Source organism: Echeneis naucrates, chromosome 11 (genome assembly GCF_900963305.1).
Source record: "Echeneis naucrates chromosome 11, fEcheNa1.1, whole genome shotgun sequence".
In the NCBI taxonomy this organism is placed as follows: domain Eukaryota; kingdom Metazoa; phylum Chordata; class Actinopteri; order Carangiformes; family Echeneidae; genus Echeneis; species Echeneis naucrates.
The window spans coordinates 12,880,711-13,169,068 of record NC_042521.1 but is presented as its reverse complement, the minus strand read 5'-3'; the positions used below and the strand labels follow the sequence as shown (position 1 = coordinate 13,169,068).

Sequence of the window (288,358 nt, the reverse complement as noted above, 5' to 3'; positions counted from 1 at the left end):
AAAGTTAAAGTCTAGAGACATATTACATCTAAGGCCAATATGCATGTTAGATAGTAGTGAGGTTAATAGATATAAGAGAGTAGGTGCATGTGGAAAAATCACAGTGGAGATTGCACAATGTTGCACATTTATATGTGGATGGCTAATGAACATCAGTGTGACAACCTCAGCGGGCTAGCATCGTATAAACACACACACCTGTCCTGCAGCACCACTCACGGATGGGTCTGCACACTGAGTCTCACGATCATGGCCATGAGGCAACAGTCAGATTGTGTGTGTGTGTGCGTGCGCATGCGCACGCGCACAAGTGCCACATTCCCTGCTTCCAAATGAAGATCATAAATCTCTTCAGCCTGATGTTTATGGCTTTGACTAATGACTCTGCAGCAGTTATTTATTGAAACAATCCAGCCACCCAGATTGAACAAGCTACTTTCCAGCCCCCCCTCACATGCAGCTGCTACACTAAACGTGTGTCCTCAATCTCCCACTTTAAGCAGCGACTCAGCATGTGCCCTGCAAGGAGAGCAGGATCAATCTGAATCATTTTTAACGTCACTTTCATTTCATGTTTACGTTGTGGGTGAACACTCGATAGATATGGCAAAGCAAGATAAAAAATAGTTTTCCGCTGTGTATATTTTACCTTGAGGAAGTGTAGAGTGCTGCAGAAAACCAGCACAACAGTTTAAGGGGGGTTTACAGAACAAATGTGACATTTTGGATCACATTTTATTCTGAGCAATTAAGATGTTATGCTTATGATTTTATGCTATTTATTATTATTGTAATTCAGATATGGCTATTCGTAAAAACCTCTCTCTGTCTGCAATGTGCTGCACTCCCTGCCAATACTATTTTACATGTAATGCCTGTGAAAACAAACATCCCTTCTCTGCTCTTTTTATTTTGGCAGCAGTTCAAAAACTGGCTCCATGCCCTGAAGGCCCAGCAGCAGTAGCCCCATACAAGCACTGCAGTCCTTAGTTCTCCTGTATTCCACAGCTGCCCAACTGCAAATCTGCCATGACCTTACTAATTTCATGCATTCTGTCTGGGCGTTTACCTTTGCAAAGATGTATTCATCGATATACACGTCAGATACACAGCCAACTTGCAGGGGGATGGGGGCAGATGTATAACAGGTGTTGGAGCTGGGCCGCTGTTCTCCCAGTCACACTTGGTACAGATGGATGGAATGATAACTACACACAAAGATAGAAAACACCCACTCCCTTTCACACTGCCCAGCAGCCTGTTCTTAACCCCTGCTGGCCCCAAGTTGACCTTGTGTTCCTCGAAAGAAGAATGGGAAACCCCTCCTAACATGCAATGCCTATTCACTGACAGACACACACGCACATTTACACAATATGCATTAGATTGTTGTTAAGTTCCCCGTTGTTCGCATTGGGCTGAGTCATTTAACATTCTCTTTTCCAGTTGTTATAACAGATTGACCTTTCTAATGTCTGTGCATTAGACAATTACAGCATTTGACTCTTTTAGGGCTTATGAAGTAGTTGTTTCCTTGGGTGCACAGGAAGTGACGTGTTTCATGTTTCCTATATCAGCAAAGTAATGGAACAGCTTGGCAGGCAACAAAAATAGTGCCGCCTTTAGTAACTAAAGCTTATTTACAGAAAATTCAAGAAAGCACAGCACAATGGTGGTCACAGTCCCAGACTAATGGATGATCTCTGGGACGTAAAGAGCACAAGTAACTACAGCCGCTACTGCTGCAAAACATCACCTTGTGATGAACATGAAGTAGAAACACCTACCAGCGAAATGCTCGCTGTAAGTTTGAGTGCGTAAAACGGGCTTGCCTGAATAATGTGTTGAAACATGAGTGCTCACCTGTTTTTATCACTGAGGCGTGAGATCTCTTGAGTCTGCAGGAGAATATGTTTCTCCAGCCGGTTAGTGAAGAGTGAGTACTCAAGCAGCTGGATCTCCAGGCGACTCGTCTGGTTTAAAACCTACAGATAACAATAACTCCGCTGCAGTATGTGCAAGCATAAGGATGGGTGGATGATGGATGGAAGTGATGGAAATAGTGGATGAAAAAACATTGATGGAATAAAAATGTGTTTAAAAAAAAAACTTGGAGATAAACAGTGTTGCACAGAACATCACAAGGCTCATTATGTCCATTCTTTGATCTTGCAATGAAAACTTTAATAAGAATTATGTCATATGCACCTGTGACATGTTTTTAAGTTGTGGATGAAACAAAAACTTGAGCAGAGCAGCGCAGATATTTGTACAGGTTGCTGTTTTCTATCAACTTTGATAAGAGAAAAAGAAAGCATGAGGACCAAAGCAAGTCCAGTCTGTAATAACAGCTTTGTGGCATGATTGAAGACACATCTGTGTTGTGCTACTGAGCTTAATGTTTTAATTGGCTTGTTGTCAGACACCAAGCTCAACTCAGTATGTCAATCAGAGCCTGTAGAACCAAATACCAGCTGTTCTAAAGCGGTTGCCGCCACCTTTGGGCATGGCCTCTCAACGGGTTACATCTGATTTACATTTCATTAGCCATTCGCCAAGTTTTTCACAAGTGACATAGCTTGTTTTCACATGGGCGTGATTCCTACATTTGATCATTTGAGTTGGCTACAAAGGCATTTTCTCAGGTTTGCCAAAACCCATCCTCATGTGCTCACCTGGGTCTCAACATCTGTCAGTTTTCGAGTCTGTTCAGCTGATTGGCTGAGGAGGTTTGTTCCCATCTCGAGCATGGCTGCTGTCTGGGTGTGTACTGCAGTTCTCTTTATTTCCTCCATCCCAGAGCGCACATTCTCATGGATGAAGTTCTCCAGCTGTAAAGGGAAGAAGTGAACACCAGGGTTATTATTCACAGTGTCAGGCTGTGGTCATTATCATGCTTAAGGAGGTAATGTCCCCATAGGTCCAATGACAACTTGATGTCTTGCAGCAACCTGAGAGTGATCTGTAATTGTCACCTCGATCTGTGATACAGTCATAAAATTCAGTATCCCCAGGACACTGCTAGTATGTTGTCACCCATCTGGCCATCTTCAGGTCTACCTCAGGCAAATACCGAACTCACATTGATAAAATAGTGTAACATCAAGACATTTCAAGGGGAAAAAGTTGAGCAGCGATAGGGTTTGACATTGTGATATTGGTGTGGCCAGCTTCAGGAATAAGGTCGCTCACACTCTGTAATCAATCACGAGCTCAAAGAGAGAAATCATTGGTAAAAACCCATCATATGTTTCAGCAGAGCTAAAAATAGAACGCCATCAATCTTGCACCAATAAATAGATTTTCTTATTATCGTGGTCGGCAGAAAGACAAATTTGTCTTTTCCCGCCGTGAACGATGGAATTTTGTTTGATGTTTAACGTGCAATGGTCTGTGCCTTTGCAATAAGGCAAAGTAGGATATTGAACCGCGGTGCATTAATATTTATGACTTTTCATGGGAGAAAAGACTAGGCTTTATTCGTCAAACCCCGACTGGAAAATGAAGTCTCTGAGGGGAAAGCATTCTGAATTAGCCAGCTAATGAGCGGCTAGCCGCAAAAAAATTGAAGAGAATTCAAATGAGACCAAGATTGTTTGTATTTTTCCACAACAAATGCTCATCTCAGAGAGGAATGGGATTTTAATAATGCACTGTCACAAGAGAGGCGTGTTTCTGTTTCTTATAAATGATAAAAAATAGTGATTCAAGTGGGCAAATAGAGATGAATCTGCAATTAATTATTTGCCTGAGAAGAGTCTCTCTATCCTTTTCTCTTCCTTCCTCTTGATCTCCCTCACTAACTCCCTCTTTCTTTCAATCTTTTCCTTCCTCTTGCTCTATAAATCCATCTCTCACATTTCCCTACTTCGGGACAAAGACTGCACCAAAAAACAAAACAAAAAATTACTCCGTAAGGAAGGTTATGAAGAGATTACCAAGCGGATTAAAGCCAACTCCACAAGAAGAGCCAGAGATCCCTCCAACATAATCAGCCTCATGTATTGAAAGCGCTATCTGCCTCGGCTCCAAATTGTTCCCATTACAGCCTCCTTTGATAGAGCTCAATACAGAGGTCTCGATACACCCCATCTCCCACTGCCAGTTGTATTGATTGCAGCTGTGCCATGCTTTGCACTGTGCAGCCAGATAAATCACATTTGGGATGTAGTGCGATTCTCCCTTCTTGTGTCTGAGCGAGACAGAGGAGGGATCAGCGCTCAGAAAGTCATACAAGTTGTATCATTCGACATCTTAATTGTTGAGCAAATAGAAACATTTGTTCTCAGCTGCAATTACACAGGACAGGGGAAACAAATCTGCTGAATGTTCTGGCACATCATAATGATGGATTGAGGCAAATCAGGACGGGTCTGATTGTGAGGAAAGTCAGTGAATGTATTCTGGTGGAAATTATGACTTGATTGATGCAGTCATAGTCCAAAACTATGGATGTCCGCTTTTCATTAGAGAAAGGCATTGGTTTAATTTTGGATTTCTTCTATAATTCTGGTCCAATGGCAGAGGATTGTGGTGCCCACAGCAGTGCGAGACAAGATGTACAACAATCAACAGCAATATGTCTCACAAGAGCCAATTGTTCTGGACAATCCACAGAACCCGCTGTGTACAGATTTTATTTCATTCACATTCAGACAGTTTCTGTCGAAGAATTAGTCAGCGTGTTCAGTGGGCTATCCAAAACTAGGACGAGAGAGCTGCCGCTGTTAGATGTACAGTATATCCGCACTAGAGGCAAGCACTCAGGGATGGCAGTGTTAGTCAGTCCAGTATTTTGGGTCCAGACTGAATATTTCAAAATCCTTTAGATGGATTGACATAATTTTTTTTACAGATGTGTATTGTTCTTTAAGGGAACCTCATATTTATGACCTCCTGGCTTTTGAAGAAGGGCTGACAGGCGGCCAATTATTTTATTTTATTTAATTTAATTTTATTTTTTTCCCCCACTTATCAATATCCAAACATTCATGCCCAGAGGACTTACCCTGAATTATCCTTCAGGAGTTGTATGAGTTTGACGTTTACAGTTTTAAGTGACATTTTTTGATTATTGATTATTGTTGATTTGATTATTGATGAATTTCATACACTTCAGTCATCCCCCAATTTTCATCCAGCAGCATCATTAACTAAAGCCAATATTATACTTCCTTTGCTAGCATGCTTCTATGAAACACTGAGATGAATAAAATGACAAACATTATACAGTACCTTCTAAACATTAACTTGCTAGTATTTATTTAGCATTTATTTAGTTCTGAGCCACTAGTATGTTAGCTCTTTCTGCTGTCTGAAAATATAAATCCATTCACAACTATACCAAATCCTCTGCCAGATAAAACCGAACATATCTGCATGCATGGATAGCTGAGCTAGGGTGTTTTCTTCTAAATGTTTTATCAAAATCAGTGGCCACAGTCTAATACTGTTTAAAATGGGGTAATAGGGGTTCGTTTTTAAGAAAATGGCAAACCATTGTATGATGTAAATAAGAGACATAGTTTAGTCCCGAGCAGGAAATCCACTCATAAAGGGTAGCATAGCCACCTAGATCTCGATGCAATATTTAGCATAATCTGAGCAGGCTCTTCAAAGTACTAACAAAAACAAGCACACATCTCTTTTGCCAAGCCCCCAAGGCTGCTGAAGGCAAAAGGAACTAGATGGGGAGTTACACTAGGAGTTAGTACAAAAGAAAACAAACACCAGTTTCTTCTTGGAAACAACACAGAAGGAAACTGGAATATTAAAACACTCCTGTTGCACTCGTCCACTTGGAGAGTCCTCTTGGAACATGGCAGATTAGTGTTTGTAGTCCAAGGTTTGATCCTGTTGGTCTGTGTTTTCTTTCAAGACGTTCTTGTGGAAGGCTCGCAGTAATGGTCATAGCATCCCTGTGGGAGCATTTACTGAGAGTGTACAAAGTTTCAACAACATGCACAAGCCTTGAGCGCCTCCACACGCATGTAACCCCCTTTGCCCCAAGCCTATGGAGATAAGTTTAACGAGCTCCACAAGATGCTGAAAAGGCTTTAGCATCTCAGGTCAAAGGTTAGTTGAAACTCACGCATTTCCAAAAGAGGCTCTCTTATGGTCACGCTATGTTTATCTGGAAATACAGCGTAGAGTGCAGCCTGGTGGGGGTTACATGTTGAGAGTCTGGATCTTTGTGTTCATTCCAGACGTTATTTGGGGGAGGTTTGGCATCATAGCAATGATATGTATCATCAGAGCTTTTTTTGTGTAGATATGGGGATTTAATCTGCATCTTGTCCTCATGGCCAATATAAAATATCTTGTGGAGAGTAAATCTACATGCTTCACATATGTGATGCGCTTGTATTCGGCAATTTAGCTTGTGCATTAAAGCGCATGAATAATATATTGTGTGCATGAGGAAAGTTTTGTGAATGCTCTCCCTATCTTTGTCTCTCCATCTCTGACAGACACATACAGCGTGGCCTCCCGGGAAGCTTTCCATGGAAGCTAGGGCTCCAGTTCATTGACTGAGCATCAGACAGAGTACGCACAGGGGAATTGTGTGTGCGTTTCATGTTCCCTACTGCGTGTCAGGAGAGCGTGAGCAAGACAGACAAAGTTTGTGATTTGATGGTCGATGACTAAAGGTGTGAGATGAGACACGTTCATATCTCCCGGAGCTGCAGAGCAGCCCAGATGTTGCTAGAAGTGAAGGAGGCGCATCAAGAGGAACAGAGTGTCAAAAAAAAAAAAGGAGAAGAGGGAAAAGGGAAGGAACAGAAATGCAGACAATGTTGTGGTGAGTGAGAGTGGGAAATGACAGCAGCACAGGAAGAGCTCTGGCATTTGTAATACCCCATTTTCAAGCTCTGCATGTTTGTCTTCACTTGGCCAATCTAAACACTCAACACAACGCTTATAATCGGCCAGAGGATTAGTGTCCACCATAAATATTCTGAGAGAGATGCAGACAAGAATAGAGAGACGGGTGGAGAGCAGTGGCATGTCAGTCAGTCTGTCCCAAACAATGGCCCAATACTGAATCTGCACCCTGATGACCTTAGCAATGAAAACACTATTGTAAAGCCACTTTAATCGCATCATTTCATTTTAGTCCGTCATAATCTGAGCTAAATAGAACCGTAAAGGCCAACAGCCCAGCGAGGAGAAACACTGAAATGTGTCTCCCGCAGATAACTACAACATTTTCCACAGAGGAAATGTTATATTTTTTATACACACTAAGTTCAGTGCAGAGTTTTCACTGGCTTTGTCATATACATCAAGTAAAAGAGAACAGTGAAGGGTGATGTTTTAGTCAACTAGTTGCCCTTTGGAGGAATACCCTCATTCAGAAGATTAAGCTGTGGGAGGTACAATATATATCTGGCACCGCCTCATTTTAATAAACTTTATTTCGTCGTCATCTTTCTGTGCTCACATGCAACTGGGAGTTCTGAAGTCCCAGTGGTCTTAAAAACAGTTAGACCGTCATCCACCAGACATTGTCATGGAGCCAGATATCCTAACAGCAAAAATCCAGGAAATCCCAGCTAAGCACTGAACTTATCAATAATGAGGCCTTGTCACCAAATATTATCGTGTAGTGCACCATAGACAGTCCTGAGCTTTCTCTGGCTAGTATTTAGTTTGAAGGTCTGCTGACTAAAATTAGACACTGAATAATTTGCTCTGTCAGTTACATGAAAAAAAAAAAAAAAAAAAGACAGCGTTTATAGTTACAATGGAGATTGTACCTTCTGTAGCCACTGGGTGTTATTCTCCATCGCACTCTCCAGGTTCTCCAGCTTCCTCTCATGCAAGGAAGGCCTCTCCTTTCGGGCCTTTGTCTGCTTGGATTCGTTCGAATCAGGCTCGGCCTCGGATGGAGAGTCCCTCTGCAGCGTGTTGGTGACCCGGAAGTCCCTTAAGGGATGGCAGTGCTCCACCTCAGGCAGGATGAAGGTGTAGCTGCAGGGGCCGTGCTGCACGTGGTGCTGTTGGCGCTCTGAGCCGATGGTGGCTGCCAGCAGGTAGGCCAGGTAGGCGAGGGTCAGGGCCAGCAGGCGGCCCATGTCAGGGGGAAAAAGAGGTAGAGGGGGAGGGAGGTAGGAGAGGGAAGGAGGTTGCTCTGCCTGGCAGAGCAGACAAGTAGGTCAGGTGAGTTTCCCCTTTCTTCCCCTGTATCACTATCTTTGTCTACGTCCTGATAAACTAACCCTCAAGAATCCAAGTCTTCCTCCTGTCTTCTCACTCCAGCTCCTGCCACTTCTGTCTCTGCTTTAAAACTTTCCCTTCTCCTCTTTTGGCTGGTATTCCTCTTTGCTGTTGCATCCAGAAGTATTCTTCAGCCCAATTTGTTCTCCTGCTGTTCGGACTTGACAGAAAACACACACAAAACCACGCGTACATGCACACAGGAAAAAAGGATTGCCTTCTATTGTGACTCCAACACTCAGCCAGTGCATGCGGCTCAGTCCAGGAAACCAACAACAGACTTCCCTCCTACCATTTATCTCTCTTCTGAAAAGTTGCTTTCCTCACTGCCTTCTTTTCAAGCTGCTGGAGTCCATGCGTAGGTCTGGAGGAGAGAGGGGAGGAGGGGAGGGGTGGAGTGGAGAGTGGCCCGCTTCAGGATGTTGGCTGAAGTGGCAACACTCTTAAAGTACAGAGAGAGAGAGAGCGAGAGAGAGAGAGAGAGAGTGGTGTTCCTCTTTTCACACACGCACAAACAAGCACATGCACACGCACACACCTCTTTTGCACATAATCCCTCAACCAACCTTCCCTCTTTAATTTCCTCCCTTCTTCTTATGGTACTCCTGTTTGCAGGGGATAGAAGAGGAAAGTACAAAAATACACAATGCTCACCAGATGAGCAAAAACTAGGAACTTTGACAACTTTTTGCCCCCTCCCATTCTCTCTCTCTCCCTCTCTCCCTCTCTGACTCTCAGCTGGTTTATTGATGTAACCACAATTAAGTGGGCTACAGTCTGGGCAAAGCATTATGTGCCTGTTTAAATAAACATTCAGAGCTCAAGGTACACTAATTAGCTACTTGCTATGTTTGAAGAGTAAAATTTGAGATTATGTAAGTACCAGAAAAAAAAATCATAGTAGGTCAACCTTGAGTTAAAAATGTTTCATAAGTGTTGAGGTCAAGACTAATCCTCCCTGCTCAGATAAAAAAAAAATTAGCATTTCCCCAATATGTGTTTGAATAATAAAAAACACAGTATAAACTAATATAAAAATTATACTCCAACCCCGCTGATACACAACATAATACAATAAAAGAAAGAAAGCCATTGCAACAAAAGAAAAACCTTACAATAGAAAATCAAATGGTGTAAAACTTTGAGGAGTTTAATATAATATAAAGGGTTAACATATAAATTAAAAAAGTGGTAGAATGTGCTCCACTTTTTTCCCTTCCTTGAGCTCTGACATGCTCCAGCATATTTTACCGCTTCTTATGGAAATAGAAGGTAACCCCCCGACCCCGTCCCTCTCCCCAAGTCAGATTTTCCTCGAATAAATGTTGAGTTTTATTTTAGTCCGAGTGTGTCGAATTTGTAGAATCTGAGATTTATTTTTGTTCTTCTTCTCTTCCCAGAACAGCAGAACTGTGGCTTTGTCTTCTTCCATCTGTTGTTGGTTGAACAGACAACGTCTGTTTTCTTTGGTCCACTAGTTTTGAAGGCCAGGTGGAGGTCAGTCACTCTCTACTTAGTTAATGCATCTAATTTAAGTGCAACTTCAGTTAAAAGGTGGAAAGATACATGGATCTGTATTACACTGCAGCTATTGTGAATCAGGGAAAGAACCTTTGGTCTTGTGTAAATGTCTAAAACTTGGAGTATCTGGGTGGTTGCTTATAAAGGCAGGCTCATGTGATATATGAGATAAAGGGTGCACCACTCATACCTAAAAAACACTTATGGCCCAGTGGCTAGAAACTATTAATAATTATTGGCAAGTCAACTTCATTTTTTTATGGAAGATTCTTTATGTTAATGTATATCAAGCTTATGGCCCAGTGCCTTTTAAATGTTGAATTGAAGTTTATTGCTCTTTTAGGCAACTAATTAAAAGTGCAAATGATCTTAATGACTCTTAGTTATGCTTCTGTTGCTTCCAAGGATGTTTTGTCTCACTAACTGATTACATTTTCAGGCTAACCTTCCTTTCCTGATCTACACAGTTATGTTTTCATTCATATAGCTGCGATGTTCTAATGTGTCATAAATGCTCTCTCAGCCTTTATCTCCGCTGCTGCAGTACAAGATTCAGTGTGAACTACGGCACAGCTCATCCAGTCAATTACAGTCTGAATGGATGTAGCCACAGCATGGAAACAAACCTGCTTTCAATACGTTTGGCTCGTTTTCAATAACCTCCTGTCACAGTGATCAAATACCACCGACTGAAAGGAGGAAAATAACCCTCTACAAGGAAAACAGGAGAGGAAGTTGCCCTATCATGCATCCGACATGGAGGCTGTTTGTTTACTTCCTGTGATCAATACTCCTAAAGATTTGGCTTTCAAATTCAACCATTTTCTCTCCTCTTCAGTTTTGCCTTTATTTTTTTTCTGTTTCGTTTCTGCCCATATTAATATCACATTAGGAAATGTGTGTGCACCATAAAAGCCCTAAGCTTCTGTATACTGTACTCTTCATGTGTTGTGGAGTTTCAGCCCTTATCTCCCAAGCATGATAAACATTCCACACTGTCACTGGTGTGTGAACACCTAATGACCCAGCAGCTTGAAAACTCAGTGTGTGTGGGCCCCATCGCTCAGAATACCAATGACTCGGCTCTATAGTGATATACATTGACTCATATCCATCCTGGTCATGCATGTGCTATGTATATACAACACCCACGTTTACCCGCAGCCCAAATGGCTTGATTTTCATTAGGAAGTGAACTCCATAGCGTGGAAGGTGGTGCTGATTTCACAGGCAGAGCTGTCACCACCACCTGTGTTGTTCTATGTAAAAGTAGAAAAACAAAGATTGTTTTTCTTAATCCCCTAAACTATTGTGTGGTTGTGTTTTAACCTGGGCAGCGTATCTCTGTAGACATTGGTCAGATATCAAATTGACAAGTGTGTTGACTAAAAGAAATGCCTCCCAACTACTGTTCATGTGAGGAAGAATTCCCTCTACTGTCTGTTTTTGTCGTGTCAACAATCAGACGTCACTTTGCGTTTAGGTCTGTAACAGAAATATGAAGATCTTGGGAACTCGTGTTTGAGCAAGGCAAAATAATTCAAAACATTTTCCCACTGAGATGATTTATGTGCGCACACACAATTGTTTTTATGTGTAAGACATATTCACATGTGAGTGTGTGCGTACAAGCTGAAAGAAAAAAATGGATACAAATGTATTGGGTAAAGGGACGCAGCAGAGTAATGATCTCATACAAACTTACGGACAGTATAACATCCAGAGGAAGAACTCTGAAAATTGTTTCCCCTGTGGCCTTTTTCTGCAGAGTAAAAAGAGCACATATACATTTTTATTGCATTCAATTTTTTATAGAAAGACTGAGAAGGAATATGGAATTGGATCTTTTTGGCAGAGGAAGGTAAAGAGCAGAAATTAGTCAACTAGCAGTGAGAGTGAGTCATGTTGGAGAGCGATGCATTGATACGATTATTGATGGAGATGGCTTGAATAATCAGACTACCTCAGGTTGCTTTTGTGTCCAGAAACAGACGCTGTGTCATTGGCCTTTTTCCACTCTTCAATCGGTGTATGACTGTAGAAATTATTAAAATAGTCTCCTTTTAGTTACACAACTTCATATGAACAAAAAGGAAAAGGGTTCATTACTTTGTGCTGAGAGTACTTTGACTGCTGTCCAGTGTTCTTTCACGAAACAAATCTCTGATGATAATAAAAAGATCACCATCCTTTTCTAAAACACTGTGTAAAAAACACTTAACACAAGAAACACATGCAAGACTTATTTTTTGTGACCATCAGATTAGAGATTTAAATACTATATCTTTCGAAAATTAATAGTGGAATAAAGACAATAGAGGTGAGTGTTATGAACTTAACCCCATGATCATCAAAACACAGCATAAATACCACCGGGCAGTCTGAAACGTGATGAATTATGTTTCAATAAAAACCTTTGTTGATATATTCTATATATCAGCCATCTGCAGTATTTTTAGACTAAAAAAGAGTCCAAAGGAAACGTCTCATACATAAGGTTAAGTGCTTTGTTTATTGAAATGTACGTTTCGAACATAAACACATTTTCTGCCATATAAAACAAAGTGTGATGTTAAAAGAAATTGCCTCGGGCTCATAACTCATGGCGTGCCGCAGTGAAACACTCTCCCAGGGGAATGCTGGTTGTTTAGTTTAGTGTCTCCTGTCAGACCTAGGTATTTCCCGCCGCTCCCCGAAGGCCCTGAATCAATCCGCCTGCTGAATTTGAAGGTGACATTCAGCTTCCCCTCCCTCTGGTTCGGGTGTGGTGACTGGGTTTCTTCCTCATCTACACGGCTTGTCGCCCAACCCTGTCCCATGAGACAAGTGCTCTTTAGGAGACAGAAACAAATAAAAAAAGAAAAAGTAATTTATTTGTTTTTGTTGAAAAGGCTCAAGAAAAAGTGGGGGGAATAAATATATATATGAGCTATTTTAATTGTATTTTAATTGTATTTAATACATTGAACTTGTTGACAGTTTTTACTACGATGATGCCATCTGAAGTGTTTTTTTGTTATTCTAGTGGAGCAGTGGGGAGTATCCAGCCTGTGGTAAAGCAGATGTGGAACCCATCACTCCTCACGGCAATCTAAACCTTCCTCCTGGTGGAAAGAGCAGCGAGAGAGAGCGCAAGACTGCCCCAGGTCCCCTTTAAAAGTTCCTCCTTCAAGAGCCCGTCCAAAACAGTTAACACCCTCATCCACTCTCATCCAGACAGGCTGTCACTCACAGATCACCATCTGTTGAAGGTTTGTTCAGCCTGGCAAGAGGAGACTGGTGAGAGAAATGCGAGAAGTGCCCAGCTTTAACAGTCTGCTGGTTAATAGTAATTATGATAACAATGATAATGGCAGCACAGCTTCACTGCCTCCCCTTGTGCAGTTTGTGGGAGAACAAAGCCTCCAGACAACAGAAGAGCGAGCCCATGGGAGCTGTTCTGAAGAGAAAACAAAGTTTAGCTCCGCTAATTTGAACTGGAAATAAGATGAACTGGAATGAACCGAATCTGACAAAACCCAAGAGTGAGAAAGTTCCTGCTGGAGTCGACATTCATTAAAGACACGCAGGGCGACTAAATCAACCTCCCGATGTGCTTGCTCGCTTGTGGGTAAAACCACTTGGGCTATAGTTGCCTTGAAAATGACATAATCACAAACTGACAGGTCCAGAACAAACAAAGCTTCGCATTCAGACCTCGAGACTGAATTGTAACTCAAATGCTATGGAGCATGATTCACACGCACAATGATACGCATTCATTTCCATGGAGACTCAACAAACAGAGTGGCTGGTGTCCCTTTTTCCCGATACGAGATAGTTTTACTTCTCCTGACTTGCCTATCAAAGCAGCCAAAACTGTTCCAAATAGGAAATTTTTTTGCACTGGCAAGAAAACAGTATTATTGACTGTAAAACCCAACCTTACAGCAATTAAAACAAAGAGAGTGAGAGAGAGAGATGTAGTTGTTGGTAACTGATTGGGGCTGATCCAGACAAAAAGTAATGGTGTTGACAAATGAGCACTTGAGAAATAACAGTTTTTCAATTCCAAAGCCAGGACTCAGTGTTGCAGGTAAAAGGTTGTGAGAATGTGGAGCTCAGTGTGCGTTCAGGCCTGCCAACCATGCTACATAGACAATTTAACAGCCCTCATAAAAACATGAACATTAAGCAAAGCAGGTCCAGATCCGCGTCTGTCTCTCATCGAACCTTCCTCATCCATTCCCCATTTGATACATTTGTCTCGAATGAAATCTGTACCTCTTCTGCCGAAGCTCTCACTTTTTAAGTTTCATCATCTTAATAGCTATCCCTATCAATCTGTGACACATACAGTCTGCAATGTGAGAACTGCTTGTTACACAGCCCAGATACCGTTATTCATAGCAAGCTGTGTCTTGTAAAACAACACTGCAATAACCTGTTTGAAGCCTGGCCTCAATTAATCAGAGAAATAGGCAGATGAGAACTGTAAAGTCCTGCGTTTTTATCACTGTAGCTTCCTGCCGATTGCTGACCTGTAGAATTTTAACAGAAGTGATCGCGGTGCTTGCTGTGTGTGTGTGTGTTGACGGCAAATGATGAGCTAATGCATGTACATGTATATTAAATGATCCTGTCACAACTGATCATTTAGCCATCAGAAAAATCATGTGCTCGGCGACATCACGGTTCATGTCACCTATGCTCCTCCAACATGCCCGTTTCCATTCTCCTTTTCTCGCCCCACTAAGAAAAGATTTCAGTGGCTCAATGTGTGATTCAACTATAAAGCCCTGTAATCTGCTTCATATGTGATTTTGTGTAGCAGAGGGTGAGTGAGTGAATGTGTGTGCATGATTAGGAGGCACCTCTCTTGTTTTGCAGTGAGATTAGGTAATGCAGACCACTTTATGGTTGAAACACATATTGGAAGCAGCTGTTTTATTTGTGTGTGTGTGTGTGTGTGTTTTTTTTTTCCCCCTAGCTGTCACATTGGTTTTGTTGAGCATCAGGAAGTCTGTCCAGGTAACCAATAAGCCGAACTGTAGCTACTTTCCAAGCTAATAACATAAACCTGTGGGTATGCATGGCTAGATCTGCTGAATGTTTTCCAAAGTGAGTTCTTTTTGGGATGGCTTCAGCGTTGAGATGGAGTGGGTGCTGCAGTGCAAACGACTGCCGTGCACGCACGTATGCCACTGCTTAGCAAAACATTTGGGCTGTGAATATCGGTGTGTGTTTTAGAAAGAGGCAGAGACGCATGTCAAACTGTGCATATGTCTGTACTTACATGAGATTTCACGTGGAACACATGCAACATGACCTCTGATCCCTCACACAGTCAGTTATCAGTTTCCTCTTCCTGACACCAGCACCTGGGTGCAGTTTTCCACTTTCCACTTTTTCACCCCGGGGGGTATCCGCTGTGTCTGCGTTTGTGTACATGTGTGTGAGCACATGGTAAAGGCCCCTAGCGTCTGGTTTTAGAGGTGGTAACATGGCCGCTGATTGGAGCTCATTAGTGTATAGACCTTCAGAGGACTTAAATTCACTGATGAGGTGTTTGTGTGTCAGTGTAATATATATATATATATATATATATATCGGAGTTCCTGGAGGAACCCCACCGAAACTGCAACCCTGTTGTTGTGGGGCAACAACGCTAACTACTACCATCGTGCTGCCCATATATATATTTACATTTTTTAATTTAAATCTTAAATCGTATTTGAAAAGCTTGGCACCATTTAAATATGTGGAAAAACAGTTGCCATAACTGTTACTGTGTGGTTCCCTTAAAGCAGGACTAATTTAGCTGGTTTCTACACAACGGTTTGACTGTACATAGCTAAAATTCAACAATTCAACATTGCCTTTGTCGGTCCATTAAACATTTTCTGAGTAATGTTGTGGACAGTCGAGCAGCTCCTCAGGGGCACTGTGATGTTATTCTTTGAAGAGCAACAGCTGTCCTGGCAGTAATGCACTATGATTTTGGGACACACAGAGAGAGATGTTAATAAGCTCCAGTGGTTCCTTTCATTCTGTGGTGGATATTCTGAACTCTCTGTTAACTTACTGAGTGTCTATGTTGTGCCTTTGAGGTCGCTTCTGTGGAGCGAAGCCACAAAGGTAAAGCATTTCATGTACACACGGTTCATCCGTTTGTTTCCTGATGAACATCCAAGCTGTTTGAGGTGACCGTGCAAACCTTTCAGCAGCAAATAACATTGTAGGTCTTCTGAAAGCTCCTCTTTGCAAGGCATGTTTTTCATCAGCAGATGCTTTTTGGTTGTTTTGGATGAGTCAAATTAGCCCACGTCTCCAGTGTCATTTCACTGACTGGTTTAGATTAGCTTTTTCTACACCATTAGTGGAGGAAATGACACATTTTTCTAGCCTTCACTGTGATTATACGAATGGCATTTTCAGTATTTTTGAAAACCTGTTGTGCTTTCCTTACATTTAGTTTTAGCTCAATATGATGTGTTGATACTAGGAATTAAGATACATGTATTTGTATTTTAAGTAATTTCATGTGTCTCCTTCTTAAAAAACAAGACATGACACATGAATAAAGCCTGATTGATTGATTGATTGTAGACCGAACAAAAAAACAACAAAACATGTGTAACTCTTCCTCATTTACTTACTACAGTAATGGAGCACAGTGAAAGTGGCAGATGGCAAATTCCTACGTTGTCGAGATGCAGCACCTGTTGCTCTTAATCAAACATTGAAACTAAAACAAAACAGTGATCCTCAAAATGTAATTTCTCAATTGGATGCAGAACCAGAACATCTAAGATTTTAATCAAAGCATCAATTGTACCTCCAGGCCTGTGCAAGTAAGCAATTTGTACAAACTGAAGGGTGTGCACATTCATAATCTTACACTCCGACACAAGGAGGACCATCTTGAGTGGATCTGGCTTTGCAAACAATATGTTCCCCTAAATGATAGTTTTAATGCTTCATCCGCTCCCGTTAGGCCATCCATCAAACAAAGGCTGACTTAGTCGTGGAGGGGTCTTATCAAGGGGGAGAAGGGTGAGGGAAGGTGAGGAGAGATCTGCATGAATGAGTGTGAGAAGCAGAGGAATAGGACTGAGAAGAGTTGAATGGGAAGGCAGAATGACGAAGAAAATGGGCAGAGAAAGGCATGCAGATGAACGGCTATAAAGAAAGGAATTAAATAGAGGACGAAAGCTCAGGGGAGCGATGTTGATATGACCTGGAGGAGGATAGATTGGACGAGCAACGACACAGTCATTCAGACAGATTGATGGTGATGAGGGAGGACCTGAGATCCCTCCAGTACTGATAACCACTCACAACTGCTCTGACTGAGAGAAAGGGCTGTCTGTGGTTCTGTGGCTGTTTAGTTTCTTTGGTGTTTTTTTTTTTTTTTTTTTTTTCTTTTTGCTACAAAAGTGGCTCTGGGAAAAAAAGGGACATCAGGTGGGATCCAAACAATATTAAAACACTTCATTGACCGGTTTTGACTTGCATGAACTTAAAACACCAATTTCAGCTCTATCTCTGATTTCAGGTCTTCGTTCCGGGTTGCTTCCTTCAAATTGCATTTTGTGAGAGGTAAAGAGAAGAGAGATGTTTTGTTAAAGTTACTCATCATGCGAACAAACACACATGAATGTGCCCTATAATGCAACTGCACTGTGGAATTTTCTCTCGATCAAACATTATTTGACTGCTAGCGTAGCTTACCTGGGTCCATCGAATATTCATTTGCATCAGCTTTTGTAACTGCATACCTCTTACATACAAATGTGTCTCATTTCCTGATTCTCGATTTGCAATTTTGAGGGAAAATCACATTCTTGCAATGAATTCAGATTGTACTTATGTAAATAACTATTATTTCCAAGCAGCTGAGATAGTAGAGGTTTTTTTTTTTTTTTTTTTTTTTTTTAAAGGAAAGCAAGTCTCACTGTTATTTTCGTCCACCTGGTACACAGCACAGAAATTGTCTTTTCATGTGAGCTACACCTGATAGCTCAATTTTACCTTTGTCACATCTGCTTGTCTTTTTTTTTTTTTTTTTTTTTTTTAATTTAGAATTTTTTTTTTTTTTATGTTGCAACTTTTACATGAAACAGCACAGGGATAGACAGAATGTGACAGAAACCCTACAGTCTTAGTGAATTTGAAACAATCACTATTTTACTATAGCATCTACTGCATGCTTGGCCACCCACGTCTTTACAGAGAAGATGCCAATACAGAGCTAAGTTCAAATTAAAATGATGTCAGCAATATGGATGACTGGTCACAGAAGGTTTCAATCAGCCATGTTGCATGAGAGGGAAAGACTGTCCAAAATGTCAGTGACAAATGTTCAGTGCACGAGCTCTGAAGGTTGTGTGTTACCGGGAGAGGAGGGAGGAATGAAAGAGTGGAAGATAAAGAGATGGATGAAGCTGGAAAGGAGACAGGAAAGGGGAATGGTCAGCGATAACACAAATGAAGACAAGTAGGAGAGCCGAAGAGTTCACAGAGTCCAGACGAGTGAAAAGGCTGGCTGGGTGTAAGAGGATACAGATCCACAGGTTGCTTTTAAAGGGTGAAACAGGTCGTATTGTACAAGATGTGCCTGAGGGATGGGTTGAAAATCTTTCACAGTGGAGTCAGGATGATGAAGGGAATGTTACAGCTGGTCTGTTTCATAGAAACCTTTGTGGACAGAGACGGAAAACAGGAGATGCAGCGAGCCATACTGTATGCTCATCGTGGCTTACTATCCTCCTCCCTCCCAGCTGAAAGCACCGTTCTTTAAGTTAATCAGCTGTTCTTGTGTTTATTTATGGCCAATGTGTTAAAGCAAGACAGAGGATGTAGTTATGTCTCACCTGTAGAAACCTACTGATCATTTTGTGAAGAGCATTTTCCAGTTTTCATCACCATACACCCCAGAAGTCAAATCCAGAACCTAAATACTGCTTGATATTAAGCTGACCACACAGCATCTGGTGTTACTCAAGAGTCTGCATCTGTGTGTGTGTGTGTGTGTGTTGTTCGGGAAATGTTGATTATTTGCCAATTGAAATGTCTTTTCAGAGAAACTCAATGTCAGCATGAGATCTGTGGCAACTCATTGAAAGAGAGGAGGTGAATTTATATGTTTAACCAAGTGCAGTGTGCAGTGTATGGATAGGTGCTTTTAATTTGATAGACAATACTTTATATTTGAGCTTCATGGCCTCCAACTGTGTTCTATTTGTCAGTAGTATTTTATATCATACATTACAAAGTAATCATTTCTAATTTATAAGTTGGACCTAGAGCAGCATTTATAGTAGGTCCAGATGACTAAGCCAGAACTTTCTGTCCTCATTCTGGCCAAATGGAGACTCTTGGCTTTTGGCAGGAATCACTTACATGTATAGAATAATGTACTTGGGATTTCGTTTTATTTGGTTTGAGAGTAAAATTTAAAAAAACAAAACAAAAAAAAATAACAGTTTCCACTAATGAAAATCGTAATCTTAAAAGTCATATGTAGTCAACACACATTCACATATAAAACAAATAGGATGACTCATTTTTATCAGCTGCCTGCTTCAGTGGATCATGGATCATTTTGCATTCGCCACATGAAAATTTTCACCTCAAGATTAAACCTTTATTGCATTTAATTGCAGCAGGTTTAAGTTATTTTTGGCCTGTGGAGAGTGGCACACCCAGATGTAAACACCATACTGATGTGTCAGCTCACAGTATGCAATCATGGTGCAGCAGTAGTATTCATTGGGAGATTCCCATTTTTGGGAAATACAGTATTTGTTTATTTATCTCCCTTTTTTTTTCCCCAAATACAAATATTTGCCTCTTTGGAAACTGAAACAGCAGAGTTGAGTGAGTCTGAGTTTGTTACACTGAACAACTTTTTTTTAGATTTTAGAGATTTTTTTATCTGGTGTTAATCTAAAATATGCATAAGTGAAGATTTAACATTCATCTGAAATATGGTTTTGTGATTGAACATGATTGGATTTTAGGTGTGTGCTTGCTGGTGGAGATGTTCGTGAGGGACTGAATAGGGCTGGCTGATAGAGCCCAAAAAAAAAAAAAAAAAACATGCCAGGGATTATATATTTACCATCAATGTGGGGCTTTTTCCTTTTTTCTGCGGAGGGGGGGCAATTTTCCTGCCTGTTTTCTAATTTACCCAAAGATATAGTCTTTCATATCTGCAACTGCAGCCTCCAGCAGCCACTTGGATGCATTTCTTTTATGTCAAATTCTTCAATACTAAAATTGAGCGATTACCTAGACTATCGCGGACTAATTTGTTCTTTAAAACCTGTGTGAAAAAGAGAGGATAAATGCAAGAATACGGATAAGAGCTTGTCTCCTCTGCTTGTAAAAATGAATCATGCTCAGCTTTATTCTCGGCCTAATCCAATTCAAAGCTGATGTTTGAATATCACAGCAGGCATTAGATTTAATTACAGTTCTCTTCAACAGTTAAAATGTGACATTGTTAGCAATCCATTTGTGCATGCCATCCAGATGTAATACAGTAATTATCGTACGTCTTTGCCATTTAATAAATTTTTATGATATAACTCTAATGCAGAAATTGACTTTTGCGTTTATAATCTGTTTTAGTTATGAATGGTCCTAAAGGCATTTTATATGAGACAGCTATTAAACATGTATAAAAATAGAGAGCCTAGTTTTATTTGATTTTCCACCTCAAATCAAATTTATTTCCTTTGTATGTGCTTGTGAGAAAGAGAAAAGTACTGTGGATAGAGCTGCAAACATTAATCTCCTTCAAATGTCCTATTTTCTTCTGATATTTATTTTTCACTCTCCTCTTTCTCTTACATATGCAAACAGGCTTTGTTGGCTCATTATTGCTCAGGCTGTCAAAAAAGCGTCTCTTTTTCTCAGTCCGTCCAGTATTGGCCACATTTATAGTTCTTTTTGTCACTGATAATGGAGCTTCTTAAAATGAAGATTAAGACTCTTATGATGATGTGAATAAGAAGTTAAACTGGCCCATGACAACGGAATTACTGGCAGTAATTCAATAACACAACGTCAAGCCCATTTTTTAAGGAATGGTTTTTTTGTTGGTTTTTTTGGTCAGTTAGCAAACAGTTGCCTGTTGATATTCCAGCATTAAAAAAGTATCATTAGTCAGATATTCACTTGCCTTTTAGTAGTTGAATACTTCATTTTATCAGTCGACTGTTTGGTGAAAAATATGTTCATTAGAGACTTTTACTGAAAACTGATAACAGGTGGAAATGAGATGGATGAGAGTGGTGATGCTCAAAATCCCAACAGCGCAAAAGGGAAATGAAATTAGAAAAGTAATTTAAACATTTACTTTTATTAGCCAATTATCTTTTTCTTTTTTTTTCTTCTTTTTGGTGTCGAGACATATCCTCTGTTTATTGATTTTTGTGGTAGCGTGTTGAGAAAGGGAGAGAAATGGAGGGAAAACTGTATCGTGTTCTTGTAAACACATCAACTTCCTCTATGCTATCCTTCTTAACGTGCAAGTCTAGAAAATATTCTTGATTACAACAAGCCTGCATGAAATTGTCCTGTCTCCTTTTATGTCATGGCAACACCTCACCATAATAACATAACATTTGTTGTTATATATGACATAGATGAATTCATTACAAAATTTACAGAGGTGAAAAAAAAATCTCTCTCACCACAGATAGTACATATAAAACTGTCAACTTTGAGATGACACGCAGGAAAGATGTTTAAAACTGATCAGACACAGCTGAATCCTAGCGGATCCCTCTAAGTCATTCTTTTGGATCATCCAGGGGGCACAGACCTGTGCTGTGTATGACCATTGTCTTGGTGTATTTATGGCTGAGGAAAATTTGGCACTCCGTTATGGATTTAGTTTTGATTTATGCTGCCCTCCATAAATGAGACAATGTCGGCACTGCACGGTTGTCAGCCTAGCACAACATTTTTCTCTCCATTTTAAAGAGGAGGAGGAGTTCCAAATACCCTCAGCGTGTAACCCAGACTACTTCTTGGCTGACCCGTAGGAAACAGTGCAGACAGCTAGCAGTGGGGTGTTACACTGTACGAAGAGGGGAGTTAACGTTGGTTTAATGCTACTGAGTTTGGATTTTCCAACATATTTGTAAGGCACAAAATGTGTCTGATGTTTTATTTCACATTTTAAATCACACTGTGGCTCTGGCAACTTGTTGAGCCCGTTTAGTGACTTTCTTATTTTCCAAAAAAGGAACTACTAACACAACCCATTACCTATATCTCCCTTTATCTGAGCCATCTGTACTGTAGCTCCTGGATTGACCCTGTTATGCGAGTGGGGGAAAGCAGCAACATGTTCACTCGACCAGTTTGCAGCCAGAGACAGTGAGCTGTAAACAGGCCCAAACACAGAAACCTTTTGCTTTGGTACGCTACTTCTGAGAAGTTCTTTGAAGTTTGAACTTAAATTTAAATCGGAAATTTAAGTTGAAAATGTAAGTGGTGGAATAAGATAGATGTCATGTGAATGTTGATGTGAAACATCATAGCCAATGATTGAATCAGCGATAGTTTCACTCAGTTGTTATGCAATAGCTATTTGTAACAACTTCACTTAAGATTCAATTGCATGCTTTGGAACAGCTGTTTTGTCTGAGAGCGTCTCATCTTTATCAGAACCCGACAGGGTTGAAGAGGGGGTGGAGCCAATCCCAGCTGAAACTGGGCAAGAGCGACTTGAGTACCCAGCCTATCTCAGGTCTCACACATGGAGACAAAAAAGCTTTCACGCTCACAGTCCCTGCTGGGACTCACACTGTCAACAAGTAGTGTCCAGAAAGAACCAGGTTCCTACGCAGACACAGGGAGAACATATTGTCTCCACATTGTCTGGCAGGCTGTGACAGAGCTAACCAGTTAAAAAGGCTATTATTATTATTATTTTTTTTTTTTATATATATTTTTTTTCCTTTTCCTTTAACTTTATTATTCCTAACAATGTCTCATGCATCACCTCCATTCACTCAGCAGAAGATAAAACAACAATTATATCACATATGGTTTTGTCTTCTATTGATTCAGGTGATTCATTTTCTCTGTCTTATCTGTCAGGAATGCAAGGCAAAGCAATCGCTCAGCATCAGACACTGCAATTTTGTTCCCTTTCATTTCAATGAAACAAAACAAACCAAAAAAAAAACAAAAACAAAAACCAACAAAACAAAAAAAAAGGTTTGTAGTATTTTACATCTGATCCACGTGACAGTTCCTCAAGGAACAGTTTGAAGCTTGTATGTAGTTTGTCCTCTGCTCAAATGTAATTGATCATTGCAGCAGCTATTTCTTATGTGTCATGTAAGCACACACCAGCCCACAAGCTGTAGGATAATCCCTGTAAGGCCTAACGTCATAATTTAAACAGAACCTGTTTGTTTCCAGTTTAGATTTTAAACACATGTATTTCTAAAACCTGGATTAAAAGTTTTTAAAAGTTTTTTATTTATTTTTTATGTTTGAAGCTCACACCAAGAGCTCAAATTGGATTTAAAAACCCCATAGCCCCATACCAAAATGCTTCCTCGGGCCAATATATTATTTCCTCAAAACGGCCTGCTAGGATACTTCAGGGCTGAGAGGCTGAGAAAAGTTGTGGAGGACACTCTAATATGTTGCTTCCATAATAATGTCAGAGCCTGAAATATTTGTATGCCTTAGCCAATACAAACAGATTGAAGGAGTATTAACAAACTCCTGTGTGGGACTATTTTTGATCCCCTTTATCCTTCATTGTTGGTGGTGGTGCAGCACAGTTCTAGTCTTTAGTCCTACATCCAATGTATGCCAGGCTTTGTTGCTTAGAAACCCCTCATGTGGCTCAGAGCAGGGTCAGCAGCTGCTAAAAGGTATGTGTGTTTTTTTTTTTTTTATATCTCTGCAGCAGTCATCAATTTGTCAGCCTGTGACTCTCGGCCAGTTCTCACTGTGCAGCTGGGTCTCGCCACTACATCAGGGTCAGCCCAGGTAGCAGGCGCGGTGAGAAGCGTGGACTACAAGCTCAGTCCTCTGAGAGCAGTTTGCATGAATGGGTGAAGATTTTTGTCCCAAGTCTTCTGGGATCTAAAGTCACTGATGAACGCAGAAAGTCTGATCATCTGTGAACGATTACATCTCACTCACACTCACACGCCCTCGAATGTACTGTTAGCTCCCTGATCGAACACCAAACAGCACCACTAAATGTCTTCATCCACTGAATTCCCCGATAATTTAACATGTCAAAGAGTGATTTTCACGGCGAGCACATAACCTTGGAACACCCTAATGAATAAGTTTTAAACCAGACAGCCTAATATCCTCTGCCTGTATATCATCAGCCTGTCAGCGTGTGCCTCTCCTCCCTCAGTTCTGACGCTACGCTGCGCCACTTCAGTGGGAGAAAGGCCTGACACGCCACAGGCTTTCAGGGCAGCTTCAAACCCTGCTGGGTTCTTAATGACCTCCTCCGTTATCACGTCACCGCTACTCCTCACACCTGCACTCAAGAATAATATTTACCCTGTCTGTCATCATCATCATGGTGGGTGCTTGTGTGCGTCTTTGAGTCTGATGTTAATGATGACTTCCAAGCGAAGGAAAAGGGGAAGGATATGGCCTGTCTGCGCAAAACTGAGATTTCTCAGGCTGAGCATGGAGCTGAATACCAGGGCAGAACACACACACAAAAAAAACCCTCCCTGGTCACTCATAATATTTCAGTTAAGCGATACTTCTATGCATGAGCGTGCATATTTGTGTGCTTTCTCTGCTGTTTTGTGCATTTATTTGCAGGCCAGAGAACTGGACAGGTAAGTGGGGTAGCGATGTGTGATGATCACTTTGGGTGGCATGGTACCTCCTTCTCTCAGTACGCAACAAAAAAAGTGCCATCTGCTTGTGAAACAGTATCCAATTGTTTGCCTTTAGAAAAATAACAGCTAAGTCATATTCCTCTGAGAAATTAAACATGAGCGGGGAAGGAGAGAGATTGAGGGGAACGGGTGAAATGGAAAGAGGCCAGTGTTTTCTTTTGACTGTTTTCAAAGTTTTGAGGAAGCCGGGGAATTGTTCGTCATGAGAAAGACAACAACTGGGGGATGATTCTTTTCAGTTTTCACTTGTGAGAAGATCAGCACAGCAGGATATTGGATATAGATGCTTTTTTGTGCCTTTTATCCATCAATTTCTCAGCAACAGAATGCACTTCATCTTTGCTTTTTGTCAGAAATCGTAATGTGGAAAACGCAAGATCAGAGAAAGTAGAATTGGCACACTTTGGCAGATTTACAGATAAACATCAGAATGGCAGTTGTTAGTCAAGCATAGTAGATCAAATCTGACTGCTGGTTTGATAGTTCATGTTCACTGAATGTGACCTAAAAAAATTTTTTGAAGCGATTGCTCAACATTTTGAGAAATGTGCCTACTTGTTGTTTTTTTTTTTTTTTTCTCCCCCCGACAGTTTGATGACAAGATCAATACCACCCTCCAATCTGTCTATTCAGTATGAATATGGAGCCAGACGGCCACAAATCAGCTTCCCTTAGCCTAAAGATTGGACACTGACGGGACACAGGGTCAAGCTTGCTTCCCCTACGTGGGGGATGGAGGAGATTAGTCTTATCAAAACATTTTTACCTCTGCTCCTGCCTCTATTTCCAGTCTTTGTGCTGCACTAAACTAAATGGCTACGCTTGTAGTTTCATGTTTTTTCATATTGGCATTAGAGCGGTATCAAGCTTCTTACCTCAGCCATTGGCAAGCTATTCTACTATCAGGTGTAATTGTAACTTTTTTTTTCTAGATGTTTTTGATTGTAACTGTCAGATGTTGAAGGGTTTTTTTTTTTTTTTCTTCTTTTTACAGGCAAGCCAGAGTTAAGATGAACTCACTGACACCAGAACAAGACTACAGCACTGCAAGGTATATTAACGAATCAGCAGTATATCTGCATGCCAAGACCATCCAAACGTAGTAAAAGGAAAGATTCCAGATTCCAAGTTTAAAATCTTAAAAGGATTCAAATCCATATGCCAGCCTCTATTGAATCACTGCATATTTCTTTGATGAAGTACTCATTGCATCAAAGGGTTAACGCAATCTAAGCTCTCCCCTTGATGTTGCAATTTTCAACTGCTTAAGGGAAGTGAGTCACAAGGATTACAAGAAACTATTTTGTCATTTGGATTTGCAAGACGTTTGCTGACATTGTCACATTGGAAGTACTTGTTGGAAGAAGTGGTACCGAGGCAAACGCTTCACAGTTCAGTAGGGCATAATGAATGAGAAGACCATGAACAATACCTGGTAGTGGATTTGGTGCACTCTGTCTGAATGCCACCACCTACTGCACCGCTCTCCCTGCAGGCGGTCACATTAGGTGTTAAGTAGGAACATACAGTTGTTGGACAAAAGAACAGAAACACTACAGTACATTGTAAAGATTAACGCCAGGAAATAGTTAATATATAATCCTTATGGCCAATGTATGACAAAGGCGCATAATGATACTGGAGTGTGATAAATGCTGTGAGGACAAACCTGCTAAACAAATACAGTATTGAAACCACCACTGAGCTATTTTCCTAATTTGTTATTTATAGGGGTCTATAGTTCCCTGTTGTGTGCAATAAATCTCAATTTATTAATAAATGCATCCCCTCTCGGCATCCACAGGACTGTCTTTACCATCCCTGAGGAGAACAAATGTGAAATCCCCCAGTTGTTGCAGCTGGGGCCTCCATGGCAACCACCCACCTCCGCAGACGGCCATCCGAATGTGTACATTTGCTGCCATCTAGTGGTTATTTATAGTTGGTTTATTTGGTGTAGTATACGTTCTGTCCAGCAGGGGTCACTGTACGTTTTTGTTTTTTTATTTCCATGACTTTTGTTTATTCAGCTTCATCCTGCCTTTTTCTGAAATTACTGTGGGAACTAACCTGCGTTGTGTAAAGTCACCACTAGATGTCAGTGAATGACTCCGTTTGCCTGGGCCTTCAGAGCATAGGTGAGGTGAGGCAGGTTCACAGTTTTTGTTGACCAGCTCTCCCTCTCTTTGAATTTTACACCCTTTCATTGCCAAGTAGGTCAGTGGAGGTGATGCAAATGATGACCTCAGCGTAACAAATATCATCACAACAGGAGGCAGGTGCTTTACACAGCTGGCTTGGCTTGAGTTTCATTCTCTGGTCCACTCCCAGAGCTTTGCGAGAAGCTTGTTTACTGGTTTTTATTCTTTCTGAAGCATCCAATCACAGCGGCGGAAGCTGCCCTGCTCTTACATATTCAAGTCTCCGATCTCAGGTGTGCGTTTATATGTTTGTGTGTGCACTTGTGCTTTCCACAGTGTTTGCTGGTCTGTGGAGAATGTTTCTTCTGCTTCCAGTGACCAGCAGTGGGACACCATTACACCTTTCTCTCTCTCTGTGTCTCTCTCCTCCCTCCCACCCTCCTCATCACTCCGTCCGTCCCCTCTCAGCGCTCTCCTTTCCCCTGAGTGGATTTTTCAGGTCTCTGCACATAGCCCCACCACCTCTTCCTTCCCTCCCCCCCTCCTTCCTCTCGGACAGCTTTGCTCCACCAGTTCCGCGCTGTGTCGGCCTAGAGAGGAGTAAGGGAGTGAAAGAGGAGCGAGAAGAGAGGATTTGGTGAACCGAGGAGAGACTGACAGGGGAGCGGGACCATGGCTGCTCTCTCTGCTTTGCTGAAGACCTGGGTTTTATTGCAGACCTTGTGCCTGGCTCTGGCCCAAGTGGTGAGTGGACAGTGGAAGTTGAGAGCAGCTCTGCTAAAGGCTTTGCTTCTTTATTCTGGGGTTCAGTGGGGATAAGGGCCCCCTGGAAAGGGCCAGTGAGCTCTGGATGTCTTGGAAGTGATTTCACGGTTTGTGTGCTGTCTTAGCGATGGTTAAAGTGGAATTGCTGGATTTACAGTAGAGCATGCTTTTTCCTATATAAAAATAAATAGCAGAAAAGATGAGATTGAAATGCATTTGCTGCTGTGAAGACAAGATGAAACTGGACTATCTTCTGTGGATTATTATCCTTATTGTGGCTGGAGTCTTCTTAACTGAAGAGTTCCTGTTCAAGGCCAGGATGTATCTTTACCTGGGTAACTTTTTTTTTTTTTTTTTTTTCCAAGAAAACTTTTATCCATTGAAAAATGGAGGGAAACAAAAAGATTTTTCAAAGCAAGCTGACCAACTGGGACAGAGATGGAAATCACTGTGCATATATGCACAAACTCTCTCACACACAGTTTGTCCATTGAGTGTGAAAACCCCAAGTCAAACAGACACCTACATGCTATTGGCTGGACTGCTGTTTCCATTCAAGGAATAATTTCACTTTTTTCTCTGAATTTGAACACTTAAAGAATTCAAAGTTGGATTATCACCTGATAGACAGGCACATCCATTGAGATCATATACTTTACAGGCTGAGGAGACGGTGGAGCAAGATGGAGAGAAGGGCATGTCGGCGGGGGGGCGGGGGGGGGGGGGGGTGGTTAAACAGTGCCAGTCTCATGACCCCTCCTCTCACATTCTTCTCCAGGCTTTTCATTCTATCTTTCTGAGACACCCTTTTTATTCAAATTTGCTTGATACGTCTATATGACTTCTTTCATTTTTTAGAGACAGTTGAGACATTTGCAGGTACCTGTCCAGATGGACATCTATGATGTACATCTACTCTGCTTTAAGATTAACAACATGGAGCAATAGATCTAATAATAAAGCATATTTTATTTCAATTTTGTCCAAAATCTATTTAAAATTAAAAGCTCTTATTAACTTATAAACTTTTAAATTCTGTGATCATATTGTGATAAAGTCACTGTACCTTTTGGTACGATCAGCTATGTGGCCATATAATGTTGATTCACAGTATTCATTTCAAAATATTGTGATGTTTGCATGTTAATATGTTTGATTTTTCTTTCTGTCTGTGTTTTAGAGGGGCCCACCTGGGCCTCAGGGGCAGCCCGGCCCACCAGGTCCCTCTGGCACTCCTGGATCAGATGGCATTGATGTGAGTATCCACACAAGTTTGCCCATCGGGTTGGTCACAAAGAGCATCATTGTGCTGGAGAAATAGCGAGCCCAGTGCTTCCCTGCAAAACCAGAGTCTTACCAGCCGAGGGCGCTGCAAAAGAAAACACACTGGCACAAAAGCTCTCTGTTCCCAGCAGAGAGAAGGGTCTTTGAGAAGGGACCCTCCGCTCAATCCTGAGTTTATGTCACAGTAATGTGATATATTTGGGATATTCTCAGGGTTAACCACATACCGGTTGCTAAAATATGTAGGAAATGGGGGCTACAGGAGACGTCAGTGTGTCTTATGTTCCTCCACTATGATTCAAAACCAGATGTAGCTAAACAATTTATATGCCTAGATCAGAAATAAATGTATTCATAAAGAAAAGTCTCTTATATTAAACTTTATTACACCACCTAACCCTCACAGGTATGCTCAGCATCAGAATGCAGCTGGGAGAATTGAGTGTATGAACATCTTTCAAAGACCAATGTTGTTTTGTCCAAACTGGAACTTTTCATCTGCCCACCAGTTTTTAATCTGCTTTTCCTGTTTGGTTTCCTGTTAAATGGAGGCAGCAGGGATGTCAACCTGGAAAGAATCTGGCCTTTCACTTCATAATCACTGGTTCCATCCATATCTGAACAAAATTATATAAACAAGTTGTTGCCTTGTCTTGTAGTGATGTACCCTAACCCTAACAAAACAAGCAAACAAAAGAATTTCCCTTAATTTGATCGGATAAATCACACTGAGAGGAAAATCCTTTTTTGTCAGTTCTTGAAAAAAACTATGCAAACATTTTTCAAATACAGGGTAAGAAAATACAAAAAAAAAAGAAACAAAACAAGTCGTTTTTTTCTGCACAAATGCTGACTCTATCATATGTACCAATACCATACAGTAATCCACCAATAAAAACCTTAATTGGCTTAAATGTCCTTCTCTCAACCCCCGCAGGGAGAAAAGGGACCACCTGGACCCCCTGGTGCACCAGTAAGTGAGCGCCATGCTAACCATTTGATGTTGTTTTGCAAAACCCTTCAGATTTGACTTACTCAACTTTGGATTTGTAAATGAAGGTGATGTGTTTGTTTTCATTTAGGGACCTAAAGGAGAGCCAGGAGAACCAGGTACCGATGGAGCACCAGGAGAGAATGGCATTGATGTAAGTAAACAGGGTTGTGTGTTTGTTTGTGTGTGTGAAACGCACAAAGTGAGAGAGCAAGTAAGAGAGTAAAATGATAAAAAAAAAAATGCTTCTCACAAGGGACATTCTTAGAGGCGTAATGAAAAAAGAGAGTGGGAGCTGAGGGAAAGGTGTAAATTTTAACTTTTGTTGCATTTTCAAAGCAAAAGTTTTCACAAAACAGACTTTTTTTTTTTTTCTTTTTTTTTTAAACAAATCCACTTTGAGGACAAACGGCCTACTAACTGGACACTTTTTCAATTGATATCAAAAGCTACCCAACCATATACAGAATCTATTCTTGGGTTGAAATGACATTTTCCTGAGTCATAAGTCATGTGTCATACTTTGTTTCACTACTTGTACAGCTACATACACAACGACACCATCACACATTTGTACTGACTGAGGAAGGAGGTTTAGAAAACATGTTTTGCTAATTTTATCAAGCAATCCCAACTCAGGGTTCACTTCCTGCATCTTGGATTTTCCTGAGCTTTCAACAGTGTCACCATCTGATCACCAGCATGAACATTTGCTAAGACATCACGGATATGGAATATGAATTTGCACGTTCTGTATTCATGAATGTGAAAGCATGAAGGTTCATTTTTTGATTTGGGAATAACACTTACATCCCACTTACTATAATTCCAATCATAAAACACATTAAAGTTTTGATATAAAGATAAATAAGAAAGAATAAAAGTGCAAAAGACTATTTATAATAACATCTTTAACTCATTTAGCAGAGTGGGCATAAAATATATTATTCAGCCTTCCTATCAAGGTCTTTAGACCTGTGGGAAATACTGTCACAGCACTGCAGTGCTGACCCCTGACCCCTGATCTCCTGAACGTTTGTTACTTGTGGTTATGGTGATTTAGTAATTAAAGCTGATTTCACTGTTAGGGTTACTCGTTGTAGTCATAGGAATGTGTTTTGGATGGACGGGGTTTTTTTAAGGATAAATAATTTGGTGTACAGGCAAGTCACTTCTTTGTTCAGTCAACTGGTTATACTTATTAAACCTGTAGTATTCACAGGTGGTGAGGAGATGGACATAATTAGATGTGTTTAAAGTAATTAAGTGTCTGTTTTATATAACAGTAACTATTATTATTATTATTATTACATTAATGATGTTGCAGTGTTCATTAAAGCAGTGAGTGTTGGGGGGGAATTGAGTGTCATTGCCTAATGATCACATGCTAAAAGAATACAACACACACAGACACACACACTCACTCCCACATTCCTGAAAGAATTAACCAGTAATCCGCCCTGGAATCTCAATCTCAGGCTTGTTCCCTAATTACTTACAAGAACAGTGTCAACTTCGATCAAATGTGTGATTAACCCTGCTGCTGGGTGAATTCAAGTCCCATGTAACCTGGGGACAGCACAGTGATAACTGATGGTTTCCTTTTTCATGTCCTCACTGTTTTTCTGGGGTGTTTTGTTTTTTTGTTGTTGTTTTTGTTTCATGTATATGTCTTCCTTCTTTTCTCTCTGCTTATCCCCAGGGTTTGATTGGAGCAAAGGGTGACCGAGGTCCTATTGGGAGCCCAGGCCCTAAGGCAAGGATTGTCAGACCTTTGCAACATACTGCTGCTCTGTGCCAAGCCTGCAACCCGAAACTTAACATGCATTATCTTTTTTTTTTTTTTTTTTTTTTTTAATGGAGCTAAGTTTTATAACAGTCTCAGAATCATCCACTTCATCTGTTCCCGGTGATGTTGAGCATGACACTACTTATAAATGATAATTGCTTTGGCTCTGAAGATTTTAGGTTACAAGCGCTTAAATAGTAAACGTTTTATGCCCTGAGGTTACTGTCATAACTTTTTGGTGTAAGGAACTAACATGTTAAACTGCTGTTTTCTGTCGTCTGCAGGGACAACCTGGACCGAGTGGGGAGCCTGGCCCTCCTGTAAGTAAATATTTATCAAACATGCTATACACACTGCTATTAAGGATGACAAATTACTTATCTTATAAATACTTGTGAGTTGACTTTTGACTGGCAGAATTAATTATTGTTTGAAGCCCACTCAGTTTCCTAACAAATTCCCAACATATTGTAACCCAGCTGGTCTCATAAGGCAACCTCCTAAGTTCCTTTTTCTTCATGCCTGAATGCCTGACCAGCTGTGCCCCTCTTTGGGTTCAGTCTACCCAGATGCAGCATATGCTGTCTACAATTGACATGATCCTCATTCCTATTCATAGTCCTTCATAAAAAAAAAAAAAAAAGAAGGAAACGTGCTATCAATGTTCCACATGTTAGGCTTGAATTATCATAAGATGCTGCTGCACTGCCTTTATTCATGATGCAAGCCAGTTAAGCAGTGCAAGGTGTAACAAGGTGCAACAAAATATCTGCAATGCATGCAAACACCAGTAGGCGGTGCTCTGTGTCCATGTATGAGCCATGATTCAGTATATTCAAACAGTAAATCCAGAGTCACCCAATGTCATGCCTGAATGCAGCACTATTAGTTAAATCCTTTGTTTAGCATTAAAATGCGCAATGTCTCTGGGTTGTGCTTGTACACGCAGCTACCTCACATCTCCTGTCTGCCTCACAGACAGGAGATCCTACCCTGTGGGCTGTTCTTCCTCTGAAAAGGCTTACTTCCTTAATTACTTTTTTATAATTAATTCCAAGCAAAAGACACAGCAAACATAAACTGATTGCATTTTGTGTCTTTGTTGTTCTTCAGCACTGTTTACCCTGCACTCTGACACCACAGACACGTGTTACTAAATTACTGTTGCCATTATTAATTGGCTTTTGCAGACCTCAATTGACGCTGTGTGATTGGTTCCACTTGTTATACAATTATTTAAACCCTTGTCCCTTCTTTCCGCACAGGGAGCTGGCCTTCCGGGCCTGGCTGTAAGTAGCTTGTGTTGTATAATGCAGTTCCATTTATATGAGTTAATGGCTTTGAGGTGTGGAATTCATTTTGTGGCCTTGTTACAATATACACATTGCTATTTGTGTCTTTCTATCCAGGGCACTCCAGGACCAATTGGTCTTCCGGGTCAAATTGGACCAAGTGGACCAAAGGTGACTGCAGTTTGAAATACTGGCTCTGTGGCTTACGAGTATCTTATGTTATGTTGTTTTCAGTGGCATAGTTTTAGTCTCTTCCCTCTGCCATCTGTAGGGCATCATGGGACCACCTGGACCTCCAGGACTTCCTGGACCTCCCGGAAAGCCAGTATGTATCCCAGCTACTGTAGGGCCAGTTGTTCAGCAACGTTTTAACCAGTAATTAACCATTTTCCCTGGTTAGCCCTTGAGTATGGACTAAGCAACAAAAACATTGTCTGTTAATACACTAATAACATATAATACATATAATAGCATTTTTTGGGGAAGGTTTAGGAGCTTAAGCAAAAATTGTCACTGTAGTGTAATGCTGGATTTTTGAGGCACAAACACAAATGCAGTAATTTTTATGGTTATGGGATTTCATAACGATATAGCAGTAGGAAGTCACTTTTACAACATAACATGAGCAGACGTTTATGGATGCATTAGGTATGTTTTGTTTTTATTATTATTACTTTTGAGCTGGTCGTTTAACACCGAGCAGCTCAGCTCAGTAAATCAGTCTAGCTGTAATAGCAACAATGGAAACAAAGCGAATAAAACTGCCATTTGAAGAAACTCCAATGTCAACCATAGAAAAACTGTCACAGTAAATCATCCCATGACTGATGAAAGTCTTTTTGTTGACACTGGTGAGATCCTCTGTGGAAATTGAGAGATAAATGAGTTACTGGCAGCTCATCCGGCATGATCAAGCATGTACTTGCATCAGTCTCATTACAGTTAACTCATATTGTAGTATGGGGCCACAGTGTAAGTAAGGAAAGTCAAACTCAACATCACAACTGTTGAAGTGTGTGTTTTTTTTTCTGCAGAAAAATAAGTGCTGCATGATAACAAAATACCTAGTACAGCCTGAGCTGTACTGAGCTCCCAGCAGACACTAAGTGGTGAGATATCACAAACAGTTTTGAGTGGTACACTTTCAAGTCTATTTTCCAATGGTGCATGTACTCTCCTGTGTGGCTCTGAGAAGGGGAGGAGGGTGTGTACATTGAGAGTGATGTTCCCAGCCCAGGGGAATGTATTTGTTCAGCTCTGGTGCTGTCCTAAGGTAAATAAACCCCCATTAGATCAGTGGAGCTGTCTCATCTGACTGTAGCAGGAATACATCAACCCCTGTAGAGATACTTTACTTTCTAACTCAATCTATAAAAAGAGAGAAGGAAAGATGGAGGAAGAAATGATAGAGGGAGAGGGAGTGCTGGCTCAGCTCGAGGCATAAGAGGAAACTGTCTGACATCTGTGATCAGGTGACTTTCTTCAACCATCCATCTGTACATCTGCCTAGGGACCTCCTGGGAAGTTCATCGGTGGGGAAGAGGGCAGTGCAGATTTCCAGGTAAAATCTAATAACACCAACTTTCTTGTAAATCTGTTTTGACCCACTTTTCATAATCAATATATTTCCCTCTCTCAACAACAGTGTCCACTTAACTGTCCAGCAGGATCAAAAGGCCCCCAGGGACTGCAGGGAGTGAAGGTGAGCAGTCTGTGTGTTAACATCTAGCTTTTCTGTAGGCAAAACCTTTTTTTTATTGAATCTGTGTGACATTACAAATTTATGGCACCATACTGATTTATTGTTGCCTTCTAGGGACACAAAGGACGTGCTGGTATTCTTGGAGACCCTGGCAGCATAGGAAGAATGGTGAGCTGCACAATCGCTGCTTAAGAGAATACACTAATGCGCTCAAACACCCATTCATGTACATGTTGTACCGTCTTGCACACGCCACCATTCAGGACCAGCAGAGGCGAGGATTAGCTCTAATGAAGCCCCCCGAGGCACATGACTGGCACTAATCTGGCTGCGATTAGTCAGGCCTGGCCCTGGCCGTGCAGTCAGCATGCAGTGAGCCAGATGAAAGGGGTGGGGAAGAGCCAGGTACATAAAGGGGAGGATGAGAGAGTCAGGGTTCACGCAACCCCCTCACCTGGCTGTATTAAGCAGAGCTAATGAGCACACAGTGGGCTCCAAGGGAGCAGCTAGTCAAGCCCCAGGAATTAGCCTCTGATCTTCCCACACAAGGAGTCTCCTGGCAGTGCTTAGAGACGCAAAACACTCATCGCAACAAGACACTACTTTTTATTCCAGTGTTTAAGAGGACCCACCCTGACTCAATGTTGCCTTTTTCTCTTGAAAACAGTGTCCCCGTTGGCTGGTCAGATATCAAGACCAAATGTTTTATTGCAGTAGTACTGCAACTAATGACTATGTGATGCCAAAGACTCATTAGATCAGTCTGCAAGACCAGTAGCTCATTGGCCTGCAGCAGGATGAGGAGCAAAGCTAGACCTTCTCAAACTGGTCAATGATCTGAACTTTGTTTTTGATGGATATCTCTGGAAGAGAATAAACAACATCAATGAAGATGGTAGACCAGTCAGATTAACTCACAATGTATTTTTGTAGCTCGGGCCAGGTGGCAATTAGACTATCTTAGTTTATCTTAGCTCAAGTTAATTTAGGGTAGTTTATCATATCTCAGTGTACCAGAAACAGAGACAGAAGGCAGTGGGAATGGGTCAGTAAGAACAAAATTCAAAATTATGCCTGGTAGTATGTTAAAAACTTGCTAGCATATTTTCTTACATTAATATGTAAGAAAACAGAAATATGCATACATATGTATTAAGAAAACAATAAAAAAAATGTTTTACAGGGAAAGAAGCATTAACATATTCACTGACATCTTGCAATATCATTATTTGGCTTTCCCACAGTGACAATCTCCAGGAAGTCACAATCCGTACTCATGAAATAATAAAAATCAACTTCCCATAAGGCACAGCTTCTCATTTTAAAGGTTAATTTTTGAGCTTTAGGTTGGAATATATTTTTTAACTTTGGTTGGTTTTTAACTCCAATTATTTATGAAACTAAAGGTCATCAGCCTCTTCAGTGTTCAACACCAGCAAGAACTGAATAGACATCAAAAGCAACCACCCACAGATTCCAGCAGTTTTTTTGTTTGTTTGTTTGCTATTTTGTTTTTGTTTTTTTAATCTAGCACAGAATATCTGCCGTAAAAGTACCTCCCACATATTGGTCTAAGTGTTGGATGTGCCCTTACTGGTAGCAATAACATTATTGGTAAGAATCATTAATCATCCTCCTCTTTTTATTTCTTTTTGCCAGGGTTCCAAGGGAGACGTGGGCATCTCTGGCGAGCAGGGCATCCCAGGACCCTCAGTATGCTGTTTCATTGTTTCACACAGGATCATCTTCAATTGAGGGAACGCAGTATTTTTACAATATGACTGGTCATGTCTTACCTTGTTGTTCTCTGTTTCTGTAAGGGTCCAATGGGTGTGAGAGGTTATCCCGGAATGATGGGTCCTAAAGGAGAGGCGGTGAGTACTTAATTTCCTTCTTTCACATTCACATGTAACTTTTTTGTCCTCTTTCTCTTTGGGTCCAAAGCTGTTCTCGTTCTAAGATGAGCATCAAGGAGGCACAGCCAGACCTGCCCCCACTATACAAACATCATCAATTACCAGCAATAGGGACATATGGAAATGATGCTAACACAAATCTCTCCCCTCCTCTAATGAGTTGGGGTTGTCTGGGTCCACGGTGCCTCCATCTGTAGTTAATGATCCGCTGTAGCCATCCGTCTTATTGTTAACATTAGCCGCGTTAGCCAAGTTAGCGCCCCGGCTTAGTGCCAAAGCAAGAGTGGCTGGCTCTCTGTGTAGTCCCCATTAGTGAAGTGAGTTAAGTGCTAATTACCCCTTTTTCACAATGAATAGTAGGCTACCGTGACTGAGCATCCTCCCCGATCTGAAGAGATTGATGGCACTTTTTTGTTTTCCCGTAGGGGCCCACAGGTTACAAGGGCATCAGTGGACCTGTAGGAATTCCTGGACCTCCTGTAAGAACACACACACATTCTCACAGCATCACACACAGACAGACTTCACTAATAGGAAAAAAAGATTCAAACAGTGTTTGAGCACTCAAATTCCCTTTTTGTTGTTTACAGGGTGAGGAGGGACCTCAGGGACCACCTGGAGAGGCAGGAGAAAAGGGAGACAAAGTAGGTGACTGTAGTATGGGACAAAAAAAAGTGGAACATTTTTCAGAAATTGAATGGGGACAGTGATTCTGGTGTGTTTTGTGAAAACACTAATGCTGATCTGTTCATCGTATGCAGGGCAGCAGAGGTATCCAAGGCCCACAGGGTGCGGTTGGCAAAAAGGGAGAGAATGTGAGTGATTGTACTTCAGTCTGCGAGCTACCCGCAGTCAAAGTGTTCAGCGAGTGTGCCAAATAAAGTCTACTGACTCATCTGCCTGCTTTTTCAGGGTCTGCCGGGTATTGATGGAAAAGATGGTACACCAGGTATTCCTGGAATCAAGGTAAGGATTGCCAGCCATGATAATAATGACTAACCTCAATCTCAGTAAAGGATGCTGTTTTATTCTTCTTTCATTCTTTCCTGCAGGGCAGCCCTGGCCAGGCTGGGATGCCTGGACCCCCCGGTCCTCAGGGAACAGCAGTGAGTAATACTTTTGTGTAATATTTGGGGGCTATGTTTAGCTGAGCTTTGTTTGGCACTAAAGCTTACAATATGGCGCATTTAGATAAGCTTGTCTGTAAATGCCGATTGTCACTCACACCATGTAGGAGGTCAATCTTTTCTCCTCCTCAGTTCAACTAAGCCTGAACACAGACATAGAAAACCAGCATGACGCAGCCCATAGATTTTGGAATATTTTGTTTTCTGGGCACTCATCCAGGTTAACAGTGACCCTGCGACTCATGCTGTTTTAGAATTTAAACCACCTTGAAATAGCATTCTCTCTCCCACTGCAAGTGATTTATCACAATCAGACCAGTGGGTATACGTGTGTGTGTTTCGGTGTGTGTGTCATTCTGACTAAGGGGTAATGGAGCATGAGATGCCCACTATGCTGTGTGGTCATTGCAGTGACACTCTCACTGCTACAAGCTCCCTCAACATAACTTGACCTGCAGGGATAAACCATCACATGTACAATCATTGCAAGGAAACCTGCGACAGGTATATAGTGATGGTCTTTTTTCATCATCACCATCATTATTATTATTACTGGACATAAGACATCAGCTGTATTAATACCTGCTACTGGCATCCCCATACTGATATCTACCGCCATTATCCAACAGCATTTTCAGATATACTCTGTATTCCAAATGTGTGAAATGATCTGTGCACCCTGCTGTCACAATACAAGATGTAACTATTGTTTCTTTTAGTGTTCTGTGTTATTTTCGGATTCATTAGTTATTATAGAAAAACACGCAGCAAAGGTCTCCGGCTCAAGTTTAGTTGATTCTCTCTGCAGGGATTGCCTGGTAGTCCTGGGGCTAAAGGTGGACCTGGAGCCAAGGTAATTTTTTTTCCCAGTTATTACATGATGGTTTATTGACCTTCACCATTCTTAAATTATTGTATGATGTTCATATTTTCTCACCGTCCTTTTCAGGGTGAGCCTGGACCTCGAGGTCATGTTGGCCTTCCTGGTGCCCCTGGTCCTCTGGTAAATACTTATGACTTTTGTGAAAATGTGACTTTCTCTGGTTTTGTTATTGGAGCTTTAGTTCAGTGATGATCGTTCTTTTGCATCGTCCCAGGGTGAACCTGGTCTCCCTGGTGAGGCTGGTATGGAGGGAGTCCCTGGACCTAAGGTATATGTTCAGAATCACTACATCAAAGCACTAACACTGGCTGCTTAAAACCAGATTTACACACCTCACCTGACTTCTGCAGGGTGACAGAGGACAGCGGGGACCAGTTGGGCCACAGGGAATAGTCGGCAAGCCTGTAAGTTTCTCTGTTTTTCAAACAATTTCAAGCTCATTTCAGGCTACACTTCTAATACTATCTCTATTATCACCTAACAGGGAGGCAAAGGAGAAAGGGGGCCCATTGGTATCCCAGGAGCCCAGGGCCTAAGTGGAACCAAGGGAGACAAGGTTGGTGTGAATATGACCAAGTGCTATATGAGACATGTGCAGACATGTGGTGGTCTTTATTCAATCACACTCTCCAATAACTAAGTAACCTGGACCTGTCCATTGGGGGCAGTGTTTAACCAGGAATAAAAGTCAGTAAATCACAGAATGAGGCAAGTAATATAAATGATAATCTACAGTAGCACAAGCATCCTCTTTGTTTTAAAAATTCTTAATTTGTGCGCTCTTCAATCAATATTCAGATATATTGTAATCTAGATATGACCTAATTTACATGCTCTCTAACCATCTTTTGTGTTCAGGGATTTCAAGGAAAAGTTGGTTCGAAGGGAGACATTGTGAGTGGCAATTTTGCTCTTTTATGCTTGGATAGTGCAACCTCATAAACCTCCATGCTGACAAATTCCTCTTCATATTTCTCCAGTCATCCTTCTGTATCGCCATCTTCATTTTTACCTCTCTGTCGCTTTTAGGGTGACCCTGGCGTTGAGGGATTGGCTGGTGAGAAAGGTGAAAAGGTAAAAATCACTGCAGCACAACCCTGTCTGCTATATATAAAAAAAAAACGGTCTCTGAATGCACAAACACTAAGACTTTCTGGCTTTGTAAACATCTGGTTCGAAAGGCAGCAGAGTGATATATATAACAAAAATAATATAACCGCACAGAAATTAAGACTTGTGCTTTTGAATTTGCATACAAATCCCCATTATAATCCAGATGGCAAATTAGCTATTTACACGACAGTGAAACAATGATGCCTGTTAGCTCTTTGATGCCACATTTTCAGACAATCATCTGCAATATTCATTATTGAATTATTGCGCAGTGAGTCTCTCAGAGGCAGAAATGATTGGTGATGTTCTTCTTTGCCATGACAGGGATTGTCTGGTGAACCTGGACCCAAAGGACAGGTGAGGACTGGACTATGTTGAAACTGATAGCTCTTCCATAACAATACTAAATAGAATTTTTCTATTTTACTGTCGCCAACATTTATTTTCATTGCACTTTTTCTTTACTCTCTGTAAAGACATGCTGCTTTGTTGCTGTGTTCTTTTTACAGCAAGGAATTAGGGGTGACACTGGCCACAATGGACCAACTGGAGACCCTGGTAAACCAGGAGACCAAGGACCACCAGGGCTTCCTGGCCCAAGAGGACTAAATGGGGAGCGCGGTGTGCCTGGAATGCCTGGCATTCAGGGGTCACCAGTAAGTCCAGTTAACTCTTGGCCAAAGCATTCATGAATCGTCTAATATATTTTGGTTGTCTCTTTGTGGTGCTCAGTTTCCTCTTGATCTTCCTATTTCAAGGGACGTGATGCAACTGACCAGCATATCATTGAAGTGGTATTGAAGATGTTGCAGGGTGAGCCTCTAGAAGTGAATATTCACCTTTGCTATCCACAGGGGAGATTAGATTAGCTCCTCAACCAGAACTACTTTCATCTCCTGAGCCATCAGTTTCCCATCATGAGAGGTAATTTTGTCAAAATGATGATGGGCTCTTCTGTGTAACAGAGAGACTAGCAGCAGTGGCAGTGAGCGCCAAGAGGGCCGTACTCGGTGGTGCAGGTGTAATGGGACCTCCTGGGCCTCCTGGACCCCCAGGAGCACCTGGACCCCAGGGGCCACACGGTTTACCTGGTAGCCGGGGCATTCCTGGCATGATTGGGGCACCGGGGCAGATTGGAAACACAGGACTTAAAGGTAAAGTCATTGACATTTTTTGCATGTGATGAATACACAGCTGTAAATAGAGAGTTTTAGGTACAAAGGGATAAGCTTTGACATCTTCGGCTTTCTCTAGGAAAGAGAGGAGCAAAGGGAGAGAGAGGAGATTTGGGTAAACCTCATCCAGGACCACCAGGGCCCCCAGGATTACAAGGTAAGAGCTGATACATCCTATAGCCAGGAATGAGTTCTGTAAGATCTGTGGACTAACTTTAAATAATAAAACTATCTAAATATGAAACGCTGGCCAAAGGGTAAAAAGATGAGGGGTACGATAAGTAACTGAAGGACTTGACATTAGAGTGCTTGCCTCAGGAGAGCCTGTTCAAAGGCATTTTAAAAGCATCATTAACTTCAGTCATTTAACAGATGCTCTTGAATGAGAATGTAATAGGATTGCAGAAGTACACACTAATTCAAACTCTGGAAGAGGCACTCACACTCCTTTGGGCAGACATACACACACCTTAAATGTATGAATACATACAGTGCAAATGTAGTTCAGTATGGGGCTTCAAGAGATTTAAATGAATGCCATCTTGACTCCTGGCAGTCCTTGCTTGATGTGGATTCCTCTCCATACACAGGTCCTCCTGGTGTGAATGGTGTGGCTCGGGATGGTCGGCCCGGTGAGATAGGACCTCAGGGATCAGCCGGAGAGGCTGGTCGCCCTGGTAAGGCAGGTGCGTCAGGTCTGCCAGGCTTCTGTGAGGCAGCAATGTGTCTTGCCGCATCAGCATACACCTCGCCGAGACTACAGGAAGCAGGTACGATCAAAGGACCCAATGTCTAGGAATCTTTCTCTCCCAGCACCAGCTCACAACACATGGGAGAGAGGAAGAGGGGGGGAAACAGGAAGAAAGGAAGGAGAGAGGCCGCTCTTCTCAGTTGGACAACATCAAGAATAAGGGGTGGGGGGGGGGGCAATATTGACTTGGCTGTACGGCGCCCCCTCCTGGGAAAACAAACAAAAAACCCAACCTAAAGTTTTGAGTGGTGGGACATACGCTGATCCCCCACATCACCATGACAACACCAATTCACAACCACCCACAACATTTTTGAATCCTCTAGTGTTTTTGGATGGTGTCATTGTCAGTTCCATCAAAATATCCCTGCTCTGTTCCAGCAGTGTGATAGGAACAGATTTACATTGTCTCCCACCACATTATCCCCAAGCTGAGATGAGCTGTGTGTGGTGTAGGGTGCTTCTCTTTTACACCAAGGGCACTTTAAATCTTTTTTTTTTTTTTTTTTTTTTTTTTTTAATATACATGCAATATTTTGTTGAAGAGTGTTTTAAAGTTTAAATGCCCTGTCTGTCTTTCAACATCACACCTGATGCCTTTAAAAGTGTACAAAATGGACCAATAAATGATTGCAGCCTAACGTCACACTCAGTGCTGTATTGTAAAATGTAGTGCTTTCATCAGTCAGCTTGAGTGAAATCCTTGATTTACCTCATGTGTACATTGCTCCTCTCCCCCTCCCAATCCCTGCTTTCTACCCAAGTCTCATTTTAGAAACTAACGACTAGCTTTATCTCTCCCTCTTGTTGCCTGGCAACAGCATATCCCGATGGGCACTCCCATCTCCCACAATGCAGTGCTGTAAATCTTTGTAAATGTGTGTTGATTATTATGTAGAGAAAAAAGAATGGGTTACGATATGCACCAACGAAAAATCCTGTGTTAATGAATTCAGTGAGTAATAAAAAGTTCCGACAGAAATAACGACTTTTCCTCAAAACGAATCAGTTATCAGTCCAAATGTGCTTCCTATGCCACTGTCAACTGTCCACAGAGTGTAACCAATTAATAACTGATTTATTTTCATCAACAAAAGCTATTTATTGTTCTTTATATAATCATCTGTAAAGAGGGTTTTTGTCTGGCTTTTCAGGTAAACCCAAACCAATAAAAAGGAACCTTTTGTAAAATCTAATGTTCTTCTGTATCATATGGGGAATGGATATGAGTCCCTTTAGTGTGATTCAACTCTTACAGCTCCTTTTCATTTCGCAAATTCCATATCATAATTCACATCACTCCATGCATGTAAATAAACTCCCATACCGCCAAAGCTGTAGATGCTCAGCTTTTGTCATAGCACCAAGAACAAAAGTTCCCATCATGAGAGGTAATTTTGTCAAAATTATACATTGCACATTTCTTGCAATGACAAAACAAACCATGTGAACACTTTTGCTTTCAAAACTTTTTTTTTTCTTTCCTCAAATATGCAGAAAATAATGCACAAGGGCCCATGGGTTTTGCAACAATGACAGTAAAGCGACACACGCACAGGTGGAATTGATGGATTGCTGAATGGGGCCAACTGGGGCACAAGAGGTGAGCAGGCCCTTGGGCCAGAGTGACGGTTAACATTTCTTGTCGAAGAGTCAATCAAACCATAAAGGGGCACAAAGAGCACACAAAGAGACATTAAAGTCCACAAAGTGATGCAGACTGACAACAAAGACCCTCAAAATGACTATAAAGAAGCAGAAAACCACAACAAAAATACATGAACCAACCAGAAAGACAGAAAACAACTACAGCGAAGAACACAACTTCAAATTGAAACTGGTTGTGCAACTGGATAGGAGAGATGAGGAATTGCATTATATGTCTGTGCCCAGGGGCCCCTTGTCTCATAAAGCGTCCATGGATGAATCAGCATTTGATAATGTTTGTTACAGCACATGCTATGGCACCCCCCTGATACAGACACATGATACAGCCTCTTAAAACAGTTTAATTCAGTTTTTCAAGCTTAATATTTCCCATGGGTTAGCTTGTGAGAAACAGAAGTCTGACCACAGCACAGCCAACCCAACCATGGAGATGGTAATGATTTAAAACTCCAGAGAGCTGCTGATTTAAAAAAAAAAAAGAGTGGCTAAACAGATGGAAAACTGAAACTATAATATTACAGAAGCCATCTGTGACGCTTTCACAAACCTTTTTTTCTCTTTACATGCTATTGTTGGTACTTAGTGGCCATGGGGTGTGGTATTACAGTATCTGTGGTGAAGAGGCTCAATAATTGCTCACATTTTCTTTAACAAGTACCTTGTGAAGCAGACAGATGGTTATTACAGCCACTTTAGAATATAAAATGAGATGAGAATCTTCAAAATGGTTGCATATTCCCCCCCAAAAAAGTTGAGTTAAAATGACACAAAGTGAAGTTTTGAAGCAAAATAATGACAAAAGCCAATATGCTTTCTTATGTAAGCACAATTTTCTTCTATAAATAATTTGTCTTGTACATAACACATTATTCCATTTTGAAAGCTTATAGACATTAGAAAAATATCCCTTTGGCTTCTTTCTTTTTTTCATTTTTTTGTTGCTGTATAACATTAGGAAAAAAAAAAAAAAAAAAAAAAAAAGGTGGCTAAACATGCGTATGCCTTTTTTCCAAAAAGTATCAAAAGCCACTATATATATATATATATTTAAATATAAATATATACAAAACTGTCAATCCATCAAAGAGGGGCTGAATGCAAGTTTTGGACTTCTGTTGCTTCAGAACTAAAATGGATTTCTGGGGATATTCTCTTACAAGTCAAATTCAAATATGTATCACACCTCAGGCACCGAGACAGAATATTAGAAATGCATGGGATGCACTTTGAATGGGATTCAGTGACAAAGGAACAAAGATATGGTAGGTGGAAGCAAAGTACTACAATAATTGTGTGTATTCTCTTTTTACAGATTTAGAAAATGAAATGAAGAAGAAAAAACGAGAAATAGAAGGAAAACAAAAACAGAGGAGGCTAGAATTAATCAAGGAGAGGAAAATACATATTGTGATTCCTGTCACCTCCCCTGGGTTGTCTGAAAATGTACAAAAGGAGTGAAACAGTGAGAAAATAAGAGGCAGTAATATAGCAGTGAATTTCATAGGGAAAGAATGCTGCAATAAAAACGTGCTACTGGTGTGTCTTTGCAGGCCTCAGTTCCAGCGGGGCCCTTAGAACAAAATTGTGGATTTTTGCTCCGAACTGCAGTAGAAACCTTGTAAATCCATACAACTCAACAACAGTGGCTGCTCCTGTGACATTAAATTCGATAACCTTGGATCATGGCCTTTGGCTTTTCCGTAGTGTCTTTGCTTTAGTCCCCCCCCTCCCTCCCTCCCTCCCTTTTTTTTCTCCATCCCCTCTTACCCTCTACCATGGGCCCTTCATAGGTGGGCCCTTGGGGCTGTATTCTACTTGATGGCTCATACAGTCTCCAGGATTACACCGTCCATCATTTCCCTTTGAACCCGGCGGTCCTTGAGGTCCTGGGATCCCTGGAACACCTTGCTGGCCAACAGGACCTGGGGGTCCCATCTTACCATATCCAGGAGGGCCTGGGACACCTAGAAGAAGAAAGGAAATAGAATGTAATGTAATGTAATGCCATGACACTACTGCTGTCTTAACACCTTAAGACTTACTTAAATTACTTAAAATGTATTTACATTGTAGCCCAAGGTTAAATGTTTTTGTCAATGTCAAAAAAAAACAAATTTTGAGGTTCTTTGGTATGGCTCAGTTTTGCTCTTGGCTCTAAGCCAATATCACTAAAATGTGTAACGTTTTCCTTAACCCAGCTGTAATACAGTTTTGGGGATTAAAATGTTGCCTTGTTAAAAAAAAGCAAACAACAAACAAAAACACAACAAAGGTTGTTGTTATTATCATGTCTGCTGTCAGAGGACCATAATGGAAACATTAGGTTTATTATCAATCCTATTTGGATCATTTCATCTGAGCATGGCTTTCAACCGAAACCACGAGTGAACCCAAATGTAAAAAGCTGGCCTAATTTGCTAATTTAACAAATGTTATATGAACTTTGTGGCGATTAAGGGATTTTAAATTTAGATTTTGGTAATTACTAGCCTGGTAATTTTAATTAAAGATAATTTTGGAATGATGGAGAATTGCTTCCATCACGATGGCAATTTACACAAACACAAACATTTAAAGTAATTTCCATAATTTATGGGATATGGTAGCCACAAATGCCAACCACAGGTTTAGCATCAGGTGCAGCCGGCACACATGCTTAAAACATTGGGAATAATGAGCAGAGGATTGTTGCAGATGTAGGCGCCCCAACAAAATAAAACAGGAGAGGATTTACTGGACCTGAAATTACTAAATCTACAACTCACATGAGTAAGGTTCAGACTAACGGCTGTCACGGTTCTGTTTAGTGTTGCAGTGATCCATACCTGGGGCTCCTGGAGGTCCAATATCGCCCATCTCTCCAACACCCTTGTCTCCCTTTTCTCCAATTGGTCCTCTTGGTCCTGCAGAAAGTAACATATTTTGACCAAATTAAGGAGTTTAGCCCACTGCTCCCAAAGGTGACTCAAAGAGGAAGCAGTGGGCTGTTAACTGTGGGTAAAGACTTTGGGTTTTGATAAAATATGGCGGTCAAGAATCCATTCAACCTCTATTTGCATTAGGCATGTTTTACCACAGTTTAAAGTAGCATACAGACTGCATCTTAGTAGAAGCCACTGTATCTTAAGCTTGAAATACTTAAATACGCCATGAAGGGCTCAGTAAAGACATTTCATCTTTCCTTTCCTAATAAGTGTTAAACATTTTTTGGTGGGAGGCTATGCCTACAGCATAATGGGCTCAGTGAATGATAGCTGATTTGTGTTAAGGGAAATGTCAATCTTTTCCATGGTGCTATGACAAGATTACCTGCGGTCCCTTGTGGTCCTGGTCGGCCTTGTCTGCCAATCTGTCCTGGGAGGCCAGGCGCACCAGGGAGCCCAGGATTACCAGGAGTACCATCTTTCCCTGGGGGCCCAGGCCGACCAGGGGATGCTACCATCTCTACTGGCATTTGCATGCGTGACATGTAGTAGGCCATTCTCTCTGGGGAAGGGGGGGCAAAAACAACCAAAATATTTTTGGTAAATAAAAAAAGACAACAAACATTGATTCCATGGTAATGTCCCAGACAAAAACTGAGAAAAAAATATTTTGATTGACTGATAAGCATCTGAACATAAAACTTTTCTCTAGTGCTGAAATTGTGGCATTATGCACAGTAAAAGCTCACACAACAGTCCATGGCCTCACCATCAAAGATCTTAATGACCTGCTGTCGAATGAAGTTTTTGATTTCATCATAATTGACTACAGCCTGCAAATGGAGGGAAAAAAAAGCATCAAACATTAATCAAGGAAGATAATTAAAAAATTCATTATTTACAAGACCAGATGGAGCCAGCAAATGCCTCTGGTCACTACACTGATTGAGCTGATAAAAAGTTCAAAATAAAATAAAATTTAGGCATAAGTGTAACAAAGCTGGAACTCACATCATTTCCTGGGGACCCTGCAGGTCCAGGTAGACCTGGGGGCCCTGATGAACCTGGGATTCCCCTCTCCCCTCGAGGTCCAACAGGGCCCATCATGGGCTGTGCATCCTTTGAGTGGTAAGCCCCGCCACCAGGAGGCCCTGGTCTGCCTCTCTCCCCTGGAGGACCTCTCTGTCCGGGGGCACCCGGCTCACCCTGAAAGATAAGCACACACCAGGTATCATGTTATTAAACTATGATATATATACATATATATATAATTTAATAATACATATTTTTTTTTCCTCAAGTGTTCGAATTCACATTCGTTTTTACTCACTACTTAAAACTCCATGATGTACTTGTTTGGAGGGTACAATATGTTATTCAAGTGATTTGACATTTGATCATTTTGAAAAATTTGCATATTTGCTTCCATGCCAAGGGTGAGATAAGAAGATTGACACCTTGCTTGTCCATTAAACACAAAGCTAAGGCCACGACATCATTAAATTAGCAGTGGCTAATTTTGAAGCGTATTATTGACCTAGTTCAGAGCAGAAGCCAGGCCTTCCAGGCAGCCTTAAACAACGTCTATATCACTTCATACAATAGACAGCACATCAAGCAAGTTTTGTAAATACACACACAAAAACACCAACAGCAACATTATATTAGTGACAGTGATTTATTGAGGACAAAGCAGCCATAATGGACGTCTAATGTTTACACGTCACTGACAGACAAGCGGCCCTTGAAACAGAGAAGAATAAAGGAGTCCGTTACGGTCTTTCTTCTCTGTTCTCTTCTGTGCAGTGAAAACCCTGACAATGCCGTCCTGTCACTGTGACAAATGGCCTCATCTAGCATCTCCCCTCATGCTTAATAGCATTATCCCAAAGGCAGGAGAACAACTTTATCAGTGTATCCACCTACACTACTGTAAGCCTGAGCCACAGAGGGAGTTTAGAGAGGTGTGAAGTGGGGTGCGGAGGAAAGAGCGTGTCAGTGAGAGGGTCAGGGGGTTAGTGAACTGATGACTGTGTTTAGTGCGAGTGCTGAGCAAGCAGAAATCGAGGAGCAAGTGTGTTCTGCACCACGGCAAGCTGACCTGAGCCTCCCCAAAGAAAAAAGGTGACAATCTCCCTCTATAAACATGGACTGTAGAGACAATGGGTGACTCACAGCTTGTCATTACACACAAGAAACAATGCAAAAATGTTCATGTGTGAGTCCGCTCTAACCTTTTGACCTGGCTGCCCATTGTCCCCTGGTTGACCTGCCACTCCCTGTCAAAATGTGAAAACAAAATGTCCATGTCAAAGAATGAAATACACACATCAACAACATCAACCTACATTATCCCTTAGTCCCCTGGGAACTATTGCAAAGCCCACACTTTACTCACATCTTTGCCAGCTGCACCGTCGCTTCCTGGCTCTCCCTAAGAGGAAAAAGTCAAAGCAGTAAGCTATATGGTGATTCACTAGGGTAACTTCATTTCTTTATTTTGTTAATTTTGTTAAAAGGTACTAACCATGGGACCGGGGTGTCCAGGAGGTCCTGGGGATCCTGACATTCCTGGGAGACCTCTCTCACCTACCTGGCCCTTATCTCCCTTTATACCCTGGACAGTGAGGGAGAAGAGATGTCGAGTATAGATTCCCTTCTATTGTTTGTTCTTCAGGCAGCAGAACAGAATTTCAATAGTGTCTTGTTTCACCCTTACACACACACAAACGTGCACACATACATGTACTGCACTTAATGGATAACTTTGAAAGATAGTTAAGGCACATTCATATTAACTCCTGAATCTGTAAATTATCTCCACATCCTTTTCATCTTTCATCTTCTTTTTTAAATGTATAATGTATAATTATTTACTGTAATGATAATTACTGTTTGTATTGGGGTTTTTTTTGGTCCCCTGCACGTTTGTTTATCTTTCTAAGATGTTTTTTGTTCCTGAAATAACACATTTCCTCTTGGGATCATTAAAGATTCAATTAATGTAATTTAATAATCTTGAGTCTTGTTGAACAGCATTTCTCTTACCACTCCTGACGGACCAGGAGGCCCTGGAGGTCCAGCAGGACCTGTTGAACCCTGATGAAAAAAGTAAATGCACGCCAAGATTAACACATTGGCATATTATCATATTCTCAGACATGCACAGTATGAGGTTAAAAGGGCAGTGATCTTACAAGGTGGCCAGGGGGTCCAGGGCGTCCCTGAGGTCCTGGGGTACCAGGGTCACCCTGCAAGCATCACAAATTACACCTTATTGATCTCCATATTTATGTGTTTGATTTATGGGTGTCATCAAAGGGCACTAATAACTGGAGCTAGAACTGGAACATGACAGACACAAAAAAAAAAAAAAAAACTCACTTCGTGTCCTGGTCTACCTGGTGATCCAGGTGGGCCTGAAGGTCCAGGTTCACCCTGAAAGGATTAGAAAGTAATTACTGGAATGAGTCAGTCCTCCAAACAAAACAACAAGGCAGCACAGACATCATCTTGATAAAGTAGCTGGGTTAGTGGAACGAGCAAAAAACAGTAATAGTGTGATGATTAAGCACGGAGTTTCTGGCTAACCTTCTGTCCAGGGAAGCCAGTATGGCCCGTTTTCCCTTTAAATCCCTGAGGAGAGACATTAAAGAACATGAAAGTGGTCCAATATCAAAATTCACAGAGATTTCTTTGAAATCTTGAAGATTTGCTTTTGGGTTCAGCACAACTGAGATACAAGGAGTCAGAGAGAAAAAATGTTTTTTTGTGTGAATATCATAGTTTCAGTTGCCAACATCCAGGACTTAATGGAACATGGGAAGCTTTGGTGTGTCAAATGGGGTCCTATCGCCACTGCATGCTCACCACAGGTGAGATGAGGGAAATATCATGAACAGAGTGATTTGAATAACATGGAATAACATTGGTAAAATGATACAAAAATAGATATAAAACGTTCTTGAGATTTCTTTACACTTCCATATCAAGATCAACGATTCACCTCTGTCACTCCATTTTTTTATGAAGAACTTTGGATAGGCTATGAGTGGCAAAGGTTTAGTCATGCATGCTGATTTGCATACTAGCTTGCTGTTTGTGATTCTGAAGGTAATGCAATTCTAATGCACTGTATAAAAAGCATGCCTAGCAGATCCATCTACCCAAACAAGCTACTGTATGTGAAAAATAATGAGGGCATTCCTGATGTGAATATTTGGATTAAAAAAAAAAAAAAAACCAAACCAAAACACAATTTACATTTATTTCTCAAAGAGTTTATGTTACCATTCTCCGGCCTTGCTGGAGGCCTGTCACGCCATTAACACATCTTTTTTTGTCAGCACTAAATGTATATATGATGGAAATGTTTCACAGTGTTTTGCCACAAACAAATTTTAGATTAAATTAAGCTGTGAATTGATGATGAAAATTTAAGGATTAGAAACGTGAATGTCAAGTTTGTGCAAGAATACAGGAAAATTGGACCTGCTGGTGTCACGAGAGAAAACACACTGAAGCCAACAAAATGACGAGGGTTCAATCAACCCAACATTAATTGAGACTTTTTCACGATACACAAAAAATGCAAGAAAATATTAGAGGATTTTCAAAGTAGGACACACATTGGGACCATGAATGTCAGCAACTGGGACCAAAGTGGGTTCAGACAATATTCCCTTATTATGTTGTTTTTGGCAACTGTGAGTGAAGAGAGATATCTCACAGAGATAGATTATATATTACACATTATTCATTCAAACATGAATTATTCCATGAACAGTGTTTAAGGTTATTTGGATAGCATTTATTCCTCATGCCTAATTCATATTGTTTTCTGCACTGTGGAGGTAAGAAATAACATTGCAGGGCTGATGGTGATACTCACTGGGATTCCTCTTGGTCCTGCAGGGCCTGGAGGGCCTATTTCTCCCTATGGCCAACAATGAGAACAGTAACAAAAAAATAAATAAATAAATCATCCACCGTATGTATTCATTTCACTATGATCATATATATATGATGCATGTGTGTGTGTGTTTGTGTGATGCATGTATGTGATTTACCCGCAGCCCTGGTTTCCCGTCTTTACCATCCAATCCTACAATTCCTGGAGGTCCCTTTTTGTCACATAAAAACAGATAGATGAGGATTCTGAAGAGTCAACAGTTAATGCAAACAATTAGAATTTGGATGATACAGTGATAAATGATGTGTACCATCAGTCCTGGGGAGCCTGGGGAGCCTGGGGGCCCAGTTGATCCCTGTGATCCTTGAGCACCATCATTGCCCTGTGAAAGAAGGAATTCTCACTTTGGATCAAATCATTTTGGGTCGACAAAAATTAAACACAGCTCTTCAGCGTTGTTTAAGTTTTGCTTCATACTCACTCTTTCACCTTTGAGCCCAGGGAGCCCTTCTCTTCCAGGTTTTCCTGAAGGCCCTGGTGGCCCCTGAAAATGCACAGGAATATTCATAAAGCTCCTGCACCCTTTCCAAAAAATTAAAAATAAATTAGCAAAAGGGGAGCTTAAATATTCACATACTGGGGGTCCAGGGAAGCCTGGTTGTCCTTGGAAACCCTTGAAATAAATAGAGTAACACATAACTACATGCCCCCTTTTTTTCCCCCCCAGATAATTTTCAGGACATTTTTTCACAATGTGAGCGTGTGTTTTACAAACCGCATCCCCTTTGGCACCAGCAGGCCCCATTGGTCCCATGTCTCCTTTTATTCCCTGCAGACACAGATTGGCTCAAATTATGAAACAGTTATTGAATTTTTTAATGCCTAATTAAGGAATGAGACTCCACATGTTGCCAAGCAGAATTTATGATGCACTGACCGGTGCACCAGCCAGTCCTTGGTACCCAGGGTTACCCGGAGGACCCTACAGAAGGGAAGGAAGCATAGCGAGCGCTTAACAACACAAACTGAAGATTCACTGTGCATTACTTAACAGTGATGGCATGGAGGCTTACTGATTCCCCTTTCTGTCCACTACTTCCCGGGCTCCCACGTTCACCCTTCAGTCCCTGATGAATAAAATAGGCAGTGAATCAATGTCAGCTCACATCAATGTAACCACCTACCCATCCATTAAAACTTTAAGTTTGTTGTCAATCCCATGGTTATAATGAGGCATCAAGACTGACTTACAGGCAGACCAGGCGGTCCCATGGTTCCTGGGTAGCCTGACGTCCCAGGAGGCCCCTGGGGTAATTGTTATACAATCAATCATACAGGGAAAGCAATTATATTTCTACATGTTATCATTTCAAAGAATTTGATTGGCAGATTGTTACCTGCTCGCCCTTCAATCCTGGGAGTCCAGGTTCCCCCCGTTCACCCTGCTGACCCTGAGAATGACGAGAGGCAGGCATGATTGGAGAATGAAGCAGAGGATGTGATATGTATGTCAGGCGGGGAGGCAGTGGTAAAAATGAAACCAAGGACAAGGCAAGTCAATATCAAAGAGAGGAAACAGCTAACTGGCTCGGATCGTCTCCCTCAGGAAAAGCCTCCTTTTGACTTTGTCCTTTTGCTCTTTAACTCAGGCTTCAGGATTATGATTTAGCTCTGGCTGAACATTGGACAGTGTAATATCTTCCTGATTTTCAAATGTTGCTCTCCTTCTTCCATTATTTCACTGCAGAGTCAGTTACAAATCTTAACAGATCTGAACACCTGATTAAGTTATCTCTTTTCAAGCCTGCTCTTCCATCAAATCCAAATAGCCCAAAAAAAAAACAAAAACTTGCTCAGTCCAGTCGTGTGCAGAGCAACCACAGAATGATTCCACAAAGTATTGAAAACATATATTCCACACTCATTAATTTGATGCAATTATTAATATGCATGTGAAAGTGTGATCTGTCACCTAGCAACTGTGACTACAAGCATAGGTTTTAATAAATAAGTTTTTAAATATGAGAAAATCAGAGAATGTCAGAGGAAATAGAAGACACTGATCATATTATTAATATGTTGAAACGGTGGGAGCCGCTGAAAATAAGTTGTTTCACTGTTATTATGTTGACATGTCCTTTCAGATCTAATAAATGAATTAGCAAAAAATATTAGTGAGATGGATGAGTTGGAACTGATTGCTTTCACCAGCGAGGAAGGGGTTTAAATAACTAACACAATTATGAGGAAAATTACTAATTGATCACACTGAGAAACAAATTAGTGGCTCCCTTTTCTTGAATGTGAGTATATAGTATTAGCACACCTCTCTACTTCTCTCCCACTAACACCACCACATGCAGAAGTTACCATCTGGTGTAAAATACTACCACTACTACCATACTGCAAATGAATTCCAGCAACTTTAACATGAGTCATCCATTTAGAATCTCTACTCTTCTAAAAATCGCTGTAACGGAGAACTTGGAGGGGGTGATGGGCTCTGTCTGCTCTCCATCACTTAGACAAGGGAGTAATTGAACAACTGGAGGGACAACCAAATCATATCCTTGTCTGAAATAACTTTCATCGAAGAGCCGCAAAGAGAGCAGGGAGGATGGAGAAATGGAAAGGAGGAAATAATCAATGGCTATTCAATTTAAAATTGAGATGATGTGTATTTGAAATGAAAAGCCAAAAAGAAAGAGAGGCATAGATGCAATAAAAGATTTAAAGCATTTAAAGCCGAGTTGGAAAGTATCCAAGTACATTTACTCAAGAACAGTGGTGAGGTACTAATTTACATTAGTGGACCCAAAAACATGAGCTGTTTCATTAACCACAGAGGACCCTTCTGACACAACCTGAAATATTAGATGTTTACAGAGAAGCAAAATGAAATAAAATAATAATTGAAGTTGCAGTAGATTTTTTTTTCTTCCAACAAAGGGATCATAACTACACATTTTTCATCCCTTACATGTTGGGAACCACTGACGTCAATGTGGCATAAGAGAGTAACAATATTAAAAATACTACTGATTTAACTAACACACTTTTTACACTTTCATGTAAGTTAGATTTTGAATTTTAAATGACTTGTAATTTTACACTGATGCACTTGTACTTAAAAATACTAGAGGATCCAAGTAAATCTTCCATTCTAGATTAAAAAAGAAGGGGAAAATAATGAAATTGAAACTGTGAATGAAACTTACAGGTAAACCTGGTCTGCCCTGTTCACCGGGGAAGCCAGGAGGTCCCTGTAGACAGAGGAGGGAAACTTTAAAACACAGGAGACAAGATGGAATTTAAAATTGATTTCTGATGGAAGCAGGTTTCAGCTGCCTCTTCTGGGTGAATACAATAAAAAAGAAAAAAAAAAAAAAAACTTGGCGATGTTGGTGCAACATCAGCACTGAAAAATAAGTGTGCCATTTTGTACATTTTCAGTGAGACCAGCAGGGGGCTCTCTGAGTTCATGTTAAGTGTTGAATACAAAGTGCTCATGTGCTCTGAAGTTTCTGGGAGACAAAACCCAATGGTGCTGTCCTAAAAATCGGAAAAAATAATCAAATCATTCTCCCCTCACAGAGGCACTAAAAAAATGGATGTAAAGAATGCATTTCACACTCATTTTTTGTTAATATGAGGGGGTTCAGGGTGGTAAGTTACACGGTGCAATCACAGTATTGGAAAACCTTTTGATTTGAAACAAAGAGAAAGAAAGAAAAGACGGCGGCGCATATTTGAAATCAGTCAGTTTTTTACAGCTCAAAGTAGAAAGTAGTTGTAGAAAAAGTTGACTACAAAGTGCTGTCATTAAAAGTGGAGTAAGGCATTAGAATGCAAAACACTTTAACTTTCTGTATAACTACTGGTGGCAGGTGATTGTAATGGGACGGCGGTGTTCGGTAAGCCAAGGAGGGGGAATGGCTGATGAGGAGGTTAGAAGGACCATAATTGAAACAGAATTATACTTGCATATCGATGTTGGATTTTGCTGCCTTAACTGTGACTTTGGGGCTTAAAACATTTCATTAATAGGAAAACCTGTCTCTTTGATGATGGCATATATACATATATGTTTATTGTTTACTTGACAATGGCAGTTCAAATTTGTGTGGGGGTGTAGACGAAACCTCACCATAATTCCTGGCATTCCAGCTTGGCCTCTCTCACCTGGTGAACCCTGGAGTGAAATAAAGAAATACAACTCTGAAGTTGTCTGGATGTAGCTTTTTTTTTTTTTTTGGCATAATACAAGCACACAAAAAAAAACAAAAAACAACAACAACAACAAACACTCACTTGCTCTCCTTTTATTCCTGGTGATCCAGGTATCCCTGGAACTCCAGGTGATCCGGTGCATGATTGGTCACCCTATGAGGCAAAGGAATGAAATATCAGGAAATGTGCACCGACCTTATTCATTTTATAGTTTTCACTTCCTGCGCTATATTCTTTTTTTTTTTGTATTTGCCTGTCAGGTTTTATTGATTTTCTAAACCTCTTTGTAGCTTTATTAGGAAAGATTTTAATAAAGTGCACTATTGTTCTTATCGTTACGTCTACAGAATATGACAATGATCTCAGCTGACCACTGCTTGTGTCGCCTGCTCCCTCTGCAGTCTCTCCAAACACTGCAAGCAGACAAGAGAATAAGTTATCAAAGTAATGCTTCACTGCTGGCACTGTAATGTCAGACTGACTATGAAAAACAAGCCATGCAAACTCCAATACACTGCAAAGTGAGGGATTGTTATTGTGCATTCAAGGACGCACAATAACACAGTAACTGTCCTACCAGTGACATTCCATATGATTCTGCATTTTGGAGAATCATACAGTGAAGCTCAAAATTTTTTGACTAGAAACTCCCAGTGCCTCCATCTCTCACCCTGTCACAGTTGTCCAAGGGAGTTACACCGGGCTTGCCCTGATCTCCCTTTTCACCCTTGGCACCAGCCAGACCTGGCACCCCTGGTAACCCTTGGGAGCAGCCCCCATTACAGTCTTCCTGTGTCACAGAACACACACATGTGCGCACTTATAAACACAGAGATGGACATACAAGCTGAACAGTTGTTCGCTTGAAACTAGCGAAGCAAAGCATGCAAAGCACTGTGTATAAACCTCATTACCCAAAATGCATCTTTTCACTGACAAACTTACATCATCTCCAGCAGTGGCGTCTTGAGGCAGCTGATGTGGTCCACTGGGATTCTAAAACAAGGGGGCAGGGGATCAAAAATGTACTTAATCAATTAAAGAATTATTATTTATTAAGTGGCGTTCAAGTGATTAACACCAGCTTTCGTAGAACGTGATATACTACAGTAAAGTGTGGTTTCTTCTATCAATACTCCATCAGTAATATACCCACAATTTCTTCTAGAATTTTAAATAAATTTCAAACTAAGGTCTATATCCCTAATGCACACTGCCCTTAACCTTGTTTACTACACTGCAGTCATAGAATAAAATTCAAGTTTCAGTGTCAACTTTTTTTAAAATAATATAGCCCAAAAAGCAATAGTATATATAAACTGAGGAATATTCTAGCAGTCTGCTGAGGACACTACATGCTAATTTTTGATTGGGGTGTGAAAAATTAAATTTTAGCACTAAATCCTGTAGAGAAATAAATACCTCAGCACTCATTTCAACTAATGCTGAGCAAGTTGTAATTAAATAGGGTTGAGGGGCTCAAGTTTGCACTTGAAAATGTTTGAAACTCACGGTGCTGCATTGACAGTTCTGCCCATGCACTCATGAGTACAAACATACAATGAAATTTATCGGTCGCCTTGCCCAGTTACATTTACTCTGAAAGGAAGTCAGGCTTGCTATCAAAGGTGGGGGACCCTTTCCACTGAGAATCTGTCAATATCACCTGGCCTGATTTCAAAGTCATTACAAACCCATTTGACATTGTTAAAACTGGAGCAATTAGCTAGGAAGACTATTTTATGCTGCCTGCTATTGACTGTTGGACAGACAAGAGCATGTGTCACCATGGGGCGTTGTTCTCCCACTCTCCAACGTGATCAGCAAATTGTGAAAATTTTGTGATTTTTCTAAGCAAAATATGTTATTTCTCAGAGATGCAGGATCTAAGCTCAAACTCTAATTGATACTGTGCCTTTAGAATAGGAAAAGGAAAAGAGGCAGTTTGTCTAGCAACACTGAGGTACAAATACCTTTTACAATATATGAGGTCAATCAACACATTAACAGACCTCAAATCTGGGCCACTTATCCAGTGCACCTTTACTCCCTTCCTTTCCTCCATTAATCTGCTACTTTAAGTCTTGTGTTGAAGGTGAGGCTCCCCTTGAGTGCTGGCTACAGATCAGCATTGATATTCCCTTAATGAAATTAAGCCATCATCAGACTTTAAAGAAACAAAACTGACACCATAATACTGTCCACAACTAAATTCAGCACACTCTGCTTCATTTCACCGCTTTCATGTTGACCTTAAAGTGACTTTCTCCAAACTAACACTGTCCACAAAAACACCAGAATGTGGATACAAGCAGATCTGAGGTCAGATCCATAACAGGCTTGAACTCTGAATATGTTATGTGGTGTTTATCCATGTGGCCCCCAGATCTCCAGTCACCTCTCCTCCTTTTCGCTCTAATTTTACTTACGATATATCCAGGCAAACCCGGTTTCCCCGGTATCCCGTCGTTTCCGGGGATACCCTGAAAGAAGGAACTGAGGTTGAACTTCTCTGTTGCTAATTGAGGGCTAGCCATCTCCCATCTCCACAAGTCAGAGTCAAAGGGTCAAATATAGGATTAAACCCATTCCTTCTCCCGATCCAGCTCAGTGGATCGTGAATATATAATTAAATATATATATATATATATATCCAATACACTTTCATTGAGTAAAATCTTTGCTTTCAGCGATCATTACAAATTGCCCATTGTGAAAGCGCGACCTCCTCCATTCAGTCACCATCACCACATCTAATGTCTTTCTTGCACCTCATGTAGCACAGCAACACTTTATTTGAAGGTCTTCCGGAATTGCAAACTTGTAAATTCAAAGTTGTACATTGGATCAGCACCACATTTATTTTTTTTGGCTATTGTAATTTAAAACCAGACCTCCAAATAACTGTTCATGTCTTTACAGACATTCCTGAAGCCTGCTTCCCACATAGGTTAAAGCTTGAAGCACCATATTAGTTAGTGCATTTCTTTTCATTTGATCCTAACTATCTCTGCCTATTTCAAACTAAGCAGCAAACTGCGTCTCCTACATGCATATCATGGACCCATAAATATGCAAAGCAGGTCAAAGCTTTATTTCTTTCCCAGGATGCACAAGCTGAAAATTCATATCCAAGTAGCTTGTTCAATTCAGACTGATGGAGCAGCTGCTGAATTGAACCCTCCTCCCCGCCCGCCCTCATATTATTGCCCCGTTATTACCTGTGGTCCTTGGATTCCAACAACACCCTGTGGTCCAGGTGGGCCAGGAGGCCCAGGAGGTCCTGGTGGGCCCTGAAACATATCAAAGCATCACAACAGATTATGTGTAAAAACTTTTTTTGTGTGCATAAAACTTTACAGGGTCAGTTTTTTTAAATCTTTCAAACAGCCTGTTATCAGACAAGACACCGTCTGACAGGTCAGACCTGAGGACCTGGCTGCCATACGTTCGCTGAAGTTCCTGGAGCTCCCTGGAGGGCAAGAATGGTCAGAATCAGAGAAGATTACAAAAACAAGATATAAAAAAAATCAACACTGCAAGAAAGGCAGGGATTAAATAAGTGAATGTAACGTCTTTTTCAGCTGGAGAGTCATTAGCATTATAAAAATCATGTGTATCAGACTCTCAGTGTGGGGAATCATTACTACTTTTAAATTAATCGCATGTCTGCTTGTGTTTTCCCTTTTTTATTATCACTATTATTATATTCAGTGTGTGCAAGCATGTACTCACAGGTCCGCCAACGCCTGTGTGCATCGACATTATGCAGTTGCACTCTCCGGGCTCACCCTGAAATATACATCAAAAGAAACATGTGAAAACAAAACAAATAAATAAAAAAAAACTAAATGAAAGTCTTTGCTCAATTTTAAGCAAAGACTGCAAAACTGAGCCCTAATTCAACTTTAAACCACTGCTAGGATTGTTAGAAAGCCAGAAGTCTAAGCTGTCAGGATTCTTTTGTTCATTTTTGCAAAATGTTTAAATCTCACCCATCAAAAACAGACCAAGGGGATGGAATGCTGTGAATGCCTTTTACAGCACAACAAAAAACTTTGCATTACACAAAATTGTCCCTAAAGCCTTGTTGTAGCACAAGAAAACAAAGAATATATGCTGCTCTGGTGCAAAAAAGGTATAATTGCTGTAAAATCTGCAACAACAGGAGCACCCACAACACCCCCAATTACACACTCACTCTTACATCTTTCATCTAACATCTCAGGATATAAGAGCATTACCAGGCTAGCTACAGATCTTGAGACTCTCTAAATGTTACCTCTTGTTTTCCCATTTATTTCCTCTCTTTTTTTTATATAATTTTTTCTTTATTCTTCCTTTTAACTTAGTCATCCCAAAGGCTTCGGTCCCATGTCTGAAACCCTTCACAACCCTTAAGCACTGTCTCCACCACTTCCCTCGTCTCTCCCACCCTCTCAGTGACAGTGACTGGTGGCTTTGATGAATGTGGTAATTAATAGTCTCACACACGCTCTCTCTAAAGGCCCCAAAACTCCTCTTGTCTGCCATCAACAGTACACTTGTCACCTCTCTTGCTCCTCTATCCGTGCCCTAAGGCTGCTGTGTGTGCATCTCTGCGCCAGCATATGAGTTTATGTGAGTGTGGGTGGGTGTGTGTGAGGCAAAAGCGGGGTAGGGGGGCGAGGGGTGTTGAACCATCTCTTGCGATTACCATCTGTTAGACCCCCTTATATTTAAACCCCTCCAGATCCCTTCATCCAAACAAAACGGTAGACTTACCTTGTCCCCCTTAGCTCCATCAAGGCCCTGCAAGGGAAGGAGACAGCGCGCACACAAATATACACACACACACACACACACACACACACACACACACACACACACACAGTTAGTCTTGCTTTGTTGTTCCAGAAGAAAGCTCACAGGGCAGTGAGCTGAGTGCAGATCAGGGGACAGAGGATGAGATGGGAGCAGACATTGCCTCTGCTAAGGATGGAGGCAGACATCCTTGGTTACAAATGATGCCTAAATCAAGGACATTTCCCAAAGAAGCTCAAAGAAAATTAAAACTTTGAACAGACGTCAGCATGTAGACAACAACTCAAGTGTGGCACTTAAAATTTCTTGAACATTTCTTCAAGCTGCTGATGTACATGTATGAAAACATGCAAATGAAATACATGGCTTTACACAATAAAGGAACAAGACAACTCACAGGTCTGCCATTAGCTCCTGGCAATCCCATCACACCGGGGACTCCATCTTTACCCTTTAGGTGTAAAAATAAGCATGAATCTGCGTTTGATGTTATTAAAGCCTGACTTCACAGACACATGCAAAAGGATTTATGCCTTACCGGGGGCCCTGCTACTCCAATTCCTGTTGGCCCCTGTGGTCCTGGAACCCCATCGTCTCCTCTGCTGCCCTGTGAAGAAAAAACATTCAATGTGTAAACTCAAAGTGATAGTTCACCAAATAGAACTGGGCTCATTCGATTTCTCACTGCAGCAATAAGTTACTTTTCACCATTCTTTTTTAGTTTACCTTTTCCCCTGAGGGACCAATAGGTCCAGGTAATCCTGCGACTCCAGGAGCTCCCTATACAAGACACAAATTTAGACCATATTAGAAACACCACATTAAGAATGGGACTTTAAATGGCAGAAATGGAGACATAGAGGAAACTTACTACAAGTCCTGGCAGCCCTCTTGGTCCGCCTTCACCCTGCAAATAAAAAAGATCAAAGAAAAAGAGATCTTAAGAATGGGATGAGACAAAGAGTATAGTTTGTGGAGGAATAGGAAGGAAGGGATGCACTTCCCAAAGTCAACAAGGCACCAGGCGAAGCTTCCACAACAAAACAACGGATTTGAGAGAGGATTAGTTAAGGTTGGCTATTCAAAGCCTTTAAAACTTTTTTGATCGATATGATTGCAGGAAAACTATAAATGCTGACCTAAAAGGATATTATAGTGTTCATTAGTGAGATCATACTTTTTTAAAAGACATGTCAGCCTTACTTGAGGTCCTGGAAGGCCCACTCCTGCAGCTCCTGCTTCTCCCTACAGGGACACACACAGATTTGAATCTCAGTGATGTGTGCATAGATACAATCTTGTGCATGTATTTAGAAATATGATAACACAATGAATAGGTATTCAGACCTTCTTTCCTTTAGGACCGGCAGGCCCCTGCAGACCTGGTAAACCTGGCTTTCCCTGGAGAGAAAACACATGTCTGGGTCATTAGTAATCCACAAAGCGCACAGAGCTACAAGTAAATAAACACACAATATCACAATATCCTCACATTTTTGCCAGGCTTCCCCTCTCCTAGGGGCCCAGGGTCTCCTCTCTCTCCTTTGGGGCCTGGCACAGCGACACCACCATCCACAGCAGTGCCCAGAGAAGGACAGCTGGTACAGGCATCACCCTGGCAAAATATAACTAATTTTAGAAGAAGTAAACACATATTTTGCCAGCATCCACTGGAATTCATCATTTGTTTATCCTTATCCAAAAGAATGGAAGATTTTTACCAGTAATAAACTTTTCTAGATTCAATAGTTTGTGGAAAGGGTGTAGAAAACATGGTGCAACAGCTTTTTATACAGTCAATTAATTAAAAATAGTCAGCAGGGACTTATAAGATAAAATGCATTTAAGTCAAACTGACTGAGTGCAGGCACTCAGGCACGCAGGTACCTTTTCTCCCTTGAAACCCATTAGTCCATCCCGACCAGGCTCTCCAGGATATCCTGGGGCTCCGGGAGGTCCATCTAATCCCATTTCTCCTTGGTCTCCTGTCTCACCCTGATGAAATTGAAATATAATGAAAAGATAGGAAACAATGTTTTTACAAGTAGATTCCCATTTTGTTTTTTCAGGTTAGACCTAGGCTTTGTTTCTTGCAACGTCACAACGACTGGAAATATATCAGTCTGGATGATATTTCTGGCTGATCATAATCTTTAAAAAAAAAAAAAAAAAAGTTCCTATTTTGTAATCAGGTGTATTTTACATTAAAATATTAAGCTTGAGTAATCTAGCGAGGTAATTTTTCAAAGTACTTCAAGGTAATTTAAGGACCACAGGCTTTCTTGACTGCAAATTCATTTCCTACTTTTTGGGGTTAAAGGGATATGAATGTTCTGAAAGACAGAGTTGGTGACCTGAAATGAGGTGGAGTGCCTCAGCTGCACTGAAATGTAGATATTTAGAAAATATGCTTGGTAATTTTTCCTGTGGACATCCTTGGTCCTGGTGAATGCCAGTTGGTTAAGTAGTACAGTCTTCCTTTGTCTAAGGCTTACCATTTATTCCAAAGAGCCTTACAATGGGTGACCTAAAGATTTACCTTTTCTCCTTTTGCACCAGCAAGACCTGGTGGCCCCTGTGAGAGAAAGTGGAGGGTGATATACAAAAAACAAACAACACTTCCATGCATTCCATGCAAACAACTACCACACTATAGCACTAGTCATCTACAAGTGCTGTACAAGCCTTTTTTCACTAAAATAACTATTGACTTAAAACCAACCACAGAGGCACCAAGCATGTAATTGGGAGGGGTGGCAGAACCCAACAGAGATTTATTACACTTAGTGACAATTCTGTGCGAAGAGGCGAGTCACAGCATATTCTTATTTGTACAATTATAAGATGAATTGCCCTCAGGTGCAATCTTTTAGCATGTAGAACTTTTCACTCATTGAGGTGCTGCTTTGTCTTTGTTCCCAAGGTTTTGTAATGTGCTTGCTATTAGTAATTGGGATGAATAAGGATAATTACTGTGGTTCTTAACTTATTATTGGGCTTGATGTAAACTACACTACTGTTCCTTGTCATGTAGCACTATTTCATCCAGGTTTCACAGAACAAATATAGACTAATGAGTGTAATAATTCACATTAGGTACATGTAATGTGTTAAGTTTCATCTAAATCACTTTATGTCAATATCAGTAACGATAGTGATGTTCTTCTGCTCCTACCTTTAAGGGGCACATACCACCCTCTAACAGGAGGTCCTTGAGAAGCCCTGACTTCTCCCTAACCTACTAGTTCATACAATGTTTCTCTGTGCAAGATGACCACTCTTATCTCCTTTCATTTCAAAAAGGCAACTTATGCTTTAGGATAAATGTGACTTTTCAACAGAGCAATCACACCTGTTTGCCATCAGCTCCAAGACCTGGAGGTCCGGGTGGCCCTGGAGGGCCTGGTTCTCCTCTTGTTCCCTCAGGCATTTTGATACTGGCAGGTCCACTTCCAACCTCAGCCGGCTGACACACACCACACTCACCCTATGAAAAGGCATGGAGCCAGGAAAGTGTCAGTTCAGGGCAGGAAAACGAAACGATACAAAAAGCAAAACATACGCCCGCACCTACCTTCTCACCCTTTACCCCGGGAAGTCCAAGACCAGGAAGCCCTTGCTCTCCCTGTCAAAAGATAACATTTTACTGCATGAAAGTAATGCATGAAATATCTTAATCATCACATGAAGCAATACTACATATTTAGGAAAAAGAACAACCTGGCAACAAGATGAGCCATGGATAGCTTTTATTACTTTGAAAAGAAGACCAGAATCAGACTGTCAAGTGTTCATCATTGCGCACTCTGTGTTATTCTCCTACCTTTGTGCCTTTCTGTCCATCCTTCCCAGCGGGTCCCCTTGGTCCAGGTTTCCCCTGTCAAATAGACACATTTCATTCCAACATCACTGACTCGGAAGATGTGAAGTGAGACTATGAATTTCAAAGAACTGAATCTTAACTTACCGGCTTACCATCTGCTCCTTTGGTGCCTGCACTGCCCTGCATGCGCAAGCAGAAAGAATGCTTTTCAGAATCTGAATTTCACGAACGTATGAAAGAGATGCATCTATCAAATTGATGATTCCAATTTTATGGTAGGTTGCAGCCCACAGTCAGGCCGTGTTCAATTACTTTATTTATTTATTTAGTTTTAAACTTTCACTGATAACTTCCCCAGTGAGTAAAACCCTTATGGCAGACCAGGCCACTGGGAGTTGGCAGTTTCGGCCACCACTGCTGTGATTATCTTCCTGATGAAGTCTATTAAGAAGCCTATTCACTAACTTACTGAGTTCACCTTGTGTAAGCTCAGTCTGCTATTGAGGTCACCTACTCTCATTGCTGTTTCTTTTTATGTTACTTACCGTCTCTCCTCTTAGGCCAGGTGATCCTTCTTTTCCTGGCTCCCCCTGTGGAGCAGAAAAAGCGGACGATATATCAGTATATATCAGTTTAACCAAGGTGCTTATCATTGCTTGCACATACAAGGTAACATACTGGCAAACCAAATCAGAAATGCACATATAGTCATAGTTATCAGGGTTTCTTCCTCTACATTTGTATCAGAGTGCTTTTAATGAGTCAAAAATCCTCAAAAGTTAAGCAGATGTATTGTGCTCACTTTGATTTGTTTTGTGATATTTCTGAATTATTAGCTTTTTTCCCCAGCACTAGCATCACATTAATTCTCACTAAAACATACTCACTTGGTCTCCCTTCTGTCCAATGCCAGGCTCTCCCTTTTCTCCCTTCTGTTGTGAGGTTTGAGTCACACCAGGCGTGAAGTTAGGGGGTAATTCTCCAAGAGTGGGGCACACAGAACATGGCTCTCCCTAAGTCACACAGACAGCAATATTAGCACGTAGTTCTATAGTGATGATCCTGGAGAGAGCTACTAACTGTTGGTGTAACATTTTTTTTCTTTTTTTTTTATTGATTTTCAAATCAGTACAAACAATCATACACTGGAAAGAAACTTAGTGTTTGTTTAACATCTAAAGCCTGATAAAAACCAACAAGCTAACCTTTTCTCCTTTGACGCCATCTGATCCTGGTTCTCCCTAACAAAAAAAATACAAAAACCAACACACACACACATTCAGGATAGCAAATTAATGTCAGTTCTGCATGAAGAGCGTGGTTGCTTTGAGATGAAAAGTGGTGCAAACATACTATTCAGTGCAACTCGGCAGTTGGAGGACATCAACAATCTGTAAGTGTGTGGATGTGGTTGGATATGTGGGAGGCTGGTATTCACACAATAATGAGTGCACACATAGAAAGATGACTCCGTAGAAATGATCAGTTTGTATATGTTAATTTTGCAGTTCAGGTAGTTTGGTTGCATCTGCTTTGATATAATCCCATCTGCACTGCTGATGTTAGCATATCTGAATGTATAGTAATGCAGATGAGAGTCTAGGTCATCAGCCATAACTCAACCATGCATTGCACATGAATCAGGGAGATTTCTATACCTTCTGTCCGGCCTTGCCATCTGCCCCTTGAGGCCCCTGGTAAATACAGAGTAAGGAAAAAGAAGAGATGAGCAAGAAGGAACCAGAAGTTAAAAGTGTTGGTAGTTCAACTTTATTGGAGGGAGGTCATATCTCACTTTCCCTCACAGTTGCTCTGCCCTCTTCTCCTTCTGCTCTAAGCAGGTATGACAGATGGACGGTAGCACTATTGGAAATCGTTGCACACAGAACCTCATAAGGCTTTAAGATTTATACCCCCCCCCCCCCAACCATAAATAATTCTCTGTTTCACCTGCTGGGGTAAGTGGGAAGATGCAGAATAAAAAAGAGACAGAAACGATGTATGTTGAGTCCTGATTCATGAGAGTGAGAGAGAAGGGCACATTAAGATTACAAATAAAAAAAAAAAAAAAAAGACCTTTGCCATGGAGAATAAAATTTGACAGCAGATCACACTTTGAGCAGTTGCAACATTGCGAAAATGACAAGGGCAAGTTCAACACTAGATGTAGAAAAGAAAACCATACCTTTGCTCAGAATGACAAGAAAAATAAAAAAGCATACACTTAGAAATACGTGTTTAAGCTTCTATTGCCAACTACGGAACGGACGGTGCATCGTAGCATGTAACAAGATTGTAAAAGTATGTAAGGCAGGTTTGTAATACAAACTCCTATACTTACAGCCGCTCCTGTGCCTGGTAATCCAGGCTCTCCTTTCAGGCCAGGCTTCCCTTTCAGAGCCACTGTGTTCCCCAAGTCTGCAGGCAGGACAGGGCACACTTCGCATGGATCACCCTAAATGTTGAGTCAAATACACACTGTTGACAAGAGAGTATGCAGATATGTAGATAAAGAGCTTAAAGTCAATGCGATACCTTCTCTCCTTTAGACCCTGCTGGTCCTCTTGGTCCCTTATGAAAACAGGAGGATAGCAGTTAAATAATGATGCGTCAGCTTGCAGTCAGAACACACACTGAAAGCTCAAACATACATTACTGAATACCAATCAGTATTTAAAAGATTCTCTTACTGGATCTCCTGGAGGTCCATCTTCTCCTGCAGGTCCCACATCTCCCTGTAAATACAAATTGCTGTGAGAGTTGCAGGAACAATTCTTGGTTTTGCAAAGCTAGAAATGCTAAGAAATTTTAAAAATCACAGGATATTGTGCTATCCTTCAACTGAAAGGAAAACAAACACTGAAAGGTAAGAAGTTAAGATGTCAATGTGCTCAGTTGGATCAACAGCCCTCTCAAAGGTTAGATGAGCTTCTTATGAATGTTCTATGACCAGGATATTAAATCACAAAATTATAGTTTAGATAGTTCATACAGTATCTTGCAATTGAGTTGTCATTACATAACTGGTCTATGTTTGTACTTTTGCTCATATTATCCTTTGGACTGACACAAGCTTTATAACTCAGTAACAGTTTTTTTTTTTTTATATTATTTACTCTATAGCTAATTTTGTTAACCACAGTAGCTGTTAGTCAGATATTTTGTTAATTTCATTATTTCAATTTTCTTTGATATGCTTTGTTATTAACTGAAATTATTTTTGTTCCTCAATTAGGTATCTTTTTAATCCACACCGAAGTGGTATTAGTGACAACAGCTTAAACGATTCTATTTTTCTTTTTTCCCCTTTTACATTTTGGTTTGTTTTTTTTAAGTTAGATCCATATACCCCCAGTAATTACAAAAGCGCCCCCTTGGGTACTAATACTCTTGGTCATCATTAGTCTTGCACACACTCACATTCCACAGAAATAGTTTAAGGGTAAACTCACCTTATCCCCTTTTGCACCACCTGGTTCACCAGGAGGGCCCTGACAGGAAGAAAAAGTGCATGAATCTTTTGAAATGCCTTTCTCTGGATCATTTTAGGCCTGTCAAAGGCAATGAGAGGTACCCCAAAAGAAGTAGTTTTGAGAGTACTCTCCAATAAAACTACTTTTTGGTTAAACTAAGGGGATCTCTAAATAGGATATTAAGATATCCATCGACATTATCCAACAAAGATCTCTCTTTTCGAAGATATTTAAACTGCAAGTGTACTTACGGGCAAGCCTGGCTTTCCAACTCCTGGCAAGCCTGGACGTCCAGGCTTACCTGGCTCCCCAGCCAAACCTTCAGGGCCCACCATACCTGGGGTACCCTGGAAAAGCAGTTCACTACAGCTCTATTAAACTGAACTGAATGTTTGTGATGGACAGGTTGGTGGTGGAAACTGTCAGAGTTAATGCATACAGACCTTCTGTCCCTTGGGGCCAACCACACACACAGACCCTACTCGACCCTGAGAAATGGTAACAAGCAGAGAGAGGAGTGACAGATTCAGTATGGGTCAGTGACATCATCACTGTCAGACCAGAATAATCAATCAAGCTGTGCCGAAATCCATCTCCAAAACATATTCATAAATTGTCAAAGAGACTTGTTGATTTCCCTCATTTGTTTGACATCTTGCAATTTGAAATAGAAAGAGGGTGAATTGCAAAGTGTCTAAGATGTATTATCTTCAACGATGCATATGCAATATTTTCTGCCTGCCTGATGCAAGTCACATCAATAAGCACATTTATATTCACAATGTCAGATGGGTGGGAGGTTTAAGAAAATCTATCCTCCACCAAATCCATCTGTCCACGACAAGCACTTGGCCTGGCGAACAGCTAAATGTGAGTGTGTCTGATGCTGAAAACCGGGGGAATATCTCAGAGCACACACACGTTGTAATTTGTTCCTCAAAACTTTTCATGCGTCTACAGGATCACTGCGCTGAACAGGGAAGATTAAAAGGTTTAAGTCTTCCTGAATAGGCGCCTGCCTGCGAGAGAGAGACGAACAGCACAGTCAATGAGGCAGCATTGATTGTGCAAGCTTTGTTGCTTTAGCCTAATCTAACAGGCATTAAGAGGCCGACTTAACGCCATGGGAGAGAAGAGAAGGAGAAGAGATATCAATGGGAGTCCGAGCTTAAAGAGTAATACCATATAAGTTTGCTGAATATCCACTCCCAGTCTGATAAAAGTGCCTGCATAAGTTAATATGAGTAAGCATGTGTATTGCCGTTTTTGTGATTGTGTTTTGTTGTATTGGCAATATTTAATCCAAGGTATCTGCCTGAAATGTACATCCAATCATTTTAATTACAGAAACCCTGTTGACCAAAGTAACAGACACCAAAAAAAATAGAAAATGTATTAAAAATTCAAAAAGTCAAAACACCTACATCCTTCCCTGGAGTGCCTGTGAGGCCCTGTGGACCAATCTCTCCCTTCTGACCTTTTTCTCCCTAGATAGTACCAGAGGGAAAAGGAGAGAAACGTACGCAGGAAGGAGTAAATGGGGGGAGAAAAACAATAAAGGCTCAGAAATTAATTAGATAACCATTAAAAGGTCGGGTCATCACTATTCAACGTTTCTTAAACATTTCACCTTGTATCCTGCTGCTTCGCGCCGGTTGGCAGGCGTCGCCTGTGGAGGGGAGGAATAAAGACAAGGTCCAGATCAATGACCTGATTCTGAGCAAACATCATGCACACACCACTGAAGCGCTGAAAACAGCACAGTGACCATTCAGCATCCTGTCTGGAATAGGAGCAGGACACATATAGTATGCCCCACTCACAGAAACAGACACAGAAAGACACACATGCACAGTCAGATGCATCATATAATCGGACAGCAACACAATGACTTTGACAATTAAATATACAAAGCATTCAGTCATTCCCACAGAAGAGTTCATATTTAAACTGGATGCTTGAAAATTGGGTTTTGAATAAAGATTGAGCTAAATATCTGAAGGATTAGCAGGATTGGGAGGCAATGGGATGTGTTGCTGTAACCAGTAGCAGAAGATTGGCACTCACCGGTTCGCCTTTGTCCCCCTTCTGCCCCTTGGGTCCCTCTGAGCACTGAGGTTAGAGACACTTAGTTGGCATGCGTTATCACTGAGTGCTTTTTGGCCAAAAATTTCAGGCTCACACTGTGATGCTTTTTTTTTTTTTTTTTTTTGCAAAACAAGGCATGGTGCGAGAGCGAGACGCAATGGAAAAGTTACTTACTGGACCTGACTGGGTGCCAGAACAGTCATCACCCTAAGAAGGGGAGAGGAAGAAGGGAAGAAGGATTGCTTGTGGGGGTGCACAGTGAACAGAATAAGTCAGAGTCCCTAAGAATGCATATCAGCTAGATGGTGGATTGGTCCCCCGCCAGCATCACTCTATTCGACTACAGCATTAAACTGCGTGAGTGTACGGGTGTAAATGTATCATACTAAGTATTAGCTTTCAATGGTAGGCATGTCTGGGCACATCATACATTCCGCTGATGTGAGCTTTTCCACACACACACACACACACACACAGATTTATGCTTCTGTACAAGTTCAGTAAATGTCCTTCATACTCACTCGGTCACCTTTTTCCCCCTTTAAGCCAGGAGCCCTGCCGAAATTTACCACCTACAACACACACAAAAGCACAGTTACACACACAGTACTGTACCTGAGTCATGTTCTAATGGAAAGAAGTGAAAGTAAAGATCAGCGATCCTTACATTTTCTTCCCTATTCAGGTGTAAACAACCACCACACTACAGACACAGAGAAAGAGAATTATTATTATATACTATATTAAATATTCACTGAAGAAATTGCATGTCTGAATAAGAGGAATCTCATGGATTGAGAAAATGACTTGTAGTTTCCGTGAGCACCAGGTGGAGGCACTATTAAACAAAATTAAAATATGCTGAATCGTTATGCTGCTACAGTATGCAGTTAAAAAGGATGAGACGTGGGCAAGTGGGCGTGCGTGTACACACACACACACACTTATTTCCCATGGGAGTGGGAGATCAATAGGAATGTCTGATTCCCACAACACAAGAGTGAGCAGACCAGCTGCTCCTCACAGGCAGACACGTACACACACATAACACGCGCATACACCTAAAAAGGATAACCATTAAAAATAACTGAAGCATTTTTAGCGGAAGCAAGTAATTAAAGATGAATCCTCCATCTAGTATTTCTGGGAGCTCTGCATTCATACACCAGGAAGCTTGCATGTATTGAAGCTGTGACGACCACAGAGGGTTAGCAATAGCATAGAGACTGTGTGTAATCACCCCCCCAACTCCCTTCTTATGAGCCACAAATCTATCAATGGCTGGCTCGAACCAGCTGCAATGATGAGTCAGTTTCCAAGTGTGTTTCTGTCTCCGTAGCTTTAGGGAAGTCCCTGTGGAGCTCTAGTAAAATTCTCAATGGCCCTTTGTTTGCTCCCTGCATTATTCTCTGAAAGTCATGGTGTTAAAGATATCTATACCTTCTCTTTTCTAAATGTAATGCCAAAAAATGAAACACAGCATAATAAGTTATTTCAATCAATTTTGCTTCTGCTGGGTATCAGGTTTCTTATTTAGTAGCAGCATCTTTGAGTTTAGGTTTTTGCAGAAAACACTTCACTGTGGATTGTTAACTTGCAGCAATAAATAAGGTTTTGTATAGGTGGGATTTCATCATTAAATATTGAATCTCTTAGTTACATTTGCTTGCTTGTTATTTGGCATGTACCCTACAGAATGACACATCCCAGTGCTACGGCTCACAAAGGTTTTTATCAGTTTAATGCCAATTATTTGGTTTACACATTAGCACCATAAAGCTGCATTTATTTGTTCATTTTTGGCCATTGGAAGGCAACATAAAAAATTAATAGGTGCCAAATTGTGTCCATCAACTCTGTAGAGATGAAGGTGTTATTTTGGGGAAATTTTCCTGTTTGTTTACCACTTTAAGTGCGAGACAATTCGCATTTAAATAATACTGCATCAAGTATATTTGTTTTTATTTTTGGCATTGGAGTAAAACTTTTAAACTTTGGCACATGTATCCTAGTTATTATTGTCAAATTGAAATGTTCAACATGCAAATCTTGTAAATAGGCTCACTCTCATTGAGCCAATATTTCAATACATAGGCATTCATTCTACCTTATCTATGCCAACACCGAGGCTCATTCATTAGCTTAAGCATCTCAAAAGACAAGCTGAAATTCTGGCGCCAACATCCTGTCAGGGAGGTTTGCTTTTTGGTATTAAACATCCCACTGGGCGCGTTTTTAGCCATTGTCTGTCTATCTGCCAGGTCTTGACAGAACAAGGGCAAAACCCAGCATGCACTAAGTAAAATCTAATACCAGCACAAACATTCTCTATTTCCTCCTTCCAATTGTCTAATGTAGCGTTGTTGGCACTTTCTCAAAATTCAGATGACTTTCTGTGATACAGGATTTAATGGGAAAAGGAGGAGGAAGACGCTGGGTTTTTAGTTCTTAAACAGCCTTTTCTGTTAATGGTTCACTTCCTAGTTCAGCCCTTTGACTCACGGAGTCAAGAAGACACTGATGTAGCAGGAACGGGCCATGCAGGAACGGGCCATAGAGGAACAGCTGAAGCAGCATGACATGAATACCACAATGAAAATTGACTTCTGACTGAGCTTTAAGATTGTGCTGCAGAAGCCAAATCTACCTTTTATTCAGATAATCTATTGCCATAATAATATTAATACATGGGCCTGTCTGCCGTAATTGTCAGAATTGGTCTTGCAAGGCATAGTGTCAGATTGTATTATCATTGGATTCCTATGGGTGCAATGCTTATTTTTACCCTGAAAAAAAGGCTCGGCTGTATAATTTAACCAAATCTAATTCACAGCACCAAAGAAAAAGTCACTTTTAGTTCTTTTCAAATATGTGCCTCTAGTGGCAGGGCAAACTGTGTGCTCCAACCCTAGTTATGTCCTACATTGGGGATGTCAGTGGAGGCGGCCAGCTGCATTGGTAAGCACACAGGAGCAACATAATGAAGCGTCTGGAGTTTTGTATTCTATTTGTGAACAGAACATGCATATTGTAGGTGAATGACAAAATTAATAGGCAGCAGCAACTCCCGACTGAGACTCAGCGCATAATGAGGTGTAAATCAGCCCTCAGTCAGTCAGCATGCTGGGTAGGAGCTAGGGAGGGAGGAGGAAATAGGAAGAGACCATTTCTTTTTCTCAACCCATGCACCACAAATAAATCCAACATAGAGGCAGACACACATTAGGTGGGTGTGAATTGTCCCCTTTTTCAATTTCAGCAGTATACACATGTTGGAGATCTCTTTATCCATTCATGCTGCGCCCTTTTTTAGGATTGTTTAAGGAAATGTATCCAGTGGACTGATTGGCAGTTCATTTACACTAGAAATTCACTCTCCATTTCATCCAACATGTATATCTTTTAGCCTCTGGGAGGAAACAAAGTACATGTGGAGAACATAATCGCCTCTTGAACCCAGGCCTTTCTTGCTTCGAAATGAATTTCACACAGTCCCATCGGCCCAGCTAGAAATTCAACACTATAAAATTAAATGTGTGGGTGTGAATTGTGAGGCTTACTTTCTCTGCCACGTCCTTAGATGCAAAAATCTCCTGTGGCAGAAAAAAAGGGCAATATTATTTCTTGCATATCAGATCTGAATATGACCTCAATACTGCATCCACTTTTGGCTTAACATTGGTCTACGACCGGTTTCTGTCAATGTTTAGGCAATAATTCTGGCAATAATTGACTCTCACGGCCAAGACTGGTTTAGCTAACATTCAGAGGCAATGAATCAATAGCTTTTAAAGGCCTTTCACAGGAATATAATTTAGTCTGGTTTTCTTCAGCTTGGCAGCATTGCAACCTCATTCTTCTTCTTCTTCAAAGTTTTTACAAAGTATATACCTAATTATCTCAGACACTGGTAGTTCTCTAACAATTTAAAGTAACTGAATCTCCTAAATGTGTACCAGCGATAGCATAAATACATACAAATTAATGTCATATGATACAGAGAAGATGCTGTATGTTCTGTTGCATGTGCTGTGGATCCATTAAAACCTTATTGCCATTACAGTTGATTGCATCAGATACACAACAAAGAAAGAAGGCCTACTGTATGGTTTTCCACACAGGTCATTAATGCTTATTCTTAATTCTAAGTGGAAAAAATGGATGAAACAAGATGAACAGAACGGCAAAGAGAAGTACTGTACCTCATAAGCCCCAAGGCTAATGAGGAGATGGACCCAGCTGTGTACAGGGTTATAATCAGACAAAAAAAGATGGAAGACTGTGTGGGGCTTCATAATAAAGAGTCATATAGAAACACAAGCGGGCCAGGGTAAGTCACACTAAACAAAGCATTTGTTTCCTCTGAAAGCAAGATGACCTTTATGCTGGGAATAAGGTTTAAAGTCAGAAGATAGTGCACACAAGGTAGTGTGCTGTGGCTCAAACATAGACAAGAGCACTGGAATATACACAAAAGCAGTGAGTCCGATTTTACTAGTAAGTGGAAGCCGGGGTGTTTAGCATTAACAGAAAACGGCTTTGAGTACAACATTGCAGCTAAGTCATTGAAGCCAATGTAATTTTTTTTTTTTTTTTTAGATAATGGTGACAACACAAAATTTGTTAAAGATATATGTCATGCTGAATTTTGGAATAAATAATCTAGACTATATGACCTATTGGTCCAATCATGGAGAACATGTTTTACACTTGTCTTATATTTCACTCAGTTGGATACATCACACAGCTTCTATGAAGCGTTAGAACAAATATATCTGTACTTTTCAAGACTGACTCCATTCTCATGACTTTTAAATATAAGACTACAACCAGCTGCCGTTGTTTACTTTATACAACCACTGGAAATAGCTCAAACATTTCGGCAACATACATCACTACAGATAACTTACAAACACAATGTATCATTTGAAGTTAGTGGAGAAAGGCAGATACACTTTAGGCAACCTCAGCCCCTCAGTTTTACAACTCAGTGTTTGTACAGATTAAACAAAAGAAAACCACTAGCCTAATCAGTGGATTTTGTTACCTTCTAATCTAAAATAAATATCTTTGCTCACTAAGCAAAGCAGTGGAGTCATATTTACTACATTAAAACAACAGCGTTATCGATTAGGGGTCACTAGTTCAGTTACATAACTGACACTGACTCACACAAGGTGGTTTATCAGACCTCCTGCAGCTCTTCTGTTCCCACAAAAGCTTTTATACAACTAGTCAGTATCAAGCCTCAAGACCTCTAAACATAAATTAATATGTAATATGTGTGTTAATCCTTGCAGATAATTAAGGGGGGAGGGGGGCTTTACTTAAAGAGCAATTATACAGTATATCAACAGCTGACCCAAATTTATTTGAAGCTAATTCAAAGATGCGTAGCTCTCTTTTGACATACAGCTTACATGGCATTCGACGTACCGTATGCATGAGAATGAAATGTATCAGTCAGTAAAGACTTAGTTTTATAGAAGCATTGTTACGGCTAAGCAACATCTGTTCAGCACACTGGAATGTTGTATTTCAGAGTTCATTTATACAATGCTTACAAAAGAGATAAACATAAAAAGTCCCCAAGAGTGGAAGAGGAAAAAGAAGAACAAATGGAGGAAAAACTGTGAAATGAGAATTGACTGCATTCATGGCAGTTAAACACGAGGTGGAATAACAACAACTAAAAAGAGCTGATAATGTTTCCAGGCCTGAAACATAGTAGCATGCCCTTGATTTCCATATTAAAACAGTCATTCTCCAATAATTGATAGCAGAAGAAGCAGCAGAGTGACAAAAAGACAGAGAGAGTGACACGTGAGAGATAGAAAGAAACACAGAGGCAGACAGCTAATGCCTGAGTTATTGTAACTATGTCTAGCTGGGATCATCTATAGAATTGATTACTGTGTCCTGAAGTCTGCCAGAGCTCTAAGTTAACACTAACACTACAAAGGAGAACAACAGGCTTTAATGAATAGATAATTGGATATGAGCCCCATTAATATGAATGACGAAACATGTGGATGTAGAAACAAAATTGAATTGCCTTTAATCTAGAAAGAACTTTGTGCATCAGGCGGCACTGAAGCAATCATAAAAGAAACCATGAAAATTTGTGGAAGAACAGCCCCCATGTGTTGCATAAGGCACTATTTCTCAAGCACTCAACACTTCCCACGGACACTTTGAACGATTGCTACCAGCAAAGCTAAGTGAACTGAAGTGATGCAGAACTCAGAAGTGCAGTGTAGAAAACATGTTTTCCACAAGAGAATATCAAGGGGAAAAAAAAACACAACTTATACCAACATTTGGTGGAAGTCCTACAGGCCAGTGTTTGCTTGCCAGCAGGAGCATCTTAGACAACTCAAACTGCCTCAAGAACAAAACTGCTTGAGGCAAACTGTCTGTCTCTGTATGTGTTATGTCTGAGTCTGATAGAAACCATGTGCTGTGATGATTCATGACAGAGGACACAGTTGGTGAAAAATTAGATGTTTCTCTCAATTTGTGTCTTCACTGAGGCATCCATCATTGAATTTCCAATGACAAAAGCAAAAGAATGGTATTTCCAGGTTATGATTAGCATTCCATAGTATTAGTATTCCCATGAGTTTTTGAATTGTGGTTTTGCAATGTCTTTTTTCTTTTGAGTTTGTTTCTTTAATGGAAAAAATGCACATGGCAGTGTGCGATTTACCTGGTTAAATGTGTTCTCCAATAGATCATTCTCAGCAGCACGGCGACTCTTGGGAGCATCAGGAGGGCACTATAAGCATAAACAGACACAACAGATAATTTAGTATGGGGGTAAAAGACCACCTTTGTCAATTCAATCGGGAAAGCTATAATTCTATTAAACTGATTCTGACATATCAAACAACTCAAACTACATTTTCTGCAAGACTCTAGAAACTCAACAGTCCTGTGTGTCATTGTCTACTTTCCGAATTTCTTTTTCAACATAACGTGACATGTTTGCTCTGTAAATGTATAATATTGCTTATGCTGTGTTATTGTTTTTGACTAGAGCCAGAGTAGAAAAAAAATTCAAACAGCGATTGAGGTGGTCATGGAAAGGGAACGTTTTATTATTTATTTCTAATAATTGTAGAAGTGAATTGAAACACGCATCAGCTGCCTTTGACTACAAATCTTATCTGTGTTCAGACTGTGGCTCTCTACCACAGTGTGATTCCCTGAAAAAGTCTCTCAACATTTGTTGGGCTGCCTGACTATCGCTAATCATCACTCACAATTTATTTTCCCCACTAGCTGCTTAGATGAAGCTAAATAGCAGGTGTGCTTGACAACAACCACGCAGTCTATACCACTTCACACTTGACGCTGCAATCACTCGTTAATAGTGCCACACAAGTCAACTGCCATGCTAGAAGAGGGGTCAATGCCAGGATGCTAACATGCTAATATTGGCGGTAGAAGTCTGGCATGCATATATTCACCGTCTTTGTTTTTTTTAATTCTACTTGAGCACATAGTATTTCTGTGAATGTACAATCATCTCGGGGTAATATAGAAGGCCATGAATAATGACTGAAATGTATTACCTCTGAAATACACTCTCAAACACATGCACATTCTGGTATCGTTTAGTTCCAATGTACTGTAGAATTCACACCACATTGTCAAAGCTACTGACAGCAAACACACTGTTTTGTCTCATTCTTTTGCGTTTTAAGAAATTGTGTAAGAATGCAAGTCAATGTGAATGCCTGTGCACGCACACTGCTCCGCTCCTCATTTCAAATTTAGCTTGGAGTTCGAAGGGAGCCCTGCAGGAAATGCCTTAAGGAAAAGATATGATTTATTTTTTTTTTTTAAGTGTTTCATCCTTCCTCCAGAGTACTCCACACTGTCAGACTTCAGAAGGTACTTCTCTCCCTATTTGTATCCCTCAAATCACACACACACAGACACACAAAAACATGCAAGTGCAGACACCCTTGAGAATTCTGTCAAAAAATGTGGTTGTGCACAAAAATGCCATAAGTATAAACATAAACCAAAGAACTGACCATTTGAATTTATTCTCATACTTAATCAATCACTCATATAACCGCAGAAAAGAAAAAAGGTAACAATAGAATCATGACAAAAAAGATGCATTTCTGTCATATTTTGAGAGTACAAACAAAACTGGCAAACTGCAGTTGATGTGACATAATTGCACATAATGGAATTATACTAAGCTCTTGTCAATTTGTACACATAATATCCTATATTAACCACAATTTTTTTAATTAATATAATGTGGCAGGATTTTTCAAATTTGTGGAAACCTAACTTAAATCATTGATGGAGTTATACAGTAAGGGCCCACCATGCATATTCAAATCGAAGGCAAGCAACCATTTTTCTTTTTGACCACCTGAGGTGAGAAAACAATGCAACACAAAACAACAGAGGAAGAACACAAAAGGATGCAGATTAACAAGCATAAGCCTTCAGGGTAGCTGCAGAGAGTTTATGGTGTTTAATTCTGACAATTTAAATGCAGCTTCTCCCTGCAGCTGTTGCAAGGAAACCTCCCAGCAAATAATTGTGGCTTTTCTTGTGAAGCAGCTAGAACAAGTGAGTTGCACACACTGAAGTTTGTTTACATTAGGTCCAAACTAGGGAAAAGTGTCCAAGTTGCTCTATCGTTTTTCTGCAAATCAGTATAGTTTGTCAGATGCCTAATAGCTAGTGTAGTTAAGAAAATGAGTTTGCTAAACTGCCTTAAACCCTCAGTCCCCATCCAATCTGACAGAGCTTGAGAGGATCTGCTCTCAAAGATGGAAGAAAATCCCCAAATTCAGGTGTGCAAAGCTTTTCAAGTGAAATCCTGGATGACTTGAGACTAACTGCTTTAACTAAGTACTGAGTAAAGAGTTGGAACACTTGTGTTCATTAAATATTTCAGTTTCTCCAAGTTCAGTCTTCAGTTCAACTCCCCATTGTACAGTCCAAGCACTTTTTGTACCACATTCATTTGTTGTTATATTTAATCACTGTTAATCAACAGGACGGGGTTGTCAGTCTCACCCGAGCTCCAGGTATCTCACAGCAGGCCTCCTGAATAGCAAGGGATGGGTCACAATACAGCATTACTTGCTGAATATCCATCTGAAAGGGAAAGTTGGAGAAAAATCGAAAGATTATGATCTATTCCACATGCAAGTCTCCACAAGATCTGCTTTTTTTTTTTTTAATAAATGATGTAAATGAAGTTTAAAAGGCAGTAAGCAATGTTAAAAGCCAGTTAATTTATCATTCAGCATTAGGAAAGAATTTTGTAAGGCGCTTTGGCTTGTTTAAACATATGAGTGTGCACGTATTTATGAACACTTCCTCCCTGTCCTAAAAAAAGACACTGCTTGCCTTTTAACTAGGACACTTAATTGATCATCAAAACTAAATGCCCGGAATACTAGCTCTGCTCAGCATTTATAGTCTCCTACAGGCTCATTCTCCCATTTGGTGTGCTCACTTTTCCAACCAGCACTGAATGTGACAGCAGTTCAGCTTATTGTCAAAAATAGACAGAAATCCAAACAAACACGAATGTGTACATCTGCACATCGAGACAATGGATGATTTCAGTCCAAAGGCCTCCGTGGGAGTTTGGTTCACTACAAACATTTCACTCAGTTCTTTTTTTTTTTTTTTTGTACAATTATAGTTCTATACTCGAATGGTGTGGTGAATATTATTATGCAGCAAAGCTTGACAATGCCTTTCTATATGGCATAAGAACTAATAAGGGAATCCAATTCTTTCAAACCACTTGTGTGAAAGACAGGTAATGGTTTGTTCCTCATACACAGACACACGGCTTAAAGGTCACCACATTTTCGAAGACAAAAATGTAGTTGACATTTACCCTGCAAAGCTTGGCCTTGATGAAAGGTTCTTCACTTGTCAACATGTGGCAGTCATGCAGCATTTTTTAATAACAATTTGCACAGATAATTCTTTATAACATTTTCCCGGTTCACTTTTGATTTGGAAAGTATGCAAGTCAAGAAATTTACAGTTACGAGACTTACAGGGTTAGGTTTAGGATAACTAGGACAAGCCACCATATCCTCACAGGAGCATACCTTTGACCTAGGTTTTATTTGGTTTGGTTTCTTTGCCTGCTCAGTAAATCTAATACTAGCTACTCATTTTTATTTGGCACCAAACTTATTTTTTTGTTTTTTTAGAATGTGATTACCTATATTTCAGGTAAGCACTTTAAAACAGCCAATAAAAATTAACATATAAATTATGATTATTTGTTGTTGATATACCTGCACAGCTGCAGCATCAGAAGCCCGAATGCCAAGCAGAGTGTGTCCATCAGTGGGCAGAACTCCACGGGGATCCAGGGGCTTGGTCTCAATGGAGTTGCAGTCCACGTGGAGGGAGGCAGCCCCCTGTTGCACACTCAGGGCCACCTTGTGCCAGCGTAGGTCCATCAGCGCCTCGACTCCCTCCCCAGTGAAAGCACAGCTCATCAGCTCACCATCAGGGTCTGCCCCTTTGGCTCTCAAGGTCAGGGTGCCTTCGGGTCCGTTGAAGTCTACAGAAAGCTGTGTTCAGGGCAGAGATGTCAGTGGAGCAGAAGGCTCAGAAGAAAGATGTGCATTAATATGCACAAATGCCGATATAGTAGCAATGTGTTCGCCATGCTCGTCAGTTCAGAAATATACTGCATCTCAAGCTGTCTGACTGGCAGTGATTTCAGAAAAGAATAATGCAGACACATTGCTGCCACGTAACAAAGCTGTAGAACACAGTAGTAAAGATGAGGTAAGCGGGAAGACGTATTAATTAAACACACGCACAGCAAAGCCAATCAATCACTCCTAATGAGGAGACTTGCCCTCCATCCATCATACACATTGAGTATTTAAATCTGGCCTCGCACTCTTAGTGATTATGGGAACTCCAGTGCTTTATCACAGAACGCACATGAATAACAATGAAGGTGAATGAAAGAGATGATCGAGGGAGGAGCAATGGAGAGAGCGGGAGCATGAAAGAGCGGATCGCGTGAAGAATAAGGGAGGACAAAAGGCACATGGAATGAAAAGGGAGAGAGGATTGAAAAGGTGTCATGAGAGTGAAGAAATCGAAGAGGAAAGTGGATGACTATACAAAAGACAGATGAGAGGCAGCAAGAATGAACAGACAAAGAGTGTAATAAATAAAAAGGTGAGAGACCAAGGATGAGAGCGTTGAGGCAAAGCTGGAGCAAGACAGAAGAACTCATCCACAATATGAATGGATACTTCTAGCAGGCAGGAAGGAAACAAAGACTGTGATGCACCTGCGGGTATCCCTGTTGATCAGATATCTGGAAGAGGTAGATGGTGTCCCTCAGGGCAGCCTTCTTTAAAGCCAAGGTGAAGATCAAGGTGAACTCCTCAGGTAGACCATGTGGGAACACCTGACTGAAACACAAGCTCATTGACGTTACCAACGTGACATTCATCCACGTTTTAGCTCTGAAACCAAATATAAGCCAAAACACACCACAAAATAAATGCCAAATCTGGCTTTGTATCTGCATGCTAATACATGTCATTTAATTTATGTTTTATGAACTTAAATTTGCATACAGTGACAAAGTTATGTCAACATTCTTGCGTGGGCATTTATATTACTTCCCTCCTCTACGTTCTGTGATGGCAGCTAGCAGCGCAATGCAAAGCCTGCAGTACATAACCCCCTGGCATTAATTTTCATAGCAGATACAGTCCGGCGAACCTCATTCCTCAGTTTTGGTCAAGGGCATCTAAGCACGCAAATACATACACACACAAATATTCACTGCAGGGTGTTGTGCAGATGCATTGAGAGATGAAGGGTTCACAAATAAGTCCAGTGAAATGCATACTGACTGAGATGCTGAACACTTTGAAATAATCTTTCTTGCTCCAATTCTCTCTCTCTCTGCAGATACATTCACATATACAGAGAGAATTGTTGATGCTGGCAGCTGGTTTCCCATTCCTAGAAGTGGGGTGACAGTGATTTATGACTGAGGGAAGATCCAAGGGAAAACAGCCAACTACAGGACGTCAAAACAAAGGCAGGATGAGTTGGAGAAAAGGTGAGAAAAAGAAAACACTGAACCTGGAGACCTGGAGTGAAGAGAGTGAAGATGAAAGGAAAAGAAAAATATAGGGGAGAGCGGGAAAAGGAGCAGTGTGGGTATTTTATGAGTACATAAGATTGGACATTAACTAATCTGTGTTTATAGCAGGTAAGTAGATAGTATATGATCTGTAGAGAAAACGGACAGCCAAATGAAGAAAGAAAAAGGAGAAAAAAATTCTTGTTCTTGTCAATTAGTGACATGAGCTGCAGGGCACAAAACCACTTACAAACTTACTTACTTGACTTAAGTTGAAACTACCTCACCTTGGTCTCACTGAAAAAGCAAAACAAATCAAACCAAACAAACAAACAAAAACACAAAAACCCCCACATACATCCTAAACGCTCATACATATATGCATGCAAACACGCAACAGGGAGATAAATCATTCACTATGGGCTAGACAGATTGAGATCTAGCCTCTCCCAACTCTGAGAGAAGTTACTTCTACTTCTCTTGTTAAAAAAAAAAAAAAAAAAAGAGAGAGAGAGAAAGGGGAGGGAAAAAAGTAAGTGTGAGCTGTAGAGGCACAGGGGAAGAGATGGAAAAGAAATTTAATGTTGAAAAAGCAGATCTCTGGTTTAAGATGGGAAAATCACCGGGAGAGGTGCAAAGTCACGTTTATACTCAGTTCTAACTGTGCTGGTGTCAATCGCCTTCAGTAGAGAGGCTTTCTATCCCTGAAGCTATTATACTCACCTAACTGGAGGGAATTTTAAGCAGCTACAAACTGGTAGAGGAAAAAAGAATTATGTTCCAGGCCATAGTGACCAAAAGCTGTAGCCCATTGCAACTTTTCTCCCCTTCTTGGATTTTAAATTTGAATACAACTTTTAAGAAGAAAATTAACATTGCAAACAGCAAAGAGCAACACACATCCCAATTTCATGCCCAGCTATAGCTCATATTAGGTGTTCTCCGCACTTACCCACTCTTTTTTCAGGACGTAAGTAGGATTTACTTCACTAATAAAGAGACTACTGGGGGAAAAAAGTAAAATGTGATACGAACATATCATACATTCCGAATTTAATGTTAAAATGTAGAAATACCCAGTGTGCAACCCTGCAGCCTGGTGTGGAGATGCACATGACGGAAAGGTAAATGGTGTAGCCCAGGATCATAGTGACCTAAGTTTCCTGTACCCAACTTCCAGTTGTCTTACTTGAAGAAAAAAAAAAAAAAAAGAGATTAAAAAAAAAAATCCCTCTTTGAACCATGGAATGCCTGTACACATTTTTATGGCCAAAAGACCCCAGAAGTTATATTGCTATCCTTGCTGAGAGATTGACCAAAAAAAAAAAAAAAAACGTTTTTGGAACATAATGATCACAGCAGCAATTCAGCAATTCCCAAATGCCTCTATGAAAAGAAATAAATCAGTATGTATGCTTAAGGAAAACATTGCCTGGCCAATAAATGTTGGTAAACATTAAATTCCACGCTTCCCATACATACATACATAATCAGAGAGCAAAAACAATAATTTATTTCACAAATGTTTCAAGTCTGGACTGGTTAGCTCTTCCACATAGCCAATAGTAGGCTTATGACGCCCCCCAACTGTTGACGTAAAGCTGAAATATCTGATTTTCTAATATTCACCCCACAGCTTGGCTTTTTTCTGAAGCCTTTCTGGTCATAAATAAATAATTTTAAAGCGCAAAAGCTTCCACCTTTGTGCTCCTTATCTTCAGCTGCTGAGAATTTAGTTGACCTTTTCATCACAAATCATTCTACAGTTGTGCTTATCATCTCATTTCAGAAAAAAGGGCAGGACAATACTAAAATGTGCAAATGCATTTCACTTATCAAATGAAAAAAAAGATAATGTTCAAAAATATTCGGATCTTAGCCTCGTACTATGATATTACAGAATTGCTTCCTCACTCTCTTATATACACTGCAGACACAGAGAGGTAAGAGGCCCACAGCAATACAATCATATCTTAATGAAAGGAAAATGCATGTGACCAGCTGTGACTACTGATCATTTCACTGCAGACAACAGACAACGGAGAGGGACCGGGGACTAGTGGCTTCATCTGGCTGTCACTGTGTTAGCTTGGATTAGCTGAATGGATTAGCCTCCAATACAAAGCAATACAACACTTTCCAATTACTGTATACACGTCTCACACTTCCCTCAACCTCACTGATGAATTAAAAAGCCACTTGAGTGACAGGTGGCCTGTGGTAAAAGGGAACCATGTATTACACAGTGTATACTCTGGGTCCAAAGAAGGGGGTGGAATGTCTAAGATGCAGCAATGATACATGTACTGCAAGTGTGCACAGACTTACACACACAAAGATTGAAAGATTTAACCAGAAAAGCACATACACATGCTACAATTACACACCTCAGCACATGCATAAAATGATAAGCAGACACACACACTAACTCTCGGAGGAAAAAGCCATAGAACAAGCCTTAGGGTTTGTTCAGATGAATTTATTTACTGTCTGGGTTTGAACTTGTAACCCATTTGTTCCTTCCCCTAAATGCCCATCTGTTCTCCACCTCCACTCTTTTTTTCTAAATGCCTGGAATCCCTCTGCACAATGTAATTTAAATAGAGGAGAAAAAAAAAATCAAAATCATAAAAAAAAAAAAAAAGCTTCATGAATAACTAATGCTGAAAGGTGGTCCTCTCTGATTTTATCTACTCTTCAGTGAGGCAAGGAGGAGATGGAGAATAGGCAAACACAAGCAAAGCGAGTGTCGCCTCTGATTTTGTTTAGTTGTTTTGAGAAACATGCAAAGAAGACAGTGAGTTCTATGAAAATGGAAAGGCAGAATGAAAAGCAGCCAACAGGCAGGGCTGATGTGCAAACATTGATTATTCTCTGTTTGAGAAAAAAAGAAGTCACCCAGGTAACATTCTTCACTGACAGCAAAGCTCTCCATGGCATCACAATTTCAATAAACTCTGCACCATGACAAAATCCCAAACCATCATCACAGAACGGTGTTGTCGTCCTCTCTCTGTATGGTTAGAGGCAAAACAAAAAAACATCTCGGATTTTCTTTTTTGCTTCCAAAGATACTGATTTCCTGAGAAGTGACAGCCCTCCTCCCCACTTTCACTTCATACAAACGACTACTCTCCAAGCCTGTGACAAACAATATATGTGACACTTTTAGAACAAAATGTCTCCACCAAAAAAAAAAAAAAAAAAAAAAGAGTGTTTTGTAGACAGATTTATCGGGGCTTCAAGCAAGTGGAGCTCACAGCGCTGGACAGAGTGATAAAACACTCCAGGCTGACCCAATTGGCAAGTTCTGAAAAACTGCTTTATCAGTGGGTAGAAAGAAGCTCAGCAGTCTGAAAAGCAGCTATAATTCACAAGAACTGAAAAAGAAAAACAGGGGAAAAAATAAAGAGAGTGACTAACAGCCAGCTTATAACCCTAATAAACACTAGTCACGCTATTCCAAACACAATCTACACCAAACCACTATGTAATAACAACATGAAAAACCAGGAAAGCCTAATTACACCATGTCAAGCTGCAAAAAACGATGAAGAGCAAGGGAAATTAACTTTGTTGGAGTTTATGGCTCTGGGTCTCTTTTCCCAGCAATAAGTTCAGAACAAGCTCAGGCTTCTCCAATGCAGCATTACACTAAAACTATAAAAAAAAAAAAATAAATAAATAATTATTTCTTTCCCTTGGTTTTGCATCATTCCTGCAAATTAACACATCACTACTTTAGATTACACTCAAGAAAATTTCTAATGTGAAAACAAGTTAGAATAAGCACATGCAGTCACAATGAGAAAGCCAAAAGGCCGTTAGGGTTCGGTTTTACAAGCTAGTGTCAGTGGAGAAAAAAATTAAGTGGTATTTTCTGGAAACGCAATCAAAAATTGACCTATGGTGCTCGGTTTGCCAAGTGTCTGCCTTTTACACAACAGCCAGTGGATAGCACTGACATGCTGAGGGAGGGTTCAGAGACCGATTAGCTGTGGTGGTTTCTTTCTCTCTGAATTTGTCCTTAGCTCAGGCATAGCATGAAAAGACAATGTAATGGGCTTACATAAAGGTCCAGGGAAAAATTCACTTTATTTCCCTTCCTGTAATTCATTCTGCAGCTCCTACAGCTGTACACGTGTTTGTGCGGGATGTATTTGTCTGTAGGTGCCGCATATACAGTGGTAGAGATGTGCATTAAACTTACTCGGTAGGGCGTAGGAGTGTTGTCTTGCCCAGGCGGAGGATGACAGGTCCTCGAGGGTTGCGTATTTTCTTGACATCTGGACTCTTGAGTAGGTAGAAACGTCTCACCAGATTAAAACCTGACAAGAAATGGCATTCATCAGCACACCCATGAATAAAAACTGACAATGATGTTTGTCTGATTTTGTTTATGCACTCACCAGTGATATTGTGCCTGGCCGTCTGAGGAAACTTCCACTCATCCACTTGTAAAGAGGGGCATTGTTCAGCTGCAGAGACAAGTGGATGGCACGGAGGGTTAAACAATGAGAAAAAAAAAAAAAAAGTCAAAAAAGAACGTGTATAAACAGCAACAACTGTGCAATGTGCTGCAAGTCTTGAGAGAAGAGCTCTCCAAAGTAACCTTTTGGATTTTTTACCAGGCAAAATGGACAGAGTTTGTATGCAAGAACAAGCAGTTCCAAACATACATACATTTGAGAGGAACAGAAATATTGATCTGAAAAGGAAGAGAAAGGGAAGTTGTTGGAAGTGTAAAAGGGTTAAAAAAAAGTGTAAAAACAGAGTGAGATGAAATGTGGGCAAAGCTGTGCAGGGAGGAACAGCCTAGTCTGACAGGTTGTCTAGCACCAAGCTTGTCTGTCGTGGTAGCCTCTCTTTGATGGATATGTTCTCACCCTGTCAGGGGAGGTTACAGAGGAAAGCGTTGCTTGTCAGTGCGTCCTGCCTCACTTCTTGAGGTGTTTGTAGAAAATTGGGGCCAGTACAGTTAGACATGGATCCTGTGAATCACTGTGATCCACAGTTAATTGATCTCTCTGGGGCTAAGGACCACTGCCCCAAGCAAGTTGTTCTATAAGGCCAAGTGCTTCTTTAAAACTTTACTTTGACTGCAGAGAATCTGACGGCAGGTGGTGCCCTGTGTGAACCGAAAGGAAAACCTAATCATTTCCTCTGCTTTCAGTAATATTCTAAATCATTTATGTGAAGGATAGATTTTTAAATTCAACCAGATTTGAAGGCTGCCTCGTGCATGGGAATGTTGAATATTATGTATTGTAATGTATGAATATTAGCCAGCTGAATAAGTAGCCTAGCATTATTTCCCAGAGAAAATGGGCATACATTGCACAAAGCTGCATTTTACTTTTAGAAATAAACATCCATTACATGGGGGACGTGTGTTACTGTTTAGATTAACAATAGCAGATTTGTCTTTGTCCAGACAAGCATTAGATACAATTGTATTTTGTTTTCAATACTCATTGGCTATTCCTCATCTTTAGTGTCTCCTTTAAAATTAATGCATTTCTTTGTGAAGGAGATATAATATGTACACTGAAAGAATAACATAAAAAGAATGTATTCCTACTTTTTAGTTTATGCAGACTTTTGTATTGTATTGAACTGAAAGGTTCATCAAAAGGTTTAAAAGTCAGGTGGAGACATAATTTTCAACCAAGTGGAGGACAAAGCATCCCAAAATGAGAAATATACTTTACTGCAAGACTGAAGATCATTCATTGAACAATATATTGCAAATTGTGAATGCCATCATTATATCTAGTAGCTAATTAAGATGCTTAACTAATGGATAATTATGCAAGAACGAAAAAGCTCAGGCTCAGCCTACAGTATATTCACATCAAGTTCATAGCTATTAAAAGGCAATACAGCCAAAAGGAGAAGATCTCTGCAAACAGTGGTTATGTCTTTGAATCTTCTGGTTTTGTTGATTCCCTGTAATAAAATTGTTGCAGATTTTATTTTTGATGGAGCAGGAGCATGGGGCGTTTGCCTTGAAGCACACCACAGCAGCATCTACGTGTCCAACCCCAATTTATCCAAGCTGGAAGTCACATCAAAATGAGGTGAAAAAGCCTCATTCAACGATTAAAATAATAACATCCAACTGGCTTTAATTAAGAGTTAGGAATTTAATTTCACGGAGGCACGCTCAAGAAAGAATTAAATTGCATTTAGCGCTTCATCACCTATTATCAAGTTCATCACTTGAGACCCTGCAGCTTCTGCGCCGCCTTACTTTGAAAACACAAGCGGAGCACCCCTAAGCCTGTCTCCCCGCACAGCATGTCACTCTTTTACTGCTGTCTAAAGTACAAATTAAAGTGTGGAAACAGAGATATCAAAGAGAGGTGTTATGGGAGGCTGAGGGAATCCTAAGATGAAAAGACATAATTGCATGAATAGAATTTAACTTCTGAACAAAAAGCAGATGCAGTGGAGAGCATGATCATAAGTTTCAACTCTTCTAAGCCCCCTGATACTCACTTTGTCTGATATCCTTTTCTCTCTCATGCAGACACACAGTTCTTTTAACTTTATTGGTCCATCCTGAAACCTTATCTGCTAACTCAGCAAAAAGTGCACTCTGTGCAGCCTTATAAACATTCCCAGGCTTTTAAATCTGAAACACACACACACCAGACATACATATGGACTAAAAGCATCTCCTCATATCCCCCTGCACATCTAAGTCGAGACATGCAAGTTCTACCTTTTGTCACTGCTTACTCTGTTATTGCTTCTGTTTGTTCGTTTGGATATTTCATCACTGCTCCATTTCAGACAGAATCAAAATGAAGGCTTTAATGACAAGTTAACCATAAGAGAAAAGACGGTGAGATGAATACAAGAAAGAAAGAAAAATAAAGATACATGGGACAGAATATCAGAAAGCTTGAAGATAGAATAGGTGGGAGAGATGTCACTTGTAGAAAAGTTGCCCTGAACAATCAGACATGGTGGTGTTAGTAACAGCACATTGTGTTTTATCCAGAGATAAAGAGATGGAGCTCTGAGGGACACCTTGCACCCCAAGTATGCTGTTGCCGTTTCAGGACATGTCAGACACAGCTTGTCTAGCTCATGCTCTACATTGTACAGCTAGGCTCAGCACTCATGTGAGCCCTTCTATGGCACAATTTGGCTCAGGAGCTAGAGCCATGCTCAGACAATGGGAGTTATAAAATACTGAGTTTGACATCAAATTGCAGCTTGCACAACAGAAGTAAATCACAAACATTCTTCTAATTGTAATCAGCACAGCCCACAGTATTTGAGCCGCACCTTATGTGGCCTGTGGTGGAACTGTGAACTTCATAAAAAAAAATTTGCTTTAACACTGATGAAATAAGTGATGCCAATGTTAACATGTCTTATGATCATAAGAGGGCTACTTGATGCAAAATGAACAGTTTGTATTGAAGCCCATGTGAAAGCAATTCTCACTTGACCCGCTTCCCTAATAGATATATGGTCCAGTCATTGGTCCTTATTGCACATCTATTCAGCCACAACACAATGTTACTTTATTTAATCATGGGGCAGGTATGAAAGAATGCAACAGACTGTATCTCTCTCTCTCTCTCACACACACACACACACACACACACACACACACACACACACACACACACACACACACACACCTGCCTGACTTTCAGTATGGAGTACAGAGCAGGTCAGATTCACTCTTTGCACCTCAGCTCCACATTCTCCTCTGGTTAAAAAATAAATAAATAAATAAAAAATAAAAGTTGACAATGGCCAAAAGGGCACTTCACAAACCATTGGATCACATCATAGTGAGTTACCACTTCAGTGCTACAACTATCTGTAACTGTTCCTTACACTTCTATGGATCAATCCTTCCTGAGGAAACGTTTGGAGGGATGTGACTGACACTGACAGCACAAAAAGAGCCCAAAACCAGGAAAACAAACCTGAGAAGAAATGCTGAAGCACATGAAGCCACAAAGGTGACAATAGCAATCTGACAGAGGTGGAAGAGTAACCCAGGGTATAAATATGGCCGACTTAATTACAAACAAGACACAGGTGTTGTGCCTAGGATTGTGTGTATGATTGCCTCTCATCAAGTCTCAATCTGGAAGGGATGTTCTTTACTGTGGATTGACTTAAAAAAAATACTGAAGGAAGGAGTGTAACAATGGCTTTTTTTTTGGGGGGGGGGTTAATTAATAAAGGAGCAAAACGTGTTCATTATATACAGGTGCCGATCAAGGCATGAACTAAATGAAACAAGGGAGTTCGGATATGTAAATGGAATGACATTATATGACAATGATAATCAAGCAGCTGATGACTAACTTGAGAACTTGGGCGAATGAACGGAAGGTTATTTGCCAAATTTCGGGACGTCTGGTCACCCTACCTCCCTAACTAGACTGGTCCTCGGCTGAAGTGGCTGTCGGTCTGGCTCTTCCCTCTTCAGCCGCAGTGTTGTTTTGGTCCGATTGGTCTGGTTATTAAGTTAATGTCAGAATTTTTCTTCTCTTTTCTGATGAAAACATACTGGCGCCACGCGCAGCACAAGCGGCCCTGGTTACCGCGGCAACTCGAGACGCGGGAGGATGAGTGCAGTGCAGCCAAACTTGTTCCGGTCTCCAGCAGCCTCGGCTTCACGTTGGAACTTAGCCTCTGTAGCTTAGCGGCTATGTTCTGACTCCTGAGTTTGTGTTTGTTGTTGCTCCGTCAGGCCTCCTGGGGAAGCTCTCCTCTTCAGAGCTTCCCCAGAACTCCTCTCTCCAAAGTTTATCGAACTTCTGCCCTGATTAAATTTTTTGACTACTTTTATTTGGGGGCCGACCCATGGGTGTGGTCTGGTTGTCGGAGCGAATTTTGTCCAATCGAATTTCTCCCCATAGCTTCAGGGCATAGCATGGGCGGGGCTTGGATTTGAAGCTACGCCTTTCATTCACCCAAGTTTGAAGTTATATATAAAACAAAGAGGAATGTGTTGTTTTGATGAGTACAGTTTTCTCTGCTTGTTGTGGTTACTTTGGTGGATATAGTTTTATCTTATTTTACTGTAAAACGCAATTAAATGGTTATTAGTTCATCACATCACAGAACACACAAACAAATTAACCAAGAAAAGAACATTTTCATGCATGTCTTGACTGGCTGTGGAAAATCGCCTGAGAGAAGGGTCAGAGGAGGGTACCTCTCTGGGGACAAAATATACATGGACCATGACTACCAAAATAAAACAGGACATGGTAACCGACAACAACCCGAATTTTAACTCATGAGTAACAAAAACTTGTTCAATAGATGCTGTGAGATGGATCGAAAAAATGCATGAATGGAATCTGACTGAAGAGCCTGCAAGAAGTTTGCAAAATTTGAGAATGGATCTCACATTTTGGTAGTATGACACTGTCACTTGATTTTTTTCTACACAAAAATAATGCTGAAGAAAAAAGTGCACAGAAAATGCTTGCTCAGGAATTGCAAAGTAAGAAAACTGGAGCAAATCCAATCAAAATGTTTTCAAGTCAAGCTATAGCTTAAAAGCAGGCAATAATAACATTTCAATATGTTAAACTATAACTTTGGTTGTGCTCTTTTTTTCTCTGTTCTGTTCACAAGGAAAATAATGGCAGCCATCATTAATGATTACAAAGCCAAAAGATTTTGAAAATCTTGAGTAGAATGCTTAATTTTAAAAAACTCATTTAAAAAGAAAGTTTGACCTTCCAGCAATTAAACAGTTTGAAAAATGTACACCATAAACAATCTCAAATATCTTTACAACTGAACACCTTTAACAATTTTCTTACTTTCACTGATCTATCCCAGTTTCTCCACCTGTTTCTTTAGGTTTCTCTATCCCCTGTGCTGCATTCACTAACTGACTCGAGTCACATGTATTAGCTCAGTAACATTAGGTGACTGGGGAGAAAGGCTGCTCTGGTGAGGCTTCAAACGTTCAATGAAAATGTGATTTTTGTGTCAAACATCCAGGTTAATCAGAGGGTGTCTGGCTAAAGCTGAGCTCAGCTTGACATGTTCTTTCATTCGACTGACATCTAAAAAAACAGGTTGTAAGCTTCATGACCCGTGTTTGCACGAAGCTATAGCCGAGCTGCAGACAATTTTTAAACATTTATTACCTCTCTTAAAACTGTAAATCAAGTTGAAAGCTGTGTCAAGTTGTTCAAATGTCACGACATTTGCGCTCTTTTAAAAGGTGTACTGTGCTATTTCTACATACGTAGCTGGGGAGGATGAGTGGAATTTTATTGGAATGTTGCAGGCTTGGCCACTTTGGCAGAGGACACATGGCAAAACTTGAACCCCATTTAATCTCAGGCTGTGATCTAAGGAATGCATTTGCTTGTTGACAAGCTAATTAGCACAAAGTATGAGTGTCACTCCAGGATCCCAGTACTAGCTGCCTGTAGCCTTAAAGAGATTGGATGGTCTTGGCTGAGTTCACTTCCTCTTTGATGGGTTGTGTTTGTGTCTTGCCAGAACAGGTAATGATACTTCACTGGCAGTAAAGCAGTATACTGCTGCCTGTGTTCCATCTTGCCAAGGATAAAAAGTCAGGAATATATGCATCTTTAGAAAAGTAAAACGCCACTTTTTTATGTGAGTCACACTTAAATTGGATGGTAAGTAAAGTGCAAATAAAAGGTGTTAGAGGAGGGCAAATATGGATGATTTGATTAAATGTGTAAATGTTCAGAAAGGAAGGAAACTCAAATGTAGCATGCATTTAGGCCCACACATCCAAGGTTTTTCATTATGACAAGTAGTGTATATGTGCCATATCAACCCTATCCTACCTGACCCACTGAAAAATCTTAACTAAAATAAGTCAGATGTGACACCCCAGTGCAAAACGGGGAGTGATATTAAACAAACTGCAGATGGTTTTTGGAATCAATAGATTAAGCGGTGAGCATGCTGTTTTACCCGATGCTTACTGAAACCAGCTGTGAGTTTTAGGCAGGGGGCTTCCATTTGTGAGAAGTGGTCAGAAGTGTCCTCATAATGACAGACTTGCTGGAATGAGCTTTGTAATAAAAGCAGGTATGGTAGTTATTCAGTGTGCTTTACTTCCAAGGTAATCGGACTGGGTTGCTGATAAGCAGAAACTCAGACTCAGTCAAACAGTCTAGAGCTGTTAACAAATGCAACATGAGGGGAAAGACGGACATGATTTGTTGATGAGTCAACATGATGAATCAGAATGGCTTGAGGTTTAAATTGGTGGGGGAAATTACAAACTGAGAAGAACGGGGGATTGAGATGGAATGGAGTGTGTGTCCTCTAAGGCAAGTGAGACAGACAAGGGAGAACATTCCTGGAAGTCTTCCAGAGATAAAATTGCAGAACAGAGTGGAAAAACTTAAAATATAGCACTTAAGAGGGATGAGGTCACTTATTTTCCCCCTTGTAGGCCTCTGGCTTGCGTTCAATGTGCTTTCACAAGCACAGACTGGGCTCATGACAGGAACATTTACAAGCGTTTCACAACAATCAACTTAGACAGGACATGCAGAGGATCTGTGCTCATCTATCTAAATTGGGATTGTGCTATTTTACATAATGTCTGGTGAGATTGTATTTTTATGCACTGTGCAAAAATGAGATGGGACTTTTAAAATACTGACGTTATAGTGTTTGAAAGTTATTGTGCCCTCATTATGCATTTAGAAAGCTGGTCTGATGTTGCTCCCAAGACACTTTTTTTTTTTCTGTAGAATAGAGACATAAGACAGGTTCATTCAGGAAACAGTGTCCTGAAGCAATTACAAGTTAAACTATTTTGCTCAAGTTCATTTCTCATCAATGATGTTCAGGCGTCAGCTTTCATCTTAATCTCCAGACTGGCCTGTTCACACCCTGACAGATCAGCCAGTTGATCTGTCTCAAATACTGCCAATATTAACGTGGCACGCCCATGAAATTAGCTCTTAAAGCTACACAACCTAACTATTTAGTACTAACAAAAGACCAAATGAATGCACTTCATGCTAAGTGATATGGGTTGCTCAAACCCAAAAATATTAGTGGTTTAATCACTCCTCATATCCTCAACTTTATCTACTACAACAATACTACAATCTCACTAAAAAGCTCTCATAAAGACTGTACATTATATTTTCAAGACCAAACACCAGTCAGATGAGAAACAAGCAGCTACATAATTTTCGACAGAAGTTGGTGGAGACCAAAACAGAGCTAAAAGAGGAGTGAATACTGGTGACTAAGAATAGCCTGGCAGCCTAGAACATGATTCATAATATTTATTCTGCTCTGTGTCTGCCAGATTAACAAACAGACAAGTTCTTACTTAGATCTTACAGCCCTGGCAGCCATCTGACCAATCAATTAATCTATTTTTAATAAGTCATCCTGAAGACATCCTTTAATGATTAATAGCACATGTCATTCTTCCTACTTGGAAAAGCCAAGTGTATATGAGGAGAAACAGTGCAAAATAACACAATGTGAAGAGTGCCATTGTCATCATAAAGGAAAAAAAGAAGCATCACTTGACTCTCTTTTCAATGATGTTATTACTACAACAAATCATTGGCATTAGAAAAATGTAAAACTTCATTTAGACCAGACAAAAGGTTTGAGTGAAATAGGGAATACATAAATTCATTGCTAAGGTCTGTGCAAGGTCTGCAGTGCATTAAAAAAATCTATATCAGCAAGACTTTAACTATTTAACTATGGGGACTAGTCTCTTTGGCTGACACACTGTAGAACTGCAGTGCAATCACCCAGCTCGACACTCAACACTAGTTTTACTTAAACCTGCTTTCCTCCTGTAATGTCAGCAAATTACAAGCAAGCATAGATTTGGATGAGTTGGAGAAAAAGCGTGAGTGTGTTTCTGTGGATTTTGTGTGCGGTGCATGCTGTGACAAAGTGCAAAAGCTGCACTTGAAAAAGTACTTCCTTCCAACCACAGGGGGAGAGGACTCAAGGGAGCTGCACGCTGACTCAGTCTCTGAAAACTCTGACTCGGGTCTCCCAAGAGGAACCCCCCCACCCCCACCCCACCGCTCCTTCCTTGACAGAACTCCTTCCAAAAGAAGGAGCTCCGCCTCCCAACTGATATGGAAGAGAAATAAATAAGGACAATAAAACACAAAAGAGGGATGGCTCCTCACATTTCTGTCTCTTGATTTCTTGGGTGTCTCTGTTGGTCTCTCTTGCACACACATACCCACATACAAATCCTCTCACAATGCAATGACAAGCTAACATTTTAACATTCGTTCTTTCTGCATGTATGATTGACGGGTCTTGGAGAAGAAAAGAACCATATGTGGTTAACCCACGTGCGTCTTTGCCACAAGCTAACCACATAGCCACTGATGGCTACCAGCTTCTGCAAATTCAGAAGAGCTGTAATTTAGCTCCATTTCATTGTAATCTTAGGCTTCATCACACTTAGAGGGTACTAACACCCAGACGGACAGATGGACACAACTCCCATCAAATGTGGGATTTCAAGTGTTCATGTATGCAACTAAATCTACAAAATCCAAAAGGTCTCAGTTATACTTCGTGAATTTCATTTGTACTCCGTTTTTTGACTTAACTGTCTTTTCAGGATTTGAAAGAAGTAGTAAGGACCCCTCTGAGACACTAAGCCATTTTTTTTGTGGCATTTGCCATTTAGCATGATTTCTGGTCATAACCTATGAGGCAGGAAGTAGAAATATTTGATTAATTACAAAAGGTTTACACAGTTCCACATGGGAAACTGATTCAATGCTTTTATAACAGCTATTACATTCTTTCTGAAAGAAATACTCCTCATCTTATTTTAAATGTTAAATAAAGCAAATGGAGTAGTGATTATGTGCTATATGAGAATCAATACCACTCCATACTGTAAAGTGTGTGTGCATTAGATACAAGGTTGATGCCAGCCATTAGTTACCTCAGCTTTGCAAAAAGACTGGAAAGAGATTGTTTCCTGAGTGGCTGACTAAGCCAGCGTTTCACCCTGCCTGCAGTCTTTTCACGAAGCTAAAATAACCAGTTGCTGGCTTAAAATAAAATGACAGATATGACAGATATGAAAGCATTATCTATCTTCATACAGCCCACAATGACCAGGTATTCCATTTTGGTTAAGCAAAATCTCTTGTTCATTCTAAATTCAACAAATAGAGCATGCAGAGCCACCACTGGATGTCAAAACTGCAGCAGGGGAAGGAATTACATACCTTGCTCTGAAACATGCGTGTCACATGATCCCAAGCTGAGGGCCAGCAGAGTCAGAATGGAGCAGAGAAGCCACATGGTTTCACTCCTCCGTAAACGCCTCACCTCAGCCACCAGCTGATGAACAGAGAAAGGGAAAGTCAAAAAAGTCAAATCCTCCCTGCATTGTGTCAGCACACCACCCAGTCCTCCAACAGCTGCACATTATGCTTGACTCCTAAATAGACATTGATGTATATTTATGAGTCAGTCAAATCTGATGTGTAAATTATGTGGTATGATGCAGACTTTGTTAGTGGCATATGAATTAACCAGAATGTCCCTCATTAAGGAGTGTAACTCTAAAAACTCTGATCATAGTCATTATCCTGTCCATCTGGTTGGCCTTTGACTGGGCAGCTGTGACACACACACACACACACACACACACACACACACAAGCAATCACACATATACATGTAAATATGCGGTGTACAGTGTCCTTAAATCCATACAAACAGGCGTCATACTGAAAATCCATTCTAGAAGTCAAAAAGAAGCACCTTCTATTGTGAAGAAATGCTGACTGGATGTGTAAGACAACAAAGCAACATGCACTCATAAAAGTAAAATGATTCAAATTGCAGGCTAGTTGGTCCAGAGTCAAACAGACAGTGGGGCCAAAACACACAAACACATCTGGAGACTATTCCAACAGAACTATAGTTGTGTCGCACCAGATGTTTCCACGTGGCCCAAAAACAAGAGCGAGCATGTGCATGCACACACACATGCACGGATTAAAATGTATGCCACATCTAAATAATCATTATAGTCCATCTCCACAGCCCCATTTCCTTACTACAACTCCTTATTCAAAAAAAAAAAAAAAAAAAAGGCATAGACACATACATAGACGCACATAAACACACACACATAAACGCACCGCCCACATGGACTTGTACAAACACATCCTATCTGACCTGGACCATGCCCTCAGCATGTGTGAGGACCCCATAACTCTGCAGTATTTACAGGTACACCAGGGGCCCTCGAGGGAGACGGGAGAGCAGACTGTGTCTCTGTGCACACTGTCCACCAGGAGAAATGACCCCCCCTCCCCACACACACACACTTACAAACAAACAACGAGGCGCTCTTTCCCGGCTGAGGACACATTGTGAATACAATGTAGCCCAATCTGACTGTTTGCAGTATGCTGCTAATAGACAATGTGGCGAAGGACATTGTTTTAAATTATGGTATGAAATAACAAGGTCAGCATCCCATCCTGCACATTGTGAATTATGCATAAACATTACATTTTCTCATTCATGTGTTTTTTTTTTTTTTTATGTTATGACATATTTTGTCTGCACAATTGTTCAGAATATGGACCCTTTTCAGTTTCAAGAGGCAACAACCTGAATAACAAGCCAGAATAGTTTTTGAGAAAAGTTTTCCTTTGCAGTTTGATATGCAGAGAGTCGATCAAAGCCTGAAATGTCTTCCTGCCATTATTAAATTCTTCATGCCACATGATCCCAATAATAAGAAAGTTCATATAATACATAATACTCAGTTCATCACAGTCCACAGAACACAAGCTGGAGGAGAAGTTACAGCTCATTTCCATTATTATCTTGCCATAATCCAAAATGATTTAATAGGCTCCCTAATATGTGTATATGTCTTGGATTTTTCTTTTTCACCCTCTCTCTTGCTCTCTCTCTTTCTGCATTCCATCTGCAGCTTCACAGCCACCCAGCTCTCTACAGCAGATAAAGGCGAGGCAGCGCAGGGTTAGGCCACCGATGTTGACCAATGGGCTGGCTGTAAGCCCGGTAAGCATGTTGGTCGGGTCACTGAGTGCGAAGCCAATACAGGAAGGAAACTAAAGACAGATCTGAACGTCTACCAACACAATAAGCCTGAAGACACGCATTGGCGGACAGAACTGGCGACTAACAAGGACAGTTATAAGACAGCAGTCAAAACATTGTGCCTGACTGCTCAGCAGCTCCAGGACTCATTTCTGGTCCAGAACCATTTTCTATTAGCATTACGGTTATCAGTTTCATTATTTTTCATGGCTTGAACACGTTGACAAAAGTGGCACTGGTACTGTCCTATATAACAATGGAGGGAATTGGCGCTCAGTGCTTAGCATTTTTTACTGTCACACATTTCATCATCATTGCCATTGCTTACAGAACAACAGCTCCAACAAAAGCCCGTTTAGAAAAACACACTCTGACATTCTGAGTAAAATAACACGTGTCCTCTCTATGGTTTGACAAGAGAACTGCTTACTAGCTACACAGCCGCAGATGATTGAATAACAGTGAACCCGTGGACCAGGGTTTACAGCACTTTGTGTCTGTTTAAATGAGAGAACCTCACATAAATGTGTGGACCATGTAATCTTTGAGGGTTCACTGGTTCTCCAGCTGTCGCTCCCTGTGTGCTGCAGCAAGAAGATTGTCAGTAAGCTTGCACAGAGGGGATCTGTTTGCATCATATCTCACATTTACCAACACACGCCATCAACTTGATTGGAATGCAGACACACAAAATTTGAATAATAAGAGCATGAATACATACTCACATGTTCATGCATAAATGTGTGCTCATAGGATGGCAGACATATCAGTGTGGTCAGAGCAGAGGTATTCATGCACATAGGCACACATACAATGGCCCAAGTCATTTCTACATATCACACTACACACAGAACCAGGTTTGGTTGCTAATGGCTTTACAGAACTGTACTTCGTGGTTCCTTGAGCTATATGGAAACATTGGTAACACTGACAATGCTTACATGCTAACGTCTGCTCAAACTTTTTCAGCAGTCTGTCCAAAAAAGACATTTCACTTAACCATAAATGTGAACTTTCAGCCTCTGGTGACCGAATGTCTGTTAAATCTCATGAAAATCCAACCAGTTGCTGTTAAGACATTTCAGTTTGTATCAAGTTAGTGGGCCAACTGGCTGACTGACAGACAGACCAACAGAGAGAATGACATCAGTCATATCCTGGCATGTTTTCCTGGAGCTGTATTTGCCAGATACTGTTGGAAGTTTTTGACTGCCAGAAGCTTCCATTTACAGTAACTCTGACTTGTCATCATGAATGCAGCAATATGTCTACTCTTGCTCTCTGAGACCTTGTGCTTCAGGCTAGTTAATCTGGAGAATGCTATGTAAGCATGTTAAAAAGCAGGACCAGGAGTGTATCAAAGTCACTGAAGATACAAAGAAGCTTTGAGAAGACAATCCAGATATCCACTGACCAGGAGCAATAGATACTTGCAGTCTGGTGAAGGTAATATCCAAAGGTGTATGATACGAAAGAGCAACTGAACTGAATTACTACTTGTCTTTCATTCTGGGTAGTGTTCAATTCCTTGAGTTGGGAATAAGAAACAGACACAGCAAGAGATTGTGAAGAAAAAGGCCAACAACAGAAGACAACCCACTTTTGGTTCACTTATGTAAAGTAATGTGGTGGAGTGTGTTCCACTCTGATGACGTGAGCTGGTTGGCCCATGGCACTAGCAACAAATCATCCTTCATCAGACTGATACTTCTTCACTTCTGACATCAAGAGTCAGGCCCATAGCACAGGCCAAAGCTGGAAGTGTTATATGAAACACATAGAGCCAGCAGCTACACTCTGTATGTGGAACCTACAGTCGGTGACGTGAGCAACAATTGTTGTAAAGGGCACACATTTGCATCATTGGCAGGGGTAGGAGCTGAAGCTGGAACTGCAGGATGGGGTGGTGGGGTGTTCCTGGAGATGTAAAAGTTTTCCAAGCTTTTTAATGTGGGAGCTTAAATCATACTGTAGTTTCAATGGCCCTCTGTTGTTTCTGTCAGTTGAGCTGATCAGCTTTATTTGCTAAAGAAGCAGAAAAAAATTGAGCTGTTCCAGCTTTTGCAGGGGAGACTGACTCACCAAAACCTTTCATGAAGCCCTCTGGGTGATTGTTTGGGGTTGCGCAGACAGGATGCAAAAACCAGCAAACATGCTGTCTGAATAATGAGGAGAGCAGATGCGTCTCTGGCATGCAGCCTTCCTCCTCAGCACTTTCTTTTTTTACCCAGGTAGAGGAAAGAAGTTTTGGGGATTTTTGCATGCTGATCTCAGATCAGTGCAGTGCTCAGACGTTGCTTTGCTTGGGTGATATCTATGTCCCTGCTCCGAATGAAGGGAAAAAGAAAGCTTTTCCATGCCCCAAGGGCTGAATGCAAGCCACAAAGACTTACACTAACAATGTAGTCCTATTGTGTGTTGTATTAAGGCCGAGCCTTAGATGTTACAGAAAAATCAGCATCACTTTTGCCAGTGGTAATACCAAATAATGGTGGTTTTAAAGTTTTAGCAATAAAGTCCAATAAAGAAATACTGCTAAGCTGCCATATGCCCTGGCTACTCAGCAGATACTGTACGACTTTAATGATCTCCATTGGGAGAAAGTGAGTTTACAATACTAATATCTTATATTACGTTATATCTTAAAACCATAGAGCTCTAGACATTGCAACAGTGATAACCTCAACCGGACAGATTGTCTATTGTGCTCAACAGCGAATTTACAACAAAATCATCTAGTGTAATATACCCCTGTTGTATCCCTATGAGATATGTTGTATTAAGCAGCCTGTGCAAAAAGTTTCACCATAAAGTTTCCCTGCAGTCACTTTACAAACTGCAGCCTTCCAAGTTCCTCTTTTTTCCCACAGCGTATCCATCTCAAGCATTGCTCACACGCCCATAAAAGTCTAGAAAAGTCATACCTTCAACTACTGATCAATCCACAGATTTGTGACCACATTAATCCATAAACAAATGCATGCGTGTATCCAAGGACAAGAGTGGAAATCTTGCGAGACCTTGCAAATGCAGACAAAGGTAATCCAGTGTGGGTTTGTCTTCCTCGCTGCTTTTTAATTTATTTATTTCTTGAGGCTTCCTCCACGGAGAAAAGAGAGAAGAAAAAAGTTCCTTCAAGACTGTCTGTTTCCAACTTTTCCCCTCCCCTCTCTGTTCCTCTCTCTCTCCCCCTGCTACACGATATAAATCCCAAACCCCCCCCCCCCTCCTCCCTGTTCCTCACCTCTCTTTGCTTTCTCTTAAGTATGCCTCTCGGTCTCTCTTTGCTTTTTTTCTCTCTCTCTCTACAACCCCGCAACCTCCCCCACCCTTCCTCCCCATCCTCCTCCTCCTCTCCTTCCGAACGTTCCTCAGGGAGATCCCTCAGTGAAACGTGTAGTGACATCACCTTGTCCACAGTGCTGGAAAATGAGCCCAGGGCATATCTTTAATCTCTCTACCAAGATTTTCCAGGCCTTTACCCTCTACTTCCCACCATCAACCCCCCACTCCCAGCCCCCACCCACCGTTTGATTCATGGCTAACTAGAGGGGAAGGAAGATTTTTCTTCGATGTGGCTGGTTGAGGCCACAGTATGAAGACAAGAAATACGAATTTCTGTGGCTTAGAAGGTGCATTATTGCGAAGAATTCATTCTATTAACATTAATGAACTTACTAATCATACTTTGATAGATGGCCAGATCCAAAGCGTATATATTATTCTATCACTGGGTTTTATTGCATCTGATCCATAAAGTGGCCTCGGTTGCAGCCCCTGACCATTCGGAAACACCTGTCTTAATACCCACATAAATTCTCTCTTTATTGTCAGTAAGTAAATGGTTCAGGAGGTGAATAAATATCACTTTGGTTTGATGTATGTGTGACTCCATCGCCGCTATGGCTGGATGGGTGCTGAAGAGTGCTCTCGACTTCAATGTATTTATTTCTGTCCTCTGTTGAGAGGTCAGTCGCTCTACCAAGCTGTTATCTTTCACCTTTTCATTATCCAAAACCTCCGGTAAAAAAAAAAAAACAAAAAACAGGACAGTCGCTTTTATAGTTGAGTATAAAAAGAACAACACATTTATGCATCATTGATTACTTTTGCAGCTGTCTAGTCTAACTGCTACCGCTGAACTACCCATTGCCCTGGATGTGACCTATTTGAACTAACAGCAGTTGGTGGGAAAAGGGTCAAAAAGCCACTGTGTGTGTTCTTGCGTTGGACTAACAAAATTGCATGGAATGAAAGTGTTCTGATTACTTTGCTTTAAAATTTAGCAACTGCTGAATTCTAATGGTTGCAATGACACAGAAAAGTTTGATCAAGTTGTTATTGTTTGCTTCATATTTTGTTTTCACAATGGTTCACAACAGTTCAGGGAGAAAAATCAACTACTGCTTCTGTTCCCATACGTCTCCTGGAACTAGATACTGTAACTGACTGATGTGACGGAGGTGTGATTGATTGCTTACCCTTGGCAGTCATAAATTTGTTTCATCAATCCAAATTGAACATTAAGTTTATATTTTTGGTGGGGTGTGCTTCAACATTTTAGTAAGCAGGCTCTCCGACTGCTCGATGTGTTGGCGCACACATTCATAGTTACAAGATGATCTTCGCGCCTGACTTTTCGTGTTATGACACCATGCCACCATTGCTACAGAATTTGACTCAGACATTCACATCCCTGACAGAATAAACAACGGTAGCCAATCCATTACATCACATTACATCAGCAGTATTATTCTTCACATATATTTGCTGAAAGGGGAAATAGCTTCAGAAACCTTCTTCCCATCTTTCCAAAACTGAGGGTTTTAGTCAGAAACCAAATGGCGACCACCTGGGTAGAAAAATAAAACAAACATTGAAGTAAATGCCAAAAACTGCAATTCCCTGAATTGAATCCAAAAGTAAATAAATCCCATCGACTATATATAAAAATGGAAGTAGACTCCAGGTCTAAAAAGTGAAACCAATAGTGAAGAGCTTTCAACCTGTATTTTATCAAATGACTGTGAGCAGATGACTTCACAGGTTGCAAGAAGTCTGATAGTATTGAAATCTATGAGAAAATGTCTCTGGTTTTCACTTGATTTATGACCTCAGGAAACATTTTCGAAAGAATTTATGGTCCAATTGCTAGTTTCTAAGGCTCTTTGATGCGCCATGTTGATATTTGAAATTATGGCCTACTTTAGAAGAAAATAGAAAAAGCAGGGTGAGTTTGAGGCACTGCAACTTCCTCATGATAAGGATAGAATATAGAGCAGGTTAGACGCCTTACTCCTCTTTAGATTCACCTTCTTTTCCAAATATGGTTTTAAAAAATCAAAGTGGCAACGGCCAAATTGCAAACTCAAAGCTGCAGAACAGCAGGTCACAAACCAATGGGTAACATCACAGTGAGCTGCCACTTGATCACGCCCCAGAGATTATGCAAATTTGCATTAGAAATAAATATGTTTACTGCTGTCTTTGTGGCAGCTGTACACATGGGGGATTTTGCAGCCTGCATTGAAGTCTAAGCTCCACATCTGCTGTCCTTCTTATTCAGAAACCTATAGGTGATGTCATGGAGGCTTCATCATCCGTCTACAGTCCATGGATTTTATACACTTTTTCCATAGCAACTCGTGTTCATTTTTCCTCCAGTGCCATCATTGGGGCTGTATTTAAACTCTTCAAACACTTCCAGAGCTGTACATTAATATGTAAACATCATTAAAGTCTAGATATCTTAGTGTAAGCACCAGATACTTCATTTATTCAGTAAGTGCAAGGAGATCTTGTAAAGTGGAGGGCTGAAAGTGGACATTAAATGCTTGCTAGACATGTTAGGGTGTTACAGGAATATGGAGAGGAGATGCTCTCAGAAGACCTTCCTCAGGACAGAGAGAGCCAACATGAGTGGCCCATCAACAGGGACAGCTGGACTGCAACTGTCTGCGCAGATGATATTTCTTGGAGGAATGCAGCTCAACATTATATCTCTAAATCTGGACATCAGTATGGTTTCAATTTGAACACATTAGTATGCTGACTTTGGCATTTAGCTCAGAGCACTGTGTGGTCTAAGCTAAATGTGTCAATGGGGCTAGCATGGCTATAGAATCCTAATCCTGTTTCTGAATTTGTGAACCCTTTAATTTAAAAATACTCAATCAATGTTTTCAAAAAGTTGAAATCCTTCACTAAAAAGGGTGAGATGGTAAATCAGACCAATCAAATCAACCCCAATGGTTTTCAAGGCAAAATGTATCAATGCTAATCGTTTTTGGCATGTATGCATCATCCCTATGCAGGTATGGAATATGAAAATGTATTGCTGAATAAGGGATGGCTGTCAGAAGCACAGATAAATCTCTCTGCCAAAAGTTCTTCTTTTTGCTTTTTTTGAGACTTTCCAATGCCAATGCAGATTGTAATTATTAAACCATTCCCCCAAAGGTGCTGCAACTGTTGTGTGTGTGTGTGTGTGTGTGTGTGTGTGTGTGAGAGAGAGAGAGAGAGAAAGGATTGACAAGAAAGATGCAATTATTTTCAGGGTCTCTCTATTATACATGAAAGGATGCTGTTTCAGAGGCCTCCCGAGAGCTACATATGGGTAACAGATTTGTCTTCTCCAGTTCTTCACAGCTCTTCTATGCACAGAAGGAAATCAGGCCATGCAGCAGCGTGTGACTACAATTTCAATGAGAATTGATGTAAATGCTCCAGTTCAACTGCATATGAGCCATTGATATCATTGCCTGGTGGGACTAAACTGTGATGACAACCCCGAGAGACACAATCATAAATGCTTCATCATAAAAAGGGGGGGGGACAAAAAAACAATAAAACAAAATAAAAGATTGCCACAAAGAATTGACGCCTGAGATATCATCATAAAATGCCTAGCCTTGGGGAAGGAATAGGATGCAATGAAATTGGCCATGTCTCAAATCACACTGTGCTGCGGTTGTTAAGTAAACTGATGAGGCTTCTTTACATGGCCTGTAAGAATGGTCCAAGTTTTACAGACTGTGCGGGTGCATCTGTGTGTAAATATTGTGTATGGTCTATGTGTATGTATGCATTTGATGGCGATTTATTACAATCACGCATATTGTACGTGCTGGGTGGGTTTGGCTGAGCTCCAGTTCTCAGCAGGGGAGCATCCCTGAAAGGACGATCAATGAGGTAGTCAACTGGCATCATATGGTGGTCTGAAAATGTTCCATGATTTACGAGATGCGAGACCTCGCTCTAACCAGATTTATCCTGCCTGCAGTCAAAGTTTCATCCCCACCTTCTGTTCAACTATAACTCTTCTTTGCCCTCTTCTTTAAACGCACCTGCTCCATATTTGTTAACAAGGCACCTTTTTCAAAAGTCAAATGGGTCTTTTCAGTTTAAACTCCCTTAAGTTTCTCCTAATTAAAAGCAAGCAGTGAGCCGATCTGGCCCCATTATAGCTGAGAACTCTTGAGTTTTGTTGCCAGCAAACTTTCTTTTTGATTTTTGATGACTCTGGAAGGGGCTGCACCTGTTGCAAAACCAGCACTTGCCTGCAATGTGTCATCTTTAGGCTCTCCCGGGTTAATGATGAGGCAAAGGGTGCTATAGATTTGTGTCCTTACCAGACCTATATCCGCGCTACCTGAGGCTCTCCGTCTTCATTCTATCCTGTCCACCTTCTCCATCTTCGCTCATTCATCTTCCCTCAAACCCAAACATCTTGCATCCTGTCCTCAATCACTCCCCTCACTTCCCTCGTTGAAGGCATATCGTAGGTGGACTTTTCTCTTTCCTCCCTCTCTCCCCTCATTCCCTTCCCTTGTGTGAGTCCTTCCCACTCTTTCTCTCCCTCAGTAGCTACGTGAGGTGCAGGGAGTGAATAGATCCTGGCAGTGTCTTTATTGGCTCAGTTATTTCCACTGCATGCTCCCGTGCTCCCCTAAAAGGATGAGGGATGGGGGAGCATGGGAGCACTGAAGGAGTAGGTGACATGGGTGGGTGGACGTTGGTCGGGAGTGAAGGAAGAAAAACAAAGGCCGAAACATACCTTTCCTTCTTTCTTTCTTTCTTTTGTTTTGTGTTCACCTCATAGTTGCAGTCAGTGAACCTTTACATATGTATGCTGAAACTCTGACAAACGCACGCGCACACGTATAAAGAGTTAAGGGGAGGATGCAGTGAATGCACTTGGTGAGTCTCTGCATCTTCAGTGCAGATGAAAGAGTAGATTCTATTTCAAGCATGAGTGCTGATATAAATCAGTCGATCAATAAGGAAAGAAATAGCCACAAATGCTTATAGATGGGCAGTAACACAAAAAAGAGCCTAGCGCACTCTGGAGGATTAGTGTGAGGGATTCCTGTTTTGATAGTCATTAAAAACCTCGGCACACTGGTGTGTACAAGTAAATTGGCTTAATACTCAAACACTGGCTCTTATTGACTGATAACGTAACCAAGGCTTTAGCTTAGCACAAATAAAATTGTGTATCATTGCGTGTTTGCGTGTAGAGCTCCTCAGTTTGCTCGTCTGCATGATTGCTGCAATAAGCCAAGGAATAAAGCCAAAGTGGCAGGCACTGAGCTAAAACACTCCCACTCCTGCAGCAAACCCCCAACTTAGGTTACGGTGTCACCACACATGGAGCGCGCTTCGGATTTAAGACTGGCGTAAGATGCTGTAATATATTACTGAAGTATAATTTGGCTGTTGTGACACTGGGGAAAGGAAGCAAAAAATAAGAGTACAATAAAGAGAAGGAATGGGATCCATAAAAAAAGAAAAAGAAAAAGCAAAGGAAGATAGTAACCGAGGGAGACAGGGAGGGAGGCTCCAGAAAAATGAAGAGGGAGTAGATTAAATCTGCCACATCCTGCGCCATGACGACAAGCATGTGGATCCAATTGGCCAGCTGACACATATTCCAACAACAGCACTTCATTTCTTGTCTTTTTTCCCCTTTCTCTCGCTCCCCTCCTCTCAGTCTTTCCATCCAGAGGAAAGGGTTGAAAGGCAGAGGAAGGGGGGATGGGTCTATGGAATATGCTGACAAAGGCTAACGAGAAAAAGAGAAAAAGTTTGGAGAGACAAAGACAAAAAAAAAAAAAAAAAAAGTTGTGGAGAGCTGAGGAGGAAATACAGTAGCGACAGCAGTAGTTTTCCATTGGAGCTTGGAAAGAGTTGCTGCGCTGCTCTCACTTGGAGCCTCGGCGACCCCGGTGCGGTCACATGATCATCAAGCCACGTTATGCAGAACTTTATGGGATTTTCTTCCAGTCAGGCCTTCCAAACATGCTGCACGAACCGAACAAGAGTCCCCTCTCCTGCATGCCAAATGTAATTTCCACATGAAATGTTACACAGACGATTTCCTTGTGCCGATTATTTCCACTCACTTCACAGAAATACATCAGAAACAGTGGAGCAGTGCTCCCCCTAACATTTCCAATTACCACTTGACACGTGTATTTGTTTAATGCTTGGTTTTTGATTGCCTGTGCGGACATGCGTGGGATATGTGCATTCATGGACGGGTAAATGTGTACCTAATCACACCTGTGCAGCCACTAAGCCAACAAGCCTCTACCTGAGTTTCTACAACACCATGTCAACAGTATACAGTCCAAAACACACAGGAACCTCCAGGCTCTCTTTATGAGACATCTCATTTACCTACACAACTGAAAAAAAAAACAAAAAACTCCAGCAATGTGATTTTATGCCAACTACTTGCATGCTACGATCTGCCAGAATTCAGTCACAGATACTTAAAGGGTTCACATTTTGTTGTTCTAGTTATTTCTAACTTTCTTTAGTTTTAGTTTGTCATATATTATAGAAGCATTATCAAAGTCTGTGGAATCCAAGGTATGTGTATATTTTTAGCTTTCTTTTTATTAAGCCTCAACCTTTCATAAAGAAGTGCACATGAGAAACAGCTTTTTCTTCGTAACTATATTACAGCTGAATTTGAACCTTTATTTCAGGATTATTATCATTCCAATCTGTCGGAGGAGCAAATTTTCCCGCTGAAGGATATTGACGGTAGAGGCAGGAAGTTAACTGATTGTTGATTGTTGATGTACAAGGGAGGCAAGGAGCTTGGGGTTGAAAAAGTTATTTTTGCTTTCTTCTCCCAGAGGAGGACGGGAGTGATGGTGTTAGTTCAAGGGCTGGAGACAGCTAAAGGAGGATTAAGACTTGGCCAAGGTCGGCTGTTGACACTTGCCTCCTAATGGCCCAGAGGCTTTACAGAGACGCAATCTGTTTCAAATGCAAAACTGCACTTTAAGAGATTAGCAACACACCTGGAATACATATCACCATTTAGCATCAACAAATACCTTCCCCACCTCAACTTATCAGCTCACGTAGTTTATCCTAGCCAAAAAATTGTGTGTACACGTCCCCAAAAAATACACACACTGTCATAACATAACACCTTCGCATGCTAAAATATCCAATGACTTCAACCTAGCCGTAGCAAACCTGCAGCCCCATATAGATGAGATTTATAAGACAATATAAGGCGGAAATAAAAGCATCTGCATGTCCTCCAGCGGCTCTGTAGCTAATTACAATAGGCCATAAAGCGCACACCGAACAAATACCACAGCAAGTGTCTGACTGAATCAATTCCGGCTTTCTTTATGTAGTGCAGGCATGCATACAGACACACGCATGTTTGTCCTCTCAAGTACACTGGGTGTTTATAATAAAATCAGTAAGGGCATATCAACGTTGTGTATCTCAGCTGTATCCTCCCTTAACCTTACAGGGACCTACAAAATGTCTCTCTGACTGAAAAAGAAGGTAGGTTTGGTGTTGAGTTTAAGCTTATTCAAGGTAGATCATCTCCTGTAGATCTCATGGTGGGTGCCTTAAACAGACAGGAGAACGTAAATCAGCCCAAAGGAGGAGGCTTTTAGGCTAATCAAACTGTCCGCCAGGTAAATGAAGAACACCCGGAGTTCAGGATACTTCTGACAGCTGATGGTGGCAGCTTTAATGAAAGCGTTGGCTCATTAACATAGGGCTCAGACGGTGGCCGCGTGCTGTCCCTCCCAGGCTCGTTATCTCAACAGCAATCCACTCGCAGGCTAATTGGCTTCAGCACACAATAAAACTTCCAACATTTTGAGACATCATTAGAGCACAATTGTTTTTGGAGCCTGCCTTCACGTTATCAGCAGGTCCACCAATACAAAGCATCAGATGGCTGCAGGTTCACCTAATTTCTCCTCCCTAATGATGGACCCAGCACAGCAAAAGTGTTGGGGGCACAGAAAGAAAGGGGTATGTCTGTCCTGTCCATGCAGTGGTCTGAATAAAGCTAAATAATATGTCATGTCTCTTTCAACCTTTCAACATAACTTCCTGCGTCTTCTGTGCAAACTTGTGTGTTATTTAAAGTTTATTTGAATTAACTGCCATGTTCTCATTTTCAGACATTGTTCACAATAAGTAGGAAAGAAGCTGCTTGTCTAACTTTTATTTAGATGCTTTTTGTTGTCTGAGAAACACTTTATTCTGCCATGTCTGTTCATTTCTCAACTGCCTTGAGTGTCAAATCATAACAGGCAGTTTTTGAAAGTGGATTGGACAGACAAGCAAACTATATTTTCCCTCCTTTCTTTCCCATTTCACAAGTAAATAATCGGCAAAATGTAACCCAGAACATTGCAGTTCTTAGTTTGTACCTGACAAGTAGCCAAGTAAATGTACACCAGCACTGACACGTGAAGCCTGCTGGGGACGTGAAGCTAAACAGTGGGTAGCCCACTGCCTCTGCCTTAGGCACTTTGCTTTCAAGGAGGTCAGGAGTTTTGTGAGCAAAAATAAAGATAATCATAAATACCTCGTTAAATCCGCAAAAAATATTCTGTGTGTGACAAGACTCCATTTAGGTAAGCCACCATCTCTGTCTGATCCTCTAATTTGTATTTCATTGTCCCTGAATCCAGGACAAGTGCACTTGTGCTGCTAGTAAGACAGACAAGGGTTGAATTAAACCCTGAGGATTCATTACCTAAGCAGTCTGTCTGTAATGCCCCTCAGCAGACTGGGGATATAATACTCATTACATACTCTGCTTGATGGATGGATGATAGATTTGAGAACCAGTCTATGGAATAATGCCCCTGATCCAACAACTGTCTTTGTGAATGAGCAGGTTTGGTGGACCTACTATGACTGTATTGGTCTTATTATGTCTCCTAACTCCTTCGTGCACCTTTGGCTCCTTGGTCCAGGAGCAGTTCCTTAAACCTACAGCTTGGGCCCCCCATTGGTTTGTGTCTCCCCTTTTAAATCAGACGTATATAGGGATTTTTACCTTATGCCATCATCATCCCACAGTGTCAGTCAGATCTGATCCTACGTGACAATCCCATACGGAAATATATGGATAAACATTGCTGTGTGTTTCTTGAAGTGCAGGTGAATTGCTGGAGATGGTCTTTTTCATTTGGCATCTGTCTGTGTGTACTCTCTTAGACTCTATCTACCTCTTTAATATGCATCAGTGGTCCTTGCAATTAGTTTAGATTAGCTGGGCCCCGCTGTGGGGTAGAGAGCCTCAACCCAGCCCTTTGCATCAATGAGGTCAGCAGGTGATATTTTTTTTTTTTAAACTTGAAGCCTTCCGGGCAGCAGTGTAGCTTGCTTAGGCAGATCCATTCATGCAAAAGAGCGTTTTCCCTCACATGATTCCAGCCATTCACAGACTTAGATTGCATAGCACTGACCTCCTGACCCCTATGGAGAAGATGTACTTGCCATCATCGTCTGGCAGCGTGAGATGCAGAATAAGGGGAGTGGAAATTGAGAATGACAGACAGAGAAGGAGAGAGATGCAGAGAAAAAATGACCGTTCCACATCAAGTCCTAAGCTGATCGATTCCCTCCTAACAGGGCCTAGTAACATTGATCGCAGTGTAAGTAGCTGCTCACTGTGACTTAGAATAAAGCCTGCACAGCACTGCTGCAACAGTCCACTGATACACAATGGAGGTTGGTTTATATTGCTTTGTTTCATCCAAGCATCCTCACCATCTCCACGTGTTATGGTTGGAAAAGTGATTTTTCTGGCGCAGGCCCTTATGTCTACGCTTTTACAAATTTACTGAGTAAATAATTTGCCACATCACAAGGGAGTCTGCTCTGTGCAGGGGGCCTATTATCATTGCAAGTGCTCACTGAGTCACACTTGTTTGTTGTTTTCATCCGAGGTGTGTGTTTAGGCGTGTACGAGTGCGGGAGCATGTATGTCCTTTGAGCCACACACTTCAAGGGATTTTTCTTGGTTTATGATGTCGGCACAAAAATCCAAACAAGCAAAACAGGAGGGATGACAGAAGAGAAAGAGTGAGAGGAGGGCGTGAGACTGCAGAAACAGATGAGTGCAAGATGACAGGGAAAGGAGAAAAGGAATGCAGGTCAGGCCTCAAAAGATTACTGCAATGAAGGTGGTCTACGCGGCAAAGCTAATTATGCGTGACATTACCGAATAAGCTGTTCCGCTTGCTACATTTTATTAAACGGAGTAAGAGGCAGCACGCCTTAATTCATTATTCATTGATTTGAACGGATATTTCACAGTGAAAAGATATGAAACAGGAGGGTGTCAACTGGCTGAAAACCACAGTAAACTTGTATTTCCATGTAATCAAATTGTTGATTTTGAGGAAAGGTGGCTAGAGGGGGGAGGGGCTTGTTGGTATCACAGATGGAATTATACTTTACAGGAAAAACCAACACAGGAATTGTTTTATGAAGACATCACACTTTGAAAAGACATTAATGTCTGTGGGATTAAAGGAGGTACAAAATTTGAATTGCGGTGTTTACATGCAGGTGAGGTCTCAAGGCAGCTTTGCCCCATTTACCTGACTGCACAGGCAATCCAGTTCTACAAATGACTATAAATGTTGAGCACAAGACAGTCTAGCAGTGAATATGGCTTTGTTCTGTGCGAGGCATTGACTCAGACCTCCAGCTGAGAGAATTGTAATTCTAATCTGAACATTTGTTCTCCCTCCCTCCTGACAAATTACTATACAAATATGGTAATCTAAGCAAATATGTCAGTTTACTCCAGGAAGCAGAAAGTTTTCAAATTTTCAAACCAAGAAGACCGCTGACTTTGTTTAAGATAACTGTGGTGTGAAGTAGCACCACATACAGTATATACAACTTGCATATCACAATCATTCACACGTACATGCACAAAAAAGTTGTTGCCAACAACATATAAAGGCATATCACGCAAATGTGTGCACTTCAGCTCAAACCTCTCTGCTGTGGCAAGCTTTGGGAGCAGCTGTTTTTGTGCATCTCCGGGTTGCCAGTGTGAATTAGAGGGAAGGCTGCTCTGCCTCCTCTAAATGTTTCATGATGTTTACCAGGCTGTTTGTTCTGAGAGCAGATCAAGGGCCGACCACTCCCACTGGCATCCACCAAAGGAGGGAGAGAAGTGGGGGTGAGGGAAGGAAACACACTGAAACAAAGTGAATGAATGACTTCTAGATTGATGGATTGATTCAGAGATGGATGATTTGATGGATGGATGTGGACATAGATTAGAGCAACAAATAAATACATAAAATAAAAATAAATAAATACAATATTGCATTTGGTTATTGAGGTATGCATGTGTTTCCATTATGAATAACTTGACAGGCAAATGACCACATATAGGGTGAAACAATGTTCAGTATGCATTCATTTTCTGGGCTCTTAGGAGGACGATCAGAATATGCAGCAGTGACTGTAAACTCAATCAGTGTAAACATGTGAAGGCATTATCTAAAGCTGTCAGGACTTGCAGAGCAAAAGTGTTTCGTCAAAGGACAGAGTGCTAACCTTGATTGAATCATTGAATGAGAATTTATGGAAATGAATGAAAGAATAAAGACTAATGTATAATGCAACTGATCATACTATGAAATTACCTGACAATAAATGTAATCCAGAAAGATGGAAGATAAATGGTTCAACAAATTGATGTAATACAGCAACAGCTGCAGATGCTCTACAAAAAAATATGCCTGAATATGTGATGTACTGCAGGACAATATTTGTACAAGTGTACAAATGTCCAAACTGAGCACTATTGACATATTGACATAGATGCGGGGCTACGAAGGGGACTTCTGATCGCAATGTGGACATACAAGGAGCATCCATCTGGATTCACAGGTTTTGAGAGGTGAATATAACTTTCCCATATGATGTTTTGTCTCACCAGTCAGTGTCAGAGGGCTAAAAAATGTCTATTGTTTTTCCAAATGAACACACTTGGAAGGATGGGTGAAAGAATTGCGACTTTGTCATTTGACAGTCGATGGTCCAGATGTACCTTCAGTGCCAGTTTCCGCTCCACGACGCTATAATTTGGGTAAGGCTCAACTGTCCCAAAAAAACAAAACACAATTGCCAAGTGTCGTTTTGTACAGTTCATGCGCATTAAATAGGAGAAATAATGGTAGGGATTAAACTTTATTGTTACTGGTAGGTGTTACTGTCAGACAAAGCTGCGCTGTTCCTCATTCCCTTCTTGTTTTCAGTCTTTGTTTTAAGACCAAAAACTTCATACAGCTTCATAATTACATGAGGGTGGTATTGAACTTATCGTCTAACTCAAAAGGGAAAGTTAGACGTGCTGCAATCTTTTCGACCACACTGTCCCTCTTTTACTTTCCTCCTTGGCACGTGAAGGACACGTGGCTTTCCCTGCAGTGACATTGAGCTCTGGCATTAGATGAGGTTCGCACAGTGGCGAATCATCCAGTACTGTCGTAATTCCTAGGACGCTGGGCTGCATATAGACCATGGGGTACTTCCTCTGCCTTGGCATCAACTCACCTCTGCTGTGCCTTGAATGGTACACTCGATCCAACATGATGGGACATAAAGTGAAGGGGCATAGGGAGAAGAGTATGCCTTGCTACTGTAAACCTTCAATCTCCTATTAAACAATGAAGAGAAGCCCATTAGTATTCTAGCCTGTAGCCCTATTCTTCCCACCCTTCCTGCTCCTTTTCTTAAGCTGTAATGTTGAGCAAATATTTCCTCCTGAGCTTGCTATATTTCTGCGCTCTACACACGAAACCCCCCCCTGTCCTCCTCTTTCCCTTGCTCCTCAGATGGTGTTTAAGACGATAATTGACATTCTCAGACAAGATCAGTGCTGACCTGGAAGCGAGCAGGGGAGCGTTTAGGTGGTGGCATAGCTCACAATGCCCCTGCTGTTCTGCTGGTAATTACACCCAGGGCACTGAGATCAGCAGCAGCTTATTGAATTCATACCAAATAAAACTCAGGAGAAAGTGCCGGATGACGATGCAATGTAACAGTCCTCGCCATTCGCGCATCATCTGTCCACTCCTCTGCCCCTCCAACCCCCTGCAGTTTATCTACAGCCCAATCTCTTCTAATTCACTTACTTCCAGCCAGTCATATCGCTTCCCATCTCTTCTTTTGTCTCTTATCTTCCTGCATCTCTCTCTGTCTCTATTACTTTCTGCATGTTGCATGTCTGGTTGTCATCTACGTCTCCAAGTCTGTCTCCCTCTCATCCTTCTCTTTTCACTTAGTAAAACCTCAGTTTCTTTTAATGGATTCCCTAGCAGCTTTTTTCTCCCAAAAGCCGGTGCCTGTATGTCATTCTCCCATCTGCAAATCCCTTTCCTTCCAACTCCGACTGTGTTGTGTCCTCACCTGGCATCTTGCTGTGTCACTTGTTATTTTCCTCACCCATATTTTTCCATTTCATCGCTCCCTCCTTTATTTGTCTCTCTACCTCCAGCAGGTTTTTCAGCTGCATTTCTTTCAGTTGTCAAGATTGACGGCAAGGAGGATACAGATTATTCTGCTCAGATAACAGCAAGGTGTTACAGGTGTGTAATCCAGGTGTCTTTGCATATTTGCTTCTCCACATCTCCAGGACTTTTGGACTCCCTGCTGTTTTTCTTTTTTTTGTTGTACTGCCGCAGTTTGTCCAAGCTCCAAGAGTTCTGTTACCTACCACTTGGGGGCGACATGACCATATGCTTCCATTTATTAACTGCTCTGCAACTGCAGGTCTGTAGCTCCTGCTGAGCCTCATACACACTCCCCAGTCTCTGGGTAGTGGCACGATCCCATGGGCCCCCTCCCTCCTTCTCCCTATCCCTCTTGTCATCCCTCCATTACCCCCTCACATACCCCTGCACTTCTTAAATCAGCTGCGATAAAAACAGATGCCGGATTGAAATGTCACAAACGTATCTCAAACTGCCAGAACATTAACCTGTTCGCCCTGACGTGTTTTTTTATTTTTTATTTTAACCCTTTGGGGGTAAAGGGGGGGAGCTAAAAAAGAAAGGGTGGGGGCTGATGGAGCTGGAGCACAGGAGGACGTGGCAAGAGGGAGAAAGAAATGGAGGCAGGATGAACTGTCAGTGATTAAGAGCCCTCACGGGTTACAGCAAACAGGCAGATATACAGGCAGGCTGTGAGGGGAAAAAACAGACGGCGTAAGCAAAGTAGACTGAAAATACTCCATGGGCTTGAGGAAGAAGGGAGACGGGGGGGAGGGAGGCAAAGTGGGTAGTCAGAGCAATAAAGCAGTGAGACAAGAATGAGCCGGGGAAAAAAGAGAGGCAAGGAAGTCAACTCAACAAACCCAAAGTCAAAGCATTGAGGAGGAAAAAGGGGGGGCTGAGGTGAGAGGTGAGTAAATACTCCAGGAGTAGGGTAAAAGAGTGAATGCTAAAAGGCAAGGTTGGGGAAGTCAGGTTATGTATTGTAATGGTTGCAGGGGTGAGCATTGATCTGGAAAGAGAATGAGTGGAGCTACAGAACAGAGAGAGTAGATGTGTGCTACATCTCAGTGGGGGCGATTTGGTTGATAATAGGCTGATAAAACCGCCGCCTGCTCTCAATGCCAGTCATAAATCTTTCATTGTTACTCTCATCTGCACCATCGCTCTCTTTCTTTCTTTCTTTCTTTTTTCTCCCCTTTTCATTTTTACTTGGATAGCCATCTCATCGGCCTTCAGCCATACAATACAACTGAAACAGGCTGAAACAGGCCAGTGATGCATTTAAAATAAGCACCACGGGGGGAATCTGGGAAAATAGTGGTCCAAGGTATGCCTTCCTGGCAGCGCTGACTTCAAGAGTCAAAGTGATGATTTCGATATGAGGAGTGTGAAGCCTTGAAGATTAATTGTAGATAGGTTGTGAGGGGAAAAAATGAAAAAGGCTTTCAGAAGAAATCCTTGACTTTGACATGGAGCACTAGTATTAATATTGTCTAACCTGAGGATTTGCTGCATCACCCCTTAGACGTTTCATATTTCTCTGTTGTGATTTCACCTGTCCTTTTTTGAAAATCCTCTTCTTCATTTCCACCTCCTGCTCTACCTCACCCCTATCACAAACCTGCCTTCTTCTCCTTTCATCCCCCTTCTCCTGTCTATCTCTTTGTTGTTTCCATGTCTGCTCTCCCTTGACGTGACTATAAATCACAGAGACTGAGAGGGTCTTATTTGCAATAGGGGGGGGGTAATTGTATGTACCATATGTAGGCTCCTAGGCCATGATGAATTAGTTCCCCTAAATAGGCCGCTTCGAACTGACAGAGGTGGCACAGGCATCAGCCGCCACTAGACTAGCTGTGAAAGAGAGAACTAGGGAACACAAGGAGAAAAAAAAGAGGAAGAAAATATAAAGTAGAAGGCAGAAGCCCCTGTGGTTTGCTCTAAATGTAGATTTAGTGCCTGAAATCCTTTCCATAGGCTGCAAATTAAAGTCCTTCCTCCTCTTCAGCCATAACCTGTTTCAGTATCCAAGCATCACTATACTAGAACTAGGCATTCCAATAGAGCAGAACTGTCATTAAATAAAAGCCTGTACCTTTTCTTCTTCAATTAAGTTGCTTTTTAAGTCTAATTGATGAATAAATCTAACTTGACAACGCAAGTTCCAGCAGCAGCAACAACATGGCAAAGAGCAAATGGGCATCATGATATTGAACTTGTTTTATTAAGCAAACTTATTGCGTATTAATGTAAGTAAATTTTAAATTTTTTAAATTCCTTTCAGCCAAGATTCCGTTTTAATAAACTGAATTTATTTAAGAGCTGATTTAAGAATCAGACAGAGTGCGATCCTCAGGTTAACTGTCTTATTAAAGCTGCACTAGGCAGTAATTTTTGGCATCAGTGGGGAAAAATGCCATAATTAGCTTTGACCATATTGTTGTCCAAGACCTGGGAGAGTAAATTATTTTGCTTATTCTAGATGTTGTCAAAGAAAGTGAGTGTTCCTATTTGCAGTTGTAATGCAGATGTAAGTGCATGTCCCCTCAGATGGATATGTGGCACTTGTGGTCACCACAAGTGATGTTGTGTAAGATTGTGGGATGTCTTCAGAACTCTGGTATGTTTCTTGCCAAATTGCTTGCATCATCATCATCATCCTCAGAATGCCACATTTACCTCGGCATGTCATCCCAGTGTTGGACAGATACTGTTTATTTGTAAATATATTGCTGTAAGATGTTTCAGAAGGATGGAGCTCATGCTGAGAATATGCTGTGACATACACAAACAGTAAGTTTGATATGTTCAAAGTCCCTTCTTGCTATATGTCTGGATTTGCAGTCCTTCATTTTTTTAGGCGCTGACTGATGAAGCGATTCTCACAAATATCAAGAAGTCTCGTTGCTAGTCCAAGTGTGGCCTGGATCATTCGTCTTTTTAGCAGCTGTTTGCATCTCAGAATGTAAAGCAGCATACTACGTGGAGATTAGGGGCTATCCTGGTCTGATCGAAATTCACACCAAAAATGAACTACTTAAGAGTGGGTTGTTTTTTGTTTTTTTTTTTGGACCACCACAAGGCCACTGCCTCGCCAGAGTCTCATATACTTATTTTGGTCTGTATGCCTAGAATGGATATTGGATAGCAGTGACTCCACAGCAAAGTCAAAGTCAAAATTAAAGTGCCCTAAACCTGGAAAACAAATAAATAGAGTATCTATTGGACCCTGGTTACCATGTGAATGACGGAGTACACCAGAAATGACAACTTGCCTGTAAATTAGGAAAGATTACGAAGCATCTCCTCAGCTGACCAAATATGGTTTCTTCTGGATTCAAAAGAAGGTGACAGTTGCCAAATTACAAACTGAAGGCTTCAAAGCAACTGGCACAATATGAGAAAACAAATCAGAGTTTGATTTAACCGGACAAAAATGTGCAGGGATATATATATATATATACAGACTGTATATACAAACTGTTCTATTAAGAGATCTGTTAGATTTTGAACTTAACGCCAATACTATATTATACTAAAAAGAAAAATATATCGTCGCTTACTGCTTTGCTTCAATTTACAATTAAACAGAGTTTGTAGCTTTTGTAAGAAGTTTTTGTGACTTTTTAATGCACAACAATAGTAGATGCATTTGATACTTTATTAATGTTGATTGTTTAGTAAACTTGCATTCCTGACAAGGGTGCATTTTGAACACAAGCCACCCCTTGACTTCCAGCAGAGCAAAGAAGACTGCAATCTGCCTGTAATGTTAAAAAGACTGAAGTCAGCTGAAGTAAAATGTCTGGTTTTGTCTGTGTTCCGTCCAACCCCATGCCAGCCATTGTCAGCCGACAGGTGATGTTCAGTCTGCTCCAAGCACCATGAGGGGTATCGTTTCGTGTCAGGCCAGCAGACAATGGCGGGCAGGAGAGGGAGAAGGAATATTGTGGCTGGACCAAGGAATATGAAATGAGGGAAGAGGAAGAGAGGGCTGCGGGTGAGGGCAGAGAATGAGGCAAGTAGAGAAAATACATTTATCTTCTGGCATATGAATAATTTTTATGCCATTCCCACCCTCAACTCCCTCCTACTGCCCCACCCCCACCTCACCATCCATGCATTATATTTTTCTTCATCACTGACAAAGGTGCCTGTGAGTACCTGTACGAGAGTGAGATGCAAAGAAAGAAACATCCAAAAAAAAAAGGGGGGGGGGAGAAAGAGTGAGAGAAAATGCCTTTCAGGCATAGAAGTCAGCCTGAATATGTCTAGGGGGATACAATACACATACGCAGTTGGACAGTCCCTAATACAGCAGATCTGAGATGTATTTATGGCCGATGGTCACCATGACAATATGACACACAGTGAAGATTTTTCTCTCCAGAGGCTGTCCACCTACTCACACACGTAGACACTATCACACATGCATTCATACACCCAATCTGACATAGAGGTCAGGATAATATATTTGTGAGTGCAATTATGTGCTTTGTATGTGCCTGTGTGTGTGTGTCCTCGCAGGAGTGTGTGTGAGGTGCTGAGTGACTTTGTCGGTGTCATTCGCACGGTGTTAAATCTGTTTCATCTTACCTTGAGGATGGCTCACTCCTCTCCTCTTTCTCCTTGGCAGTTGCACCCCACTGTCTCTCCTCGCCAACCCCCACCACCACACACACACACACACACACACCTACTCTCTCTCTCTCTCTGCTTGTCTCATTGACGCAGGCCTGCTCTCACAGTGAAGGTGTGTACGGATCCAGCTGGTGAGTGTCATGCTCTGCTGCTTGGTACTGTTCAGTAATGGCCACAGCGGCCAAGAGAGCATCTGGACACACACACACACACACAAGAGGAAAGCCTTCCAAGAGACACAGTATTCATACAGTTTCCTCATTACCATATAGCCTGTCCCTCAGAGAAACCAGGGCCAGGTGAGGGGGCCGGGAGTTAGGGACGGGTGAGTGGGGGCTGTTATTTCACCCTGGAGCACCATCCAAAGGCCTTGGAAAAGCTTTCACTGTGATGACCAATGGCATGTTTCCATTTCCATCAAACCAGAAAATGCCACAGGGGTAAAGGTTTAAGTCTGAACTTACAATTGCTGGATTAAAGCCTAAACTGGCATTTGTAACAATACAACACCAATCACAGGAGCTCTGTAAACAAATCCATCTTAGTTACAAGTCTCCCAGCTGGTGACCACTCAGCACAGGCTGTCTCATGTCAAAGGGAAACAGCACTCCGAAACCAAACACATTTCATTATGGAGGTCGAAAGGTAAACATGAATGTTCCAGCCCTGCTCTGATGTTTTCTTGCACTTTCACGTTTCAGGATTTATTACATCTAAATTGCATCAGAAATTTGATTACAGTCATTCTCAAAATCAACAGTTTTCATGCAATGGCTCCGGTGAATTGCGAGCTGGCATCATTTCAATGCTGAAAGCCAGCAAAACACACTGCACTGCTATCTTGGCTGTACAGCTTCATACGAAAAGAGCCTCATCCACAACAATCTCAATCTGATTTCCTTGATACAGTGTAGCTGTGCATCAGCTCCATTTTTAATGACGCTTCTAAAACTTAAGGCTGCTGATTCAGTCAACATTCACACATCTAACACTGCGCTATTTGGCTGTGATACTCTCACATCTGTGGCATTGGCCATAAGAGATTCACTGATGGATACACATGTTTTTCTTGGGTTACGGAGCTCCCATTTTCATGATTTACTACACTGTCAACACAGCTAGCTTGGGAATAAAACTTCAACTTCACTCTTGAAATACAACTTGAAGAAGGAGATAGAGTCTCAGTAGCAAAGTTCAGGTGTTCTAATTTATTTGATCGGCAGGCATCAGACTGTCAGTCATCCCTTGTGGATTCCGCATGCTTTTAAGGCACCTATGGGCATAGTTAAGCCACACTACACAAATTCACAACTTCTGTCTATGGATTCATTATATAATGTGCACTAAAACTTTATATATATTTCAATACAGTATGATTTATTTTTCTGTTTCTAATCTAAGACCATTACAAAATGTTACATTATGTTAGTTTTAACCTTTAATTTGATCACATCTTTTTGTATATACACATACATAATTTGTTTCCTGTTAAAACTTAAAATTTTTGTAACCCATTGCCTTTTCAACCAATCTGAATCTCAGCATCAAGCTGAAAGAACAAGGAGTGAAAAGAAGGACAGGAGCAGATGAGTAACAGCCAAGATACGGAAATTAATATTTCAGTGCAATGCAGAACAGAAGTGATTTTGGAAGTCCTTCTTTGTTTTGGCAAACATCAGATACATCTGACTTTGTAAATGATTGACGAACCCCAGATCAAGATGATGTTTTATAGAGGAGGTTCACAGGCACATGTGCACATACATAGTTACTGCTGTAAATTTGAACAAAAAGATGGAGAAAAGAGACAATGAGAGCTACAGACTGTAAAGCTTTATAGATATTAATAGAAGAGGAAGAGAATTGCACACTCAAATGCACTGCAGCTTTTTGAAAGTATAGAAAAAAAAAACCCACACAAATAACCAATTTAAAAATAACAGAGTAAAAGATGAAAACATGGTAGTCATGTGATGTAATGAAGTAAATACAAAAAGGAAGAGGGGAAGCTGGATGAAAAAGGGAACACAGGCAGAGCACATCCATAACTATGCAACTGAGATAGAAGGAGAGTGTCTTGAAGATGAGAGAGGTGAAACAGTCTGAGAGCATGGCAGGAAGACAAAGCAAAGGGTGAGGAATGGAGATGAGGATGGGACTGCTGCACAAACACAGAAAGGAATGTGGCTAAAATGACAAAGGAGAGAGGCTTTGCCAAAGGAAAATAGCTGAGTTTTAATTACCGCCTCCAAGAAAGTTACTTTTTCAATCGTGTCTGTTTATTTGTCAGCGGGATAATGCAAAAAGTACAAGCTCAAAGTTGGTGGAGGGATTAATCATAGGCCAGGAGGATCCCATTATATATTTGGGCAAGTCTGACGCATTTACAATGAATTCAAATTTCTTCCAAGTCTTTGCTAAGTGGAGCTTTGTATTCTAAGTGCTGTTCGAGGTGATTGCTCAATGGGTGTAATTAATTTAATTTAGCGAGCATTTTGTGTTTCAGACAAAGTCATGTGGACATAAAGTATACTTGTATGGTAACTGCTCTTTCCAACATCCTGTCAGTCTCTCTGAAGACCAGCTTCTCTGTTGTACAACTCACTTTGCAGACAATGCTTCTGTCTATTCCAATCTAGTTCATACTCCAAGCCCATTTTAAAACATGTGCCTTAGATGGACTGATGGAGTAATTTACCACTTCTATTCCTCTAAATACTGGCCATGAAATGTGAAGAATTACTACGTAACTGGAATTCCGCCCATGTTCATTTTCGATGGGCTGTTATTGCACGTAAATTAAATCCATGTCATCTATCTTCAAAAAGTGATTGACTGACTGACCAACCATATTTCCACCACTCTCATCTCTTGCCACTGGAATTTGTGCCACAGGTTTGAGGGTTTGCTGTTTCGTACCCTCTATCTATTTTTCCCAACATTTTGGTCCCACTCACATTTAAAACGATTGTTCCCTTCTAAGTTCAGCCACACTTTAGCCAAAATCATGTTTTGACTGAGGGTGGTCAGGCCACATAGGTAAAAAAAAGATTATTATATATGTCTTCTCAAGTTATTATTGTAATTATTATTGATATTATTAGTAGTATCCTATTTTTATTTCAATAATTGTGGGTTTTTTCATAATACATTTTTGACGAGAACTCTACCAGTGACATGGTTGTCATGGTAATAAATGACGCGTCAGCTGCTATAAAAGCGCATCCCCGAATTTTCGTCTTCATTCTGTCCGTAAGATCGTGAGAACCAACATGTCTTCCTCTGATTTCCGCCGTCAGAGACATCTAGCGTTCATTCGGCCCTTCCGTCTGCTGAATGACCGCTATGGTAAATCACAGACACTGATATGCTCTGTATAACTGTCAAACGGAGCATAATAAACATGTTTATTTATGGATTACACACATACATGGACTTGTTGCCTATACTGCTTATTTTTGTTTTGTTGATTTAATCCCCAACACCATCGAAAATGTTAAAATCGCATTTAAGTTTTTATTTGGGTAAAAAATATGGCAGATGGTTCATTCAATACAGTGTGTCCACCTAACATGTGAAAAAGTGGGAATAATCAAGCAGAATTGAAGGAAAACTTGTTTTTTTTGAGGGGGTCGCGGTCGTCGAGTTTAACATTGAAAGTATAGGACAAAGATGGCGCCGGGGCCATTTTTCATAAAATGCTAAGAAAATGTATTTGGAGGGCGTCATGGAGACGACATCTGACGTCACGCCACCGGCGCGTGAGCAGTCGAGTTAGCATGTTTTAGCTGGAAACTTTAATTTGAAACGAATCGGGAGCTGTCGGATGCGGATTTTCAAGGCAGTGGGAAATCACGGACAATTACAAGTAAGGTCGGAGGTGGAATGAGTCCACGAAGACTGTCATCTTCCACAGAAACATTCAGAGCCCGTGTGCTCATGTGTGTTTATCGCCCCCTCTGCTGTTAACGCTGTTTAATAAGATGATACAATGCCATAAAACTTCCCTGCTTACATAGAACTGAAAACACAGTGGATACGTGTAAAATATACTAAACTCATCATCTCTACAGAGCTTCGCCTTTTATAACCTGAAATTCAGTTTTATCGGAATAAGACAGCAGGGTCCAGTGTGAAGTGTAAGGCAACCGTGACTACACTAATTATTATTAACAGCTTGTTTGTGCTGACTGTGAAAACAGTTCCATCCATCCATCGCGGAATTTCTACACTCTATATAATATAAATTTATTGCATTAAGGTTTTTGCTTTTAGATGGTGTGACAGAGAGAATTCACATAAATTAAATGACGTGGGGTTTTAAACATATGAATAATGTTAGATTCCTGCTCTCCCTGTGCTGTAGAGTTAATCCAGTCACATAATCCTGACTAGTGAGACCAATGTTTTCCTTTTTTCTTTTTCCATTCAGATGCCCTCTGTACGCCAGGACAAATCCTTGAGCTGTTGGTAACAAATCTAAGAAACCGCCCTTTGAGCAAGGCTGACATTAGGTCTCTGAGGTGCTCTGTCCTGAGTCTCTACCACAACCTCACCACTGGCTCTCAGGACTTTCCTTTTATTGAGTACATGGGAACCTTCTACTCTCAAGAATTAAACACACCGTTTGGGCATGTAGAGGAAGAACAGAGGGAGAACGCCAAACCCTCACCTCTCATGGAAGGACCAGCAGGCTTAATGGTTCAGCCTGCTTCAGCATCAGGGGATGCATTTTCATCAATATTAACTCCAGTTCTTCCTGAGAGGGCAAATCTAAGAGCACTGAGGGCTGACCGCAGGAACTGTGTCACACACGTTGACTTAGATGACATTTCTGTTACGAGAGTTATCTCCCCTGTCTACCGTACAGCAAACACCCAGCTGATAAACCGGTGGAGGGTGAGCGACTACAGTGAAGACGGGCACATCATAATGTCGGTCTTATGTAAATTTTCCCACGTACCAAAGTTGTGTGGGAAGAGAAAAAACTCTACAGAAACAAGCAGCATCAGTCTCTCTCCATCAAAGAAACGCATGAGAGTCTGATGAGATGGTCCAATAGATAAAAAGCCTTGGACATCCAGGAGTTCCTGGTGGATTTCCAGGCGCTTTATTGCTTGAAAAACATTCAAACTTCTTGATCAGAAACTTCAGTATGGATATGGCTCAACAATCAACATTAGTTTTTGGAAATGAGATTGACAATATTGGTGTCCTGCGTCTGGCAGGTCACCAGGACGATATTCACTCCTCAGAGCTAGCCTGAGCGTCTGGCTGGGCTACTGAGGCCCCAGGTAGCGTCTTGCACCAGGGCCTACACAGACATTCTGCACCATATCAAGCATATGGTGGGCTGAGGAGTAAAGATTGTACATTTGTAAATAGTATCTTCATAATTGTGACACACAGGTCAGTATTATTAGTGCATCTTGCACTGGTGCCTTGTGCACTTTTCTTTATTTCTTGAACTGGCCTGTGTGTCTGAAGTGGAATTCTGCTCCTGGGAACATCTCAGCTTCACATACAAAGTCAGAGCTAAAACAAAACTGATCCACCAAACACTGGCAGGATAAAGAGAAGAAGACAAAGTTAATTCTATCTGCACTTCTCTGCCTCCTGCCTTCTAACTGTATCAGCCAGCAGTGGACAAAGTGTTAAAGACTGCTCTGTCTGTTCTGGATGCCTGGCAGCCAATAAGTCTTCTAATGCAAATCGAGAGTGTCCAAGAACAAACAGATTGGTAAGTAATATTTTACAAACAGATGACTCTGAAATGATGTCTCAAATATTAAGAACATCTCAAAGTATTAACTTTTTCCTCTCTTATCAACTGTCTCAAAACACAAAAGGGAATGAGATGGGGGAAGAAGAACATTGCCTTGACAATAAGAAAAGGGACAACTGCAAAAAAAGATAAGTAGACAGTTATGCAATGTTATTATCACAAATATTGATCAATAGCCTTTCTTTATTAATTAGGTATAATATGAAAAATACACATTTATTCCATTTAATCTAGTTGCTGAAGACATTTAGTAACGGTTTGCTCCTATCCTCTCTTTTGTTATTTGTCTTTTAGGGAAGAAGAAAAATGTCCAAACAAAGATGATAAAGCAAACCTCTCATTTAAAAAGAACATGGTACATGGTTATTCTATTATTAGTACTTAGATTTATGGTAGTATGGTAGATTTATAAACTATTGTAAAATCTATTTGTTCCAGAGAGGAGAGGTGATGAGACAGCCATCTCATTATCAAAGATGAGTATACACTCAATCTACAATATTATTCAGGTTTTTATTAACAAGTTTAATGTTATAATTATTCATAAGATAAGTAACAGTTATTTCCTCTTCCCTGTCAGCTGCATTGCAGAAGAAGGAAAGGAAACCACAAGCCAGATAAGGTGAGTGGAGATGAGCGAAGCTTCATAGTGGATGCCCTGATTGAAATTTCTGCTCAGACTGATATTTCTTTTGTACGATTACTTAAGTTAACTGGTTGCCCTCATCTGTTTCAACAGAGAGGAGAGAAAACAACACAAGATACAAGAGAAAAAAGTGAAACCCAGTGAGCCCTCTTATTTACAAAGGTAGGCATTTTCTTGTTTATTACTTGTAATTTTAAGCATATGTGCACCTTTTTTTTTTTTTAATCACTGTTGAGTTCTAAACATATTCACCAGGTTGTTGAGGATCTTATTCTCTCTTGTCTGTTTCTTGTCTACAGGGAAGACAATCAGCTTCACACATCTGGCGTCACACAAAGTTCCACACCCAAGGTTGTTTTACAGAAGTAAATCCCAACCCCTTGGGATAAATTTAGCTTTTTTTAAAAACCGATTCAAGTGTTAGTGTTTCACATATTGATTAGCAAGAAATCAAAAGAAAACATCCCAATTTATCCTCTAAATGTCATCTGTGTGATCTGATACATGTAAGATTTGTGTTTGGTTTGATTAAATAAATTTTCACATGGCAAGTTACTGTGTCTTTTTTATGGTGTTCAATTATTATTAATTTCCATCAAGATCTAAATGTTAAATTGTATTTAAACAATGAAAGTTTGTGAGCAATACATGCATAGATGTAGAATAGATGTAAAACAGATCTGATCCTACATAGAAACTCACTAGCAGCAAGTGCCCTTTGGTTTGGTGGCAAAATTTTATTTTACAGTTTTAAACCATATTATGTCTTCCCTCTGCTCAAAAATTAATTTGTTAAGTTTTCTCTGATGTCTGATTTTCTGATGTTCTAAGTGGACTCACTTCTAAACAAGAATCTTGGCTCAAATCCAGTGATGGCAGAATCTGTGCAGGATTGTGATTGCTCAGGATATCATATGCAAGCTGCTGAGATTATTTTAACAAACATCAACACAAATATGTAAAAGCTTTTCTACAAAAAAATACTCTTACCATCATTCTGGTAAGAGAAACTTCTGCTGCACTGCAGCACAACCTTCAACACCTTATTAAATTGTTACTTCCCCTTTAATGACATCAGACAACACATCCCTTACCTGCAGTGATAAAATCTGAGAAGCTGACCACCTCCAGTTGTACGGATTTCTTTGTCCTTTCATGTTGTACCTTCAACAACATCATGCCCACCTGAGGGGGAAAAAAATGACCAGTAATAAAATCTATTAGCATGCTAAGCCACAGTCATGTCTTAACAATGAAAAGTATTTGACAGACAGCCTCCAAGCTTATAAAATAGTCACTGACAAGTAACTAACATCACTGGCATCCACAAAGACTCAGTTGCACACAGTGACACACATCATAACACGTGACAATAATCATCCGTTTCAAACAACATTGCTGCTTGTTAGCTAGGGTAAAGTTAAGTTTAGCAAAGTCGACTGTGTCATCCCCATTTACTTTACAATAGCCTCTCCAACTTGTGAGACAGAGTCGTGGCGCAAACAGGTCCGCTGTTCAAAAAGACTTACCGTGTTGTCATTCCCTCACAGGTCCCCTTCTCGCCGAGTCAACTGAGGAAACAACAACAACGTTACGTGTTCAGTATAGTTGATAGAACAAGAAAGAGTGAAAGCTAATGTTTACTTAAAACACGTAAAGAAATATCAGTAATGAGTACGAGTAATGAGTATGATGCTAATTCCACGTGTGAAGTGCAAATGAGAAAAATGAGCAGAGCCTTAAGCATGGCCGAGGTTTGCCTCGCAAAAATCAGTCTATGACAAATAATACGAATGTGCCATTATCATACTGATAAAAGCATAATATAACATAAGTTTGAGGAGTAAAATGGCTAGTTACAGGTAGAGAATAAACTCCCAAAATCTAACACCCTCAGATTTTTGAACTCCGGAAATTTGCTGTGTATGCCATCCACAACCGTTTTAGGGATGTATGAGGTCCTTTCCTTTCAGCTGATTAAATCTCTGTAGCCATTACAAAGCAGTAGGAGTGTGTCTGTTCCGTCTGCATGCTCTAATTTGAAGGATGAACTCCACATTACCAAACTGCTGCATAATTATGCAAACTTTAAACAGTGCGAATAACTTTATTACAGTACATCAATTGAAATGGCATTGAGATGTACACGGCCATCTGTGCTCTTAGATTGGTGGACGATTTCACACAGATTGCTGTGTAACACACAATCTGAGATTTATCAGAAATACTTTCCTCTGCATTTGTCACTTCTATGTCTTTGTTTCGTCTTCTACATTATAGTAAAAGTCTTTTCGGCGCATTTTGAGCAAACCACGATCTGCAAGTAGACGACCAAACGGGAAGAGCAAAACTTTAGGGAAAAGTAATAAAGGCCAGAAATGAAAAATAATGAAAATAATTAGAATCAGTCTTTACCTGAAGGTTGAAGAGGGAGATGAATTTCTCTGTCTTCTGACAGTGCCAGTGAAGTTGTTGTTTTTTGGGGGGGGGTGGGGGTGGGGCGGTTGTGTTCATTCATTTACTTGTATGTGTTTCCATTCCCTTCAGTTGTACGACAATGGCTTTTCATCGAGGATAAAATACGTCAAGGGCCATTCAAGAAGTGCTCATAAATACATATAGTGGCCATTACCACCGGTGTAGAACAAGTTACTTGAAAAGTAATTACATTGTTTTATTTAGCATAAAAACAAACTGCTTAAAGCTTTGGTATGCAACTTTTCTTCGAAAGAGAAGTGTCTTTCCTTTCGCCTATGAATTAATCCCTTGCACTACCTACTCTAATTCCAATATTACTGTTTCATGTCATGTAACTAAATCATTTATTGACTGCCCAACATTCAAGATTAAAGATGAGGTTAAAGGTGTTGCGAGGTTTTAGTAGGTAAATCTGGACAACCATGTAGAAAGGAAGAAAGGAAGGACTGGACAGCTCACTGGTTGGTGGAGCAAATTGGTCCACTTTGAGAAAATGGAATAGTAAAAATACTTAAAATTCCACAAGGAGTCCAAAAAGAATAACTGAATAGTCTTGTGAACAGTGGGAATTAAAAGGGTAGACCAAGTGTAGACCAAATGTGGATGAAGACTGGTCGGAGCAGACCATGTCCGGATGCACAACCAACACGCACAATGGACAAAATGAGGACAAACAAGAGGAAGATAAAAATTGCAAAGAACAAATTAAAAAAACCTCCCAACAGTAATTTCCTAGATTGACACTGCATGTGACATTACAATATCATTAAATATTAACATAATGAAGCCAAATAGGAAAACAATTATCATTTACAACTATGTAAAGTAGGAAAAGGAGAAGAAGGATACTGACATTTGGAACATCACTGGAGTTAATCACTAGTGACGGAATGATTACAACAATTCTCATCCAATCATTGATGAAGTAGTTTGTCTTTTACCTGCACTTCTGAGATGCTATTGAATTCACCATTACTATACTGTAATCACTGCAAATGTGTCAAACTCCCATTCCTCTTGCAACATGTCATTTGGATACAGATACCGCATTGCAGAGACTGATGACAAAGAAAAATAGCTCAATAACCCCGACATTTGATAGAGGTGGACAGATGACAGAGATTTAAAGTATAAACGACAGCAAAACAGAATGATACTCTGAAGATGCTGTCGGAAATAACAGGTCATTTCATTTCCAAGACTGAGGAAAAAAATCAGATGTGAAATCGTTTGGGGAAAATAATGGTGATTCACTCTTTCCAGTCCTTGTACCTTTCAGTCATCCTTTCAAACTGTGGTATTTAAAAAAACAGCAATGAATAATTTTCTATTTCCCCAAACAAAACTTCAAGTCCCCTCAAAAACAGAATGGTTTTAATTTTCTTCTTTCTTCTTCTTTTCAGAGACAGGTTTTATGGTTCCGCCTACCTGCCTAGCTTGGGAACTAGCATTCTTGATATGCTTCATCTGACCAACATTTCTGAAGGCAAACTCTTTTCTGTTCATTTTGGGTTGTGTATATATCTCCTCCCAGAGAGAAGGACTTTACTGCAGAAAGGAACTTGTCTCCCATGGGCTAAATAAACAGTTAAACTGTCTGCTGCTTTTAAAAGCTTAAAGTGGATGAGCAGAGCTGATGCAACTCCATCTGTTATTGGATTGGAAGATATAAAGGCTCAACAAAATAAAACTCCATTCAGAATTTATTTGAAGCTCTTTACAGATGTATTGCTATCAACTGCTTTCACATCATTAAGTAACTTCATTACAGGCTCTGATTTGGTTTCAAAGTTTTATAAAGTCTCATCTGGAAAAGAAACTCCCAATGCTTTTGTTTCCTGATTACTTCTCTAATAAAAACTCTGACCATAATATTTTGAGTTTTGTGCAGGCAAGATTTGACCAAAAAGAAATAGGTGTCTGCAGATGACAAGCTTATTGATGCAATAGTACACACGCAACATGCACATAAAATGTTGGAGCGCACCAACTTAGTTTTGTAGGTCAACCTTTAAGTGATTAAGTGTGTTCTGTTGCTCCTCTGTGGGCCTCAGCTCTTGTTCCTCTTCCAGATCTGCAGCCAGTCACAGTCCATCTGGGGGTAGTTAAAGGCTGAGCTGCACTTCTGAACTCCTAAGCTCCTTTTGCTGTTAGTCTATGGTTGCCTTGTATGCTATTGTCAGATGATTTTGCTGTTTGTTATTCCAACCATTGCTCCCCTGGCGTTCCACTCAAGCTTTTCTATCTTTCAATATGACGTTGAAATTCTCTTTTTCATATGGATTAAAGGTGAAAGACATTTTGCCTCAAGTTGATGTTTCTTGGTGAAATGATTTCTCTCATGCACTGAAAAGTGTTACTGACATATTGTGGCAACCAGAAAGTGTTCAACACTCATTCATAAGCTCTGGAAGGATTCCTAAGACATATAATGCTAAAATGTTCTCTCTAAAATGTATTATGTATGTTTTAAAATTTCACATTCACAAATCTAAATGAATTCATAAAATCTTTTTCAGTTTAGACACACTCTCTCTGCATAAAAGGGAGAGTGATACCTAATTACTTAACACAATAGTTATGGTACTCTTTATTATAAAAGCACAATTCTGCACTGGGATTGAAAGTATAGAAAAATATTGTATTACACAGTAACCATGTGTATGAAATCATATATAGAGGTGTAAATTACATTTACATTCTTTTCTTCTTTCTCTTCCTCTTCTTATCATTATTATCATTATTATTATTATTATCATTGCTGCCTTATATATCTGTGTTGGTGGAATTGTGTGTGTGCTCTTCTCTAACTTGCACAATGAGATTTCCTGTTAATAAATTCCTGATGTCTGCTCAGTCAGTTAAAGACTGGAGTGTTACTCGTTCTCGTTCATCCACTCTACAAAAGACCCAGGAAGAATCCTGCTCTGTGACATCTTGAATATGGCTTTCGTTCGGTCTGCTGAAAGGATAAGCTCTGCGCAGGAATTTTCCATTTTGTTGGCCTCACTACCACTGCAGGAGTTCAGATCATAATGGCTTTCCATTGTTAGCCAATGGGACAATTGTTCTCGGTGAACATCGGCAGCTCGAGTGGTTAAGAGTCAAACAAAAGGAAATTAGAGGACTTGTTAAACAGAAAGGGTGATTAAATGATAAAATAAGTTATATTGCACTGATAATCTGGAGTAGTGGGCGGCCGAGTTACACTATAATATTTTTGCTGACTAATAAATCAGATGTTTTTCTCTACATACACCAATATAGCAGCTGGTAAAGGAAGATAAATAAATAGTTATTTAAAAAATGTGAAAACTTTTGTTTCGTCACTTTGATATAATTACAATAAACAAAAAGCATAGTATACATAAAGTACAGAAATGTTTACTTATATATTTGTTCAAAGGAGTCAAAGGGACAAAATAATAATGATATAATTTATTAATGGAGGAAAAACATTGTGTGCATTCTATTTTTCTTCATATGAAACCAAAGGACAAAGTTCTGGCTGTCCTCTGTTCAATCCAGAGTTTCTAGGGTGATGTCCAGGTTTTTGCAGGTTGTGAGTTTTCTGACTTTTTATTTATTTATTTTTCTTTTTTTCTACTTTTGTTTGTTCCCAATTTTCTTTTCTCTCTCTCACTGCAGAATAGTCCAGTCACTGTTTACTCTAGCGTTAGCCAGGGGGAGGAGAAGCAGACAGTTATGTGTTTTCTCCATAGCACCTAGAGTTGTCAGCCATTCCTTTTCATCTTCTATTGATGAGCATCAGTGAGAGAGACTGTCACGCCAGAGGTTCAAGCCAGCCACCTCCACCCCAGAGTGTACGGACAGTGGATAAACCAGCAGAAGTTACCAGTGCTGTTACAAGGAGGATTAAGTTCATTTGAACAAGGGACCGAGACTAAAACTTCCACCCCTGGCTGACACCATGGCTACCTGGGATATTATTGGCCCTGCTGGAGAAGAACAAAGAAAAAAAGAATCATCCAGCCACCATCATACCTTGGCTACTTACAGACCCGTAGGATGCAAAGGCTACATGGTGTTTTCCTTTCCCAGGCAGATGCAGAGGTCAGCCCTCGGGGTTAAAAAGGGTCAGTAGCAAGACATTAATCCAAAGACATGCCAACATTAAGGAACAGCAAACTCACTTCTCTGTGCAGGATGTCAGCTGAGGTCTTGCTGGCCCTGCCAGATGCAAAGGCTACATTGGGAATTGGTGGAGCTGCCAAAAGTAGAGGCCAGTTGTCAGCGGCAGGGAAAAAAAAACGGGTCACTGTAGCCATCCTGCCAGATGATTTGTTGTCATATCTGTGGCAGTTTATCAGTCCTGCAGCCCATCATGGAGATGGCTGACTGGCCTTCATTAGATCAAGAAGAGTTGGGGATGCTTAATGCTTGCTTAATACTTACCATTCTGCTCCTGAACACCAACATCATCCAGGATCCTGCCTGAGCCTCTCTTTCTGATTTCTGGTTATCAGCTGCTCAGGAGCACAAAGAGAGGGCTCTCACTGTGGAGCTGTCTGGATTGAAGGAACAGCTAAAATGGAGGAGTGGGATCATCATTATGTTACTTCCTCTCTTCTCCTGTTGTTCTGCTGGTCAAATCTGTCACATGCTTCATCAATTTCATCATCCCTGTGAGGGAGAAAAACACTGTCAATTATCAAAAAAAATTTTTTTTTTTTTTTTGACCTTTCAGCATCAGATTGTTCAATGTTGCCGCTAAACGGCTAAACGAAAGCAAATTATTTCATTTATACAGAAAGAAAAAAAATAACTGAGTAAAAATATTCTTTGGCTGACTATCTGAATGAAGTCACTGAATTACTTTGTTGCAGATGCAGTTGTATTGTTATTATTATGACATAATATTACATATTTAAATGTTTGAAATTCACACTGTTAAGCAGAAACAGCCTCCCAAAAAACAGGACTGCCCTCATATGTGCAGTATCTTAGCAAGAAGGCAGAAGAGGATGGGAAATTAAAGAAATTTGATGTTTTGTTATATCAAATAGAAAGTGAAAATCTGAAAAATTTTGAATATCATACCTTTTGACCGTGAAAAAGATAAATGCCTGCTATTTTCTTTTTTGAAATTTTGATATCTTTTTATACACAGCCATGAAAATAAAATCAAAAGATGAGAAAATACATGGACCTAACTCCCAATAATTGGTTTATTTTCTATTCCCAGCTTTGTGCATCTCAACAGTTTTGTGTTTACCTAAAAGTCACTGCCGTCGTCTTTCTGCCTTTTCTCCACCCCAAACTCACAGCCCAAAGGTTCTCTTTGTTTCTTAGTCAGCCATGCATAGAAATAAATTGACTTGTCAGCGGACGATTGCTTGCGTCTGGTTTGCCATCTCATCTTTTTCTCTTCCTCCTTTGCACTGCTCGTTCCACCAACTCCCACTCTCTCTTTTCAATAGCTGTCCCCTTACTAATTGCTTCTCTCTCTTTTACCCTCCCGTTACGTGATTTCTCCTCCCTTTCATTCGTTTATCGTTTTCTTTCTTATATGTTCTTTGCCTCTCTATTACCCCACCACCACCCTGCCATCCTCCTTCTTTCTCTCTTTGCTTTCTCTTCCTTTTTCCCTGGCTGTGGCGTGATGTATGGGCCCTGTCAGTGCTGGAATCAATGGGACGCCGGGTGTTTTAATTTAGCCTGGGAGCCCAGCGGATCCAGATCCTCAGCGTCATGGAAGAGCGATGACACTGGCCTTTCTCTCCTCTGTTTTTACTCCCCACCCTCTGTCCTCCCTGTGCTGACTGCATTGATCAACACTTAGCTCCCCTTGGACAACACTCCGTGGAGGCCCACACCATGCGAAGCCCTTAGAAAGCGAGCAAGCTCACCTTGTGTCACTGGAATCGCATCAATACTAGGCCGATGAACTGTCTCACTGTTGATGCCTGCAGGTAAAGCCTGCTAGCGCTCAAGTGTGGTAATGTGCAAACGGGTGGATTTGAGTACGTTTCCACCTGCATGTGCAAGTGGCAACAGTGTTTCCCTGAGAAAACACATACAATTCTCAGTATTTCGGACAACACGACAGCATTGCTCAAGTTCAAGCATTCAGAAAAATTAAAATAAAAATCCTGATGGATGTATAAACAGTTGATAATGAGCTGAAAGTTAAAAGGTTGGATAAGCTTGATTTGAGCCATGATCTGGGGCTTATCAACCACATTTCTCCTGACAACTCCTCCTCTCCTTCTGTCTCATACAATTTTCTTTCCTTTCGTCATCTCCCCGTCATTGCCACCCATCATTAATACAAATCATCTCTCTCCACATTCCCCATTGCTCGGCCCGAGCACGAGCCGTCATGCAAAGCTCACATCCCAGGCTAAAGTAATTAAAGTGGCTGCTTTGAAACAAAAGGCTGAATAGGAGAACTTTGGAGAAATTGAAAGAAATGTGCAAAGCAAGAACAGGAAGCAATCAGAGAGGTGGGTTCCACCACAATGGCTCTGTTGATGAGAATTGGGCTATACTCATGGGTCATGTATTATTGGGTTTCTAACAAATGTATGCATAATGTGACCAAAAAGGTTTGGGGGACTTGCTTTTGCTTTTAGTCATGGCACATTTGCATTGTTTAACAGAGATTATTGTGAGCTCTTTTGAAACAATGGAATGGTTATTCAGTTTGCTTTTACTGAATTTCCAACTAAAAAAATAGTCAACTGAAAGGTCAACTAAAATAATAAATGCTACTTGACTTGCTAATTAATTAGTAATCCGATATATATTTCAGCAACAGCAGAGATAAACTTGACTTCTGGAAATTAAATTTAAATTCTTCAAATTATTTTTTTCCCCAAGTTAAACAATGTAATACTCTCTTCTTAACTTTAGTCCTTATATGTTCTTAAACATAACCATTAAACAACGACATATAGACAGTTAACGCAATCTGAAAACCAAAGTACACCAAATAACACTGATCTTTTTCCATCTTGACATTCATTAAGTAGACTGTGACAGAGAACACTTGCTACTCAGTTGCACTTGGATTTAGATTGTTGGCAGTGGACACTAGGAAGCTGTGTTCTCCGTAATGTCTTGGACGATACCAATCAAATTGGCCATAAAAACCTGCAAAAAAGAAAACAAAAAAACATAACAACCCATGGTACGGAGATCACAGCATAGAATGTGGCAGGTGCCATCAAGTGGAAATTAACACAGTGGAACATGTGGAACAAGTGAAAAGAGGAGGGTTGGCGTGGTGTGGGAATGACCGCTGTAGGACAGGGGTGTTAAGGTGAACTCGGCGTAGTGTTAGAGAGCACCTGTGCCTCTCCCAGTTCTGTAATACACTCAATTTAACATTACAGCACTGTGAATTTGTCAGAGGGAACCAGGCAAAAGGAACTGTTAACTGTTATTTCAAGCTGTCATCTTGGATCTGCATCATATAATGCCTTGTAGGGCTCTGCCATGTATGACACACGAAAAGAAGATTGTAGGTGGCATATAAGCAGAGGGAGACATACTGAAAGACAGATCCACTATGATTATGAATAAGCAAGCTGCCGTGCACCTGTCACTTGCATAAGAAAAAAGTACATGATCACGTTCATGATGCTGTAAAAACTTCAATTTTTGAACAAAACCTTCTCACGATGGGAACACAGAGGGAAATTATTAAATAATGATGTTTTTCAGGAATGCAGTAAATTTAACAAGCAAATTTTTCATTGTATTGTATGAAAAATGAATGTTTGGTATCACACAAATACCACAAAGACATGCAAACACACCTAACCCTCCTCCATCTGCAGTCATTTTAATGCACTAATGACACAAACCTTAGAGCACATAGCAACAGTCATCAGATGTTTCTGAAAGCACGATGCTGTCAAATATATTGTGTGTAAAAACAGATGGATGTGACCGATAAATCTACACCTTTCTAATAACGGATCATTGTGTGGTATTACATCTCATCACACTGTGAAAAACTACTGGGCCATGTATTTCTCCAGATAAAACGCACCGCACAATGGGCCCAAAAACATGTAAAGGCTAAAACGGCTACCCATGTTCTGAGCAGGGACATCATGTTCTCTGTCATAGGGGGTAAATGGATTCGCTACCGAACAGCCTCTCCTGTGAGGCATTCATGCTGTTGCAAGCTATTGGTGAGTGCAAAAAGTGACTGATCCCTCCATCCAACCATCCATCCACCCACCCACCCATTTTCTTCTGCTTATCGAGGAAGATTGATGTAGAATGAAAGAAGAGAACTTGAGAGAGAAATTGAAGCCTGACACATTTTTTGACGTACTGAAACACTTCTGAAAAAGTCATCAAAACTGTGCGACTCGTCCACTCACAAGTGTGGAGAAATGTGGAGTGTGGGGGCTATTTGTACATTTTCTTGACCATCAGTTGTGATTGTGGCTTGAAAGCACTCTGGTTGTTGTTGTTCGTATACAACACAAGGTTATATCTTGTCCTCTGAATAGTGCTACCATTTCAGGGTAGATTGAAGACTCCAGTGAGTCTCAATAGTAAAAACGACAGGCTTTTAGAGGCCTGGGCTAAAAGGTTAGCATCAGTGAGTAAATTCTTGATAGAAACAACAAGCTCTTGGCAAGTAAATGAATGAGATTTGATGCAGAGCTTGCAATGTGTCTTAGGAAAGAGCTCTTAATGCTGACATCGGATATGTAGGAACAGCAAAATCGATAACAACTGTTTCTCAGGCATGCTAACTGTTAGCGGCGTAGCGATTCTGTCCAAGAACATCCAGGATCCAGGCAGCCTAGGCAGAGACCAGCTGGGACAAATCATGATAAATGTCTATGCGCATGCTGAAAAGAGCCATAATATAATATGAAAGTGAAGAGCATATTTATTGACTTCATAATCTTAAGTCCTTTGGGTGTCATACAAGGTTACACAAGCACTGGTTTGTTAAATTGGTCCCTAAGTATATTTGAATTATGCACTGAATCATTTTGTCGGGGATTTTGTCGATCTTAGCAACTTTTAATTATTTGCATAGTTTTTATTTGTATTACTTCGAATTTATAGTCTTTGAGGGATATGTTTAACTGGAGCAGTACAGTCAGTGAGACTTCCATATAGCAGAAAACTTTTATCCAGTGATCATGCCTGTTAGTCTTGGATGTAAACATAATTTTCTCAGTTATATCTGTAAGTGGCAATAAAGCTTCTTGTCTCGAGTTGATTCCAGTAACATCTAAAATGAAAGAATTTCTCTTTCTCATCCAATAATGTGATCTGTTCTGTTAGCCAGCATGTGCACTAAAACTGAATACTATGAGTACTTTTGTGTGTAGCTCTGGCTACAATAATATGATGTATGTCAACTCCTACAGGCTTCTTCAGGGTTAAAAGGATCATAAACAAATTAAAACTCAATCCCAAAGGGAAGCAAGATCGTCTTTGTTACAGCAGTTGTTCCACTGATCACTCAGCATACTTTTGGGGACGGAATTATTTGATTAACTCTCTCTTTATTTACAAAATGACTCTGAAACAAATGGAAAATGTGAAATGAATTGTTGAATTCTTTTTCTTATCAAATGTGGTTTGATGGACATTGACATTACCTAAACTGATGGTCTACACTGTGTTGAAAAGACAACTCAAACGCGAGCTTTGACAGGCTGTCACACGGCGGGGGGGAGCTAAAACAAAAACAGTTCTGTGATGGGGGTACCTGAGTTTCTGCTCTGCTGTTACCTTGGAGACAGGGCAGAGGAGGAGTGTACAGATCCACAAATGTGTGCATGCACACACACACATGCATGTAAAGCCACATTAGAGAAAATGCACCAAAAGTGGAAACAGAGGGCACAGGAGGGGGTAGTGGGCAATCTGACATTTCAAGTTGAGTTCCTGCTTCGGTGTGGAAATGTCATATTATTCAGCCAGCTACATCTATCAAAGTCCGTTTTCTGACGGTGGACAGTAAAAGAATTGTCACTTCATTATTCATCTTACTCTATATCTACCATGTAACACAAGCACACACACAGACACACACACACACACGCATGGATTCAAATGTCTAAATAGATGTATATTTTTACACAAATCTTTGGATCTCTTGACCAATCAAATTGTCTCACAAATGTTAAAATGTTGTCAGCTTTGTTGCTTACCTTGTTTTCTCCCAGCTTGCCAGTTTATTTGACAAATGGAGTTCACCTGTGAAACATATAAAACCCATCTGACAACCCCAACAGAGTAACTACTACTTTAGCAAAAGATTTCCATCTGGGGAAATGTTCAAGAAATGGAAAAGCAGTGATTGCTAGATAGTGGCCAGATGCACAGGGACACACACACATATACACACACACACGCCCTCTGGGTAGTCAGAAATGTCAAGAAACACACACTATGTTGTCAGTCACCGACTCAAAAATGGAAGTTTACAGTATGAAACTGTGGCCCTCTCCCCCGCAAGATGTGCCACCACAGGATGCAGCATCCAGAACACAGCAGTGCCCCTGTGGCAATTCAATAATCCTCACAAACCGGAGCCGCAGGACACGCACATTCCCTCCAACAGTCACCCCTCCCTTCTCTCTTCCTTCACCCTCCCCAGCCATCATTATGTTGGGGTTAATTCCTTAAAGGCCACGCGCTACATTTGGAAGAGCGACAAAAGTGCTTGCTTGGACACAATGCAGGATTATTGCTGAGGAAATGTTGTTTGCCCAAAGGCATGGTTATGTTTGTCTGCAGTGGATTGGACCACCTAGAGCAGTGCTAATAGGGGAGAAGAGAGGGCCCACGCTGCATCAGATGGAAAAAGAAAGTTATTGTGATAACAAAACCTGCATCATAAAAATGTTCTTCTGAAAGAGAATTAAAATCAATTTTAAATAAGGTAGTAGATAAATGGATAGAATAGTTTAATTTCAAACATGCCCAAAAGTTTTTTCTTTGAGAAATTAATGTAAATCTTGTAGAATGAGTCAGCAACAGTGTAAAAAAATGAGTAATAAAAAGTTATTACTCATATACTTGAGATAGCGGTTCTGTCTGGGGGAAAAAACTCCCCTGCTCTGTAACAAGTGTCCAGAAAATAAAAATGCATCATTCAAGAACCAATAGTCCAGTGACCGTGGGCTGAAGTTTGCATGTGGATATGGTGCCAATATTCTGTGAGGACAGAAATGTCGCTCTCAGTATTGTACCAGGTACAGGTCCACAGTAGTCACTTGGCTGAATGTGTTTGGAATATTTGGGAGCTCAATGATGTGTGGACCGCACCTACGACCCTTAACGTAGCCAACATATTGTTATTATGTAAGGATGATCTTAAAAGACGGCACAAATATTTTACCACCGGATAAATGATTCTCATCATCTTCCACAGGAAATAGCTATAGAGGCCACAAACCAGATGACATTTTGATGGTTGGCGGTGTGTTTTTCTTTTTAAAAGTCCATTAAAATTGTTTAAAATGTAACATCTCACAATATACAATGCGTCCTTCTCAAGCCCCCTTTGATGCACATTTGGTTCCGTGTATGTAACAATAATAGTTAAAATGGGATTTGTTCCTCTAAAGCTGTGTGTCTGTCATCTTAATTATCTCAAAAATATTCTCCATTTGAGGCTGAACGTGCTAATATTTGTGAGAAAACTTCCGGGAAAAGTTATAAATTGTTTTTTTTTTCCTGTTCTTCTCAAACATTCATTGTGTGTGTTTTTACAAACAGGGCCATGAGACACCTAATGGATGCCATGGGTTTTGGTATCAGCTCCTCGTAAGGAATGTCTGGAGATCTCATTTGGAACCCATGGCTTGACAAATTTCCAAGGAGAGATTCGTCTTTGAAACTGGTGTCATTTGCTTCAATATAAATATGCTGGAACAACATGAGGGAAATCTTAAAGCGTCCTTGTGCTCTAAAAAAAACGAAAAATAAAATTGAATAAATGAAAAGCCTTTTCCTCTGAGGCAGTGGAAGAATTATTATGTGAAGCCCAATTAGATTTCACATGTTGACAGAAAGTGGGTACATGACCTTTGGTATGTATCAGCGTAAATGTATCTGAAGGTGTTGATGAAGGACAGAGGGACACAGCAGGTTGGGCGTCTAAATCCTAGATAAATTCATAAATTGTCAGGAGATGGCCCCTGCCAGTGTAATCCGTGCTGCCAGCAGCTTGGCACTGGGAGCTTAAATGTGGTTGAGAGGTCTCTGTCTAGCTATCCATAAATCTATGACTGTAGCTGCCTGGAGAGCCAACAGGAGCCGTGCTCTGCCTTGTTATCTTTATGGCCCCCATTGTAGGAGTACTGATTAGAAAGTGCTTGATTTAAAGTGGCTTTCTCATTTTCATCTCTCCCTCTCCTCCTCATTGCACATTTCCCTCGCCATCGTTCTCATCTAGGTGTCCTTTTGTTTGTTTTTTTCTTTTTCATATAGTTCTTAATTCTCTCTCTGACTCTTGTTTGCCAGTGCAACGCTCCGCTTCCTCAAGAGCACCCAGTGATGGCTGAACCACACACACAGACACCTTCTCTACTCTTAAAGGAGCGAGTAGAAGAGGGACTGTTTATACAAAACAGCACTATAATAATATAATATAATATAATTATAGAGACTGTGCTTTTTTGGGAAATCGTCTGCTAGAAATAATGGAGGGGCATATGGTAAAATTAAAATAGGAAATTTCCTCACAGAAATTGAGGAGTGTGTACGTCCCACAGTAATGTATGCGAACAACATTGAATTTAACCTTGTATGTGGGTGTGTTTGTCCGTGTGTGTGTGTGTCTGTTTGTGTATGCTACTCAATGTTTGTGTGTGTGTGTATTTGTATCTGTCAGTTGATAAACTACTCACATATCAGAGGAGTCTGCCCTCAAACTGAGGCGATCAATGACAAAATGGTAAATCCTATCAGAGAACTGACCAGACGGTGAGCGCTACAACAAGTTCCTGAAACATTGTGTTGTTTTCAGGCAGTTCTGCTAGAATGGGAGAAATAGATGGTGGACATGTCCTTCAGAGGCTCACAGAACAAATTCAGTTTGGCTCACTGTCCAAGTAGACACATTGTCTGAAACAGACAAGAATCTCGAATTCTTTGGGGAAAAGAATGGTGTGGCTGGCTCGAACTAGGAGTCTGTGAGGATGATTTATTAATATTTTTTCAGATAATTTTCAGCGCAGCTCTCCACCCAACTTTGAAACATTCCGTGCAATGCACAAACCATTACAAACAAAGTCAAAGTGGAGCATGATATTTGAACACGTTGCCTAAAAAGTCTAAAAAATATGAAATAGCTGAGAATTAAAAAAGATATTAAAAAGATAAATGGATAGGATAATTTAATTTTGAACATGCCTAAACATTTTTTTCCTTTGATGTAAATCTTATAGAATGAGTCAGCAACAGTGTAAAATAATAACAGTTTATATATATACTGTTGTCAAGGGGCCTCTCTCTTACACAATGTGGTAGGTTTAAGTCAACGGTTGGGCTTTTTTAATTTATTTGAGAAGTCAAGTTGCTTTTTTCTCTCGCGAGATCTGGCAACACAGGTCGTCCATCACAGGGCCAACATACAGACACAGACAGACAGAGATGACCAACCATTCACACCCACACTGGAGCACTCTTATCATAATACTGGAATACTGATTCTGTCAATATACCTTTGGGGGAAACCCTTGAGAATGGCATCACCAGGCCCTCATAATCTATTTCAGCCTCTCAGGTCCTGTTTCCTAATTAGCTCCAGATTTCCGCCATGACAGACTGGGCCTAGCGGCAGTCGCAGCAACACCATCCCTGTTGGGATGACACTGTGGCTTCTAGGGAGAGGTAGAGAGAGAGGAGGACGAGAACAGTGAGGGAGTCATGATACTTCATTAAAGTGATACACTTGGCTGATTTTGCTCTCCCTTCTGTGAAGGCCTCTCCCGTTCTTCACCTCAGTTGCCCTCTGATTTTCTTCTCAATGTGTCTTCTCTCACTTTTCACTTCCCCTCCTTTTTCCCCCAGTTTGACCTGTCCCTCTCCATCAGTCACCTTTTTCTTTGTCTTCATTGTCGTGCTATATAAAGCAGAACATCTCAGATTAGGAAGATAAAAAGTTGACAGTCCTTAATATTTACATTAGTCTGAGAATGACTTCATTGCCATGTATATTTTTAGGCACGTATTTCAGGATCAACTGAAAAACATCCGGCAGGGAAGGAGTGAACATTAATGGTTTGTTCAACCAAGCATGTAATTCTGACCCAGGCAACTGTTCACAAACTGTTTCCCTCAAGCAATCACTGTTGTTTTCATATTGTTTTTTATCCCAACAATGTTCTTCCCCAAAATTTGCAGTTGTAGATTGCAACGTGTGTGCCTTTACCAAAACGGAAGGAATTTATTAATCAGTGTTAAAAGAATAATTAGTTTCAAATCCAAAAATATGCAAGTACATTTTTATTTTTTTTACTTATTCATGTAAAATGTAACGTTACAGTCTGAACTTGCACACATGACTTCTGAGAGTTAATTGTCTATCACCAGAAAGCAACAGAGTAGATTTGTTTGTCAGCACCATCAGTATCCCTCCCCACCTGACTCGCTCCTCTGTGCTCTCGCCCTCTCTTTGTCTGTCCGTCCTTTCCATCTTTGGCCCGTAGAGCATCCTGACTTCCCCGGCCAAAGATAGCTGCCTTTCTCTGTGTCTGCCTGGCTGCGCTGCTACAGGCCTCAGGGCTCTCTTCAGTGCTACTGCCTGGGCATTGCTCCACATAACATGTCCATTTACAAGGCGTGTGCCCTTCCCCTACTTGCAAAAACAACAGCCCCCTAACCACAGAGCACACTGGCAAACACCACAAAGGCAGGCGAGGTGGTGGTGGTGTGTGTGTGGGGGGGTATTTTAAATGGGAGTTTGTGACAGAGGGCGCTATGATATGAAGGAAACAGGCTGATATGACATTCAAATACGAATGCAGAAGTGATATACTGTATACAAAACATATTGGAAATAACAACAACAACAAAAATAAATAAAACAGCGACCCTTGAGAGCTACTTTCATGTTTTGGTCTCTTTGAAATCCTTCAAATCCATCGAGCTTTCTGGGTTTATGGTTGAAGCGCCTCATAACATTTACGAGTGTTTATAGCTCACTGACCCGAGGGACAACTTAAACATTAATACACCACTGGGGAGATGAGATGAGATGAGATGTATCTGCAACAAATTCAATCCCTCGTTTGCAACAAGACATCTAGTAATGTGCCCGGTGTGCTGCACATTGATGGAGGATTTGATGAGGAAGCAGAGGAAAGAAGGCGTTGTCAAGGTAACTTAGACAAAAACCAATTAACCAACAGTGAGGCAAAGGCCAGATGGGCTACTTTTTCTTTTTTTTTCAACGTGTTATATCCTTTTACGGCTTTGTGGATTTCGCGATTTTGGCGGCGTGCAAACGTGCTGTCATAATGCTGCCCGCTGCTTTCACTTCGGGGTCCACTGGGAAAATGATTGTGTCATTGACCTGTCATGCCTCATGTCATAAAGAGGCATCGTTTAACGGTGGCCTCTAAAACATTTGATTGCTCCTTATGACCTACATGAGTCACTACAGAATGCCCATAGATCAGACTATGTATCATGGAGGTGTGGAGGACAACCGGGCTGCACGTGCACGTGCCTGTCAGAACATAATGGGAAGACGCAAAGTGACAATTTCCAGAGCAGGAAAATGGACATTCACAAACACAAAACACACAAAGGAACAGAGAAGTATAATAAAGCTATGAGGCCATAAAGAACGCTATCATCCATTTGTAATGTAAGTTAGGTTTGGCAGTGAAAAACGATTCATCTTTGCTAATGTATATACATATACAGCATTCATTCTCTGGCAAGGATTACTGTGTGTACAACATGTCATGGCAGTTCTTTTAGATGTGGTTAAGATATCAAACTGACCGACTGTCTATCAAGCTGACATCAGAAGCAGACAGCGAACACAGCTCAGTCTCACTTTACGCCGGATTAATGGAACTACTTCTCAATTAACTGCATGACTGGGACCTCAACATATTTGGTAATACGTGTGCATTGTCGTTTTAAATGACCAATATGGTACTGCAAATTGAACTAGAAGTTATCTTTCCAAGCTGTTTAAAATGCAATTTTGAAAACAATGGGTGCCTATGACATCAGCGAGATGGGGCACATGTCCAGCAGGTGCAATATCAGATAGCAGAAGCTTCACACTGTGAAAAGTAAATTGGTAATTTTAAATTTCTCATGGGCATCACCTGCTATATAAGAACAAAGAACGAGTGCGCACTTCAAAGGATGAAAGCAGCGAGTTTTGACTGCAACCAGTGACATCCTCCAACTGTATTCAGTGACGCTACTGGATACCTTAGTCTTCCGTGCCCTCTTCCTTTCAGCAGGAATCAGTGTTGCATTTAATGTACACCAAAACTCGTTACCTTCAAAAGCTCTTTTTTCCCTCCTCATCACAGGAGTGCAACTAATCTAACTGTAGAGTAAGCACAAACGTCGTCAAAGTATTATACCTATAACCTATAAAGCCTAAGATATACACTGGGTGAAATGAGAAGATTTTTCTAAAAAAGATTTCTAATTATTATCTATTCTATTTTATTAATGTGCAGCAGCTCATGGCTAACCTTCCTATGATTTAAAACCAGTTATTTCTGAGCTTCAAATAAAGCACACATCACATTTTTTTTACTTCAAGGAATTAAAAATTAAAGATGCACATGGTACTAATGTTATCATAAAACATCCCAACTTAGCAGGAGACTCAGTCATTTTTGATGTCATGCTGGAAATGTGAAATCATGTATACCACTGTAGTAGGTGAAAAAATTCATGCAAATGTAAGACTGAATTAAGGAAACAGGACGCTTAAGAGTTGGAATAATTGTCTGCCTGTCTGCACTCAATACACATGAACTGAAAATCTTTTAGAGCGGCGAACTTGCTTTAGAGTGCTATCATTGAACAGGCCGTTAAAAGCTGCTGAATTCTACTCATGAGGTAGCAATTATGCTGAGTGAACAGAGAGTTTCATGTTAAAATGTAAGTGGGCAATGTTATTTTCGAATATCCGACTCTACATGGGCAGTCTGTAAAGTAATGCCTTTCATCAGTGGATTGGCTCAAGGACAGCGGTGGAATCACTTAAAGGACAGCATTGGTCGGCTTGCAAGTCTCGCATTGTCAGTTATATGCACTAGCATTTTGGCTGGTTAAAGAAAAAAAACAAGACTTTACATTGAGTGGCCCGTTAAAAGAGCTAATCTGATTCACAACAACCCGCCAACAATTGTACATGCAAACTCGACAGACCTGCTGGGAGCCCAAATGTTACACCAACCCGCTGGGCTCCATCTCACAGAGAAGTGCCTAATTGGTTTCTCGAGTGCAATTTCAGCGCTGGAAGAGTGGGACACTGTTCTTTGGGTTTGACTTTCACAGGAACCTGATGATCATCCTGGTGTGGCAGAGGCAGGTCGGCGTCCCTGCTGACATTGGCACAGAAAACACAAACAGCTGTCTGGTGTGCAGCACCATGGAGAATAGGTCCAACTAAAATGTTGAGCCTGAGTACTGAATATGTCATCCTAATCGCACCATATATTAATATCACATTTGTCGGTTCTAGTAATTCTAGCAAACTCTCTTTATACTTAGGAATTCATCTCAATTTTAAGATATCTTAAATTTGGTGCCCACATAAATGCCCAGCCACATATCAATACTGACACGAGAGACAGCATCACCAAAAGTAATTTACTGGTGTAGGTATAACAATTAAAGCAATTTGTCTCAGACCTGGCTTTCCTTGTCCCAAATGTGTAAGTAACTTGATTTCTTCATTAAATTAACATGTCTGGTAGCATCACTGATTGGATACAGTTGGGATAATCACATCAGCAGCCTTGCTGTTACAACTATTTTGGATTTGTTCTGTTGCTACACCTGGTCGGCTAACAGTCTGAATTGCTTCTGAGCGTATTGTAGCCACGAGGTTGAAGCCTGAGGTGTGGCTGATGGAGCCTTTTAAATCTGGAATGCCAAAAATTTGAATAATTTACAGCGAGCTCAATTTAGCAAAGTCAAATGTTCTGATAGCTACTGTGTGATGTGGTTGAACACTCCTGAACAACTATTAACGGGGACGCTAAGGTTCAAGGTCAAGCCTGAACTTTGAAATTGTTGTTTATTTCCACCGAAATAATCGAGATTGATGTATGGCACTCAGCTCCTGTACTGACCTTGGCTGATAGCTTTTATTTCCCCTACACGGTCTGAAGTCGGAGATAAATTACATTCAAGCTGAAACAATGTCTGGTACGTTCAGCAACAGAATTGCCCTTTTTATATAGCCCTCTTCACATGAACAACTAGGAGCTGTTTCCAACCTCCAAAACATCTGCACGTGAAAAAAACACACACACAAAAAAAAAAGACGAACAACAACAGCAACAACAAAAAAAAGTCATTCATCTTGCAGATTGTTGTGGGTAACTAATTAAAGGGCAGTTTAAATGCATATCAGCTGATTACTTTATGAGGTGCCTGGCATGTGAAATGCTGACATTTAGCCGACGTAACATAACTGACAATTAAAAGCACTGACTGGTAACATATCAACTTGTCCATAATAACCTTAAAGGGAAAGTATATGTCTTGGCATTTTGTCTGTCTCATCTTCTTGAGCTATTTTTGCCCCGTTGGGAGCAGTAAAACTACAGAGTTTTAAGCTTTGCACAGAAGTTTCATGACTGATTCTGGGGCAACCAGTCTCCATCTTTGCTTGCGGCTGGCAGGTAGATCATTACATTAACTGCCACCATACCAACCTTTCCAGCCCAATGCCTACGTAATCTTGGAAATCTTGGAAAAAAGTTTTTGAAAGTCAAGTTTCATGCATGCATGTGTGTGGGCCAAGTAACACAGAAGTTGATGAAATTTAATTCAGTTAGCTGGAAGTGAGACTTCTCCCATTTTGCCAGTATTCGCACTGCAGCATTGCAGGACATTGTACATTTGGGTGGATGGATTGGTCAATTATGTTCTTACCTCAGTATCTAAGTGATATTCCTAGATTTAGAGAGAAAAGTGTTTCAAAAGGAGCACATTAGATTAGATTAGTAATTCAGCTCTGATGCGAATTACTTCAGCATTTTCAGTCCCGAAAATGAAAGCTTCCTTTCTCCTCCTCTCAGCAGACTTATTCGAACTGCAACTGCGCGACTTTCTTAACTCTTTAAAGATTAATGAGGTGGTTTGGAACAAGTTTCCTTTGGTGAGGGGGCAAAGGGAGCGGTATCTAATAAGAAGAGAAGCTGTGCCTGAATCACAACATCTGCACAAATCAATGTCACGACAGGCGAACTGTTCATTTCCTCGAAAAAATATTTGTATTTTTATTTCTTTTTCTCTGAGTCACATGTCATGTAATTACTAAAGAGGAAAACGGAAATTTTAGATGATGTTCTGGGGCACTTTTAAAAGTAGATTCAGAGGGAGCTGATGCATATTTTTCTTTTACAACTTGTAATGATCTATCTATAATACACAAGGTGCTGGAAAAGCACACAAGTCTTAATAGCATAGTGGATCATGGGAGTATTCTCTGGAAAATGATCTCCCTCTATCCATCACGACAGACTATCATCTATCTATCTATTAACAAATAATATATATATACAACTATATATGCCTTGTGTTTTTATATTTTTATTTAGATGTTCTGCCAAATAAATAGTATTTGTCCTTTTGGGTTGAACAGGAATGATGATTGTGTTTCAGCACTCTACACGCACACACATGGTCATGGTTGTGATGTAATGACTGGGATGTGTCCCATGACAACAACGTTCAAAGATGCGTTTGCATTGCAAATGAAAACCAATTTTCCCAAGAAGGGAGGACTCTCAGCGAGGGGTGGCAGATAAGGAGAACGGGAAGGAGACAGAGGCATCTATTCCTGTATTGCAGTGGGATGGCTTGACTTGGCGCTGACGAGCATTTGAGTGGGATCAAATAATATTTCCACTCCCCTCAGGGGTGAGACGGGGTCCCTGAACACATCCTGCTTTTATCTGAGGCCACTCTTCAAGGCTTCAGGCCCCATCCAGGAGAATAGAAGGATGAAAATGAGGTGAAGTGACATCGGGGTATCCAGCACATGTCGTCTGTATGTTGGTGATAGTATTTATGCGGCGTATTTCCTTCCTAACAGCTTGGTTTGAAGGTGAGGAAGAGGGCCATGTTCTTAGATATGCGTGTGAATGAATGCAAATAGAGGGAAGCGCAGGTAGATATCTTCAGCATGCATGACCGCAGCATAAAATTGCACACACACACACACACTGAAATATAAAAATGAACTAAAGGAACTAACTGGCTGTGGCTCCACAAGATTGCAGCTGAAACAGAGTGTCAACAAAATTCGCGTCATTTCTCATTTTCTCAAGCTTGAGAGCCTCAGAAATCACTTATTTCTGAAATGCCCCATCATCAACTCTGTCATCGATAAACTATTGCTTCTCTAGCGCAAACAATTAGCTGCACTGCCAATTAACCTAAAGACACCCTCGGGTTTAGGCTGCTGACTGCAGAATAGACTTGAATTGGTTCCCATTTGGTTTGCGACTTGTGTGCTTGTACGACGGCAGATATTGCGTTATTGATTATGCAGTTATAAAATGAACACCAATTGTACTAGATATGAATATTAAATTTTCCCTTCTATGCTATAGACGCTTATTTTTACTATTTTTATATGAGAACCTTCTGGCCTCTCCCTCCCAGACATGCAGTCTCCCTTCCCCTTGTTCTTTTTTGCTTGTTCGTTTCTTTTTCTTATCATTTTTATCACTTATTTGGAGTTTATATCTGGGTGGTGAAAGCCACCATCTATGTATAACCGTTAGGAAAGAATCATTTATCAAAGCTTTGACATAAGACCTGGGGATAAAAGCAGCATGCCTACAAGGGAGGTGAAAAAAACCTTTTGTTTTACTGTTGTGACATCACTTGTCCGATCGGATTAGTGGAACCAAAAACATCTGAACCGAAAAACTTTGGCTTCCAATTTAGCGGGTGGCTGCAGGCAAGTAGGACTCAGCTGGCAAGAAAGTGCGGTTACCATTGGTGGTTATTTGAGATGGGGACATAGATTGTGTAACAGTCATCCTCCTGACATCAGAGTAGTAAATTCCAGACATAAATACTGAAAACAGAAATACATAAACCAACAAAAAAACTACCAAGAAAGTAAGAAATGCATAGCAACGTCCCTGAGTCCTTTTCGATAATTTTATTGCCAGAACTGTATTTATACTTGTCTTATGCCTCCACTTCCTTTTTTTCAGCCTGTTGACCCGCTGCTGATATTACTCTCATCCCTCTGGGGGATGTTGCTTTTCGTCCAGCACAGTCATTCAGGTCACTTTTCTGCTTGTTCTTTTCAACTTCTGCTCCTCGAATCAGATTCCTTCAGTCGCTACAGTAATGGAGTCCATGAATTCCAGCAAGGTTGCATTGTCCTAAATCAAACGGTGCCATTGCTCACTCTGCGAAAATGATTGCAGTTGTCACCAACTGCTTTGGCTTCAGTGTCATTTGACAAGGAAGTAAGACTGATGACACCTCGTCCTTCCTCGGTTGTCGTTTTTACTAGTTTGAAAATCCATTCGTGGTCTGTTCCTTTCATACACGTAGCCAAGATGGTGACCATTAAAATAGCAAATGCCAGCAGTTTAGCTCCACATTCCTTGACCCTGGATTCTTCCAAAAAATTTTTGATTTTCCAATGAAAGTAAGTCCTCTTTCATACATTTCAACGCTGAATAGTCAACAACATCTTAATAATACAGCTTTAGCTTGCAGCTTCAAGCCTAATCACTGTATCTTGTTTCACTTCATTTTATGCTAACATAGGGTAGATACCACTCACATATCTTTGTTCAATCTGTTAAACTCACGCTTATAATCAAAGCAACAAAATAGATTTCCTAAATGCTCTGCCTCCCCACTCCTTGGCTTTCAGTCCAGCTTCAATGAATGTCACGATACCTCACCCAGTGGAGCATCTATCTCCAACACACAGCTGAAAGAATGACTAAAGTGCGTGTAGGAGGCATGGAGGTGTGTGCCCTCATTTGGACTCCTCACAAGTGACCGCTATTGGACAGTTGGAGTTCGAGAGGCCGCCTTGGCTGTCTCATTACCCCTGCATGCAGACATGTGTGGGGGCAAATCACGGCTCCTCACCTCCCTGTCCCTGTCAGTGTGTCTCCTACACCTTGTCCTCTGACAAACAGCCCGGAGGAACCCGCCTGCACCGTGTCTTTCGCTGTTCTTTTCTCGGCTTCTCCGGCTCTTCAGTAAGATTTGAGGAGGCTAAGTCATTTAAACATCTAGCAAGTCTCAGTCATTGTATTTCTGGGTCTCTCTGTATGTAAGCGTTTCCTGTAGTAGATTGCATTAGCCCAAGCCTACCACTAAATTCTGCCAGTGTTTCGAAAAGCCCTTGGCAATGTGAAGAGGCAATTCATCCTTTCTAAATGTAGGCTGCCATGATATGTGAAGAATGCTTTGTGGAAAGAGCTTGGTGGAGCCAAAAGAAGCTTCAATGAGTCTTTTACCTCGGCTCTGAATAAATCACCCTCAAAGTGTCAAAGACCACTTGTGTTTTATCCCGGCCTGTATAATGAGGACTGAGACACTCAATGGATTAGCAAGGCCAAAATTTGGACGAGGGGCAGCAAGGGCATTTCACATAGACAGCCATCTAACACCTTTGTGGGAGGGCAGTCTCAAAGGAACAATCTGGCGGCACCATCAATGCAGAAGAACTGAGCCAGAAGTGAAATATTGGCATCATAATGCATTCAGGGACCCGATCCACACCAGCACAGATGAGAATTAGCTGTTTTGTCCAACATCAGAGAAATCGATGGCTCTTGCGGCATTCTCAAACAGGGTGACTCACGGCTTTATCTAGGCTTGAGGTGATTCCGTTCACACGACGATTGTCTTCCATGTAATGTGTTCTTTAAAGGAAAAGTTTCACAGACAAGAGCTCCGCTTTCTCAGGCGACGGCCTTGTCCACTCCATCCGCCTTTCTCATCTGTCAGTCTGCTCTTTTCTCAGAGTCCACCCTCAGCGGCGCGGCACCTGAACCATCCGTCAGCCGCTGAGTAGGCACAGTGTGACACGCTACAACCATTACCACAATGGATTTCTCCTCCACCCTTCCATGCCCAGCATACTTTTACTTCTCTGCGGTGTCAAAGAGAGACACATAATTCCACTCACAGGTTGCTGGATGCGACACTCCCATGCTGCCACACGTTGCCACTTTGCCTGAATACCTGTGTTCAAAGGGTGGTTCTGTTGTTCCCCCCTTTAGCGTTCTAGTTTTTTTTTTGTTTTTTTTTTTTTACTTTGCACATCAATCTTACTTCTCACTCTAACTCCCCCTTTGCTCCCACTTGACACATCTGCTTTATTGCATAACTCAAATAGCCAGAGGCCCGGTCCACCAGGTGCTATTTTTTTTTTTTTTTGTTTTCCATTGCTTTCGTTTATAATTACATGAAAAAAAAAACAAACAAAAAAATTGTTGAATTAATTCTTTTTCTTCCGGCTCAAACAATATAATAGTGAAAATTCGCCTTGCTTAAAAAAGCATTTGGTGTATTGGGTAATTCTTTGAGGCTTACAGTAGTAGACAAAGCTTTGAATACATTTCTCTCTCCATGAAAACATTTGCAAAGCTGAGAGTTTTGAATATTTTAAACCCCGCATTGTTTATTGTAAACTCTAATGTAAAAGCTGTTATTCGACTAAAATCTGTGGTAGTGGCATAGCTTGAACAAATAAAGCCCAGTAACTAACAAAAAGACGGGGGAGAGAGACCATTGAGGAAATTATTTGCAGCCTGCTACAAAAGCCCACATGGTAAATTAAGTGTAATGTACTTTTCTATAGTACTTATTCCATCAGGACAACAACAGACCCACGTTATACTCCTCACTCCGATGCTCTCACTTCTCTTTCTTTAAAGGAAATAATGCTTTTATACGCTCATGGTTTCAATTAATTTGAGTTGTCTCCTCCGGGGCTTACACCTGATCGAAGTTAAGGTGCTGTCATTAAAATTCGACATTTCCTGATGTTCATTGACATTAAAAGCCAGTAATTAAACCACTCCATGAGCTGAATTAGTGCTGTGGAAATGTTATTGAAGAAAACACAAAGGATGTTTTAAGTTTGCAACGACTGGAGGGGAAATAAGAAATTAAGGTCCTGTCTCTAATACAAACCTTTCCCAAATAAAAATTTCAGGATGTTCTTTCTTGTGCATGTGTAATTTATACGCTTTACATCCAAGCATGGCCAGGTGGACCTCTTAAAGAGGATGCTAGCAAAAAACAACAACAAAAAACCCAACCAACATCTGCATGCACGTGTCTTATTCCCTCCAAATTCCCTTCATGTGCACCAAACACAATCTAAACACAGCACACACACAGAGACCCCCTGTGTTGCTGTGCTGGAGTAACAACACATTTCTCAACAAAGCATTAGGGAACAATGCAGGACGTGTCTTGTGAATACTTAGCTGAATTAAGTAAATTACTAAAAACAATGGAAACATTTTGGTAATGCAACATTTAATCTGGTACATCGATATCATACATATCCTGCTGTTTTGTAGGTCTGTGTATAACAGCCTGTGCTTTTTTGTTTTTTGCTTTTTTTGGCGGGGCGGGGCGGGTATCACAGTACTAATGTTCCTTTTGAGCAGTGATCTCTGGGAATAACAACATGAAACATCACAGCAATAACTGCTTGATGCAGCAGCTGTACCCAAAACAGAGGAGAACATAGTCTAGCTCTGGATTGGCAATTTGTCTATGCATGGGAAGCCTAATGCTTTTTGTTCCTGCTGTGTCATTATTCCAGGCACACAGAGGTACTCTCCAGCTCTATTGTGTAACTTATCTATATTAAACTTTCAGGACTTGCTGTCCTGAGCACTAAAACAGACTAATCTCCCAGGGCTGTCAGCAACACGCAGTAGTGTATCCTGTCTATATTGTAGATATCAGGCAAAAAGCGGTGCTGACAGGAGGTTCCTGGTGGATACAGCTTCAGTCAAGTTGAAATTTGCTGTATCTTCTTTCAGCTCTGTCAGCTTGGTCTGTCCAGTCTTCGCTATATCTCCCTGACTTATTTGTCAGCCGGGTCTCTCCGAGGGTCACTTGTGACACACCAGAACCTCAACTTAATTACCCGCAAACCGGAGGGAAAAATAACCAAGAGGCACTGTGATCATGGTGATGCTACTGCCAGAAGTAATGTGAAAGCCCTTTCCTTGCTTTTACTCTGTCACCATGCATTTTATCCCGAAGGCTGGTTTCTCTATTTTCTTCCTCCTCTGACCCTTCTCTCATCCCTCTGGCTCCCTCGAGAAAGTTCCAGTTGGTGGCCTTTCTCCAGGGTGACTGATGGCAGCTCCACGGGCAGACTCATCCACGCTTAATTACCCACAAGCCTCCTGGAACCGAGGCATGTGCTCTTGTTCCTTCATTGCAGCACCCCTGACTGGACTATTCAAACTCATCTTCTCACACACGCCCATCCTATTTTTTTTTTACCACGGTGCATAACAAAGGCATTTTGGGGTAATTCATTTCGGAAAAGGGATTGTCATTAGCATAAATATCCCTCAAAAGGTATGTAGATTTTTAATGAAGGAATCACTCTGAGTTGACATTTCTCCACTTTCATTGTACTTCAAACCCACTCGTCAGGATACTTTTACATTTTCAGACAGACCAGCCTCTGATTGGTCACGGTCAAACTTCAATACCTCTGGGTAACAGAGTTTGTCATGGTCAATACCCACAGCGATATTATGAAAACATGGGATTGTGAGTACACTGCAAATCCAGAAAGAGCCAAGTCATTCTCATCCACAGATGCCCTTGAAGCGGCTCATACACACATATGAGGCGGCGAGATCAATTTGAAAATTTATTTTCATATAAAAAGACACTATGAAAACATTAGAGGACTACTTTGTACAATCTTATGTATAAAAAGAACAAAAATGAGGGAGAAAAGGAAAGAGAAGGTTTGTCAGAAATAAATCAGCTGGAGTGTCGGATGAGTGTAGCGGTTGGTTAACAACTAAGCATCAAAAGGCTGAAGGGTGACGGTGGAGGTGAGCATAGAAGTCGGCTTCCACAAGAAATAAACTTACAGGCTTGCTTATCAGTCTTTGTCAATTTTTTTTTGAGAGCTTGGCAGGCATTTTACAGAAAAAGAATATGATTTATGTACCCTGACTACCTGACCATAGTCACCTTGTGTTAGTTACATCAGTTTCTCACAGCAAATGTTGCAAGGTGATCCTTAGCAGCATTAGCATGTGTGAAAAATCAGTCAACAAACACCTCTAAGTCCATCAAGTGACTTCTCTCTTAGCATTCATGGAAAGAAAAAAACACCACCAACCAATATTGAGCTTGAGAATTCAGTGAGAACTGAGTTAAAAATTTTAGATGTTTTTTTTTTTTTTTAACAGAAAAATCTAATCTTTCTTTTATTCTTACTGTCTTCAAGTTACCATGGGAACAAGGCTTTATGAATTTATCTAGCACTCTCTCTAAAATTATATATTTTTAAAAAAAAAGGTAATTTGTCTGTATCAGGGCTAAATCTATTTCATCGCTTCTATTCTGCTCGAGAATAGCACCCATTTCCTGAGACTGTGTAGCTGACAGAGCATTGCCTTCTTCCTGTCTGCACTCAGAGCCTCAGAGAAGGTCAGGTGAATGTGACCTAAAAATCTGCAGCTTGAGGCCGTCTGCTCAGGGTGGGGGCAGTGGGCTTTGGGTTTGCCTATCAGCTGATTAGCTTGAAAGGTTAGAAGGGCCCCACTCTTGTCTCACCATCTGCGCTCTGCCGCACTACTACCACATTAGGGATCCTTAAACAGATGGTTCGAGGGCTGTATTGGAAAATGTCATGACAAATCGCCTTCCCTTGATCATTACTGTTTTGAGCACTCCCTCCTTCTTTATCTGCACCTCTAGCTTTCTCAATATGTATTTTTGGATTGTTTTCCTTGGATATCATTTCCTCTCTCACATGCTAAATTGTCTCTCATCTCTTTCTCCAAAGAACTGATCTGAGCACAGACAGAAAAGTTACAGAGCACGTATGTTTCGGCATACTTTTTACAGGAGGCAGTGGACACTGAAGGACTCTCAATTTCTCTTATTATAAATAGTAGTTTTGCAAATCAAACCATTCCATCCTATTTTAAAAAATGCTAAATCGGTCTGACCTTTAATCAATAAGCCCAAACTATTAACAAAACCATGTCGCGACTCAAATCCCAGAGGCGGTTCTGTCTTAGACAATAATATTTCTCTCTCACTCATTTTCTACTGCTTATCCATAAGGGTCATAGGGGGGTGCTGGAGCCGATCCCAGCCAACTTTCCAGGCGAGGGCAGGGTACATCCTCGACAAGTTACCATCGCAGGGCCAACACACAGAGACATACAGAGATGAGCAACCACTCACTTACATAGCCAAGTGCATGGGCAATGTAGTCACCAAGTTTCAAATAACATACTGCTGTCTTTGAACAATGATACGACTGTCAGTTTAATTCTTTCCCCCCTCTACACTCTAGGCTCCATGTTAGGGCCCAATTTGTCTACTTTGCGTGTGCTCTTTAGGCTCCATTTTCCACAACAAATTGTCTCCATACATTTTTATGCTTATGACACAAATAGATACTTTCAATTTAATCTGGGGGATTCAAACCATCATTTATTACTACCAGTGTATGAAGTGCTTGATGGCAAAATCTTCAGACAGAAGCAATTTCTTTTCTTCTCCCCAACAGTGCAGGGAGTATATTTATCCACTTCTGTGCCTGTGCCACTTGGGAAATTTGACGTCTTTGACAAGATCTGTAAGGAAAGGTTACTAGCTTTAGCTCAGGAACATGGCTAAGATGGGGTCGACCTCCTCTCTCAAGTATATGAGGACTGTGTGATGAACTTTGTCTTGCCAGCAGCTGGAGAAGCATCAAGTGGCAAGACTCCTTAAAAATCAAGATCTGATTCAAGGTTATTTTGTTTTTAAAGCAACTTCTCTCCCCCTACTCCATCTCTCGGGCTCATAGATCCTTAGAACATTTGCTCCTAATTGTCGATCAGGGCAAGTGAGTATGGGAGATCACGCCTTTGTGGTGGCATCTCCAAAGCCCTGGAATACCCTTCTGTGTTAAGTCAGCTGCTATGTGATCTTTTATTCTGTTTTACATTTTTGCACAAATTTTGAAATTGCTTTGTATTTCATCATCATCTTTGTTGTTGTTATATTGTGTTATTTTACTCACTTATTTCTGCTGTGCCTAAAATTGTACGATACTCCCCCCCTCCGTTTGTTTTTTATTATATTGATTGATTTTATTTGATTTTCATTTGATCTGTTGTCTGTGTGGGGGACTGATGTACTAACACAGAAACAGCAGGGAACAGGTTGTTCTCTTGCAGCAACAGAAGTATAGATGTAGAATGTCAAGGAGGAAAGGTCACTCAACAATTTTGTTTTCTCTACAGTGACAGTCACTTTGTGACTCTCCTCCTGTTTCACTCTCTAATTCTGCTGCTATGCTCACAAGTGCAGGATACAATCACACAGGGAGTGATCTATGTGAATGAGAAATCATACAACTGGCTTAATTGTTAAAATCAAGATTTCATGCCTCCTGGGAGTGCGACGCCAGGTGGGCAGAGAATTGAAATAAGTGACATTGTTGGTAGACGAAAACAAAAGACTGGATATGCGATTCCAAGTTTTTGGGGAAAAAACTAAAACTGATCAATAGCTACTGAAAGTGATGCATTTTTGACGAGTGGGAGATTCCAAACAAAGCTAGCAATGGTCCATTGGGGCTGAAAATGAGCGAGATAATATATTTTCTTGGAATTAATATCACTGGTGATGGCTGGAATGGATTCAAATGCAGCAATCTTGAAAGGCCTTTATCTCCAAGCAATGGGGGTAAAAAAAAGAATCTGCATGACAATCACTATTCTTCGTTTCCCTCATGGGGGGATAACATACAGAGCACATTACCTCAGAAAGCAAACTCACATTATTGTGTTGTGTGTGTCCTAAATACTTTTTAAGTTCCACATGACTTAATCCTCACAGAAAAAAAAAAGAAAAAAATACCCAACTGTTTTGAAAATAATTTTTTAGCTAAACCATAGAACACAACTCAGTTGGTAGTTATTTGTTTCAGTAGTATTATTTTTTTCACTAAAAGTTTCAAACCATAGGGGAAGAAATTTGTTTCAAACCAAACTATAGAAAATACACACCCGGAAAAAAAAAGGGGGGGGGGGGGGAGGTACGATGTTGACACGGGGGAGAGGAATGGATGGGTGGGATTGTTGAATTGGAACCTGAAAAAAGCAGAGGATGGCACATATCAACGAGCACTTCTTCCGCATCCCCTATCCGTCCAAAATGATACAAAGAAAAAGAAGAAGGGGGGGGGGGGGGGGACAGGCTGAGAGATTGAACGCTGTCTTCATCCATTAGAAGGGAAGAGGAAATAAATGAAAGTGGGGTGCCTAGGGGGGAGCTACCAGTGTGAGAAACCTCAGTGAGATTTCTCTCCCCTTGCTATAAAAAGAACTGAACGGTGCAGAAATATTCTTCTTTCTTTTTTTTAACCCCCCAAATCATTAAAGAATTGACAGATTTTCTTTTTTTTTCAGAATAAAATCAAGACATTTTTTCTCAGAAATAAGTTTCATAATTTCTTTTTTTTTTTTTAAAGTTCGTTTAAAAATCTTTCTCGATCACAGACATGTCAAGCCCCTGTTCTTTCTTTTCAATAGTCTTTGCGAAAATATAGAGTAGAACAGTCCTCTTTCCATGTCTGTCTGCTGCAGTAAACAAATACAGTATGGGATCTGACAGAGCACATTGCAGGAGACGGGAGCAGTGTGTGTGAGATCTTTGCCAAAAATCACGTACTTATGTATAGCATTTCAGAAGTTCGGTATCTCTGTGTGCATCTGTACTGTATCTCAGCACGAGAATGTGTGTGTTCAAGTGAGTGTGTGTACATCTTCACACTTCAGTCTGGAAATCTCCCTCAGACGAATCAGGTGTGTTAGCAGAGGAAGAGTCCCAGTTCTTATTGTGCAGTTCCATCCGGTCCTTCTGTTCCCCAGGAACGATGGACAGCTCAGGGGTCATGGTTTTGAAGCTGTCCCATGAGTTCTGGTCCTCCGGGGTTGACTTGTCCTGATGGAGAAAATGAAAAAGAGAAGGGCTGTCTTGAGAAAGATTTGCTGCCATCCAAAATTCAAAATGGAAGCAGCCCTTTAAAGCAGGCGCTTTACAGTGTCTGTGTGGCTTGTCCATATCCACTCTTCATAATTTCTGCAGTTAATAATTCCTTTGAAATAATCTGGGTAATTGACAGGAAAATGATACGGGCTCTGATCTGAAACTAGCCAAAAGAAACCCCCCAAATTGTCTGTTTTCAACATCCAACCACATTACAGTTTCTAGATAAAAAACTGGACAAATGCGGGAATTTACAGGGGGAGCCCTCATTAAGAGCTGCTGTAAATGAAATGACACATTGTGTGGAGCACAATATGACTGATTCAGCAGGGTACTATTCCGCCACCTGTTCCTTCATTTTCACCTTAATTGCATAGCTCAGATTTTACATGATTTTGATGCTGATCTGAGCACCTTTATGGAATAATTCAACATTTCAAAAACATGCTTAATTTCTTTCCGGTGGAGCGTTTGAACTAGTTTATCCGTTCCATTGTCCATTAAATATAAGGCTTCAGCTGGTTAGGTTTGCTTGAGGGAAACAGGAACAACACGCCTATCTGAAGGAAATAAAATCTGTCTACTGCCTAATTAACTCATTATATCTTAAGTATAAAAATAACATTTTATAAGCAGCTGACGTTGGAGTGCTTCTGGGCAGGCAACCAGCCAAAATTCCAGGAAGTTCAGTTTTTCTATAGATTAAAGAAAAGCAGGTTGACTCTTAAGGAAGTACACTTGCTCACACATCAATGAACACATAATAGTCATATAATAAACTGATACGCATACTTTTACTCGTTGCTCTGGGCCCTCGTTTAATGTTTCAAATCTGACCTACCTGACACATCACTGTTATGTGCATACACCTCTACAGTGCAATGATGGATTATTAGAAACGTGTATGGTGCACTCTATTCTGTCTCAAAATAAACAGGTTCAGTTGGCTTGTTTGCAACCTCCCTGATTATCTGACTCATTATCTGGCTCATTATCCTTGCCATGTCTGGCTTAGTTGCAATGTCTTCTCAGTGATAAAATTTTGAGAGCACAGTTTCATCTTAAAAAGGTAGAAATAAATGCCAACAGTACTAAACAAGAATAAACTTGAGTTTTCCTTGAGAATTGGACCTGGAAACCTCTGAAGCTGAAGTGTTTTGACCTGTGTACAGATTTGGAGATGGATACATTCAAATATACACTACACAACGATTGAATTCAAACAGAGAAGCCCATCACTCAATGCCATTATTTAACTTCACAAATATGAAACAACACCATACCTACCTGCAGCTCAGGACAACCCTTTATTGATCATAAGAAAATATATTTTTGTTTACAGAAATCTGAGTCTTCTTGCATCTCCCACCTTACCAAATCAGTGGCTTTTCAAATAAACTGATAAAAGCAATGTGATTGCTGCATGTGGTCCACAGACGTGCCCACCATGCATGTGAAATACATGTTTAGGGGATTATTTTGAAATGTGAATTAGAGGAAGCATTATGCATCAGATAAGGGCCATTATTCAAATCAGAGGAGTTGTTAGCTCGTGGAGATAATGATTTCACAGATACAAGCTGGGAAAAGACAGGAGGGATTGCTAACCCAGATGAGTCTTGGTGGAAGAAGACAAGAGGAGGAGAAAAAAAAAAAAAAAGCAGACTACTCATGGTAATTTCCACAGACATGATGGACCCAGCTGCAGCAGAGCTTTTGGACCGCACAAAGCTGAATATTCATGCTGCCAATTTTCAGCAACTTATCCTAAAATTAGTGTGTTGGAGAGTAAATTCTCAGATGTCTCTTAGCCCGACATAAATGTGCATGTTGTACATGTGATCCATCAGAAGAAAGCAATAGTGCATCACATCTATCCAAGCGATGACTTTCATTTTGCTTTCTTTATGCGTTTTCCATGATTCCCACTTCCTGTCTTTTTACCACCTCGTCAGGACTATTCACATGCAATTCACTTTGAGGTTTTCACACCCTCAAACCCTGTATAGCTCATCTGAGACACACACACACACATACACTCGCAGACAGAGACAATACATTGATCTGCGGTGGTGCAGCACTCCTTTCCCCTCTTGTAGTGTGATGATTGTCGCCCTAGCGCTAGGGGGCAATATCTGCCTGATTATCATTCTCCCTGCATCACAGCCTGACAGTTGGTAAAATGAATACAAAAGGCATAATCTAGGAGCCAATTTGCATGCTAAATGCTGGCGAAGGAACATTTTGTAATGCAGGAGTGTGGGTAATGCTGCAGTTAGGCCCAACTTTATCCCTGGGAGACTCAGCTAACGCGATTGTGCTGCTACTGCGTGTCTATCCATTCCCTTTCGCCATCTCTCCCTGCCTCTTTTCCCTCCTTACTGCAAAGCCCCATCTCATCCCTCTCTCTCGCTCTCCCTCCTTCCAGAAGCCCCTCTACTTACACTCGATGAGTTCTTTTCACCTCCGGCAGACGAAATGCTCCATCGCTTTTCCCTCTGTGGTGATGAAATGGGAGGGAGAAGACAGAGGGGGGGAGACAAGAGAGCGAGAGAGACAGAGGGAAAGAAAGAGAGAAGAGAAGGGGGGGGGGGGGGGGGGGTGGAGGGTCACAGTCACTGACAACTCTGCCCTGAAACAATAGCATTGTTCCCACACCTTCAGCAGGTGAACAGGCAGCCTTTGCTTTTTGCTCACACTTTACCATCTCTCAGTCTCCTCTCAGCAGCCCTCTCACGAGAGAACAACACATGTACACAATGACAACATGCACACTCGAACAGAAACAGTGCAGCACACATTATCAAACTATGTCAGAACAGGTGGTATCTTTTTAAACACCCTGACCTGTTAAAGCTTCTAGGGAAACGGAGGAAGCCCAGACAGAGCGAAGGAAAAGATCCCACATGCTACGCACAGCTTATAGCAACCACAACTACTTTACAAAGGGGATAAAAGAACAGGACGGCATGTGGGGGTTAAGGAAGCCGATTCTAAAAGCCATAACAGTGAATCTAATGTGTAGTGCTACAGGCTTCACAGATCATGTTTTTTAAATAATGCTGAAAGAAAGTGACTAATCTGGTTGGAAGCACATGGAAATGTTATCTACACCATCTCCATTATTGATTTCATACTGTATGTGTTAACATGTTAAATAGTTAACGCTGTGCTATAAAGTGGACAGTGCTGATGCAGTTTGTTCTGCATCTGAGTTAAACACATAAACCTGACTTCCCCCTTACTGTACCTCTGCAGTGTTATCAGTCATTCTTTTTTATGTTCCTGTCTTCTCCATGCACACGGTGGCTTGGAACTATGGGTGGTCTGGAGTTTGTTTTTTGTTCACAACTTACACTGCTGTTCGCAAATGAAAAGTATTTTCCTACTGGGCTGGTCAGCATGGGAGCTTGTGATGAATGCGGCAACAGCAGTGGGGAAAAAAAATGCACATACTAATCAAATAGTGTTTGGCGCTGCAATTCCTTTGGCAGTTATCTTTATTGGTCAGAGGCTCAATATAGTTTTGTATTTGGGTCATTAGGGGATGGGGTTTGTGAGTGCTCAGGTCATTTATACTTTTTGAATCCTGGTCTAACTGAAGTCAGGGCCCAGCTTGATTTGCTATAGTTTCACTAACAACTCGGCTAATAACCAAAATGACTATTTAATTTTTATTGGCTTGCAGTTCTTTTTGTGAAGAAGTTTGCGGAACACACAGGTTTTATGCTTGCGTTCCATTTTTCTTTCCGTTGAAAACAGCATACAACTACACATCACTGATGCATGTGTGCAGGAAAGCAGAGAAACTAATTTCTTCAATGTTGATATATTCAATGCGAGATTCACATTCACCCTTTTTCGAGGATTACAACCAGTTTTTTTTTTGTTTTTTTTTAGCAGATTGCCTCTGGGTGTCATGATTTCCTGTCATGTGTGAAGTGCTCATTAACTCCTAGACATTTGTGGATATCTGACAGCTGCTTCAGTGATTGAATGTAACAGTGTACATTTACTCAAACATTTCATTCAAATACCTGTCGGGGACTTTTTTCTCCCCAAATTAAGCTGGCAGGTTTAATGTCTACTTATTTCAGCCCATTAACACTTTATATTTACATATGGATGCATACGCCTATGATCAGTTTATGCGCTATGTTGCATTGTTAGAGATAAAACTGCCAATATACGGGATAAACTGGTAAGTTTCCACAAGCCACAACAATAAGTTACTAAAACATATAGCAACAGCAATAATAATTTAGTCACATTGGACATATAGTAATAGAATAACAGGACATTTTTCTGAATTGTGGGCATTTTCAAACTATATTGAATATTTATTTAAGTCAAATGTAACTACTTATTACACCATTTCCTTGTTTCCAAATGGTAAATAATTTATTTTGTATATTTTATCTATCATACTTTCTCCTGATTCATTTTAATGCAGCATAAAAAGCCCGGGAGACAGGATGAGTATTATAAACTGCCTGCAATAAGATGAACTTATGGAAATTCATCTCACAAAACAAACAGTTTTTGTTTTGTTTTTTTCAGGCCAGTTTCAATCCCCATAATGAAAGCCTTTATATTTCTGCTTAATCAGCCTTCAAAGTGTCAGATGTGGTTAGATAATTCACTTCTAAAAGGACAGCTGGGGTACCATGAGTGTTGACAATCAGTAGACTCAGATCTGATCAGTGACCATTTTAACCTAGAGTTTGCCATTGCAAAGAGATTTGCAAGACCTTACTGAATGCCTTGTTTTTGCCAAACTGTCCAACATTAAAAATGACAGACAAGCTACGCAAGAATCTGAGAGAAGATAATACAAGCAGGAAAACGCTAAATGAAGAAAACTGCTTCTAAGGATAGAGTGGGAAAAAGTACATACAAAAAAATAAAAAAACAAATATGCATAAACATCTAAAGCCTTCTCAGGATGCCTGTGCAACAGTGTTGGTGGATTTGGCCCAGTCTCTGCCACTCGGAGTCCCCCTCGTTTGGACTGTGGAATGGAAACCACGTTTGGATGTGGGTGAGCAATGTGGCAGGGTGTCTGTGGGAGATAATGGGGAGGACAGGTGGTTTTGGGTAACAGTGTTAACTTTACCTTTGTTGACTTGGATGTCCATGGTTCTGCTGACTGTCTGGCTACGTTCAAACTGGGACATGACAACAAGCATGCAAAACAAGGCCCAGTTGGGCAAAAAAGGACATAAAACAGGAATAAAACATACACACACACACACACAAAAAAAACAAAACAAAACAAAACAAAACAAAAAAACAACAAACAAAAGCAGAAATCAATTAAATGTAGCATTAAGGCAAATAAAAGACATATGGTGAGTGTAAGGCCCACATGAAACAAACTTAAATAACATTTATACATGAAAAAAATGAAAGTAACATCCAACAATGAAGAGTAGACTGAGTGGATACCAGAATATTAATTTAATCATAATTTTACAGTGGTCAGTGACAAAATTGGATTGTGCATTTATATTTATTCATTTGGTCCATTACACTATCAAGATAGCGATTGAATCCAGATTTTCAAATCAGCATCAACATCATTTATTGGATGGTCGTGGGAAGGTTTTTTTTTTTTTTTTTTTTAGTAATATTTACCCTTTAGCTGGGAAAAAATCTGAGTCCCAAGTAATAAGCCCTTTTTCAAAGCAGCCAAATCTGGAGAATGTAGGGCAAATAAATCCCATTAGCGCAACACATTGCAAACAAACGAGCAATCAGACACACAGGCTTGGTTTGCTGCTGTCTGGGCCGGTGCAGTGCAGTGCAATGCAATCCAAGGCCAGTGTTCCTATAGTGAGAAACAGTTCCAGCCAGCAGATTCGGCCCTTTCCACCTCCCTTTAATTGGCCCAAGGACACTAAATGAGCTAAATTAGTATTATGCCTTTTGGTGCACGAAGCCAGTGTTAGGCTTGTTCCGCCTGGGCTAACCGTCCCCTCATTAGGAGCCACTGATAGAGCCAGTGTGCTAAAGCTACACTCCACCAGCCCTCACTTTTCATGGGCAATTTATGTGGAAGGATGAAAACAGTTGATGAGTTTATACTTGGCTTGGAGATGGGGGCAAGGAAATAATTAAAAACAAGCTAATGAGAGGAATTAATTATTCAATTAATGCCTCAAACGTGCCACCGAGGGGTGAGTTTAGAGGGAGAAATGGGAAAAGGAGGGACACAGTAAGAGAGAAAATGTCAAGCCGGGAGGACGAATAGAGGGGAGAATGAGATATGAAGAGGAAGAAGAGAGGAGGACTTGCATTATTGCTGGAATGTGAAATTGAAGCCCCTTAGCTTAATGCCAGCAAATTGACTATCAAGACCTATGGAGTTTGCGAGAGCAGGCAAATTGCCCTCACTGAATCAACAAAAATTGGCTCTTTGTCATTTAAAATTGTACATCTTCATTTTGCAGGAGACATCCTCAAAGCATACACATTACCTCGCCTAAATTTCCCCCAGTGGCCTGAAAACATTGTTGGAATATGTCAATAACAGACAGTAATGTTAACTGAAGATGCATAAAAAGAGCACCCCAGGTTGCACCTGCCTTTTATGGGGCAGGTTAATGGAAGACTTGTTAGACAGTGCCAGATAAATTTCCACATGCGGCCTCGTGGATTAGAGTTCATTGTAGAATTCATACACATGCCTAAAGTCATGCAGATTGAATTGCAAATATATCTTTCATAATCGGAAATTTGCTTGCCACTGCTGCTCTGATCTAGCGTGAGTGAAACCACAACAAAGTAGGGTACTTGTTTCCTTTGTCTTTTTCTCCATCCCACTACGTTTGGCATAACTCCTCACCATCTATCTGGAGAAGGAAGCCAAGCACGCTTCATTTAATCAAGCACACAGCAGATGATGGGATGGAAATATATCCCATTTAAGAGCTAAAAAATGCATCAGCCAGGTCATTATGCAGTGCAAACTCTCTCACATGCACATCGTCCATCCCACACACAGAGAGGCACAACACTGCATCATTGGGTACCACATGCAAATTTGTCTCATGACCTTCTGACGCCTGTGGAGAGGATGGAGAACAACAGGCTACTTTTGCAATGACAAAGACAGAGAAGCTAAACATTAGCAGAGACACTAATGTTAAAACATACTGAGACACATACACACCAATCCACTCTGTATTTCAGTAACCCCACTGACTCCATTTGTAGCATGTCTCCGTTTCAGGAGGCACAATGAAAATGGACTGCATTCCTCTGCTCGCCATATGGCCCCTGACAGAGTGCACTATACTTACACCAGGGAAGTATTTGAATTTGTCTTTGTGGTAAGCATTAATGTGAAGCTTGCATACTATCTAGCAGTGCAATGCATAAATAAATATTATCGCTTATGGGAGGAAAAACAACTGTGTCTATATAAAAATCATTTAATTCAAGGTCAGCCGCTGTCAACAAACCAAAACAATAGCTAAGAACTTCATATTATCGTTCTGTGACCTCTGTGAGTCTTGCAGCCAGCTGCTATACATCTCTCTGCATTACACATGCAAACAGATATCTGCTACCGGGAGAGATATATGTTTGTGTCACAGCCTGGAAGTGACCTTTCTTAGTCATAGCTTACCACTGTAGAGTAGAATTTAAAGGTCATGCATATGTTTTACAAAAATAAGAACAGAATATGTAACAGAAGGAAACATGTACATTTTTATTTATTTGCCAACAACAGGAATCGCTTTGCTGACTCCAGTAGCCTACTGGAAGCTCCCCTTCATTTCTGCCTGTTCAGTGTTAATAGTTATCAGTTAACAGCCTCGAGCTACCAGCGTGGTGAATATCGTGATTACCAGTTACCGGGCATCATGGAGTTAACAAGTGTGGGGGGGGGGGTGTATGGAGAGGAGGAAAGACAAGAAAAGCATGAAATTGAGAGATTGAGGTATGTGGACTCTATCTGTGGTGGCACATGTAATACTCAGGACCACTTTAAGCCCAACACACTTACACAGAAAATTGGATAAGATGGACAGTAAAAAAAAAAAAAAATAATAAATTGGACATTTTCTGATATCCACTCATTTCCTCAACATGGCCAACACAGCGATCCTACCTTTACACAGAAGTAAAATGGATCAGGTCTCTTCTGACCCCATGATATCTCTGACAGTTTCTCATCAGCACCCATACAAAGTACACAGTGATTGGCTATTTTCAGTGCCTATGTGCAAATTTATGGACACAGTATCATAGTTTATGAGGCAATTAGAAATCAGTTTGGATGGGTAATTGTCTTTATGAATTGATTTATCACTTGGTTAGGGTGTTTACATCATCAGATTAAACTCAGGCACTGAAATGGATTGTCACACCACACTGACTGTACTACAGTAATGAAAACACAACCCAAAACGGCATAAAAACAGCAAAAAAAAAAAAAAGCTCTCATGAATTTGTTTTATCATGGGAGATAAATCAGATCCAACATCACAACCTTACAAATCCATATCTCTGGTTAAAGGGATACCAGATGGTGGATTTCAATATGAATTTGTATATGGGTTGATGGAGGAAGTGGGGGCTGGAGAAAATGAGGTATAAGCTGTGATGCACTGAACTTTTACACCACCACACCACTTGGGGATCATCTACCATTAAGGCTCATCAAATACAGTCACTTTACTATGAGGCAATGCAGTCAGGAAATAGATGAGCAGCTACATGGTGTAAATGTATAGTTTGACACTGTTTGTGTATGGTCAGTAAAGCACCATGACCCGAGCTCAGTAGAGTCGCCGTTGCTACACCTGTCAAGCTTTCCACAAGCGCATCATACAATGATAACAGTGGCAGATTTGCAATGACTCCTCAATTTTAAACAGAGTGCAAGTTTCCTGATTTTAACTGGTAACCCATCACCTGAGCTGTTGTTCGGCCGTTCATATTCTCACTGTGGGTTTATTTAAATCACTTGGGCTAACTTTACTTTAATGTTTTCATGTGACTTGTTTGTAAAATGGCAATGTATTCGGAAGGGTGTTAAATATTCACTTGATTTATGTGTTTCCCTTTGAGAGACAGAGGCCAAACCTGCACGGCCAAGGCAAAATGTCAAGCTCATCAGATCTATGTGGTCGATTACATAGTCCAGCTATACGACAGCCACACATACGCACACCACTTCAGCTTGTGGAGCCATCCAAAGCTTGACAGGGACGCTGTGGCGCCTATCAGTTGTTAAGCTGTGATTGCACAATTGCTGTTTGCAGTAGGGGTTTACCCAACACTCAAATACATGTGAAGTGTACATTACTGCTGAATGAAAACACAGCTGTAGAACAAACAGTGGCAAACTATGGGATATATCCACAGTGACATGTAGCATATCAACTCATCAGCCTGCTTTAGAGAACGTTAGAGGGGCTCTACTGCAGGGGGATTTATGTGGGATTTAGTATGTCTTACGTTGACTTTCTTTGTAAACGAGGGACGTTCTGCGCACTAGCGATGGCTCAGTGTTGTGCCTCGGTGGAGGGGGAGGGGGCACCTGTTGTGACGAACACCCGCCACAATAGTTAGAAGGGTTTACAGGGTGTTTAGGGTTTGGGTTATAATGCTGTTTATGCACTTATCAGGAGAGAGAGGGGCTTAAAAAGCCAAAGGGGCTAATGCGGTTTTTGAGGCATCACCGTTTGATATGAGATCAATAACTCATCATTAAGCAGGTAGGAGTGGGTGGGGGCTTTCCTTCTACTACTATATGATTAGAACAGCCAACCTTATTCATTTATCAAATATACTCAATAGTGCTTTTCTTGATTGAGTCGATTGGCCATGTGAAGCTGAGGGTTATCAACTTCCAGGGTAATTTGGGTGTCCATCTATGAGAAGATATCCTTGTGAAATGTAATTAGGTTTGCTATTAAATTGCTTCTCACGTTTTATATATGTGAAAATCAGTGTCAGTGTCTGTCATATGGCAGGAGAGGACGTTATTAAAGCTGTTATGTAACAATTATATCTTTACTCATGCAGTAATTGTCTCCTACACACGGTTTATGTGCTTCAGACACAGTCAGCACAACACACTAATTTTAAACATAAAAAATAAACACATACATAGACATAAAGAAAGAAGTGGACACATATACACACACACACACACACGCACACGCTTTTCATATCCATAATTACTGTATAGTCAGCATTTATGTCTGGGGATGACTCTCAAAGTGAGATGTTGACAACAGCAGAGCTGAACTTGAACTGGATCCTGTCAAAGGCCTGACACTGATAGCATTATCAGTTTAATTGTTCGTATTTTCAGCATAATGGATTTGGATGATCATAATTTGCATGACGTCACCAGCCCAGAGGAAATGTGCATTCCAATCTGTCTTGATTAGTTTAAATACAGCCTATCTATAATTTGCAACTGGTACTGCATTTCCTTTAAATTTGGCCATAATCCCAAAGCACACCTAGGCTCCCTTGGAGTCACATTAGCATGCTGCAGTGCAACTGTTAAGAACCACAGACTTCTAATATATGGCTCATGTCTTTGCAAGCAGCCTGCCATTTTTCTTCTCTGCCAGAAAATATTTGCTTGGCATTAATGAATGGGGAGTCAGCCAATGCTTCTGAAAATCTTGATCAAGGCGTTGAGCAAATAAGGAGTGAAGGAAAAGGCCAGTCTGGCATTGGGAAATGACAGAATGTTTGTGTTTGTGTGTGCGTGTGTATACAGTATGTGTGTGACTACATGGCAAGGGGAATATGAGGGATGTCAAGCTGGCTTCTGTTCCTCTACAGGCGCTGTAAATTAGATGTGAACCAGCGTGCTACCGATGCCAAGGGAAAGTACACCTATCAAGGCTGACTAACTCATCATGGCTCTTTGCACTGAAGCTCTGCAGATGAGGGGTGTGTGTGTGTGTGTGTGTGTGTGTGCGTGCGTTTAAAGTTTAATGAAACCAGTCCTCTGAAGGTCAGTGCAAAGCAACCAGGGACTCTTTCGTCTGCTGCTAATGGTGTATTAATGATTCAAGGACGCGTCTGCGTCTCATGTGTACAGGTGGTCACCCAAGCACCCCTCTGGAACACACACACACACACACACACACAGACACCTCATCTTACTATAACCACACATACGCACATAGAAAAACAGTGACATACAGGACATGAACAATGAAACCATTAAACAGACATATTAAGCAGTGACGGGAAAAGACAAAGCACCTACGGCTAAAGAAGTGATGTTTTTCTTTTTTTTCCAGCTTTGCATTATGGTGAGGTGGAAAATAGTTCTACAGGTCTTAGATTGTTGAATGTGGATTTCACTAATAGGCTGAAATTGATTATCCCTCAGCTAACAGCATATGTGATCAACTTTTTTCTACAGGTATTTAATAAGGTCCAAAACATACAGGTGGGAAAGAATTAAATTCAGGCCAATTACATCAGACATAAAAGAGATTTGAAGTAAACTAGCAGAAATAGAATTGTGCCTCTACAGCTGTATTTGTTAGGTACTTATTGTTCCGTGGATGAGATAATATGTAAAACAGTGAATTAATCAAATGGTAAGGAAAATATATAAAGTATTCAAATAATATTACATTCAAGCGCCCTTGTTACAGCAAATATTATTTTTTCACCTTTATAAGAGAGCAATTTGGCTGAAAAAAAAAACAAAACATCATAATGAATACAACCACTTTCCAAACTACCTCATGTTTGTAAATGACTGAGAGCTATGCTCAGATTTTTTTATGACTATAAATTTCGGAAAGCTGCATGTAAAAATAAATGAAGTGTCACGATAGCACTGATGATATTTAGCTAGTGCTGGCAACTTGTGAAGGAAACTATTATTATGGTTTTGAGGTTTTATTTGAGCTACATAGAAATCAGAGTCAGCTTTAAATCAACGGTGTGGGGTTTTTAGGGTTGCTACAAGGTGTGAAGGGGAGTGGAGGTGCATGGGTACAGTGGGTTCCCATCCCACTTTTGGACAATGGTCTTACCTTAAATGTTGACATGGCTGCATCCCTGCTATACCTGTCTATGGTGTGGAACTTGGACGAGTGGTTGAGCTCATGGTACAGCTCAGAATGTCTTTTGCGAGTGTGCATCACTTTCTGGAAGGGAAAAAAAGGAAGGGACAGCAAAAATGAACCAAACAGAAAAAAAAGCAAAAGGAAGGGGGGATACAAAAAGAAGGAGGCGGGAGCCAATACATGGGCAGGCAGGAGAACGGTAATGGGTGAGAGACTGCAGTGATGCCAGCCATGAAAGAGGTTAGAGAGGGATGCCGACAGATCAATTGATTGCTGGCTCATGCTCATACATCATCCACTTCTTCAGTCTTTAAGAATTTGGCAACTAGTAGTACCGCAGAGGAGTCCTTGAAGTGAAAATTTGGTGAAAGTGACTGACAAAAATACCATTGTTGCAGACTGGTGGCTGCTAGCTGGTGGTCCTGTTAACTCCGGATTTTGTCGAACTCATTAACTGTCTAACAGATGGACCAGAATTTAACTCTGGCTCAAGTGAAAGGATATCTGACAAAACTGCCTTCCCTGTGTTCTGAATATGTCTGTCTAGACGGCTGCTGTATTCCAGATCTTTAATTCTCTGACAGCTAACTGCATTTGTCAGTGCCACTGCTGTTGTCTCTCTTTGCTAATGGGCAGTGCTGGAGCTGTTTGACAGTAGCTAATCGTCAAAGCAGCTTGCGAAGCTGAAAGCGACACAAGGGCAAGATGCCAGCACTCACACAAATACACTCACTGGCCAGGACTGGCGCTTAGTGCTGGCTCCTATGACTTCAGAGTGGGCAGTCTCATCTCTGCTCAGTTAGGAAGGTGCTACTGATTCCTTTCAATGTGTCCTTTTGCTACTGTGTGTTATGTTTCCCTCTTTGACTTTGGCATGTCCTTGTCTGATACAAAGTTTTAAGTTTTCAAGAATGGGATTGTCAGAGCCATCAAACATTTAGTCAAAGGGGCAATCCACCGATTTTATGAGGGCTCAGGTCCAAGTCTTCCACCATATCTTACAACTCAAACTCAGGACGCATTGTTCTTGAAAGTAATAAATGACTGGAGCACCTCTTCAGAAAAGTAGTATTTCTGCACAAAAGAAAAAAAAAATGTATCAAGTTTAAATTTTTGATTTCAGGAGTCTTTTTCATGCAGTGGTCACTAATGACTCTCCAGTAAAGTTGCAAGTAACATGATCAGCCAGTCACAGTTAGTAACTTGTCATTACTGAAACCCAGCATATGCAGTAGACAGATATGTCTCCAGGGTGGAAGGTGAATGTCCAGTCTTTACAACGCGGAGCAGCAGTAAAAAACGGCAGAGTACAAAGGGAAGTACAGTAATTTTACTCAACTTTTTGCAAATGTATACTCGATAGAGACTGGAGATTCACAAGACAACCAGGTCATTCTAACACAAATATACTCACACGCTGCCAACCCACGTCGTCCCAACAGATATAATAAGCCAGTTAACTACAACCACATAGATGTCCATCCAGAACTGAAATACTTGTATTCATACAGACACAAAAAGCACTCTATTTTGCTGTTTCTTCAAACAGGAGCCAAACCAGTGAAGTACATGACATTATCATTGTACATGTTTTTGTTTCTATGATTCTATGATTGATTAACACAAATACTATTTCAGTAAGAGATAACACTGAGGTATGGGTTTTTGGCCACTGTTGGAGAAACAGCGCACTATATAAGATAGGTCTGAAATACTTCATTGTTCTAAATGCAAGGGAAACACAGGTGCGAAGGAAGGGGTTTAGCAATGCTTTTTGCTCCTCTAAGGCGATACTCTAATCCTGGCAGAAGCACAAGAAAGCAGAGACAGGCTGATGACAAGGGGGTGAGGCCCGACATCTTACCTCAAAGTCCAGCTCAGAGTACCGTACTCTTTTCCTCTGAAAGAGGAAGGGGGCAGGGGGAGAGAAGAAAGCATCAATGACCACCCCTCGACCACTATTGAACTTTAGACCCTCTCCTTTTCAGTCTGTCTGTAGATGTCTCAGAACCATTGTTCAGTAACAAGAAGAGACCTGATGTGCACTGACTGCCCAACACAATACAGATACTCTTACAAATGTCAAAGCAAAAAGTAAATGAATTTGTAATGAGTAATGTAATGAGCTTAGTGAAGCAGAATAACCTAGAATTAGAATGAAATAATAATTTCTTGGCTCACATAGTCTCAAAAACAATCATTACAATCATTAGTCCAGCATAAATCATCTGTTTGTTATTTTTTTGGTAATTTGTAGGAGACATTCCGATTAAAAGAGCTGCAATAAACATACGAAAAATGATTTTCATCCTCTAATCTTGTTTGGACCTCACAGCTCTCCTCTTAAATGCCTCTGTAGCTATAGAAAGTGGCACACAAGCCACCAATTTAACAGCTGCAGACATTTCCAGCTCATCTGGCCCTGACATTGCATTGCATTACATTCCATCTCTGACTTCATATCTGGCTCTCGCTGTCTGCCAAATTTGCATTTGGCAGGAAGAGGGGCTGCTCTCCACAGTTAGTTAAAAGCTATATTGCTGATCTGATGCTGCAGCAGCCAAGATTTTACAAAGTAAAGGAATGCAAAAAGAGTTACGTTTCTCCCTTAGATGTCCTCTTTACTTTTCATATTCACCCATCACTGCTTATAAATCACGATCCAATTACTTCCCTCCCACAGGAAAAATCCTAACCTTACACAGAGAAATTCTGTGATTGAATTTGCTTCATAATATGAAAAACATGCAACATGCAGTATATTGCATGTTTAAATGGGTACACACATAAAGCAGCCTCATTAACTCACTCGTTCAAAATGCATAAGGAATCCCTTTCCCCTGTGAGCTGATGGCATCACAATCATAAAGAAAGGACCAGCACCATACAAACTTGTTTTCATGAGTTTGCTCACACCAAATAGAGGATAATGTTCAATAATATGACCTCTATAGCCAACCATTTGTGGTAAAAAGATACTCATTTATAATTCAATACTTGCTCCCTGCTACAGCACAATGATTGGCTAATATGTTTAGAGGACCTTATTTCACACTATGACATTATACTTTAGAGTTAAAATTTACTAAGTCTTCCAGTATAAGTGAACAGTGAAATGAAACACTGACTGCATTTGAGTGATCTCTCCATTACAAATCACCATGTTTGAATTGGCGGGTAAAAGTGTGCTGGGATCTAATCTTGAGAGGCAAGCTCTGATATCCATCTCCAAATCAAGCATATTCAAACAGGGCAAAATTATAGCACTAAATTACATCCTGCAGGTTTCTCTGCAGTTTTTTGGAATTCATGAGTGCACTCATAGCTCTTATGACAGTGATTCTTTTTGATGATTTTTAATGACTCGTCTTCTATGTACTCAGCCCTACATGAGGTACCTGCACTTTTCAGTGGAAGTGTTGTTTCCATCTCTTTAATCAACCTTGTGAATCAGCAAGAAGCCAACATATGTTGGTTTGTGTCCATGTTTTGACGGGCAATCGCGTTTCTTATGTGTGTGTGTGTGTGTGTGTGTGCGTGTAAAATTAAGGTGGGCCAAAAGATATTCACCTTGGGTATTTCCTCTAATCCTGTCCATCTGTTATGTCACTTTGTATGGTTAAGAGGGGGTTTCTTGCATGCACACACATACACACATACACACCAACCCACAGGCACAGGAAACTAAGAAGAAGCTGTCTGTCTTTGTGACAGGAACTCATTTTAACACTTATGTTAGTTGACAGCATTCAATACTTTCATGGGACACAATTGTTCTATAATTGTAGCATGGATATGTATATAACTGCTGCAGTAACTGTGCTGTCATACACAAGGACTTCTTGCCACATCTTTTTTGTTGTCATAAATGCATAACACATTATATTTAGTCTAGACAACAATATTCCAGCTTTTTATTATCAAAAGGAGATGCTTTATTGATAAAATAATTGTACATTAGGCTTATTTGCTCAAAGCATTCCTCAATTTATTGGTAGGAAATTCTGTTTTGATAAGATCCTGTCTTCCATAGTTTTAAATTGAATAATTGGACCCATTTTGGTAAGCACTTCCATCTGCTTACACTTTCCCTTATTATTATCATCCACCACTCTGACTTCGCTCACGTTGACACAACCTCACCACATTCATTACTTTCACCCATGAACTTGGGTTAAAGGTGATATACTAAGGGAGCTCCACCACCACTGGGAACTTCTCCTTCGCTCATCCCTCAACCTCTCACCCACCTCCAAGGATCCTGCTGAGAGGCTGGTGTTGGCGTTGGTACTGCCCAGGTTGCGTGGCAGGGTCCTGGTTCTCTCCACTGTAGTTCCCCCCGTCAAAATTTGTCGAACCAACGGCCTCTGGCCGGGCTTCAGCTGGAGGGAATGCCCATGGGAGTGCATGTGTCCTCCATGGGAGTGTACAAGACCACCCTGAGCCATCATGTGGCCGTGCCCGTGGGGCATGGTTTTCATCGTCCCATAGGAGCGGTTGAGGTTCATGGTGATGTTCATGTCGCCCACACTGGACGGCACAAAATCTGCCGGGTAGGCTTCGCTCTCAGCTGGGTGGAGGGTCAGGGGAGAGGGAGGTGGGGGGAAGGGAGGATCATCCACCGCAATGTTGAGAGGCTTGTCCTCACCCCCCAGTCCCAGGCCTCCTTGGGAGGAGGGTGCTGGAGGTTTGAGACTGACCGTCCTACGAGGTAAGACCATGTAGTCCCCCTCTCCTCCACCACTCCCTGCCCCACCTCCTCCACTTCCTCCACTGCCTGCACTCCCATCCTGGGAATTGTTGGAGGAAGCAGGCGTTCGAGCCCAGCCCAGGCCACTCTCGGTACACAGGTAGATTGGAGCCCCGCTTCGCTGCTGAGCCTGCTGTCTCTGCTGATCCACATTCACCTCCTTCTTCAGGGGTGTTTCACTCAGCTCATTGAGGCCTCCTAGAGGTGGAACCTTGAGGGGAGAAATAATAAATCTTTGGCTTAGTCATGCGGTCATCAAATATATAGACAGTGTGGCAGCAGCGGTAAACTAACTTCTGATTTTTGTCATTCAGTGTAAATCTCATTGCCCTCACCTGTACAATAAGGTTGGGAGGAGGAATGTTTCCAGGGAGGGAGCTGAAGTTGACTCCGACTCCCCCCTCCTGATGGGCTGCCAGTTTAGGATCGTCCTCATCATCCAAAGAGATGCGGGAAAGAGTCCCTGTAATAGTGGCTGGGTTACAGGTGTTGACTTCCTTGAAAATGACTGGAGGGAGTTGGAGGGTGAGAAGAGAAACCGTGGAGCCAGAGAAAGAAAATGAGAGGCATGTATAAGATGGGGATGAAAGAGTTAGGGTAGTTGAAGGAAGTGAAGAATGAAACAAAGGTTAAGAATTTATGGGTGGGAGAAAACAATATTTTTAATTTAAAAAGAGGAATGCACACTGAGAGCGATTGTGAGACTAACCCATCTTCAGAAAAGTTTTACTACTCATGTTGAGCTTGTATAGTTCACTGTAAGTTAGATGAATTTTGTCTGACACTGTGACCTGAAGTTTTACTCCATTGCAAGATTTGCTGGTCAGCCAGGATTTTTATTAGTTTGGAGAAAGGGACCCCTGGTACAAAATGCTGTGTGCTTGAAATGAAATGGAGCCAAATTCCCTTGCTTCCAAATTGGGTTCCTTACCTCACTCACCAGCTTATTGCTCCCATATCACTAAAGGGTTGTGTTTTTCTGCTTTGAACCACGTGCATCAGTTCATATTTCTAGATTAGGCCCACAAATAAAACAGTATATTAAACTACATTGGGGTGGTTTTTGGGTTCGCGTTCAAGTATGTTGTTCAGAAAACACATAATTTATGATTCCAGAAAAGCTATTCTAAAATTAGCTATGGCATGTTGATGACAAAAAAATGCTTGATCACAACTAACATCAATCTATCAGCATAATCAAACACAAATCAAAACATCTGTCAGCTCATGCTAGATATCATGCTCATTCTGTCACCATCGGAGGGAATAATACTTACTCTGGAGCCCCTAAAATCCAACACTAGAGCAATGTATGTAGCACAGTACATTTTCATGTTGACTGCCTTGATGTGACAAAATGTCAGGCTACACATTTGATCAAAACTGAGGCTGAATCCTGCTTAAACTGAGCATACCGGACTATAGCTGAATGCAGAACATAGCAAATTTCTCTGTGAAAGTGATGTAAAAGGAGTGGGCATGCTGCGGGGAAGGTTTGACCTGTCTGATCCCTTTGCATATGCATCCAAAAGTGAAGGCCCAGAGAGTGACCGATAGACAAATCCGGCTTTTGTTTGATTTGTTGTATTTGAATTCATAATGTTTCACCTGAGCCCGGATTCGTCTATATGGGTGATTGAAGTCAAAGGAAAGACCAGGCAGCATTAAGTAGATCAGTTAGAGGTACAAAACTTACATGGGTGTCCTCTCTCTGCAAGGGTGAAGGAGGGGAAAGTGACTGAGTGTTAATATTTGAAAAGACAACATAATACGATATTGTGGTACATTTGTACACATTTTAACACAGACGCACAAGATCCTGGTCACCAGTGAGTGAAACAGGACTGAGAAAACTGAGGTTTGTTGTTATCATGCACAATTAAACACATTCTCTTTGAAACATATGCTTGCTGAACACTTCCTGGGCAGATTCACGGTGATTGATAAGGCAAAATAACTTGCGCACAACTGCGTTCTGGATGTAGCACATCATCACTTGTCATTTGATACAGTAGCGAGAACAGAATGTAACCTCATTGACTCTGTGCAATGTTATTCCTCTGTTGGACACAGTGCAGATTAAACCAAAAGAGAGAAACAAAAGCAGAGATGAAAAGAGAAATTAGGCGGAAGGGATTGCTCACCTGTTTGACATGCCAAGTCCACATCCTTCTCAAAATCCGTCTGAAAGTGAGAGGCAGGGTAGAAAGAGAGGAAAAACAATGAGTATGTGCAACTAACACGAACTCCATTAGCAACAGAACGAACCTGCTGAGTGACTGAATCGTGAATGGTCATGCTGTATCCAATGACACTTTACAACTCAGTCGATTAGAAATACTTTCAGTGAACAAACACAAAATGGAAAGGTTAATTTAGTCATATCAGAAATTTGCAGTTTTCATTTCTTCACATTGCACTTCTCCAAACCAAAAACAACAGAGAAAATAGTGACGGCAAACGCTACTGCTACTTTTGACATGAAGTGTATCGGTTCACAGCACCAGACCAAAATTCAGACTTTGAGAGTGACAAGCAGACTGCTGTGGAGCTTTGCCAGGTACATAATGTGACTGTATGCCTCATCAGTCACTTCAGTATCGTCTGAATGGAAACAGGGACAGACATTTACACAGCAGAAAAAACATTATCTGTGGTGCCAGTCTTCTAGTTGAGCTATTTCTCATCAAAAAATTCTTACAAAAAATATAAAGCATCATGTAGGAATACAAATGCTTTTACTTTGCATTCATTCATTCAAAGCAATATATCACTGAATAACATGCACCCAGTATTCAGATTTTATGCAGATTAGGTATTTCAGGTAGAGTCAAAAATAATTGTTTTTATTTGCTTTGACCTCGGATTCACCTGAACAAAATGCAGTGAGCAAAATTAAATTTTATTGTCTGTAAAATGACCAACGCTCAATTCTTCCTCAACTTCAGTTAAAGTGAAGCTCATTGCTATGCAGCTATGTTCTTCTCCCCCTCTCACCACAGAGTCTTCTCCTGTCCTCTGTGGGATTCACTTACAAAAGCCTTTGTTTAGATAATACACTACAGATTTTAGACAGTTTGGGCATGCCACAGAGGGAATGAGAGGAGGACAGGGGGGAAATGAAAAACTGAGGGAGAGAAGTGGAGAATACAGTAAAGGTCTCCTTGGAATGTAAAAGCGCTTAGTACGTTAATCACCCATAAGACCATTGATACTGGTGCTATGAAATGAGTGAATAAGAATAAAAAAGGAAAAAAAAAACAAGAAAACATTCATCTTTCTCTCAGACTGTCTCTCCCAAACTGAGTGAAACAAATCATCATTAGTTTAAGTATTGCACACTCTCCCTGCAAAAGGTCACTGGTTTGACAGAAAAGTTGTTGACGGCAACAATCTTTCTGACAAATTCCTACAGTCAAAACTGAACAAATATATTGCAGAAATAAATGCAAAAAAATATACCTGGCAACGCTGCAGGAGTTAACCTCTATTTATATGCCAGAACTATTCCAACTTATTTTAAGGTGCAATGTGTAATCAAAACTAAACAAAATGTCTTTTTTTTCTTTTCTTTTCTTTTTTTGGTGAAGGGAATAGTTTGACATTTTGTTTCACATGTGGTTTTGTTTGTTATGTTGTTTTGCCAAAAGGCGAAAAGTGAGCCACTACCAACACCTGTCTCCTCATGTTCTAAAACTGCTTATGTGCAGGTTCTTTCACAACCCTTATTTGAGAAATTACTTTAAAAACTCACTGTGCCCAGCCAACAAACAGTCCAACATGTGACCCTCAGTGAAGCTAAATTATGTTTTTACACTTAGACAAGATCTTTTTTTTTTTCATAGAGTAAACAAACATAATATCACATGTAAACTGACTTATCATTTCCAGCTGGCTGTTGACAAATAAGTGAGCAAGTGCATGTTTCAAAATGTCAGATTATTCCTTCATTTGTTCATGCTTCTTGCAAAACATTGTTTTACAAATTGCACCTTATTCCTTCTATGGGCCCGGGTATTCATAATTACTAGTGACTGTGTGTTTTCTACAGGTAACATACTGTTTGGCTGCTGGCGTGGTTATGGTTATGAGCGTGGTTGTGGGTATTGTTCAGGATGGGGTTATGCTCATGTGCGTGGTTGTAGTCAAGCCCGGTGTTGTGGTTGCGACGGAGCAGACTGTGGTAACAGCCTTGCTGGGATGCCGGGTTGCACGATGGTGGGAGTTGCTGTGGGTGGCAGCCCGAGAGGCACGTGGATGTGCCATAACGCAGAGAGCCACACTGCTGCCCACAGTAGCTCACATTTGGACATTTCTGATGGTATAAAAGAAGATGGATGGAAAACATGAGGTTTGAGTTAGAGGAGTGTTGTGGCGCATAACACTTAGACATCATCACAGATTAATTAAGTTTTCTATGGCTTTGATTCGACTTTAACAAGGAGGGGCAGCCACAGCTCTACTTATTTATGATGTCTCTAAATGTCATGGGTTTAATACTCTAATGAGATTTCCTCAGAGTATAGGAAGAACACCTGAGAGGATGGTGTTCACTGTAATTATGATGGCGAGATTACTGGTGGCAGCCAGACCAAATTATCCATCACAATTAATGTACTCATGGGTATTCATACAGCAGTTGTCCTTGCACCTGCACCTGCTGCTGTTCAAAGTTTTCTTCAAATCTCTTCATATTGGACAAAAAAAAGGGAGAAAAGCATGAGAAACCAAGAAGGTTTATCGAATTATTTTCTTAACTGCAACAACTGGCTTAGCAACCAGCCATCCCTGAGAGCTGTGTGCAAGATGACAATATTTTTAATCAAAAATTAAATAAGCACATTTGACTGTAACGCTCCTCTTGGTTATGAAAACAGAGACAGAAATATGACATAATGGGTTCCTTGTGTAAAATGATGGCTCCGAAGTTTAATCCTCATGACCTCAGAGGGACGTTGAGCAACCCATAATCGTTATGGCAAACAGGTTTGTGGGAGAAATAAAATGGGAGCAGCTATGTGAGAGTCGCTCATGCTCTACTAGTAGCAGTGTGACCGCACTGACATTGGTAAGGCAGCTGAAGTCTATATGATTTATCACACTATTAGCCACATTTGGAACACATACAATAAACTTACAGGACCTCTGTGCTCTTCAAATAAAGATGAAGTTAGAAGTTTAGGTTAAAAGTAAATAAAAGTGCTGAAGCATCTGTTTTGGTAATACATGAAAGTCCAGCGGGTAATATTGAGTTATTGAATTACTGAAGCACAAACAACTAAAATGTGGAAAACACATTAATATTCATTCTGGCAGGATGTTGTTCCGACAGTGGTATTTGTTGACAACTTTTCACATCCTGTTACAGCAGCTTAGGAAGTTAGTTTCAAGAAGCTGATGAAATTCTATTTTTGTGGTGAAGAAAATCAAGTGCATTTGGAGAGTAAAATGTAATGTAATGCAGCAGTAATGAATTTCTGGTAGGGTAAAATGGTTGAGAAAAAAAGAGAGTCAGGTATGAGTTTGAACACTTCAGCAAAGGCAAAAAAAAAAAAAAAAAAAAAAAGAAGCTTCTTTCTAGTGTGGTTGAAGCTTGCGGGAAGCTCCAGTCTGGTTAATGTCAGTCTGGGGCTAATGGATTGCAATGTGGGATGAAATGGAATGCTATTCACCATGATCTGCACCTGTCCATTCTTGCAGGAGTCTGGTGAGTTTTCGCTGTCGTCTTTACATCCCCCCATCCGACAGCGCACTGCATCCTGCACCTGAAGGGAGGGGAATAAAGGATGTCGGGGAGGGGAGAGGGGGATGAATATTGGGTGGAAAAAAAGGGAAGAGTAGAGAATGATGAGGGAGAGGAAAGGATGATGCAAAGGGAAAAAGTTTGCGGAGGAACTTTTACTGAAGTTAGTTTGCCAAATGTTGGAGAGCATGGGGAACTCACTTCTCCGACATTTTATATTCTTCATTTTTATCACTGCAATGACAGATGTTCAGCGAATACTAAACTACACGAAAATGGCATAGTAAATCAAAACGCCATATTCTTTGCAAAGTGGCTCAGCTTATGGGTTATATAAGAGTCGCTGGAGTGGTATAGAAAACATAGCAGTACTTCAAAGTGTGCTTTTTGAGCTTTATAAGATCAGTCCCAATTAAAACCAGCAGCATGGTATGTGGATGTACTAACCTCTGAGCCTTGACAGTATCATATTGTTTTTCTTTATCCTCCCACATGCGGCATCTATGCAAGCACCAGCCATCAAAAGACTGGTTCTTGTAATGCAGCTCAAATCAAATGGATCCTTGTGCAGTATGTTTCACAGCCAACTCTGAGACCCCCCCCAACTCTGTATTATAGAAATCCTGGTTGCTTGCTGCAGAGCAACATCATTTCTCAATGTTGCCATTGTCAAATCCCATAAGAATCTCATGCATGGAAGAGAAGAGTGTCGGTGTAGAAAGGGGTGCAATCGTGAACAAGAGCATCTTCGCTCTCACTGGGTGGTCTGTGTGTGTGTGTCAAGCTAAACATGGAGAAGATGTGGTACCATCCACATCTGATTAATACTTCATGGACTCTTGGACTGCTTCCCCTCTTTCCTCCAGCCCATTTCTTCCCTTTATGTCCATACTCATGCATACATACTGTGTGTGTGTCTAGGTGCCCAATGCGGCTCATTCTGGCTTCAAAGTGGAGAGCCCATACCTCTCTCTGCACCCTTCTCTCCATTTCCTCCTCCCCTGCTATCATCCCCTGCTTTGCCTTTGAATCATTTTTTTCCCCCCACAGATCTCCGCATGCAATTATTCTTCCTTCTCTGATTTCTCACTTAACTAAGTCTCTCACTCACCCTTTCTCACAACAGACCACTTCTTTAACGACCCCCTCTGTTCTGCCTGCCTCTATCCTTCTAATGTCACCCATGCTCCTTCGCTCACCTCTCCACCTTGCTCACCGTATGTCACCGTATGTCTCCGCTGTCCTTACACTCTTGGCCACACCTCACCTGTGGTGGGTGCTATCAAGGAGCTCTGCATGCCAGTTATGCTCACCTGCATCTTTTGTGTCTTTAATTTGCTTTCGCACTTTGTATTGACTTCTATCTTGTTTTGCTCTGTAATGCTTCCTCATTCTCCACCCTAGGTCTCCTCCTCCTCCCTCCCTCAAGCGAGGCACTCCTCTCCCCCTGTTGTTCTACAGCTACGAAGGATTTATGCTCACTCTCTTGCAGGGGATTTTCATACATTTACAATAAATAATTCCTGGATTTACTGTACCCTGATCCCTGCTGCTTTTGTGATATTGATTTAATGCAGCTAAGCATTCAGGGCATTTAAAAATTCACTTACACTATGCATTGCATTCAATATCGTAATGATCTCTTGGATATAGGCAAGGCTGTGTGTTGTACACAATTACAGCTATGGTAAACTGATGACATTGTAAGTCCATTAATGGAGCTACCATTATTGTGAGCAACTCCACGGGAAAATGAATGTGCACACACATTACACACGTGTCAGTGTGTGTAAATGTCAGTCTCAAGGGCATGAATACATCCACCTCATGTGCATAATGAGTTTAAAATTCAGCATCCCTGGAGGCCTGAAGCAAATAGCCCGTAGGGGTCATAAGTTAGGGACTTATCGTCTTATTGTATATAACATTTAAGGAAGCTTCCTGAAGCAGCCTTGGATCAGCTGGAGAATTTTACACTGTCATTGTGCTTTATGATGAAGAAGCGCTGCAGCATAGGACATAAATACTGTGCTAATCCATCACAAGTCTGATCCACTCTGTGACCCGGAAACTAATGCGACAATTGTGAACATGAATCCCACCTGCCGCGGTGGACAAGTGTTGCTGGGGTCTCTGTCCAGTGCAGGGTTAGGGACGTGCGAATTCAACATGTCTGGGATTCACAATAGAAGAGACAAGTAGGACTCACCTCTCGGCGCATCGCACAGTGCACAGTGATGATGACGAAACCTTGGACAGAGTCAAAGACGGCAAAAAGCACCTTGAGGAGACAAAAAAAAAAAAAATCTGTTAAAAAACGAGGTTTACACAAAGGTGCAAAAATTTGAATTGCATTCATCTTTTATCATTCTCAGCCTCTTCATGCTTTCAGTACCTTTGCTGGCTTTATCTCACCATTCTTGTGGTGTACATATATTGCATTTTGAGTAATTTTTGGTTTGGTCGCCTCAAACTGTGCTGAGGGATGAGATATATCAGCATGTCTTCAAGCTCTCTTTGTAAAGACAGTCATTATTTCTGTGCACAATTTTTTCACAATTATATGACAATAGGGTATTTTTTTTTTTTTTTAAGTTTTTAAAGTTTATTTTTTTATAAATGCTTTTGATGTGGAATATAACTAGTATATTACTCTACATAGTGCTCCCATATTATTGCAATGAAATGACTCAGTGATCATCAAAGAAACACATGGGAACGAAATGAGTCAGCTAAATCCTGTTTGTTCATATTAACTCACCGCAGTCATGCATACATTCATTCATAGGTTATATTTTGACAAAGGGAATTAAGCAGTAAGTTGTTCCTTATTTCACATTACTTGAGGGGTTATTCTACTTGTTCAGTAGTCTATTGTCTATTTAAACATTTTATTATAAATGTTGAATCCTTCCAACGTCATGTCCAAATGTAATAAAATGTAAAGAATGGAGATTACCTGAACCTTGAAGACATCTTATGTAACATCGGAGGCTACACTTTAGATTTATCACTCCACGAAATTTTAAACAAAGTAAGTGGCTAAACAGAAAGGGCAATGCAGACTGATGGTTTATGATTTACTGGATGTCAAAACAGCAGCACAAACGTTTTATCAATGTCAGCTCAAAATAAGACAAACCTTTTTAATGCATCATTTTCATATTTCTGAACATTTCTGAGCATATTTCTGAACTCCCCAAAGACCTAGTGTATACCTAATCCGCTGTGTATGAGCTCTGGTATGTGCTGAAATTTGTAACCCTCACAATGTAACATTTTAAAGCAGCTATTTCATGTGTGCAAGTGTAGGAGGTCCATAAGTGAGCATCTTCTAGTGCTAGTAGACACGTCACCTGGAACAGCGTAGAGCGCCGGTCAGTAATGGCCAGAACCGCTGACATCCAGGTTAATGCTAGGAGGGGAAGAACCACACAGGAGCTCCACAGAGAGGCCCTGTCAGCGAAGAAGTAGGAGACAGAGAGGGCAGCAGGGGGTGGAGGAGAGGGGAGAAGAGAAGAAGAAGGAACAAGGGGTTCAGTCTCAAACCAGAAAGGCTGGCTCTGATGAGTCACGTAACTCCATGGCTTCTGCATACACTCACACATGCACACACAGCTACACACACATCAGTCATAGGTTCAGTGGTGGGCAATCTGCGGCTGATTGGCACACCGATGTTTCAGACTTAATATTCTAATGGAGAAGTGGAAGATGATGTGTAATCATGTAGAGAGTTACCAGACAATTGCTCACAATTACATGGTTGTTGGACACTAAATGCCATGCTCCTGGACTGTGATAGGCAGAGGCCCAAAAGAGAGGGGGACAGACAGGCCATTGACAAGTGCTGGCACAAGGGGCTTCTTAGGAGTAAGTGTGGGTATCGGGTGTGTGAAACTGTGTCTGTGACTCTACAGAGCCAGACATCAATTTAAAATGTTCATGCTGTTTGACCACGTATTCATGGTTTTCTAACCGTCAGTGTGACAGACAGCTCCATGTATCTATGCTGAGAATTGTGCTCCTCCCCTTGTAAGTGTATGACCAAAGGCAATGAATGAGAGAGAATTAAGAACAATAAAGCCAAAGCTGCTTTGTCTTCTTATCATATGTAAATTTCCAGCTGTTCTGGACTGACATGTTAACCATACAATACGGTTCAGTAAAGTAACAGGAGCAACCCAGATTCTTAAGCACTATAAGTGTGCCTCATTGTATGTAAAGTGTTTTTTAATGGGTAGTTATATTTCAAAGAGCTGCAGTCATTTGGGAAAAATGAAATGTGCGGAAAGCTTAGAATTGCTTTATCACAATTTTCAAACAGATCCCTAACTAACAGTCTTTAAAACTGTACAAGGATATTTAGGGAAAAATAAACCAAGGTTTGTGTGTAATCATGAAGCACAGACTCAAGGAATAAGTTCTCACGTTTAAAAACAAGTTGAGAAACTCATTTAGAAATTACACAGCTCAGATCACCATAGACTTATGGAGGGTAATTATTTTAAGGTGCTTGCACATGAATAGTGTACTTCAAGCAGCATGAAAAAGTGGACAATATGAACAGAAATGTCCATATCTAATAATTGAGTTTCTGAAAAAAAACTCAATAATGGCCCCGTTTGTTCCCAGTAACAACAAAAAAGGAAAAATGGTCCGCAAAAAGGCCAATCTGAGCCCATTAGCACAACACAACTCAGATGAGATTTGCTTTTCAAAAATAAAGCTTAGACCATAATGAGAAATTTGCTCAAGGACAGAGATAAATTTGTTAGGATTGTTGACAAGATTAAAATGGCAGGAAGGTCTTGAATTCAGAAACTGGTTCCGCTGACTACACAGAGGAAGACACAATGACAATGAACTTCTTGCTAAGAAAATTTGTTTAATCTTTTTCTAGTTAAACCATAATAATAATTTTCCAAAACTACTCCTAAATCCTGAATAGTGTCTTTTTCAGCATGCTGTATGTCAAACGGTGCTCTGGCAGTGCTCCTTGGGTACAGAGCACTTGAAAAATGTTTTCTACTATCCTTTATTTTACAGGCCCAATTTTCCACAGAGAGAAATAATAGCTGGTATTTAGCTGTCAATTACTGAGCTATTTTCAGGAAAAGCATATGCAACTTGGTATTAATTATAAGGGAAATGGATAAAGTGTCTGAAGCCATACATATTAAGTGCCTGCTTGTTAAATTCGTTTTCAGAAAGGAAAAAAAAAAAAAAAAAAACATGCACACAGGGACCAAGGTGTTAAGTAGTTAGATAAAATTCACAGGTAACCATGAAAAATTATTTCCCATGAAAATATATTAGGAACCTATAAAATTGCAATTAAAAGTCCTATCTAGGGAATAAAAGTTACCAAAAGTTTATATTTTCCATCATTAAATTTTCTCAGACTTCTAAAACTCTTCCAAAGCTACAGAAGACATCATGCAAGTGTTGGGCAAAATTGTTCGTGATAAGTAAACTGTAGAATTGTAATAATGCAAATTAGAAATTCCTTGCCCCTTATGTGACATCGAAACCCAACCAGGCATGACAGAAAAATACTAATTAGGGGGTCTACAAAAAAATATTTTACTTCATGCAGCTCCAGTAAATGATGTCCCAATGTCAGTGTTCCCTAACTTTATTATTAAACTCCACTTCTTATTTTTTTTTAATACTACGGGCAACCTGAAATTTTAGACATTTACAGTTTGTTGAACAACACAGTTTGCATAATTGAGAACCTTCCTGACATTGTGCTACAATTATGTGCTAGGCCTGTACAACCCTGCGTGATCGAGAACTTCAAACAAACTCAAAATGATTCACAAATACTGTTAGACACAGGTCAGGTTCGCTCTGTGTGAATTGAACAAAATCCACATTGGATCAAAACATGCTCTCATTAAACAGTGGCGGCATGCAGGGCAGGTGTTTTTCCCTTCATTGGTTTGTTTTCATTTTATCTAGACACGTAAGTATGTCATCCAGCATCATTACAGGCAGCTGCAGATTAAAAGGATGGAGGGAAGAGAGCAAGAGGATGATGGAGAGGAAGGAGGTAGGCAGAGAGGCATGGGGAGGTAGAAAGATGAAGATGGACTAACATGGCGCTGCTGGCAGTTGAGCTGGACAGAGCGGTGCTCGAGATCACGCCACACTTGGAGCATTTCAGGAGCAGTCGGCTACGCGCCTCCGCTGGGACACTTTCGGACATGTGCACACACACACATAGACAAAACCATATGGGGGGGAAGAGGTGGGAAGTGGGGTGGGGTGTATGGAAACACATGTTCCAATGGTAACAACAGGTGAATGTGCAGGAATCAATAGTTGCAAAAGAACCGAAGAAAGGATAAAGAGAGAAAAAGTGGACACACCAAAGAAAGGCAGGGGAGAGAAAGAATAAAACAGGGGAGGGGGAGGGGGAGGGGAGAAAAGAAAGACAGGCAAATTAAAATCAGATCATAAAAAAGTAGCAGCAATGAAAAACAGTCAGAATATAAAAATTGATTTAGCGCAAGTAGAGAGAACGTGAGACGGACATTACAATGTTAAAGCAGAGTCATGTGAATTAACACATTAGAGTGACACAGACAGGAAATACACACAAGCATCTTCTTCCACTGCCAGAGTGAGTGCAGGTGCATGCATTTTGTGTGTGTGTGTGTGTGTGTGTGTTTGTGATGTACAGATGCACAGATACGTGTGCACAGTCACATGTATCTGTGCATGTGACTGTGCACAATGAAACTTCACTGGGATGGGAGGGGAAAAAAGGGACTCTTTTGGTTGTTTACTTACAGCTGACTGCTCAGAAGGCGCGATAGTGTGTGTGTGTGTGTGTGTTTGTGTATACATATATATATGCGTGTGTGTGTGTGTGTGTGAGAAAGTGGAGAATGATGGGGCCATGCGAAGCTATGCTACATTAGCATCCCATCACAGCTCATTGCCTTAGTGCCAGCAGTATCCCCACGGCTTCATAAAGAAATACATTATGCTAATGACAGCCTGTCCAGTTAGCAACACGACAAACTATGGCATTCAGGAGTGCGTGGATATGTGTAAGTGTGTGTGTTTGTTTCCATCTACACATACACTTCCGAGAACCTGGGAGGAAATGTTCTAATGTGCTAATACTTGAATAACACCAGCGATCTTTCCTGTGTGTGTGTGTCTGTGTGTGCATGTGCGTTTGTACACATTATCTGATTTAATCTCAGTTGCATCACCCGGTAATGGAAGCCAATCCACCCAAAGCCGATCTGTACTCTTAACTCTTTCAGTTGTACACAAATGATCAATTTCAATTTGTGCAATATTCAGACATTGGAGAAAATACAATGAGAGAGAGAGAGAGAGAGAATGTGTGAAATAGAGCGAGAAAGTGATAAAACTAAGAAAATAGATATGGAAATGAAAACGTGAATTTGGCAGCGAGAGCTGAGCGAATCTCCACGTTTAGGATTAGCAAAGATGATGAACAGCCAACTGCTTTAACAGAGGTGATGTCTTAGGTGGGTGTATATGTATGCATGTCTTATATTTATATGCAGACATGCGTGTGCATGTTTGTCTGGATCACATTGGATTTCTATGGCGCATGGGGTTTGATCCACATAATCCTGCTGTTTATTGTACATAATTAGGTTTCCATCTGCCATTGATCTTGTCACACTGTATTCATGTATGTCACATAAAAGTGAGAAAAATAAATAGAAGCCATACGTTTGTGGAAATGGCACTGAAATGGTGATAGATTTCACGGAGCAAGAGGACATAACACAGTCTTATCATTTCATTGCTGTATTGGATCCATTTTTTCATTTTGGTTATTTCTTACTATAAGTACAGGTGTACAATAAAGCATGTGTTCAGAGACCCATGAAAGTAGTTTAAGCAGCAACCATGAAATGTAACGGAAATGTTGCCCCCGCCTAAATTTGTGTCTGACAGACGAAGGTATTTATCAAATACAACAAATTTACTCTAAGTGGTGTGAGTGTGCGCTAAGTGTGTTTGAATGGTTTTTGTTTATGAAGTGTAGAAAGTTTAAAAAGTGGACTTACCCAGCTCGCTGTTTTTTAGACTTGTCTGAGATGCCGTCTCGAGACATCAGCTTGTTAAATACCACAATTCCAATGAGCATATTCACCTGAGAGAGACAGAGAGACGTTTTCCTAAGGATTGTTGTAATAGATGGGTTGGTAACAGGGATTTGAATATATATATATATATATATATATATACATTTTTTTATTTCTTCTTCAGTATTTCTGTGAATTAAAGATGACTTTTTAATTGTCCCACATACTGTATGAGTGACTGAAAGTGACAGTGGTCTTGCTCTGGGCCCCCAGGCTGACTGTTTTTTTTTACTCCTCTCCACGTCATTTTACATAAAGTGAACAAATGTATCCTCTGTCAGCTACTTACAAAGTGCATAATCAGGACATACTTTCCTCTTTTAACATGACTGATGTAAGCACTTACACAAGGTCATATACTGTAGACTCCTAACCACACATCATTTTAATATTAGCAAATTCAAACACCAGCCACCCTCCCACGACAACATTGGGTTTCTCCTCTGACAGCTGACCATGACTGTGCCATGGATGAATGTCAGACAGCAGTCCTCAGCCAGGACTTTTCCTGTCTATCAGTTGTTGGTGACTATCTTTATGTAGGTGCTGCACTTAAAACAAAACAGTCTACATACAATAGTCATTGTAACGCCATACGGTAATGGTTCCATTTGTTGGAGACAACCTTAATAAATTAATAAATTAATAAAAAAAAAACAAAAAAAAAAAAAACACGTACTGTGCTTACTCATGAGAAGCCCATACCTAAACTCCCCAAACATCTGGCAATACTGACCTACTGATACAGATTGTACTAGGCCCACACACACACACACACACACACACACACACACACACACACACGGATATGAGCCAAAGCTTGCCACATGAAGATATCCTCCCATCTGGGAGATTTTCAACGCTGGTGATATTTCCCTTTTAATCCTTAAAATTTCCAACATTCCCTCCGACTATTAAATGCAGCCTCAATGGGTGTCTCTGCAGAGTTTATTTATTCCGCATTCATTGCCTGTGCTCTTGATTTTCAGACGAGATGAAGAACGTGAGTAACAGATGACGCTGACAGTCTATGCATGTATGCTGTATGCATCCCATCTCTTTCATTTTAAAGATCCTAACCGAATGTCTGCTCAGATTCCTTCCTTAATCTATCACCAACATCAACCTCAGGCTAAGCAGGAAAATCCTATTCTTTGCACAGCTTAGAAAGACTAAGGAAAGAACTGTAGTTGAGCAGTTCAACGCTGACTTTCATTTGGTCAGCTGAATATTCCCTGTTTTCGCTGGGGCCAGATTTCTTTTTTGCTTTCCTGAAGCCCATTTCTTTGCTACATCTACAGTATCTACATCTGGCAGTTTACGATTTTTTGAAAGAAACTCTCTCTCTGATCTCTTTCCCTCTCCTGTGTGTTGCTGCTGACAACCACCTCTGATGTGCCAGATTGCGAGTGCACTATTGTCATGCCAGTCATGTCTGGCCACAGCTATGTGAGTCAGCATCATTCCACTCTGCTATTTGCCCAAGGCCAGGTTCATTAATTAGAGAAGAGTCCTGTGGGAAGGTCTGTGTTTCTCTGCCCGATGTCCCACTCTCATTACAGCTGTTTGTTAGAGTGGGGCCACAGCAACAACACCGGGGGCCTGGGGACTCTCACATAGCAGCTGGGGTGTGGAGTGTACATCGTGGCAGCAGAGATGAAGGAAAGTTGGAAACATACCAGACAAAAACAACTTATAAGGATAACTTTCCTATGATTTTACACCATAGCTGCAACCTCTGACTTTTTACTAAAAGGGTTTCAAATACCTAACCTTTATTTCGTCATAATTTGTTCATTTAGGATTTAAGCATATTGTTTGCGCTCTCACACACTGAACACTGAACAGTGAATCTGTGTACTGCATTTAATGTCAATGCAAACCCTGCACCCTTTAGATTAGATTCGAAGTCATTTGAATTTCATCAACTTGTTTTAATCCTGCAGTCCCTTTTATAACAAATTGCATTTAATAGACACCATCAAAACTGCTGTTCTGTTGGGAATTTACACCTCTGATCCAACCTTTTGCTTTCACGAGGGTGTGAGTCACAGTAGAAAAGAATCCTAACTAAGACATAAAAAGGCAAACAAACACATCAGCAGCAAACAGCAGTGAGCAGCAAATACCCAGCTATAGTTTAGTGCTCCTTCCAGACTTATAAAGCTTAGTGGTGGAAATATCCACTCAGGGATTCATTTTGGAGAAATTAACTAATCCCAGAAACACACATACTGCCACACACAACAACAAACGGGAACAGCAGCAATGGGATCCAATCAATCTTTATGTAGAATAATACATGCTCCTATTCATAACAATGTGTTTTATAGCAAGTGGCAAAAACAAAGGACACATTATTATGATTGCAACGCCCACTGCACATATTTATATCTGAAAAGAAGTGTTCAATAAAATAAGAAAGAATTAGCCTTTAATACATGAAGCGCAGTGAATCATAGCTTAAAAGTTGACGTATGAGTGAGATGTTTAGCTGCTAGGCTGAGGTTCAGTCTGTTGAATTTGCTGCTGGAATATATTTTTTGGTTTCTTGGGCTGACATTTTCACACAGAGGAATCACGGTGCTCAGGTCATAATTTTGTCAAATACACTCTGTTTATGTGTCCTCAAATGTGAGAGAGGAGGGAGAGGAAAATAATAATAATAATAATAAAAAAAAAAAGGTCAATGAACAGCTGTTTTACAGCTCCTCACTTGAGGGGTAACTAAGCAAAATATAAGACTTTACACTATGCAACCAGTGACAAAGGGAGTCTGGGAGTCTCGTAATGGGAGTGTTGGACATACTCACCAATACAATGACAGCTGCAGGCCCAACAAAGGCATAAAGCAGACCTCCCTCCAGAGATAACCAGCAGCTAGAAAAAAAAAAAAAAGACCAGAGAAGCATTTGAGGTACAAAATACTGCAAAATCACGGAACTACCGGTGTGTAACATCACTTGCTTAATACTAATTAAATATCACTTTACTTAAAATTATCTGATGAAACAGTAAGTTCTATGAATAGGTAGGTTTTCTGTTCAATTTTCCCTAAGTGGTGAGCAAATGTGTTATGTATATTATCTAAAATGTCTCCTCAAACTGCACATGGTCTCGAGAAATTTCATTAGGTGCGAAAGTGATTGAGATTTAATGAGTTTATATGTCCTCCAGTGATGTCATCAGAGGACATGAAACCCCTCTGTTTGCTTAATTGCTGCTAAATAAAGAGGAAGCAAAAGATGAAAAACAAACAGCTCAAAAGCTGTAGTGCAACGCTGATATTACTGCGATGCTGCATGAAGAGAGGGAATGTGTCTGTGAGCATCTTTTAAGATGCGCTTTCATTTAGTCAATTAAACCATTGACTAGGTATGTTCTATTCAGAAAATATAAGGGAGATCATTTTGTCACCAATATAAAAGCGAAACAGTAAGCTGTAGAGGAAACATTTGAGCTCCTACACTAACACTAAACACTAAGAGTTTCTGACGAAAAAAAAAATCACACTTGGGGATGATTGTCTCATGTTAAACCACTCCTTTCAATATGATTGGAAGTCAAGGGGAAAAGCTTGACAAGCACCTCAGATACACATTACGGGGACTGTATCTCCAGTAAGCTCACTGCAGCTAATCCATTGAATGAAGCAAAACCAAATATGTGTTCTGCATTTTGTTAAAAGCATGCTGGGATAGCACATATAAACACCAATCAGAGGTAAAAACTGGTATCAGGATTGGTACTCACTAGCTGGCTGTGCCATAACCTCTTGCTCTGGTGAAACCCACTGACACTGCTACAACGAGGGCTGGAAGACCTGTAGATCAGCAGAGAGAAGAAGATCAAAAGGGTGTGAAAGGAGGCCTTGATGGACACAATGAAGCATGCCAAATAATTCTCCAGTGTGAACAACCATTGAATTGTAAAGCAGCCACGCAATAGCGCGTAAAACGTGGATATGTAGCCAAAACTGATTAGGTGCTCTGCAGGTAAGCACATGTGCACTGCATCTGCTTGCTTACATGACAATCAATCTACAGGCACAAAAAGTGGGCTCGGATTCAAGTTGCTCGCAAGGATGAAAGGATGTCGCATGTCAGGATATCCTTGTTGTGCTGACATCTTGTGCACAGAGACAGCAGCATACATGGCCCAAACTTGTTAACTGTGCATCACTGTGACCTTGTGAGGAAGTGAGGCTGAGTGTATAAAAATGTGAGGTATAGCTCGGAGTGATCAATAAGTCACACATTAATTTGCCAAATTAAGCAATTTGTGTGTGAGTACATATGGGATAGTGTGTGTGTAAATGAAGTGAAAGAGAGTGAAACTGAGTGTCACAGAGCGTGTGCCAGGAAAAGAAGGAAATATGCTGGGCCTGTAATGAGCTTGGCTCTGAAATATTCATGTAATTAACAAAGCTGTGATTATGGCTGCAAATGAAAAGCAATTAGAAAAAGTCACATTAACATTAACAAATAAGATGGTGGGGAGCCAGGCTGGTCCACTAACTAGCATGCACAAGTTTCAATTACACAACAACAGCATCAATATTGCCTTTGCCCATATATACCACTGTGAACACATATCAATAACCATGCACACACGCACGCACACACACACACACACACACACACACACACACACACACACACACACACACACACACACACAGACATTACTGCTACTCTGAGGTCCAGTCACACCCCAAATCTCCAGTTTCCATGGCAACAGATTTCAATCTCATAATTTGAGGAGAAAATTGTGAGATGGACGAGCGAGAGGATAAGCTCTTTGATCCTCTCCACTCTGCTCAACTGCTTCATGCATGTCATGAGCATTTGTAAATTTACCAGCTGATTCTATAGCTGCCACCGCACACAGTACACACATACATGCACAGATGCGCATGCACACACACACACACACACACACACAGTCAGTATCTCTCTCACTATCTGTGACTGTGCAACATCTATACATTCTCCCTGCTGTGTATCAGGTAAGGGCATCAGTGACTTGGCAGGTTAGACTGGTGGGATCAATAGCAAGTGAAATGAACAGACGGTGTGTGGGTGCTTGTGTGCGTGTGTGGTGATAGTGGGGGTTGCTGTTGTAATTTCTAGATCTATCTCAAAGCATCTTGCCCGTGCTGTGCAGATGTTATCATATGTTTTGATTATCCCCTAAACTCCCTGGTGCCTGTTGCACCAGGTTGTAGTACACTGAAAGGACAGGATAATACAGTGACATGAAGGCTGAATGGCAGGGGAGTGAAATTTCCTGTGCCCTGAGTCTGAAGTTTGGCACTTCATTTGTGTTTCCAACTTGCAAATCAAGTTGGAAACATAAATGTATGTCTACAAATATAAATGGAAACTTTGATATCTTAGAGCTAGAAATTGTATATAAATGAGAACTGAACAAATAAAGATAACTACACATAATGCAGCCAACAATTTCAATACCACAAGACAAAAGTCTGTTGCAATCTCATTTAAAAAAGATGTCTATTTTGCTGCTGTCTGTCATCAATTCCTGTCACACAACAGTGGTTCAATCTGCACCTATTTCATGAAAGCATCTTCATTTGCAATGCAGAAAAATCCTCTGGTGCACAGGGTCGTTTATATTTCCAACAGGAGCTGTGGCAGAAACTTATATTGGTAGTTAAGTGTTGTAGTGAATGCCGCTGCAATGATGATGAGTCTATTTCCAAATGTGGTAACAACAGAAGTCCAAGCTTTAGCATACAAATTTAATAGCAGCCAAAATGTTTAATTCACCTGTGAGTGCCACACCAATACATAGCAGTGGATAGTAATGCTAATCAAGGATGCTCAGTGAGGATGTTAAAAGAAAGCATGTAAGAATGAACAAACAAAAAGGTAACAATCAAAGATTTATGTTTTGATCTTGACCGGGCTGCCTTCTGAGTCAGCAGCACAGAAAGCTACCCTTAGATGTGTTGCACAAATACAAATGTATCTTCAAAAAAAAACAAACAAAAAAAAGCATGTCCAGCTAACTCCGACAGCTTTTTTCATCTCTTTGTTGAGTGGAATAATTTGTCATCCTGAGAACAACATGCCAGGGAGGAACAAAAGCATGGTAAAGAAACAGAAGCAGAAACGGGTTAGGGTACAGGGAGCTATGGAGGTAAGCAGTTCCTTACCACATAACTCACTCTACTGTCCTGACCTCAACGCTAAAACTAAGTCCAAAAAATGCCACAGTGATGTTAGCGGAAGTGTTTGTGGATGCTCACCCCAGCCGAGGCACAGGAAACGCTTGCGAATAAGACGCGACCTCATTTTGCCAATGACGGCCAGGTACGATTGCCACGCCTCTGTCAGCACCCAACAAAAGGATGCCAAGAAGAAAAAATGTAGGAAGGCAGCAGTCACCGTACAGAGGCCCTGGAGAGTAGAAGAAGGCCAGGAGGAGAGAAAGAGATAAAACACACGGAGACAGTTTACAGAAAAGTTTTTTGGTTTTTCTAATGAGTATTTTTATTTTTTTAGATTTTTGTGGGAGGTGTCAGAGTGAATCATGTCTTAGAACTAGTCAGCAGAGAAAAATCAAGGAGGGCAAATCAGGAGTGAAGGATAAATATCATAGTGGGTAGAACATTAGTACGGGAACCTGCCCCTGTGGCCCTGTTTGATCGATACTGACCACACAGCACTTAGTCACAATGCTCACAGTGTTATATACCAAAAAATGTCAGCTTCCAATGTGAGAACTTCACTGAATTAACCTTTTCAACAGTTTAGTTTCAAGCAGTATCACTTGAATCGCAAGTGCACTGTCCGTATTTTCACCTTACCTTGCCAAGAGTTTGAGATTGTCCCACCAAAATCAATAAATTGGAGGCCAGGATGGAGAGGCAAAAATTCACCAAGATGATGGATCTCTCTGAACGGATGTATCTACCGAGCAGAGGAAAAAGAGAGGAAGAGAGACGACAGACATTAGACAAAAGTATCAATGAGACATTGATCAACTGAACAACAACTTTTTTGAGATTGCAAGGCATTCGGCTTCATTTTGCCAACTGTCATGTATGTTACTATATAACTAATCACCGCCTCCTGCTGTAGTTGAGCCATTTGTTCTCATTAGGCCTCACCTGAGCTTTGGCACAGGAGGGGGGCCACATGTAGCCAGAACAGCTTTTGGGGATGTGTGAATATAGACACATACATGACACTGTCAAGTCCAAGTCTCTCTTTGTGTGTGTGTGTGTGTCTTCTCACCTCCAGAAGGCAGCATAGATAAGCAGCAGGATGAGCAGAGCAGTGCAGGAAACTCCACACCCCACCATGAGGGGCACAGAGGGCATGCTGGTAGGACCCATGTCCTGGAGAGAGTCAAAATGAGGGGAGGAGGAGGAAAAGAAAGGGGGGATTAGATGGTTAATAATAATTGCTTTGGATTATCCTATAAATTTACAATTGTTGACCAAATCATATACTGTAATACAAAATAAGAACTACACACGTGCCCAACTATGTGGACTCACTTTTTTTCATGTTGACATATTATAAAGTGAAATGGAAAAAATATTTTTGACATAATAAGGTCTGTGTGGTCTTAGTGACAACAACTACACTTAACAGGGGAAGAAAAGTTGAACTGATAAAATGTTTTTTTCTTGCCTGCTTTAATTTCGCGACCGTGCTTCATATGGCTTTTACAAGGATCAGACGCGTGGTGCCTTTCTACAGTAACAGTGGGGTCACACAAATTAGTCATCGAAACTAAACGGCACAACACAGCATGGTCAACATTCTCCCCCATTTTTGACTCCCTCATCAAAATATAACCTTAAAATAAATGCAAACATCACTGTCATATTCAGGGTTAGGTGGACAATGGGCAGGGGACAGATGACTGAATTTAGAAAAATAAAGTCATGGCTTATTTTCAGAATTGCACTTAACTTTTATGCCCCCTTAGTTGAAATCCCCTTGGAAGCCCCTTTAAGCAGTCTAATGCTTAATTATATGTAATTACCTTGAATTACACTTGCAAAAGGGGTCTGTTAGCTTCAGAAGGATAATAATACATAATTACACTTCAATATTCTCAAAGTTGAAAGTAGCACAACTATTGTTACCTGACCTGTGAAACTACCTATAGACCTTATCATTCTAATTATAGATTTGGCTTACTGTGATCCAATGATGGACACTGTCAGTGGAGACTGCCAACCAACTGCCATGTTAGACAACCTAATCAGCCTATATACATGATGCAGGCTTAAGAAAGGCGTCCTCTGCAACTGCTCTGCACTTATTTACATCCATCTATCCACCCATCTATTCATTCTCGAGAACTGAGCTGGAGTCAGTCCCAGCAGACACTGGGTGAGGGTGGGGTACACCCCTGACAAGATGCCAGGTCCATAACAGGGGAGACGTATAGAGACATGCATCCATTCACACTCACAACCATGCCTATAGACAATAGAGAGTCACAGATTAAGATAAATGCACAAGTCTTTGGACTCAGGGAGGAAGCTGGAATAAGGGAGGAAACCCAAATATGCACAGGGGGAACCTGCAAAAGGAGTGGAAGGGCCCTAAGGCCTTGGTTTCCCAGGCACATAACCACTGTATCGCCATGCCACCCCTATTTACACTCAGTGTATAATTTTATGTGGAGAAGGATAAAAGCACTAGACCGTAGTGCATAATTAAGTAATTTAGGTCATGGTGTACACACCTCTGCTTTGCATCTCTCTTGAGGTGTGCCTTTGAAAGGATGAGGAGCAGACAAATGAAGCTGCGTGGAGTGCATCCACCCCTCCGTGTCCCACATGGGCTTGATGTTCGGCCCGCTTTCAGGTTCTCAATCACAATTTACCTCAATTTACCTCCTAGGGTGGCTAGCCTTTCCTTTCTTGCCAAAGATTCATCACTATACGCACACTCACCCCACAAGGTGTCTTTCATTGCAAATAAAGTACATACTCACACACAAAGGCTCGTCCAGGCAGATGTGCCAACTAACTGAAAGCCAGTGTTTGAGCTGATTGAATACGTGTCTCTATTCAAGAGGAGCTGAAGGCTGAGGAGGAGCGTAAAGGAAAGGACTTCAGAAGAGGATAAAGAATGCAAACTGAAAAGAAGGAGTAGGAGAGATTCAGAGAGATGGAGTGGGAAGAGTTAAGGAGAAGTAAGGGAAAGCAAAGAGTAGGAGGCGGGAGAAATAGATAGGGAGAAAGAAAACAAGAGGGAGTCAAAGCCTCCCTTATAGTGGTTTTCCATTGCCCATTAAAGGAAGCCAATTTCTCCAGAGGAAAGCAGAATAGGCCTGAATACCATTATAGCATACACCCGAACAAACTGGAAGGAGAATGGAGGTGAAATATAATCAAAACCGCCTCAGAAGAAAGGAGAAGTCCATAAAAAAGGGAAACGGGAATATGACAAGCATTCGCTTCAGGAAAAAGGGAAAGGCCTGGGAGGAGAGTGACAACAGAGACAACAGAGGTTCACTGTATTTGATCTGATATGGAGTGGAAGGTCAAAGGATACACAGCATTTGTGTGCTTTATTGTGTGAGTGTGTGTGTGTGTGTGTGTGTGTGTGCACTTTTGGGTTTGACTGATCAAACATTGAGGGTACATGGGAAATAGAAATAACACACTCACACAAACCTTTTCCTTTTTTCGCACTTTCTCTCCCTTCTTAACTTTTCTCCGAATTAGCCTCTACTAGAGAAGTATTGGAGATAATTAAACCTTGCTTATAATTTAACCAGTATACATCCTCAAATCGCCTGTCACCTTGTCATTGTGTCAACTTGTTTAACAGTTTTTTCTTAATTGATACTTTTTCTTCATTGATAATTGATGTTAATTTATGTGCGATAACATCAAGCATCTAATTTCATAATGATACAATGGAGGAAATGGAATAGCAAATCACCAGCACTTATAAATATAACACATCAACACTGAGGTATCACACAAATGCCCTGCCCTGAGTAGGGATAGTGATATTATGTTGCAGTTGGAGGTGTGTGCTGGTGTTTTGTGTGTGTGCTGACTATCTGTGTGAGAAGGGAGAAAAACACAGAGAGAGCTCCCAGATTAGTAAGAGTGTGCTGAAGCTCTGCTGTATACGGCCAGGCTCCCCTGGGCAGCTTGGCTACCATGTGATGGAGAAGATAGCTATTTTCAGCTCAGGAAGTTTAACCTACTTATCTCCTCTCACTGACACTCCTCCTCCCTCCACTCTTACCTATCATGCCGCCAACCCTTGCTCCTCCATCCTTCTTTTTCCTTTCTCTTTCTGCGTCTCCCATTGTTCCCCCTCTTCCCTCCTACCATTATGTCTTCCTCACTCTACTCTTTTGCTTCATGCCCATCTGGACCCAACTACTTCTCTTCCATTAACTCGCTCTCTCCTTTTGTCTACTCTATTGAAAACATGAACATTCACAGTGCTGAGATTATACAATGCTGCACTTCAAAAATGCATCCTTTGCATGAGAACAGCAGGAGGACCTGCATGAGTGCATGTCTTTGAGTGCGCCTCGCTACTCATGTAGTGAGTATGTGTAATGTGAAATTGTGAAAACATCCCTTCATAAAGACCTTGCCTTGGATTTCATTGACTTGGATTTTATCCCAAGTAATAACCCCTAACCCCCCAAAAAAAGAAACAACAACAAAATAACAAAAAACAAAACTTTTGTCAATGTGTCACAAAACTTTCTCAAACTACAAAATTAAGTTTAGGGCTAAGTAATGCCAATAATGCTCTAAGAGGAATGCTAACATGTCAACCATATTAATATGCAGATATTGAAGCAGGTATCATTCTGCCTCTTAGGTTTGTAATTTTGCACATTAGCATTTGCTTAGAAGCACGAAATTCACAAAGCAGTAGCCTACTGCTGAGGCAGGGGAAATTTATGGCTAAATGTTAAAGATAAGCTAAAGAAGAAAGATTAAAATACAATGCCACACAGTCCCACATAAAGTGAAAATGTGTGTAATAAATTATGTCATGTTTCTGATGCCCATAAGTGGGTAAATGGACGATAAGCAGCATTTCAAGCTTCCACTCTCTTGACCTCTCCCTCAGATGTTCTGCGGAGGCATAACAACAGAACATTGGTTTCCCTTTACTTTCAAAAGAGAAATCATAACTGGCACAGTTGCAAGGTATGGTAAAAAAAAAAAAAAAAATCATTTGAGGCAATATGTTGTCATCTTTCTGTGAAAATCATTGTCAGGATTTAAATATAACTATATAATTATTTTTCACATACTTTGCTCTTCGTACAATGTGTGTCCTCGTTCCTTTGAGGCTGAGGAAATACTATGCCCCTTGTGAAAGGCTGGACAATTTTTAAAAAGATGGCATTTTCAAAATTCAAGGTATTTGGATCTGTGTGTCACATGCTCTACTCCCCACACCACAGAGGCATACAGATACACAAGTAAACTGGGCTACTTTGGAGATGCAACACTCCACAACTTGCTAATCAAGTGTCTGCTATTCAGCAGCCGCTTTAGCTGTCAGAGCACAAGGTAAATATAACTGGCGATATGCTTCAACTGAATCAGACCCCTTGATAGTTCAACTTGACAGCATCTGACTTCACTGGTCTTGAGACACGCCATAAGTCTCCTGTCAGTGGGTGACAACCTCGAGAGCTGACATGGTGACTGAAAATGTAAAGTCATCATATCAACTGCTGACCTTATCCCCAGTTTTTTTTTTTTTTTCTTTTTTTTCAAAATTATTTTTTGAGGCCAAATATAGAGTATCACCTACAAAGTAAAGGTCTAATCCAGAGAGCCTGTAGGACCAAGATATGTCTTCTCTTCAGGGATACCACCAGACTGTCTTTGGCCATGCTTTTCAAAAACCTTTGCCTTCCTTCTCAAATCATTATTCTAGGGTTGTCTGTGTATCCTGCCACATCTGAAACAACAGTGTCTACCTAGTTATTAAAAGAAAAAAAAAAGGAAAGAAAATCAAATCTGAATCATTTCACATCCCCTGTTACCAGCTAACCTTCAATTAATCTGACAAGGGATTTAAAGATTTTAATGCAACTCCACAAAGAGTCCCTCATAAATTTTAGCAATCCTCATCTTTTAATTACAGTTGACAAGTGCAAGATATCTGCATAAAGTAACCTTGTAGTCCTGTTTCATCGAAGGAAGGCCTTGTTTTCTTTCTCAGCACTGTCTCCTGTTCGGTTATAATAAATTAAAATTTGAGCTGCCATCTCGTGGGCCTCAATAATAATCCCCATCATCCCTCCCCAGTCAAATCAGGCACTTTGGCCATTAATAGTCTAAATAATGGAGAGAGCTGTGAGGTTTTTCCACTCTGATTCACTGCCGGTGAGCACTAATGACAGTAGAGGAAACACAATGTAATTCATCTCAAGTAGACCCATTTATTCCATGAGAATGATTGGGCCAAAGGCAGTTAGCATGCTAGGTGAGAGAAACTGTGCGAAATCCTTTACCAGAGAAACAGACATTAATTCATACATTGTTCTGTGGAGAAAAAAAAATGTTTTGATACAGTAATTGGCTTATACATAAATTATGTGAGCATAAAGACATCCCAAACTTTCCCATCCCTGCTGTGGTATTTATCATCTCCTACCAATGCATGCAGAGTTATATGTCTGCTCACATGTTGAATGGATCAAGGTCTCAAGCGCTGCTTGAACCACTGAACTTGTCACTTGCATTTACTGTTGTCTGTTTAGCGCATCCAAAAGGTATGCCGTAGCACTTGAAACATGTAATCAATTTGAACACAACCAGGACAGTGGCCTTATGTGCTGACAGAAATAATGCAAAGAGGTATGCCTCACTTGATTTACTGGAGGCACAAAATGTTAAACTGACTTTTACACAGACAGTACCTCCTTCAACTCCAAATCCCATGATCCCCGTGAGCACTGTGGAGGAAATGAGTGCAGATATATCCGTAGGGGCTGTGTTCCCACTGCAGTCATATTGGGAATTAAGTGGTTTGGTTTATAGTATGGCTTCATGACCTCTCTCACTGTAGCCCTTTTTCTTTCCCCCTCTCGCTTCTCTCTCTTGAAAGTAACAACCTCTGTCTTGTGTCTGGTAGTGAAGGTCTCGCTATAGACGAACAGCAGAAAAAACAAACACACATACACACACAGGAATCTCAGAGGCTATAGAAAGTAAACAGGATTAACTGGCTATCCCTCACTCCACTGTAAACAGCCTGTAATGGCAGCACTGCTGCTAAATCCCCCCATCTCTTTCTCTCACCCCTTCTCTCCCTTGCTTTTCTATTAAACATGGAGGTTAATCCTCAGCCCCCCCCGCCACTCTCCCCATCCCATGTCCCCTAGCTCTGTGGACCAGGATAAGCTGTTAGAGCTGGGCTGCTGATACTCAGCTGTACTCCAACACCCACACAGCCTGGACACAGCACAGGAGTGTGTGTGTGTGCGTGTGTTAGGATCTATACATTTATGTTTGTGTGTGGAGTTAAGCATGTGCTTTTGTATGTATTTGTTCAGCGCAAACATCCCTACATATAGTCTGTGTTTGCATGTCTGGACGTCATTGGGATTTTTTTCATGTGCTACCAAATTCAATCTTTCTCTCTCTCCTCTTTTATCGCATCCGATCTCTGCTGGAATAAAAAGGTAACTCTGGAGCACCCTGAAGCAAAAAAGTGCACTCAGCATTGGCCACTACAGCTTCTGACTGAGAGCCATTGACACAAAAACACTGACCCATACCTTCAGGTCCTCAGCACTAGCTCTAATGGTGGTCCTGGGCACGGAACGATGAATCACTAATGACAAACTCACTTCACACAGATGCCACAAAAGTCACAAAAATCTATGTGCTTTCCCTGCTAGTACTCTCTCACCCAACATGGCGGACCTGCTGGCAGAGTGATGACGGAAAATTCAATATTGTTCAGTTAGAATAGGAGTTAGAAGAAGCAGAAATAGCAGCTGGAATGACCTTCTCAGTTTATAGGTCACAGTCATTATGTTTTCCATATAATGGGAATTACTGTTTCTCCAAGTTCTATGAAGTAATTCTAGCCTCAAGTGACAATATAATGAATATCTACAGTTATTCACCTGAAGTCCATCACCTTATTTTGACTTAATTTACTTTTTAAAAAAGAATGAGGGCATATTCAGCAAGAGGGGTGACTAAAATAATTGCTCTTGCAGTACAGTATAGAAATCTTTTGACAAGGTAGTTGATTGTAAGTGGTTTACACTTTGTGAGAAATCATTTGACTCTCCATTAGAGTTGCCATAAAAAGTCAGATGTCAGTAAATGTCACCTTCTCTATTGTACAATTGCTAACAGTAGCAAGGTGTAATCCAGTGGATAGATGAAACAGCTTGATTCATTTGTCCAAGCTTAGTGATGAAAGTTGCATCATTCCTGCCACTTTGCAGCTCTAATGGCTTTGTTCAGGTTCAAATAGGCAGAAAGAATGAGAATGAGCTAAGTCCTCAAATCCATTAAGAAAGAGAGATTTTAATAGTGATGTGTTTTAAAACAGCAAATGGTAAACTCACATTTCCAGCAATTTTTTTTTTTTTTTTCCTGGAAACTTAACTTAAGCACAGATGTGTAGATGTGTGTAAGTGAACAATTTCTATTTATCTATATATCTCAGCAGCTGTGCTTGTGCAGGAATCTCCTTTTCATCTCCTTGTGTCTCACTCTCTCTTTCTCTTTTTCATGCTCTCGATGCCACCTTAGACCGGATGACCTTTTCTGTTCAGTTGAGCATTTTCCTTCACAAAAACCTTCTTTCCTCACAATCACTTTCCATTTCTATGACACCTGGAGTTACCCTCCAGTGCTTGCTGTGGATCTGCTTTGCTGGTTCCAGTTTCTAAACTAAGCATTAAAAGAACTGGGATGGGGGAAAAAAGGCCTTGCGTAGATTCTCGAGTGTAACAACAAATTTACTTGAAACTCCATCTCCCCGCACTCCCTGATTATTTGATGAAATCACTGTCCTCATGGGGATTAGGTATAAGCATGTAGAGAAATTAACAGCTAAAGCAAAGATTTTGTGACCAAAACAGTCACGGAGCTGTGACATAGAGCGGGAAAGAATTGAATGTGTTAACAAGGTGACAAGGAGGGTGATGAAATAAAGGGTGATGAGCAGGAAGAGAAGAACTGACATGATAACACTTTAGCAGAAAAAATATGCTTTAGAGGAAAGGGGGAACAAGCCAAGTTCGGTATGAATAAAAAATGTTGTTATGTGGGCTAAGGTGCAGAAGGAATGTGTGAAATTAATGGAGTGATGACGAGGGATGTTTTACGGTACAGCTAATGAATTGCACGAAGAGGGTTTCTCTGAGAGGAAGGTGAGCTAGGAGCTGTCAGGTTTTTGGATTTCCATTAGTTCAATAAAGGAGATGGAGTCAGTGTATTTGAGCAGGCATTACCCCGAACTGTTAGAAAAAAGCCTTCTTTAATCATGTCAAATTCACACAGCAAGCCACAAGACCTATTTATAGAAGTGCAGGTTATGTGCTGCAGGCAACATCATGCACAGACACAAGAAAATCTGTTTCTCTCTGTTGACATCTCTTCTTTCTCCCATCATATTGAAGGGCTTGTTGAATGACCTGACCTTTATCGAGTTTTAGCTTAAAAGTTCCATAATGTGGCGAAGGACAGCCAATCAAAATATAAGAGAGACACTGTGATCAAAATAACATTGCACACTGGGACAAAGTTTAACACTGCTCTCAATTTAAAAAAAAAAAAAAAAAAAAAGATGCTTGTTAAACTAAGATACCAGCATCACCCACAAATATTTTTTCTTTAAAGAGATGCCAGCTGTTGCAGCTGGATTTACAGAAAAACCCAACTGACAGGGATAACAACTAAATTCATACAAGAGAAAGTCATGAGCTCACTGACCTGGCCCCGGGTAACCGTATACTTGTTAGCCCCAAAGTCCCGTAGAGTACATCAGAGTACATTGGTGTGACTCACCGGGTCTTTAGCTTGCTGCGCTAACACGGCGTAGGTGGATATCCTGCTGCACAGGCATTTGGTGTGGACAGTGGTTGATGCGAGCGTTTGGCAGCCTTCTGTGCCCCAGTTTTCTGCAGCAGCTTCCCTGGATGTGAAGAGGAAAGTGTGGGGGGTGGGGGGTAGTCACCAGGGACAAAACAGTGACTGTCAGACCAATACACACAAAGACATGGCATAACCACATACACCTTTAAGAAGTTTCAACTCAGAAAGGAAGAAATGTTTCAGGCACTCTTCACTGTCAAGTCCAACAAGTTCACCCATTCACTCTCTAGGTTCATTGTACAGCGATCAGTGCTCCCACACACAGACAGCTTATACAAACTCACTTTTTCTCAAGTCTTTTCCATGATTAGCACCCCAAACACAGCTTTGTCCCTTTCTTTTCTTCTTGCTATTACATTTTCTTTTTCTTGGAAGAATGCCCTAATACTCCTCAGTTGAGGCTTTCAGGAAAAAAATAAAGACGGTGTATCAGCCAGTTGACAAAACCAGCGTGGCTAATGGCAGTTGGGGTTATTCAGCAGTAAATGGGCAGTTGTTTCTCACGGTGCTAAGACAGATCTCCAGATCTCATACAATAGAACCTTGTGCACTTTCTTACGCTACATCTCTCTCCTCTTTCATTTATGTTCATCCCTCTTTTTCCCTCTAAATGCTTTCAATGACGGGTTGAGTGCAGAGGTCGATCAATAAGTTTCTATCCGGGCTAATTGCTCTGGCAGCTCACTCTGCGCATTAACCTCATGTTTAACCTTGGCGCTGCTTCTCTTCTAGTCACCAGTGACAGAAAGAAATATCAGGGAAGACAGAATGGCAACTGCTGAGGTGTTCTAGTAAAGACGCAAGAAGACTTAAAGGTCCCGAAAACATCTTATCAATCAACTACTATGAGTAATGAGAGTCTACATGAACACGCTTCTTTTCATGAAAGCTTAAAGAGTGTTTGCTTTTTTTTCCTGAGCGCCTCTTTAAGGTGACAGCAAGGCACTATGTACTAAACAAGTTTTAGTAAGAGTTCAATAAGACTCCAATCACATTCTTGGGTTGCTTGGTCACCCAACAAGCCTGGCTGATCCACATTGTAGCCACACAGGCGTGATTCAGCAGATTATGTGAGGACAATGATAGCTGGCAGCTGGCTCCACAGGGAAAAGTATCTTTATACTGAAGGGCAATAATGAATCCGTTAACAAAAATATTTTTTTCCTACAAGCAGAAAATATATCCTGGTTTGCTGATTTTGTTCCACCTTTCAAGATTTGTTGAGTTGGGTGAAATATAATCATATTGTAGGCAGCATGGTGCACACTTCTTTCACGGCTAATGTTTCAATTGAGAACTTAATTACCACCTCTCAGGCTAGTAACATTGAGTACCCTCAGAAGCAGATGAAGAGAAAATTGTGTTATCTGTATGAGGACTTTGTGATATTATGATTTGTATAAGACTTGCAATCATCAAATCACTCAATACAATCAAAAACTATAGGGGCTTTGTCTGGCAACAATGTTTAGCTTAGCCCTGTTTACTTCTCAAGGAAAGGCTTTGGTGACAATTGCAGTTTATGAAAAATGATAAGCTGACTTGTTGTTTATAGTATTTGTGGTCCTTTTCAGGAAGATTTGAGAGTTTAGCCTTTGAATAAATACCAGAAAATAGTTTTTAATATGTTCTTGGTCCCTAGAAATAATATAAATATGGATCAACTCTAGAGTTTATAATTAATATTTAAGTGCCTTTTAAAGTACCCAAAGACTCTTTACAACAAAGCGTTAAAGACAAATTGAGAAACAACCAAAGCACAGCAAGAGGTGATATTAAAGTGGAAAAGGAGTCAATATTTCAAATGTGTGGTGGGATTGAATTCCAGAGGCAGAGGGTGGAGGGGGGTCAGAACGGCTGAAGGGTCTGGATCCAAAGGAGGACGGATGGGCAGAAGAAATAGTGAGGTGAATTAAGGAGGAGGATCTGAAAGTGTGGGAGGGCACATTGCTGTGAAGAATTTCTGAGAAGTATGAAGCAGCAAGGTTGTTGATAGCTTTAAAGGTGAGAAACAGAATCTTAAAATCAATACGAAGTGGACGGGGAGATGAACTGATATATATGTATAGGCCCACTTGCTGCCTAGAGAGACCAAATAACTTATTTCCCAATATTTTTTGTCATTATTTCTTTCCTTTTTGCAACAAATGTGACATAAACCGCACACTAAAAACAAAATGTGGGGATAATTTCTTTACAAACATTTTCTCCTAATCCTTTATCAACTGCACCTCCTGCTCTGTAGTACTCACTGTGTACCTATTTCCACAAAGCACTTTATTCATGAGTTTGACAGTTAAATACAAATAAATCATTTTTGGTGGGACTCAGAGATTTGCATAGACTGAATGTTATAAATGAACCCTGAATGACTAACTTGTTGTTCTGAGTGAACATTTTATTTCTTCAGCTTGACAAAAAAGAAATAAAACTATGAAATAAAGTGCTTTATATTGTTTTTTTTTTCTTTGTTTAGTTGTTAGGCCAAACAAAGTGTTAAAAAGGGCAAGGGCAACCTGCCAAAGATAACAAGTTTACTACTGCACCATGCAATACTTCATTCCACTCAACATAATGAGTGTGACAATAACTGACAAAGCTGTCACAACTTTCATTTTCCAAAGTATATCTGAGCATAAAGAAGCCCAGATGAACACACAGAATATACACACACACACACACACACACACACACACACACACACAGTGACACTCAATTCATAATGACAGTAATGAGATATGAGTAAAATTCCCCGATGATCATCATCTGCACGGTGACACTTCAAAGACTAAAGATCGTGAAACGAGTCACAACTGTGAAGCTCAGAGACAGCTTGGCAGGTTGCATCTCAGTGTGCAGCTTTGTGTGTTTGTGTGTGTGGGTCATGGAAGGTAGAGGGAGAAGAGGGAGAAAGACATAAAAACCAGGTTGAGGAGATGTGTACACGTTTTACGTTTTTTATGAGGGAATCCTCCAAAGTTTGTTCGTTTTGTCTCTTTCTGGTATGTTTTTTCAGTCAATAAGTATTTCTTATTGATAAAAAAAAACCATACATGTAGATTCCCCCATACAAACAATGAATCACCTGATGTTTCATCTAAACAGGAACGTAAAACATGTGACAACATGCCATATAAATGGCTTGACACACAAAAGTTAAACATTTGGGCTGTTACTGTCCATGCATTAATGATCCTATATTTTATGGACAAAAGGTGTGAAGTGATGCATGTTGGTTAACTTATAGATGAAGAGTGTAATCCAGTTCCTAACACAGGCAGTTTGATGGCAGGTAACACACCCACAAACATATCAAATATTCCATGCCAGCGTTGTAACAAAGAACAAGTTGGGGTAATGAAAAACTGTCTGATGGCTCCCAGCAAGGGCCGGCTGAAGACGGCACCAACACGCGTGGTTCAATGCACATCATTTGTGGCCTCTTTGATTTGCCTGCTGAATTTCCAGCTTATTGACTACCGGCACGCACCTACTTTGACTGAAACTAATCGTTGGTTTTGATGCCTTTCAGCAAAGGATAAAAGTTAGTTTTAAATTGGTTTAATTTTACACAAAGTTAGAACAATCCACTCCAGCTGCAACAGGGTACAAACTGGTGTCCCATTGGGCATTTCAAGGCATTAGGCATTATCAGTCGGTTTTACATTGTGGGAAAAGAATAAAAGGAAATGGCTCTTGCTTTACTTTTGTTATAGCGATTGAATGATCAAGGAATTTCTGCCAACTCCTCCTATCGTGGAAAACAGGTAGCAGATGTACAAATACATGTACATATCACTATGGTTGGTTTATACGCCCAAGTATATACTGCAAAGATTACAACCTGGCATTATCCATAAAAAGACTAAGATGTGTAAATATACTGAAAATCATCCAGTGTTCTCACATTGTGATAATGAACACATCTGTTGTTTGGTCTTGAATTTGACAAGAATGAAGTTTGTATTTAATGGATGTGAGAGTTGGCTTTCTTGGACAGGTAGTTATCCCTCAGCGCTGAAAGAGTTTGCACAATTTGCAGAGCCCAAATCCCTGAAAGTGGCACTGTGTGACTGTACTCAGACATCACAATCACTTAAGCTTAATACTCCAGTTCAGTCAAGTTACGCCGTCATGCTAAAGGAGAAACAAGGGATCAAGTATGTATGATGCATGTTCCGGGGACCAAGAACACATAGTATTCAGGACCGTCTCCCAAAGAATTGTTAACATATTTCAGTACTTTGGGAACCAACCACGCAGCTGAATGACTGAAACTGTCACCCCCGATGTCATGCTGTTGGTGTGGTTAGTGAAAAAAAAAAAAAAAAGGTCTCCAATATGCTCCCTAAAAGGTGTTTGAATGGCATATGGGCTGTTGAGAAAAACAGAAGTACTTTCTGAACAACAGAGTAAATTGACCTTCTACGTCTGCTGAGAAGAAATTGGCACCAACTCTTGACTGAAAGGGCAGTGTGATGAAAGCCAACTGCCCCACTTTTAAATAACAAAAGAGGCTGAACATGTTTTGAATTCTGAAAACTGAAAAACTAGATGTAGGGATTTCACATCTGCCCGACACACAAAGCACTCTTTTCTGTTGCAGGCAAAAATGAGACACCAGTAAGGTGAAGGATCTGAGAGAAACTCCCATTTAGTCACCTGCTCTGCACACTCAAAGAAGTTTTGAACATGTTTATCTCATATTGCTCCCTTATTTGGAGCAATCTTGTAATGGCTGAGCATTTAAACCCGTTCTACACGATAAATGTTGTTCTACATAGCTGTCACTGATGAAATAAAGATTAACATTTCAGCTAATTTTAGCCACCAGCAAACACTGTCAAAACTGATTCATAAGATGACTGTGGCCAAAAAATATGCCGTTGCCTATATCGTTTGAAAGCCCAGTGACATTCACTGTGCTTCTCACTGAGCTTTTCCTCCATGATCAGAGCAGCAAACACATTACACAGGCAAAAAGACTACATGGAAGGGGAAAGTCGTGATAGATATAAAGGGAAAAAGAAGGCATAGAGGGATGGCAGAAGTATTTCACACACTGATAAAAAGCTTTCAAGTGAAACTGCTATAGAGTGATTAGAGGATAACAGGAGCAGGTTTAAGATTCATGGTATGGTGGAGTTCCGAGTATGACCCGCGTTTTAATGTGCCACAGTTTTTTTGTTTGCTTGTCTTTTGGGGGGTTTTGTTTGGAAGAGAGAACTTTGAATACAGCCATTGTCTCATACAGAGTGGCAGCTGGTGACACACATTGCAGGAGAGAGAGCTAATTAGTCATAGATAGAAGGACTAGCGGGAAGGAGAGGGCTTGATGTAGAAAAGGTTTTATGGATCATGAAGGTTAAGTGGCCTCAAGAGCACACAGATGCACAGTTACTAATGTGTTAAAGCTTATCATGGTGTGTCAACACACAGGTGCAAAAATAACACCATGTGTTGCATTACGCCATATCACGTGTCAGACTTTTTAAATTTGTGTGCCACAGACAAAAGGGACTCTTGCACGCTTGACAGCTTGGTGGCTATTATGCCATTTTGTATAAAAGATAACATATAAACAATACAAACAAACTAAGTGTGAAGAATAAAAGTAAGACCAAATGTTAAAATAATGAATGCTAAATGATAGTTTAGGATGATACCTTGCCAAGGTATCTTCACTGATGGTGCAGTGGTGAAACTGCAGGTATATGTTAATCATGGCTGAGTCCCATTTAGCTGTGTCAGTTTAAGGGCCCTGGTGTTGCGTGTGCTGGTCCACTGTCACACTGTGTTGTTTTACTGGGACACTTGAAAAGAGTGGAGCTTGTGATTTTCTTAAAGGTCACCAGTGCCATCATATATATTTCTAACTTTAACCTTTACCCCGAACAAAGGTCAAATGAGCCAAAATAATAGAAAAAGTAAAGAAACATCGCTTTTCACTGTCTCCCAATAATGGTAAAATTTCTAGAGATGCTTTGGATATCACCTCAAATTTCTTCGGGTGATTAAAAACGACTACTGCTGGATCACACAGGGGTTAGGACATCCTGAGCTGGCAGCCCAGCTGTCTCTGCCGTGTCAAAGCAGCAGCCTGGGTTTTAATCTGCCCATGGAATTGTCATGTGTTGTTTCTTAATCTGTTTCTCCCTGCATGTGCTGCATCTTATAGTGTTAGACATGTAAGAGAGGTAAAACAAAAATCATTTCTTATCTTAATTTCCAAATTTTTGAAAAGAAACTTTAATTTATGTCGTGTTTCTTAATAATTCACCAGTAATTTCCTCACTGAAAAGACAAGTTTTTTGAGGCTGATCATCTTATCAGTTTGCTATCCATACATTCTCCACCTCGTCTGCCTTCTGCTCTACTTCAAAGTGGTTGTTTTTTTTTTTTTTTTTTGGTCTGATTATGTCAAATGTTACAGTTAAAGAACTGAACCAAAAGTTTTGGGTTTCACATTCACCATATAGCAGTGTATATTGGTATTTTACTCCAAATATAGCTAGAAAGCACTGAAGCAAATCTTCACATAATTCAAACCCTCAATATTGCCAACTATGCAGCAGTGATCGACACCCGTTTGAATCACAGTATTTACTATTCAACTACAATGGTGGCCTGTGTTTCAATTTATGTGTGCATGTGTGTGCCAGCATAAACGTGTTTGACCCAGATATTAACTCTGTAGGAACTAAGCGTCCTCTCCTCTACTGATTGATGTAAAAACGGGTCTTATAAGCACAAAACACATACTGTGAGATTATTTGGAGCTTGCTGCAATATTTATGTACAAGACTGGTCAGATTATGTTTCTGAATTTTATTTATTTCATGTTTCCACAAACCAAACATGAAATTTTTTAATTTGATCTGAGCCACATCTACTGTATATGGAACAGTTCCCGGGACACAGTGAATAATTCATGGCTGGATAATTGTGTGAAAAATAGGTAAATAAATAAAAATTACAAAGGAAGCCATCACAAGGACATAATTGACAACTGTAAGGGACAGTTTCTGCAGGCTGGAAAAACAGGAAGTTATCCATTATTGTATTTAATGATTTTTAATTTCAATTATAAGGATATTTGAATAGCTGAGTAGCATAGGCCCAAGTTAATCCTCCTCGCCTTTCTTTTAGCTCACGTGTGAAGTTGTCACAATAAACCCTCCTTTCCACTTTCCTTTGTTTTTGTGTGAGTGGGATGTTTTATCATTGACCTCCACTGGCTCTCTCCCATGGCCATGAGCTAATTTATAAGCCTCTTTCCTGGGATTATCTTTCTTCCTGGTGTGTGAGCGAGTGAACGGACAGCAAAAGCGGAGATACAGGTTTCGGGCACAGCCATAAATAGCCTCTCATTCTGACTGCCTGCACTCTGTGTTAACATGGACACGCTGCATGGATGCAAAGGAAGCGGTACAAAAAGAAAATTGATTATTTATGCTGATTTAGGGGACAGTATTTCGAAAACAGGTTTTAAAGTACTGTATCTTATAGAAAAGTAGAGGATTTTTATGAAAACTGGACTTTCTCTAAGCATCTTGCCAGAGGTTCAACTGGGACACTTAAGGCCAAAGGGACAACTCTGAGTGCATTTTGAGCCTTCCTCCAGCAGCACAGAGTTAAGAGGATAGTGTGTAAGCGAACAGGATGAGCATGAAGCAAATGCTGCACTTGACTTAAGGAGCCATATGAAAGAGCTTGTAAGTGTAAAATTAGGAGATTGTCAGACAACAGTCATACAATGAGCAGGAATGGATTTTAAGAGGTTGGAAATGTTACTTACCACGAGGCTCCTCAACACTAAAAGTCCAGAGAAAAGTCACTGTATTCCAATTGCCTGCAGGAACAAAGTTGTCTTCTTCATGACTTCCAATCTAAACTTCAAATACTAATTGCAAAAACTTCATCACCATGAGAGACTTTGGTTTGAGGGATCAACATGAGCTCTAAAGGCTGACCACAGAACTGCACTCCACCTCTGCTGGTCACATGATGACCAATCGATAATAATAATAATAGAAAAATACTGACCTCAAAATAACCTCTCACATCACCTCAGTAGCCAAACTAAAAATCAGGACTTGTCTTAAGTACAAGTTTTCCATCCTTATCCATGAGGTCCAGCGGTAAAAAAAAATCATAGCAAAAGATCTTTACATAGCACGCACTACTTGGAACTGATCTCTTTGAACTGATGGACATGTTGCAGTCGCTTAAAGCCATCAGAGTTATCCTAAAGCTGACAGTCCTCAGCAAGAAGCCAGATGCCATGCAATGAGAATCGACACTTCCTTGTTAACACGCACTCTAAGGACTGTTTTGAAAGCTACAGAATGATCTAAGAACCTGTCCACGTCTGTCATGCCCACATAAGCCCGACTGGCCTAGTCCCTCTTGCTGCTTTGACTCGCTATTTGACATAGTCTTGATCCCTTCTGCTGATGGAAAAGTGGAGCAAGCCCTATCATTAGCCCCACCCCCTCCATCGCTACACTGTTCACTGGGTTGCTGTGTTAGTGTTATGCCTTGTGACGGCAAGGCAAAAGTGGTAAAATAATATAAATGATTATTGATAATGAATATTTTTTCACAGCTTTACAACTATGTCAATATTAGCTTTTAGCAAATTTTCTCTTTTTCCTCAGTTCAAAAAAAACGTTTCTTTTAACTGTCTTGTGCAGGTACTCAGATAAACCTGCTTAGGAGATCACTTGTACCTCTGAAAGGTTTCTGCAACTATCTGCCCTCTGGAACTATAGAGTAAGGAAGAAGTAAGTTTTACAGAGCTCTGTAGTCATACTGCTCTATAAGCCAGCGCTTGCACCTGACTGTTCAAATAAATTGTCAGAGGTCTATTTGCATTGTGGGTAATGTAGGTACCAGGTTTTGATAAGAATTAGAAATTAATGCAGTACTGTTTTAGCATAAGGCATCTTAATAGTAGGACATTTTAGGTGAGTAATAACTAACATGCAAATATAATAATACTTTGAATACATGGCGTTTAACGGGCCTTAACCTCAACCAATATGAGAGTAAAAAATTGTTACACTTGGCTAGGGTCAAAATACCTGCTATACCTTTTTGTGAGATAAATGTGATTACATTTTGGGCAGATTTAGATCCATCCCGTTTATTTTTTGGCAAGCATGAGGATTATGCTTTTGACTTTTTTACTTAATTTAAAGATGAGACCTGTCTGTGTCAAAGCTGATAGCAGTGTCAGATCAGTCTGTGTCCGAAGCAAACCTCAATCTACCGTGTCAGATTGAAGATGTTAGCGCTACTTGCTGCACACCAGGCCACTATTACTCTTTGGTGGTGGGGGACTCTGGCTTGGGTGCCTGGGTCTTTAACCACTGATCCCCGATCAAACTCAAAACCACTGGGGATTAGAAATAGGATTAAGTGACCCTCAGCCCTTCACGAGCTTACTGTCATCCATCTATCTAAAGTGTATATTACATTTATCTCTAAGTACTGGGTCATATTTTTAAGCATGCTTTAAAATGAGATTGCTTAGTTGTCTGCTTATGATTCATACCTATTTCAGCTGCTTCATTTGTATGTGAGTATAGTGCTTCTCTGCTTATTAGAAACAGAATATGAAATGTATGATTGATGCATAAATCCATGTTTCAGAGGTATAATGTATATTTTAGATGCCAGCAAAGAGGCAGCTCGTCGTAACAGAAAAACAGCTTCTACAGTATAGAGTGTATCTGGGTGTGGCATGTATACAATCTAATGGAGCCACAGTAATCTTTGCTTCTCCAAGCATTAGTTAAGTGTCACAGGATATCAAGCATTCATTCATCTTTCACCGCTTATCCGTTTACAGATAACACACTTGCACTCAGACCTACGTCAGACCTAAGGCCCCTGACCTGGGCACTGAACCCGCAACCTTCTTGTTGTGGGGAAACAGTGCTAACCACTATGCTGCCGTGCTGCCTCACAGTATAGTCTGTTTGTAATTTATGTCAGTGGGGGTGCTGGCAGATATCCCATGCTGGGGAGATGTGAGGGTCAAAGCACAGAGATGCCTAAGGGAAGGTCAGCAACCACAGAGAGGAGACACAGCGAGACAGAAGCACAGCATAAATTGAGAGAGAGAGCTGCTGGACTGATGATTCCACACTGACACCTACAAACACAATCAGATTTATTTTTTTATTTTATTTTAACCATAAATAGCCTCCTTTCCTTCCACTAATCCGACCTCTTGTTTTTGAATACCGGTGAACTTTTATGACAGTTAAACACAACCGTATCTATTCAAGTTAGAGAGGCAAATGAAAATAGGTTGAGAGTAGGTTGAGGAGACAGGCACATGGGGGAAGACAGTGAGAGATGTTGAGCGCACCAAAATGGGTGGGCAGATGGTGCCGACATATGGGCCTGTTAGGGGCAAAATAAATAAATAAACACTCACACATAAATACTGTGATGAACTGTGAGTGCCACAAAGTGTTGGCCAACTTAGCCAGCTGAGCAAGAGCACAAATACAAGAGCGATACCACTGAAATTGCTTGTAAAATTGTAAATAGACCAACACTGCTGAAAAGATACAATTGTGATGAGGTTGATAGTAGGCTTTAGAGGTATGAGCCTTAATCTTCAAATAATTGTACATTATCCATGTGTGCATCATAGCAATTCAGAAGGAAAAGATACACATACAGTAAATGATCAGGGGAGGGGTTTGTTTGTTTTTTTCAATGCAGACACATCTGTATACTCATTATAGCCTCCATATAGATTTTAGAGAGCAACAAAGGCACTTTTCCATCTGAGGTGAACATCTTTACTTGTACTGTCTGGTTCAGCAGCTGCCATTGCTGCCCTCCCTCCGCATAGCTATCCATACATTCTCCACCTCTTGTCTGCCTTCTGCTCTACTTCAAAGCTTGTGTCTCAGTCAGGGAGACAGCCAGGTTTAGAGAGGTGATATCCTCCAGCAAACAAATGGCTGCTTTGTACAACATGTTCTCTGCCCACATTACCTGCACTACTACCACCCAGCTCCAGTCAAGATCCACCGACCAGCTCAGTCAAACAAATGGAGGAGCACTGTACCAACGCCGTACAGTCAGTGTGTATATTCATGTTATTTTTGATTGGTGTGCAGGTGACTGTTCTTGTGTATTTGTGGATGGTACATAATGCAAAGATGTTTGTAACGTTCTACCATTTGGCTGGGCTTCACGGCCTCACACATTCTTCTAACATCATCCGTGCACTGAGAGAGCATGTTGTGATGACTCACAGCTGTTTCCACCAAGGGCAGGGATGGTTAAAAAAAAATAAAAAAATCACAGGAATAAAAGAAACAAATCTTCAGGAACAGCTTCAGTGATTAAAATTATAGGATTCTTGTGTTGCTGTTGACATCAACCACCTACACGATATAAAAATAATTCAGATCGCATGCTATGTTGAATTTAGTTATTTCTACGTTTGACTTGTGTTTTGGTCACTGTGACTGTGCGTCTCCCATTTCCCTTCTGTGTGTCCATGCAAACATATTACCCAATCCCTGGCAAACACATTTGGATATTTGCCACTTTTCTCTCAGTTTGAGTATATTTGGTTGACAGACAGTGCTGCCACCTCGCCACTTTATATTCAGTTTGGCTCCCTGCCTGAGTAATGTCTACGAATTTAATTTGATTGCCGCTGTAATCTGCTGGCTACTTAATTGACTTTGCTGAGCTTTGCGTCCCCCCTACCCAGTTTGATAAGTTACAATGTCTTACCCTCTCGTCATGAACCTGCACTCCCACATTGTCTGCTTTGGTCTCTGGAGAGTCTTACTCAGGAACTGGATGCACTAATGTGATCTCGAGGGGAAAGCTGAGCTAACCAGAATTTTGCTGTCATCCGTCTTGTTTTCGAGGCAGACAGGGAGGTGTGCTGTGATGGCCTCTTGACAAATTCAATTCTTATTAATGCCACTTGCTCTGACGAAACATCATCTGTCAAATATGTATACTAAAAGCTTTTTGAAGCTTTCAGCAGACAATACTAGCCTGTCATGGACCTGTGCATGACTGTCCAATACACTTTAAAGCTAATGAAGTCCTGAAAATGTTTGGAAAGTCTGAACTTCAACTGCTGGTGGAGACCATGAGACACGGTCTCCCTAAGAGGCAATGCAAGTAGCTCTTGAGTGGAGAGTAATTTTTGCCGAGGGGATCACGTGTCACGGGTATTTAATTCAATACTTAAGCAACTAGTTACAGAATAATTCACCCAAGTTAATATTATATAATTGTACTATATAGGATTCATGGCTGCTTTCTTTAAGTCATGCTAAAAAAGGTTGAAGACACAAGCAATTAAACGCAGTTTGCAATTGTGTAGGTGCAATGAGACCATGATCTAGAACTAGTCCCTGATTTAATGGCTCCCAAAGAGTTTGATTTTGTTACTGGCAAATGCAATCACGATGTGGGTTAATGGTTATAATTACATGATCAATTGTGCTGGTTTACATTATGTACTTCAAAATCTGGTCCACTATATTGAGCAAATTATGTCACAGACTCATTGGCCTACATAGACAAGAAAAAGCCATTAGGTAAAAGCTAAGGCTTCAGGTCACTGATAGCATGAAAATGGATCATTTGGGTTTGAACAGATGTCCAGGGTGGAAGAGAAAATTGTGAAAAAATGATGTCCTACATTCCTTTTAAACCCTGACAATATTAGGGTTTGTTCTCATGGACTAATATAATTAGCACATGGAACTTCAATAGGCCGTTTTCAATTCATCAATGAAATGAATGTGACTGGGCATAAGCACAAACAATATCTGCATCCTTGCACATACACATACATATGCACACTCACTGGAAAAGACCTGCATCTAATGCACTACACACAATCACATGCACGAGAATTAGAATCATTCAGAGAAACTTACGGGTTGCCATAGTCCCAGACAACGCACTGAGGATCTGATGTACCCTGTAAAATACAGAAGGTGGGGGGGAGACGATAAGCTGTTAACAGGGGGAGGCAGAGAGGAGAAAGAATAGCTCATTGCCAGAGGAAAAAGAGCAATGCTGCATGGGCAATAGAGACAGGTAAACAGAGAATGAAAGAGAAGGCTTGAGACAGACAGTGGGAGGGAGACTCTTTGTCAGAGGATAGAGCTGCAAATAGATGCTGCTTCTGCAGAAAGAGAGAACATTGCGTGAAACAAAAAAGAAAAGCTATTTCACAGACAATGATATAAAGCGAGTTGAGGTAATAAAAACCCCGTCCTTTACTGAAATCCAACCACAGAAGAAAGTTGTAAAGCAAAAGTAAACCACTATGACGCACTAAATTGTATTGATTTTAAACATGTACTGTTTTGGGTAGAAGCGGCCTTTCACAATGTTACAAGTTTCACCAAAGTCATGTGAAGAACTTAATAAACTCAGTTAGTTCCAAAGGGATTTATTGGAAAAATTAAAAACCATAACAAAGGCCACCCATTTCCTCAAAAGGGGCTTAATACCGATGAGTTCAGCCCAGCCATTATTCTGTTACGGAAAAAATTCAGTGATCTCGTCTTTGCCCCTTTAACTCGTGTAGCCCAGTTGGTCAGGAATGCAATGGAACTGGTTTTAAAAGTGAATTTTGTGTGTTCTTGATCTGGATCAAGACTGGTGTCTTTGAGCTCAGAATAGCTACATCTGAGAGAACCAGTGTACCAAAATGCTGTATAGGTCCTTTAGAGTCAGAATGATCAAGCTTCATGAGATACCATTCTCCTACTGGCCCGATGCAGAAAGGTCTGTTAGTCTGTCCCCACTCTGACATTAAGCACTTTGCCTTTGAGCTCCCCCTTATGGTAAAGGGGATTATAGCAGTAATTCCACAAGCAGACGCCTGTGTCCAATGTAAAAAGGATGGTGTCCACTGTAAGACTCTGAAGCCTGAGGATAATTTGAAGAAATTACCTCTTTTAGACTGAAGAGTAAACACAGAATGTTTTTGGGACACTGACATACTTTTAAGTGGGAAAGAAACGGGAGAGCAGGAGTTCCACATTCATCTGCACTATGAGGATTTGTTTTTCCACAGGCAAGGTCACCCCTCCCTCCCTGAACAGTTCACAAAAGATCTCCCATGGTGGAGTGAATCCAGTGGTCTCTGCATGGCTGGAAATGAGAGGACGGGATGATGCAAGGCTTATTTACACAGGATCAGAGGCTGGTCAAAACATATTGATGGATGACAACGCTTTGTTCTGCATCACATGCAGAACACTGTCACCAACATTAGACGTCGCCATGCATGCATTAGTGTGGTGTGCTTCATGAGCAATCAGCTATCAATCAGGAGGCATCCTGTCCAACTGTACACTACAGTGAGAGTGACATCCGTTCACTCCCAGATTGTCTGCCTCCTCTCTCGTGATGATACATTGCATAATGTGAGCGTCTGCTCAACTGATGTCTCTCAAAAGGAGCACTGATTCTGTGACTGATTCAAGCAGCTGCATTTATATATGGTAACAATGTCTTGTGTAACTGCTCTATCTTTTTCTTTTCTCTGAACTGGAACAGCAATTTTGTGCAAGGTATTCACAAGCACATGGACTGGCCATTTGTTAGCAAAATGTTTAGGGCATATTGTCTGTGAATATGCTAAGCTAATCAGATAGAAACAGAACAAGACCATACTGGTTCAAGGAAACCCAAAAGCCTTCTGAAGGATTTTGGATTTTGAAATGCCATGGTGGACTTTCTGATTGATTCAACTAAATTACAATCAAGAGCACAATCAAAATGACAGAAAGTATCATAAGAGACCGGAGGTGCCTTTTCCTATGAAAGAGGCTAGATGAAGGATGGAGGAGGAGGATAATATTTGGCTTTTGGACTATACAGGGCCTCCTGCTTCTTACTCACCATTGAAAGCACACACACACACACACACACACACACACACACACACACACACACAGGCACTGGCATACAATTTGACACCAGGGAAATACACAGGGGTCTGACTGGAGCAGATGTCTTCTCAGTGAAGGCATGACCACGTACAGAGAATCCACTTTTTTGCTTCCTCTGGTGGTCGGCTGCTGCAGCAGCTCAGCATTTTCAAATGAAATCCAGAAGTCAGGCAATAACAAAATTAATTCATTTGATGCACATAAATACTTCTCATTTTATTGAACAGCATTGCATTAGTCTAATTTAGTTGGGTAAACCAAAATTTGTTTTAAAGGAACGTTTTTGTTCTTTTTTTGTTTGCAGAGAAAAGCTGGAGTGTTTTCCACGTCCTTTCAATACTCTAAGTTAAATCAATCATTACACAGCTATTATTACAGATGTGACTTTTTAATTTTGGCAAGGAAGCTAGGAATAGTGTTTCTATGCAATACTACAAAATCAAAAGGTTTTGATGATTCAAGTTATCGCTCTTTAATTTGAATTTCAGGAGTAACAAATCAAATCAAATCAAATGTATTTATATAACGCCAAATCATAACAAAGTTAAAGAGAGAGCGAGAAGCAGAGACAGTGAGAGAGACACAGTGAGAGCGAGCGCAAAGGAGAAGAGGGGGGAAATTGGTAGAGGGATGAAGAGAGAACAACAGAAGAGTCACGCCATGGAAAATACAAACAAAACATACAGAAAACATACTGTGATTGCAACCTGGTAGTTCTAAATGTGCACTAGTTACAATGGGAAGCAAGTAAGAGTAGTAATGATCACTAAAGGTAGCTCTTGCAATAGCAGGCATCATATATTTATAAAAAATGTCATATATTTGCAATTATATAAGACCATACACATCAGTTTGATGAGGAGTGATTCCCTTTGAAATCAGTCATGTAATTTTAGTTGCGTAACAGAAGATCTTTTAATTGATTTTCAATACCACTCTACTCAACACAGTCATCTAATAAACAGTTGCCCATTCAGAGAACACAGGCATCTATCAGAGAACATTAAACATTTTTGAAGTGACTGAAAGTGAGATATCTTTGCATCTGCTGCATCAACTTTTTTCAGGTCTTCTATCTTTTGTGAATCCCCAACATTTATGGAACAAACATAACTCCAAGTGGTTTGGGTGTCCCTTTAAGGACAAAAAGAATGGCCTCAGCAATGCTATTGAAGGGTACGCATACAGTACGTGCATCTGCCCTCCGTGGTTTGTCCTAACCCAGTGCTGTACACTGTGCCAGAGAAGCATCTGTCCTCAGCAGGAGCCTCCTGTTAGTAGTACAGAGCATCATGCTGGGATCAGCATTAAGACATCATCTTCTAAACAGAGAGTATGCAACTAGCAGTATCTCTGCTTTTCCAAAAATATTAAAAAGCTGGATAATGGGAAGATAAAAGATAGAGGCATATAAATGGAAAGCCATTATATTAAATGTATGTATGTAATTAATCAATGGTTTAAGAGGGAGATGAAGTGGTTGGGGATGGAGAATTCAATTAAATCTTTTTAATGGAACACTGTGCAATCATTTTAACCCTTATGTACTGATTGACACAGTGATAGGGGATTTCACTACAGTTGGGTATGTGTGTACGTATTTGTGCTGTCTGTAGAGAGCCATTAAATATTCAACATTATTTTCAAAACTGTGACCACCTTTACACAGAAGAATGGCTAATGAAACCAACATCTTATTGAGGTTGAGAAGAGCTCCTCTCATTAAACTTTCACATCGTCCTTTCCACTGGGGACACCCCACGAGTCATTTATAATAACGCATTCCTCTGTAAAATAAACCAAACAGGCACTGGGGGACACTGCGATACAAGGAAGTCAAAAAGGTCTGAGCTTATTCAGGCAAATCAGTGCGATTGTACTTTATAGCATGCAACATTTTCTCTTTCATCTGAACTCAGTAAACATGGGTCAGTAGGAAGAAACTGAATCCATTAAAACCTTGAACAAATTAATATTTGTAACCAAAGCTTGTTCCCAAATAATAAAGCAATGCAAACCCTTGCATTGGAAAGTGTTTCATATGGAAAGGTTTACATTTTTGCTAAACTTGCTAAATTTTGATGTTAATGAAAAAAATATATATATTTTTGGCGTTCCCTGATGCTTTGAATGAATCTCTACATGGGTTGAGGAATGTAAGTAATTAAAAATAAGAGAGCGCTATTTTCCTTTCCCTGATACACAATGCTTGAAATTAGCCATGCCTTGAAATCTTGTAAAATGTTCAGCGAACTATAGCTGATGCTTAGCTTTCCTGGACAGTTCCAAATATTTTGAATAAAACACACACACAATGTTGGCCTCATAGCAGGGGTGGATTTTTTTTTTTTTAACTTACATTTAAAAGCGGTGATAGCTCGACCACCACCATGGGTTCACTGGGTTGTGGCTCCGGTCGTACTGTCACTGTCAAGATCTTGGAGTTGATCACTGCAGGGGGACTTCAGTGAAACAAAAACACAGAAAACAGCGGTATGTTGAGAGAATTGTACTACAACCTGGGTTTAAATTGTGAATAACCCCAACTCAAAAAAAAAAAAAGATTTAATCCTTAAAACACTCCCACATAGACTCACAGACATAAACACCCAGTTTGTTAATTTGCTTTTAATGCCTTTTGACTGTCTGCAGAAATAAATAAAGAATTTGATAAAAGATAAATAAGATATAAATAAAAAGCTGATGAGAGAGGGAGAAAGCCAAGGAGAGCGTCTGAGTAAAAAAAGAGCACTGGACCTATTAGCATTCAGCAGAGCTACAGGGAGAAAAGGGTTTTAAGAGCTCCAGCTCATCCACAACCAAGAGCACTGACCTGAATAAAAGGGCCCAGGGCCAGCACACAGACCATATCACAATGGCCTTTTGACAACCTTCTAATTTCTGCCATCTTTGACTTTTTTCTCCAGCTCTATGTAAATTTCAGGATCCATTAAGCCAACACCCATTTGCAGACAACTGTACAATAAGACAGTGACAATGCAAATAAAAAGGAATAAACATCCAGAGAAATGCACTGTTTTGGAAATGAAATGCCTTTGTCTGATAACAGAGCACACACACGGAGTGGACAGGAGCAATAGAAGTGTTAGAAGAGAGAAGACGGAATTTGAGGTTGGAATTAGATAGACAAAAGAAGCAATAGAAGAAAGAGCACAGAGATAGAGAGGTAATGAGAATATAGAGTTAGAAAAAGAACAAAGATGAGTGAAAACAAGGGAGATGTGATTTAAAAAATGTTTTCAAGAGTTTTGAAAAAGATACACAAAAGTATAAATAAATGTAAATATAAAAACTAATCACTAATACAGAATAAAAAAAGTGGATGACATTGGAAGTACTCACTTTGGCACAGGTAAGATGACGCCCAGCGTCCGATACAAGATGGCACCAATGACATAGTACATTGTAGATTCCGAGTCTGTCTCTGTCTCTGAAACAAAGAAAAGTTTGCAACTCATCATGTATGTATGTTCCTGAGAAAATTTGGAGAAGAAGGCTCAAGGAGGTGGACACTTAACATAAATATTTATTGCATTAACAAAACAGCATAAAACCTTCTTCTCTGCTCTTTAAAGAGAATAGTACTGTGTTTGTAATCTATTAAATCTGAGCAAACCTGAACTGACAACTGGGTAATTGGAAACAAACAAACCTGATACAGAACATCTATTAGTTGGTGAAGCAAACAAGCACAGATCTCACCTGTCTCATCAACCAGCAATGCAGCTTCATTTACATTTACTCTTAAGATGTCACTGACAATTGCTCCGCTCACTATATCAAAATAAGTTAAGTTAGTAAATTCCGGCACATTCCTGAACTGTATGACAGCTATATATTCAGAAGTCTCTCTAATTATGCTTCTGAGATGAAAATGTCGCACTAATTCTAGTGAAATATCCTGGTGTCACATTTTGAGTGGGTGCTGATAGTATTCGTGTCAATACGTTTGCCTCTTAGTAGCTAGTAGTGCTCCCATTACTTAGCTAGGCCTAATGCAGAAGTCCTCTTTCCAAAACCATCACTCAAAGGGATAATTAATTTGAGGAAATAGAGCCAAAGTCAAGTCAAAGCGTTTTGGCCCTCTTTAGACAGGGCCCTTCACTCCTTCTCTCTTTCAACTTGGTTCAAATCCCTTTCAATATGAGCCACAGTCATCCTGGTGATGTTGCTATTCTCTCACCCACTTTCCAACTTTTCCATCCTTTTCAACACCTTTTTTTTTTGGCTTCCAACTATCCCTTTAGGATTCTTTTGACAAGAATTACAGGGGCTCCTGAGGAGACTTAGTGTCTCCCAGTAAATGTCACTTTGTCTCAAGTGTGGGAGGCAGAAGGGAGCCGAGAGGAAAAGCAAGAGGCAAAAAGTTCACGCTGTGAGATGCCACTCCCTTCTTTGCCCTTTTAGGCTGAGATAAGTGATGAAAAAGTATCTTCAGGAAGAGTGGGGGAGGAGTAGAGAGAAAGGGGGTTGATGGTATCAGACATACCAGGTGACTCATCCAAAATCTTTCTGGGTTGTTTCCTAAAAGGTAATACCCAAGAAAAGAAATAGCTATTGGAGACAGGCATGGTGAGGAAGAAGATCAGACAAAAAGAGCTCAGAAGGGAGGGAAGAAAAAGTCACTGTGAGTCTGTGACGAGGTAAAAAAAAAGAAAGAAAAAAGACAGATCAAAGTCATGTGTGTGATGGATCCTAATTGGACAGTGTCTACAAAGGCATTCAAATGAGAAAGTCAGTGTATTGTGGGTAAATGGTAAATTAGTGTGTGTGTGTGAGGAGTTAACATTCCTGGATGATTAATACCACAAAAACACTCCGTCACAAAACTCTAATTTCCCATGACTTTTCGTCATTGCCTCTGTGCTGAACATCGAAAAGATTGGTGGTCAGCTGCAATCCAGCGAAATGGCAACACACCAGTCACCAGCTGTGAACTTTAAAATGTCATTTGTCAGCCAAAGATACGCTTGAAATTGCTGCTAAGCCATAATTTATGATTTTAATCAAAGATTGAAAACTCAATCCAAACAGCTTCTTGTGAGTTATTCTTTTTCTTCCTTTCAACTTACATTCTTCATCACCTCTGCTTTTTTACACAACTTTTTGGACACAGCACACAGTGTAAATAAATGACACTGCTGTAGATTAGCATTGTCTTTTCTTTTTCTTTTTTTTACCTAATTAAGCAGTTTAGAAATTGTGCTGAAATAAGATGAATAATTTGGAAAATTGAGAAGACAAATGTCTGCTTTCTGACAACAGTAGTTGATAGGATCATTAATACCTGAATCAGAAGTAGTAACCAAGGGTTAGCTAAATGTGCAACTGTGTGCATCTTCCAGAATGGGTGTAAGGGTAGCTCCCATATCCATCCTGTTTTCATACAAGGCTAAGCTATACATTTACTGTTGGGACTTTGTTGGTAGACAGGAAAAGATGGGTGTCCTCAGTGTAGCAGTAAAATTGGATGTTGTTGTTTATGGAAAATGTTACCACAAGGGAGGAGGTAGATGATGAGCACGAGGGGGCCAAGAACAGAACCTTGGGATACGCCAGAGGGGAGGGGGGATGGTTGGGGAACTAATATTTTAAGTTGGATAAACTGAGTACGGCCGGAGAGAGATGATATAAACCAGTCAAGGAGTGTGTCAGATATTCCAATGGAGGCAAGTCTGTCAATGAGCATGCTGTAGGGGGATGTGTCAAAGGCTGCACTCAAATTCAGAAAGGATAAGGGTGGTAAGTAGTCCAGAGTCAGCAGCCATAAAGAGTTCATTGGTGATTTTAACATGAGCTGTTTCGGTGCTGCGGGCGAAAACCAGACTGGAATGAAGACTGTTGAGAGAAAGGTGATCATGAACCTGAGAAGCAACTGTTTTCTCTGGAAAATGCAGTAGTTCCTAAAATGTCAAACAAGCAAATACACACAGAGGTACAGACTAAACCTCAACAAAGCAACAAGCAAACTTCAAATAAGAAAGCCAGTCCTTTTAATACTAAGAACTCATGTGGTTTGCGTTCATACTTGAGTAATGTTCTAGAGTTAACTCTGCATAATCATGTGCATGTACAAACAAAGGTCTGTTTGAAATATGAAGACATTGTCTGCTTGTTGACAATATTTGGACTTAAGTATGCGTGTGGCGAGATATAGTGCGCTGTGTGTGCATGTGTGTTTGTGAGCTACTGAGAGAGACAGTGGAGGGAGAGAGGGACTTTATCAACTCGAAAATCGGTGAAGAACAGTTCTAGTCTCTGCCCAGTGAAGCAGTTCATGAACCTATAAATTGGCTGTGTGTATGTGCGCCTGTGTGCACACATGTACACACAAAGGTGCCAGTGGACCTTTATGAGCATGTTTAAGCTGTCCATCTGAGATAGGCTTTCATTACGTGGTAAATGAACCAAACAAACTGATAGCAATCAGCTGAAGACCTCAACTCATGGACTGCCAATGAAAAGAGGCTGAGTTCTCACAGAGGGAAAGAGCACTAATAATGTCTTAACTCAGAGGGCAATATAGGACAGTGTGGATGAAACAGTTTACCAAATAGCATATGCTAAAATGGCAATGGCATGTCCTGAATAGCATGTGCGGAACTGGCAGAGAAAATGTGATGTAGATGTCACTTTCATTTCACAGCAAGTGCAGCGAGAGACAATATATTCAACACAGCAATCTATGAAGACAGAAAATGGACGCTGAGGGGAAGAAAGAGAATAAGAAAAAAAAAAAATCATTCCTGCAGTCTTAGAACAAGCTCGCTACCGTCCCTTCTGTCTCTTCTTGTAGCTTAAAATCCATCCTTTGGCATATTATCTGAGTTTTCTGTAACAATGTAACAAAATAACTTCATCTCATAGACAAATCAAAAGAGTTCTTGTATTTGAAATGATGAATGGCAGAGAAACAGATTTTGTGAGTTGAGGTGACAATGTCTTGAATGGCAGTCAGAAAGAGTCAGTGTCATCACTGCGAGCGAGAGGTCAGAGACAGCTGCACTCCCTCATCCTGGAGTATCTCTGAACTTTCATTTGGAGAGGGCGTATCGTGCCAGACAGGAAGTCTGCCAGTTCAATTTCCTATGAGATGTGACCTTTCACTTTGTTGGTAGTGGATCACAGCTGCCGCAGTAATTCCCTTATCTAATATAAACCATTTCTCTAAACTTTTCCCCACATCTATTTTAAGTTCTGCTGCTGTGCTTCCTTATATTTACTTTCGCATTATGTTCACCTCCGTGATTTCACTGTGTTTCATTTGCACAATCGCACTGCTTGTTTCCCGCCATGACCTGAAACCTGGTGGAAAAAATTCACAGCAGTTAAAACTACCAGCGGTTCGTTTTCTTGTGCTACGAAAAGCAAAATGGCATCCTTCAAAATTGCACGACAACTTGATGCTCTCAAAGGAATGCATGAGAGACCTGCATCTTTTTGAGAAGTCTCCAGGGCCTCTTTACAATCCAAATCTTTTTCGGCATTACCCTTTGTTGTCCTTGAATGTGTCTCTATGTGCTTCAATGAGACACATATCTAAGTGCGCGAATTCACACCAGGATAACTAGAATGAGCTGTCTGACCTTGGCTAGAGGATACTGAGTGTGGGTGAACAGGTTCAAATATTTCAGAGAATAAACTGCAACAGACCCAAAACTCAAACCTGAAGAGTCTGTTATTACTGCTGCCACCAGTTTAACCCTCTGTGGTCAAGGGTAGAACTGGCTGTTTTTGACAATTTATTATTTTATCTTCATATTTCATCTTAACAACCATTTACCTTGCATTTTTTGGCCTTACATATGTGACTTTAAAGTTTGTTTGTTTGGGTTTTTTTTTTTTCATTTTGGCATAACGTATTAACAAATCCAAGAAGAAAAGGTTAGAGAAACTGCAAATATGTTGAGCAAACCATTTTTAGAACTTATACAAAGAGACATTGTAAAACTACAAAAACGTGTATAAATTGAGCATATTCAACTGAACTCAAAAGAATTAACCCTTGTCAGTTACAGCCTGAGTCACTGAACTCCAGTATAACTAATACTGTGTTTTCGTTGCTAAATTTGACCCACAACATAGTGAGACACATTCATACCAAACATACCATGCCCTTGGAAAAACCCTATGGGTGGATGCATGTCTTGGATCTCCTACCTTCTGGAGGGATGGTGAAGACTTCTTTAGGGATATAGAGCTTGTCTTCTGCTGTTCTGGCCCAGTCCTTCATCCCCCTCCGGCCCTTCATGGGGAAGTTGATATCACTGGAAACTGCTGACACTGGCTCTCTTTGGATGGTTATCACTAGACAAGCAAAGTAAACCAAAATCACTTGAAAATCAGATAAGTTTCATGGGATAAGGTGTTGTGGTTGTGACATGACAAATAAGATCTTCTTCCAAAGAAGAGACAAATTTTAAAAAAGTCATTGAAGTAAGTGAATGCCATAATGTAGCAGCCTTCTGTGACTTACTGAGGTTATTTGTAACCACTAGAAAACTCTGAAAAGGCTTCTGGGCTTCTCCGATGAGGTGAATGAAATCCTCTAATATCCTCATCAGCAAAGCAGCACCGGGAGCGACCTGTAGATGAGGGGGAGGAGGTCAGGGGGATGAAAAACAGAGATGAGCATCGATCTCGGTGTCATCATAATTATAATCCATGGCCAACTTTCGATGAGACATGTCTCACCCATTGAAACATTTTTATTCATTTCATTATCTAGACCACTGATTGTGTTCCAAGGTGGTAAATTACTGGCACGTGGGATATAATATCATCCTTGGTAGCTGGTTTATTGTGTCCAGATGGCAGGTAACACACCTCAACTCAAGGGCACCAATCCAGGTTGAGCACAGAAACACACAAAGTCACATACAAAGAGCTAGTGTAATCATTAAATAGCCACTCGGTTTAGTAAACCGGTGTATTTTATGACTCCAGTAATGAAAAGTTAATGCGGGGTGTGAGGACAGATGCAGAGCTTTACCACACTCTCACAAACAAACACACAATTCTTGGAATAGTCGACAGCCACTGGTTGTGCTAAAGAGGTGTGAAGCGGTTCACATGCAGTAACACCCATACAAACAAAGCAAAGACTTTACCTGGTGAGCATCCTCCCACTTCTCTAGATTTTCCATGTCCAACATGTGACTGACTATCTGGAAGAATTTCTAGAAAGAAGGAGAAATGGCAGTTAATGCAGCAGTGTTAGACATGATCTCCTGTTATGCATAGAGCCTGAACCCACCAACCACTCAAACTGCAGCTGCAGTTCTGCAGTTCATTCTCTGTCAGGTGTCAGGTCTATTGCAGTAGTCTCCTCTACATAAGCATATCGTGAAACACAAAATCACGTCTGTCAAGTTACTGACTGAAACAGGAGCATTTCACTGAGGAAAAAAAAAAAAAAAAAACACAGCTAAAAATACCCTTTGAGGCTGAAGCAGCCGTGCAGCATTAACTCATCGCTATGCACACCCTCTACAGTAGAAAGTGGAGCTTCTACATGGAACAGATTTAGAGGGCAATCTGTGTGTGAGGCATCATCGTGCATGTGGTTTGAAGGAGACGTTGTGCGTACCTGCACGTCGTCGGGAGCTGGGATGTAGGTTGCTCTTTTGAAGGTGTCCGTCACATTTCGCAGGATCTCCGTGGAAAAGAGAAGGTCGCCACTGTAGTAGCTCCTCCTCTGCAAGAGCTCCAGGAGACTCCTTACGATCTGAGACATGCCCTCCCCAGCCAGGGTCCTCTGACCCTTCGCGAGATGCTCTCGTAACTGTAGTGTGTGGGGAAAAGAGACAATTTGAGAAAAGCTGAGGGTTTTACCAATATCTGGCACCGTTATTTTACATTTCTTAATTCTGATTCAAAATGTAGTTGGTAAGAATGTCAGAGAGAGGAAGACCAAACAAATAAACAAACAAACAAAAAATATATATATATATCATGTCTTCTCCAAAATAATCACAGAAGTGTTTTGGATGGTGGCTGAGAGGGATGTTTCAAGACAGTGGTAGATACGTACATGGTTGGATTTTTTTTTCTCTGGCTTGTGCTTAAAATAGGCGAGCAACAAGACGCCTAAGAGCACTCCGAGACACAGAAATTGGTTTCTCATCACTTCAGAGAAAGAGATACAGAGAGCAAGACTATGTGCATGTGAAAAGCAGAGAGGAGGGAAAGAAAGAGGGAAGGAGAGAGATGGAGAGAAAGCCTGCATAAAGAGATGATAACAGCAATCACAGAAAATTAATTATTGACTCCTGGTGTTAATGAAAGGTTGGAACAGAAGCTAACAGTGCAATAAGCTCTGTCACACACAATCCCTGACCTCCATCTCCTTCCGCCATCAACGAGGATATGAAGAAGGTTGAAGTTCACAGAGCAGGAAAGCAGTCTGGCTGATGAATACATTCATTAGCTATGTTCATTAATTGATAAGTATGTGCGCAGAGCTAATTAGAGAGACCAACAAGCTTTGAGTAAAGTCGCCTGTCTATTTCAAAAAACTTTTTAAAAAAGAAAGTTAAATACAGGTGCATGACAGGTGAAAAGTGGTTAAAAAAAACAAACAAAAATGAACTTTTGAAAGCCAACCAAATCTTCCCTTCCTCAAAATCTCATTAACGAGACAGATGGATTTGATGAGGATGATGTGAGTAATGCTGCAGCCAACTGGCTCAAAAGATATAATCCGATGATATTTTTCTTCCTCCCAAGGGTGATGGAGGCTACACTTTGAGGAGAGAGTTTAGGAGCTCAGGAATATTTCTTGTGAACTTACAGATAAATGTAAATATCTATATTCAAGTGAGACGCATCTGGCGAAGCTCGGAGGACCCCAGAAAGCAACTCCATTATTGTCCAGCATACAACGACGACTAGCAGATCCTACAAGAAATAAGAAAAAAAGTAAAAGAATTATACCAACTTACAACAACAGCAACAAAGGTCATGTCTGTTCATTTCTTGAAGTAAAATAGGCAGAGCACCAAATATTTTATTTGTTTGTTTTGTTGTTTGTGTTTGACACCTAGCAGGCAGGAGGTAAACCAATACCAAAGCACTTAAGCTAGACCAAACCTTTTGAATATATATAAATAAATACGCACTTGCTTGACTCTAACTCTGCCTCTCGGTGAGTAATAGATGGGCATGAATGTAATGTATAATGTACCTGTTAATTCAATTTACTCTACTCACTATGCTTACATGTGGGATTTTGAAGCTGTTACGTTTTCATGCATGTTTTGATGTCTGAGCCAGTTCCTTAGCTTGGAATATGTAGAAACACATGATCTCAACTTAAATGTATACATATATATACATATATGTCTGTTGTTGTTCCTGCTTTTCAAAGTTAAAAGAGAGGACCTGGCATCCTGCTGAAAATCTATGAGGTTTAGAGCAACCTTATGCCGAGAACAAACACACAAATAAGGTTTAATTGCATTCACACAGGACATCTGCTGCGCTAATTAGGCAAAGGTGCTGGATAATGCAAAAGTTTGAAAGGTTTCTAATGTCTGACTTCAAATATCAAAGCTCAAGATAGAAGCGTGACTGAAGTCCAGCCAGGCTGATGAGTCTTACACATTGATATATTTCCAGAACACATGCGCTCCAGATATTGCAGTGCGTTGGGCTCAGTGGACTAATTAACATGTTTCTGCCATTATTGCGATGTACTTTGAAGAAGTCACTTTCAGTCTGATTTAAAACAAGAAAAAATCCTTGCAGAGTCGGGAGGACTTAGTCCTCAGTTAGCAAGTTTCACCTGGCTTGCTAAAAGGTCAGTTAATTGGCGTTAGCTTCAGTTAGATGTGACAACCATCGGTTAGCTGGTATAACCTGCACTTATCGCCCATTAGCTTCAGTTAGCTGGCATTAGGGTTTCGCTCACATGAGCTTCATCTAGCCGGAATTGAAGTCAGTTAGTGCCCATTAGTTTCACTTCCATGGCTTCAGCTTCATTTACATGACAGAGGTTTAGCTTCAGTTAGCTCACTTCAGCTTTATTTACCTCCTTTTAGCCTTCAGTTAGCCGTCATTAGCGTCAGTCAGCTGTCTTTAGCCTCATGTACACCCTGTAACCTTTACTTAGCTGTCTTCAGCTTCACTTAGCTGCCTTTAGCTTCATGTAAACCCTCTAACCCCTTTTTTTTTTTTTTTTTTTAGCTGTCTTCAGCTTCACTTAGCTGCCATTAGCTTCATGTAGTTGAAATGTTGCTGAAAAGCAGGAGTCAAACTGAATATTGAAGAGCGATGAATGGGGACTGTTGATGGAGTCTGATTAGTGATCAGGCAGTCAGCACGCAGTCGCTGAGCTGCTCCGGCTCAGACTGCGGAGGAAACCTCTGGAACAAGCGTTTCTAGCTTAGCAGCCATATGTGCTTCAGACAAACAGACTGGACTAGGATCACACCAAGAACCCCTTGTTTTGTTCTTTCTTTATATACATACATACATATATATATGTATGTATGTACTGTATGTACTCCTGGAATTAAAACTTCCAGTCGTTGTCATTCTCGGGCCTTTTGAGGTTAAAATCATAAATCTGCGGGGTGCAGCAGGGAGATATCTGGGGAACAAATGATACCCTTTTCTGATGATATCTGTGATGCGAAAATTGATCTTTATTTCCTCTCACTTTTGCTGCTTATGATTACATAATTGGTGGGAAATTTTGGGGGCTTACAAACCTCAAATATTTCAGGCTGTCTATGATTAGTTGAGTAGCATGGTTATCACTGATTGAAAAATGATTCTGGCCAATGGCAAACAAATTCAGACTGGCTGCAATAACAGTTTAGACTAACCAGTGGCGTTAGTTGGACACTTGTTGTAGACAGTTTCTCCAGCCGAGGCTCTCTTCCAAGACATTGAGAGAAGGTGCTCATCTTTACATATTTCATGAGGAGCTGTAGAAATTGGTGAGAAACATGGAGAAATAAAGTGAAATAATGCACGGCGCAAAAGGGTTTCAGAAAAAGAAAAATCACCACACACATAGCCAAAGAAACAAACAAAAAAGAAAAAAACAGACAGAATAGCATAAAAACAAGATTCAAATCACTGTTCTCCTGCAGTAGCTCCCAATCTTATTCCCTTGTACATTGCTCAGTGCTCTCCGTCAGTGTCACTGCCTCAGTAGTGTATCTCATTCCCTCTTCATCCGAGCCTCTCTCTTTATTCATCTGTTTCCCCCCTCCTTTTCTTTCATAGCCCTGATGAAAAAACGGGAGGGGGGAGTGCTCTGAAGATATTCCGAGGGGGCAGATGAGTGTTGGCAGAGTCAGTACAGAGAGATGAAAGGGGAAGGAGAGCAAAGATATAGAGTGAGAGAGACACAGAAAGTGAGAAAATGTGATACGATGTTCCCCTGCAATGCCAACGGACAAGATCCTCGTCTTGTGTGAAAGAGACTTGAGAGCCCCTCAAAACAGAGGGGTCATGGTAGAGGCTGCACTCCAGCATTTATCATTTGTAGCCTGTCAGAACTCAATGCAAGCACGCATACGTGTGCCCTGTGCAGAAAATACACTTGCATATTCCCATGCACAAGGCATACATTCACACACAAGCTCAGTCTAGAGACATGCTTATTAAACCGCATCATTTCCTGTGGTGGCTGACACTCTGATGAATCCCACCAAGTAAGCCATTGAACATTTTGCCCTCATCCAGGCAAAGAAAAACTGAGAGAAATAAAAGCAAAGGAAAAGGAAAGGAGTGAGACTTATGGGGAAGGATGCAGTGATATGTACTAGCTTGGCCACCTATGTTCTGTTGATGTTTGTAGCAAGGAGCAGTGAATGCAATCCCCGCAGAAAATATATTCAAATATATTCAAAAATGTTGGACAACCCACAATTCCAGCACTTCAAAACCAAGATTTCAATATCTGTCTTATGGACATATTGTTCTTCCCTCTTTTTACTTTTTACTTGGACAAAACTAAGTCACTCAGAGGTACGCAGAATGTAAATGCAAAGTAAAATTAGACAAGGACAAACAAAATCAATAGATAGATAAAGATAGATGGGTATATGAGTTGACAGGAAAACAGAGAGGGGACAGATACAGCTGAGTGTAAAAGACCACAATTTAAAAATTGCAATGAAAGTCTTGGTGATGCAAATTACCTCCATTCTGTCAAATACCATCCATTACAAATACTGTGATGTGCAGATTGGGCACGTGCATGCATGCACACACACACTCACTCATTCCTTTCTCTCTGTCAAGGACCTACTTGGGAGAGATATTTAGAGTACTGCTGCCAGTGTTAACAAACTTTTCACACATGAAAAACATACACAAGAGTATTCACACCATCATTTCCCCCCATTTTCTCAGCTCACACACACACACACACTAGTGAGTCACAGACCTGGGCATTTCTTCTCATTACAGGACCGCACTTCTTCTCCTGAGCCATCGCAGGGGTATCCCTGTACACCGGTGCCCTCGCACATCCTGAAGCGACGCTGCCAACCAGAGTCACATGTCTTGCTGCAGAGACTCCAGTGGTTCCAGCTCCCCCAGTTACCTCCACCTGGAGGATCAGCAAAGCACCAACAGTGGATTAGGAAGTGCAGTCTAATGTTGAAAAATATGAGTGTTTTGACGGACATATCTGACTCAAAGCTTGTTCAATTTTCTGAGTGGAAGCCAAATTAATACAAAAGAAGCTCATTCTGAGAGCCATGCTCTTTAAAACGCGCTAGTATTTTTGTGATCTGTGCCCCAGAGGATCCAGACTTTCAGGGAAAAATTGGATTCCAACCCCCGCATTGAAAATATGTGAGGGGCAAATCAAAAAACAGACCATGCAGATGCTGTTAGATTATGCATGTTCTGTGTTTGTATAATGGCGTTTGATAGCACGTGAGTGTGAATACTAAGCATACATTTGTAAACCTTACCGCTGCATGAAGGGTTGGTGCATTCTCTGCTTTCCTGATGGGGGCCCTTACATTCAGCCCAACCGTGCACTGATGCACTGCAGCGTCTCTGCCTCTGCTGGGTTCCTGTGTTACAAGTCACACTGCATCTTGACCATGGGCCCCACTCCAACCACTGGCCCTCCACTGGACACGGTGAGAGAGAGAGAAGGGTTTGGGCGATAATGAGAGACAAGGGAATGGATGAAGGTGGAATGAGGACCATTTTAAGAGACAGTGAAATCAGGAAAAAAATATTTCGGAAGGAAAAGGAGGATGTAAGGGGAAAAAGAGATGCAGAAAAAGAAAAGCGGCAGGACACATAAAGTGAGCAGACCTTAACAAAACAGAACATACAAAGAGGTAAGACTGTACAAATAAACTACAATTTGATTTTCCAGAATTAGCAACAAACACAGCTTCACTGTTATATATGCGGCCATTTTAAATATTTCAATCTGTTATGAAATAGCTGATTACAATTCCTTTCATGCTTTGTTTTGAAGAGTTCATACAGAGTACAGGCAGTTGAATTTTTGTGTGTTGTGTGTGAAGTGTTGTTAAAAAAAGAGACCCGTTTCAACTCTCAACTGGTGTTTGTGGAGGAACAGACAAAAAGGGAAAAAAAAAAAAAGTTTTTCAATATAATGCACTGCTGTCTATCAGATGGTGTGCAAATACCAATCAATGTAATGAAAGCTTGTGAACATGTGTAATCAAAGCCACAAGTGTCTGCTTTTGAAAAGGAGCGCAGCTCTTATATTTGAGTTGACAAAGGGGAAAAAAAATAAATAAATACATAAACAAAACTGTGAGATTAATCATTAATGTGATATGAAATATTTCTGGTATGTTATTCACATAAAATAAAAGTTAATGACAGTTAAAAAGCTAGAGTGCAGATGAAGGTACGTGACAAATAAAATGGTAGCGAATACTTGAATGCTTCCCGATATACATTTTTGTCAGGTAGTATTTGGGCTCATCTTAATCACGAAGCTGTGTCAGTACTGGCACTGTTTTCCAACAGTGGCTTTACTGTAACATTGGTTGGTTAGTTTTCACGTTAATTACCTGCACTGAATACTTGATTTAAACCCCCAAATGAATTGTTACTCGAATTGTCACGCAAAAAAAGAGCAACAATTCTCTTGTCAGCAATTATGTTGACGCGACAAATTCAAAGCAAGAATACACGCACTCCTTTTTTTTTTCCTCTCTGAAAAACACCACCTCCAGGAAGTAACAAGGTTGGGAAGCGCGGGTGAGACTGAACCATGACCTCAATGAATATAATATCAACAGGTACTGCTGGGCTAAGACATAGACGCACACACAGTATAATTATGTATCGGATACAATGCAAACTTACGCAGACATATTTATATAAATTATTCCAATTACATCAAGTTTTTGAATATAATTGTTGCATGTGTATAATGATTTTTATATGTGCCTATATGTTATGAATATAAATTTAATAAATGCCTTTACATTTCCATGATGGTTTGATATAGAACTGATAGAATATCTTGAGCATTAATGCTTTGGTCTTTAATGACAACAGCATATTACTTTCAAATTTGCTACACGAGCTACACACCCAGCTAATGAATGTGTCGTGCAGTTTTAAAGGGAGTATTCATATCAGCTCAAAAGTCACATATCGATGTAAACGCTGAACTGCAGAGAGGGCGTATAAGTGGCAGAGAAAGTGCACTACAGTGCTATAAATGTATTTGTCTGGTGCTCCCACGTGGGAACGCTTTGCCAACTCTCCTTCACAATGTGGTCAATCATACTGTGTGCGACTTGTACAGCGTTCCAACTATCTGGGGCTAACAAAATGTTCAGGATGACAGCTAGAATTGAAATGGTAACCTGTCATTTCCCGGTCTTGCGTAATTAAAGCTGCAAATGTAGTAAAGCATTTAAAAGCCAAACGAACCAGAAAAATCCTGAATACATAGTTTTGTTTTGTTTTTTTTTTTTTATCAACATGAAAGCACTTGCTTCCGAATCCTGTAAACATTCAAAATAACCAAAAAACACAAACATAACGTCAGTGACCCATATATATTGGTTGAGTAAAAAAGAAATGCAGTTGGGGAAGCATTAATTAAATTCAAATTGTACCAAAAAAAAAAAAAAAAAAAAATCACTCGCAGAAACAATATTGTGTCTACGCAAGAAATACTTCCTTACATTTAAGAGGAAGATGGATCCGAGCAGGACTGACAATGACCGTGTCCACAAACAATGGCATATAGCACAGCGGCTCTTGGTATGAAGCTGTTATCTTGCCAAAGCCTCAATATCCATACGCCCATGATTAAGACTTCATAATTAATCCCTGCATATGCTTGGCTAAAAATTTTATATTTATGCTGTAAAAAATTATGTAGGCCTTAGCAATTTCTTTTAGTTCTTATGCTAGCTCTAAAAGGTGTAATGTGATCAAATGTATTTTTTACAAATGCATAGCATGTATTGATATAAGAAATGAGGCAGTGTGAAGAAAGGGGGTTAGGAATTATATTAAAACGCCAACTTGATTAAATGTATATTGTCACTGGTTTAGCATAACACAGTTTAGATCCAATGGAGTATGATACATGGCACAATAAACAGTCTGGAGAGTATCTGCAATGATATCAAATCTCTGAGGCACAAACACAAACATCAGGACACACAGGCACGCACACACGCACACACACATACACGCGTTGTATCAAAGCTTTATTCTCTGTCCATTGACGTTTTGTGGCAAAAGGCCTATGCTGGTATTCATTTGAAAAGACGACTGCCTTTGAACTCCCAGAACCACGCTGAGTCTGTAGTGATAGATTCTCACACACATACACAAAAATATAAATCATATGAAAACACACACATACCCAGATTTCCTTAAGGCTTAAAGGAAGAGCCTACACTTTCTCCAAACCCTGTCTTTCCATTGCAGTTCCCAAAACAGCATGGAAAAACATCCCAGAGGCCACACTTAAATTACAACATCTCAGTGTTCCTCCCTTTCTGAGCCACAAACATTGCAGCCTCTTTGCCTTGCGATAGGGACAATTTTGTTTGATTTAAATATTAACCTTATAAAGCCACTGCTTTGGAAGACACAAAACATGTAAACAATGTAAATAAAAAATAAATTCAAAACTCCAGCAGCATTCACATAATGCAAAGGCAATATACATTCACAAACCAGAGAAAAAACATACAGGATCCTTTGCCATAGCAATATAAAAAAGAAAGCACTCACCCTGTGATAATTGCTTAGGCTATAAGTGATTACATACTATACAAGCGCATACACTCACACTGAAATCCATTCAGGGAAAAAAAAGAGGACATTATTCAGAAAGCAGCTGCAAATGTTGCATCAAACTGCCTTCGTTTCAGTGTCTGTGCGTTCATTAATACCATTATTCCAATGTTGTGCAGGAAACATTTATATTTTGCCAAAACACTGCACAAATTAAATCACTGAAATGAATATTCCTTTATAATGTCAATGCTTTCAGACTAAGTTGTTTTCTAAAGGAACACTTGAAATACCAAATTAAAATTGCTTCATTGCATATACCTAAAGCATACTTTAAGTCTTCACATGCCTAATGCATTTTCTTAGGATAATAGTGACCACATCAGACAGGATGAAATCTTTACCTAGGTAGTTGCTCTGTAATTAGCCACAAAGGCTGTTGGTCAAAATTAGCCCTCAAGGTCTGCTACACTGAGGCTTTATATCAATCACAGGCCAATCCTATTCCACTCCAATGGCAGCCTAATAAAGATGTTTCAGCCAGACAGTCTGAGCCAGATAGGAATAAAATCATGAGGTACCCTCAACACCAGAATTAGATGGGACTGCAGTAGCTAGTTATTACTCTTGACAAGGTAAAGGACCATTAGGTGATCTCAGAGACAATAGCTGAGTTGTGCTGCAGGACTGCACAGCAATCAACTGGGAGTTGGCACTGATGAAGATGGAACTGGAAACTGCAGAAGCGGATGGTAAAGAAGCTCATGCAATGAGCAAGAGCAGTCTGGAAAGATGGGAGTTAATCTGCATTCGCACCATGACCACGAAACGGGAGAAGTTGGAGAAAACTCTGGCAATACTTATGAGTCCATGTGGGTTAATATCACTGCTAAATTTTAGTATCAAATTAGATCAGATCAAACGAAGTTAGAATTTAATATGTAATTTGCACTTTTAAGGTCATTTAATTAACTGCAGTGAAAACAGGTAAAAGTAGGTAAACAAACTGGTTTTAGCTCCTTGCACAGACTCAGACTGTAATGAAGATAATTCTCTCTTGAGACAAGGCATCACAGGTGAATCTTTGAACTAATATAGGTATGGTATGATGGTATGGTATGGTATGAAACTTCCTCAATTTATAATTGATATTATTGGGTACTCACTTAGGAACTATTGAACACAAATTTGAATTTATCTACGGAAAAAAAAAAATTTTAAAGTTAAAATTTGTTTTTTAATTATATTCTTGTAATGCCACTAAAGGTCTTTAAATCAATAACTTTTAATAATCCTCTAAATTAGAAAATAATTTCAACAGTCACAAAAAATCTTGATGAAAATGTTACATAAATCAGCGTAGGATTTATTTAGCTGAACTGATCAAATATGGACATTTTGTTGACATGTTTGCTGTGTTTTATTTATTTTTTTTTTCTTTTTTGCCAAATGTATCACATCATTGTTGCCAGAAATGACAATATCCAAGACTGCACAATAGTCTGCACAATAAGCTCAGCATTTGGCCACAATTGAACAGAGGAAAGAGATTTGGTAAGTATGAGAGCTGAAATAGAGAAACACAAATTATGACTGAACATGCATGAAAATTCTAGAGCCGAGAGACTAACCTGTTTGGCTTTAATCTCTGTGACTTGTATGAAATGAAGAGAAGACGTGCTTGAAAAGGCAGAGAGACTGGGTGTAGCATGTAAATGGGGATGGTACTAACCAGGACACACTGCTATGTTGCAGAGTTTGGTCTGAATCAAGGGCCGTCCACAAGCTGCGGCCCCACCTCCGTTCACACACTTCCTGGTTCGCGTCCTGGATCCCCGCCCACAGGTCACAGAGCACAGACTCCATGACGACCACTCCTCCCACAGCCCATACACTGCAAACACCCACAAACACATTGCAACAAAACACGCACAACATGGGGATGAGGAACGAGGGAGGGAGGGAGGGAGAGAGGGAAGGAGGGAGGAGGGGGAAGGAATGGAGCATCCCATAGCAGGCAAGAGGGTTAGAGAATGAGAGAAACATAAGATATTAAATGAGTGTGTGTAAATTCCCTGAAAAACTCAAAGGAGGTGCTCTCTTAACCTCCAAAAAGCATTCCACTCCGAAAGAAAAAGAAAAACTGAGAATGTTATAACATGAGATAAAATGGAGGTTAGGACCAGATGCTCTTGCATTTTAAATCATGAAATCATGCAGCTTGAATCATGACAAGGAAATGAATGTGGTAGGCTTGTTTTGTTTGATTTTATTAGAGCTTTCAGTGTTCATGTACAGTGTACCAAAAGGCAGAAGGACTCCAGTGATTTTGAATACTTCAAACACCAATGAAAGTATAAGTAGAGGAGTTATTCTCTTTCCTGTTTTAGTGCACATTGCGTCCCATAGCAACAGATGAAGTTAGAATGAATCAAAAGGTTTTGTGTTGCATGAAAATTTTGCAGATAATCAACGTAACTTTGAAGCCGCTACTTCACAAGTTCTTTTAGCACGTCACCTTATTTTACCTGTGTGAACCTGTCAGGTTGTGCCTTGTAAGAGGAGGAAAACACACACACACACTTGCACACACAAATAAATAAAAAATTATTACAAGGTACAATTGCAGAAGCCTGGGGTTACAAAAAAATGTGATCAACAAGTGTTTGCAAAGATGGAAAACTGGACTAGTTAGTAAGTGTCAAGAGGGGAGCAAATTAGAAAAAGATAAAACATGATTTAAAAAAAGAAAAGCATATTTGAAATAACAGAAAACTTGACTGATTAACAGAAAAAGGTTTCTTAATATCTGAGAAAAAAAGGAGCAGGCTATTTTGAAATGCTGAGCGAGAGACCAGAGGAGATTAAGCTATATTGAAAGAGATGGAAGAAAGAGGGAGAGAAGCAGATTTAGAGATACGCTGGAAGTCCAAGAGACAGAAAGCCTGATATGGGGAACGAGGGAGAAAGGAAGAATGAAGCTATGCTGGTCCTGTGTTGAACGGAGCTAAATAAATCATGATGATAAATAATTAAGTCTACTCTGTGAAGGAAGACTCAGAGGAGCAGGAGTAGAGGCCTGAGATAGAGGGAGATGACGACAGTATTAAAAAGTAAAAAGATGATAAAGATGGTAAATACTGAGATTTCCTTAAATTCAGCAAAACATAGTATGTGCTGTACAAAGCAGCTATATGTTGCAGGGATAGCTGAGTGAAAAAAAATCATCGGGGCTGGATCCGCCAGTGAGCGTTTCTCCTCTTTATTTATTTATTCATCTAATTCTGCTTCATGTAAACTTATCTTTCCGTCTGGTCTTCAGTTCAAACTTAGTCTGGTTATAACAAAAGTCTATATTAAATAGAGGCTTGTGTTTTGCTGCATTAATGTAAGATTGCATCATAAAAAAAACCCTCTCAAGTTTCTAGTTCTTCGAAACTTTTCACATGCAAAAGACAGAAATGGCTGCAGCATACCAAGTCAAGCTAACCGACAAAGGTAATATTCTGTTATTGATCTAATAAGGTCAAAATTGTGTTGCACCTATCCAATATTTATTACTTTCCACTGGATTTGAATTTTCATGATAATTATGAATTTTTAAGTCAATATGAAAAAAAGGGCAAAGAATCCCAAATTGAATCAGATATTCAATAGATTCATTTAGTGGGCATTGGAATTGCAATTTACTGCAGTGCAATGAGAAGGTTGTATTCTTAGAAGGAAAAGTTAATATGTATTTGCAGCTGAAGACAGATGTTGTGAATATATTTCTATCAAACAATGAAACATGGTTCATTTCCAAAATCCTTAATTGTACAGTACGAGTACGAGCCGATTTCTGGGAGGTGTCTTACTTCAGATGGTCAAACAGTCAAACTGACTCCACAACAATACAAGCAGAGAGAAAAGCATGCTCTGCAGTCTCTTTTTTTTTTAATAGTACAATTGCTTGTAAGACATTACTTATTCATCCAAATCCAATCTTCATCTCTCAGACTCAGCGCAAGCATATCTGAAGTCTGACTACACAAACCCAAATCAATTAGCCTATAAAACAGCTCAAAGCAGCTCTGGTACCAAGACACTAAAAGCAGAAAATATCAGGTGGAAAAACTAATAAGAGTAAAAAGTTGTAAGAGCATATAACACAAATAAAAATTGATTAGCAATGCATCATATTACCTATTGGTGTCCAGGTATGTATTGCCCATGAGGTGATATTTTTCAGTGATAAAAAAAAAGCCTTGCAGAGCAATTATAGCAAATATATGTTGACAACTCCTGCATTACCATAATACAGCAAGTCTCAGTTCAGCTTTGCACATTAAAAGCAAGTTTATTGCCAATGGGTTGCTGTCACTGAGGGAGGTGGAAGAGAGCATGTTTACGGCAGTGAGCGCACACACATAAAAAAGAAAAAACTAACAAAAAAAATTGCTAATCAAACAACAAAGTGACAGATCGATACCTCACAACCGATGGTCACAAAATCATTTATATATATATATATATATATATATATATATATATATATATATATATATATATATATATATATATATATATATATATATATATATGTAAGTTCATGAACTCTTGATTTTCATCTTCTGTAAATATATGCAGAAGAAGAAGCACACGGACTCCCTTATATCGGGCTGGCTTTCTGATGCAAAAGCCAGTAAGCACACACAAGACAGTTCATTCTCTTTATTTGAACATATGCAAACACACACACACACACACACACACACACACACACACACACACACACACAAATTTGCAGTACTAACCAGAATAAGTTTATGGTGTAAATAATGAGAGTGCTCGACTTTTTAAAACGTTAAATTACATTAAACAATCTGAAATACCTACATATACTGCCGTTTGCTGTGTGCCTCACACTGATCATAAAGATTACTAATAATTTCAACTGGGGTCATAACACAGCATGGCAGAATTTATTAAACTGATGTATGAATGGTTTGCGTGTGACGCAGGCTGTGCCCTAACTTCCACTGCTCCCCTTGCATGCACCCTCCGCCTCTTGCTTGAATGAGCACTGGCATTGCGGTGTTGAAGCGTTTGACTATGCACTGACCTCAACATACTGTATTCATAATGCACCATTGTTCCAATCCATGTCTTAAATGTCACCGAATCTATGGCAAATGGGCTGAAGCTGAAGAGAACAGAAGGAGGGGAAATACTTCAGTTTGCACACTTAAGGGCATGGAAGCCTTACAGCACATACTGCACGCATGCACACACACACACACAGGAAAAAAAAAAAGTTAATTTGCCAGACCAATTACTACCTTGTTTGCTTTGTCAAGAGGCACACCATTACTTAAAATCGATTATCTGTATCACCTTAATTTAGGATTTTAACCATGGAAAAAATGAGGAGAAAAAATGTCTATTTTCACCTCATTGGCTTTCTGTCCAAGCTACTTTTCTTTGATGTTCCCCAACTCGCCAAGACTCTCTCTCACACACACACACACAAACACACAAACACACATGCACACCGACAGACACACACACACACAAACACGCAAACACACAGATGCCCTAAGTCATATCCACCCACACTCACTCTCATAGCTCACCCTTACTTTTAAGTCTTAACTTATTCACAGACACAGAACAGATTCTCCCACAGAACCAAATTAGGGATGCAGACTACACTCTCCCCACCCTAGGACAGTTTGTGAGAAATTGTGTCCATGTATTTGTGTTCAGTTTGGCCAATGTGTATATTTGTGTTTCTGAGTAACAACATATGAAACAGAATAGATGATGTTGGTTAAAAACATCTCACATGCAGATCTTTCAGAAGAATCTGCAAGTTGTTGCAACTGGCAGTCACACTTCAGTGTGTATGTGACTGTGAGTACTAACTATATGTTTGTTTATAACTTCCCATCAGACCAAGGGGTAGTTAGGGATTGAATCCAACACTAAAGAGATTAGCAAATCAAACACACATGTAGATTATACCCCAAATGAAGTCAACTTTTTGGGGTTTTTTTTTTTTTCTTTTATAAAGTCAGTTACATCAAGTTCATTAAACACTTCTATGTGTCTTTGCTACTTCCCCCATGTCCCCAGTCTACTTGAATTTGGTGTGATCCCATTTAGGCAGTCCCTTGAGTGCCCCTCTACCCCTCCAGATCCACGTCAAAAAACATCAGAGGAGTGGGGGGAAAAAATCAAATAATAAATGGAACATAACACAGCAACCAATATCCCATCAAAGGCACTGCTAAGGATATTAATATCAACACAGAATAGAAAATGAGGCACTTAGACATACAAATCGCGTTGGCACATTTGCATAAAAACAAGATTAGCATATGCACCAAGAGGGAAAGAAAATGTTCCTCTTGCTACTCTTGTATTTTTTCTTTTTTCTCTTTTTTTGTGTGACAGGGTTAAGATGCATCAGGAAACAGTGACTGACACCTAACCTGCGCCAGAAAATGTGCACGTTTACCTTTATGGAAGACTCATGCAACCACATCTCTCAATCTCTCACGCAGATGTCATGAGAGCAGAGAGTATACTGAGGTGCACTTGAAGCAACTGATGAAACTTGAACACCCATCAATTAATACGAGCGAAAAGACAAACTAACACCTGCAGTTTATGCACACACAGATACAACAATACTAAGTATGCACATGTACAGGGAAAAAATTACTCCGACTGAGATGAGTCAATTATAAATCTATATTCATACGTGTGTGTGTGTGTGTGTGTTTTGCCATTACTGTAAATAGCCTGGATCTGGATAGACAATAGATTTTTTACAGTATTTGAATTAACTGGTTGGTTTTGCCAGTTAACCAGATTGGCCCGCTATTAAAGAGCATCTCCCAGACACTTCATCTGCTTTTTTGAGCAGCCTTCCCTACTGAGCTATGTGAAGCCTACTGAAAACTTGCTCAGTGTTGTAAAAAAAAATAATAATAAAAAAAAAATAAAAATCCCTATTCAATGATTCATTGATGGCCCAACTTTTAGTTGTACTGTAGTGAAGTCAAGGATGCTTGGAGTTTTGTTTTTGTTTTTTTTGTTTTTTTTGGGGGGGGTGGGGTTGGCCTCTACCCTTTTTTTTATTATTATTATTTTTTTATTGTGAAATTTAGTGAATTCAGGCTTAGTTAACAATGAAAAATATCTGGGAATTGAACTGAATTTCAAAATGACTTAAACACACTCCTCAACAGGTATCAACATGTGTAAGTAATGTAATTAGTCAACTTGACTGGCAGCACAGAGTTACAGGGAAGGCCAGGCAGGAGAACCAATGGCGTGCAGGAGTTCACTGTCATTGCAATATAGGCAAATCAATCCAGGGAAGGACAGGCAGTACAATTTTGTTTCACAAAGACCTGCACTGGCAATTAAATCAGAAGCAGAGCGTGCATTACTTGGAACCACTTGTGCACAGGTTTGACTGCGTTGTTGTGTGTTGCTGAGTGAAAACAGATGAGGTGCTCCTCTTTTATTGGTACTGCACATTTTTTATGGCAAGCAGGTATGAATGAAAACAGCCACCATGACTGCCTAAGCATGTGTTTATGGAAGAATTTTATTTGAGTTGTTAGTTATATTTTGAAACTGCCATAATATGCGAAAAAAGAAAAGAAATGAATTCAGCACTTTTACATGCACTCTAGATAATCAGAGTATTGCCTCATTCCAGTTATGATCTGAAAATGTATGTAAACACCTTCATCAGATGAAATCAGAGCTCTCATTACTCTCATTACTCTTTACTCATAAACATGTCTCCAAATAATCATTTTTGCTCTCTAGGGCTCTGCGTTGTGTTTCATAAAAAGTCAAGTGGAACTGACTTAGGACCCATCATCTGCAATGAGAACAGTGCCGCTTCACACCGTGGAGGCAACACAGTCTTAGCCATTAATCCAACTATCTACTCGGTACATGAACGCAGAGTAAGGACAGTTCTCCCTTCCAATCATAATCAAGAAAGGCATCCAGTGTGCATGTAAACGTGGGGAGGCAATTATATACTCTGGTAGATCACTTTTGTTTCCCATATATCTGTGCAATGCACATATACTCTGGTATACATAAGGACCAAATGGGAAAAATGAGAACAGGGGTTGAAGGAAAAGTGAAGAAAGAGCAGAGGGCTAAAGATAGAGAGGGCAGGAAGTGTGAATTTTTTGAGCTGTGGCTCAGTATAATAGACGAGCTGACATCAAGCTAAAGTGTCATGTCTGACTGTGTCTCTCTCTCTCTGCTTTGCTCTCATTTGGTCAGCAAGTGTGAATTGAAATTGAAATATTGTTCTCGCTCTGAAGGTTTCTTTCTCCTGTACCCTGGTTAGATTACATTTGGATTGAGCAAATCCCATGTGATATGCAAGTGTGTGTATGTGCCATTATTATTTCCTTCAGTTTTACAGCCGCCTTAACACTGAAAAGGGACCATGACTGAGGCGTTGGAAGCTACGCGGGAACTGAATCATATTTCCAAAACATAAATCGTTGTAGGTCTCAGGTCTAATGTGCAGTCATGGTGCATATCTCTGTCTAAGTTATAAAAACACTGCTATACCATTTATTTTCTAAATATTGTAATCTCTAGTAGAGGTCACAAATGTTGGCACATATCTCAACATGTGCTGCAGGGTGGCAGACACTCTGGAGAGGTCAAATAAATCAAATACAGTCGCGGCCTATCTGCTCGCCTCTCTATGTGTAAGCAGCTTCGCACAAGCTGCACAAAAATAAAGGTCGAAAAACAGCACAAACTAGTAGGAACATTTTAACTTTGCAGATCGAGTGCTCGGTCGACGTACCTGAGCCTGTGATCCCAGGTACACCTGGACAGGATGCCGTGTTGTTGCACATGCGTGTTTCCCTCAGCGCGCCGCTGCACAGCGTTCCGTAGGGTGAGGAAACACACGATCGTGTCCTCACCTGCCAGCCTTGGCCACACGTGAGCGAACACATGCTCCACTGTGACCACTCCTCAGCTGCAGGGTCACCTGGAGAACAAGCAATGTGAAGTGAGAAGATCGTTTTCTATATTCTTGCTTGTAGGCCATGCTGGTGTGTCTGCAGAAAACAAAAGGTCCAGATGAATGGCTTTGTTTCTCTCCGTCTACTTCAGTGAGCTGCTTTGATATACTAGGCAATTGCTCTAAATATATTCCTATATAAGTCTTACAGAGAGGCGTGTGACTACTTTTTTGTGTAGCTCCTGCTCCACATTACAGCATCAAAACATCTTTGTCTTATTGATTCCAGTTAGCAATTCTGGGTTTTGTTTTGTTTTTTTAATTATTATTATTTTATTATTTTTTCCCCCAGGCTTTTTATGTACTGTTATAAAATAAACGCTTCATATTGGCAGTGACACTGCCGCAATATAATACCAATGAAAAAAGACAAAGGAAATCATAATCTATACAATTGAAGTGAGAAATCCCTGCTGGTAACAGATGATGGAAAGGATTTGTGCTTACAATAACCAAACAGACTTTGTGTAGTGTAAGGAACCTTTTTTCTTCTTTGCTCCCACATTGTAAGACACATTAAGTCAAGTAAAGACAACCTAAATTCATCATTCATGAGATATAAGGGAGATTTGCATGCGTAATTCTGTGGTAGGTTTTTCATGGTGTATCATTTTCTGGCTTGATCCTGCTGCCTAATTTTCCTGCGTACTACATAAATATGGATGATTTCATTACTTAAAACTTAAATGAATGTTCACAAGGATGACAGTCATGTTAGAGGAAAGTTGTTTTAAGGTGATACTCAAAAATATTAGCACTCATGGAATTATGGTGCAACATGTAAGGTCTCACTACTAAAGGGTTTTAGCAGTGAGTCCCAAAAGCCCCATGGGTGAGTGTGATCTCTTTGGATCTGCAATTACGTGTATACAAGCATCCCGTTAAATTTTGGTGCTCAGACATGGGTGTGCGGGATTTTGTCCTTTGATGGAGGCATCATCACATGGCAAGGAAGGAAATCAAATTAATTGCATGTCCGTTAATCGCATTACATCTTCATTAGCATGCCGTGAGTCAGGGCTTAAGCTCATCACACATGCCTGGAGGAAGGGAAGAATGTGGAAAAGGCAAAGAGGGGAAGAAGAGACGAGAATGACAAGATGGAGCCAGGGGTTTCCCTCGCAGTAGGGACTCCCTCCTCCATGTGGTAGTAGCAGTATTGAAATGACTGTTTGTGGTTTTGAAATATATACACCCTATATGTGCATATATGCATATTTGAGTAAGCTGATTTTTACTCTTGTGTGGCTGAAGCAGCCAACATGTAATACCATGTATCATCTCTTTAATAATTCAGTCTCTCATTTCCAGCCCTATTAATTATGTAAGCATTTAAAGTCTAACACACTTCCCCGTATTCAAACATGCCAATGGTCAACTATAGTTGGACTTCTCCATTTTTTATTCTTGTACATTGCGTCAAAAAGTAAAATATGGTAACTGTCTGCATGGAACTCTTGATTTTTAGTCACATGTGCAAACTGAAGTGATCAGGCTGGTTTTTCTGCTCCAAGCCGGAAACATCCATATAAATACATACACATGTACTCACATTACTCACCTGTTTGTGCCTGAAACACACCTGGCTGGTCAGCTGATCGAGGTCTTTGGGTCTTCACCTTCAGATCATCATCATATGAATCTAAAACAAGCAAAATATACTGTTACTCGTCCAGATGAAACTTGTCAAGATTAACTCAACACAAACTTATTGTAACATACTGTGAAGAAACTTGGTTTGAAGTCATCACCATCCACTTTTCATATTCACAGAAGCAAGTTTCTTCAATATTCAAAACACGACTAAAACGAAATAAAAATACTAGCGCCTACATTTCCTTGGCTTGATCCTTGTAAGAGAATATTTAAAGAACACACTGATACACTTCATCACATGTCACGCAGAGGCAGATAAGAGAATGTCAAGTCTGCAGTATAATCTCAGAAAATCAAGAGGAAGTCAGTCCTGCTTGGCTCATTATCTTAGAGTGAAAACATGAAAAGTTGATAAAAATATACATATTGAAATTCAGTCGGTTACTATTCACTCAACCAAGTCAGTCAGGGCAAAAAAAATAAATAAATAACCTGCATGAAATTGTTCAAATATAAAGAAAAAAACATGCAGCTACATGTTCTGAAGTGTGAAAGAGCTGCTTTGAACCCAAACACCTCACGTAAATGGTGAACATCTGTGGAAACAGAACAATTGCCTAGAGAGAGAGCAAGAGAGTAGGGTGAAAGTGAAATCATGCAACATATCTAAGTCGCTTTTATCTCATTTGGTACAAACATACGGAGGCTTGAGCACAGACTGTTATGTTCTGTGGAAATGGATTTATAGGCTTAGTTTCAGCAACACAAGGCTTAATCAACTCCTTGGGCAGGGGAAACAATCTTTGATTTAACAGATCTTTTTTCACTTGGGTATTACTTGCCCATGGGATTTTTTTTGGGGCGGCTGCCTTTACTCGAAGAAGATGCAACATACAGCGTGTCGAACATATATTATCCACTTAAGCGGAGGCAGATTGTGTATGCATCTGTGCGCTTATTAGATTACAGAGAGCAAAAGTGATTGACACTGAAATTAGTTCACATCAGCCTGTATCAAGGAACTGACCAAAGGAAAAACACACAGCACAGCACACACACACACACACACACACACACACACACACACACACACACACACACACACACACATAAGCATGAATGTCTAGGAAGTGTGTTAAGGATGTGTCATTACTGCTCAAAACTGCAAGCAAACCTTTAATTTGTCCTTTTTTTAGGAACAACTCTTTGTCAGAGGGGGAAAAAAATAAATTCATCATACTCTAGCTCTCTTGCTTTTATTCACACCGTCTAGGTGTCCCTCCCAGTGCCTTTTTGTGTTTGTCCCTCTCAGCAGGAACACTGTAGCAATATTCCATCACATGAACAATGTAATAATTTGGTTTGTCTGCTGTCTGGTTGATATCTGCAGCAGGATGAAGTGGAAATAAGAAACAGCCTTTTCGTCCGTGTGTTGGTTGCTACTTTTGTTTTGAATAAATAATAAAAATAAATAAATTGACATTCAACCCTTCAAATAGATAAATATACTAGTGCTATATTCTAAAGTGACTATCAAAGCGAGAGTACATTTGACATACACATGTCAAAAGTCCTCAGAGTGTTGGCTCTCAAATCCTCATAGCTTAGCTGGTACAAGTGCCTTCTTGCTCAGATAATATACACATGCATATATATATATATTTATAATACTATGGCATAGTCGTTAATGACTTGTGTTTTTTATTGATTCATTTACATTTACAATGTGCAGTAATTAACAATCTCAAACACTATCATTGTCATTTGTGATGAAAATGAACATGTTCATCTATTTGTGACTAAGAACTAATTGCTGTAGGTCCTACGTGCCGAAAGCGTTCTGGGAAATACCATAGTTTATAAAATGAGGTTTAGAGAGGTTTTATATCAGACCACATGCGTTTCAAATTAAATAAACCTGCTTGATACCATCTCTCTTTAGGACAGACATGGTTGTAAAAAGTGATTTCAATGATGTGATATTGACAGATGACACTTTTTTATACTGTGTATGTGTATAGATTGGGACGGGGATGTAAGGGAATAATGGATTCTCTCTTTTCTACTTCTTCAGTCTGTCAATCATCTTTCCCATTAACTATATTCTAATTTCTATTTCAGTGTCCGTACAGTGGAAGGTTAATCTTTGCTGGAGTGTTCCCAAACTATCCCACATTAGTAAAGCAAGTGGTATGGACGGTTGTGGTTTGGCTCGAATTTGTAACAGTTTTGAGTTTTTACCCAAAATCTGAACAATTAGCATTAGTATGCCTAGGTAACTAGCACTGATATCTACTATGGTATCCGCCAACACAAATCATTTTTAACAATGAATCATCCCAGGGGAAGCACAGCGGCATAGTGGTTAAGGCTGTTGCCTCACAGCAAGAAGATTGTAGGTTTGATTCCCGGGCCTGAGGCCTTTCTATGTGCATGTTCTCCCCGTGTCTGCATGGTTTGGGTACAGGTTTGCTGGTCACTCTAAATTCTTCGTAGGTCTGAGTGTGAGTGTGAGCAGTTGTTGGTCTCTGTCTGTCACTGTGTGTTGGCCCTGTGATGCACTGAACCGGGTACTCCCTGGACAGTCCATCAGTGTGAGTATAGCTCACCCAGTGTGAGCTGGGATTGGCTCCAGCACGCCCCGCAATGCGGAAAACGCATAAGCGGTACAAGATGAATTAATGAATGAATGAATTAATGATCTAATGCACTTTAAGCAGCATAGTTCACCTGAGCAAATGCTTGGCAGTTGTGGCTAATGAAAAAATCCCCAGATGTTCATATTAATGCGATTAAATTGAGGACTCATTTCTGTAATATTTGGTATCTATAATTGTAAACTCTATGTACCATGGTTGTGGATTGGCTGAGGAGCATAGCAACAGTAACTGAGGGGGAGGGGCTTAACGGACACTCAATTCCAAGTTCTCCTAATCCTCCTCAAATTCCTCCTGCTGGTCATATCTTCTAACAGGTGCCACAAAGCTAGCAGTGCTGCTCGTGCGCTCGGTGAAACCTGTGCTGCCAATACAGTATTACAACCCCGCTGATCCACCATAGAGAGCTTGGCAGGTTTACGGTCTGACTTGATGCCTGCTGAAAGGATTTGTGGGCAACATCAGTAGGAGGACCTCCAATGAAACAGCAAGACTTCATCAGGATAAGAAAAAGTTTTTTTGAGTTTTAAATTTTCAGGAATTGATTTATTTTTTGAGAGGAGGGAGCCAGGCCAGAGCAGGGAGTTTGCGAATCATTTTCTGGCAGAATCTAGCGCAAATTAAGGTGTGTTTGTGTGTGTCTGTGTGCGTAGATGTATATTCCACACCTCTGTGCTTCTGAGAAATAGAGGTCAGTGAAGCAGGACATTGGAGTAATGTCTCACATAAAATGACCGCTGACCACTCTTTTTTCCTGCTACCTCTTTATTTTGCTCTGTTTGTCCCTGTTTTTTCTCTCTCTCTCCATTAGGTCTACGCCACAAAAGAGGATTTAGATGGACACTGGTGTGGAGTCTGCTACAATCGAAAGTAAAGATCAATATGAATGAACCCCTGAGAGTACTGACCTTTACAAACCCCACTATATTGTTTAATGTTCTGGACTGCACTTTAATGGACACATCATCGCACACTTCATCAAATTGCCTTGCTCATCCCGACTTTTTTCCACCTCTTTCAGCTGTTTCTTCAGCTCCAGGGGAATCTATTTTCCATCTTTAGCTGGCAGTGTCACTTACAATCATGGGAAGGGTATATATTGCTGTGATTGCTGGGGAGCAGAGGTGGAGATTCCCCTCACAATGGAAGAGACATAATCATGGGATGACAGTCATTTCTCATGAGGACGTGAAATCACCTGAAATCTACAAGTCAGAATCCATCAAATTTAGAGAGCCTGACTTTGCCATCACACAATTAATATACTTGGTGAAAGAGGGAACATCCATGGTAGTCAACCAATTCAGTCTCTCTCTTACGTTTCAGGAGAATATATTTTCAATTTGTAGGTGAATGCGGTGCGTAGTTAAGGTCAATAAAAGTGATTTGTTGGGTGCAAAGGTTGATGGCTGCACAGTTTCTAGTGAGAAACATGTTGTATTGGAGTGGCTGATATGTTCAGATATATCACAAGGTTCAGGGCATTCAGGAGTGTTTGTTTAGTTAGAAAGAAAATTGATATAAAAAGAAAACACATTAATTGTAATTCTTTTGCTTTCCATTGTGCAAATAACTGCCAACTTTGACTCTAATTGTTTAACTTTGTTACTTCAGCTGAATATGAAAAGTTTTTGAGTGAGGTAGCATGATGGCCAAGGAAATTTTCTTTAATAGGAATTGTTGCTATCCCCAAATGGCATTGACTGGGAAAAGACTTTTCTTAAAGTTTGCCATTATGTTTGCCTCAACTGCTGAGAATAAAGAAACATCATCTCAACCATTCTCGTTCACTTCACTGGAGGGCTTTTCTCTTTCCCAGAGTGAAAGAAATGATAAAGTGGCCTGTAGGATAAAGTCCCATCCACAGCGTAATGAGCAGCATCACTCAGCTGGCAGAGGTTTTATTTGTCTGTTTTTTTAACTCAATCCAAAGAGTGATGGGATACATTCATCGAATACACATGTATGGAGACATGCACACAACGCGCTGTGGACCTAAATATGCCAATGGGAAATGACACCAAAGCTCAGATATACCTCAGATATGTGGCACCCACACACATTCACACCTACACAATAGGAAGTAAATATTGCTGATAAATAAACGTCACGCAGTAAAGCGGTTTTGAGCTCGTACAAAGCACCAGGCTGGGGAAGGGGATTGGGACAGAGCCAGCTAGAGCCACAGGCTCCTTTGTCAGACTGAGCCGGATTTAAGCCTGCTGGGAAGACTGAATATGTATATGTGTGTGTGTGTGTGTGTGTATGGGGAGAGCATATGATAATATGCTAAAACAGCTGTGGTAAATAAATGGCATGCACAGAAGCATTACGGCACGGATGTGTTTGCTGTTGACTACCGTCAGCTCTTTCAGTGCAGCACATATGATTGAATGCACACTCCCCTGAACATGCACTACCATTTCTTACACAAACGCACGCGCACACACACACACACACACACACACACACACACACACACGGACGCACATAAACACACACAGGACTATTTCTCAGCCGTATATCAAATCTGAGCTTATAGCTCTGTGGTGCTGTCCATTTACTCCAGGGTCCATCTGGGAGAGTCCAAACTGATAGAAGTGCACCATAATGGACTTTTTATAAACTGCTGGACAGACAGACCCACTCCATTTCTCTCTCTCTCACTGCTCTCTCTCTCTCCCCCAGTAGCAGATATGAGGAGAAGCTGAATCAGGTTGGTGCAGGACAGAGTCTGTGTGATTATGGGGCCCTCAAGGTCATTTGTGTACCTTCAAAATGGGTTCAGAATCTAGTTTTCTCAGCCCCATGGCCTGACGGGTGTTTTTGTTTCACATCAACACACACAGACACTCATATATATATATATACACACACATTTCAACAGAACCCCTGGTATGGTTTGAAAATGCCAAATTGGTTTTGTTTCATTGCACTTTCATTCTCAATCTCAAATTGCCCCGTTTTGCCCATTTTTCTTTCTCTTATTAGATATTTTCAAATCTTCCAGCTCCTACACCGCTGTCATTTGGTCTATCGTTCTGCCCTCCACCTCCTCACCCTCTGCCTTCCATCCCTTTCTTTCTCTCGGTTCCATAACAAGAAGAGAATTTAGATGGATTTAGAGCCTTTCAGATGGCGGGCAAAGCTACAGAACTACAATCAAAGCAAAATCAATGCAGGGGAGGCCAGAACAAGTCAACAGCTCTTTCAAAGTAGACGTTACTTTGCAGTTTTGGCCTGATCAACTACAGACAATGCCATGGTTTTGTATGTAACATCTGTATAGTGGATTTGACAAAGGACAGAATAGCAGTGTTCACAATCACAACAAGAAATTTGTTGAAGGGATCAATGTTAAATACTCTGAAAATCTCTGCCTGTCACCCGAATTTAAACTCCAACAGATAAGAGCAACGGTGGAAGTGTGTTCTTCTGTGAATTCGGCACAACCCACACAACAGCAACCCCCAAAATTAGCATTTAGGGTTTTTAGGGTTTGCACTGTGGGGAACACATTTGTCTACGTGTATACATAACACACAGCTGTCCAGTTATTGTGGAGATTTTTCAGCATGGACCAGAAACCAAATTATGGACCAACCAACCAACCTTAGAATTCATAAAGCATGGTGATTGCACAAAAGTTTTTATTACATTTTTTTTCCTGCATTTCTTTCTCTCTCTCAGGTCAGCAACAGGTCTGCCAAAAAAACATGAACTCTGGGGAACCATAGCTGCACCCAACCACACTGAGCTGGAATGCTATTGTTATGTACTGTTTTATGTTTTCCTTTCAGTGTTTTTATTTTTGTCAACTTCAATCATTCTATGCTTCATCACCTTTTTTATGGACTTTTTTTTTTTGCTCTTCAATTAGTATATGTGTTCTTTTTAAATTACTTTCCATTCATTTGTTTGTTGCATGCTGCACCTGTATCCTCAAAATCACAAGAATATATTATATATCCATCCATCCATTCATTCATGCATGGCACTGATTCTTCTCTCTGGTACTCAACAATAAAAGCAGTCAGTGCATCCTGCTAATATGAAAGCTGTGTGCAATCTACAGTATGACTGCCATGGTGGCAGATGAATTTCCCTGAAATCATAAACACAAGCACACACACACACACGCAAACTGCATTTGCGTGGGCACTTAGCTCAAAGTAACCAAGAACACACTTCGGCAGGTGTTTTTCTTGAATTATGAGAGAGTAGCATGTGACGAGTCTCAAATAGCCAGAGTTGTTTTTTTTTTTTTTTTCACTTGGTAGAAAGGGCACAAAAAATCATTCTGAGATGCTACTTCTGGCCTTCAGCATCTCTCCTGAGTAATTGATACTATAAGAACATTCACAGGGGCAGCAAGGTGGAATGTGGTTAGTGCTGTAGGCCTGGGGCCTTTCTGTGCAGAGATTTATGTTCTCCCTGTGCCTGTGTGGGTTTCCTCCCACCGTCCAAAGACATCATGTTTGGGTTAACTGGTGACGCTAAATTGTCCGCAGGTCTGAGTGTGAGTGTGAGTGGTTGCTGGTCTCTGTGTGTCGGCCCTGTGATCGACTGGTGGCCTGTCCAGGGTGTACCCCGCCCGCACCCAGAGTGAGCTGGGATTGGCTGCAGCACCCCCTGTGACCGGGAAATGGATAAGTGGTAGAAGATGGATGAATGAATAAGTGAATGAATACTCATACTCATACAATATAAGAGGGCAGTCTACCCCACTTTTTAATATTATTTGTTTGGACCCCTCCACTTTTACCATAATCAGTGCATCATTCTGTCCACTGAGTTCCAATTTCAGGGCTCTATGTCAGTGTTTCATTTGCTTAAAGCCCAAAGCAATGAAACTCCCATCAACACTTCACTGGTACCAGCAGCTTCTCGTGCATCCAACACACACGCACGAAGCTGAATCGATGGTCAAACTCTGTCATGACAAAATGTTCAGGACAGCTATTGTAGTTGTCCATTTAATGAAGTTCTGGCACTTCTAATGTTAAAAAGCACTTATGCTAGTTTTCATGTGATTGCTTCTCTACTTCGACCTATAATGCTTCCCCCCCCCCCCCCCCAATAATGTAATCATACAATACTGTACCTCTGTGTGCCTTTCATCTGGGGGAAAGGTCAGCACTACAGGATAGAGGGGGCATCTTTTGGGCACACACAAGCACCAAGCAAATAAAAAATAAACAAAGATAACACAATCATGCAATCATTCACAGACATATTCAGTTTGACTTAGTAGTTTCAAAGTCTTGCTCTAATCTACACTACTCATGGTGGCACGCTCTGCTGTTTTCTTTTTTCTTTTTGGTAAGATGGAAGGATGAACCCATCTGAGAAGAAATTATAAGAGAGCAGAAAATAGACATGAAGCTGCTGAATGCATTGGTGACTCAGCCAGACACCGATAACCCTCTCTAGAATTGTCAAAATAAGATGGTGTCCTATGTTTCTACATGGTTACCCTGTCCCTTCAGCTGCGAACTGAGAGATTGAGTTGTGAACTGAAAACTGGAGAAATATAACATTTTTATTGTCATTGCATCACTGATGTTACTGTGCTTTTATGAATTGATGCTCCTCTGCTGTGCTGCGTGTTGTCCTGCATTGCAAGCGCTTTTGTGCTCATCTTTATCTTATATCATTACAACCATGTCCCACACTGGTGTACATAAATAAGTGCACATTCAATGGACAGAACCATACTAAAAAAAGCACATCCCTGCTCATACAAACTCACATCCAGCCGCATGGCCCAACCTGTTGAGAGTGACCATGATACCTTGTGTAGAAAAAAATAAATAATATTGGCATACTGGAGATAGAGAGTAATCCCTCTAAAGACCAGCATCTGATCTAGGAAATATCAATAAACTCCTCAGTGCAGATAAAAAAGAAGTCCTTCTGAGTTGCATCTGTGAGAAATTATTCTTCTACAAAAAGTTGGGCTGTAGTATTTGTGAAAGTGCATTTACTACAGATGATTGGTGTCAGCTACTTCATTCAAGCTTCACAATCGCAGGCAGCTACTTGCTGATATTAATGCTGATGTACAATGCAACAATTATCACAAAATATGTCTCTCCTGATTTGCTCCTGCCACTCAAGCAACCTCCTTACCTGCTGTTTTTCTTTTTTTTTGTGTGTGTTGTTCACCTTTGCAAATGGATATGTGTATGTACTTAAGACTTCAACCACCACTACAAACTAGTACTTTGTCTGAACTGACCTCTTTATTGTGTTGCAGTAACAAGGCCTGGGAGCATCAAACATTACAGTATCTAAATATAATGTTGGTCAGAAAAGTCTAACTGTATAACCACTTACAGATCATAGATGGTCTGTTCCTTTATAGAAACGTTTCCCGCTGAACTCTCTTCAGACAGGTGGCTGTCTCTCCTCATTGGGTCACACTTTGATGCCCCCTATTCAAATAACTTCAATGTATCACCGCCGGACTCGTTTGAAGGCTACGATGATTGACGGCAGATGTTTCGGCAGTCATCACAGTCCCTCTTTAGTTAAGCTGTCTCAGGCATCAAGGTTGTTTCAGTGGGCTTTAGGTAAATTTTGGCCTGTTTCTATATAAATTCTTATTTTTGATGCCATTACATATTCTGTATACACAACCTTTTTCCTTCAGCTGCACTTTGGGCCTCTTGTGCATCATCATTTCTTAAATGCCAGTTGGGCGAGGTCAAAGATGCGCTGAGATGTGATGCATTTATCAACAAAGTCTTTACTGATTATCTTTTTGTCGAAGATTAATATCTACCATCAACTAATATGACCCTGACTCTGTGGAAGGGTTTTTTTTTTTTTGTAAGCAATTGTAACTTCAAACTCCCATAAACTTCATGTGTCTTGGAGCAAGTAGCTCACAATATAGAGTGTAAACGTAAAGAAAGAAGTGAGAATAGTTATTTGCCTGACACAATAACCAGAGGGAAGTGAGAAGGACACATAAAGAACACTGATGAGTGGATAGACGGAAAAATAGACTGGATCTCTCTCAATGTAAGTTCCAGGGAAAAATGCGAGAACTGTACTATGACCTTGACCTACACCAAACCACGTTAGGCCTGGTCAGTGTGCAGCAGTCCACATGCTACAAACACCCACCCACTCACCGATATAGATTGCTAGTGGCAAGAACAATCTTCTTCTTTACAGGGATCAAGGACTCTCGGGGCCTCATCAGTTTTTGAGAGGAGGCCATGGAGGGGAGTTCTTGCTTTCTCCTTCCTTGCTACAAAATGTTCTGGGCAATTTAGTCCAAGGAGAGAAAAAGTGTTGTGTGGAACGAGCACCTGAATAAATAGCTGAGTGCAGTCAGGCCACAAGGCTAATGGAGAGACCAGAGCAATCGCAGAGCATTGAGGGAGCTCCATGCTAAAGACCGATCATGCTTTTTTCTTATTTTCTCTCACATTTCTGTCAGGTGTCAGTATAAAATCCACCAAGTCAGCTTATCATGGAGCTGATTTACTCTATAATGTTATCTACTTGAAGCACAGCTGAATTTACTTTCAACGCTAGCTTTGGCTTTGGAATGTTTCCTAATTCAGTCTGCATTTTAGCACATTGCCCATAATTACAGCCATGAAAAGGGTTTCATCTGGAAAGTTCTTTTTGCATCATATTCACAGTTTGCTATCAGAAACTCCACACCAGAATGAGTTGGTGCTCCCAAGTTCAAAGTTGTTGGTTGTCTCAGCTGAAGGAGTGAATAATAGATAGTATTACATATTTAACAATTATTTTTAATAATGACAAACAAACAAAGAGTTGGAAACAAGCATAGTGGAAGTAAGGTGTTTGCCATGGAGATCAGCAGAGCTAATCTGAGTTGCGTATTTTTTTCCCAGGGAGATGTGCTGCATAATGTGTATTAGCTACTCTGTTGCTGTGGGAATTATTTAGCCCTTAATTTTGCAAATATCATGCTTAGCTAAATTATCCTGCTTTGAATCATCAAAATAAAGCTGTGTCCTAGATTTCTGTGTGGTTACTCAAGCTGAAGCTAACTGCGTGGGTGTACACTCATGTATGTGCATGTGTTCTCCGTGAAACATTGAGCAGGCACGTCTTTGTGAAAAACGGACATGTGCCATGTGATCGTATGTGACACGTGAATTCTGTTTTTTTTTTAACTGAAAGTATAGTGCTCTCATTTATTTAGTTATTTTTTCTTTTTGTCGTTGTTGCCAAAAGTAACGTGTGACATTAACACAAAATTGAGCCCTTTGATACCTGAAAGGGTTTCTACATTGCCAGTCCTACAGAGAATCAATTGTTAAATCTGCAGATATGCTTCAACAGTTTTCAACTGTTTAGGTCAACTGGTTTATATAAGGCTCTGCAAACCAACAGCTCTCACCCATATTAAACTGTGGGCAGATGATTAGCCTTTCAGAGGCTCACAGAGGACTCAGAGCTAATTATGCTCTATCTGCCGAAACATGTGGTTACTGTGCAGCTGCTGTAGAAAGTCAAGCATCTAACAAAACAAAGTAGCGCAGGAGTTGATGGAGAATAATGAAATAAATTGGTACAATGAAGTTGGTCAACAGGTTCAGCAGATACTGGATAGAGAACACCACCTATGTGCTTTTGTAGTACATCAAGAGTTTTTTTTGCATTTCTATCCCTCCTATCCATACTCGTTTTGAAAAGAGATGACGTTTTAAGAGTTGGGTGGGCAAGGTCAACAGTGCTTAGTCTGTGCTAAAAGCACTTTACAACCACAGAAGAGCAGAATTTAAAAACGAGACTCATGTGAGGGTCACCTGAATTTTTTTCTAAACTGAACAAGTGGATTATTTCAATGCCAGTACACGCAGCTCTCAATACTATCGATGCACATATAGGCACAACAAACAGTGTTTTACAAAGGACAAGAAAGAATGTGAGCATGTTCTTTTATAGGCAGGAAGTGCTCATGTTGAAAGACTGCATACAGCCCCTTTACCTCTGACTGAGGAGAGTGAATTTATGTTATCCACGTACATTATTTACTACAAAGAGCTTGTCATGCATAGTCTAGAGCAAGACAATTTTGCCCAACTACCCTCCATCTGAAGTATATGGATAAAAAAAAAAAAATGCATTGTGTTAGTCTTTATTGTATCTACAACAACTACAATCCAAAAGTCAATGAGAATACTTATCCTGAGCTTTAGGGTATACCTTGTATTTCTATTTCCCTTACATCTACTTTGGTTAGAGCAGTGGCTTGCTCACAAGAGGAGTTGGATGATCCCTATAAATGGAAAAAGATGATCAGATGTCTTCAGCGGAGTGTTCCTGTGGTTCCGATAGTTATTCGCATTGCTCCCGCTGACCATCCCAGAATCCTCACAGAGCATCTGGTAATAAAAACCAGTCTTTCTGTAATTTTGTTTAAAAAAGTTCCCTTTAACTTACACTCAGCATACACTCACAACAATCCAGATTGTTAAAGCAATAATACAGATATAAAACAACACATAGGCAAGTGAACTCGAGTTGCCGCAGTTTCAGTGCAAATGGAACAAGTGCAATGTGCATTAAATATTTAATACTTCATACAGCTATGAGGTTTTTCACTTATCAACCTAGCAATCCCTGCTGCAATAGTCATAACCAATAACCGAGGCTAAACATCCAGCAATTAGCATTGGTGTTGCATATTGTATTATTGATAGAATAATACAATATGCAGAAAAGCACACACAGCCCCCACGGTCGAGTTGACCCCGTGCTTGTCTTACAGCAAGCATAGCGTATTCTCTTTCATCACAGCGGGTGTCAACAGATTAGCGCTCTGTGCACGTGGACTCTCAAACACCAAGAACTCAACAGAATTTGTCTCCCTCATGTTCGTACATTCAAGGTCTGGAATCTGTTTTTATTTCGGATTTTCTTTCTCAACTCAATAAGTATTGAATTTCTTTGGTGTTTCCAGTCCTACAAATATACAATTACCCGGCAGTTTTTTTAAGCAGAGAGAACCCTTTGAACCCCTCTTTCTGTTTAAAAAGATAGAAGAGGAAGAATAAAATATCAGCCGTCGCTTTCCTGTGCTGACAGCGTATCACTGTGCCACGCCTGCCCATTATCTCCCCATCACTAACATTCATTCTCAGTCCTGCTTGCTGCACATCAAGTATCCGACTTTCTTTTTCCTGAATGGCTTTGTTACTTGCATGAGTCTCTCTACCTCCTGACCTCAGACAGACCCCTTGACTTACTCCTTGTCTTCTTTACCCAATTACATCTCAATCACGCTTTCTTCTCCTGCCACCCCCTCTGCAGTCATACCTTGGAATGAAAGTGGAAATGTGAGGTGTCACTGAGTGAAATCAATTACTCTGCTATTTCTTCACCACCTTTGATATTTCCCTTTTCCTGCCTTACAATTATCCTTCTTGGAACACCTGGAGTGATGAACTTTGCAGTTGACTGTCATGAGGCTGCAGATTTGGTACATGATATAAATAAAGCCATAGACTTCTGTCCTTTTTATTTTGCTAGATCAAGGGAAAACTGCAATGAATAATATCACAGTGAATTGCAAAATATTTTTTTTCTTTCTTTCTTTCTTTTTTTTGTTTCATGATAAATGAATGATAATGAAAAGAAAATTACAAGCTGCTTGATAACCTTTTAAGTTTGGACAGAAATACCTTCGAGCTTTCAGTGAAATATGACTGAGGAAAGTCTGTTGCTATCTGGAAGACAAAACAGAGGAATAAAAGAGAGAATAATAAGAACTTGTAAATAGAAGAGAGAACAATACAGCAGGCGAATGACTCATTACCCACCATCAAGTTACAGTTGGCCAGAGAATGAGCTTTTATTCAAAGTCCTTACACAACGAATCCCGCATATGGAACAACTTTAATGTAAATGATGTACAAGATCAAATTTGATGTAGAGCAGCTTTTTTTTAATAACCTATTAACCCAAATAACCCTTCAATGCTGCATGAATTACCAATGAAACACTTTGTTTGTACTGAGTTATTTAAGTGGCAGATGCAAGATGTTGAGTTTATCCAATGCCTATATGTCAATATTGTTGCTTATGATAAATAAATGTAAATTAAGACTTTATTTTTTATTTCAATGATAGATGGATAATGTAGGTATTGTTTCCTTGATTACACAATCCACCCAATCCCCTTGCTTTCAGTATCCAGAAGTCTTTTTCCAGGAATCCCTGCCTCAGCTGAATGCCGTGCTAATTATTCACTTGATTACTTCTAGCCAAGCGTCACAGTGATTAACTTTGCCCCAGGATGGCTTTCAGAGTGACTCCACGGAGAGTAAGGACTACCTTTATGGAGACTTCCCAAAGAGAGGGAGCTATGATCAGGGGGGACCGCTGCAATTTTCTGCCACCGAAGGTCGGCCATGTTCATGACATCTTGGAGGGATCACACACCAGTGAGTGTCAAAGAACACTGAGTTCCCTTTTCCACAAAGAGAGAGAAAAGCTTGTTGTTCAGGCAGTAGCGAAATCCCTTTAGGGAATGTTAAAGTTGTAGAGAAATAAAGCATCTTAAAGCCATCTTGAAACCGACTTGAATTTTTCAGTTGCCCTCTTTGAACCTGAATTGTTTTAAGTTATTGGTACCAGAGAAAAGAGAATGCGATGCAATACATACACTATAACGTGTTCGGGCACATCAAGAGGAGCATTTCAATCCCCTTGAAAACCTGTGGGGCTGCAGTGTTCTACCGAATCCAAAAACGTTCAAGAACTCGCCTTGTGTCAGTTTCTAATTGAACCAAGCAATCGCAACTTTGCTGAAATGTTTCAAACGGTGCTTGATGTCTGAGACACACATTGAAATGCACAGACATCCGCGCGCACACACACACACACACATACACACACACACACACACACACACACACAGCTAATACAAAATCACGTTTATCTCCAGCTCTATAGGTGCTATCTGCTGAAGCACGAGATCATAAGTGAAAGAAAACGCAGTGACAAATGGAAAGGAAGATGATTCCCTCCCTCTCCCCCAAAGCAAAACAGTATACATATGTGGCTGTGTCTTTCTCTTTGTGTATGTGTAGATGGCCTATATGATTAGAACCAAGAGATTCTACAGAGCACATGCTAGAAAACATGGAGAGCACAAAGGAAAAGGAAAAGGAAAGAGGAAAGGAAGGAAGAAAGAGAGCAGATGGAGGAGAATGCATTGCCTAGCTGAGCTCACCTAAAGCAGTGATTAAACACTGTGGAGGTGTGGGGGGGTGTGGAGAGCTCAAATAGCTGCACTTAAGTGCCTGAAATACTGAATGCCTGCATTAAAAAAACCCAAAACACACACACACAGCAGATGAAATCATCATGCGCAATTAACATGGCTATCTAAGTGCAGGGATAGCTTGTCATTCGTGTTTTTAAAATTGAAAATGTGGCATTATGGGATTGGCATCAACTTTGAAAAGCTTTGTTTTCTGGATAGAGAGTTGTTGTGTCAACTCTGGGACAGTCCACGCATCATTACGCCCATCACCGTGGTAACGACCCCTTAAGTCATGAAGCTGATAGAGGACAGGGTAGCCTGTCCAAGAGAACTAGCATCCAGCTCCGTTACACTTCATCAACACCAACAGCTGCGTGAGTGCAAGTGCCTCTGTATCTAAGAATGCTTGTGCACATTTAGAAACGTGTGTGTGTTAGTGAGAGAGTGCCCAGGGAAAGGGTAATGAGGACCGCTGGGGCTGGTTGTTAAAACCAGGGTTCACTAGCAGAGAAGCGAGCCAGAGCTCTATCTCTCCTTTGGGTGAGGAGGGGCAAAGCAGCTCCAGCGTTTCACCATCTTCTAATCTCCAGCTCACATCGCATCAGAATCCAGGTGCTTCGAAACCCCCTACCCTAAACCATCATCTCTGCACAGACCCACAATCCCTCAGAAATCAAGCTATGAGTTAGGAAAAAGTCCTTCTGCTGCATCTTGCCTATCATGACACCTGAATGCAAACTTCTCTTGTGCAGCAGAAAGAAAAAGAAAATAGCACAAATGCAGAAATCTCACAGGCTCTTGTTTAAAACAGTTGGGGTTTTTTTGGCCATCACCTCACCAGTTGCAAGTTTTTCCAATTTGGGTAGATTCTCCTCAGTATCAGTGAAGGTTATGCTAAAGACACACAGGTGCACATAAAAACAAGAGCATGCACACATTCACCCACACACATACACACACACGCAAAGGGGCCTCATCACCTTACATTGATTTCCCGCTGGCCAACCAACTGCTTAGCCATCTTTGCGGTGACAGGATGACCCATGAGGCCAGTTAGATGCTCGCACACTCTCTCTCTCTCTCTCTCACACACACACACACACAAAAACACACATCCTGCAGCCTTTAGGGAACCCCCTAAAGCATTTATTGACCACAGACAGAAAGTGGCTATTAATCTGACAAAGGCTTAAAAGCCTGCCACCATCTATTTGTGTGTGCGCGCTTGTTTGACACGTGAGAACATGCTTGTAGTTATTTGTCGTCTGCAGTTTTATACATTCATAGATGTGATTGTGTTTGAACATGCATAAAACTGTATTTCTGTTTGTTTGTCTGCTTTAATGAGTGCAGTATTACAGCTTAAACATTTAATTAAGGCATAAACCCAGTTAGGAAAAAAAAAAAAAAAAAGGAATAAACAAATGAGAATTCCTCTACACGTGTTACATAATTAACTGTGGTATCTGTCATTTGGCCTGCTTGACACCTTCTAAAACGTGAGGTGAGCTTGTCCGACCTCCCATTCCAGCAAATTACCATCATGCTGTTACTTCTGCCAGTTCAATATCCCAGAGGCAAACCTACCGGCCTGACAGAGCAACAAGATAATGAGAAGACTGAGAGGGGGAGACAGAGAGAGGAAGAGTAAGGGAATGAAGGACATAAAATGAATTGAAGATGCCGGTGTCTTTTTCTGTGCATCTGTGCCTGCACTTATAGCTCCATCCATCAATTAACGGCTCAAGTCTAAGATCCCTCACTTTTCATCCTGGCAACAAAGAAAAAATGTATTTGTGCGGGAACACGGGGGTGCCGTTAGGTCAGGGATGGCGAGGGAGAGAGAAGATCTGTCTTATGTTGCTGTGTTTCCCTGCCAAGAACATCAACTTAGAGGAATCTGTCTCTGGAGCCTTGTTATAGTCGAGTCAGTGTTAGAGACCATTGTGCTCTGAAGTGTCACACCAACACAAAAGCACACACACACCCAAAAAGGTGTGCATGGACTCAACAAGCTCAAAAAGGGATTAGCATTGTTTTTGTCTATTTTTTTTCCAGCCTGAAAAGGTTTGATGGTTTGGTGTATTGTATGGGTGCCGTGCGGGCGTTGAAGTTGGCACCTGCTATTTCTGTGCATGTAATCGTGGGCTTGTGTGTATTTTATCAACTGTGTGTATTCAACGTATCCTTTGTGAATGATTGCTTTACTAAAGTGCTGTGAATAGAAACATTGGTTTGCTATGCCTTTGATTCATTGCTGGTGTGAGAGAAATTTGCATGGCAGGCAGACTCGGGGCAGATCTGGGCTCTCGTTATCCCTGTGGCGAGATGCTTCATCATTATCATCGCGCTTGTTTCGGTTCCAGCCTCCACGGTCTTTCTCATCATCTTCAAGCCGGTCCTGCGTCTTGACCCAATTTGGAATGATGGGTAAAAATGGGTGAAGAGACTGGTTTGTAAACATTTTTTTGGTCAGTCAGTGCTCCACCTGTCAGCCTGTTCTGTCTGCACAGGTGCACACTCTCTCACCTACTGTTGCTGCAGTGCTTTCGGGGACAGCGCTTGTTATAGAGGACATGCTGACGAGTGTCGATCGATGAAGACTCCCAAACCGCAGAATCTGTCTGAGAGTTTTGGGTGTGTGTGTGTGTGTGTGTGTGTGAATGCGCGTGCAGTGTGTATAAGCATATGGGTTTGTGTATGAGCGAAATGTAAGGCTCTAAGGTTAGACACGTCCTGGTGCTGCTGTCATCCACTTCATTGTGCCCTTGAGGGTGTCAGCTCCCATTGCACGGCTATGCAGGTTCATCTGCGTGCTCACACGTGTGTGATGGATTTAGATGTCAGTTTATTGGGCATTATATGGACAGCCTCCACAGCTATTTTTCCACTATGAATATTTTACCATCATATAAACAAAACGCAATTTCCAGGCAGCTGTGCACACGGGGCAGACAGAGAGGAGCTGTGGCTCCGTGCCAACTGTGTTGTCATCAGCAGAAATGATAGGTTGGGATTAGAAGGGCTGGAACAGATGCAGATTCTCCCATTGAAGAACTGTAACACAATACCTTTCCAGATCCACTCGACCATATTTGAGCGAGAATTTGCCGCAGTGGAATAAAAGTACTTTCAGCAGGGTGCGGAAGAAACAAAAATGAGACTGAGATGGAGACTAAGAGTGTTTCTTCTTTCCTGAGTCTTAAATCCGCCATGGGTAACTGCTGAAGTGTGACAGTAGGCTTATAAGAGCCAGTGTGTCGATAAATCCCAAACGCATTTATTTCCTGCAAGACCAAGAGAGCATTCCTTGCTTTATGTCCCCTGCAGAACAAAAAGTCGGGGTGATTTTTTTTTTTAGATCTACTTATTTATCCTGTTATTTATACATTAATGTGTTGACACAGGTGATAAACTTTTATAGTATTCCTGACCAGTAGCTGGACACAGTTTGGACATGGTAAATAAACAGTTTGTGGCCTCCTTAAATTTTTTTCCTTTTCTTTTTCCTTTCTGAGTAACTCTATGTTGTGTATTCATTAAATCAAGGTCCTCTTCACTTGCGTGATAGTGCTGAAACATTAAGCAGAACTTTGTGTGATTACATTTGCTCCTCAGAGCACCACATTAGATAAGCACATCACTGTCCACAAACCGTCCACAAAAAGCAATGGTTTGACTCCCAATTATTAAGTCTAATGGGTTTATTCTTTAAAAATTCTCAGACACTTAAGCATAGCAGGTTTATTTTAATTGCAAAACGAATCAAAGACCACCCTAATGGAAAAGTCTGTAACTGGTGGCAAATCAGCGAATGTGGAGACCTTTTTGATCCTTCTTTTGTCCTTTTGTGTCTCTGCTCCCTCTTTCTGTTTTAATGAAAACATTTGTGACACATTTTCTATCAAATCAATCTATAAAACAAACAGTGCCTTTTATAAAAGGTTACAATATAGCATGTTTCACAGAGAGATGATACAAAGGTCGATATGAGTGCACGGTAGAAGCAGGAGGAAACTCTCAGACACAAACAAAACAATTTTACACACACACACACACACACACACACACAGGCACGGACACACCCACAGAAATCAGTCAAGGACATCAGTAAGGAGAATATAGACAATACTGTTACACCGATTCTTCAGCACAACACACACACACTATCAAAATAGACCACCAGAATTTGACCATCTTGTCTCCCCACCTCTCCTTTAGACACATACAGATGATGGGGGAAGGAGGGGCGTTCAAAGCACCGTTGGAGACTGTCTGAAGGGGGAGAGTTATCTTGGAAGAAAAGAGCCTCAGATGTGCACAACAGGACAGACTGTGTAGGTAAGGAACACACACACACACACACACACACACACACACACACACAAACACTGTTTCCCATGTGTTCTTGCTAAACTCGTGGGGCAAGATTTCCTTGTCTTGTAATGATTTCTAAATAGGGCCTCATTGCCCAGGGATATATTTAATTGCCACACACCGGCTGGTGATGCTAATACGGCCTGACAAAAAGAGAGCGGGAGGCACAGAGAGCAGGACAGAGATAGAGAGGGAGGGAGAGAAGGACAGAGAGAGAGAGAAAGAGGAAGTTTGGAAGTTTGCTTTACTCAGCAAGGGCATGGCATGACTGACACGCAGCCGTCAAGAATTACACATCCACTCCTTCTCTGTGATGTTTGGAAGGGCTTTTAATGTAACTACTGGGAGCTGGCTGCTGTTACATATTGGCTCACTCACGCGCACACATGTGCAGACACACATGTCCACCCCCATGCCAGCCTATTGTGTTCTCCTTCCTGCACTGTCTTGCCTGATTCCCTCGCAGTAATCATTATGTCTCTCTCCCTGCTCCAAGCTTGTGAGTGCATTTACGCTTTGCTCTCTTTTGGCTGGACGCGGCTGTTCATACGTGTGTTCATGACACACGTGTGTTTGTGTATGCATCCGATGATAATCCAGCATTTCAATGAGTGTCATCACTCCCCAGTGAGCCCCAGCCTCAGGAGGATGACCAGAGCTCTCTTCCTCCCTCCCACTGTCAATTTACACAATGGCAGCTTTGTTTTAAAAAAAAAAAAACAAAAAAACACTCACATGGTACAAAGTCATTAAGGAGTGCATGCACAGACAGACTTGGTGTTTTCTTGCGGCGTGTGTGGGGGTGTATTGCATACAGCTGCTCTTGGAATGAATGTGGGAGCACCCCAGAGACCAGCCGCCAGCAAACAAACAGGGGAGTAACAGGAAAGAACGAAACATTTTCATATTTAATGAATTCGGCTGTTTTCATACTTCACCTGTCTTTGACAGTGTGTCACATGCACTAAATACCTAACTGTATGAGTGAGCTCATCGTTGAATGTGTGTTGATGTCTACGTGGACAGTGGAATGTGTGTGCATTTAGGATGCCTCCTTTCCCTGTATTAGGATAAATCGCCCTGTCTATCATGTAAGGCTGTATCTAGCAAACAGATTCCCCTCACGTCAAGCCAGATGAACACAAATGAGTTCCCCAGAGGAGGCATTTCAGAGGGAAGAGTGCTCCCCGTGACACTCATCGTGAAGGACATCTAACGGGTACCAAGAACGCGTGGGTGACAGCCAGGGAGTAAGCATGGCTGTACAATGTATCAAGCTCCTGCTTAAACATGGAAAGCCTGCAGGAGCACATAAGCGCACAGGTCTGTGCATTGAACTTAAACATGCTGGAGCAACAGCATGGAAATGAATCTTGTCTCTCTAAAAAAGCATTTACATAATGGCAGGCAATCTGTCATACGCCTTGGTGCTTGGTATCAATTACGACCGCCTCCCCCCACTGTGTCTCACTATGTCTCTCTTGGTGACAATACCATCAGCTTACTTCTAGAAAAGGATGGAAGCTGCATCTATAGCACCTTCAGAAAAGCATTAAATAACTGGTTGTCAAATATCTACGGGGCTTTCAGTGTCATTCCACCTCAGAGGTAACAGGTCCCACATACACTCAAATCACGCTACAGTACCAAGAGGTAATTATCCTGCTGCTGTAAATCTTCCTGATGGCCCCGCTAAGTTAGATCATCTTCTGGGATGCCTGTGTGTGCCAAGTATGGTCGGGGATGCACACGTGTTTTTTATGATATGCATGCTCACGCGGGAGCACGTACGCATCACAGAGTGTAACTGATGTGGGCTCAGGTGGCCAGTTGTTCACCACATGGGCCACAGTGACATACTTTAAACGCGTGATTGCATCATAGATGGACCACACGGATCCAGAGTCATCATCCATAGTAGCTTGCGTGCTATTTAGCACATATGGAGATGATTTGCCACATTGTTCTTTAGCATATATCTAAATATGCAGTATAGTTTTTAAACTACGTCAGCAGCTGAGCTCATACACTAATCTCCCCTACCTAATTCAGACCATCACTTTCTGAGAGGCAGATTTGTTGTAAGTCATTGTGAAGTTTAGCCTGGACATTTCCTATTCCGTTACGGATGTCCTGGTGAGTCTCAGGCTTCAGACAGGCACCTTGGTGTTATCGTTTGACTTCATAAAGTTGAGAATTCATTTCCAATTTGATGAAGAGCTGTCCATGCCCTCCGCTATACTGTCAGTCGTGATTTATAGACAGTCTATAAATAATGATTCACTGGGGACTGGGGAGAAACGAACACGTAAGCTCATTGAGATGCCTTTGTAATACTTTCAAAATTTATGCCAACAACAATGCTCGGTTGGAAGTGTTTTGAAGATGTTTTATTATCATTATTTTTATTTTTTTTTTCCCCAGTCAGAGTAGTTCTAAACCAAAACCGTCACGAGCCCAGCAGGTCACATGTCTTTTCCAGACGACAGTGAACATTTGAAGGATGTTTTCAATATGAGTAGTAATACAATGATTTGAGCGTTTCTAGTGAAAATAAGGGGGTTTGTAACTGTTTCCTGGATAAATATCTAACCATATTCAAAGATAAATTTATGTAGAAAGGATTGCCTTTTCCACTCCAAGATAGTACAATTGGATTAAATAGCATCACCATTTTAGCTTCTATTGCTGGTCAAGATCACTTCAATGCCACTGACAATCTTGTCCAGCTTGAAAGACCTTCACTAAATAAATAAAGGAAAAATAACTAAGAATGCTAATACAACTTTAAATATGTTGTCATCGCAAGGTTCAACACAGGAAGCACTCATAGGAAACTAATATCTTTGATCAACAAGTTGGAGGGACACATTTGACTTATAATCACATTTTCACATATACAATTGGTTCCAAAGCAAACTGGCATGAAAGCCAATAGTTCATTCTTTCTATTGCTGAGTTTTTTATTCTCCAGCAGTTGTCCATCATGTTTGCCAGCTAATTGGTGAATGTAAGATTGTTGCCTTGCCTGGCAGAAAAACCTGCTGTGTATATTGTGTCAAAGACTTCAAGATGTACATGTGTGCAACAAAAGGCTTTTAATTGAACCCATCGCCATGCTATGACTCTTTGAAAGCCGCTGTAATCATTTTGATGACTTCTGTGCTGATTAGGCGGAAATATAAAGGCACCTGGGTCACACAACTGCTCTCTCAGATTCATTATTGACTTTTCTTGTACTTGAGCTGTTTCACAGTCAGAGGTTGGAGATGGGCTCACTCTGCAACACCACGACTGACTGAAATACAGCGCAGACAAATAAAATAATCTTTTCATCCAGGCTGTATCACTAAATAGCTTCCTGTATCAAATGCTTTAGTTAAAACGGCTTGCTCTCTGTTAAAAATAAAATTCCACTGTTGCCACAGCAAAGACATGAGGCGGGGGTTTGCCTAAAAATCAATGAGCAGTATCGCACAAACTGCGAGTGAGTGATATTCAGATGAAATGTCATAGTAGTCATAGAGATTTCCACGGTTGGAGTTTGACCCTCAAACATTTTTCAATTATCACATCAACAGAACTCTTTAGCAACCAAATGAACACACTCACCCCACACACACATTGAAGAACGCAAGTCTCAGGAGACTTTGTCACATGACTGCAGGCACAGGTGCACTGCGGGATATCCGTCTATTTTCTGCAGTTAATTGATCACACGAAGGCACTGGAGCTTGACTAGGAGTCAGTGGGCCAGAGAGTTATGTAGACTGTGTGTGTGTGTGTGTGTGTGTGTCTGTGTGTCTGTGTGTGTACCCATGTCTGTGTGCGGGTGGGGCAGCAATATATCGCTGTATTTCATTATCATGAAATTGCTCTACGACCACTCAAGAGCTGCATAATTCTTATGAAACATAGAGTACCTCTAAGGCTTCTGTGTCATCTATTCATTCACACACACATATTGGGTAGGCACAGAGGGGTCTCTGGAGGCTTGCTAATTTGGCCCGCTGGTGCCTTAACCACATATCCCTTGCTTCACTTCATCTACTCATGCTCACGTCACTCCGAACATCCACTCTCCTAAAATATCCTGCTCACAAATCCAGTCTGCCATTGGTGCTGCCTGCTTCTTACCATCATACAACTTTGATTGGGTGCGGACAGAGTGATAGACCTAATTCAGAACTGGGCTTTAGTCGAGCAGTTATGTCCCCTGATATATAAAAGGGGTCTGGCACAAGGGGATGGATACTACTCTCTGTTCTACTGCAATATGTATATATGCATGCGAATGTAATCCATATTTTGGTTTTTCTCTCTCAGACCACTCTAGTCCATATGTCTATGGACATTAGTGGCTGTTGTTTCAACTCTAACAGCTTTTCTCAACTGTAAAGTCAGTTGGTCAGTTGGTCAGCTGGTTGGCCCTTCAGTGAGTTTTAACAGATTTTACTATAGACCTATAGAAGATAATGTCAGAAAATGTGCACAAATTATTTCCAAAATCCTAAAGTGGCTTCCCCAGATACATTGCTTTGCCTGAACAACAGTCCAACACCCCATGTTCACAATTACCTATGACAAAGGAATCAATTTGCTATCAAAATAGTTCCAAATCGCTTTTAATGTTACGGACTAAACAATTGACTAATTATTGTAGCATAATAGATGATCATATCCAGCACTCGAAAATAAAGATTAATCTAATAAACCTTTGTTCATATTTTGAGAATGATCCTGCCGTTTTGGGCTGGGACAAGGTCTAGAGCCAAACTACAGCTGAACTACAGCCATTTGCAACTGTATTTGTTTACAATTCTGCCATAGAAAAACTGAAGCTATACAGCGTGTTGGATCCCATGTGTGCAGATGGTTCCTGTGGGAGGTAAAATGCCAAAGCACACACTGATGTATGTGGGAGCGTGGAACGTGTAGGAGTCAAGTAAGCATGCCTAAAGTGCAAATGTCTTCTCTTTTTGCAACGAAATATATACATTTCTCAGTGAGACGGTGGCATTGCACAGCACAGCTGGACAAAGTGATGTATTTATTGGAAGGTGCACAATATATCTTCTCTTTATTTTGATTTATGACATTTTTAATGGCAGCAGCAGGAAGTTGGCTCATGATGCAGTGCCTCTGAAATATGACCATGGCAGGACAGAATACTGTATACAAATCCATAGTGATCCACAATGATCTGTTGAGGAAACTGAAATGATTATAAATGACAAGGTGTGTGAGCGTGCGCGTGAGAGTGGGTGAGTGTGTGTTTAGAGGCTTTCGCTGGAGCATAAAGGGGCTCAGTGCTGAGCCCGTTCAGAGAGCGAGCCGCAGCTCACAAGCACAGAATACTAATCCTGTTGCCACCGTCACCCCGAGCAGTCAGTCTTACATTTACTGATAACTGCGAACTGATTTACCGACAACCACATCATCAAGTTCACCGTTTGTAGGTCTCAACACAAACAATGATACAACTTAAAACGGGGGAGGAACAACCGGCTACATGGTGCAGTGGCTCCAACCACTGCTAAGAAATGGGTGATTTAAACAGTGGGGGGTTATCGACATCAAAAGAGGCCATTGAGGCCAATGGAACTGCCATTGAGAGAGTCAGTGCACATTCTGACCTCCTGTTAGTCTTCGGCCTCGGGGCCCCCTGCAGAGAACAGAGCACACCTTTAAAGGGATCATAGACCTCTCTCTCTCTCTCTTCACTATCACTGACTTCTACAAAGCTGGATGTGTCTGAAAGGTCCCCAACAGTTCAGCTGACCCCTTCCACCCTTTCGCCCATCCCCCTCGTGGTGAGAACTTCAGCGTGAATTGACTGTCCTTACACAGAGAGGATGCATGAGGTTTTGGCTTTAAAAAAAAAAAAAAAAAAAAAATCACACCCACTGTATTGCACAGCATGCAATTGCTCTCGGCCATGTGTGGTGGCATGTGTACATTTTTCATTGTGTATGCTTGTGTTTGAGTAGAGTTAAGGGTTATTAAAACACCTGCATCTACTGCACGCATGCACAGTGTGAAAATAAACACTTCACTCACCCATGCTGCTAAAGACACACACACCATGAAAACAACAAGGAAAAAAAAAAAAGACACGCACACACTCTTCTCTCTGCTCTAATTACCTGGAAGCAGAAAGTATTCCATGAGGAGGGGATGAGCAGTGTGTGTGTGTGTGTGCTCCTGCTCAATGCAACAGTGATCTAGTCCCATAAGTCCCAGCCAAATCCCAGACTTCTCTCTGGCATCCTCTCTTTTGCCCATTTCTCCCTCTTTCTTTCTCCCTGGGTTTCACACATACACCGCAATCCACACCCTCTATCAGGCCTGATGAAAATCCCCACTCATTCCAGGGAAGTGCTGTGTGTGCATGTTATGGGAGCATGCAATGGGGAGGTGCGAAAGTAGAGAGACAGTTGTCCACCGATAAGACCTTCTTTTGGAACAGCTGATACCTGAACATTTCACTGTGCACCAACAAGTCAAAGAAGTATTTTGGATATACAGCTTAACCCCCAATAGACCGTAGACCTTTTTTCTGATCTGTTTGTTTATTTGCTTGATTTTTTGAGGATTACTCAAAAACCACTGAACCAAATTTCACCTGACTTGTGTGAAGGGATTGGGATCAACCCGTGCAACTTTAGTGCCAGTGTGGCGAAAGCGGCAGATCAAGGAATTTTGTATCAATTCAGTAAATCTAGCAGGAGAGGATGATTTTTTATTGATTTATTTATTTTTTTTAAACATGGGCAATTTGGTGCACATCCAGAGTCTAATGTGATCCACCGGAATAATAATCAAGGCTATCCACAGAACAATCTGGACTTTACAGATAGAATTTCAAAACAATGTGTTTCTATTATGCATGGAATTGAACGTGTCTCCAAAAAGCTGTTATTAAGCTAAAAATTTTGAAAAAGGTCCAAGCTAATGAACAGATCTGTCACTTGTGGTAAGAAATAATGAAAAGAAGAAGAAAAACACAGACTCAAAATGGCTTATCGTTGCGCTGCTGCCTGTAAACACTGCGCAGTCACAGCTCTAACGTCCACGAGCAAACCCAGACCGCACACACACTGGGGTCAGAGACAATGCTTTTAGCCACTTAACTCCTGGCTCTGTGAGCTGCACCTTTCTTGCCATTACTGATGTGCCTGCCTCGCTATCACCAATCCAAAAAAACTAAACAAAAAGAGAGACGGAAAGTATATTCATTATTGTTTAAAATAAAAACCCTTCAACTCTATAACCATTACACACCTAGCACTCACATAAAAAGTGCCTGAAATTGCTTCGACTTTTTATTGTGCTCTTTACCTGAATAGGAAAAAAAAAAACAAACAAACAACATAAAACAAATGCTTGTGCTCAGCAGGGCATGGTTACACATTTGACAAGAGCGATAGATTTTTTAAATTGACTTGTAATGCTGCTGGACTTTTTTTGAACGATATACTTCGGAGAATGTGATCAGACTTTCGTGATGCTTCCGTGCCGCATGGCTTGACGTCTGTTAGTTCAGATGTAAGAAGCCCACAGATCATGTGAGTCCGCACTTTCACTCAGGCGTGTGCCATTGTTGTTTTGTAGCTCAGCTATTTCGGTTCATTCACGCAATCGGGCAGATACAGTATATACTGCATGTCACTGTGATGTTTAATGCTGACCCAAAAGGAATCAGTCCTAAGTTCAAGATGTTAAATATACAAAAACAAAGAAGGCCTGGAAAATGTGCAGTGGATGCTAGCTCTTCCAACAAAAAGTGTTCAGGCCAAGTAATTCAATTAAAAGAAGGCCGTGGCTGGGTGTTGCAAAAATGATGGATGACGCAGGATGTTGTAATTCCCCCATAAATGACTGATGAATCATTGAGAACAATGACGTTAACACCACATTGTATGTAAAGATAGTCAAAGCACAAATGAGATGTCGACTGTATATATATATCTTTACAGCTATTACAGCTGATAATATTAAAGAACCTTTATTAGAACAGTATGATAAATCTCATGTCGAAGTGTAATTTTCAAATTAGGTATGGAGCTACGGGTGGGAGTGGAGGAAGTGACAAAGTGACACAATAGGGAGCTCCACTTCTTGATCAAGGGCTTAGAGCTCACCCTCATGCGCCAGGCAAAAGAGGGTTGGTAGGTATCCATCATCCATCATGGTGAAATATTCTCTGCTATGTTAGCACTGCCAGTGGAAATAGCACACCCGGGGGGCAATATATTTATGTCAAGGCATGAGTACAAACATGTGATCTTCCTTGACTCAGCCATGATCTGTCCATAAAATTAGAGGTCAGCGCATGAATTCTATACTGTTTCTGTAATCCTACATCACAGCCTCGGTCCTGCTCCTTGAGCAACTTGGTTTTAACTCTTCTGGCCATTTCTTTGATTTGACACTTGAAATTAGTCTTTAACTAGACTGATGGCACTGTCTGTTGACAAGTCTGTGCAGTTGAAGTAAATCTTCGATTTGGCTCTAAATGGGTAGTTGTCATTTCATTCTCATCGGCTGAGCTTATCTTTCAAAAGGCGCGTTTATACTAATATCCAGTGTGTGTTCACTGGTTCATTGTGTGGCGATATACGAAAGGCCCAAAATCCCAGTTCATTAATATTTAATGCTTTGACATTCCATATTTTCTTACTTCACTTTTTGTCAAACATAGAATCAGATTCATGCATAAATGGAAAACTAAACTACTGGGCGGGTTTCAGATAAGTTGTGGTGTGTTCTATCGTAAACAGACCCGACATTCACTCACACAGCATGCCTGTTGGTGGGTTCTGAAATTGCATGCTTGCATGGTAATAAGTAAGTTATTTTTTTTAATGTTGTTTTTTTTTTTGGCACATCTACAAAAATATAATGTAATGAAAAATGCTGTTGTCCATGAACATGCTGTGTGCTGGCTTTTCGATTGTCCCGTGTCAGAGATAATCCTCCTAATCACAGTGCCTCAGTAACATTTGCAAATCAAAAAAATGTGGTCAGAATTATTAGCCTCAACAGCAGTGTTACTTGTACTCGTCAGGTCACAGATGGTGTTTGAATTTTTTTTTTTTTTTTTAATACCATGTTTGGAGTTTGGAAGCTTGTCCAGCTTGCTTTGGAAATTACACACACTTTTTTTTTTATTTTTTTTTTTTATCAAATCAATAATATCCATACATAAAAGTAAAAGTAGAATCCTTGTATACTTCAAATTGTATTACCCCTCCATACCCTATTTATATGGAAATTAGACAATATTTGTTTACCTGCGTTTTGCATAGTTATATGGCTCAAATCTGTTCTGGGTCTTAACGTAATATAATCACAGATTTGATAGACGTGGACCCCGGACCTCTCTGGGTCATATGGACTGCAATGATAACATCACAATACAAATTTCATTGAGAAATTTCTCACCAAGAGTCATAGTTCAATTAAAAATTCAAAATGATGTCTTTTGCTTCTCAGACTGAGAATGAAGGATGAATAGTCTTGTGCTGTAAATGCCATCTAGTTCTGAAAGGTTCCACCAGTGCAAAGAAAGCATGTCCTCACTGGTCACCTAATGTCACATGAAGTATAATTTAATTATTGTACCTGTTATAGCCATAATAAAGATAGAATATCCTAATGAAACCTCCGTCCTCAGCTTCAGGCAGAGGAGACTTCCTGAGATTCTGCTCAATCCGAAATGGCACCTTGGATTTAGAAAAGGTCAATCAGTACAATGGACAGTAACTGTGGCAGTAGGAAGTGGACAAGAATTAAAAAAAAAAAAAAAAAAGATTTTTTTTTTTTCCCCATGTCCATCTATGTTTTAAGAAAACCAAGAAAAATCTTCAGAATATGATCTAAGTTAATATTTAGCAAATTATGTAAATGATACTGCACTAACTGCTATTTGTATAAACTAATGATGTCTCATTAATATCTTGAGAAAACAAGACTTTCTTCATGCAGTGATCTAAATATATTAGAAAGTAATATTCTAATAAAAAAAGATCGGGATTTCAGAAAGCTTTAATGCTCCGTGTTCATTAATTCATCTTTGGTGTAACATAACTTGTTGCATCAGGTTAATGGTACAAACACAGGAAGGGAAGAGTTATTTAAATGTCACATTTTATCCATGTGTTTCAGCTCTCCGCCTTTTCTTGCTCATTTAAAATGACCAAGATCAAATACAAAAACTGTTTGCGTCCAAAATGCAGTGCCTAAGTCGCCCTTTCGGCAGACTTGCACCTATTGTGGTATTTATTGCTTGAACCGACTGTCCTAAAGCTTCAGCGTACGCTCATTTGAATCATTATAGATAAAATCTTCCACCACGGGAACAAATGTACAACAGCAAATGATATCTAATTAGTCAACTACATTACAGCTAATTTTCACTCCCCCATCATTCGACCGTACACACAGTGCCAGTGCCAGTTGTAAAGAAACATTCGAGTCACCTTGGAATTTTCAGTTCCACTTTGATGTTTTGTAGAACATGAAGGATCCACATTAATTCAAAAACAGTTATTTCTGATGTAGAAAACTCTATAACCAGATACTGCTCTGCCCATTGGCAGTCTGTTGGGAAGTGTTTTGGTCAGGGATAATCAGGAATATTTAGATGCACTGGGATCGACCTGTGATCAGTGTGTGACTCATCTACCTGTCGGCTTCCTGAGTGGTAAGCACAATTAAAAAAAAAAAAAATACAGTACAAATTTACCCTGTGCTTCAAGAGAATTGGCAGCACAAACCTTGAATTTCTTTTAATTTCCATCCTCTACTAGCATGCGGATATTACAAATTGTTTTACAGAGATAAACAGCTAGAGGGGCTAAATTTCCAGTCAGGTGCCATTAAACCACTGCGGAAGAAAACTGCCGCAGCAAGATTATGCAAATAGCCTGAAAAGAAGTTGAAACGTGATAGAAATATGGCAATTGTGTTTGTCTCATTACTTTACAAAGCCCCGATGTTTTCGTCTGTTGTAGTTTTTCATCTCCAGAGTGGCGCAGAAGCTTTCGTACACATGTAAGTCACATATTCCTTGTGCTTCTAATTTTATCTATTCCCTCACAATCTATGTTTCCAATCCATCTTTTCCACATCAGGCAAGCACAGAAACCTTTTCAATATTTACTTGTTTTTCTGTTTTAACCCAGTTTTTTTGAACATGTAAACTGAAAATATGCAGCCAAATCAAATTCTATTCAGCACTGAAGACCGATGAGGAGGCACCCTATATTGTTATTAACAATCCAACCATTTGGTTTGAAATGAAGGCATTTTACTATTAATACATTTTTTTCTGGGTAAAGGAGAGTTCTCAGATCACTCTGGGTCAGTTTATGTTTTATTATTTCATGTCAAACTGTGAGAAAATCTCCATATCATTAAAAAAAAAAAAAAAGAAAGAAAAACATGCCAAGATTAATCACTTTCAGCTATTCTACAGGAAGGGATGAAAAGACAGATACAGAGAGAGAGAAAGAGGGAGAGATGGGTGCCCAGAAGAAACAGACTAATGAGTGAGGAGAAAGCAAACATTGAGCTTTGTTTTTTAGTGTTGCGAAGGGATAGAAGAAGAAACAGCATCGGAGAAGATTCTGGCTTGAACAGCGCAGTGTTGAGTTTACAGTAATTTTGATTTTTCAGGGTAATTAGCACATGGGGGAATTGTTTTGGAAGCCCATATTCCTTGAAGCTATCTTCTCACCAAGGTCTCTTTGAGTGATCTCTTATTGGGTGACCAGTCACTAACTAACTAATATGCATGTCACATCTGCGTTTTTGAGTTAAGATACAGAAAAACCAGCAGAGCTTCCAGGCAGCTGGCGTGAGTTTAATATTACCACGACCCCATGGCATCAGTTTGTTTGGATTTTGTCTCTGCAACAAAAAATAGTCCAAGTCAAACTGGTAAAATATTCTTTCCTCCTACATCCTGTGTTGTCCCTCCCTGTCTCCATCTCTGAGCATATTTCACGGTAACACCTTTCCCCAATGCACCACCCCCACTGATTGGATCCAGAGAATGACGATAACTTTCCCATCAGCAAGGTAAGTTTCTCCCCAGAGCTCTCAGTATGTGTGTTAGTACATTCCTGAAGGCAGGCCAAGTCTTGCAATAGGAAGAACTGGCTTTTAATTAGAACTATTTACTCCTCAAACATGCCTTCAAGACACCCAAAGCAATATTATGCAATTCTGTGAACGACTACACAAACTACAATGTCTCTCTGTATGTGTACACTGACTTCTACATTCATCTAGTTTAATTACATTATGAGATCTCCGGTGGCAGCGATGATCTGAAATGATGAGGGGAGCTTTAGTATGCGCAATTGTCCATTTCTGTTTGGATAAAGCACTTACACAGAGTCACACGCACAAATTTATGCAGATGCACACAAGCATACATATTCCAATGTGCTATGTGTGTGAAGAGATTGCATGCCTTCTGTTCCGTGCACTGATGTATGAATGACCATGAGCATATATGTGTGCAAGGGTGTCAAATCTGATTTTGTCCTAACATTATCACAACATGTTTTGGCGCACATGTACACATACACACATCATTTTGTGCGGTATTTAAATGGATGCCCTTGGACCAACACCTTTTGGCCAAACTGGGAAATATCTAAAATATAGATCAAACGCCTGGATTTCTGAGAAGCATTTAAGATACCTTTTGATGGATAGTGTAAAACACCAAGCTTGAACTCCTTCGTTTTTTAATTAGAGGCCAAAATGCCTGAGACAAATTTAAAAAAATAAATTCTCTGCCAAGCCGAGGCTCACCTCCTTGTTGGTGGTCAAAGTCCAGGATAACAAGACAAACTTTTCTTCTGCCTACTTGCCACTGCGAATTATGTACAGGTAAACAACAGCTTCTATTTGATTTAAAACCTTTGTGATTTTAACAAGATGCGGACAACTGTGTCCTTTGGAAATTTCTGCTTTATCATGTTTGAAAAGATACAAACACCCTCAGAGCAAAGATCACATGTAATGCAATCAAACTGGGGAAGGCAGCGCTGAAACCCCATCTGATAACACGAGAGGAAAACAATCCTACCTTGTCGAACATCTCTGGGTGCTATGGCGATTGCATCATTAGAATGCAGCTCAGTAACGCAGCAGTCATCAGGAACCAGCGAACCGTTGTTGAAACTGTGTGGCGTCTCTGGGAGCAGTGGGACGGGCGGTGCCATGATGTTGTGGTTCGGACAGATACATCCTGTCTGGGTCATCCCGCAACCATCCCCATCTAACAACTCCTCATCTCCATTGTGTCCAGTGCGCAAACACTCCTCGAACCATCTGCACAGCATGCCGCAGGTAAACTGACTGGAGTTCTCATTATTGATGAGTAACACCTCTACCAGTCTCAGCTCCAGCACTTCCTTGGGTACCTGAGGCTCATCAGCTGCTGGATGTCTGGTTAGACACAGTTGAACAAAGTTCTTATCAAACTGGAGGAAGGTGTAAGGTCCATCTGAGTTGGATTGGCTACCGCAGAGATCAATGACGTCCTGATCCTGATTTCTGGCCGACTTCAGATGAAGAGGACAGCTTTGATTGGCTAGGTGGTGATCAAGAGAGAGGAGCATTGGGGAGTGTGTCCGGCAGATGGCGGGGTGGCGGGTGAAGCGGAGGAAGAGGGAGTACTTGGTGGGATCTGGGTTTTCCAGGGACCAAGAACAACCCGGTGCCCTGGAGGGGAACAGCTCCCTTAGGGAGAAAGATCCATAAAGCACCCCAGCTACAAGGCTGGAGCATGGTGTGGAGACAGGTGAGGGGGCCCCCTCTGCTCCGGTCCTGGGGATGCCATCGGCAGCCCCATGGGCAGCCCCAGCCAGGGCAGAGAGAGGAGCCAGAGCGAGGGCAGACACAGCAGCCAGGACCCCGGCCACGGCCAGGAGACAGGACAGCACAGACAGACACACCCCACCAGCAGTGTTCATCCTATGACATTCGTCCTGCAGCAGGAGAGAGAGAAAAAGAGGAGAGGGTCACACATTAGAAGCATCAGGGAATATATTCAAAGGCAACTTGTGAAAATCAACACGACACGGACGAGATAAGAGGTTGTATGTGCAAAACTTCAAAGAATTCTTGACCAATCGATCAGGGCTGTTTGGAAATAGTTCTGAAGGATTCTCTAACTCGGCTTCAACACCGCGCAAGCCCTGCCAAAAACACAGACATGCCCCTGCTGGGCTGGATTAAAAGGGTTGATGACTTAGCTGTTGAGACGTGAATTGTAGGGTTCGGTCTACCCTTTCCTGCTGATAGGTGAATGAAAACGCACGAGCACACACACGCACAAATCTACAAACACACCTTCGCCTGCTGAGCAGCTCCCCCAAGGCTCTGGCAAACTATTACCATCCCCACCGCAGCGAGGGTCCGTCAGCAGTCTGGCTTTGCCTCATCCCAGACACACACACACATTCCCATCACAAAAGATAAAGCGTGTTTTAGTGTATTTGCTGGAAACTACTTCAGTGCTTACTACATTTCAGTGCGCTGCATGTGTCTGTTCCATCACCTGAGACTTTCAAGTGGATCCGCAAAAATGCAGCACGATTATTGTGTGTGGGAGATGGGAAATGTTCGTACCACTTTACCAGTGACCTTGTAACAAAAAAGCCATGAAAGTTTCACTACCTCATCACGACACTCTGAAATTCAACAAAGGCCTCTTCCGTAGAATAGGAGTTAAAGTTAACCAAAACATGACAAAACTACTGAACACTACTGCACAATGAGAAGTTGACTGATACAAGCACAGCAGCTGGGATAAAATATAGTCTGCTCACTCATCTCCATAAAAGACATTTATTATCAAAAAATACGGCCTAAATTTCCTTTTTAGGGCATAATACGAGAAATGCAGTTCTTGGGGAAAATTCAGTAGTAAGATTTTATATGATTTTAATTAAAGGTAAAGGAAGAAAAGGACGTAGGACGAATATGACGGTTCATAAATAATGCTCTTAGTCACCCGCTGATTGATTTTCCCTTGCAAGGTGTACCTCTCCTAATGTGAATAGCCTGGTTAAATAAAAGAAATTGTCAAATTTTATACATAACCAGAACATTTTTTGGAATCATCAACCCCCAGGCAAGTATTTAGAGAAAAGTCATGTTAACACATTATGGCATAATGAAGCTTCACATGTAATATCAACATATTCATCAATATATTCCAACATACTCCAAACTCACCCAGCTCACCGTCCCAGCCTCCACCTGTCAGTGGATCACTAACTTCCTGGCGGACAGGAGGCTGGGGAAAATCACATCCAGCACCCGGACAATAAGTACAGGCGCCCCCCTGGGATGTGTGCTCTCCCCACAGCTCTTCTCCCTCTACACCTTGAGTGACCCATCTGTCAAACTCCTGAAGTTTGCAGACGACACAACGGTCACCGGCCTCATCCGGGACGGTGGCGAGTCTGCCTACAGGCAGGAGGTGGGACAGCTGGCCCTCTGGTGTGGTCAGAACAATCTGGAGCTGAACACGCTCAAAACTGTGGAGATGACAGCGGACTTCAGGAGTAACTCCCCCACACTGCCCCCCATCACCATTCTCAATAACTACGTATCTGCTGTGGAAACCTCAAGGTTTCTGGGGTCTACCATCTCCCAGGACTTAAGGTGGGCACCCAAAATTGACTTCATAATCAAAAAGGCCCAGCAGAGGACGTACTTCCTGCATCAGCTCAGGAAGTTCAACCTGCCCCAGGAGATACTAATCCAGTTCTACAATGCAATAGTCCAGTCTGTTCTCTGCACTTCCATCATCGTTTGGTTTGGATCAGCCCCCAAACAGGACACGAACAGACTGGAACGGACAATCAGGACTGCGGAGAGAATCATCGGTGTTAACCTGCCCTCCATCCATGACTTATACACATCCAGAGTCAGGATATGGGCAGGAATCATCTCTGCAGACCCATCACACCCCGGACACAATCTGTTTGAACTTCTTCCCTCTGGCAGGTATTACAGAACACTGTACACCAAAACATCCAGAAACAAGAACAGTTTCTTCCCCGAGGCCGTCACACCGATAAAAACCTGAGCAGGGACCAAGTGCCAGTAACCCTCTGACCCCAAACAAATCACTCACTTGCACTTTATATGTCTCACAATGTCATATTATGCCTGTACATAATTGAACAACAAAATCCTCACTGTAATAAATACAATATATATGCACATACTTGAATACATAGACCGGACCTCTGAACACTTCACCGTTTTTATTTATTTCTATACCATTCCTTAACTTATTGTTCTTGTTGTCCTTGTTCTTTGTTGAATGTTTGTTATGTTATGTCTACTTATTTTTGTTCATGTTTATGTTTAAGTGCAAAAGCAGAGCAAAGGAAAACTGGAGTCTAATTCCTTGTGTGTTCAAATACTTGGCCAATAGAGCTGATTATGATTCTGATATCATTGGTGTCATTGATGGCATTTACCACACATAGATTGTTTTAACAGGATTATAAAAAAAACAATCAATGCAAAAATCGAAATGGAACAAGGTTGCTGACACAATAAGATAATTATAAATGAGCTATGGAGGACATCCAGTTTGGTTTGACTAAATTAAAACTAGAGTTAACAGCTTTATATATTCATCCATTAATTCCTTTGCTAAATTGTTAAAGCAGCTTGTTAGCTGCAATGCTATAAAAAAAAAATGTGCTATGCTGATGGTGATATGGTGGCAATCATATCATCTCACTCTAGTGTACACACATCATTTTTGTTTTTTTTTTTGTGTCTTACCCTCTTTAGATAAAACATAAATTTATTGACTTTTTAATTAACAACTCATAAAAACAAGCACAAGCGATGGCAGGTATTTAAGCATTAGCTAGTTAAATAAGAAAAAATATTAGATACATGACATTAGCTCAATTTATGTAGTTAAATAAAGCAGGAATACCTTCTATCCTGTTTTTAAATTTATTCCCACTGAGGTAAGCCCTAGCTCTCTCTGCTTTTATTCCAGTCCGTCTCCCTGGTAGCTCAAACTAGTGGGACATTTGTGCAAAAACCTATACAAAACATGTGCGTCTCCGGAGTACTTCACTTTCCTAAGGTCTGGGTTAATGAAACACAGCAAAAGCCCCTACTTCACAGGATTTATATGAGTCTGTTAAACCTCTCCACCACTGGCCACATATTCCACAGGGCCAGGAGAATAAGCCAGGAACAGTGCTTACTTCACAATGTCAAGAGCTGTCCCAGCAGGGCACTTGGACTTATATGCGTGTGTTTTTAATGAGCGCTAGGGGCATGGAGGAGGCCGTGTAAGAGGGAGCAGCACATTAGAATTGTTACAACTATACAGGAATTATGAAAATGTCTGGAAAATTTGCATAATTACTCATGAAAAAAAAAAAAAAAAAAAAAATCTGTGTTAGCTTTTAGGCATCCTGCTGATGCTAACTCAGAGTGATCTACAAGGCATAAAATGGTTTTCTGTCATGCTCAAGGACAAATCACCCACACACTTTTTTTTTTTTTTTTGGATGGTTTTGGAAGGTATTTAATCTGCTACATCAGTATCATAGCACGGACTGGAGCCATTAGTTCACCTTGGTGAGCAGATGAAATAGCGGCACACATGAAGACTGCACTGCTCATTTGGTTGAAGTAATGGGGGGTGAAAAAAAAGTAGCTGAAAAGACAGTTCACTTACACTCAAAAAAAATAAATAAATAAATAACGTACATTAGACCACAGCAGACCACACGACATAAAGGCTTTGTAGCTCTTTTCGCTCAGAGCTGGCAGCAGTGTGAGACGAGTAACCATAGCAACACCCTCTCTCTTGACCTGGATATGCATTTCTATTTTTTTTTTTTTTTAGCGATCGTTTGCCTCTTTTTTGCACACATTCTCACCTGAAAATTTGTCACTCAGAACATTAGACATAAAAGCTTTGTGCAGAGCACTGGCTTTGGCTGCAGTGACACTAACGCTGGGCGTAGTTAGGCCAAGGGGAAAGGCTAATGTAGCATCCTGTGGGATATGCTCAAGGACGTCATACACTTCGCCACCTGAACATGCTCGCATGCTTTCAAACAAATGCAGCCGGAGTGATCATCCATGCAGATGGATGGATAACAATGTGTCACTGAACGATTAGATCCGGAAATCCAGAGTGGCATTGTAATGCAATTGTCTATGTGGCAAATAGAGTATCTGGTTTCCCTCTGGAACTTAACAGGATTGAGGCTGTCAACAGTAGCATGCCTATGTCGGCAGAAAATAGCTGCAATAACGCTGCAGATATATATATTCATTATTATTCATAAGACTAAAAAAAAAAAGAAAAAAAAAAAAAAAAGAAAAACGGCACAGTAATAACCAAAGAAAAGATACACGGAAACAAAAGCCAAGCCATGCATAGGTAAAACCTTATGCAGATTTTTACGCATGAACAGAAGTCAAAAAGTGTTAAGCAAATTGTTTTTGGGACAATGAACAATGAATATTCATAGAACCACAGTCTGTGCAAGAGTAGGCCCTAAAGTGATGTCTTCATGAGGCAATTTTGTCCCACTTCAATCCAAAACAGCACTTTACTGTGGGCAATCATAAATATTCATTAGCTTTGATGCCTTCCTTCCCACTTCCACCTTGGCATTAATGTCATCACCAAGGATGGCGAAATATGTATATCCCTCACTCCCTGTTTCACTTTCCACTGCCTGTCCTCTCAGCTCGCTAGTCATGCTTTAATATATCGAGATGACAGTGTGATCATCTGATATGTGTCCTCACTGTAAAGCCTTCGCAAAGCAAACGAGTGCTGATACCCAAAGTAACACTGCAGCCCTGAAAGCCCCAAGTGAGAGAACCCTTCATGTTGCATTTCAAGTTTTTGTCTCTGCTCAAAAGTCGTGCCTCATGCGTTTGAGGCCATACCTCCCCAAACACACACAGAAGTTTAGCGGAACTTCACAAAAATTTCACAAAACATACAAATTTAAAGTGCTTTTGACAAGTTGGGTTTTTTTTTTTGTTTTGTTTTTTTTAACTACGTGGCTTCACTCTGCTCTACATCTATTTTGCCAGCAAACTAGGCTTGATTTATGTTAATATCTATTTATTGGGATTCTTGACTTTTTCCTCCAGAAGCCACATAATCTTAAAAAATCTTAAATGACCTGAGCTGCAGCTCCACTGAAAACCATCTGTTGAATGATGAAAAACCCATCATTCCCGTGAGAGAACGTTAATGCACTGCTGAACCCAATATTCAAGGTTTCCAGTCTTAGTATCCAATACTTCTGTGAATGTTTTTGTGGAGATCATACTTTATTATTGCTGGATGACTCCTGCGATACCCTAAGAGTAATTTCTTCTATTTTGTTTGTGTTGGCAATTAAGGAGCTCTTATTACCCCAGTCAGTAAGGCTAGAAAACCTCTTTGTGCTATAAATTGGTTTCTCAAACTAAGAAAATTAAAATGTAGAATTAATTATATTTAGTGATAAGTCAAAGGACAGAAAAAAGAAAATGAATACAGACTCATCAGACGGACTTGTCCTAAAGAGAATTTTTCTTACCAACGTGTACGTATGCAACAGATAATGTTTGCTTTTGGTTTTTCATTTACAGAACTTCAACCTTAATTGTTGCAGGTTGAAAAAGGTTCATTAATTCCCTGGGCATCTCCGGACCCCCTTCAAAGTCACAGTGATATCTCAAAAAGAAAATAGAACGTGCTCAGGGCCACTCATG

General features: G+C 40.7%; 4 protein-coding genes across 13 annotated transcripts in view; 1 reads left to right on the top strand and 3 right to left on the bottom strand.

Annotated features, from left to right (window-relative positions):
• angpt2b (angiopoietin 2b) overlaps nucleotides 1-8,663 on the bottom strand; it is an 18,587-nt gene extending 9,924 nt beyond the window's left edge. For 2 of the 5 annotated variants that reach the window (XM_029513519.1, XM_029513518.1), the window contains exons 1-4: nucleotides 7,879-8,663; nucleotides 7,761-7,833; nucleotides 2,676-2,831; nucleotides 1,864-1,985 (exon numbers count right to left, since the gene is read on the bottom strand). In XM_029513519.1, the coding sequence (XP_029369379.1) occupies nucleotides 1,864-1,985; nucleotides 2,676-2,831; nucleotides 7,761-7,833; nucleotides 7,879-8,078 (551 nt within the window). In that variant the 5' untranslated portion in view covers nucleotides 8,079-8,663. Of the gene's footprint in view, nucleotides 1-1,863; nucleotides 1,986-2,675; nucleotides 2,832-7,760 lie in introns of all 5 variants that reach the window. The other 3 variants (XM_029513517.1, XM_029513516.1, XM_029513520.1) reach the window with 3 other exon arrangements.
• An 18,657-nt stretch (nucleotides 8,664-27,320) lies between these two features.
• col9a2 (procollagen, type IX, alpha 2) lies at nucleotides 27,321-42,754 on the top strand. Its single transcript, XM_029513512.1, has 32 exons — nucleotides 27,321-27,523; nucleotides 28,725-28,799; nucleotides 29,766-29,801; nucleotides 29,911-29,973; nucleotides 31,522-31,575; nucleotides 31,893-31,928; nucleotides 32,874-32,897; nucleotides 33,018-33,071; nucleotides 33,172-33,225; nucleotides 34,411-34,461; nucleotides 34,546-34,602; nucleotides 34,717-34,770; nucleotides 36,262-36,315; nucleotides 36,423-36,476; nucleotides 36,944-36,997; nucleotides 37,109-37,162; nucleotides 37,280-37,333; nucleotides 37,431-37,484; nucleotides 37,571-37,624; nucleotides 38,454-38,498; nucleotides 38,595-38,648; nucleotides 38,743-38,796; nucleotides 38,879-38,932; nucleotides 39,013-39,084; nucleotides 39,387-39,422; nucleotides 39,558-39,602; nucleotides 39,966-39,998; nucleotides 40,151-40,297; nucleotides 40,400-40,454; nucleotides 40,607-40,795; nucleotides 40,896-40,973; nucleotides 41,407-42,754. The coding sequence occupies exons 1-32, from the start codon at nucleotides 27,452-27,454 to the stop codon at nucleotides 41,610-41,612; spliced, it is 2,076 nt and encodes a 691-aa protein (XP_029369372.1). The 5' UTR covers nucleotides 27,321-27,451; the 3' UTR covers nucleotides 41,613-42,754.
• Nucleotides 42,755-44,983: 2,229 nt separating this feature from the next.
• Nucleotides 44,984-100,910, bottom strand: col16a1 (collagen, type XVI, alpha 1). Of its 6 annotated transcripts, none has more exons than XM_029513505.1 (71): nucleotides 100,652-100,910; nucleotides 95,868-95,982; nucleotides 86,034-86,102; nucleotides 85,835-85,952; nucleotides 80,815-80,938; nucleotides 79,793-80,074; nucleotides 78,543-78,623; nucleotides 76,198-76,266; nucleotides 73,049-73,081; nucleotides 70,156-70,191; nucleotides 70,010-70,060; nucleotides 69,663-69,695; nucleotides 69,468-69,512; nucleotides 69,031-69,069; nucleotides 68,825-68,887; nucleotides 67,844-67,888; nucleotides 67,652-67,747; nucleotides 67,380-67,418; nucleotides 66,618-66,662; nucleotides 66,463-66,498; nucleotides 66,269-66,382; nucleotides 65,586-65,621; nucleotides 65,133-65,168; nucleotides 64,815-64,940; nucleotides 64,473-64,517; nucleotides 64,072-64,107; nucleotides 63,928-63,981; nucleotides 63,679-63,729; nucleotides 63,457-63,591; nucleotides 62,644-62,679; nucleotides 61,992-62,099; nucleotides 61,597-61,719; nucleotides 61,452-61,505; nucleotides 61,308-61,349; nucleotides 60,976-61,011; nucleotides 60,831-60,884; nucleotides 60,643-60,711; nucleotides 60,502-60,555; nucleotides 60,066-60,092; nucleotides 59,037-59,093; nucleotides 58,729-58,773; nucleotides 58,523-58,594; nucleotides 57,731-57,784; nucleotides 56,247-56,297; nucleotides 55,972-56,091; nucleotides 55,673-55,714; nucleotides 55,383-55,454; nucleotides 55,219-55,263; nucleotides 54,290-54,334; nucleotides 52,469-52,522; nucleotides 52,323-52,376; nucleotides 52,145-52,198; nucleotides 52,009-52,053; nucleotides 51,847-51,900; nucleotides 51,709-51,744; nucleotides 51,553-51,615; nucleotides 51,382-51,453; nucleotides 51,229-51,282; nucleotides 51,051-51,095; nucleotides 49,751-49,795; nucleotides 49,544-49,597; nucleotides 49,357-49,410; nucleotides 49,208-49,258; nucleotides 48,687-48,776; nucleotides 48,558-48,593; nucleotides 48,394-48,438; nucleotides 47,171-47,365; nucleotides 46,929-46,992; nucleotides 46,545-46,721; nucleotides 46,061-46,138; nucleotides 44,984-45,199 (listed from the first exon to the last, which is right to left on the bottom strand). In XM_029513505.1, the coding sequence occupies exons 2-71, from the start codon at nucleotides 95,941-95,943 to the stop codon at nucleotides 45,006-45,008; spliced, it is 4,833 nt and encodes a 1,610-aa protein (XP_029369365.1). In that variant the 5' UTR covers nucleotides 95,944-95,982; nucleotides 100,652-100,910; the 3' UTR covers nucleotides 44,984-45,005. The 6 variants fall into 6 exon arrangements, with proteins under 6 accessions (XP_029369365.1, XP_029369367.1, XP_029369366.1 ...); XM_029513507.1 differs by having other exon boundaries at nucleotides 58,750-58,773; XM_029513506.1 differs by having other exon boundaries at nucleotides 100,748-100,908.
• A 57,209-nt stretch (nucleotides 100,911-158,119) lies between these two features.
• adgrb2 (adhesion G protein-coupled receptor B2) lies at nucleotides 158,120-282,549 on the bottom strand. Its single transcript, XM_029513511.1, has 34 exons — nucleotides 281,661-282,549; nucleotides 249,219-249,299; nucleotides 247,436-247,624; nucleotides 240,323-240,484; nucleotides 235,299-235,463; nucleotides 234,764-234,928; nucleotides 233,190-233,291; nucleotides 231,152-231,258; nucleotides 229,949-230,143; nucleotides 229,470-229,538; nucleotides 228,836-228,944; nucleotides 228,520-228,666; nucleotides 223,702-223,789; nucleotides 222,698-222,800; nucleotides 218,308-218,351; nucleotides 205,277-205,403; nucleotides 196,509-196,612; nucleotides 196,079-196,181; nucleotides 195,518-195,668; nucleotides 192,997-193,066; nucleotides 192,057-192,123; nucleotides 189,166-189,251; nucleotides 184,453-184,552; nucleotides 183,306-183,377; nucleotides 181,026-181,118; nucleotides 179,414-179,668; nucleotides 177,498-177,537; nucleotides 177,050-177,064; nucleotides 175,689-175,861; nucleotides 174,854-175,564; nucleotides 172,468-172,503; nucleotides 170,571-170,684; nucleotides 163,652-163,703; nucleotides 158,120-158,490 (listed from the first exon to the last, which is right to left on the bottom strand). The coding sequence occupies exons 1-34, from the start codon at nucleotides 282,547-282,549 to the stop codon at nucleotides 158,432-158,434; spliced, it is 5,043 nt and encodes a 1,680-aa protein (XP_029369371.1). The 3' UTR covers nucleotides 158,120-158,431.
• Between the last annotated feature and the right edge of the window lie 5,809 nt (nucleotides 282,550-288,358).

Excerpts from the sequence above, each read along its gene's own strand:
- col9a2 (XM_029513512.1), top strand. The coding sequence starts at position 27,452 with ATGGCTGCTCTCTCTGCTTTGCTGAAGACCTGGGTTTTATTGCAGACC. Across the intron at positions 31,929-32,873 it reads GTGGGGAGCCTGGCCCTCCT|GGAGCTGGCCTTCCGGGCCT; the intron begins GTAAGTAAATAT and ends CTTTCCGCACAG. Across the intron at positions 34,771-36,261 it reads CTGGCAGCATAGGAAGAATG|GGTTCCAAGGGAGACGTGGG; the intron begins GTGAGCTGCACA and ends TCTTTTTGCCAG.
- col16a1 (XM_029513505.1), bottom strand. The coding sequence starts at position 95,943 with ATGTGGCTTCTCTGCTCCATTCTGACTCTGCTGGCCCTCAGCTTGGGA. Across the intron at positions 73,082-76,197 it reads TGGAGAACACATTTAACCAG|GAGATTTTTGCATCTAAGGA; the intron begins GTAAATCGCACA and ends TTTCTGCCACAG. Across the intron at positions 69,513-69,662 it reads CTGGCACCCAGTCAGGTCCA|TGCTCAGAGGGACCCAAGGG; the intron begins GTAAGTAACTTT and ends CTCTAACCTCAG.
- adgrb2 (XM_029513511.1), bottom strand. The coding sequence starts at position 282,549 with ATGAACACTGCTGGTGGGGTGTGTCTGTCTGTGCTGTCCTGTCTCCTG. Across the intron at positions 205,404-218,307 it reads GTCTGGGACTATGGCAACCC|GGAAGCTGCTGCAGAAAACT; the intron begins GTAAGTTTCTCT and ends CTTCACATCCAG. Across the intron at positions 192,124-192,996 it reads GGTTATGGCACAGCCAGCTA|CTGCTGGTTATCTCTGGAGG; the intron begins GTGAGTACCAAT and ends TTTTTTTTCTAG.